The sequence below is a fragment of the Pseudophryne corroboree genome, chromosome 6 (assembly GCF_028390025.1).
Source record: "Pseudophryne corroboree isolate aPseCor3 chromosome 6, aPseCor3.hap2, whole genome shotgun sequence".
Lineage (NCBI taxonomy): Eukaryota > Metazoa > Chordata > Amphibia > Anura > Myobatrachidae > Pseudophryne > Pseudophryne corroboree.
The window spans coordinates 111,552,951-111,841,308 of record NC_086449.1 but is presented as its reverse complement, the minus strand read 5'-3'; the positions used below and the strand labels follow the sequence as shown (position 1 = coordinate 111,841,308).

The following is a 288,358-nucleotide window of genomic DNA, read 5'->3' as shown; positions in this document are numbered from 1 at the left end:
ATTGCGTCTCAGGGCGCTCCCCCCCAGCGCCCTGCACCCTCAGTGACCGGAGTGTGAAGTGTGCTGAGAGCAATGGCGCACAGCTGCAGTGCTGTGCGCTACCTTATTTGAAGACAGGAACGTCTTCTGCCGCCGCTTTCTCCGGACCTCTTCGCTCTTCTGGCTCTGTAAGGGGGCCGGCGGCGCGGCTCCGGGACCCATCCAGGCTGAACCTGTGATCGTCCCTCTGGAGCTAATGTCCAGTAGCCAAGAAGCCCAATCCACTCTGCAGTCAGGTGAGTTCGCTTCTTCTCCCCTTAGTCCCACGATGCAGTGAGCCTGTTGCCAGCAGGACTCACTGAAAATAAAAAACCTATTTAAACTTTTACTTCTAAGCAGCTCAGGAGAGCCACCTAGCTTGCACCCTTCTCGTTCGGGCACAAAAATCTAACTGAGGCTTGGAGGAGGGTCATAGGGGGAGGAGCCAGTGCACACCAGCTAGTCTAAAGCTTTTACTTTTTGTGCCCAGTCTCCTGCGGAGCCGCTATTCCCCATGGTCCTTACGGAGTTCCCAGCATCCACTAGGACGTCAGAGAAATAAAGAGTCCTGTATATGTTGTAGGAGTAAAACTACCTCCCCCCTGGATAAGGAATCTATTCTCGCCATTAGGTTACCTGACCATTTTGCAAGTGATCCATGCACAAGCAATAGAGGGTCTTTGGGCCATCCCAGCAGCTGTATATACAGATCTGAGAGTGGTCTCAATCTTGCGGTCAGCCGTGTCCTTTAAGGAGGCTGCCCCAGGGACAGGTAATATTATCTTACGTGATAACCTAGATACCGATGCATCAACAATCGGTGGATTTTCCCATTTCTTCCTATCATCCTGAGGAAAAGGGAAGGATGCGAGTAACCTTTTAGGGATCTGAAATTTCTTATCAGGATTAATCTCTTCAAATAGGGAATTCAACTCTTTTGATGCAGGAAAAGTAGCAGAGGATTTCTTTTTTACATTAAAAGAAGATTCCTCATCCTCCTCTGTCACCTTATCAGGAACGTGCAGGACGTCTCTAATAGCTTCTATCAGGGCCTGTATTCCTTGTGACAGAGCAGCATCCCCCCCTCCTTAGTCCACCTCACCCTCCTCCGCGTCCGATACGTCATCATCAGTGTCAGCCTTCAGGATCTGGGCCAGTGTACGCTTTGGCGGACAAATGGTATGGGTCTGAAAACTGAATCTCTAGTCATCAGGTCATCCACAGACTGCCTTAAGTATTGTGTCTCTCTTTCATTATGGGATAATTTATTCAAAATATTTGAGATCATCACTTTAAGGGAATCCAACCATGCTGGTTTGGACCCACTAGCCTGAGAATGTGTAGTATCCTGAGTACACTGTAGTGATCCCCCTGAGGCAGAGCCGGATTAAGACCATGGGGGGCCCGGGGTACTTTAGACAGTGGGGCCCCTATTGAAGAGAGGGGTGGAGGGGTGGGGGGCACACCTATTAACGGGGCCTAATGCCCACCATGCGCCCTTGGGCCGGGAGGGCCCGACTATAAATGGCCACGGGCCGAGAGGGCCCGACTACATACCCACAGGCCGGGAGGGCCTGACTGTACCTACGGGCCTAGTGCCCGATCCCTGAAGGTCTAGGGAGGAAAGGATGAGGGGGGGTGAGATCAGCCTCACCTGGTCCGGGTCATCTTCCATCAGGAGCACGGCGTCTTCCGGCCTCTTCAGCGGCCACCGGAGCTCTTCTCCCTCCGTCCGGCTCTTCACTGCTCTTCAGCGCGGCCTCCCTCTTCGGCTCTCGCCCGGTGTCTTCTGCGCTCTTCCGCGCGGTCGTCTTCTTCGGCTCCCGCCCGGCGTCTGACTTCAGATGCCGGGGCCTATGACGCGGCGAGCACCGATTGGCTCGCCGCGCCATCTTCTGATTGGCCGGCGCCCCGCGAGCCGTGATTGGCTCGCGGACGGCGCCGGGTTTGAACTCCCGCCGCCAACGCTTGAGATTGGCTGCCAAAACGGCGCCACGTTTTAAGCGCCGCTGCCCGTCGCCACTTCCAGTCTGGTGCAGGGAAACACCTGGTCCCTGCACCGGACACCCGCCGCTTACTGACAGGTCACCGCTGTGCTCTGCAGGGGACACAGATCCCCTGCACCCTGCCGCTCGGATGTGCCCTGGAACACAGGGCACATCTCTACAGCACCACAGATTGGATCGGAAGAGAGATCCGATCTGGTGTGTGGCAGGGGGCCCTTTTGGAAAGGGGGGCCCGGGGGTACGTATCCCCGGGACCCCCCCCTTAATCCGGCTCTGCCCTGAGGAAGAAAGACACTCTGCCGTAAATGAAACACACTCCTTGCCTGACATTGTAAATGTGAAGCATACACGCACACACGCGCGCAAAAGGTTAAAACACAGTTTACCCACACAGAGCCCTTCCAGGGAGACACAAAGTATATAGGAGTCAGCCACACCACACCCTTAGTGCTAATGCCAAGCTTAGGTGGGTTGTAGACTAAGTACCCTGATAGGGGTTTAGTACTCTAATAATGCCCCCCCCCCCCCCCCCCCTTTCTATGACCCCCTGTACCACTGAGGTAAGCTGGAGTCCTTCTGGAGAAGCTGCGCTTCCCTGCCAGTCTGTCTGTGTAGAACTGCAGAGGGAAAATGGCTCTGGTGAGCCGCTCATAGTGAAGCCCCACCCCCTTAATGACGCGCGGTCTTCCCGGTTTTATTTTAAACTGGCTGAGGTGTTTTAGATGCCTGAACAGTGGGACATAGCCCTTGCAAGCGTATTTGCCAGTGTGGGTACTGTATAGGATGACTCAGCTCGCCCCTCATAGCGGTGCAGCCTGTGCTGATCTGAGCCTGGAGATGCAGCCTGCTCCTCAGCGCTGTGCTCCGTACTCTCATGCCGCCATAATAGCCGGCGACCCGCTAACCGGGATGCAGACATAACACTCACCACTCTTCTTTCTTCTGGCTCTGTTAGGGGTGGCGGCGTGCTGCGGGAATGTATGCTCTCCGTGGTGGGGCTTGCGAATGGTTCCCTCAGGAGCTCAATGTCCTGTTTGAGGGGAACTGGACCATTAACCCTATAGGGTGTTGGCCATTTCCCCTTCATACGTCCCAGGAAGCAGGCAGACTGGTGCTAACCAGACCTGCCTGAAACTAACAAATAGAAAATAAATGCAGAAAACTCTTCAGGAGCTTCCCTAAGCGTGACCGGCTCCTCCGTGCACATTTTCTAAACTGAGTCTGGTTGGTGGGGCATAGAGAGAGGAGCCAGCGCACACTATCAAATTCTTAAAGTGCCCCAGGCTCCTAGTGGATCCGTCTATACCCCATGGTACTAAATGGACCCCAGTATCCTCTAGGACGTAAGAGAAAAAAAAGTTTATTTTATGTCAGTAGTTTCCAAACTGGGTTCCGTGACACCCTGGGGTGCCTCGGGAAAGGTGGGGGGTAGTAAGGGGGGTCTCACAGTGGTGCTGTAGTTTGGTGGTCCACGACCAATTCAAATTATTTATACTGAATTTAACTGGCAAAACCAGTCCTTCACCACATGACTGAACCTAAGGATGACATATTATAAACACAATTTACTTAAATTTATATTATTTTCTGAATTTCTCATGAAAAAACTTTGGTCTAGGGGTGCCGTGACACAAATTCTGATACTCTGGGGCAGGGGTGTCAAACTTGAGGCCCCTACCGCATCCTTTTGCGGCCCGACCACCTTGCTTGCAGCGAGGGCAGGAGAGCACAGTGCGCGCCTCTCCTGCTCCTCAGTCCAGTATACGGCGGCGCAGGTATCTTACATCAGGCGCCGGTTCATGAGCCAATCAGAGCTCGTGGACCAGCAGCTAATCAGGAGCAGTGCCAGAGTCTTTGCTTTATATGTGCAGTGCCATCTTCCCGAAAAGATCACCAGGAAGATGGCGCCACTGCCACTGGCTACAGCACAGGCATACTGGGGAGGGGTAGAAAACTGGGGCCCCTGCTGGGCCCCTCCAGCACCCATTCCACCAATGCACGTCTTTTGGCGTTTTTATAACATGGTGACGACACTGTCGCACAGAGATTTTCAACCTTTTACAACTTGTGGCACACTGAACAAGATTTAAATATTGCCAAGGCACATTCAAATATAATGGTGATGCATGGTGCAGTTGCATATCCTAGGAAGTCATGTCGCAGCTTCTCCATAGGTAACGCCTGAGCCACATCTGAGAAATCCAGAAGAGCCCAACACTGCCCGGGCCCAAAATCAGAACTGCCTCTGCAACCACTACACCCACCAGTATTGATTGTTCCAGGGCCTCAGTAGCGCCAAAACACTGACAGGCCTGGCTGTGCTTCTATGGCGGCACACCTGGATACTGCACAGGGCACATCGGATAATGTTTGTGCTTTTCACATATTTACTCCAATTTTTTTCATCGTTTTGTCCTTGAATGAAGTTGTCACTGAAACACTGTAACAGTAATAAACAACATAACAACAGTGGAAATTGGGTTCACACAAAGCCTTACATAGCCAAAGATATATAGGGAAACCCTACAAAAATGAGTTTTATGGTAAGAACTTACCCTTGTTAAAACTCTTTCTGCGAGGTACACTTGGCTCCACAAGTCTGCACAATGGGGTGTAGAGTAGGATCTTGATCCGAGGCACCAACAGGCTCAAAGCTTTGACTGTTCCCAGAATGCACAGCGCCGCCTCCTATATCACCCCGCCTCCCAGCACAGGAGCTCAGTTTAGTTAACCAGCCCAATGCAGTAGCAGGAAAAGAGACGACAACGGTTAGTAGCCACATACACCACACTCTCACGACAAGAGAAGTGTCAGCGGCTAATGCCATATCAACCCAAAGAAGCTAAGTGCGTCAGGGTGGGCGCCTTGTGGAGGGTAAGTTCTTACCATAAAATTCGTTTTCTGCTGCGGGGTACACTGGGCTCCACAAGTCTGGGCAATGGGGATGTCCTAAAGCAGTTCCTTATGGGAAGGGACGCACTGTAGCAGGCACAAGAACCTGGCGTCCAAAGGAAGCATCCTGGGAAGCTGCAGTATCGAAGGCATAGAACCTTATGAACGTGTTCCCGGAGGACCACGTAGCCGCCTTGCACAATTGATCAAGGGTCGCACCATGTTGGGCCGCCCAAGAAGGTCCAACAGACCGAGTAGAATGGGCCGTAATGTGAACAGGAGCTGACAGACCAGCCTTCACATAAGCATGCGCAATCACCATTCTAATCCACCTGGCCATGGTCTGCTTGTGAGCAGGCCAGCCACGTTTGTGAAATCCAAACAAAACAAAGAAAGAATCAGACTTTTGAATAGAAGCAGTTCTCTTCATATAGATACGGAGAGCCCGTACCACATCCAAAGACCGCTCTTTGGGAGACAAATCAGGATGAGACAAAAGCTGGAACCACAATCTCCTGATTAAGGTGGAATGAAGAAACCACCTTAGGTAAATATCCGGGAAGAGTCCTAAGAACCGCCCGGTCACGGTGAAAAAATCAGATATGGGGAACTACAAGACCAGGCACCCAGATCCGACACTCTTCTAGCAGAGGCAATAGCCAGGAAGAATACCACCTTAAGGGAAAGCCACTTAAGGTCAGCTGAACCAAGAGGTTCAAATGAAGGCTCCTGCAACGCCTCCAAAGTCCCAAGGAGCCACAGGCGGGACATAGGGTGTGTTGCGTATCCAACCTCCCTGAGTGAAAGTATGAACATCAGGTAAAGTCGCAATTTTTCTCTGAAATCACACCGACAAGGCAGAAATATGAACCTTGAGGGAGGCCAGACGCAGGCCTAAATCTAGGCCCTGCTATAGAAAAGCCAAAATTTTGGCTGTACTAAACTTGGAAGCGTCATAATGGTCAGATGCGCACCAAACAAAGTAGGAATGTCAGACCCGATGGTAAATCCGAGCAGAGGCCGGTTTCCGGGCCCGCAACATAGTTTTAATGACCTCTTCAGAAAAACCCTTAGCTCTTAAGACGGAAGCTTCAAGAGCCACGCCGTCAAAGACAGCCGGGCTAGGTCCTGGTAGACACAGGGGCCCTGAACGAGGAGGTCTGGGCGTTGTGGAAGTAGAAGTGGACGCTCTGACGATAAGCCTTGCAGGTCTGAGAACCAGTGCCGTCTGGGCCACGCCGGAGCTATGAGAAGCAGATTTCCTTTTTCTTGCTTGAACTTCCGAATTACCCTGGGCAGGAGTGACACCGGAGGGAACACGTACGGCAGCCGAAACCTCCACGGCACTGCCAGCGCATCCACGAATGCTGCTTGAGGTTCCCTTGTCCTTGCTCCAAAGACCGGAACCTTGTGATTGTGTCGAGACGCCATCAGATCCACATCTGGAAGACCCCACCTTTCCACGAGGAGTTGAAACACTTCTGGATGGAGGCCCCACTCGCTGGCATGCACGTCCTGACGACTGAGAAAGTCCGCTTCCCAATTCAGGACTCCCGGAATGAATATTGCCGATATGGCCGGTAGATGGCGTTCTGCCCAACGTAGAATCTGTGAGGCTTCCTTCATTGCCAAATGGCTTCGAGTGCCGCCTTGATGATTTATATAAGCCACTGTGGTGGCGTTGTCCGACTGTACTTGAACAGGACGGTTCTGAATCAAATGCTGGGCTAGGTTCAACGCATTGAAGACTGCCCGCAATTCCAGAATGTTGATCGAGAGGAGAGATTTCTCCTTGGTCCACCGACCCTGCAAGGAGTGCTGCTCCAGCACCGCACCCCAACCTCTTAGACTGGCATCTGTCGTCAACAGGACCCAGTTGGATATTCAGAAGGGACGGCCTCTGCACAACTGTCGGTCCTGGAGCCACCAGAGCAGCGACAGACGGAACTCCGGAGTCAAAGAGATCATTTGAGAACTGATACGGTGAGGCAGGCCGTCCCAATTGGCTAGAATCAGCTTCTGGAGGGGGCGAGAATGGAATTGAGCATACTCCACCATGTCGAATGCTGATACCATGAGGCCCAGCATCTGCATTGCCGAATGTATCGACACTTGCGGACGAGAAAGGAAGCAACAAATCCTGTCCTGAAGTTTCAGGACTTTCTCCTGAGACAAGAACAACCTCTGGTTGTGAGTGTCCAACAGCGCTTCCAGATGCACCATGCTCTGAGCAGGGACCAGGGAGGATTTCTTCCAGTTGATGAGCCACCCGTGGGCTTGTAGAAACCGGACTGTCATATCCAGATGACGCAGGAAAAGATCTGGGGAATTTGCCAGGATTAACAAGTCGTCCAGATACGGCAAGATCCTGACCCCTTGACGGCGGAGTACCATCGTCATCACCGCCATAACTTTGGTGGGGTTCACCACGATATGCCGGCGGTCGGGCTCCCGGCGACCAGCATGCCGGCACCGGGAGCCCGACCGCCGGCTTACCGACAGTGTGGCGAGCGCAAATGAGCCCCTTGCGGGCTCGCCGCGCTACGCGCGCCACACTATTTTATTCTCCCTCCAGGGGGGTCGTGGACCCCCACGAGGGAGAATAAGTGTCGGTATGCCGGCTGTTGGTCTCTCGGCGCCGGTATGCTGGTCGCCGGGAGCCCGACCGCCGGCATACTGAAGACCACCCCTTTGGTGAAGACTCGCGGAGCCGTTATTAAACCAAAAGGTAACGCCCGAAACTGGTAATGGAGGTTGCCAATAGCGAACCTCAGGTATTGTTGATGTGACACTGCTATAGGAATATGCAGGTAAGCATCCTGTATGTCCAGGGAGACCATGTAGTCCCCAGGTTCCAAGGCCAGAACTATAGAGCGAAGGGTTCCCATACGAAACTTGGAAACCTTCACAAACTTGTTCAGTGCCTTGAGGTTGAGAATGGATCGGGAGGACCCATTCGGTTTCGGGACTAGAAACAGCGGAGAATAGTACCCCCGGCCCCTCTGAGCAAGAGGCACTTGTACTACGACTCCTGTATCCACGAGGGTCTGTACCACCGAATGCAGAGTGTTTGCCTTTGTCTGGTCTGATGGGACGTCTGTCTGGCAAAATCGATAAGGGGGTCGGTTTTTGAAGGCTATGGCGTAACCTCGAGTGACGACTTCCCGTACCCAGGCATCTGAAGTGGTCTTCAACCATTCCTGGGTATACCCTAGAAGCCAGCCCCCCACCCTGGGATCCCCCAGGGGGAGGCCCGCCCCGTCATGCGGAAGGCTTATCGGTCTTGGCTGCTGGCTGACGGGCAGTCCAGGCTCTTTTGGTCTTCGGCTTACCAGGTTTGGAAGTGCGGGCCTGCTTATGGTATGCCTGACCTTTTGCTTTACCTGAAGGACGAAAGGGGCGAACAGACGTGCCTTTGGCCTTCGACACAGAAGGAGCTGTATTAGGCAGACAGGCAGTTTTGGCAATAGCCAAGTCAGCCACTATCTTATTTAAGTCCTCCCCAAACAGAATATCCCCCTTGAAAGGGAGTACTTCCAGGGTTTTTCTAGAGTCCAGATCCACAGACCAGGATCTCAGCCACAATATCCTGCGAGCCAGGACTGACGTAGTAGATGCCTTGGCTGCTAGGATACCGGCATCAGAAGCCGCCTCTTTAATATAGCGAGAAGCTGTGACAATATATGACAAGCATTGTCTAGCATGGTCTTAGGAGATTTCAGCTTCTAACTCCAAGGCCCATGCTTCAATAGCCTCTGCCGCCCATGTAGCTGCAATAGTGGGCCTTTGTGCAGCACCCGTAAGGGTGTAAATCGCTTTTAGACAACCCTCCACACGCTTATCCGTAGGCTCTTTTAGAGACGTGATGGTAGTGACAGGTAGAGCTGAGGAAACCACCATCCTAGCCACATGTGAGTCTACTGGAGGAGGCGTTTCCCAATTCTTAGACGGCTCTGGCGCAAGGGGATAGCGAGCCAGCATCTTCTTTTGAGGCACAAACTTCGTACCCGGGCTTTCCCAGGGTTCCTGACGTATATCCACTAGGTGGTCAGAGTGAGGTAAAATAAGATTTTACTTACCGATAAATCTATTTCTCGGAGTCCGTAGTGGATGCTGGGGTTCCTGAAAGGACCATGGGGAATAGCGGCTCCGCAGGAGACAGGGCACAAAAAGTAAAGCTTTTCCAGATCAGGTGGTGTGCACTGGCTCCTCCCCCTATGACCCTCCTCCAGACTCCAGTTAGGTACTGTGCCCGGACGAGCGTACACAATAAGGGAGGATTTTGAATCCCGGGTAAGACTCATACCAGCCACACCAATCACACCGTACAACCTGTGATCTAAACCCAGTTAACAGTATGATAACAGCGGAGCCTCTGAAAGATGGCTTCCTTCAACAATAACCCGAATTAGTTAACAATAACTATGTACAATTTATGCAGATAATCCGCACTTGGGATGGGCGCCCAGCATCCACTACGGACTCCGAGAAATAGATTTATCGGTAAGTAAAATCTTATTTTCTCTATCGTCCTAGTGGATGCTGGGGTTCCTGAAAGGACCATGGGGATTATACCAAAGCTCCCAAACGGGCGGGAGAGTGCGGATGACTCTGCAGCACCGAATGAGAGAACTCCAGGTCCTCCTTAGCCAGAGTATCAAATTTGTAAAATTTTACAAACGTGTTCTCCCCTGACCACGTAGCTGCTCGGCAAAGTTGTAATGCCGAGACCCCTCGGGCAGCCGCCCAAGATGAGCCCACCTTCCTTGTGGAGTGGGCCTTTACAGATTTAGGCTGTGGCAGGCCTGCCACAGAATGTGCAAGTTGGATTGTGCTACAGATCCAACGAGCAATCGTCTGCTTAGACGCAGGAGCACCCATCTTGTTGGGTGCATACAATATAAACAACGAGTCAGATTTTCTGACTCCAGCTGTCCTTGCAATATATATTTTTAATGCTCTGACAACGTCCAGTAACTTGGAGTCCTCCAAGTCACTTGTAGCCGCAGGCACTACAATAGGCTGGTTCAGATGAAATGCTGACACCACCTTAGGGAGAAAATGCGGACGAGTCCGCAGTTCTGCCCTGTCCGAATGGAAAATCAGATATGGGCTTTTGTAAGATAAAGCTGCCAATTCTGATACTCTCCTGGCAGAAGCCAGGGCTAGAAGCATGGTCACTTTCCAAGTGAGATATTTCAAATCCACCTTTTTTAGTGGTTCAAACCAATGAGATTTTAGAAAGTCCAAAACCACATTGAGATCCCACGGTGCCACTGGAGGCACCACAGGAGGCTGTATATGCAGCACTCCCTTAACAAAGGTCTGGACTTCAGGGACTGAAGCCAATTCTTTTTGAAAGAAAATCGACAGGGCCGAAATTTGAACCTTAATAGATCCCAATTTGAGACCCATAGACAATCCTGATTGCAGGAAATGTAGGAATCGACCCAGTTGAAATTCCTCCGTCGGAGCACTCCGATCTTCGCACCACGCAACATATTTTCGCCAAATTCGGTGATAATGTTGCACGGTTACTTCCTTCCTTGCTTTAATCAAAGTAGGAATGACTTCTTCCGGCATGCCTTTTTCCTTTAGGATCCGGCGTTCAACCGCCATGCCGTCAAACGCAGCCGCGGTAAGTCTTGAAACAGACAGGGACCCTGCTGAAGCAAGTCCCTCCTTAGAGGTAGAGGCCACGGATCTTCCGTGATCATCTCTTGAAGTTCCGGGTACCAAGTCCTTCTTGGCCAATCCGGAACCACTAGTATCGTTCTTACGCCTCTTTGCCGTATAATTCTCAATACTTTTGGTATGAGAGGCAGAGGAGGAAACACATACACCGACTGGTACACCCAAGGCGTTACCAGCGCGTCCACAGCTATTGCCTGCGGATCTCTTGACCTGGCGCAATACCTGTCCAGTTTTTTGTTGAGGCGAGACGCCATCATGTCCACCATTGGTCTTTCCCAACGGGTTACCAGCATGTGGAAGACTTCTGGATGAAGTCCCCACTCTCCCGGGTGAAGATCGTGTCTGCTGAGGAAGTCTGCTTCCCAGTTGTCCACTCCCGGGATGAACACTGCTGACAGTGCTATCACATGATTCTCTGCCCAGCGAAGAATCCTTGCAGCTTCTGCCATTGCACTCCTGCTTCTTGTGCCGCCCTGTCTGTTCACATGGGCGACTGCCGTGATGTTGTCCGACTGGATCAACACCGGTTTTCCCTGAAGCAGAGGTTCTGCCTGGCTTAGAGCATTGTATATTGCTCTTAGTTCCAGAATGTTTATGTGAAGAGACGTTTCCAGACTCGTCCATACTCCCTGGAAGTTTCTTCCTTGTGTGACTGCTCCCCAGCCTCTCAGGCTGGCGTCCGTGGTCACCAGGATCCAATCCTGTATGCCGAATCTGCGGCCCTCCAATAGATGAGGACTCTGCAACCACCACAGAAGAGACACCCTTGTCCTTGGAGACAGGGTTATCCGTAGGTGCATCTGAAGATGCGACCCTGACCATTTGTCCAACAGATCCCTTTGGAAAATTCTTGCGTGGAATCTGCCGAATGGAATTGCTTCGTAAGAAGCCACCATTTTTCCCAGGACTCTTGTGCATTGATGTACAGACACCTTTCCTGGTTTTAGGAGGTTCCTGACAAGCTCGGATAACTCCTTGGCTTTTTCCTCCGGGAGAAAAACCTTTTTCTGAACCGTGTCCAGAATCATCCCTAGGAACAGCAGACGAGTTGTCGGCATTAACTGGGATTTTGGAATATTCAGAATCCACCCGTGCTGTTTTAGCACTTCTTGAGACAGTGCTAATCCCATCTCTAGCTGTTCTCTGGACCTTGCCCTTATTAGGAGATCGTCCAAGTATGGGATAATTAATATGCCTTTTCTTCGAAGAAGAATCATCATCTCGGCCATTACCTTTGTAAAGATCCGAGGTGCCGTGGACAATCCGAACGGCAGCGTCTGAAACTGATAGTGACAGTTTTGTACAACGAACCTGAGGTACCCCTGGTGTGAGGGGTAAATTGGAACGTGGAGATACGCATCCTTGATGTCCAAGGATACCATAAAGTCCCCCTCTTCCAGGTTCGCTATCACTGCTCTGAGTGACTCCATCTTGAACTTGAACTTCTTTATGTACAGGTTCAAGGACTTCAGATTTAGAATAGGCCTTACCGAGCCATCCGGCTTCGGTACCACAAAAAGAGTGGAATAATACCCCTTCCCTTGTTGTAGAAGAGGTACCTTGACTATCACCTGCTGAGAGTACAGCTTGTGAATGGCTTCCAAAACCGTCTCCCTTTCGGAGGGGGACGTTGGTAAAGCAGACTTCAGGAAACGGCGAGGTGGATCTGTCTCTAATTCCAACCTGTACCCTTGAGATATTATCTGCAGGATCCAGGGATCTACCTGCGAGTGAGCCCACTGCGCGCTGTAATTTTTGAGACGACCGCCCACCGTCCCCGAGTCCGCTTGAGAAGCCCCAGCGTCATGCTGAGGCTTTTGTAGAAGCCGGGGAGGGCTTCTGTTCCTGGGAAGGAGCTGCGTGTTGCTGTCTCTTCCCTCGACCTCTGCCTCGTGGCAGATATGAATAGCCCTTTGCTCTCTTATTTTTAAAGGAACGAAAGGGCTGCGGTTGAAAAGTCGGTGCCTTTTTCTGTTGGGGAGTGACTTGAGGTAGAAAGGTGGATTTCCCGGCTGTAGCCGTGGCCACCAAATCTGATAGACCGACTCCAAATAACTCCTCCCCTTTATACGGCAAAACTTCCATATGCCGTTTTGAATCCGCATCGCCTGTCCACTGTCGCGTCCATAAAGCTCTTCTGGCCGAAATGGACATAGCACTTACCCGTGATGCCAGTGTGCAGATATCCCTCTGTGCATCACGCATATAAAGAAATGCATCCTTTATTTGTTCTAACGACAGTAAAATATTGTCCCTGTCCAGGGTATCAATATTTTCAATCAGGGACTCTGACCAAACTACCCCAGCACTGCCCATCCAGGCAGTCGCTACAGCTGGTCGTAGTATAACACCTGCATGTGTGTATATACTTTTTTGGATATTTTCCATCCTCCTATCTGATGGATCTTTAAGTGCGGCCGTCTCAGGAGAGGGTAACGCCACTTGTTTAGATAAGCGTGTTAGCGCCTTGTCCACCCTAGGAGGTGTTTCCCAGCGCTCCCTAACCTCTGGCGGGAAAGGGTATAATGCCAATAATTTCTTTGAAATTATCAGCTTTTTATCAGGGGCAACCCACGCTTCATTACACACGTCATTTAATTCTTCTGATTCAGGAAAAACTATAGGTAGTTTTTTCACACCCCACATAATACCCTGTTTAGTGGTACCTGTAGTATCAGCTAAATGTAACGCCTCCTTCATTGCCAAAATCATATAACGTGTGGCCCTACTGGAAAATACGGTTGATTCGTCACCGTCACCACTGGAGTCAGTGCCTGCGTCTGGGTCTGTGTCGACCGACTGAGGCAAAGGGCGTTTCACAGCCCCTGACGGTGTTTGAGTCGCCTGGACAGGCACTAATTGATTGTCCGGCCGCCTCATGTCGTCAAACGACTGCTTTAGCGTGTTGACACTATCCCGTAGTTCCATAAATAAAGGCATCCATTCTGGTGTCGACTCCCTAGGGGGTGACATCCTCATATTTGGCAATTGCTCCGCCTCCACACCAATATCGTCCTCATACATGTCGACACACACGTACCGACACACAGCAGACACACAGGGAATGCTCCTAACGAAGACAGGACCCACTAGCCCTTTGGGGAGACAGAGGGAGAGTTTGCCAGCACACACCAAAAGCGCTATATATATATATCAGGGATAGCCTTATAATAAGTGCTCCCTTATAGCTGCTTTGTTATATCAAAATATCGCCATAAATTTGCCCCCCCCTCTCTGTTTTACCCTGTTTCTGTAGTGCAGTGCAGGGGAGAGACTTGGGAGCCGTCCTGACCAGCGGAGCTGTGAGAGGAAATGGCGCCGTGTGCTGAGGAGATAGGCCCCGCCCCTTTTCTGGCGGGCTCGTCTCCCGCTATTTAGAGAAATCAGGCAGGGGTTAAATATCTCCATATAGCCTCTAGGGGCTATATGTGAGGTATTTTTAGCCTTTATATAGGTTACATTTGCCTCCCAGGGCGCCCCCCCCCAGCGCCCTGCACCCTCAGTGACCGCGTGTGAAGTGTGCTGAGAGGAAAATGGCGCACAGCTGCAGTGCTGTGCGCTACCTTTAGAAGACTGCAGGAGTCTTCAGCCGCCGATTCTGGACCTCTTCTGACTTCAGCATCTGCAAGGGGGCCGGCGGCGCGGCTCCGGTGACCATCCAGGCTGTACCTGTGATCGTCCCTCTGGAGCTTGATGTCCAGTAGCCAAGAAGCCAATCCATCCTGCACGCAGGTGAGTTGACTCCTTCTCCCCTCAGTCCCTCGCTGCAGTGATCCTGTTGCCAGCAGGAATCACTGTAAAATAAAAAACCTAGCTAAACTTTTTCTAAGCAGCTCTTTAGGAGAGCCACCTAGATTGCACCCTTCTCGGCCGGGCACAAAAATCTAACTAACTGGAGTCTGGAGGAGGGTCATAGGGGGAGGAGCCAGTGCACACCACCTGATCTGGAAAAGCTTTACTTTTTGTGCCCTGTCTCCTGCGGAGCCGCTATTCCCCATGGTCCTTTCAGGAACCCCAGCATCCACTAGGACGATAGAGAAAACTTGTTTAATCACCCTCTGATGCTTGAACCTATCTGGTTTCTTAGGAGGAACGGATGGCTCGGGATCATCCGTAATCTGCAGAATTAACTTAATAGCCTCCAAAAGATCAGGAACATCCACATGTGAACTACCCTCCCCATCAGCCGTATCTGAGTCAGAACCTGTGGGGTCAGTGTATGTGCTGTCTTCATCAGACGAGGTGTCAGTGACAGCAGTGGATTGTGAGGAGACGAGCGCTCGCTTAGAGGACCTCTTGGACTTAGGCGAGCGATGGTCAGACTTTTTAGTAGTCAGGGACTGGTTCAACTTCTTTAATTGAGCAGATAAATCGTCCGCCCATGGCGGGTTAGCTGCAGGGACCACATACGGTTGTACCAGCATTGGTGGTCCCATAGGGGGTGTTAGTTTATGAACTAGCGTATGCAGAAGCGTGGAAAAAGCGGCCCACGGAGGGTCAGTATGTGCCTCCGTTGCCACAGTCCCACTGGGGGGCAAGGAGCCCCCAGAACCAGAGCCCACAGCTGCTATATTCTCCCCATATGTGCCTGTGGCTTCAGCAACACTATATCCCTAAACCCAAACCCCTGCGCAGTGTAATCAGCACCAGCAGAGATAAAGGAGAGATATGGTGACTAAATCACAGAGAAAAATACGTAATACAGTATATCTTTGTGAAAATCCTATATTAAATAACACCTGACACACCAAGCCCCCTCAGGTTATAGAATATAGGGATAGCAAGTTGAGTGAAAGACACGAGATGGACACCACTCAGCTATCAATGTACACACAAATAGTCACAGTTTGTACAATGCAGAGGTTATTAGACAATAATACTGCACTGGACTAGCTTACACAGCTATATAACAATAGATATAACACTACACAGTAAGAACTGGATGTATATCACAGGGTAATTGTACTATAAACCCCTGACTAAATGCACTCTTTCTTACTAACACTGACTAAAAAGGCAGGTAGAATACTTAAGTGTCATGTAAAGGCACAGCGCTGACAACCAGGCGGCTTTACATAGGAGGATTTGCCCAAGCAGTCCCAGGAACAGTGAGCTGAGGAGTAATGGCGCCGCAGACACTGACAGGGAGTGAGGAAAGACAGAGATGCAGCTCCAGGGCGGGAACACTTGCTGGAAATGGCGCCCTGGGGCTGGGGGAGGGGCTTCAGGTCTAAGCCTTATCCCCCTTGCTGGCAAAACCACCGGGTACTGTGGGCGATATTACAATCGGTTTTAAGAGAAAACCTGACCTGCGCCCATGCCCTGGTGATCTAGTGGGATCGCCTGTATCCACCGCTAGCACGCGCGGCCCACCTCCCACTGACCGCGCCGGATCGCGATAAAGACCGGGTCCCGCGAGCGGGACCCACTTACCACCTCCCGAAGCGCAGCCATGCGATCCTGAAGAGCCCCAGCCGTGTGTGTCTAACATGAAGAAAACCGGAGCCTCCGCTGTAGGTACCCAGCAACCAGGGCTCGTGAGTGTACAGCGCCGCTAGGGAGAGCTGGAGCTGCAGCAGTGAATGTCCATACCTCCCAACTGTTCCGATTTCAGCGGGACAGTCCCGCTATTCAAACACTGTCCCGCTGTCCCTCCCACGGGTCACAGTGTCCCGCGGGCGGGGGGGCAGTTGGGGAGGCTTTGATCACCCGCTGCTCTGCTCTGCAAAGCAGCGAGTGATCTCTAAATAGATGCTGTGCGCACGCGCACAGCATCTATTCAGTGCAGGGAGTGAGCCGGGGGCTGCCCAGCTGCTCAGGGAGCGCTGGGCACGCCCCCAAAATGACTAAAACGGACCCACGGTGTGTGACCACGCCCACTCGATTGTAGCCACACCCCTCCCATACGAGGCCACACCCCCTTTTCGGGGCACGCACGGCTACGCCGCGCAGAGTGTCCCAATTTAGGAACATTCAAAGTTGGGAGGTATGAATGTCACAAGACATTTACCACCGCTGCTGCCCTTGAAGTCTTCACTTTTTACCTCATAAAAAGCTTTTCTCAGGGCTGCTTGGAGCAGCCCCTCTGTTAAGTGCCTGCTTACTGCAGCACCAACTGACAAACTGAGCTCCTGTGCTGGGAGGCGGGGTGATATAGGAGGCGGCACTGTGCATCCTGGGAACAGTCAAAGCTTTGAGCCTGTTGGTGCCTCGGATCAAGATCCTACTCTACACCCCATTGTGCAGACTTGTGGAGCCCAGTGTACCCCGCAGCAGAAAACAAAGCTATAGATATAATAAAACTGTAAGGGTTGTGTCTGTACATAGACATTTTTTTTGGGGTTGAGAATTATACTTCTGTGGACTGTTCATGGACCATCGAGACAAAAACAAAAAGTGAAATTTAGTCTGTCTGTCTGTACGTTCTGGTATCACACAAAAACTACTGTATGAATTTCTATCACATTTTCACTATTGTATAGCTTAGTGACCTAGGAAAGGACTGAGGTACTGTATGTATGGTCTCGATCTAACATCAGGGAGAGGAACAATAAATTAACAACCAGACGTTTGCAGTGTGCAGGCTCCTCAAGTCCAAAAGGGATGCGGTTATGTGATCTGCGGTCACAATACCAGCGCCGGCATCTTGAACACTGACTAGCCCGATGGTTGGCATGCCGAGCAACAGGGACTATTCCCATAGAGTGGGAATAGAACTTGTGGCAAGCGCAGCGAGCCCGCAAGGGACTTTGTTGCGCTGGCTGACACCCCCCGCTGGCCATCTGACAGACAAGACCCCTGCGTCGGTATGGTGACCGCCGGTCTCCCAACCACCGGTTACCTAATACCAACGGTCACCTAATACCAACCAGTCCAAAATGACTATACAGTATGAGTGGAATTATTGAACTCACTTAGTGCAGCTGGACTTCCAGCGTATAGCACTGCACTGACAGTTGGTGTTCCGGTCATGCTTCTGCGGAACGTGACTCTGCCTAGGTTATACAACAGAACCCGACTTAAAGAATACTTGCCTACTTTTGAAAAAGCATTTCAGGGAGATGTGAAAATAGGATTTTGGTTACCTACCAGTAAATCCTTTTCTCTTACGTCCTAGAGGATGCTTTTTAGTACCATGGGGTATAGACGATTCCGCAGGATCCTTCGGCACTTAAAGACTTTTAACAGTGTGAACTGGCTCCTCCCTCTATGCCCCTCCTCCAGACTTCAGTTTAGAAAATGTACCTGGGAGACTGGATGCACATCAGTGGAGCTCTACAGAGTTTTGCTGGAAAAGACTTTGGCCCTCATTCCGAGTTGTTCGCTCGCAAGCTGCTTTTAGCAGCTTTGCACACGCTAAGCCGCCGCCTACTGGGAGTGAATCTTAGCTTATCAAAATTGCGAACGAAAGATTCGCAATATTGCGAAAAGACTTCTCTGTGCAGTTTCTGAGTAGCTCGAGACTTACTCTTCCAGTGCGATCAGTTCAGTGCTTGTCGTTCCTGGTTTGACGTCACAAACACACCCAGCGTTCGCCCAGACACTCCTCCGTTTCTCCAGCCACTCCCGCGTTTTTCCCAGAAACGGTAGCGTTTTTTCACACACTCCCATAAAACGGCCTGTTTCCGCCCAGAAACACCCACTTCCTGACAATCACACTACGATCACCAGAACGAAGAAAAAACCTCGTAATGCCGTGAGTAAAATTCCTAACTGCATAGCAAATTTACTTGGTGCAGTCGCACTGCGGATATTGCGCATGCGCATTAGCGACTAATCGCTCCGTTGCGAGAAAAAAATAACGAGCGAACAACTCGGAATGACCCCCTTTGTTAGGTTTTTTATTTTACAGGGAAGCTGCTGGCAACAATGGCCCTGCTTCCGCTGACAGGACACCATTAGCTCCTGAAGGGTACTGAACACAGCCCTTGCCTGGCTGCTGCTCACTCCCACAGCACTGCCGCCACCCCCTAACAGAGCCAGAAGTCAGAAGGCTGGTGAGTATTTAGCGGAGACCTGCAGAGAGGGGCCCTCTGGTCATCATGGCGGCATAAAGGTACCAGCGCAGCGTGGGACGCTGCGCAAAAACATGTCTCTCAGCACAGAGTGCAGAGCGCGCGGTGGGGTGGGGGGGCGTGCTCTGAGGGACATGATAAATTCTTACTCTCACTGGCAAAATGTACATACATGTGAGCCGCTGATGTACACTACCCCCGCCAGTATAAATATTACTGTGGCTGAACCGCGCCATTACAGGGGGCGGGGCTTCACCTCAGAATTGCTTGTAACAATCAATTGGCGCCATTTTCTCCTCACAGAGACGCTGGAGCGCTGATCCTGCAGGCTACTTCTCCTCACACATCGCTGATACAAGTACCAGGGTGTTATAGAAGGGGAGGGGAGCATATAATTTATTGAAGTCTGCGGGCTTCAAATTGGATATAAAGCGCTGTTTTGGTATATATATGTATATTCATTGTATGTAATACATATAGGGTGCGTGGTGTGGACTGGCAATTCCCTCTGGGTCCCTCTGACAGACATTAGTGTAGGTCTGTCCCCATTAGCTCCCGTGTGTGTATGAGTGGTGTGACTATACACGCGTGTAACATGTCTAGAGAAAGCTCTTCCCCAGAGGAACCCATTTTAGAGGCACAAGAGTGTTCTGAGCCTGTGTGGGTGAGAAAGCTGCAGAGTAATATGGCTAAACTAGCGAAGAAATTCTGAGTCTGAGGAACAGACAAAGCATTGGAGACAGTCTGTGGAAGATGCTCTATTTGCTGATTGTTCCACGTCATCCACTCGGGACCCCTCCAGTTCCCAGAAAAGGTCCCTGGCCCAAATTATGCAAAGGGACACTGACACAGAATCCGACACTGAAGTCGACACTGGGGATTTGAGGGGGGTAGACCCCAAACTGGCTAAGAGTATTCAATGTATGATAGTTGCTATAAAAGAGGTGTTGGAATTTCCTGACACAACACCTCCACCTGAGGAAAAAGATTATTTTAAATTAAATAAAAAACAGGTGGTGGCTTTTCCTCCATCTAAGGACTTAAATAAATTTTTTGAGGAATCCTGGGCTAACCGAGAAAATAAATTTGCTATCCCTAAAAGGTTGCGGGTAGCGTACCCTTTCCCAGAAGAGGATAGGCGTAAGTGGGAGTCACCCCCAATGATAGACACCTCAGTTTCTAGGTTGTCAAAGAAAATTATTTTACCTGCCCCAGGGTCAGCTTCATTAAAAGAACCTGCTGACCGCAAATTAGAGACGACTTTAAAGTCCATCTATGTTGCTACGGGTACGTTACTCAGGCCTGCGATTGCTTCTGCGTGGGTAGGTACTGCAGTCGAAAAGTAGGCAGATAACTTGATTGTTAATACTGACACGGTCGATAAAGATGACATGCTGCAAATTCTAGGTCATATCAAAGATTCTGCAGGTTATTTGGTAGAGGCTATGAAGGACGTAGGCTTACTGGGCTCACGTGCCTCTGCTATGGCTGTTTCAGCCCGCAGGGCGCTCTGGATACGCCAATGGAATGCTGATGCATAATCCAAAAGAAATATTGAGGAGCTCCCATACAATAGTGAGGCCCTCTTTGGAGAGAAATTAGATGCCATGATATCAACTACTAAATCTGGCAAGTCAGCATTTCTGCCGTCGGCAGCTACACCGGCTAATAATATCCCAAGGTTACAAGTTGGAATTTCAAGACCTTCCCCCATGCCGATTTTTCAAATCAGCCTTACCAGTTTCTGCTCAGGACAGCGCAAATGTCCTGAATGCAATACACAGATATGTCAAGACAAAGTAATTGCCTTGGTTACTGCCGAACAAAGGAATCAAAGCTTTTATTCAAGCCGGATGGCTCGGTCAGGCCGATTTTAAACCTAAAATCTCTGAATCTTTATTAAAAAAGATTCAAATTCAAGATGGAATCCTTGAGAGCGGTGATTTCCAGCTTGGAAGAAAAGGAATTTCTGGTGTTAGTGGACATCAAGGATGCTTACTTGCATGTCCCCATTTGCCCGCCACATCAAGCATACCTGAGGTTTGCAGTTCAGGATTGCCACTACCAATTCCAGACATTACCGTTCCGGCTCTCCACGGCTCCGAGAATATTAACCACGGTGATGGCGGAAATGATGGTTCTCCTTCGCAAGCAAGGAGTCAACAAATTCCATACTTGGATGATCTCCTCATAAAAGCGAGATCCAGGGACAAGCTAATCCAGAACATAGCGTTATCCCTGAAGGTACTTCAACAGCACGGTTGGATCATCAACTTTCCAAAATCTCAGTTGGAACCGACGATGAGGTTATAATTTTTGGGAATGATACTGGACACCGAGGTACAGAAAGTATTTCTACCGCTGGAAAAGGCTCAAGAGATCCAGAGCATGGTCAAACTACTTTTGAGACCAAGATCAGTATCAATTCATCAGTGCATTCGCTGTTGGGGAAAATGGTAGCGGCTTACGAGGCACTATAATATGGCCGATTCCATGCCAGGGTCTTCCAGTGGGACATACTGGACAAGTGGTCCGGGTCGCATCTCCACATGCATCAAAAGATAATCTTGTCAGCAAAAGCCAGAATTCGCTCCTGTGGTGGCTACAAATATCTCACCTCCTGGAGGGACGCAGGTTCGGAATTCAGACCTGGATCCTGGTGACCACAGATGCAAGTCTCCGAGGATGGGGAGCAGTCACGCAAGGTGAAAGCTTCCAAGGAAGGTGGTCAAGTCAAGAAACTCGCCTTCACATAAACATTCTGGAGTTGAGAGCTGTGTACAACAGTCTTCATCATGCGGCACACCTTCTTCAAGGTTGTCCCATACAGATCCAGTTCGACAATGTAACGGCAGTAGCTTACATAAACCGTCAAGGCGGAACAAAAAGCAGAGCGGCAATGACAGAGGTGACAAAGATACTCCTCTGAGCAGAAAGACATGCAAAAGCTCTGTCTGCAATTTTCATTCCGGGAGTGGACAACTGGGAAGCAGACTTCCTCAGCAGACACGATCTCCATACAGGTGAATGGGGCCTCCACCCAGAAGTCTTTGCGGAGGTGGCAAGTCGTTGGGGCGTTCCTCAAGTGGATATGATGGCATCACGCCTCAACAAGAAGCTTCAGAAATATTGTTTCAGATCGAGAGACCCACAAGCAATAGCGATAGATGCACTGGTGACCCAGTAGGTGTTTCAGTCAGTGTATCTGTTCCCTCCACTTCCACTTATTCCAAAAGGTCTCAAGATCATCAGAAGAACAAGAGTTCGAGCAATACTCATTGCTCCAGATTGGCAAAGGAGGGCTTGGTATCCAGATCTTCAAGAGTTATTAATGGAAGATCCTCGGCCTCTTCCTCTTCGCGAGGACCTGCTTCAGGAGTTAGTTATCAGGATTTACCGCAGCTGCGTTTGACGGCATGGCTGTTGAGCGCCAGATCCTAGCCCGTAAGGGTATTCCCAATGAAGTCATTCCCACACTTATTCTGGCCAGGAAAGGGGTAACGTCCAAACATTACCATCGTATTTGGAGTAAATATGTATCTTGGTGTGAATCCAAGAAGACTCCAGCTGTGGAGTTTCAATTAGGACGACTTCTCCTATTTCTACAGGCGGGTATGGATGCTGGATTGAGATTAGGATCTATCAAGGTTCAGATTTCGGCCTGGTCAGTTTTCTTTCAGAAACAATTGGCTTCTCTTCCTGAGGTCCAGACGTTCGTGAATGGGGTTCTGCGTATCCAACCTCCCTTTGTGCCTTCTGCGGCGCCATGGGATCTTAATGTGGTGTTGCAGTTCCTTAAATCTGACTGGTTTGAGCCTCTACAAGATGTAGAGTTGAAGTTTCTCACTTGGAAAGTGGTCATGCTGTTGGCCATGGCCTCAGGCAGACAAGTGTCTGAGTTAGGAGCTCTGTCACACAAGAGTCCTTACTTAATATTTCATGAAGATAGGGCTGAACTGAGAACACGTCAGCACTTCTTCTGAAGGTTGTGTCTTCTTTTCATATCAACCAACCAGTGGTGGTGCCAGTGGCTTCTGACACCTCAGCCGTCCCTAAGTCCTTGGATGTCGCCAGAGCGTTGAGGACTTATGTTGCAAGAACGGCTAGAATAAGGAAAACAGAATCGTTATTTGTCCTCTATGACCCCAACAAGATTGGGGGTCCTGCTTCTAAGCAGACTATTGCGCGCTGGATCAGGGGTACCATTCAGCACGCTCATTCCACAGCAGGATTGCCGTTACCGACTTCGGTAAAAGCCCACTATACAAGGAAAGTGGGTTCGTCCTGGGCGGCTGCCCGAGGTGTCTCGGCATTGCAAATCTGCCGATCTGCTACTTGGTCAGGTGCAAACACGTTTGCTAAGTTTTTATAAGTTTGACACCTTGGCTGCTGACGACCTAAAATTTGGTCAGTCAGTTCTGCAGGAACATTAGCACTTTCCCGCCCGTACTGGGAGCTTTGGTATATCCCCATGGTACTAAAATGGACCCCAGCATCCTCTAGGACAGGCATGTCCAAACTGCGGCCCTCCAGCTGTTGTGAAACTACATATCCCAGCATGCCCCGACACAGTTTTGCTGTCAGAGAATGCTAAAGCTGTGTCAGGGCATGCTGGGATATGAAGTTTCTCAACAGCTGGATGGAGGGCCGCAGTTTGGACATGCCTGCTCTAGGACGTATGAGAAAACAGGATTTTAATACCTACCGGTAAATCCTTTTCTCCTAGTCCGTAGAGGATGCTGGGGGGAGGGGGGGGGGGGCAGGAGCCATGGGCATTCTTAAGACTTTTCCATGGGTGTGATCTGGCTCCTCCCTCTATGCCCCTCCTCCAGACTTCAGTTATAGGAACTGTGCCCAGGGAGACGGACATTTCGAGGAAAGGATTTACTTTAATACTAGTGGTGAGATACATACCAGCTCACACCTCAACCATGCCGCACACATGGCAATCAACATAACACACGCCAACAGGCACGAATCAATTGCAGCAACAAGCTGTAACTAACATAACACAACTTATGTATAACTAAACTGCAGGTAAAGACATGGGCACTTTAAGACTTTAAATGGGTGTGAACTGGCTCCTCCCTCTATGCCCCTCCTCCAGACTCCAGTTTTAGGAACTGTGCCCAGGGAGATGGACATTTCGAGGAAAAGGATTTATTGTTAAACGAAGGGTGAGATACATACCAGCTCACACCACAAACACGCCGTACAACATGGCAGTAGCAAAAAAACAGTCAACGGCACGAACAAAATCAGAAACAGGCTGACCAAAACTGAAACACAATCTTTGTGTAACACAAGTAATAACTGTTAAACAAGTACTGCAGATAGTGTCCGCACAGGGACGGGCGCCCAGCATCCTCTACGGACTAGGAGAAAAGGATTTACCGGTAGGTATTAAAATCCTGTTTTCTCATACGTCCTAGAGGATGCTGGGGTCCACTTATTGACCATGGGGTTTATACCAAAGCTCCAGTACGGGCGGGAGAGTGCGGATGACCCTGCAGCACCGATAGACTTGAGGTCTTCATCGGTCAAGGTATCAAACTTGTAGAATTTTGCAAACGTGTTTGACCCTGACCAAGTAGCTGCTCGGCAAACTTGTAATGCCGAGACCCCCCAGGCAGCCGCCCAGGATGAGCCCACCTTCCTAGTGGAATGAGCCTTCACCGACTTCGGCAATCCAGACGTAGTATGAGCTTGCTGAATCGTACTTCTGATCCAACGTGCAATAGTCTGCATGGAAGCAGGACACCCAATCTTGTTGGGAGCATACAGGACAAACAAAGACTCTGTTTTCCGAATTTGAGCTGTTCTAGCGACATAAATCTTCAAAGCTATAACTACATCTAGAGACTTTGACTCAGTGAACGTGTCAGTAACCACTGGCACCACAATAGGTTGGTTTATGTGGAAAGAAGAAACCACCTTTGGAAGAAAATGTTGGCGAGTTCGCAACTCTGCTCTATCTTCATGGAAAATCAGGTAAGGGCTCTTGTGAAACAAGGCCCCCTATTCAGACACCCGCCGTGCGGATGCCAATGCCAAAAGCATCACCACTTTCCAAGTGAGAAACTTCAATTCTATCTCTCGTAGAGGCTTAAACCAATCCGATTTAAGGAACTGCAACACCAGATTAAGGTCCCATGGTGCCACTGGAGGCACAAAAGGAGGCTGGATGTGCAGAACGCCTTTCACGAAGGTCTGAACCTCTGGAAGAGAGGCCAATTGTTTTTGGAAGAACACTGACAAGGCCGAAATCTGGACCTTGATTGACCCCAATCGGAGGCCTGCCTCCACACCAGCCTGCAGAAAATGGAGAAAACGTCCCAAGTGAAACTCTTCCGTAGGAGCCTTCTTGGATTCATACCAAGACACATACTTTCTCCAAATACGGTGGTAATGTTTTGACGTTACTCCTTTCCTGGCCTGAATTAGTGTGATAATTACTTCTTTCGGAATACCCTTACGGGCTAGGATCCGGCGCTCAACAGCCATGCCGTCAAAGGTAGCCGCGGTAAGTCCTGATACACGCACGGCCCCTGCTGCAGCAGGTCCTCGCGAAGAAGAAGAGGCCGAGGATCTTCTATGAGCAACTCATGAAGATCTGGGTACCAAGCCCTCCTTGGCCAGTCTGGGGCAATGAAGATTGCTCGAACCCTTGTTCTTCTTAGGATCCTGAGAACTTTTGGGATCAGCGGAAGTGGAGGGAAGACATACACTGACTGTATTACCCACTGGGTCACTAACGCATCCACTGCTGCTATTGCTTGATGAGGGTCTCTCGACCTGGAACAATATTTTTGAAGCTTCTTGTTGAGACGAGATTCCATGTCTACTTGAGGAACTCCCCAAAGACTTGTCACCTCTGCGAAGACTTCTTGGTGGAGGCCCCACTCTCCTGGATGGAGATCGTGTCTGCTGAGGAAGTCTGCTTCCCAGTTGTCCACTCCCGGAATGAAAATTGCTGACAGAGCTTTTGCATGCCTTTCTGCCCAGAGGAGGATCTTTGTCACCTCTGCCATTGCTGCTCTGCTTTTCGTTCCGCCCTGCCTGTTTATGTACGCGACTGCTGTTACATTGTCCGACTGGATCTGTACGGGATGATCTTGAAGAAGATGTACCGCTTGTTGGAAGCCGTTGTAAATGGCTCTCAATTCCAGCACGTTTATGTGAAGGCAGGCTTCCTGACTTGACCATTTTCCTTAGAAGCTTTCCCCGAGTGACAGCTCCCCAGCCTCGGAGACTTGCATCCGTGGTTACCAGGACCCAGTCCTGAATCCCAAATCTGCGTCCCTCTAGTAGGTGTGGACTGTGTATCCACCACAGGATTGAAATCCTGGCTTTAGACGACAGGACTATTTTTCGGTGCATGTGAAGGTGGGATCCCGACCACTTGTCCAACAGGTCCCACTGGAATACTCTGGCATGGAACCTGCCAAACTGTATGGCCTCATAGGCCGCCACCATCTTGCCCAATAACCGAATGCACTGATGGATCGACACACTGGATGGTTTCAATAATTGTTTTACCATTTTCTGGATTTCCAGAGCCTTTTACACCGGAAGAAATAATCTCTGAACTTCCGTGTCCAGAATCATCCCGAGAAAAGACAATCTTGTTGTCGGTTCCAATTGTGACTTTGGATAATTTATGATGCAACCGTGTTGTTGGAGTATCGACAGGGAGAGCGTGATGTTTTGTAACAGCCGCTCCCTGGATCTCGCCTTTATCAGGAGATTGTCCAGATAAGGAATTATATTGACTCCTTTTTGACGAAGGAGGACCATCATCTCCGCCATCACCTTGGTGAATACCCTCGGCGCCGTGGAGAGACCGAAAGGTAAAGTCTGGAACTGGTAATGGCAATCCTGAACCGCAAATCTCAGATAGGCCTGGTGAGGAGGATAAATGGGAACATGCAGGTAAGCATCTTTTATGTCTACAGACACCATGTAGTCCAGTGACGTGCGGTGAGGTTAATGGCTGGGGAGGCACCAAGTGAAGCCCCATCCTCAGGGCCAGAATATAGGATGGGGGTGAATGGAGTGGGCTCCCAGAGGCCCTCACATATTGGAGCCCGGCCTGCAATCCAAATGGGAAAAAATGCTGTATCGTCTGAGGGGGAATGCAGTTAATTTCCCGAACGATGGGAACCCGGCGGTTGAAATCCCGACGCTGGAATCCCGACAGCTGGGGAAATGCTGTCGAAATCCCGACCAAAGGCCTGTATTCTTACTCGGGTGGTGGTCCACGCCACCACCTGAGGGGGAATATAATAGTGTGGCGAGCAAAGCAAAGCTCGCCACCAGGCCCAAAGCACAGCAAGCCCACGAGGGGATCACCGCGCACGGCTGCACCTGGCTCTGCCCCCGGCGAGAGGATGGGGGACCAGGGGCAAATGCAGGATTTTAAAAGGGCGGTTTATAGATATATGATTTTAAATATATGATTATTATTATTTACATATAGATCAAGTTAACGTTTCAGTTGTATTTAACTTACGGGGTTCTGACGAAAGTTAAAATAACTGAAACGTTAACTTGATCTAAGGGCTTAGTCTCTTCATTTTCCGCTGCTGTTCCAGTCCCTATTGAGTGCCGCCTTTCTACCAACTTTTATATATATATATATATATATATATATATATATATATATAATAAGATTTTAAACCTACCGGTAAATCTATTTCTCCTAGTCCGTAGAGGATGCTGGGGACTCCGTAAGGACCATGGGGTATAGACGGGCTCCGCAGGAGATAGGGCACCTAAAAAGAACTTTGACTATGGGTTTGCACTGGCTCCTCCCTCTATGCCCCTCCTCCAGACCTCAGTTAGAGAACTGTGCCCAGAGGAGATGGACAATACAAGGCAGGATTTAGCAATCCAAGGGCAAGATTCATACCAGCCAGCACCAATCATACCATGTAACTTGGAACATACATAACCAGTTAACAGTATGAACAAACGACAGTAACGGTCCAAGACCGATGTCAACTGTAACATAACCCTTATGTAAGCAACAAACTATATACAAGTCTTGCAGAGTTTCCACACTGGGACGGGCGCCCAGCATCCTCTACGGACTAGGAGAAATAGATTTACCGGTAGGTTTAAAATCTTATTTTCTCTTACGTCCTAGAGGATGCTGGGGACTCAAAGCATCCAATCGGGCGGGAGAGTGCGTATGAATCTGCAGCACCGACTGAGCAAACGCTCAGTCCTCATCAGCCAGGGTATCAAACTTGTAGAATTTAGCAAAAGTGTTTGACCCCGACCAATTCGCCGCTCGGCAAAGTTGTAATGCCGAGACACCTCGGGCAGCCGCCCAAGAAGAGCCCACCTTCCTAGTGGAATGGGCCTTAACCGGATTTGGTACCGGCAATCCAGCCATAGAGTGAGCCTGCTGAATCGTATTACAGATCCAGCGAGCAATAGGCTGCTTGGAAGCAGGAGCGCCAATCTTATTGGCCGCATACAGGACAAACAGAGCCTCTGTTTTCCTAATTCTAGCCGTCCTGGCTACATACATTTTTAAGGCCCTGACTACGTCCAGGGATCTGGAATCCTCCAGGTCACTTGTAGCCACAGGCACCACAATAGGTTGATTCATATGGAACGAAGAAACCACTTTAGGCAAAAATTGCGGACGTGTCCTCAATTCAGCTCGATCCACATGAAAAATCAAGTAGGGGCTCTTGTGTGACAAAGCCGCCAATTCTGACACTCGCCTTGCTGATGCTAAGGCCAACAACATGACCACCTTCCAGGTAAGAAATTTCAACTCAACCTTGTTAAGCGGTTCAAACCAGTGTGATTTTAGGAACTGCAACACCACGTTTAGGTCCCATGGTGCCACTGGAGGCACAAAAGGGGGCTGGATGTGCAGCACTCCCTTTACAAACGTCTGGACTTCTGGAAGAGAAGCCAATTCCTTCTGAAAGAAAATCGAGAGGGCCGAAATCTGTACCTTAACAGAGCCTAATTTCAGGCCCATATCCACTCCTGTCTGTAGGAAGTGGAGAAGACGACCCAGATGAAAATCTTCCGTAGGTGCATTCTTGGTCTCACACCAAGACACATACTTTCGCCAGATACGGTGATAATGTTTTACCGTCATCTCCTTCCCAGCCTTTATTAAAGTAGGGATGACCTCTTCCGGAATCCCCTTTTTCGCTAGGATTCGGCGTTCAACCGCCATGCCGTCAAACGTAACCGCGGTAAGTCTTGAAATACACAGGGCCCCTGCTGCAACACGTCTTCCCTCAGAGGAAGAGGCCAGGGATCTCCTGTGAGCATCTCTTGTAGATCCGAGTACCAGGCCCTTCGAGGCCAGTCTGGGACAATGAGTATCCTCTGTACTCTTCTTCGTCTTATGATCCTCAACACTTTTGTGATGAGAGGAAGAGGAGGAAACACGTAGACCGATTTGAACACCCACGGTGTTACCAGAGCGTCTACTGCTACTGCCTGAGGGTCCCGCGACCTGGCGCAATACCTCCGAAGTTTTTTGTTGAGGCGTGACGCCATCATGTCTATTTGAGGAGTTCCCCAAAGACGTGTTACGTCTGCAAAGACTTCTTGATGAAGTCCCCACTCTCCTGGATGGAGATCGTGTCTGCTGAGGAAGTCTGCTTCCCAGTTGTCCACTCCCGGAATGAAGACAGCCGACAGAGCGCTTACATGATTTTCCGCCCAGCGAAGGATCCTTGTGGCTTCCGCCATCGCGACTCTGCTTCTTGTCCCGCCTTGGCGGTTCACATGAGCCACTGCTGTGACATTGTCTGATTGAATCAGAACCGGTAGGTTTCGAAGAAAACTCTCCGCTTGTCGAAGGCCGTTGTAAATGGCCCTGAGTTCCAACACATTGATGTGTAGACAGGACTCCTGGTCTGACCAAAGACCCTGAAAATTTTTTACCTGTGTGAACGCCCCCCATCCTCGGAGGCTCGCGTCCGTGGTAACCAGGATCCAATCCTGAATTCCAAACCTGCGACCCTCCAGGAGGTGAGCACTTTGCAACCACCACAGGAGGGACACTCTGGTCCCTGGGGACAGAGTTATTTTCCGATGTAAGTGCAGATGGGACCCGGACCACTTGTCCAGAAGGTCCCATTGAAAAGTCCTTGCATGGAACCTTCCAAAGGGAATGGCCTCGTAGGCCGCCACCATTTTCCCCAGAACTCGAGTGCATTGGTGAACTGACACCCTTTTCGGTTTTAGCAGGTCTCTGACCATGTTCTGTATGTCTTGGGCTTTCTCTATTGGGAGGAAGACCTTCATTTGTTCCGTATCCAGTATCATACCTAGGAACGGTAGTCGAGTTGTCGGAATCAACTGTGACTTCGGTAGATTTAGAATCCAACCGTGTTGCTGGAGCACTCTCAGAGAGAGCGCCACACTGCTCAGCAATTTCTCCCTTGATCTCGCTTTTATCAGGAGATCGTCCAAGTATGGGATAATTGTGACTCCATGCTTGCGCAGGACCACCATCATTTCCGCCATTATCTTGGTGAAAATCCTCGGGGCCGTGGAGAGTCCAAACGGCAACATCTGAAATTGGTAATGACAATCCTGTACAGCGAATCTCAGGTATTCCTGATGGGGGGCATATATGGGGACATGAAGGTACGCATCCTTTATGTCCAGAGACACCATAAACTCCCCTTCCTCCATGTTGGCTATTATCGCTCTGAGAGATTCCATTTTGAATTTGAATCTTTTTATGTACAGATTTAGGGATTTCAGATTCAAAATAGGTCTGACCGAACCGTCCGGTTTCGGGACCACAAATAGGGTTGAGTAGTAACCTCTTCCCTGCTGGTGCAGGGGAACCTTGATTATCACTTGCTGTATACACAGCGTTTGAATTGCAGCTAACACTACATCCCTTTCCGATGTGGAAGCTGGTAGGGCCGATTTGAAAAATCGGTGCGGGGGCACCTCCTCGAATTCCAATTTGTAACCCTGGGAAACTATTTCCAACACCCAGGGATTCAGGTCCGAACTGACCCAGGCCTGACTGAAAAGTCGAAGACGTGCCCCCACCGGTGCGGACTCCCTCAGGGGAGCCCCAGCGTCATGCTGTGGGTTTTGGAGCAGCCGGGGAGGACTTTTTTTCCTGGGCACCTTCCGAAGCAGGTGCTCTCTTGCCTCTGCCCTTACCTCTGGCGAGGATAGAGGATCCCCGACCTCTTTTGGACTTGTGCGACCGAAAGGACTGCATCTGATAGGGTGTTACTTTCTTTTGCTGTTGTGGAGTATATGGTAAAAAATTTGATTTACCTGCTGTAGCTGTGGAAACCAGGTCCGTCAGCCCATCCCCAAACAATACATCCTCTTTATAGGGTAGTACTTCCATATGTTTCTTGGAATCCGCATCACACGTCCATTGGCGAGTCCATAAGGATCTTCTCGCTGAGACAGACATAGCATTGGCCCTAGAAGCTAGCAATCCAATGTCCCTTTGAGCATCCCTCATAAATAAGACTGCGTCTTTAATATGGGCTAGAGTTAGGAATATAGTATCCTTATCCATATTATCAAATTGATCTGTCAGCTCATCTGTCCAAGCTGCAATTGCGCTACACACCCATGCCGACGCAATTGTCGGTCTTAGCACAGCACCCGTATGAGAATAAAATAAGATTTTACTTACCGATAAATCTATTTCTCGTAGTCCGTAGTGGATGCTGGGGACTCCGTCAGGACCATGGGGATTAGCGGCTCCGCAGGAGACAGGGCACAAAAATAAAGCTTTAGGATCAGGTGGTGTGCACTGGCTCCTCCCCCTATGACCCTCCTCCAAGCCTCAGTTAGGATACTGTGCCCGGATGAGCGTACACAATAAGGAAGGATATTGAATCCCGGGTAAGACTCATACCAGCCACACCAATCACACCGTACAACTTGTGATCTGAACCCAGTTAACAGTATGACAACGTAGGAGCCTCTGAACAGACGGCTCACAACAAGAACAACCCGATTTTTTTGTAACAATAACTATGTACAAGTAATGCAGACAATCCGCACTTGGGATGGGCGCCCAGCATCCACTACGGACTACGAGAAATAGATTTATCGGTAAGTAAAATCTTATTTTCTCTAAACGTCCTAGTGGATGCTGGGGACTCCGTCAGGACCATGGGGATTATACCAAAGCTCCCAAACGGGCGGGAGAGTGCGGATGACTCTGCAGCACCGAATGAGAGAACTCCAGGTCCTCTTTAGCCAGGGTATCAAATTTGTAGAATTTTACAAACGTGTTCTCCCCCGACCACGTAGCTGCTCGGCAGAGTTGTAATGCCGAGACCCCTCGGGCAGCCGCCCAGGATGAGCCCACCTTCCTTGTGGAATGGGCCTTGACAGATTTAGGCTGTGGCAGGCCTGCCACAGAATGTGCAAGTTGAATTGTGCTACAAATCCAACGAGCAATCGTCTGCTTAGAAGCAGGAGCACCCATCTTGTTGGGTGCATACAGTATAAACAGCGAGTCAGATTTTCTGACTCCAGCCGTCCTTGAAATATATATTTTCAATGCCCTGACAACGTCCAGCAACTTGGAATCCTCCAAATCGCTAGTAGCCGCAGGCACCACAATAGGCTGGTTCAGGTGAAACGCTGACACCACCTTAGGCAGAAAATGAGGACGCGTCCGCAGTTCTGCCCTGTCCGAATGGAAAATCAGATATGGGCTTTTATATGATAAAGCCGCCAATTCTGACACTCTCCTGGCTGAAGCCAGGGCCAGTAGCATGGTTACTTTCCATGTAAGATATTTCAAATCCGCCGATTTGAGTGGCTCAAACCAATGGGATTTGAGAAAATCCAAAACTACATTAAGGTCCCACGGAGCCACTGGGGGCACAATCGGGGGCTGTATATGTAGTACTCCTTTGACAAAAGTCTGGACTTCAGGAACTGAAGCCAATTCTTTCTGGAAGAAAATCGACAGGGCCGAAATTTGAACCTTAATGGACCCCAACTTGAGGCCCATAGACAATCCTGTTTGCAGGAAATGTAGGAATCGACCCAATTGAAATTCCTCCGTGGGGGCCTTCCTGGCCTCGCACCACGCAACATATTTTCTCCAAATGCGGTGATAATGTTGTGCAGTCACCTCCTTCCTGGCTTTAACCAGTGTAGGGATGACCTCTTCCGGAATGCCTTTTTCCCTTAGAATTCGGCGTTCAACCGCCACGCCGTCAAACGCAGCCGCGGTAAGTCTTGGAATAGACACGGTCCCTGCTGAATCAGGTCCCGTCTTAGAGGTAGAGGCCACGGATTTTCCGTGAGCATCTCCTGAAGTTCCGGGTACCAAGTTCTTCTTGGCCAATCCGGAGCCACGAGTATCGTTCTTACTCCCCTTTGCCGTATAATTCTCAGTACTTTGGGTATGAGAGGCAGAGGAGGAAACACATACACTGACTGGAACACCCACGGTGTTACCAGAGCGTCCACAGCTATTGCCTGAGGGTCTCTTGACCTGGCGCAATACCTGTCCAGTTTTTTGTTGAGGCGAGACGCCATCATATCCACCTTTGGTTTTTCCCAACGGTTCACAATCATGTGGAAGACTTCTGGATGAAGTCCCCACTCTCCCGGGTGTAGATCGTGTCTGCTGAGGAAGTCTGCTTCCCAGTTGTCCACTCCCGGAATGAACACTGCTGACAGTGCTATCACATGATCTTCCGCCCAGCGAAGAATCCTTGCAGCTTCTGCCATTGCTCTCCTGCTTCTTGTGCCGCCCTGTCTGTTTACGTGGGCGACTGCCGTGATGTTGTCCGACTGGATCAACACCGGCCGACCCTGAAGCAGGGGTTTTGCCAGGCTTAGAGCATTGTAAATCGCTCTTAGCTCCAGTATATTTATGTGAAGAGACATCTCCAGGCTTGACCATACTCCCTGGAAGTTTCTTCCCTGTGTGACCGCTCCCCAGCCTCTCAGACTGGCATCCGTGGTCACCAGGACCCAGTCCTGTATGCCGAATCTGCGGCCTTGTAACAGATGAGCACTCTGTAACCACCACAGAAGAGACACCCTTGTCCGTGGCGATAAGGTTATCCGCTGATGCATCTGCAGATGCGATCCGGACCATTTGTCCAGCAGATCCCACTGAAAAGTTCGTGCGTGGAATCTGCCGAATGGGATTGCTTCGTAAGAAGCCACCATCTTTCCCAGGACTCTTGTGCATTGATGCACAGACACTTTTCCTGGTTTTAGGAGGTTCCTGACAAGTTCGGATAACTCCCTGGCTTTCTCCTCCGGAAGAAACACCTTTTTCTGAACCGTGTCCAGAATCATTCCCAGGAACAGCAGACGTGTTGTCGGGGTCAACTGAGATTTTGGGAAATTCAGAATCCACCCGTGTTGTTGCAGCACTACTTGGGTTAGTGCTACTCCGTCCTCCAGCTGTTCTCTGGACCTTGCCCTTATCAGGAGATCGTCCAAGTAAGGGATAATTAATACGCCTTTTCTTCGTAGAAGAAACATCATTTCGGCCATTACCTTGGTAAAGACCAGAGGTGCCGTGGACAATCCAAACGGCAGCGTCTGAAACTGATAATGACAGTTTTGCACCACGAACCTGAGGTACCCTTGATGTGAAGGGCAAATTGGGACATGCAGGTAAGCATCCTTGATGTCCAGGGACACCATAAAGTCCCCTTCTTCCAGATTCGCTATCACTGCTCTGAGTGACTCCATCTTGAACTTGAATTTTTGTATGTACAGGTTCAAAGATTTCAGATTTAGAATAGGTCTTACCGAGCCGTCCGGCTTCGGTACCACAAATAGTGTGGAATAATACCCCTTTCCCTGTTGTAGGAGGGGTACCTTGACTATCACCTGCTGAGAATACAGCTTGTGAATGGCTTCCAATACCGTCGCCCTGTCTGAGGGAGACGTTGGCAGAGCAGACTTTAGGAACCGGCGAGGGGGAGACTTCTCGAATTCCAACCTGTAACCCTGAGATATTATCTGCAGGATCCAGGGGTCCACCTGTGAGCAAGCCCACTGCGCGCTGAAATTCTTGAGTCGACCCCCCACCGTTTCTGAGTCCGCTTGTAAAGCCCCAGCGTCATGCTGAGGGCTTTGCAGAACCCGCGGAGGGCTTCTGTTCCTGGGAAGGAGCTGCTTGCTGCCCTCTCTTACCCTTTCCTCTGCCTCGGGGCAGATATGACTGTCCTTTTGCCCGCTTGTTCTTATAGGACCGAAAGGACTGCGGCTGAAAAGACGGTGTCTTTTTTTGTTGGGAGGGGGTCTGAGGTAAAAAGGTGGATTTCCCGGCCGTTGCCGTGGTCACCAGATCCGATAGACCGACGCCAAATAATTCCTCCCCTTTATACGGCAATACTTCCATATGCCGTTTGGAATCCGCATCACCTGACCACTGTCGTGTCCATAAACTTCTTCTGGCAGATATGGACATCGCACTTACTCTCGATGCCAGAGTGCAAATATCCCTCTGAGCATCTCGCATATAAAGAAAAGCATCCTTTAATTGCTCTAAAGTCTGTAAAATACTGTCCCTATCCAGGGTATCAATATTTTCAGTCAGGGAATCCGACCAGATCACCCCAGCACTGCACATCCAGGCTGAGGCGATGGCTGGTCGCAGTATAACACCAGTATGTGTGTATATACTTTTTAGGGTAGTTTCCAGCCTCCTATCAGCTGGATCCTTGAGGGCGGCCATATCAGGAGACGGTAACGCCACTTGTTTTGATAAGCGTGTGAGCGCCTTATCCACCTTAGGGGGTGTTTCCCAGCGCGCCCTAACCTCTGGCGGGAAAGGGTATAATGCCAATAACTTTTTTGAAATTAGCACTTTTCTATCTGGGTTAACCCACGCTTCATCACATACATCATTTAATTCCTCTGATTCAGGAAAAACTACAGGTAGTTTTTTCACCCCCCACATAATACCCCTTTTTGTGGTACTTGCAGTATCAGAGATATGCAAAGCCTCCTTCATTGCCGTGATCATATAACGTGTAGCCCTACTTGAAAATACGTTTGTTTCTTCACCGTCGACACTAGATTCAGTGTCCGTGTCTGGGTCTGTGTCGACCGACTGAGGTAAAGGGCGTTTTACAGCCCCTGACGGTGTCTGAGACGCCTGGGCAGGTACCAACTGGTTTTCCGGCCGTCTCATGTCGTCAACTGATTTTTGTAATGTGCTGACATTATCACGTAATTCCATAAACAAAGCCATCCATTCCGGTGTCGACTCCCTGGGGGGTGACATCACCATTATCGTCAAATGCTCTGCCTCCACACCAACATCGTCCTCATACATGTCGACACACACGTACCGACACACAGCAGACACACAGGGAATGCTCTATTGAAGACAGGACCCCACTAGCCCTTTGGGGAGACAGAGGGAGAGTTTGCCAGCACACACCCAAGCGCTATAATATATATGGGAACAACCTTATATAAGTGTTGTATCCTTATAGCAGCTTAAATATATAAAATATCGCCAAAAAAAGTGCCCCCCCTCTCTGTTTTACCCTGTTTCTGTAGTGCAGTGCAGGGGAGAGTCCTGGGAGCCTTCCTCACAGCGGAGCTGAGCAGGAAAATGGCGCTGTGTGCTGAGGAGAATAAGCCCCGCCCCCTATTCCGGCGGGCTTTTCTCCCGGAGTTTGAGATATCTGGCAGGGGTTAAATACATCCATATAGCCTCAAGGGCTATATGTGATGTATTTTTTTAGCCATAAAAAGTATTATACATTGCTGCCCAGGGCGCCCCCAGCAGCGCCCTGCACCCTCCGTGACCTAATGGTGTGAAGTGTGTGACAACAATGGCGCACAGCTGCAGTGCTGTGCGCTACCTTCATGAAGACTGAAAAGCCTTCTGCCGCCGGTTTCTGGACCTTCAATCTTCAGCATCTGCAAGGGGGGTCGGCGGCGCGGCTCCGGGACGAACCCCAGGGTGAGACCTGTGTTCCGACTCCCTCTGGAGCTAATGGTGTCCAGTAGCCTAAGAAGCCAATCCATCCTGCACGCAGGTGAGTTGAACTTCTCTCCCCTAAGTCCCTCGATGCAGTGAGCCTGTTGCCAGCAGGACTCACTGAAAATAAAAAACCTAAAACTTTTTCTAAGCAGCTCCTTAAGAGAGCCACCTAGATTGCACCCTGCTCGGACGGGCACAAAAACCTAACTGAGGCTTGGAGGAGGGTCATAGGGGGAGGAGCCAGTGCACACCACCTGATCCTAAAGCTTTATTTTTGTGCCCTGTCTCCTGCGGAGCCGCTAATCCCCATGGTCCTGACGGAGTCCCCAGCATCCACTAGGACGTTTAGAGAAATACCCTTTAAGGTAGTTTCTTGCCTGCGATCTGCAGGGTCCTTAAGGGCCGCTGTGTCAGGAGACGGTAGCGCCACTTTCTTGGACAAGCGCATCAGGGCCTTGTCCACAGTGGGGGGTGATTCCCAAATCTCCCTGTCCTGCTTAGTGAAAGGGTATGCCATATAAATTCTTTTGGGGATCTGCGGTCTCTTATCCGGAGTCTCCCAAGCTTTTCCAAAGAATTCATTTAATTCATGAGATGTGGGAAAGTTAATAATCTGTTTCTTTTCCTTAAACATGTGTACCCTTGTGTCGGGGACCGAGGGTTCATCCACAATATGCAACTCATCCCTTATTGCCACAATCATACACTGAATGGTTTTAGTCACCCTAGGGTGCAATTTTACTTCGTCATAGTCGACACTGGAATCAGAATCCGTGTCGGTAGTAGTGTCTTGTGTTAAGGGACGCTTTTGAGACCCCGAAGGGCCCTGTGAGTCGGTCCAATCTGAGGATTGATCCTCTGATGTCCCCCCTAAATCAGCCTTATCAAGCCTTTTATGTAAAGATGCCACACTTGCATTCAACATATGCCACATGTCCATCCAATCTGAAGTCGGCACAACCGACGGGGACACACCACTCATTTGCTCCACCTCCTCCTTGGAGAAGCCTTCCGCCTCAGACATGTCGACACACACGTACCAACACCCCACACACACAGGGATTAACCTATAAGGGGACAAAACCCCAACCAGGTCCTTAAGGAGAGACAGAGAAAGAGTATGCCAGCACACACCAGCGCTTAAAAACACTGGAAAAAATATGTCCAGATAGCGTTTTTTTATATATATTATGCCAATTCCCACTCACTGCGTCGCTAATGTGCCCCCCTCCTCTTTTTTCCAGCCTGTGAGTTCAGCAGGGGAGAGACCAGGGAGCCAGCGTTTTCTCTCATGCAGCTTCTGTGGAGAAAATGGCGCTGGTTAGTGCTGAGGATCAAGCCCCGCCCACCCGACGGCCGGCTTCGGTCCCAGTGATTTTTCAATAAAATGGCGGGGGATCATAGATTTACTGCCTCCGCAGTCTAATCCAACTGTATTTGTGCCAAAATGTGAGGTTTATTGCTGCCCAGGGCGCCCCCCCCTGCGCCCTGCACCCTTTAGTGCTGCTCTGTGTGTGTGTGACTGGGAGCAATGGCGCGCAGCCTTACCTCATGAAGATCTGATGTCTTCTGCCGCCTAAGATGTCTTCTGCCTTCTCTATCCGGCTTCTATCTTCGGCATCTGTGAGGAGGACGGCGGCGCGGCTCCGGGACGAACCCCAGGTGAGACCTGTGTTCCGACTCCCTCTGGAGCTAATGGTGTCCAGTAGCCTTAGAAGCAGTGCCCAACTTGACAAGCCAGCTCTGCTTCTCTCTCCTCGGCCCCACGATGCAGGGAGCCTGTTGCCAACAGGACTCCCTGAAAATAAAAAACCTAACAAAATTATTTTTCCACAGAAAACTCTGGAGAGCTCTCTGCAGTGCACCCATTCTCCTCTGGGCACAAGATCTAACTGAGGTCTGGAGGAGGGGCATAGAGGGAGGAGCCAGTGCACACCCATAGTCAAAGTTCTTTTTAGGTGCCCTATCTCCTGCGGAGCCTGTCTATACCCCATGGTCCTTACGGAGTCCCCAGCATCCTCTAGGACGTAAGAGAAATTATATACTGTATATATATATATATATATAGCAAGATGGTGGCACCCAGCGACTTGCTAAAGTGGCACAGGCACCATCAAACCCCCCACCTCCCTGCACTCTCGCAGGTCAAGGAGCACAATATTATTATATTGAATACCGCCACCCGCTCGCCACCGGGAATTTTCTGCTGCACAGGAGGTCAGGGCTGCGGGGAGTGAGCACAGTTGCCGCTACCATCCCCATTTCACCCCTCACGCCGCGGCCGCACCACGCGAGAGCTAACTGAGATGAGCTGCTCACCTTACATGACAGCAGCAAGCTTCTCGCTTTCAGTGGTGTGTAGTATAACGGAGGCAGCTGCTGCGGCGGTCATCAGTCAGCAGCGATGCGCATATAGGGGAGATCACTGCGTGGCTGCAGCTACTGTCAGGCTCCCGGCCACCACCAGCAGCGAGGCATCAGGGGAGTTAGAAGAGGTAATTATTTACACTTCTGCCTTGTCCCGCCGCTGCGTGTGGGTGATTGGACAAGCGGATCCAGCACTGGATCCGCTGTCCAATCACATCTGCCTCGCTTACAGGGGCATGGTGTCCCGGTCAGCAAGGCACTTATACTACTGCCGTTTCACTGCTGTTTTCAATGGGCTTTTACAGCCCAAGAGTTTGGCCCGCCCCCCGCTCTATCCCCGTTCCCAGTATCGACGGGAGGCACGGCTATCGGTGCCTCCCAAACTGATTAAATATATTAAAATAATTAGAATAATTTAAAGAAGATACTTATGACACAGAATATGTGTCATAAGTATCTTCTGTGTATTATTTTAATTATTAATAGCAGGGGAGGCACTGCCTCCCCTGACTGCACGTCCCTGATGTAGTCCCCCTCCTCCAGACTGGAAATCACTGCCCGGAGTAATTCCATCTTGAACTTAAACCGTTTCAAGTAGAGATTCAAATTCTTTAGGTTCAGGATCGGTCTGACCGAGCCGTCCGGCTTTGGAACTACAAAGAGGCTTGAATAAAACCCCTCCCCTTGTTGCGGCAATGCACCAAGACTACGACACGGCCCTGACATAATTTTTGGATTGCTGCCGTTACTGCTTTTCTTTCTGGAAGAGAAGCTGGCATGGTTGATTTGAAAAATCAGCATGGGGAAAAAGTCTTGAAACTCCAGCTTGTATCCCTGGAATACTATTTGCAATACCCAGGGATCCAGGCCTGACAGAATCCAACCTTGGCTGAACAGTTTGAGACGTGCCCCCACCCGAGCGGCCATGCTGAAGATTTGGCAGACGTAGGGGTAGACTTCTGCTCCTGGGAACCTGGAGCCGCTGTGGGCTTCTTTTCCCTTCCTCTTTCCCCTCCTGCAAAGAAGGGTGAACCTCTCGCTCTTTTGTATTTATTGGGCCGAAAGGACTGCATGTGTGTGTGATAGGTCTTTTTTGCCGATGTAGGTGCAGAGGGCAAAAACGTTGACTTACCTGCGGTAGCCGCCGAGACTAACGCATCCAGACCATCGCCAAATAAGGTCTCACCTTTATATGGGAGAGCCTCCATGTTTCTTTTGGAATCTGCATCCGCGTTCCACTGGCGAATCCACAATGCCCGCCTAGCTGATACCGCCATGGTAGCAGCTTGTGAACTCAAGAGTCCAATATCTTTCATCGCTTCTAGCATATAGGCGGCAGCGTCTTTGATATACCCTAACTTAAGGAGTATCTCATCTTTATCAACCGTGTCAATTTCTGATGACACGCTGTCTGACCATTTTTCAATAGCGCGACTGACCCACGCGCAGGCAATAGTGGGTCTGAGCAGTGTACCATTGGCAACATAAATGGATTTCAATGTAGTTTCCATCTTACGGTCAGCCGGCTCTTTTAGTGAAGCCGTGCCAGGTGCAGGGAGAATAACCTTCTTTGTCAACCTGGGTAGTGCACTGTCTAACACAGGGGGCGATTCCCATTTTTTCCTGTCCTCTGCTGGGAAAGGGTAAGCTACCTGAATCCGCTTAGGAATATGACATTTTTTCTCAGGATTCACCCACATCCCTGCAAAGAGAGCATTTAGCTCGTGGGAAGGAGGGAACGTGACTTTGGATTTATTTTCCTTACATAAATAAGCCTTCTCCTGAGGTACAGGCGAGGCTTCTGTAACTTCCAACAAGTCCCTTATAGTCACAATCATATATTGTATATTTTTTGCCAATTTATGATCTATTTCTCTAGAGTCACTATTGTCGACACAAGAATTAGAGTCTGTGTCGGTATCAGTATTCACAAATGGTCTCTTATGTGACCCAAAGGTGCCGCCTGCAGAAGGAAGAACTGAGTCCTGAAAAATCACATCTTCCACAGATTTTCTCCAGCATTCAGCCTGAGATTCAGACTTATCTAACCTCCTGTTAATAAGATGCATACTGTCACGTATTTCTTTCACCCATGCAGGCTCTTGGTGTGCCGGCAGCGCCACCATATTACAACTCTGTGTCCCTAAAATGCCTTCCTCCGGGGAGGAACTCCCTGCCTCAGACATGCCTTACACGTGTACAGCACACACTCACAGACACACTGGGACTTATAAGGGGACAGAGCCACAGCAAAATCTGTCAGAGGGACACCGTATAGGAGCAGCCAGTTCACAACCCCAGCGCCAGTATGTAATGTCTGTGAACACAGAATGCCAACAGACAACAGCGCTTTTACACAGTAATTCAAACTAGTAATGCACCACCAAACGCTTTGTGCCCCCCTTATTTGCACCCTGTACTTGTTGCCAGAAGTGGAGGAAAGGACCAGCGTTGTCTCTGCAGCTGAGGAGAGAGAGGAAATGGCGTTGAACAGTGTACTGGCTGCCTGAGGAAGAAGCTCCGCCCCCGCAAATGGCACATTTTTCACTCAGCAAGGTCTATTAATATTTATACTGGCGGGGGTAGGGCTGTGCCAGCAGCATCTTATGCCCCCTTTGCGCCAGTTTAAGGTAATATTTTGCTGCCCAGGGCGCCCCCCGCGCCCTGCAGTGCTCTGTGTGTGTGGACAGCAATGGCGTGCTGCGCTCCCGCCAGCCGCGCCGTACCTCAGCCGTCACTTTAGTTGCTAGAAGATCTATCTTCTCATACTCACCTGTCTTCAGACTTCTGGCTCTGCGAGGGAGGTGACGGCGTGCTGTGGGAGTGAGCATCTAGGCACAGCTAGCGTTCAGTACCCTTCAGGAGCTAATGGTGTCCTGTCAGCCAGAAGCAGAGCCATGAAACTCTTCAGGAAGTTGGTTCTGCTTCTGCCCCCTCAGTCCCACGAAGCAGGGAGTCTGTTGCCAGCAGTTCTCCCTGAAAATAAAAAACCTAACATAAGTCTTTTTCAGAGAAACTCAGTAGAGCTCCTCAGAGTGCATCCAGTCTCCTGGGCACATTTCTAAAACTGAAGTCTGGAGGAGGGGCATAGAGGGAGGAGCCAGTTCACACCCATGGAAAAGTCTTAAGAGTGCCCATGGCTCCTGCGGAACAGTCTATACCCCCATGGTCAATAAGTGGACCCCAGCATCCTCTAGGACGTATGAGAAAATAGGATTTTAATAACCTACCGGTAAATCCTTTTCTCGTAGTCCGTAGAGCATGCTGGGCGCCCGCCAAGTGCTCCATTTTTCCTGCTGATTACGTTTAAATATTTTGCACACATGTGTTAAAATGTTGACAGATGTTGCTGTTGAGTTATACATGCTGGTTGGCATGAGTTACGTTAAAGGCCATGTTAGCCGACATGTTTCTTGTGTATGGTGTGAGCTGGTGTGAATCTCGCCACAAGTTTATTAGTAAATCCTCTCTCGAATATGTACTGTATATACTCGAGTATAAGTCAACCCGAATATAAGCCGAAGCACCTGATTTTACCACAGAAACCTGGGAAAACTTATTGACTCGAGTATAAGCCTAGGGTGGGAAATGCAGCTCTAGCCGTACACAGCCCTAATACAGCCAGATATGCCCCCACAGTGCCAGATATGCACTCATAGTGCCAGATATGCCCCCACAGTGCCAGATATGCCCTCATACTGCCAGATATGCCCCCACAGTGCCAGATATGCCCTCATACTGCCAGATATGCCCCCACAGTGCCAGATATGCCCTCATAGTGGCAGATATTCCCCTACGGTGCCAGATATGCCCTCATAGTGCCAGATATGCCCCCACAGTGCCAGATATGCCCTCATACTGCCAGATATGCCCCCTCAGTGCCACATATGCCCCCCCCCCCTCGCCCCATGTGCCAAATATGCTCCCCCAGTGCCAGGTACAATTTACCCTCCCGCGCTCCCTCGCTGTTTTGTGAAGGAGGGACATGGAGGGCACAGCGCGCCTCTCCTGTGTCCCTCCTGCGTTTCCGGCGGCGGGTCTGTTAAATGAAGTGCCGGTTCGTGAGCCAATCAGAGCTCACGAACGGGTACTTCATTTAATAGACCCGCCGCTGCCGCCGGAGACGCAGGAGGGACACAGGAGAGGCGCGCACTGTGCCCTCCGTGTCCCTCCTTCCCAGACAGCAGTTACGGAGCATCACTCAAGTATAAGCCGAGGGGGGGCTTTTTCAGCACAAAAAATGTGCTGAAAAACTCGGTTTATACTCGAGTATATACGGTACGTCTCCTCAGGCACAGTTCCTATACTGAGGTCTGGAGGAGGGGCATAGAGGGAGGAGCCAGTTCACACTGTTGAAAAGTCTTAAAGTGCCGAAGGCTCCTGCGGAACCGTCTATAGCCCATGGTACTAAAATGGACCCCAGCATCTTCTACGGACTACGAGAAAAGGATTTACCGGTAGGTTATTAAAATCCTATTTTCTCGTAGTCCGTAGAGGATGCTGGGTCCACATTAGTACCATGGGGTATAGACGGGTCCACCAGGAGCCATTGGCACTTTAAGAGTTTGCGAGTGTGGGCTGGCTCCTCCCTCTATGCCACTCCTACCAGACTCCGTCTAGAAACTGTGCCCGAGGAGACGGACATCTTCTAGAGAAGGATTTAACACAGATAGTGGCGAGATTCATACCAGCTCACACATACAAGGCACATCAAGCTAACTGCTGAAACATTACTTACCAAGTAACAACGCAGTACATAACTAAACAAAGATGCACTGAACCAGATAACGGTTGCAGGAAAACGAAGCGCTGGGCAGGCGCCCAGCATCCTCTGTGGACAACGAGAAAAGGATTTACCGGTAGGTAACTAAAATCCTATTTTCTCTTACGTCCTAGAGGATGCTGGGGTCCACATTAGTACTATGGGGATGTACCAAAGCTCCCAGAACGGGAGGGAGAGTGCGGAGGCTCCTGCAGAACTGATTGACTGAGCTTCCGATCATCAGAGGCCAAAGTATCGAACTTGTAGAATTTAACAAACGTGTTCGACCCAGACCAAGTTGACGCTCGGCAAAGTTGTAACACTGAGACACCCTGGGCAGTCACCCAGGAAGATCCCACCTTACGAGTAGAGTGGGCCTTAACAGATTTTGGACACGGCAATCCTGCCGTAGAATACACGTGCTGGTTAGTGAGTCTAATCCAGCAAGATTTAGTCTGCTTTGAAGCAGGACACACAATTTTCTTGGGATCATACAGGACAAACAGAGAGTCCGATTTCCTGTGATGAGCAGTCCTCTTCACATAGATTTTCAAAGCCCTCACAACATCCAAGGACTTTGATGAAATTGAGGAGTCAGTAGCCACTGGCACCACAATAGGTTGGTTGATATGAAATGCCGACACAACCTTCGGAAGAAACTGCTGACATGTTCTGAGCTCAGCTCTATTTTCGTGGAAGATCAAGTAAGGGCTTTTACAGGACAAAGCCCCCAATTCTGACACACGTCTAGCAGAAGCTAAGGCCAACAACGTGACAGCCTTCCATGTAAGAAATTTGACCTCAACCTCCTGTAGAGGCTCAAGCCAGTCCGAGAAACTGCAACACCACGTTAAGGTCCCAAGGCGCCGTAGGCGGTACAAAGGGAGTTAGGATGTGCAGAACTCCCTTCAAAAAGGTCTGAACCTCAGGGAGGGCAGACAATTGTTTCTGGAAGAAAATGGACAGGGTCGAAATCTGGACCTTCACAGATCCCAACTGCAGGCCCGTCCAAGCTGAAACTCCACCGCAGGAAATTTCTTCGATTCACACCAAGAGACATATTTCTTCCAAATATGATGGTAATGTTTAGATGTTACCCCTTTCCTAGCCTGTATCAGGGTATGGATGACCTTCTTCGGACACCAGGGTGTCCACTGCCACTGCTTGTGGGTCCCTCGACCTGGAACAATAGCGTCGAAGCTTCTTGTTGAGACGAGAGGCCATCATGCCTATTTGGGGTAACCCCCAAAAGGTCTCTTTATTTCCTTGAACACCTCCGGATGGAGACCCCATTCCCCTGGAAGGAGATCGTGTTTGCTGAGGAAGTCTGCTTCCCAGTTGTCCACTCCCGGAATGAAGATTGCTGAGAGCGCCAACGCGTGTCTTTCTGCCCAGAGGATGATTCTTGTTACCTCTGCCATTGCAGCTCTTCTCTTCGTTCCACCCTGTCGGTTTATGTAAGCCACCGTCGTTACATTGTCCGACTGTACTTGAATGGCCCGATTTTTTAGAAGATGGGCCGCCTGAAGAAGACCGTTGTAGACGGCTCTTAGTTCCAGGAGGTTGATCGGCAGGCTGGCCTCCAGACTTGACCACCTTCCTTGGAAGGTTTCCCCTGAGTGACTGCGCCCCAGCCCCGTAGTTAGAAGGACCCTGTCCTGAATCCCGAACCTGCGGCCCTCTAGAAGGTGAGGCAATTGGAGCCACCAGAGGAGTGAAATCCTGGCCTTTGGCGACAGACGAATTCTCTGGTGCATGTGGAGATGAGATCCTGACCACTTGTCCAGGAGATCCAGTTGGAAGGCCCGAGCATGGAACCTCCCGTACTGGAGAGCCTCGTAAGAGGCCACCATCTTTCTCAAAAGGCAAATGCATTGATGAACCGACACCCGTGCTGGCTTCAGGACATCCCGGACCATTGTTTGTATCACCAACGCCTTTTCCTGCGGGAGAAACACCCACTGCACTTCCGTGTCAAGGATCATCCCCAGAAAGGACAACCTCTGGGTTGGTTCCAAATGTGATTATGGAAGGTTCAGAATCCAACTGTGGAGTCTGAGTAGTTGGGTTGTGAGAACAATGGACTGCAACAGCCTCTCCTTGGACGATGCCTTTATTAGCAGATCGTTCAGATATGGAATGATGTTCACCCCTTGTTTGCGGAGAACCATCATCTCTGCCATCACCTTGGTGAACAACCTTGGTGCTGTTGAGAGGCCGAATGGCAGGGCCTGTAACTGGAAATGATAGTCCAGTAATGCGAAACGGAGATTAGCCTGATGCGGCAGCCAAATCGGAATGTGGAGGTACGCATCCTTGATATCCAGGGATACCAGGAATTCCCTTTCTTCCAAACCTGATATCGCCGCCCGGAGAGACTCCATTTTGAACTTGAACTCCTTTAGAAAGGGGTTAAGTGATCTTAGGTTCAGAATGGGCCTGACCGAACCATCCGGTTTCGGTACCACGAAAAGGTTCGAATAGTAACCTGCGGTTTGCAGATGAGGAGGAACTGGCACAATGACCTGTGCCTCCACCAACTTCTGGACAGCCACTTGTAGGACAGTTCTGTCTGCTAGTAGAACTGGCAAGCCTGATTTGAAAAATCGGTGAGAAGGGAAATTTTGAAATTCCAGCCTGTAACCCTGGGACACAATATCTATCACCCAGGGATCCAGGCCGGACGATACCCAGACGTGACTGAACTGTCTGAGTCTCGCTCCCACTGGCCCACCTCCAGGCTGCGTGGTCCACCGTCATGCAGAGGACTTTGGCGTACCTGAAACAGACTTTTGTTCCTGGGAACCTGTGGCAGCAGGTTTCCTGGATTTACCTCGACCTCCCCTAAAGAAGGTATTGGACCGTTTGGCTTTTCTAGGTTTGTTAGGCCGAAAGGACTGTGATGTTGATGAAGAAAAGGATTTCTTCGGAGCAGGTGCAGCTGAGGGAAGAAACGGAGACTTACCCGCTGTAGCCGTGGATATCCATGCATCCAAAGCTTCCCCAAAGAGAGCCTCACCTGTGTAGGGTAGGGACTCCACGCTTTTCCTGGATTCTGCATCGGCCACAGTCCACGACGAGCTGAAACAGACATGGAAGAGTTTCCCAGCAGCCATGGAACCCAGGTCTTTCATGGATTCTAACATAAAACCTGCTGAATTGTGAATGTTACGCAAAAACAATTCAACATCACCTTATCCATCGTATCCAAATCCTCAAGTAAGGTGCCTGACCACTTTACTATGACTTTTGCAATCCATGCCCTAGGAATAGTGGGATGTAATATGGCCCCTGAAGCGGTGTACATTGATTTAAGTGTATTATCAATTTTGCGAACAGCCGGCTCCTTTAAGGCGGTAGATCCCGGAACAGGCAAAACCACCTTTTTTGAGAGTCTGGACAAAGATGCGCCAACAATTGGCGGGTTTTCCCATTTTTTTCTATCCTCCTCAGGGAAAGAGAACGCCACCTGGACCCGTTTAGGGATCTGGAATTTTTTCTCAGGGTTTTCCCATGCTTTCTCAAATATAGCATTTAATTCCTTTGACGCAGGGAAGGTTAGCAAGGCTTTCTTATTTTCAGTGAAAAAAGCCTCCTCAACCTGCTCAGGTGTGGTATCATTAATATTCAACACATCCCTGATAGCCTCTATTATCAATTGCACCCCCTTTGCAAGAGAGGTAGACCCCCGCAACACATCCCCATTACCGTCTGTGGTGTCAGAATCCGTATCCGTGTCATCTTGCATGACATGAACAAGCGCACGTTTGTGGGGGTATATAGCGGAGCGTCCTGAGGTACCAGAATTGGGTCATACTGCCATAGAGTTCTGTAATACCTGGGTTGCAGATTCATTACTTGCAACCCTGTCTGAAATCTGAGAAATCCAAGATTTGATAGAGGAAAACCACTCAGGTTCCCTTGCTTGAATCTGTGCTAAACCAGTGCTATCCTGATTACATGGAATGGGATCATCCTGGGAGTAGATATCCTCTGCAGCATATGGCACAGTGTCCCTGGACATAGCTAAAGGAGACCACCAAACACTACACACACACACACACACACACACACACACACACACACACACACACACACACGGGAGGGCAGACAAAGTTTCCCCCCCAAAGAATGGCAAGAGAGACACAGAGATTGGAGCCAACCCACACACAGCGCTTCTAACCAAAGGGAGACCCCTTTTCAGCGCTGTGTACCTTAATAGGATACACAGTCGTATTGCAGCCTCCCCCTCCTTCTACAACCCCCTGGTACCGTTTACAGATAGCTGGAGTTGCTGTGGAGGGACCGGTTTCTCCTGATCAGCGCTGTGCAGGCAGGAAAATGGCGCTCAACGCTGCTGGGTCCGCTCTGAGAAGCTCCGCCCCCAAAATGGCGCTGACTTCCTGCTCTTCATAGGATGATACTGGCCTGAGAATTGAGTGCTGGCTGAGATCCGGGGACTCCAACAGGCTTTTGGACCAGTGTAGGGTGTAGCGCTGGCTCAGGGCACCCCTCACAGCGCCGCACCATGTACCGCTGAGCCTTCCGGAGTGCAGTTAATACTGCGCTCCTACCCTGCTGCCGCCATCTTCACACCGACCCCCCGCTTGCTAGGGGGGTAGTGACTCACTCGCCACCGATTCTTCAGCTCTGTAAGGGGGTGGCGACATGCTGCTGGGGCGAGCGATCTGACCCCTCAGGAGCTCAGTGTCCTGTCAGCGGAGTAAGTGGCTGAGACCCGCAGGGCGGACACTACTCCCCCCCCTTAGTCGTACGCTGCAGGGAGGCTGTTGCCAGCAGCCTCCCTGTAAAATAAAAAATTCTAAAATAACATTTTACTAGAAAAGCTCTGGAAAGCTCCCCTAGCTGTGACCGGCTCCTCCGGGCACATTTTCTAAACTGAGTCTGGTAGGAGGGGCATAGAGGGAGGAGCCAGCCCACACTCTTATACTAAGTGCCAATGGCTCCTGGTGGACCAGTCTATACCCCATGGTACTAATGTGGACCCCAGCATCCTCTAGGACGTAAGAGAAAGTAACATCTATCAGTGCGGACGTGTACTGCTACATCTGAGAGGTGTGTCATAAAAATGACTTACATCCAAATGTAAATGAACCCCAAAGTTAGTAGTATCTACTTGATGAAGAAAAGACTCTTATATTTTGCAGAATTTGTTTGTGTATTGTGCTTTACAGGAGGTTCCATATCCTGTAAGTGGTCACGAGAAACTTTATTTAAAATGCATGTAACAATAGGGATCATTGTGTCTTATAACCAATACAGGGAAATGGCACTGATGTTCCCATTTGAATGTATGTATCTGTGATTTATTTTTCGCCCCCCAAGAATGTAACAGCTGCACAATGGGCTTAAGGTGCAATCAGGGAGATTGCTGGACTATTCAGCGAGTCAGGGAGATTTCTTCTATTTCAGGGAGTCTCCTGCAGAATGAGGGAGGGTAGGCAAGTATGCCATACCCTTCCGCAGCCTAACCCTAACCCCAAACACTATGAAAAATCATGAAAAACCATGTGTCAACCATTTGCTTGTCAACCTTTGGACCCTGTTGACCTAAGCCCATGTTGACCATTTAACAGTTGACCTTTTGACCCTGTCGACATATTGGTCTGGTGTTGATCAATTAACTACACAAAAAAAAAGAAAGAAAAAACAGCGCTAATACTAATCAATTATATAAACATTGTTATAAACAGCATGGTAATCTAAAAAGGTATAATTTATTAAAAGTATTTCATAGAATAAGTGTAACTGGCTAACAAGCCTGCAATATATTCAGTTACAATTAAAAACAAGTTGTTACATATGCACAATTGTTATGCATCATAGGGAATTGTTACCGTGCAACTTTAAAGTAATGTCCTCCTTTTTAGGTCAAATATTAGGGACTTTTTGTACAGTTCTATGAACCACAGTCCAAATGTGGATACAGTTATGGTCTCGGACCAATGGCAAGGGTCCCAGGCGTTTGTGATAATTACCGGTCCTAAGGTATTTATGAAGGGATGAATCCTGTTAGCGTTGATCCTTTTCATACGATATTTCACCGAGATGGCAGTGGATTTCAGCGCATTTGATGGAATCCCTCTAACCTTTAGTGCTTGGACCGTATAAGACCAGAGTCGTCCAGTAAATGACCGATGGATGGAAGTCCACAGAGTCCCTTAGACCATGGAGGAGCAAGGCTGACGCGTTTCGCTGTCCTTAGACAGCTTTTTCAAAGGTCCTTTGAAAATTTAGAGGGATTAGGACCCTTGCCATTGGTCCGTGACCATAACTGTATCTACATTTGGACTGTGGTTCATAGAACTGTACAAAAAGTCCCTAATATTTGACCTAAAAAGGAGGACATTAGTTTAAAGTTGCACAGTAACAATTCCCTATGATGCATAACAATTGTGCATATGTAACAACTTGTTTTTAATTGTAACTGAATATATTGCAGGCTTGTTAGCCAGTTACACTTATTCTATGAAATACTTTTAATAAATGATACCTTTTTAGATTACCATGCTTTTTATAACAATGTTTATATAATTGATTAGTATTAGCAGACCCTCCAACATGACCCGCACCACTAGGTACAAAATGCTCTGTTTCTGGATTTCCCTCTTAATTTATGATTTCCATCACCTGTGTTGAACTAGTTAAATGATAGGAAAGCTGTTTCTTCACAGGTGATGGCAATAATAAATTAAGAGGGAAGTTCAGAAACAGAGCATTTTGTACCTAGTGGGGCGGGTCATGTTGGAGGGTATGTATTAGTACTGTTTTTTCTTTCTTTTTTTGTGTATCTAATGTGTGGAGAGTGACTATCTCCTTAAACACCTGCTAGGAAAACCAGCTCTAAGTAGCGCCTGTTTGGATGTATCTTGGTATAACTTTTCTTTGCAATTGATCAATTAACTGTCTATCTTCCATCCAGACACCGTATTTTGTAATGAGAATTATTTTTGTTGTTTTTACAATGTTTGTTTAGCACATCAAGCTGCTGACTATTGGGCTCATTTATCAACGAGTGATAAAACTCGTTGTGAATGATAAAACTTGTTGCGTATGATAAATGGCGCTAAAGCCAATCAGCTCCCAACGGTCATGTGTTCAGCTCCCAACTGCCATGTGTTCAGCTCCGGTCATGTTTTTGAAAAATGACAGTTGTGAGCTGATTGGCTGGAGCACAATTTATCATACGCAACGAGTTTTATCTTTCACAATGAGTGTTAGTACTCGTTGATAAATGGGCCCCTATATATGCAATGTGCTATGAAAATAAAAACTAACTGCTTACCATGCCATTTAAAAAAAAAAAAAAATGGCATGTGCATATATTTCTCTGTGATTACTTAAACAATTCTGTTTTGATAGGATAGCACAAGGTGGTTCATTGTGCAAGGTTAGAGAAAAAGTATGCCTATGGGTATGAGCCAAATACACCAATAAATCTTTTATGTGTGGTCCTGCTATCCAATGACCCGGACCCCAATAAGGGAGATGATGGGAAAGCAAAATGCCAGCTATTTTCTAGATGACATTTTACAGCATCAACTGTGAGCTGTGGCTGGTAAAACCAAATGCTTCTGAGACGTTCCACTGGCTAATTGTCTCTCTTATCTCTTGTAACATATTACAAGTTTTGTATAATTAATTTTATTCTACAGGATTGTATGCACATTTTAGGTACCTTTCGACGCGATGCACGGGCACGCCGGTCGAATCTCACGTTTCAAGACAGTATGTGCTGCACTTAATATTTATCGAATCGCAGTGCGATCGTGTTTTTAAAAACACATGCTATATATCGCACTGCGATGCACGATGGGCACCTGCCGGGAGCGGATGGAGGCCGCTCCAACTTGGCGGTGACGTGCCCATCACGTGATTATCATGTGATCTATCGCATGATCGCATGGTAATCACTTTGGCAGGGTTCCAAGTGATCACTCCAAGTCTGGCCGTTAACAGGGCACTATTTATCCAACGGTGTTCATTTCTCCGCAACTTTTACCCCTGTGGAACACTACGGCCCAGTGGTGGGGAGGGCCCCAGCAGGCTACAGTGGTGTGCGTCATAAGGGCAGGGTGCATTTCAACATTCTAAAATCGGGAAGGGAGAAGTGCCCCACTAAAACAGCCTTACGTGAACACTAGGTTTCGGGATAAGTACCTGGAGCTATGGCTTAATGCATTCATTGCAGCCACGATAAGGCAGAAAGGCCAACTAATACGGATTCCTGTTTGAGTCTAAAGAGAAGATGACATGGGCAATAACTTAATAGACCCAGGCACTGCTTTGTGGCTAATTCTAAATTTAAGGCTAATCAAATCCGGCCCTAAGCAAAACAAATTTGGGGGGGGGGGGGGGCAGGGTTTGGAGAAAGCTGGAGGAACATGTGCACAAAAAATATATCCCCAAAAACACAATTGTGTTTATTACTATTTATTATTATTGTCATAAGTGACAAGTAGTTTAGTGCACATGACAATTAGGGTGCTTTTGAGGTAGAGCTGTTGGGAGATCCGGGCACTACATGGTCCCTGGGACACTACTGGGTGGAATAAGATATATAATTTAAGTATGCATGCAGCGATTCCCATGAGCCAGGATCATACTTACCTACATTTTATTTCTCCTCTCCGGGAGAAGCCCGGAGAGGAGGCGCTGCAGTGTCTTCGGGGGGCGGGGCCGGACTGTGACATCACTACGCCCCCCCCCCCCGCATCGGGAAATGCCGCGATTCGCGGGTCCACGGGCGGGGCTAAAATGACGCGATTTGCGTCATTTTAACCCCTTCTCCACCCGACGGACCCGCGAATGCGGGAAGTTATCTCTCCATCCTGCTCGCATCACTAGGGTGCGAGCAGGATGCGGGAGACCTGCCCACTCTTCCGGGGGTGCGGGGGGCTACCCCAAAAAACAGGAGCCTCCCGCAGCTTCCGGGAGAGTAGGTAAGTATGGCCAGGAAAGTGCAGCATCATACCTCCCAACATGACCCTCTCCAGGAGGGACACAATGCTCTGCTCCTGGACTTTTCTCTTAATGTATGATTGCCATCACCTGTGCTGAAATACCTTTCTTATCCATTAACCTGTTCAATACAGGTGCCGGCAATCATACATTAAAAGAAAAGTCCAGAAGTAGAGCATTGTGTCCCTCCTGGAGAGATGTGCATACCATCCTTAAAATAAGAATTTACTTACCGATAATTCTATTTCTCATAGTCCGTAGTGGATGCTGGGGACTCCGTCAGGACCATGGGGAATAGCGGCTCCGCAGGAGACAGGGCACAAAAAGTAAGCTTTTAGGATCACATGGTGTGTACTGGCTCCTCCCCCTATGACCCTCCTCCAAGCCTCAGTTAGGTACTGTGCCCGGACGAGCGTACACAATAAGGAAGGATCTTGAATCCCGGGTAAGACTCATACCAGCCACACCAATCACACCGTACAACTTGTGAGTTGAACCCAGTTAACAGTATGATAACAACGAAGAAGCCTCTGAAAAGATGGCTCACAACAATAATAACCCGATTTTTGTAACAATAACTATGTACAAGTATTGCAGACAATCCGCACTTGGGATGGGCGCCCAGCATCCACTACGGACTATGAGAAATAGAATTATCGGTAAGTAAATTCTTATTTTCTCTAACGTCCTAGTGGATGCTGGGGACTCCGTCAGGACCATGGGGATTATACCAAAGCTCCCAAACGGGCGGGAGAGTGCGGATGACTCTGCAGCACCGAATGAGAGAACTCCAGGTCCTCCTTAGCCAGAGTATCAAATTTGTAAAATTTTACAAACGTGTTCTCCCCTGACCACGTAGCTGCTCGGCAAAGTTGTAATGCCGAGACCCCTCGGGCAGCCGCCCAAGATGAGCCCACCTTCCTTGTGGAGTGGGCATTTACAGATTTAGGCTGTGGCAGGCCTGCCACAGAATGTGCAAGTTGGATTGTGCTACAGATCCAACGAGCAATCGTCTGCTTAGACGCAGGAGCACCCATCTTGTTGGGTGCATACAGGATAAACAGCGAGTCAGATTTTCTGACTCCAGCCGTCCTTGAAATATATATTTTCAATGCTCTGACAACGTCCAGTAACTTGGAGTCCTCCAAGTCGCTAGTAGCCGCAGGCACCACAATAGGCTGGTTCAAGTGAAAAGCCGAAACCACCTTAGGCAGAAACTGAGGACGCGTCCGCAGTTCTGCCCTGTCCGAATGGAAAATCAGATATGGGCTTTTGTACGATAAAGCCGCCAACTCTGATACTCTCCTGGCTGAAGCCAGGGCCAGTAGCATGGTTACTTTCCATGTAAGATACTTCAAATCTACCGATTTGAGCGGCTCAAACCAATGGGATTTGAGAAATTCCAAAACTACGTTGAGATCCCACGGTGCCACTGGAGGCACAATCGGGGGCTGTATATGTAGTACACCTTTGACAAAAGTTTGTACTTCAGGCACTGAAGCCAATTTTTTCTGGAAGAAAATCGATAAGGCCGAAATTTGAACCTTAATAGACCCCAATTTGAGGCCCATAGACAATCCTGCCTGCAGGAAATGTAGGAATCGACCCAATTGAAATTCCTCCGTTGGGGCCTTCTTGGCCTCACACCACGCAACATATTTTCTCCAAATGCGGTGATAATGTTGTGCGGTCACTTCCTTCCTGGCTTTAATCAAGGTAGGAATAACTTCCTCTGGAATGCCCTTTTCTTTTAGAATCCGGCGTTCAACCGCCATGCCGTCAAACGCAGTCGCGGTAAGTCTTGGAACATACAAGGTCCCTGCTGAAGCAGATCCCTTCTTAACGGTAGAGGCCACGGTTCTTCCGTGAGCATCTCTTGAAGTTCCGGGTACCAAGTCCTTCTTGGCCAATCCGGAGCCACAAGTATTGTTCTTACTCCCCGTAGCCGTATAATTCTCAGTACCTTTGGTATGAGAGGCAGAGGAGGAAACACATACACGGACTGGTACACCCACGGTGTTACCAGAGCGTCCACAGCTATTGCCTGAGGGTCTCTTGACCTGGCGCAATATCTGTCCAGTTTCTTGTTGAGGCGGGACGCCATCATGTCCACCTTTGGTTTTTCCCAACGGTTCACAATCATGTGGAAGACTTCTGGATGAAGTCCCCACTCTCCCGGGTGGAGGTCGTGTCTGCTGAGGAAGTCTGCTTCCCAGTTGTCCACTCCCGGAATGAACACTGCTGACAGTGCTATCACATGATTTTCCGCCCAGCGAAGAATCCTTGCAGCTTCTGTCATTGCTCTTCTGCTTCTCGTGCCGCCCTGTCTGTTTACGTGGGCGACTGCCGTGATGTTGTCCGACTGGATCAACACCGGCTGACCCTGAAGCAGCGGTTTTGCCAGGCTTAGAGCATTGTAAATCGCTCTTAGCTCCAGTATATTTATGTGAAGAGACGTCTCCAGGTTTGACCACACGCCCTGGAAGTTTCTTCCCTGTGTGACTGCTCCCCAGCCTCGTAGGCTGGCATCCGTAGTCACCAGGACCCAGTCCTGTATGCCGAATCTGCGGCCCTCTAACAGATGGGCACTCTGCAACCACCACAGAAGAGACACCCTTGTTCTTGGTGACAGTGTTATCCGCTGATGCATGTGCAGATGCGATCCGGACCATTTGTCCAGCAGATCCCACTGAAATATTCGTGCGTGGAATCTGCCGAATGGAATTGCTTCGTAAGAAGCCACCATCTTTCCCAGGACTCTTGTGCATTGATGTACTGACACATTTCCTGGTTTTAGGAGGTTCCTGACAAGTTCGGATAACTCCCTTGCTTTCTCCTCCGGGAGAAACACCTTTTTCTGAACAGTGTCCAGAATCATTCCCAGGAACAGCAGACGTGTCGTCGGGGTCAATTGAGATTTTGGAAGATTCAGAATCCACCCGTGTTGTTGAAGCACTACTTGGGTTAGTGCTACTCCGACTTCCAGCTGTTCTCTGGACCTTGCCCTTATCAGGAGATCGTCCAAGTAAGGGATAATTAATACGCCTTTTCTTCGTAGAAGAACCATCATTTCGGCCATTACCTTGGTAAAGACCCGAGGTGCCGTGGACAAACCAAACGGCAGCGTTTGAAACTGATAATGACAGTTTTGTATCACGAACCTGAGATACCCTTGGTGTGAAGGGTAAATTGGGACATGCAGATAAGCATCTTTTATGTCCAGGGACACCATGAAGTCCCCTTCTTCCAAATTCGCTATCACTGCTCTGAGTGACTCCATCTTGAACTTGAATTTCTGTATGTACAGGTTCAAGGATTTCAGATTTAGAATAGGTCTTACCGAACCGTCCGGCTTCGGTACCACAAATAGTGTGGAATAATACCCCTTTCCCTGTTGTAGGAGGGGTACCTTGACTATCACCTGCTGAGAATACAGCTTGTGAATGGCTTCCAATACCGTCGCCCTTTCTGAGGGAGACGTTGGTAAAGCAGACTTTAGGAACCGGCGAGGGGGAGACTTTTCGAATTCCAACTTGTAACCCTGAGATACTACCTGCAGGATCCAAGGGTCCACCTGTGAGCGCGCCCACTGTGTGCTGAAAATCTTTAGTCGACCCCCCACCGCCCCTGAGTCCGCTTGCACAGCCCCAGCGTCATGCTGAGGGCTTTGTAGAAGCCGGGGAGGGCTTTTGTTCGTGGGAAGTAGTTGCTTGCTGCAACCTCTTACCCCTTCCTTTGCCTCTGGGCAAATATGACTGTCCTTTTGCCCGCTTGTTCTTATAGAACGAAAGGACTGCGGCTGAAAAGACGGTGTCTTTTTCTGTTGGGAGGTGACCTGAGGTAAAAAAGTGGATTTTCCGGCTGTTGCCGTGGCCACCAGATCCGATAGACCGACCCCAAATAATTCCTCTCCTTTATACGGCAATACTTCCATATGCCGTTTGGAATCCGCATCACCTGACCACTGTCGCGTCCATAAACTTCTTCTGGCAGATATGGACATCGCACTTACTCTCGATGCCAGAGTGCAAATATCCCTCTGAGCATCTCGCATATAAAGAAAAGCATCCTTTAATTGCTCTAAAGTCAATAAAATACTGTCCCTATCCAGGGTATCAATATTTTCAGTCAGGGAATCCAACCAAACCACCCCAGCACTGCACATCCAGGCTGAGGCTATTGCTGGTCGCAGTATAACACCAGTATGTGTGTATATACTCTTCAGGGTAGTTTCCAGCCTCCTATCAGCTGGATCCTTGAGGGCGGCCGTATCAGGAGCCGGTAACGCCACTTGTTTTGATAAGCGTGTGAGCGCCTTATCCACCCTAGGGGGTGTTTCCCAGCGCGCCCTAACCTCTGGTGGGAAAGGGTATAATGCCAATAACTTCTTTGAAATTAGCAGTTTTCTTCACACACGTCATTCAATTCCTCTGATTCTGGAAAAGCTACAGGTAGTTTTTTCACACCCCACATAATACCCCCCTTTGAGGTACCTGCAGTATCAGAGATATGCAAAGCCTCCTTCATTGCCGTGATCATATAACGTGTGGCCCTATTGGAAAATACGTTTATTTCTTCACCGTCGACACTAGATTCATCTGTGTCGGTACCTGTGTCGACTGACTGAGGTAAGGGACGTTTTACAGCCCCTGACGGTGCCTGAGACGCCTGGACAGGTACTAACTGGTTTTCCAGGCCGTCTCATGTCGTCAACTGACTTTTGCAGCGTGCTAACATTATCACGTAATTCCATAATTAAAGCCATCCATTCCGGTGTCGACTCCCTAGGGGGTGACATCACCATTACCGGCAATTGCTCCGCCTCCACACCAACATCGTCCTCATACATGTCGACACACACGTACCGACACACAGCAGACACACAGGGAATGCTCTTATCGAAGACAGGACCCCACTAGCCCTTTGGGGAGACAGAGGGAGAGTTTGCCAGCACACACCAAAGCGCTATAAAAATGTATATAAACAACCCTAAAAGGTGTTGTTTCTGTTATATGCGCTTAATATATAAAAATATCGCCAAAATATGCCCCCCTTCTCTGTTTTACCCTGTTTCTGTAGTGCAGTGCAGGGGAGAGTCCTGGGAGCCTTCCTCACAGCGGAGCTGAGCAGGAAAATGGCGCTGTGTGCTGAGGAGAATAGGCCCCGCCCCCTAAAACGGCGGGCTCTTCTCCCGGAGTTTGCGATATATGGCAGGGGTTAAATACATCCATATAGCCTCAAGGGCTATATGTGATGTATTTTAGCCATAGAAAAAGGTATTATACATTGCTGCCCAGGGCGCCCCCCCCAGCGCCCTGCACCCTCAGTGACCGCTGGTGTGAAGTGTGCCGACAACAATGGCGCACAGCTGCAGTGCTGTGCGCTACCTTATGAAGACTGAAAGTCTTCTGCCGCCTGTTTCCGGACCTCTGGACCTCTTCAACTTCGGCATCTGCAAGGGGGGTCGGCGGCACGGCTCCGGGACCGGACTCCATGGCTGGGCCTGTGTTCGATCCCTCTGGAGCTAATGGTGTCCAGCAGCCTAAGAAGCAAATCCATCCTGCACGCAGGTGAGTTCACTTCTCTCCCCTAAGTCCCTCGTAGCAGTGAGCCTGTTGCCAGCAGGACTCACTGAAAATAAGAAACCTAAAAAACTTTTTCTAAGCAGCTCTTTATGAGAGCCACCTAGATTGCACCCTGCTCGGACGGGCACAAAAACCTAACTGAGGCTTGGAGGAGGGTCATAGGGGGAGGAGCCAGCACACACCATGTGATCCTAAAAGCTTACTTTTTGTGCCCTGTCTCCTGCGGAGCCGCTATTCCCCATGGTCCTGACGGAGTCCCCAGCATCCACTAGGACGTTAGAGAAATTTATCTTGCAGATGCGGTCGAAATCGAACGGTTGTACCGGATATCTCACGGTTCCGGTATGAATGGTCGACCATGTTATGGTCGACAGTCATTAGGTCGCCCACTATTGGTCGACATTGACATGGTCGACATTGACACATGGTCGACACATGAAAGGTCGACATATGAAAAGGTCGACATGAGTTTTTTTACTTTTTTTTGGTGTCGTTTTTTGCGTAAAGTGACTGGGAACCCCAATTAGTGCACCGCGTTCGCTCGCCATGCTTCGGGCATGGTGCCTTCGCTTCGCTCGGCACACTTTACCGTTCCAATCGTAGTCCATGTGGATCGTAAAGTATGGAAAAGTTCCCCAAAAGAAAAAAGTTAAAAAAACTCGTGTCGACCTTTCATGTGTCGACCATTTCCATGTGTCGACCATGTGTCCATGTCGACCATGTCAATGTCGACCAATAGTGGTCGACCTAATGACTCAGGGCCGTAACTACGTGTGTGCCAAGGGGGCTTGGCACACAGCGCAGTTGCCCTGAGGGCGCAACGGCCAGCGGCATGTAATGAGTCAAATTGACTCATTACATGCCGCCGAAGTCTGCGCCGTGCGCCCCGCTGTGTAGGGAGAAGAGGACCAGCGCCGGGCAGCGGAGAGAAGGAGGAGGAGGGAGGGGGAGCAGGGAGCCGCAGCAGCGCTATTTGATTGGTAGTAAGCGCCGCTGCAGCATCCCCCTCTCCTCCTGTATTGGCTGCCCGGCGCTGCTAAGGATGCTGGGATGCGGTTCCCCAGCATCCACAGCAGCGCCAGGCAACCAATACAGGAGGAGAGGGGAATGCTGCAGCGGCGCTTACTACCAATCAAATAGCGCTGCTGCGGCTCCCTGCTCCCCCTCCCTCCTCCTCCTTCTCACCTCACACAGCCTGCACCGAGAGGAAGCTGCACGAGGAGCCTGTCAGCGGGGAGAAGGAAAGTATATCCCCCCCCCCTCTCTCTCTCTCTCTGGTACACCGTCTGCCGCAATGTGTAAAATGGGGTCTCGTCTGCCGCAATGTGTAAAATGGGGTCCCGGCTGCCGCAATGTGTAAAATGGGGTCTCGTCTGCCGCAATGTGTAAAATGGGGTCTCGTCTGCCGCAATGTGTAAAATGGGGTCCCGGCTGCCGCAATGTGTAAAAAGGGGTCCCGGCTGCCGCAATGTGTAAAATGGGGTCCCGGCTGCCGCAATGTGTAAAATGGGGTCCCGTCTGCCGCAATGTGTAAAAAGGGGTCCTGGATGCCGCAATGTGTAAAAAGGGGGACTGGATGTCGCAATGTGTAGAGAGGGGGACTGGCTGCCGCAATGTGTAAAAATGGGGACTGGCTGCCGTAATGTGTAAAAAGGGGGCCTTGATGCCGCAATGTGTAAAAAGGGGGACTGGCTGCCGCAATGTGTAAAAAGGGGGACTGGCTGCCGTAATGTGTAAAAAGGGGGCCTGGATGCCGCAATGTGTAAAAAGGGGGACTGGCTGCCGCAATGTGTAAAAAGGGGGACTGGCTGCCGTAATGTGTAAAAAGGGGGCCTGGATGCCGCAATGTGTAAAAAGGTGGACTGGCTGCCGTAATGTGTAAAAAGAGGGCCTGGCTGCCGCAATGTGTAAAAAGGGGGACTAGCTGCCGCAATGTGTAAAAAGGGGGACTAGCTGCCGCAATGTGTAAAAAGGGGGACTGGCTGCCGTAATGTGTAAAAAGGGGGACGCTGTCTATTGTAATGTATAAAAGGGGCGCTACTGTGCAGCGTAATTTGAATAATGTAGACTACTGTGCACCGTAGTATGAATTGCTATTATTTTATGGCCACGCCCCTTCACCATTAAGCCACGCCCCTATAAAAAATTTGCGCGCCTACGGCGCGCACTGCCCCTATCTTACATTGGGGGGGGCGCCACTATCGTTTCTTGCACACAGCGCTAAAATGCCTAGTTACGGCACTGTAATGACTGTCGACCATAACATGGTCGACCATGTGAACGGATACCATATCTCACATGTATGGGCCCCATTACCCTGTCTGCTGCTTTCCTAACTCATCATTGGGTGATCCATTGTTGACTACACATTTGTCTTTACTTCAAACGCCACATTGCGTGAGCCATTTACATAGGCTTCGGTGCGTATTGGTCTCCAGAATAATGGATGCAGCTTATCAACCACAACAATAGAAACATACCTAATGCGTTACGTTAGCTGAAACAACCGTTCAGGCAAACCTGCGTTTTAGAACTTCTGAGTTGGAAGAACCCAGCAGGAGGAGTCCCGTCTGTACGCAGCCTTTCCCATGATTCCTGTGTATGTAGTAACTAGTGTTACATCACTGTCACCGGCTGGTACTAGCACGCGCACACCTGCCGCCTCTCAGCCAATAGGCGAGAATACATTTGCATCCTGTGGCTCCGTGTGCCGCACATGCGCAGTTAGGACGCAGAGAGACCGGGCCGGGAACCTGCGCGCAGGCGCACTGCCAGTTGTCAGTCTTCTCCCTGTGTCAAGTTGTCCTAGGGCTGTCAGGGGGCCGCGCATGCGCGTAGGCAGCTGTCACTCTTCTCTTCCCCGCGCACGCGCCTTGGCCTGTTTGTTTATTATTAGTGCGCGGAGGAAAGATGGCGGCGTCCTCCCTGGAACAGAAACTCTCCCGTCTGGAGGCGAAACTGAAGCAGGAAAACAGGGAGGCGAGGCGGAGGATTGAGCTGGAGATCAGTCCGCAGCGTGCCCGGCCTAGTAAGGATGGCAGGGGGAGCGGAGAGAATGGAGGGGCCTGAGTGTACGGAGCCCTGTGGGGGGAGGGGTGATCCAGTTACCGGGGAGGTGATAGGGGCACTCTGCTGTATGATAGAGGGCTGCCTGTGCTACTGGGGACGGGGTGATTAAACGGAGGTATGAGGGGGCAGTGAGGGCCTGCTGGGAGTACTGTAATGGCAGAGAGGCTCTTATTTCCATACAGGGCACCTGACTACTGAGATGTGGCTTATGGCCCCTGGTGTGACACTAGGTGTAAAGCCAGACAATGGTATAGTAGGGAGAGAATGGTATATGCTGGCAGGAGGAGCAGAGAACCCTGTGTTGTTCTAATGCACTGGTGTATTTATAGTGTGTGTGGTGCACACCCTGCACCCATTATTTTTAATACTTACCCTCCAGAGTCCCGCTGTGCAGCAGGAAAATCACTGGGAAAATAGCTGTGCCAGGAGGTCTGTGCATGCACTCCAGTGCCCAGAGCTACAGCGCTGCGGTCCAGAGGGAACCTGCTTAAGGGCCTCCTCCTCTCTAGATGTGTCTCTGTTCTAATGTGTGCTGTATGTACAGCACTGCTAATCACTTGTGGTGCCTTTTACGTAAAATGTAAGAATAAGATCAGCAGTTCAGCACTTAAGAGAGAAAGGTGTGTGGTCTGAATTGGGGGCTCCGCGGGAGACTGGTTTGCCGCCTGGGTGGGGGCTCCGCGGGAGACTGGTTTGCCGCCTGGGTAGGGGCTCCGCGGGAGACTGGTTTGCCGCCTGGGTAGGGGCTCCGCGGGAGACTGGTTTGCCGCCTGGGTTGGGGCACCGTGGTCTGGTGCCTGGATGTAGCATCTGTAAGCCAAACCTTTAACGCCAACTCCTCTAGTAAAATAGGCATCTCGGTCAAAGGTTTAGCTTACTGCTTTCACAGCTCTGGTCTGGTTTGCTGCCTGGATTGGGGAGCTGTGGTCTGGTTTGAGAGAGACTACTAAATTCTATAAAAAGCTGTGTAGGGATCTTGAAATTGCTTTATCTAGTTCAGGGGTTCTCAAACTCGGTCCTCAGGACCCCACACAGTGCATGTTTTGCAGGTAACCCAACAGGTGCACAGGTGTATTAATTACGCACTGACACATTTTAAAAGGTCCACAGGTGGAGCTAATTATTTCACTTGCAATTCTGTGAGGAGACCTGCAAAACATGTACTGTGTGGGGTCCTGAGGACCGAGTTTGAGAACCTGTGATCTAGTTTATTGTAGGACACAGGTTCTCAAACTCGGTCCTCTGGACCCCACACGGTGCATGTTTTTCAGGTCTCCTCACAGAATCACAAGTGAAATAATTAGCTCCACCTGTGGACCTTTTTAAAATGTTTCAGTGAGTAATTAATACAGCTGTGCACTTGCTGGGTTACCTGCAAAACATGCACTGTGTGGGGTCCTGAGGACCGAGTTTGAGAACCACTGTTGTAGGAGATTTATTTAGTCTCGGGTAGACAATATGAGGAAACATTACCGTTGGTGTCTGACTTTTGGTAGTCCTTGCTGGTGATGTCAATAGGTACATCTTTAATGACTACTAAAAAGCTCTTGCTGACTCTGAAGTCTGTGATTTCAATTTGGATTATTATGGGGGTAATTCCAAGTTGATCGCAGCAGGATTTTTGATAGCAATTGGGCAAAACCATGTGCACTGCAGGGGGGGCAGATATAACATGTGCAGAGAGAGTTAGATTTGGGTGGGTTATTTTGTTTCTGTGCAGGGTAAATACTGGCTGCTTTATTTTTACACTGCAAATTAGATTGCAGATTGAACACACCACACCCAAATCTAACTCTCTCTGCACATGTTATATCTGCCTCCCCTGCAGTGCACATGGATTTGCCCAGTTGCTAACAAAAATCCTGCTGCGATCAACTTGGAATTACCCCCATAGTCTGTAGAAAGAGATCAGCAGATGTTGTTAGTATTGGGGATGAAAGTGCAAAGTTTGAGAATGCTCAAGTTCAATTTGGTCCTTATGGCACTCTAAAGGTGGGTACACACTGATAGATATATCTGCAGATCAATTGATCTGCAGATATATCTATGGACGGATCGGGCAGTGTGCTGTGCATACACACTGCCCGATCCGTCGGGGACTGACGACATGAACTGGGCGGGCGTGTACACACGGCTGCCAGTTGAGCTGTCAATCACTGCCGACTGCCGCAGCATGTGTACGGGCAGCCGGCTGGTCGCCAGTACACACACAGCGACGCGCCAATGTATCGGTAGGCTGTGCTGCAGGGCCGACGCGATATGTCTGTGAACGACGGAGTTCAGACATATCGCCCGTACACACTGGCCGACGGACCCGCGATATATCAGCCATTCAATAGAACGGCCGATATATCGGCCAGTGTGTACCCACCTTAACAGTGCATGTTTCCTGATCATCAAGCTGAAACACCAGTGTGTAAACTGACTAATACAATAGATCACAGGTTCTCAAACTGGTCCTCAGGACCCCACACAGTGCCTGTTTTGCAGGTCTCCTCACACTTTCGCAAGTGAAATAATGAGCTCCACCTGTGGACCTTTTAAAATGTATCGGTGAGTAATTAATGCACCTGCTGGGTTACCTGCAGAACATGCACTGTGTGTGGGGTCCTGAGCGCCGAGTTTGAGAACCTATGCAATAGAACTATAGGTGATACGAAATATTCCTTTAGAATACCTTCAAAACACACACACACTGTTAGGGTTCCATAATGACTGAGTTTGAGAAACACTGCTCTATTATTTTTACATGGGATATTATGACCCGGTTAGCTATACAGGTAATCTGTTCTGTTGTGCTTTGTAGTTTACTGTAAGTAGACTGTTAGTGGGGGAATTCAATTGTTTTGTGGTAGCCCAAAAATAATGGGCACCCATTGGAACAATTCAGGACTTAACCCTTCTAAAGTCCTTGTTAACCAAATCAGAGTTTTCCCACATTCTGCTCACATTACAGGAAGCTGTAAGCTGAAATGTCTCTTTCTACTGCATGCGCGCCTCAGCAGAGCAACAATTGTATTGCTCAGTTGGGTACCATCTAGTGTCAACCAGGGGAAAAACAATTAAATCCCCTCTCATTTGTGTCCCAGATTTTTTTTGAATCGCAGCGCCCTAGGATATCAGCATTTTTTTTCCCCATAGCTTCCAATAGTTTCTTGATAAGTCATTCTGTGAAAACTATTAAATAATGTAAATGGTGCTTATGTCACCCTTAGGAGGTGGACAGGGTTGAGATTCTGTTTGTTCACATATTTATGATTGGCATTTATGATTGGCAGCCACTAGCTCTGGTTTTGCCTATTACGTGGACCATAAATGATTTGATTTCTCCCTGGACCACCAACCCGTGGACACCAAGTTTTGGGACCACTAGACTGTTTTCTGATTTGTTCCTGATGCATTCTAGCTCTTGTTTGGCTGCTTTTAAATTTTAAACACTTCATTGTAGATTGTTATATTCAGGGCTGTGGAGTCGGTAAGCAAAACCATCAACTATTACTAATAGAGAAATCAGAGTCAAAGGTTGGGTTTACCAACTCCACAGCCCTGCCTATATTTGGTCGTTACTTTACCTAAACAGAAACCTTTCCTACTATTGGAAAACATATGGGCTATAAAGTGCATTAGCTTTCTGACTCCAGGAACAAAGGTGTTCTACTCTATAATGGCACCAGTGGGGGATTACATTGCTAAATAAAACTGAGGAGAGGTTTAAGAGCCACTGGTACTAATACATGCACACTTTTCTTAGGAATAGAATGCACCTTTTATGGTGCTATAAGGGCCAACCATGATTGTATGAATTCAGGTTGTCGTAAAGAGCTTTGATTATGCTAGGTTGTTAATGCAAAATCCCATCACAGTTTCGTTTATGGTAGGCAATGTAATATTCCTCCCGCTCTTTTTAAATGACTGTTTCCAAAAGGTGACAGTATGAGGACAGAGAGCCACAGTGGTTTGACCTGTGGTTAGATAATAAAGCTTAAGACAAGTCCCTGGTTTCTAGACAGTCTACTCCGCTATATTAGTATTATAGCTCATTTATAGGGCGCTGCCATACAGTGGAATAGAATAGTATTACAGAGATGTAGGAACGCCAACAGCAAGTTGTGGGGACATAGAAGGAGCGTAATACTGGGCATAAGGTACTAGAGACAATATATTACAGGTTTTGCAAATAACATCCAGGAGTCCAGAAACACTGAGCGCGGTTGAGCAAGGTTGGGAGCTCACAGGATGACCTAACTAAGAAGGGCCTACATAGCTCATGAGTACTTACAGTCCAATGGGTAAGTGAGCGGCTGAGACAACAGTGGGTGGGTTTATGGAAGCTGTGCCAGTCAGGGTTGTAGTAGTTCTAACATTGAAAGCTGATGGGGACAGTCTGGACATGGGAGTGTGTTCCATATGTGTGTTGTTCCGCAGGGCGACCACTTGGGGGCACAGTGGGATGAGAGAGTTAAGGTAGCAGTGAGCGGAGAGGACAGGAGAGAGTGTGGATGCAGCTGTAGGGGGCTGAAATGCTTTGTAAGGGAGTGTGAGGAGCTTGAATTGGATTCTATAGGGAGTAGCTAGCATGTGTAGAGCTTGGCAGAAGAGATGGGTTGATGCGGGGCAAATGGGAAGGCCATACAAGACGATGTTATAGTGTTCCTTCTAGGCTGTTTTAGCACGGTGCTGCACCCTGCCCATTTTTGAAATGTGAAAAAGCACCCTGCCCTTTTTCAGTGCACCCCGCAGGACCATAAATTGCCCCCTTGTATACAGAATGTAACAGTCAGAGTGCATGTTACAATGTTGTCGTCTACTCCTTGCACACCTCTGAAATTGGAACACAATTTCCATCCTCAGCCAACTGGATGGCAGAGGAGGCACTGTAAATAACACAGCACTCTGATAAAGAGGGAAAGAACAGGGTAAGCAGTGAGCATGTACTGCTTACAGTATTTCCCTAGTAGAACAGACTTATTTTTTCCTAAATATTTTAACCCATTGTTTAACTTTTCTATTTTATAACACACATGGATTATAACTACTTCAGCACTGGAAAAGACATTTATAATTCTCTACTTATGTATATTCTACAGCTGATCTTTCAAGAAGACTGGACACACACAGTATGTTTCTCAGTACAGCTGTTGGGTGTTACAAGGGTGTCCTATATGTATATAGGGGTATATGATTTACTAAGGGCAAATTGTATGTACAAAAACTCTAAACATATGCGCTATGCTTTGTGTGCAAAGCGTCACATCAAAAATGTGCCCTTCAAAATAAAAATGTGCCCTCTTCAGTGCTCAGCACCCTGCCCTAAAAAAATCCTAGAGTGAACACTGTTACAGCTGGGCATAATGAGAAATTGCATGAGCTCTAGTGTATTGTCCTGGTTGAGGAATTGTCATTCTATGTTTCGAAGGTGCGAGAGAAAGGGTTTGGATAGGGCCTGAATATGGGGAATGAAGGTGAAAGAGGAGTCTGTCTGACATGAAGAATTGGAGAACAATATATGTTGTTTACTGAGAAGGGAGAAATGTTGATCTTTAAGCTGGGTACACACTTGAGTGACGGGCATTTGTTCCAAGATCGAAAGCCCATCAGCCCAGATTGTCCATACACACTGGAACGATGTTAATGAAGAATGGAATGATCATATTCCGTCTATCATTAGCATGCTACAGGATGCTAGTGATACCATCAGGTTTGATGTGCAGCACATCAAAGCTGCCGACGTTGCTAGTGACCGCAGGCACCGGCATATCAGGCATACACGCTGCCGAAATGTGCTGTTGTGATCGATATGTCGGTCCGATCCACTGGAACGGATGACACGTTGCTCAGTGTGTACCCAGATTTACTTTAGGTAGTGTTGGGACATCCATGAGGAGATAGCAGAGAGACAATGTGAGCATACGTGAGGGGAGGATACGTAGATGTGGGTACAATCCGCATTGAGGTGACTCTGGAGACCCATGCGTGTGAATAGCTCACCAAGGAAGGAGGCATACATCCAGAAGAGCAGACGGCCTATGTCTGAGCCTTGTGGAAAGAGAAGGAAACCGAGAAGGCGTAGTTGGACATGTAGGAAATCCAGTGGAGAGAGGGTGTGCAGGAGGTGAGGGCAGTGTCGGAAAAAGTGGCAGGCCGATCCAGACTGAACAAGGAGGAGTAACCTTAGCCTTGGCACATACCAATTATCATTGCTGCAGTTTCTGTGGAATAAAGGGGACGTAAACCAGATGTGGGTGGGAGGGATTAAGAGGGAGAGGAAGCTTGTGAGCCAGTTATAGATCAGGTGCTCTAGTAATTTTGGAGTGAATGGGTGAAGATTGCAAATGAGATGTGTACACGTCTACAGCTGACCATTCAACATACACCCCTTCCCCCACCTTTACCATTACTTAGGATAAAACAATTGATGAGTAGTGCATTTTATTTAGAATCCGTTACTTGGCCACAGGCTATTACTATAGATGTATTATAGTGGGACTTCCTTAGTCAGAGCTGCCCCCGGTAGCGAGAGGCACTTTCTGGGTCAGAACTGGCCCCTGAGGAGCGAGAGGCCAGTTCCTGGGTCAGAGCTGGCACCTGGGGAATGAGAGGCCATTCCTGGGAGCGAGAGGCAGTTCTTGGGTCAGAGCTGGCCCCTGGGGAATGAGAGGCCATTCCTGGGTTGGAGCTTGCTCCTGGGACCGACAGGCAGTTCCTGGGTCGAAGCTTGCTTTGAGGAAGCTAAAGCAATTATCTATGGTATGGATTGACTAAATCATATAGGAGTCAGGGTCCAGTCACATAACTCTAGGAGCCAACAGGAATTACTTTAGCAGTGAAGAAGTGTGTCCACATCTAATAGTTATTCCAGCAGTGAATTCCTGGGCACATTGGCTACTTGGTTCTAGGGATTCTTCTGGTTAAGGCTGTGCTGGTATTGAGGCGAGATGTACCAGGAATTGTGCTGATATGGAGCAGAAGGGCCTCCATGTTGTGCTGGCAATGAAGCAGAAAAAATGGGTTATGTGATTGTGTTGGTGGCAATGAGTTGAGGAGTCCCTGTGCTCAGGAAGTGGGAGGACAAATTAATGCTGGAAGAGACTGTAAGGTGAATTTGTTGGAGCTGGGAAATGGTAGGGCAATGGACAGGGTAAGACGGTCAGTCATTCTAAGGCCGGAGAGTGGGCGATCTCTAGTCTGATGTGAGAGTCTGGGAAGGGAATTGATGTTCTTATTTTATTGAAACTGTCTGAGAAAGTTCCCATGTCTTCATATCTCCATTATCTTCTGACCATTTCTCATCCATCCCATCTACATTCTCCAAATTGTACCTCTTCATTTTGCTCACCCCTCTGTCCTCCTATTTATATTCCTTTTTCTATATAAAGACTCCTTTGTTCTATCACTTTCTCCTATTGTCTCTTCTTATGCCCTGGGTTGCTCTGTATTTTATGTTGAATTTATTTTATTTTTTTTCCTCCCCTATTTTTCCCCCCAGTTATTCTCATCACTCTAAGCCCCACGCCCGCTCCATCCCAGCGAGCAGGTACTGGATCGTCCTTCTAAACTCCTCACTTGCTCCAGGCCCAGCTAATGGCCCCCATGTTATCCTAACACGCACCCACTGCTTTTTTTGATATTATTTTCCTGTATTCTCTCCTCATCCTGACCCTCTTGTGTACCGATAACCTCTCCTCCTTGCTTTCCTCTGCTCATGCCTGGCATCGCTTTCCCACCTATCTATGTGCATGGGATAGGCAATGTTGCATGCAGAGTGGATACGGCATGCAGGCTTTGGAGCATGAGCTCAGGAGAACCTAACAAACAGAAGGGCAAAGATTAGATGTTTGAGCAAACCTGAAGCGTTTGGTAATTAGAAAAGGGTGGGTGGGGGGTGTTACGCAGGGTGCATTGCATGAAGGTGAGGGAATATCAAATACTAAAACTGTACAGCATATTGTTTGGGGGCATGATGTGTAAAATACGCTACCAATACACGATGCAGTAGAAGCCACTGGGTTAGGTGACTGGCAGAGGGGTAAATATGGAACACTGCCGTTGCTCAGTGCTTACCTCTGTTCCCCAGTCTTTCTCCCTTTTCTACATACCGCCCTCTACCACTTTTTTTGTGCAGCCTTACAACTCCCTCTTGCCAATGATGGACACACTCGTCCTGACAACCCCTCCCACCACCACTCTTCAGTGCCAGTCCGGCCGCGGAATATGCTGAACCTGCCCCAAACCAACTACCTGTCGCAGCGAAGCTTGGAGAGGTGAGACCATGAAACGCTTACTCCTGATCTGTTTCTCCATATGGTCATTTCTGTGCTGCCTAGTGACACACCAATGTACTCGGGTTTCCTTGAGATGCCAGCAATGCAGCCTACACACATCACACGTGTCATGTTAAGGAAACATGAACCTAATGGTATTGTAATTATGTATATATCTCCTCAGTCCAGTAAAAAAAAAAAAATGTTCCCTCCTGTCTCCTTCACAGTTTATTGCAGTAGATAGGGAAAGGAACGTCGGTGCTTAGGTGAGGTTAGAGGAGGTTAGAACATACAAGGTGATCAGTAAATAAATCAGATGATACTGCAGTTAGCTCATTGTTAGCTCATTGCAGCCTGGATGGAAAAGAAACTGTCAGACCTGCTTGCTCCAATTATTTCATTGAGGTAGGTGTTTGGAGCAAAGGACCTGAAAGGAAGCGAGTACCTAAGAGGCAGTTAGAACCAAAGAAGCCAGCATGGCGAAGGTTCTAGGTGTAGATGAAACATTGATTTACTTTAACTCCGTTTCCGTCCAGTCTACTTACGTTCAGTGTCCTTCCAAATCATAGGTTGTATTAGTTATCCAGGTCTACAAACCTGTGAGCTGAGTGGTCTGCAGGTTTAAAATGTGGCACAGAGGGGATTGAAAAGTTGACTTTATTACTTTTAACAACCCATTAACCCATTTTGCAGCTGGACACCCCCGGTTACAGGGGTCCTGTAATCACAGTAGTGTTGCACCGTCTGTTTCTGATCATTATTTCGCTAATGGTGCATAGACACTGAGCGCTTTTGCCCAGCGTGTATGCACAGAGATGATCGCTGACATCGCTGGGCTGAAAATTGCTCAGTGCATACACACTGAGCGCTTTTCCCACCCTGCCCAGCGATGTCAGCGGGGGTGAGCGGCTTTCCATAGCAGGACGCTATGGAAAGCCACTCACCCCCCCGTTCATTTACTGGTAATACCAGTAGATGAACGGCGGTCGCCAGCGATGAAGTGGGAGTGAGCATCAGCGCTCACCGCTTATCGTTTGGCCATACACACTGGGCGGCTTTGAGCTGAAAGCAGGTCAACACACCAAAAGTGACCTGCTTTCAGCTCAAAATCATCCAAGTGTGTATGGGCCTTAAGGATAAAGGTCTTTATTTTCATGTCTGTAAGTAGAGGATGTCATTTATCTGCATCTTTCTTGTGTGCTAGTGGAGTTACCATTCTATGTTTCTATACGTGATTGGAATAGGCATATCAATATCCTTACACAAAGGGTTGAGATTACCTAAAGGATAAAAAAGGGGCAGACTAGATGGACAAGTGGTTCTTACCTGCCGTCAAATTCTATGTTTCTATGGCCCAAATGTATTAAGTTTTAAAAAGTGATAAAGTGGAGACGGATAAAGAGTGATAAATGACCAGCCAAACGGTTCCTAACTATAATTTCTCTGACGTCCTAGTGGATGCTAGGAACTCCGTAAGGACCATGGGGAATAGCGGGCTCCGAAGGAGACTGGGCACTCTAAGAAAGAATTAGGACTACCTGGTGTGCACTGGCTCCTCCCTCTATGCCCCTCCTCCAGACCCCAGTTAGAATCTGTGCCCGGTTCGAGCTGGTTGCACACTAAGGGGCTCTCCTGAGCTTCTAGTAAAGAAAGTATTTATTAGGTTTTTTATTTTCAGTGAGATCTGCTGGCAACAGACTCACTGCAACGAGGGACTTAGGGGAGAGAAGCGAACCTACCTGCTTGCAGCTAGCTTGGGCTTCTAGGCTACTGGACACCATTAGCTCCAGAGGGATCGAACACAAGCCCAGCCTCGGTCGTCCGGTCCCGGAGCCGCGCCGCCGTCCCCCTTGCAGAGCCAGAAGCATGAAGATCTTCACGGAAATCGGCGGCTGAAAACTCCAGTCTTCATTAAGGTAGCGCACAGCACTGCAGCTGTGCGCCATTGCTCCCTGTGCACACTACATACTCCGGTCACTGATGGGTGCAGGGCGCTGGGGGGGGGGGGCGCCCTGGGCAGCAATTAGAGTACCTTAAAGTGGCTAATCACACATAATATAGCCTAAGAAGCTATATATGTGTAAAATACCCCTGCCACATTATTATTATTATTATTATTATTATTATTATTATTATTATTATTATTATTAGAAAAGCGGGAGAAGTCCGCCGAAAAAGGGGCGGGGCTATCTCCCTCAGCACACTGGCGCCATTTCCTCTCACAGCTCCGCTGGAAGGACGCTCCCCAGGCTCTCCCCTGCAGTTTCCAGGCTCAATAGGGTAAAAAAGAGAAGAGGGGCACTAAATTTAGGCGCAAATACTATATATATATATATATATATATATATATATATATATATATATACATATATATATATACATATATATATATATATATATATAGCGGCTATAGGGTAAATCACTTGTGTAGTGTAACTCCCTGCATTATATAGCGCTGTAGGGTATATAGCGGCTATAGGGTAAATCACTTGTGTAGTGTAACTCCCTGCATTATATAGCGCTGTGGTGTGTGCTGGCATACTCTGTCTCCCCAAAGGACTTTGTGGGGTCCTGTCCTCAGTCAGAGCATTCCCTGTGTGTGTGCGGTGTGTCGGTACGGCTGTGTCGACATGTTTGATGAGGAGGCTTATGTGGAGGCGGAGCAGGTGCCGATAAATGTGATGTCACCCCCTGCGGGGTCGACACCTGAGTGGATGGATATGTGGAAGGAATTACGCGACAGTGTCAACTCCTTACATAAAAGGTTTGACGACATAGCAGATGTGGGACAGCCGGCTTCTCAGCCCGTGCCTGCCCAGGCTTCTCAAAAGCCATCAGGGGCTCAAAAACGCCCGCTACCTCAGATGGCAGACACAGATGTCGACACGGATACTGACTCCAGTGTCGACGACGATGAGACTAGTGTACATTCCAACAGAGCCACCCGTTACATGATTACGGCAATGAAAATTGTGTTGCACATTTCTGACATTAACCCAGGTACCACAAAAAAGGGTATTATGTTTGGGGAGAAAAAGCAACCAATGGTTTTTTCCCCCATCTGAGTTGAATGAAGTGTGTGAAGAAGCGTGGGCTTCCCCCGATAAGAAATTAGTGATTTCTAAAAAGTTGCTAATGGCGTACCCTTTCCCGCCAGAGGACAGGATACGTTGGGAGACATCCCCTAGGGTGGATAAAGCGCTCACACGCTTGTCAAAGAAGGTGGCACTACCGTCTCAGGATACGGCCGCCTTAAAGGAGCCTGCGGATAGAAAGCAGGAGGCTATCCTGAAGTCTGTATACACACACTCTGGTATTATACTGAGACCGGCTATTGCTTTAGCATTGGATGTGCAGTGCTGCTGCTGCGTGGTCAGATTCCCTGTTTGATAACATTGATACCCTCGACAGGGACACTATATTGCTAACTATAGAGCATATTAAAGATGCAGTCTTATACATGAGAGATGCACAGAGGGATATTTGCCGGCTGGCATCTAGAATTAATGCAATGTCCATTTCTGCCAGGAGAGGATTGTGGACTCGGCAGTGGACAGGTGATGCAGATTCTAAAAGGCACATGGAGGTTTTGCCTTACAAAGGTGAGGAATTGTTTGGGGACGGTCTCTCGGACCTCGTTTCCACAGCAACAGCTGGGAAGTCGACATTTTTACCCCATGTTCCCTCACAGCCAAAGAAAGCACCGTATTATCAGGTACAGTCCTTTCGGTCCCAGAAAGGCAAGCGGGTTAAAGGCGCGTCCTTTCTGCCCAGAGGCAGAGGTAGAGGGAAAAAGCTGCACCATACAGCCACTTCCCAAGAACAAAAGTCCTCTCCCGCTTCCTCTAAGTCCACCGCATGACGCTGGGGCTCAACAGGCGGAGCCAGGTGCGGTGGGGGCCCGTCTCCGAAACTTCAGCGACCAGTGGGCTTGCTCACGGGTGGATCCCTGGATTCTACAAGTGGTATCTCAGGGGTACAAGCTGGAATTCGAGACGTCTCCCCCTCGCCGTTTCCTCAAATCAGCCTTGCCAACAGCTCCCCCAGACAGGGAGGCAGTGCTGGAGGCGATTCACAAGCTGTATTCTCAGCAGGTGATAATCAAGGTACCCCTCCTTCAACAAGGACGGGGTTACTATTCCACAATGTTTGTGGTACCGAAACCGGACGGTTCGGTGAGACCCATTTTAAATTTGAAATCCTTGAACACATATAAGAAGGTTCAAGTTCAAAATGGAATCGCTCAGGGCGGTTATTGCAAGCCTGGACGAAGGGGATTACATGGTATCACTGGACATCAAGGATGCTTACCTGCATGTCCCCATTTACCCTCCTCACCAGGAGTACCTCAGATTTGTGGTACAGGACTGTCATTACCAATTCCAGACGTTGCTGTTTGGTCTGTCCACGGCACCGAGGGTATTTACCAAGGTAATGGCCGAAATGATGATACTCCTTCGGAAAAAGAGAGTTTTAATTATCCCGTACTTGGACGATCTCCTTATAAAGGCGAGGTCCAGGGAGCAGTTGTTGGTCGGCGTAGCACTATCTCGGGAAGTGCTACAACAGCACGGCTGGATTCTGAATATTCCAAAGTCACAGCTGGTTCCTACAACGCGTCTACTGTTCCTGGGGATGGTTCTGGACACAGACCAGAAAAAAAGTGTTTCTCCCGGAGGAGAAAGCCAAGGAGTTGTCATCTCTAGTCAGAGACCGCCTGAAACCAAAACAGGTGTCTGTGCATCACTGCACGCGAGTCCTGGGAAAGATGGTCGCTTCCTACGAAGCAATTCCATTTGGCAGGTTCCATGCAAGGATCTTTCAGTGGGATCTGTTGGACAAGTGGTCCGGATCGCATCTTCAGATGCATCGGCTGATAACCCTGTCTCCAAGGACCAGGGTGTCTCTGCTGTGGTGGCTGCAGAGTGCTCATCTTCTAGAGGGCCGCAGTTTTGGCATACAGGACTGGGTCCTGGTGACCACGGATGCCAGCCTTCGAGGCTGGGGGGCAGTCACACAGGGAAGAAACTTCCAAGGACTATGGTCAAGCCAGGAGACTTCCCTACACATAAATATTCTGGAACTAAGGGCCATTTACAATGCCCTAAGTCAGGCAAGACCCCTGCTTCAACACCAGCCGGTGCTGATCCAGTCAGACAACATCACGGCGGTAGCCCGTGTAAACCGACAGGGCGGCACAAGAAGCAGGTTGGCGATGGCAGAAGCCACAAGGATTCTCCGATGGGTGGAAAATCACGTGATAGCACTGTCAGCAGTGTTCATTCCGGGAGTGGACAACTGGGAAGCAGACTTCCTCAGCAGGCACGACCTCCACCCGGGAGAGTGGGGACTTCATCCAGAAGTCTTCAAAATGATTGTAAACCGTTGGGAAAGGCCACAGGTGGACATGATGGCGTCCCGCCTCAACAAAAAACTAAAAAATATTGCGCCAGGTCAAGGGACCCTCAGGCGATGGCTGTGGACGCTCTAGTGACACCGTGGGTGTACCAGTCGGTTTATGTGTTCCCTCCTCTGCCTCTCATACCCAAGGTACTGAGAATAATAAGAAGAAGGAGAGGAGTAAGAACTATACTCGTGGTTCCGGATTGGCCAAGAAGAGCTTGGTACCCAGAACTTCAAGAAATGATTAAAGCTAGGAAAGATGTGACCACAAAACATTATCACCGCATATGGCGGAAATATGTTGCTTGGTGTGAGGCCAGGAAGGCCCCAACGGAGGAATTTCAGCTAGGTCGATTTCTGCACTTCCTACAGTCAGGGGTGACTATGGGCCTAAAATTGGGTTCCATTAAGGTCCAGATTTCGGCTCGGTCGATTTTCTTCCAAAAAGAACTGGCTTCACTGCCTGAAGTTCAGACTTTTGTAAAGGGGGTGCTGCATATTCAGCCCCCTTTTGTGCCCCCAGTGGCACCTTGGGATCTCAACGTGGGGTTGGATTTCCTAAAGTCGCATTGGTTTGAGCCACTTAAAACCGTGGAGATAAAGTACCTCACGTGGAAGGTGGTCATGCTGTTGGCCTTGGCGTCGGCCAGGCGTGTATCAGAATTGGCGGCTTTGTCATGTAAAAGCCCTTATCTGATCTTTCATATGGATAGGGCGGAATTGAGGACTCGCTCCCAATTCCTTCCTAAGGTGGTATCAGCTTTTCATGTGAACCAACCTATTGTGGTGCCTGCGGCTACTCGGGACTTGGAGGATTCCAAGTTGCTGGACGTAGTCAGGGCCCTGAAAATATGTTTCCAGGACGGCTAGAGTCAGAAAAACTGACTCGCTATTTATCCTGTATGCACCCAACAAGCTGGGTGCTCCTGCTTCAAAGCAGACTATTGCTCGCTGGATCTGTAGCACGATTCAACTTGCACATTCGGCGGCTGGACTGCCGCATCCTAAATCTGTAAAAGCCCATTCCACGAGGAAGGTGGGCTCTTCTTGGGCGGCTGCCCGAGGGGTCTCGGCTTTACAACTTTGCCGAGCTGCTACTTGGTCGGGTTCAAACACGTTTGCAAAATTCTACAAGTTTGATACCCTGGCTGAGGAGGACCTTGAGTTTGCTCATTCGGTGCTGCAGAGTCATCCGCACTCTCCCGCCCGTTTGGGAGCTTTGGTATAATCCCCATGGTCCTTACGGAGTTCCCAGCATCCACTAGGATGTCAGAGAAAATAAGAATTTACTCACCGGTAATTCTATTTCTCGTAGTCCGTAGTGGATGCTGGGCGCCCATCCCAAGTGCGGATTGTCTGGAATACTTGTATATAGTTATTGCCTAACTAAAGGGTTATTGTTTGGAGCCATCTATTCGAGAGGCTCAGTTGTTGTTCATACTGTTAACTGGGTATAGTATCACGAGTTGTACTGTGTGATTGGTGTGGCTGGTATGAGTCTTACCCGGGATTCCAAATCCTTTCCTTATTGTGTCAGCTCTTCCGGGCACAGTTTCCCTAACTGGGGTCTGGAGGAGGGGCATAGAGGGAGGAGCCAGTGCACACCAGGTAGTCCTAATTCTTTCTTAAGGTGTGTACACACGGTGAGATTCGGACTTATCCGATTCTCACTGTGCGACGGGGGGTCGGGTCGGCACTTAGCCAGTATCGCAAGCACATAATGAGTGCGCTTGCGATCCTGGTTCTGTGCGATTTTGGCTAACTGTCAATCCTGACTATCTCTTCTATAGAGATAGTCAGGATTGACTTGCCTGCACAGCCTATTTTTTCGGCCGATGCCGACCGCGCGGGGCCGCGCATCGGATCGGGATCGCAAGGTGACTGTCACCATGCGATCTGCACTATCTTTTCTTCCGATTCTGACTATATAGTCAGAATCGGAAGAAAAGATCTTACCGTGTGTACACACCTTTAGAGTGCCCAGTCTCCTTCGGAGCCCGCTATTCCCCATGGTCCTTACGGAGTTCCCAGCATCCACTACGGACTACGAGAAATAGAATTACCGGTGAGTAAATTCTTATTTTTTCAAACACAGCCTGTTACATGGCAGGTAGGAAGCTGATTGGCTGGACAGCACTTTTAGCTGTCTGCACCTTATCACTTTTTAAGGTTTAATACATATGGGCCTGTGTTTCTGATTACTTGCTCTTGTATGTGATCTGTAAACTGCAATGTAACAGTGCCACCTAGTGGCCAGTTATATGGAACAATGTAGAAATTTTGCCATGGCTTTATCACGTATATTCTTTAGAAGGGTGGTCTTCAGTATGCCGAATGTTGGGATCCCGGCGCACAGTATACCGGCAGCTACTCTCCCTCGTGGGGGTCCACGCCCCCCCTGGAGGGAGAATAAAATAGCGTGGGCGGGCGCAGCGAGCCCGCAGGGGGCTCCTTTGCGCTCGCTACACTGTCGGTATGCCGGCGTTCGGGCTCCCAGCGCCGGTATGCTGGTCGCCGGGAGTTCGGCCACCGGCATACCATACTACGCCCCTTTAGAGGTATGGTGACACTTTTGCTGTTGATTCATTAGAGACCTACAGATTTGATGCATTTCTTTATATTGTTCCATTTATTTTATATGTATGATTGTTATATAGAGTACTATAGAAATGTGTGCCTATCAGTTGTTACTTATACTGATTGTGCAGTGGGCACACATTCTATCCAACATGCCTTCCATGTGTGCCTTTCAGCTGCTATTGCTTTGTATGTGTATACAGATGTGTCCTCATACCTGAAGCCTCAATGAGCCATGCAGCTCGAGATGACCGGTCCAGTGCAACTCTGCTAGTGTCAGGCTTCTTACTTGTGCCAAAAATGCATCTTAGTCCCAGCGCGATGCAGCTATGATGCCCCAGAAGACTGTGCTGATTAATTTGATTTGCGACACTTGTATAGCTGTGTGCGTCTGAGTCTGTATATAAAGCACAAATTATCTTAGCCTGGAAAATAGCTGTGGCCACAGCATTGTAGCACTTCGTAAGCGGAGTCAGAGACTCAGTCGCACACAGATATACAACTGTTGCATATCAAGTTAATCAGCACAGTCTCCTGGGGCGTCCTAGCCACATCGCGTTGCGAATAAGCTGCATTTTCATTAAGAAAGACACCCGCCGGTAACAGAGTTTCACAAGACCTAGGGTGCCGAGAAGGGCTGTTTGGTGTGATTGCAGCAATGCTGTATGAGGACGTATCTGTATTAAGCTGTGTTTCACTGCCAGGTGGATAGGGTGAGTGTCAGACGTGTGTCACAACTGTATAAATATTAATCGTGCAGATTATTATTATTATTCATTTCTTTTTCAGTACTGAAATTGATCTCAAGCTGCAAGAAATTATTAAACAGACTGGGTTTCTATTAATCGAGGGGCAGGTGAGATATAACTGATGTAGCCGTGTAGTATTATCAATAAAGATTAACAGTAGAACTGTGTGTCATTGTTAGATATAGGACAGGATAGTTAGAGGTGAGGAGTCAGTGTAATAGGGTAGTTACAGGTTGAGGGTACGTGTAATAAAGTAGAGATATGAGATGGTTATAGAAGTATAATAGACCAGTGAAAAATAAAGCACCCTTATATAGAAAGATGGGTATGTTTTATCAGTTATGGATACATTAGGATACTAGGTCATGTAATAGAGTTGGGAAAGCTATGGTTATATTAAGTAGCTGGTATAATGGAGTATGCCATGGATAGGTGCTGGGCAGTTACAGGGGGGTGTAATTCACCGGGGGTAGATGCTGGGCAGTTACAGGGGGATGTAGTACAGCGGGGGTAGATGCTGGGCAGTTACAGGGGGATGTAGTGCAGCGGGGATAGGTGCTGGCCAGTTACAGGGGGATGTAGTGCAGCGGGGGTAGGTGCTGGGCAGTTACAGGGGGATGTAGTGCAGCGGGGGTAGGTGCTGGCCAGTTACAGGGGGATGTAATGCAGCGGGGGTAGGTGCTGGCCTGTTACAGGGGGATGTAATGCAGCGGGGGTAGGTGCTGGCCAGTTACAGGGGGATGTAGTGCAGCGGGGGTAGGTGCTGGCCAGTTACAGGGGGATCTCGCTCTCTCGCGCTCTCTCCAATAAAATTGAAATCCACACTCTCTGTGTTAATAGATTTGTATTGCCACAATTAGATGGATAGGCTGACTAGGACTTGAAATTGAATGTTCCTGTATTAGGGATAGATGATATACCTGGTGATGAATATTAGAACAATGTCCCTTGTATATTGGGTATGATGTTACCGGTAGGGCAATGGTATAAGATGCAGTCCCCTTATTCCTTTGCTCAGGAAAGATTCCTCTTGATCAGCGGGGCTCCAATAGGCCAGATGTTAGAAAATCCCGAACAGGTAGAAAGGTCCAATTGATGTCAGCATATAATGTTAATCCAAGCGGCAAATAGCAGTGTGCAGCGTAGTAGGCTCAGGCTAAGTGCGTTTCTCTGGTATAACCAGCTTCCTCAGGAGCATGTTATTTCTGAGGCGGTTGGGTGAGGGGATCACTGTATGGCTAATAGGACAGATGTGGAGTCGTGTAATAGAGCAGTGACGTACATATGAGTGATCTGTAACCGTCACATGACTCTCATAATGAGGTTGCCAGGTACTAGACTAGCTACAGGACAGTAATCAGAAAGGTAATAGGCCATTTTATCTGGGATGGGTCCTGGTTTACAGTAATGTGGATCTTTTCTGACTTGTGATGTTCTTGCACGCAGAAGTACCAGGCGGACATCAATGATCTGGAGAATTTGGGGGAAATTGGCAGTGGGACTTGCGGACAAGTCTGGAAAATGAGATTTAAGAAGACTGGGCATATCATTGCTGTTAAGGTGACTTGGGATGTTTGGTGTCAGGCGTGGTATGAAGTACAGAACGTACAGTGTGATTTTCTTTTCAGTGTTTTATTCCCATGGAGCTATGGGCGCTACAGTCTGGGTCATAGATGATCTTGATGCTCAGAAGTTATTTATCATTGGTTCCTGTTTTCTTTGCCATGGCGGGGGATGGGGGAAGAGGGGTAAAGGCAACATGACTTATTGGATCTGCCATTAAGCATTTGAGTACTAGGGTAATTCATTCAGAAGTAGATGTGTAGTCTCTACAGAATGACTTATCTAAACTTGAAATCTGGGCGTCTAAATGGAGAATGTGGTTCAATATAGACAAATGCAAAGTTATGCATTTCGGGACTAAAAACAAACTTGCAACCTGCATATTAAATGGGGAAAATATACGGGTAACAGTATTGGAAAAAGATTTGGGGGTACTCATTGATAATAAGCTTAATAACCGTACACAATGTCAAAGCGCAGTAAAGAAGGCAAGTAAGGTGCTAGCGTGCATAAAACGGGGAATTGAAACAAGGGATGAGAGTGCAATCGTTCCGTGGACAAATCATTGGTACGTCTGCACCTGGAATATTGTGTTCAGTTCTGAGTACCACATTATAAAAAAGGTTTCCCTTACGTCCTAGAGGATGCTGTGGTCCTCATTAGTACCATGGGGTATAGACTGGTCCACTAGGAGTCATTGGCACTTTAAGAGTTTAAGAGTGTGGGCTGGCTCCTCCCTCTATGCCCCTCCTACCAGACCCATTTTAGAAAATGTGCCCGGAGGAGCCGGTCACAGCTAGGGGTGCTCTCCAGAGCTTCTTTAGTAAAAGTTTATTTTAGAGTTTATTATTTTACAGGGAGGCTGCTGGCAACAGCCTCCCTGCTTCGAGGGAATTAGGGGGGGGGGGGAGTAGAGTCTGCCCTGCAGGGTCTGAGCCACTACCTCCGCTGACAGGACACTAAGCTCCTGAGGGGATCGAATGTTCCCCCGCCACAGGTGATCGCTCACCCCGGCAGCATGCCACCACCCCCTTACAGAGCCAGAAGATCAGAAGATTGCGAGATATGGCGGCACTAGGGTTGGAGCGCAGCTCTGTGAGATAAAATGAGCGGTGCCATTCATTTTCTCGGCATGTGTTTATGCCCCTTAAGTGTCTGTATCCAGCTATTCAAAATATTGAACTAAAACCCATATTAGTACTATCTGATGACTGGGGATAATTTATTGTGTCCAATCTCTATAGTGAATGGTGACTCTGTTGGCTCTTGCTAATGCAGGAAGATAAAACAAAATTACTGTCTTTTGACCTCTCCTGTCCAATGGAAAGAAAGGGCTCTCCATAGTGTATTTTATTTTTCAGAAATATGTATATACTACTGTATATTTGCCTATGTAACTATTTAAACAATACATGTTACTGGCCAAAGCCTGTATAATGGGAGATTACAGATATTAGCAACTCGATACCAAACCGTTTTGAGTTTTGCCAGAAAGTAGGAGCATCTTACATGTATTTGGACAATTACTTTAAGTTTTGATTTAGTGGCTCTTTCATATTGGTCATTGGGAGTATTTGTGTAGATAACGTGACCACCCAGCGAGGATGCAGACTGTCATGATGTGTCTGTGCTTGGTTTCCAGCAAATGCGGCGCTCTGGTAACAAGGAGGAGAACAAACGGATCCTAATGGACTTAGATGTTGTTCTGAAGAGTCACGATTGTCCATACATTGTTCAGTGTTACGGCACTTTTATCACAAATGTAAGTTTACCACAGTACTGTATTTCCAAAAACATTTCTGTCCTTATATACTGTAGTTCCTGTCACGCTACACTGCTTTTGCCTCAATGCTTTTCCCCTTCTAAGATTCTATTTACTTTCCAGCTTTAGCCAGAAGCTTCATCATGCATTGGAGGGCTACTGGGTGTCCAACCTGGGGGTAGTTTTACTAATTGTGGATTGTAAGAAGCTATGATTGGTTGATTGGTTTAAAACGGCAATAGAAATGTTTGTTTAGCATCTGTTTTTGTTGCCATTATAAATCCATCTGTCAAAGCCGCCAAACTGCAGTGTAGTATATCAACCTTCTGGTCTAATAAACAAAATCAACTAGCTAAAAAGTTTTTGTGTTGCTCTGCTTGCCAGTATTTTGACCCCCATTTAAGTGTTTGAATAAATGTTTTGCCAAATGGCCAGACAAAATGATATGCGGCAACACTTGTCCTTGCAACATGTGACTCGCTATCTAATTCCATCTCTATAGACAGACGTGTTTATAGCCATGGAGCTGATGGGAACGTGTGCAGAAAAGCTGAAGAAGAGGATCCAGGGGCCCATCCCAGAGTGCATTTTGGGAAAGATGACTGTAGCGGTGAGTAGTATAAATGATAGGAGAGAGCTCTAGAAAGGTTTTCAGCCGTGAATAAACCGTGATGTGTAGGAAAATAGATCTCAAAGGTATTGTGACGTGAAATTGTCCCATCGCACTGAATTCTCTCTTGTCTTCATAGATTGTGAATGCTTTATATTATTTGAAAGAAAAGCACGGTGTTATACACAGGGACGTGAAGCCCTCCAACATATTGCTGGATTGCAATGGACAGATAAAACTATGTGACTTTGGAATAAGTGGGCGACTTGTGGATTCCAAGGCCAAAACCAGGAGTGCCGGATGTGCTGCTTATATGGCGGTGAGGGGGAAGTGGTGGGAAGAAAACGGCTACGTGATCACATCTGGGGGAAGTGATTATGAGCAGCGCTATGCCAGATTCCATTAATGTTTTTTCTTTTGGTTTCCTCAGCCTGAGAGAATTGACCCTCCAGATCCAACCAAACCAGACTACGACATCAGAGCAGATGTCTGGAGTCTCGGAATCTCATTGGTAAGTTAATGATCCTGCAAACCCCAGCACAATCTCCAGGTCTAATTCGCTCTTTAAGCTATTTTGTAGTATAAGACTGTCTATGAACTCGCATGCATTCGTTCATCTTCATCACCTGTGGTATTTTACTCCAGCGTGCTTGTTCTCCCTCAGGTGGAGTTGGCGACAGGACAGTTCCCTTACAAAAACTGCAAGACTGATTTTGAAGTGCTCACCAAAGTCCTCCAAGAGGAACCCCCAGTCCTCCCTCACAATATGGGGTTTTCTTCTCTCTTCCAGTCTTTTGTCAAGGACTGGTAAGTTAAAAATGATACATTTGCTATTCGTGCTTAAGTATTCTGACCCCCCCCCCCTTTCCCTCATCACAGAATCTGCAAACATGAGCCGAGCGTACAAGCACTGTGCATTTTTCAGCTTCACCTGTTGTCCTGGTTAATCTCCCTACCGCAGTAACCTATTGCAGCATGGTTATTGGTTCATTGTCCTATTTTTATCCATTTAAGAGGCTATTTCATAGCCAGTGGACCATGATTGTGGCTCCCATTATCTTCTTGTATTTGTTATCTGAAGGACAAGGAGGTGGCATATTCAGCACGGTTAAACACAGCCTCTACTCCCATAGCTGATCAGCGGTATATAACTTATTTTTTTATCCTTTTTCTTTTCCTCCTCTCTAAATCTATCAGTTGGCTACATCCAATAGTGACTGCCATCTTGTACTGAACCAATGTTCACAGACATACTGCCTGTGGTTATTGCCCCACTTTTTGTACTAATTACCTCTCTGATTTCTGTCTACAGTCTCACTAAGGATCACAGAAAGAGGCCAAAGTACAATAAGCTTCTGGTGAGTAGTTGAATGGTCTTGTCTCTAGGAGTCAGTTTCTTATATGGAGCCACTTTCTAGATCTTAACATGGGTAATTAAAATATAGAGCTTTTACTATTTGCAAGACACTTGAGCATGTATTATATTGTTAAGTGTGTGTAGTTTTCCTGTGAGACGCGAATTTCAGTCTGCCGCTAGAATCTGATATTTCTGCTCCTGTGCTGCTTTGCCCTCGGCACTCAGCAGCCAATCTTTTATGTTTGCACTGATTTTCTCTTGCTTGCCTTGCAGGAGCACCCGTTCTTGCGTCGGTATGAGACTCAGGAGGTGGATGTAGCCTCTTGGTTTCAGGATGTCATGGCTCAGACCGAGTCTCCAAGGAGCAGCACTCTCCTTAGCCCTCAAAACCTCCCTTTCTTTGGCAGGTAGCATCTGGCTCGGGAGGGGAGGTATGCCCCTCCCCAGCATGATCTTTGGACGCGGCTTTGAGACTCAAATTTGGATAATCGTGTATTATGTGGTGTATGGAAGATTATTACGAACATTTTTATTGAAGGGGAAGGTCCGCTCCCTTTCCCTCATTATTTCTTCTGTTGGAGAATCCCCTCTTTTACCCTTTCATACTGCCCCAATACTGAAACTGGGATGAGGAATCCCCTTTATATTATGAGATGTCTTGAGTCAGTACATTACTGCCCTCCTTTATCGAGAGACTGTGCATTAGAGTTGGAGGCTCCTATCAAAACACTGGTGACTTCATGTGGAAGCATGTAGGTCTGGATGTGCCTCCACTTGTATGTGATGGGTCAAATGACAGGTTTCATGGACTGTAAACTCTGCTCCAGTGACCTGATGCAAGACGTGGAAGCCTAGTTGTCCGTATAAAGGCAGAGCTTTTTTGCGATAGTGGAGGTATATATTTATTTTTAATTAGAAAGTTTGGCATATTAATAGAGTCACTCCATAACCATCACATATTTTATACACATTTTTTTGGGGCAGTTGAATTGACCTACAATCAGAACACCAGTTTTTATTTCCCCCCTCATATCCCACCACACCAGCGTATCCTTTTGTAACTGCTTTCTTAAATGAGGACATCCTCAAGACCACAAGTTCATTACAGTTGAGAGACTTTTCATCAACAAAACGCCATATGTATTTAAAAGCTATTCAGAGCTGAACAGGATCAAGTACATTGTCTTTATCTGATGAGCATCTCAGTCTAGACGTTCCTAATCTACTGGTGAAGTCGAGGTATGTGTTAAGGACCTCTTATCCATAGCATGTTCTCCGCAACATTGTGTGTTCTGTCCCAAGTGGAAATAGAGATGACTACAAAACACACAGTTGCTTCTAAAACTTTCTCCATGAAGACTATTTGATGGCCTCCAGCTGTATGTATGGAAATGGTCCATACGCCTCTGTTAAAAGCAGGACTTTTGCAACATATGCTCGGCAGGGGAAGGGTGTCCTCAGGAGACCTGTTGAGGGTAGGTGTGCTGCTAAAAGTTAATATCCTGTGAAGATATTGACTTGTTAGTGTATCTGCTGAAGGTGATGGTAGATTTTTATTTTTTTTTAAACTGATTTTTTTGGTGCTTCCACCACAAAGACTTAAAATAAGGGAGAAGCGGTTCTCATAACTAGCCTCTATTGGCTCAGGATGAAGTGGATGCACATACCATGGCTTTGATATGGTGATCCCACTTGGCACAAGAGGAGGGAGTGAGAGAAAGCTTTGGACTGGAAAACTCATGAAGACTGAGACTCCATGGTTCCTCTATTTAGGTGGTCACAGAAGTAAGTTGTTGGACATTTTGGGTATTTTCTGTAAAGAAACCACAAAGATAGGAGACTGGAACAATGCATGTGAAAAGAGAAGTGGGAGCAACACTGCTCTTTCTGGCTGGGGCTATGAGAGATGAGCGCACGTGGAAGTGAGACCATTGCAGAGAAAGGAGTTATGCACGGTGTACCATGGAAATCTCATGCAGGACGTATTTGCAATGCATTGCTCAGCTACAGAGTAGATGATCAATGCACTACTTGTCTTCAGGACTGTTCATAAATGGGTCTATAGATGCAGTTTTAATGCATTATCCGTTAATTAAATGTCAGATCGATATGTGACTGCCCCCTTCCTATGTGAAGGTGGAGCCTGAAGTGGTTGACTGGGTGGGAGGGGCTTAAAATGACTGTACCAAAGCTACATGGTGGATTGGGGAGGGGGGGGGGGTTAATGGGAGGGGGGTGATATCCCACCGGTTTTAATGTCTGTAATTATATTATTGTAGCAGGCACACTGCTATTCTGCATTGTAGTGTGGGTGTGTGTATGTGTGTTTCCTTTTTCCCACCACTTTCCCTACATCCTGATTTTTATTTTTCTTTCTTTCTCCCTTTTTCTTTCCTTCCTTCCTTTTTCTCTTTTTCACCAACTATCCCCATCCTGCTTCAATATATCCACTCTACTATTCCTGTTGCATGTGTCCAGCTGGCTTTTCTGCAGGGGAGGCCATGTTTGAAATAAACTCTGCTACAACACTCCAGGATGTGTGCAGTTAATGTATGAAAGTGAGTTTTTATTTCCTGATATAAATACCATCTTGTATGGCATTATAACTGCCATTTATTAACCTATATATAAATAGGGGGGTGTACAATTACCCACGGTAAATTACTGTTGATAATTGTCTTGCCGGGGGCTGTCCAATTAGTCCCTATAAACGGTGGGTTAAAACGCACGGGTTTCACTAAACCGGTGTTCTTTTGGGAGAAAATGTATTTGTTTAGGGTGATCCTAATAGGATAGTCTGAAAAAAATATCAGAGAAAAATTGTGAAAAACTTCAGTTTTTCGCTCCCAATGTTTCTTTGTGGTTAATTGGATACCCCCCATAGAGAGAGAGGTGTTAAGTCCTAACACAGGCTAAAAAAACAAATGAAATGCCCCACAGTTCAAATTGGAGCCAATGTCCATGCATACATTTCTTTCCATAACACCAAAGTTTCAATCTTCAAACCTGAAGCTCCCCTTTTAAGAGTCAAATCTCAGAATCCCAAGGGTAATTTACTCTAAAAAAAAAAAAAAAAGAGAAGGAAATGGGACGCATAAAAGTTTAATAACAAAAAGAATAATTTAAAAAGTAACACCTGGTACTGTATTTGTTCAGTCTCTGGGCTGATTACCACATGGCTCCATACAGTATAACTCCCAGGCCACCTCCATCTCCAAAGGCTGGTGCACGTCAAGTATACACATAACAGTCCTCTTATGTCTGGAAAAAACGCGTTAGGATGGGCCTTGCTGTTGCCATCTGGACTCCAACACCATAGTGGTGACTAGTGTGGATTGGCACACTGAGACCTCTGAGGAAGCCAGTGGTGTGGTATATGTATACCCAACAGCGCACCAGCTTGTGGAGATGGAGGTAGCCTGGGTTGCCATGGGCAACTTCTCCACGGGCTCACTTCTCTATTCTTTTTACTACTGGATAGACCCCTTAAACTCCATCAAGCTGGTTTAGGATGTAACGGGCAGAATGGTGAAAGCAAAGCAACCCACAAGTGCAGCATAATTGTGGGAACTTCTGTAGCAGTGTTGGTAAGAAGATGAAACTCAGAAAATTAGAATATTGTGCAAAAGTTCATTTATTTCAGTAATTCAACTTTAAAAAGTGAAACTAATATATTACATATACTCATTACATGCAAAGTGAGATATTTCAAGTCTTTATTTGTTAGAATTTTGATGATTGTGGCTTACAGTTTAAGATAACCCCAAATCCAAAATCTCAGAAAATTTGAATATTACATAAAATCAATTAAAAAAAAAGGATTTTAAATACAGAAATGTCAGCCCTCTGGAAAGTATAATCATGCATATGTACGCAGTACTTGGTTTGGGCCCCTTTTGCTAGAATTACTGCCTCAATGCGGCGTGGCATGGATTCTATCAGCCTGTGGCACTGCTGAGGTGTTATGGAAGACCTGGATGCTTCAATAGTGGCCTTCAGCTCTTCTGCATTGTTCGGTCTCATGTCTCTCATCTTTCTCTTGGCAATGCCCCATAGAGTCTCTTTTTTTTTTTTTTTCTTAAGCCTAGATAAAACGCTTTCTTGAAATAAATGAACTTTTGCACGATATTCTAATTTTTCTAACGTCCTAGTGGATGCTGGGGACTCGGTAAGGACCATGGGGAATAGACTGGCACTTTAAGAAAGAATTTAGATTCTGACATGGGCACTTTAAGAAAGAATTTAGAGTCTGGTGTGCTCTGGCTCCTCCCTCTATGTCCCTCCTCCAGACCTCAGTTTGAATCTGTGCCCGGACGAGCTGGGTGCTTTTCAGTGAGCTCTCCTGAGCTTGCTGTGAGAAAGTATTTTTTGTTAGGTTTTTTTATTTTCAGGGAGCTCTGCTGGCAACAGACTCCCTGCATCGTGGGACAGAGGGGAGAGAAGCAGCCCTACTCTCTGAAGCTAGGTCCTGCTTCTTAGGCTACTGGACACCATTAGCTCCAGAGGGATCGTACACAGGATCTCACCCTCGTCGTCCGATCCCAGAGCCGCGCCGCCGTCCCCCTCGCAGAGCCGGAAGACAGAAGCCGGGTGAGTATGAGAAGCAAGAAGACTTCGAAATCGGCGGCAGAAGACTCCGGTCTTCACTGAGGTAACGCATAGCACTGCAGCTGTGCGCTATTGCTCCCACACATCTCACATACTCCGGTCACTGTAAGGGTGCAGGGCGCAGGGGGGGGTGCCCTGGGCAGCATTTGGACCTCTTTTTGGCAAAAGTGAACATATATACAGTTGGTATAAAACAAAAAGGTAACCCTTCTTTTTGCGCTGTACCACTTGTCTCTAACCAACAAGAAATACCCTCTGTCAGTTAAGGTATCTAGAATAGGTATGGAATAGGAAAAGGATCTTGTGGGAGCCAATCAGCCTTCAAGATAACAATATTAAAAAATAATTTTTTATTTATACACAAACAAAAGGTCTTTATAACCTAAAAGTTTGTCCTAGGTACAAATATCTAAAAGTTCAATAAAACAATTAAACAATCTTATACATAGTTGTGAGGAATTTACAGTCAGGTGATCAGTCAGAACTTGTAGGAGACGTGCATCCAATCAGGTGCTTGTATTATAGCTTTGTTAGCTCAATAGTGTAAACCCTGTTTACACTATTGAGCTAACAAAGCTATAATACAAGCACCTGTGTATAAGATTGTTTAATTGTTTTATTGAACTTTTAGATATTTGTACCTAGGACAAACTTTTAGGTTATAAAGACCTTTTGTTTGTGTATAAATAAAAAATTATTTTTTAATATTGTTATCTTGAAGGCTGATTGGCTCCCACAAGATCCTTTTCCTATTCCATATATACAGTTGGGCACTGTATATATGTAGGAGCCCCCGCCAAGAAAATGCATATTTAAGCGGGACAGAAGCCTGCCATCGAGGGGGCGGGGCTTCCTCAGCACTCACCAGCGCCATTTTTTCTCCACCGCTCCGCTGAGAGGAAGCTCCCCAGGCTCTCCCCTGCAGATACACGGTAGAAGAGGGTAAAAAGAGAGGGGGGCACATAATTAGGTGCCAAAATCAATATAACAGCAGCTACTGGGTTAACATTAAGTTACTGTGTTATTCCTGGGTTTATAGCGCTGGGGTGTGTGCTGGCATACTCTCTCTCTCCAAAGGGCCTTGTGGGGGAACTGTCTTCAAAAAGGGCATTCCCTGTGTGTGTGGTGTCGGTACGCTTGTGTCGACATGTTTGACGAGGGAGGCTATGTGGAAGCGAAGCGGGAGCAAATGAATGTGGTGTCGGCGCCGACACCTGATTGGATGGATATGTGGAAGGTTTTAAATGATAATGTTAATTCCTTGCATAAAAGGTTGGAAAAAGCTGAAGCCTCAGGACAGTCAGGGTCTCAGCCCGTGCCTGATCCTATGTCGCAGAGGCCGTCGGTCTCAGAAGCGCCCACTATCCCAAATTGTTGACACAGATACCGACATGGATTATGATTCCAGTGTCGATTACGATGATGCAAAGTTACAGCCAAAATTGGCTAAATCCATCCGTTATATGATTATAGCAATTAAGGATGTGTTGCACATCACAGAGGAAACCCCAGTCCCTGACAAGAGGGTTCATATGTATGGGGAAAAGAAGCAGGTGGTAACCTTTCCCCCTTCACACGAGCTAAATGAGTTATGTGAAAAGGCTTGGGAATCTCCAGATAAAAAACTGCAGATTTCTTATGGCGTATCCTTTCCCGCCAACGGACTGATTACGCTGGGAATCCTCCCCTAGGGTGGACAAAACTTTAACACGCTTATCCAAGAAGGTAGCCCTGCCCTCACAGGATACGGCTACCCTCAAAGATGCTGCGGATAGAAAGCAGGAGGGTACCCTGAAGTCCATTTATACACATTCAGGTACCTTACTGAGGCCGGCGATCGCGTCGGCCTGGGTGTGTAGTGCTGTAGCAGCATGGATGGACACCCTGTCTGAGGAACTTGATACCTTAGACAAGGATACTATATTATTGACCCTGGGGCATATAAAAGACGCTGTCCTATATATGAGAGATGCTCAAAGAGACAATAGTCTACTGGGTTCTAGAATAAATGCTATGTCGATTTCTGCCAGAAGGGTCCTGTGGACTCGGCAATGGACAGGTGATGCCGACTCAAAAAGGCACATGGAGGTTTTACCTTACAAGGGTGAGGAATTGTTTGGGGAGGGTCTCTCGGACCTGGTCTCCACAGCTACTGCTGGAAAGTCAAATTTTTTGCCATATGTTTCCTCACAGCCTAAGAAAGCACCGTATTACCAAATGCAGTCCTTTCGATCACAGAAAAGCAAGAAAGTCCGAGGTGCGTCCTTTCTTGCCAGGGGCAGGGGCAGAGGAAAGAAGCTGCACAACACAGCTAGTTCCCAGGAACAGAAGTCCTCCCCGGCTTCCACAAAATCCACCGCATGACGCTGGGGCTCCACAGGCGGAGCTAGGCCCGGTGGGGGCGCGTCTCCGATATTTCAGCCACAAGTGGGTTCACTCCCAGTTGGATCCCTGGGCAATAGATATTGTGTCTCAGGGATACAAGCTGGAATTCGAAGAGATGCCCCTCACCGATGCCTCAAATCGGCCCTGCCAGGTTCCCCCCTCGAGAGGGAAATAGTGTTAACTGCAATTCACAAATTGTATCTTCAATAGGTGGTGGTCAAGGTTCCCCTCCTTCAACAAGGAAGGGGTTATTATTCGACCATGTTTGTAGTACTGAAACCGGACGGTTCGGTCAGACCCATATTGAATTTAAAATCCCTGAACATGTACTTGAAAAGGTTTCGGTTCAAGATGGAATCGCTGAGAGCGGTCATCGCAAGCCTGGAAGGGGGGGATTTTATGGTGTCTCTGGACATAAAGGATGCATACCTTCATGTCCCCATTTATCCACCTCATCAGGCGTACCTCAGATTTGTGGTACAGGATTGTCATTACCAATTTCAGACGTTGCCGTTTGGTCTCTCCACGGCTCCGAGAATATTTACCAAGGTAATGGCAGAAATGATGGTACTCCTGCGGAAGCAAGGGGTCACAATTATCCCATACTTGGACGATCTCCTCATAAAAGCGAGGTCAAGAGAGCAGTTGCTGATTAGTTCTCTGGAAGTGTTACAGCAACACGGCTGGATTCTAAATATTCCAAAGTCGCAGTTGATTCCTACGACTCGTCTGCCTTTCCTGGGCATGATTCTGGACACAGACCAGAAAAAGGGTTTATCTCCCGATAGGTAAAGCTCAGGAACTCATGACAGTGGTCAGAAACCTATTAAAACCAAAACAGGTGTCAGTGCATCACTGCACTCGAGTCCTGGGAAAGATGGTGGCATCATACGAGGCCATTCCCTCCGGCAGGTTCCATGCGAGGACCTTTCAATGGGACTTACTGGACAAATGGTCCGGATCACATCTTCAGATGCATCGGTTAATCACCTTATCCCCCAGGGCCAGGGTGTCTCTCCTGTGGTGGCTGCAGAGTGCTCACCTACTCGAGGGCCGCAGATTCGGCATTCGGGACTGGGTCCTGGTGACCACGGATGCAAGCCTCCGAGGGTGGGGAGCAGTCACACAGGGAAGAAATTTCCAAGGTCTGTGGTCAAGTCAGGAGACTTGCCTTCACATCAACATCCTGGAACTAAGGGCCATATACAACGCCCTACGTCAAGCGGAGACCCTGCTTCGCGACCAACCGGTTCTGATTCAGTCAGACAACATCACCGCTGTGGCTCATGTAAACCGACAAGGCGGCACAAGGAGCGGGGTGGCAATGGCGGTAGCCACCAGAATTCTTTGCTAGGCGGAGAATCACGTAAGCGCACTGTCAGCAGTGTTCATCCCGGGAGTGGACAACTGGGAAGCAGACTTCCTCAGCAGGCACGACCTCCACCCGGGAGAGTGGGGACTTCATCAAGAAGTCTTCACGCAGATTGCTTGTCGGTGGGAACTGCCACAGGTGGACATGATGGTATCCCGCCTCAACAAAAAGCTACAGAGGTATTGGGCCAGGTCAAGAGACCCTCAGGCGATAGCTGTGGACGCACTGGTGACACAGTGGGTGTTCCAGTTGGTCTATGTATTTCCTCCTCTTCCTCTCATACCCAAGGTGCTGAGAATCATAAGAAAAAGAGGAGTGAGAACAATACTCATTGTTCCGGATTGGCCAAGAAGGACTTGGTATCCAGATCTGCAAGAAATGCTCACAGAGGACCCGTGGCCTCTTCCTCTAAGGCAGGACTTGTTGCAACAGGGGCCCTGTCTGTTCCAAGACTTGCCGCGGCTGCGTTTGACGGCATGGCGGTTGAACGCCGGATCCTAGCAGAGAAAGGCTTTCCGGATAAGGTTATTCCTACGCTGATAATGGCTAGGAAGGACGTGACAGCTCAACATTATCACCGTATATGGTGAAAATATGTTGCTTGGTGTGAGGCCAGGAATGCCCCTACGGAGGAATTCCAGCTGGGCCGTTTCCTTCACTTCCTACAGTCAGGAGTGACTTTGGGCCTAAAATTGGGTTCCATTAAGGTCCAGATTTCGGCCCTATCCATTTTCTTTCAAAAAGAGCTGGCTTCTCTACCTGAAGTTCAGACGATTGTAAAGGGAGTGCTGCATATTCAGCCCCCTTTTGTGCCTCCAGTGGCACCTTGGGATCTTAACGTGGTGTTGAGTTTCCTGAAATCCCACTGGTTTGAACCACTCAAAACGGTGGAATTGAAATATCTCACGTGGAAGGTGGTCATGCTACTAGCCTTGGCTTCGGCTAGGCGTGTGTCAGAATTGGCGGCTTTGTCGCATAAAAGCCCCTATCTGGTTTTCCATGCGGATAGAGTAGAATTGAGGACCCGTCCACAATTCCTGCTGAAAGTGGTTTCATCTTTTCATATAAACCAACCTATTGTGGTGCCTGTGGCTACTACTGACTTGGAGGATTCCGAGTTGCTTGATGTGGTCAGGGCTTTGAAGGTTTATATAGCCAGAACGGCTAGGGTCAGGAAAACAGAGTCTTTGTTTATCCTGTATGCTTCCAACAAGCTAGGTGCTCCTGCTTCAAAGCAAACTGTTGCTCGCTGGATCTGTAACACGATTCAGCAGGCTCATTCTGCGGCTGGATTGCCGCTGCCAAAATCAGTTAAGGCCCATTCCACTAGGAAGGTGGGCTCTTCTTGGGCGGCTGCCCGAGGGGTCTCGGCATTACAGCTGTGCCGAGCGGCTACTTGGTCAGGTTCAAACACTTTTGCAAAGTTCTACAAGTTTGATACCCTGGCTGAGGAGGACCTTGAGTTTGCTCATTCGGTGCTGCAGAGTCATCCGCACTCTCCCGCCCGTTTGGGAGCTTTGGTATAATCCCCATGGTCCTTACGGAGTCCCCAGCATCCACTAGGACGTTAGAGAAAATAAGATTTTACTTACCGGTAAATCTTTTTCTCGTAGTCCGTAGTGGATGCTGGGCGCCCGTCCCAAGTGCGGACTTCTTCTGCAATACTTGTATATAGTTATTGCTGCAATAAGGGTTATGTTATAGTTGCATCAGAGTTGAACTGATGCTCTGTTGTTGTTCATACTGTTGACTGGGTAAGTTTATCACAAGTTATACGGTGTGATTGGTGTGGCTGGTATGAATCTTGCCCTGGATTACCAAAATCCTTTCCTTGTACTGTCAGCTCGTCCGGGCACAGTTTCTCTAACTGAGGTCTGGAGGAGGGACATAGAGGGAGGAGCCAGAGCACACCAGAATCTAAATTCTTTCTTAAAGTGCCCATGTCTCCTGCGGAGCCCGTCTATTCCCCATGGTCCTTACGGAGTCCCCAGCATCCACTACGGACTACGAGAAATAGATTTACCGGTAAGTAAAATCTTATTTTTCTGAGTTTCACCTGTATTTTATTTCCAATATAGAAAGGATGCCACAAGTGTGTATGGTGCTTAAGGACCTTATTCATCATCGGTTGCAGTTTTGTTTATTTAGCAAAACTGCAACTGCTTGCACTTGCAATTGTGATCACATCGCAGAATCTGAAATTAGGGTTGACCCCCTCCATACGCAGCCGTTTGCAGCAGCTGCCCTAAAACCTGCCCTGGACCAGCCCCGCTCCCATCAATACGCCCACCCAGTGCTGTGTGACCTCCCCGCGAACGCCTCTGTCAATCAGGCAGAGGCGTTCCCATTACTGCGATGTTGTCGCATCTCCCGGGCACAGAACTGGCCCTGCACGTGCGCGCTGGCCTGAAAATCAGGGAAATGGGATCAGCAATGCAAGCTGAATATGGCCCTGTATCTGCAAAAGGTTGCTACTTTGAGTCAATGTTTTAGATTACATGATTCTATTCTTTATCTTCTACGCAGCAACATAGCGGGACCGCAATGCCAACGCAGTGCGGCATGCTGCACTCATTCACATCACTCTCTGGTCTCATTGGAGTAAATGGGAGGCGGGTGATGCGCATGCCGACTCCCATTTCAGTCTATAGCTTATTGGGAGCGTGCAGTCGTGCCTGTCCCACAATGCCGCTGCATCCTTGCATCACTGCAAGCATATAAAAGGATACCTGTATTAATAATGTTCGTACATATGAGGCATTAAACTGCTTATATTGCAGTAGAAAATTGGGATGTACCAAAGCTTTTGAGCTACAATATATGCATGTAAATATCAATAAAAATAAATCACAAAATGTTCCATCTTATAATATAAATATGCTGTGCTTACGGGCAGTGCAAAACAAGTCAAAAGGTAAAAAATATTCAGTGTTTTAGTTTAATAGTCGGAGCACATTGTTGGATTTATAATTAATATTGAACATTCCTGGATATTTTTCTTCTGGTAGAAGTATCTATACTGCCATTTATATCCTATTTCCAAAATGTTTTCGCCTACGCTACTACATGGCAGCCTTTCCTCTGGGATTACATCCCATTCCTCTAGCACTAGACAGGTAGTATTTTCACATGTCAGGGACCACCCACTTCAGGTATATAGCTCCACTCCTCCCCTTCCTCCTTAGTCTGTCTCCGAGGCAGTGACAATGTAGCAGTTTATTTTTCCAATGGAGGCTAACCTCATGCTGTCGCCCAGCAATGTGCCTCTGTGCAGCTGCGGCTGGAAGAGGGTCACTCCCTGGGGAGGAAAGGTATGGTGTGGATAGGGGCAGTCAAGTAAGTCCCTGACTGAGGCTTAAGGTGTCTACCCCGCTGCTAGTGACTGTGGTCCCCATGTCTGTGGTCCAGGTTCCCTGATGTGTGCCAGCACTGAAACCGGAGCTCCGTGTCCGGGCGGAAGTGCTGGTGGTTAGGCTGGGAGACAGGCAACCGGCTGGTGGTGTGCGGAAGTGCAGTGACGCGGCCGTCCCAGAAGACTGTGCAAGGTGGTCTGCGCATGCGCCTGCCCTGCTGTGAATACAGTGGTTTTTAAAGATGGCGCTGTACACCGGAGCAGCATGCAGTTTACGTCTGCTGCAGATGTTGTGCAGGCCATTGCTGCTAAACAATATGGACAAAGAACCTTCTCTCCAAAAGCTGACGTGCCCAAAAGAGGCAAGTCCTCATAGAGGGCATTAAATATACATTGTGTATCAGCCAGGCTAGTAATTAGTTATTGCTGTTGCAGTGTGTTTGTTTCCAGCAAAGAGGAAGTGTAAGAGTAAGCATAAGGATATGCAATGTGCTGCCTGTGATATGTTAAGTTTTGTGAGATTGTGCAGAAAGTGATGCACCTGCTCCTATTCAGTCTAAACAATTACAGGAATTGATGAATTGGATGAAGAATTATTTTGTTACTCAGGAACAGTTATCTGAACTCCAGGGAACTAAAAGATGTAGGTCTCTGACTAGCCTAGACTCTGGTGCGGAATCAGTGTCACCTGATCTTGATTATGAGGATGATTATCAGGATGCTTCTAGTACAAGCTCAGAGGAGCTACAGGAGGATGGCAGGAGGTTGAACCTGCAAATTGTGGATAGTCTGCTAAAAAATATATTCAAGACTTTGAATTATAAGGAGCCTGTGGAAGAATCTAACGAGAATGTGTTGTTTGAAGACAGTAAAGAGGAATAGACACTTTCCAGTACATGAAGCGTTAAAAGATAAATCTAAAGAGTGGCAGAATATTGACAAAAGGTTAGGTAATGTCAAAATAATTGACCGGATGTTCCCTATTAGTGACGAACAGTTTACACATATCTCAAAGTTCATAGTATCAGACATGCCGATTACAGCTTTGGAAAGGAAATCTTTAGAAAACAGTCTAAAAAATCTGATTGTATTAAGCGATGTCGAACCTGTTCCAGCGTCACAGGTAAAGATAGGCTTCTACTCGTGAATATTTCTAGTGAAGAAAATTACGGAAGGATTCAGAACGATTTTAGATCTCAGAACGTTTACCAAGGTTCTTTCTGCACTCATAGCTTTCTTAAGAGGACAAGGTGTAGCAATCTGGGCATACCTAGACGATCTTTTGATTTGTGGAGAATCAAGTGAAATGGTAAAAGAAGCTGTGGACAGGACATTGGGTGTCCTTCAGTATCATAGCTGGATGAGGAAAGTCGGCTAGTACCGACACAAGAAATCCAATTCTTAGGGGTACAAGTGAATACTGGCCAATATGTGATAGGTCTGACGAAGGAAAGTTGCAAGAAGATTCAAAATCTCGCTTCTTTGGTAAAAACTTGCAACAATATAACTACGCATGGGAATGCGTTTATTGGGAATGATGTCCTCCACCATAGACGTAATTCCATGGGCAAGATATAGAATGAGAGAGTTACAATGGGACATACTAAAGTACAGTCAAAGAGGAGACTCATTAGGTTACCGGGTAAGGCTACATCAGAGCACAAGAGATTCACTGGCTTGGTGGATAGACCCAGAGTTGATCAACAGAAAAATGTCAATCAGAACATCATTGCCTTGCCCAGCTGCAAGTGCAACAAGATGGGGAGCACATTTATTGCAACAAAACTGTCCGGGTCAATGGAATCCCCAAGAAATGAGGCTCTCTTCGAATCACAAGGAGATGAGGGCTGACTGGAATGCGATAAAGTATTTATTAAAGTCAACTAGTAGGGAGTCATTTGAAGATATATTCGGACAGTGTGGCAGTAGTAGCCTATGTAAACCGACAGGGTGGTACCATGAGTCGGATGTTATTAAAAGAGGTATCAAAGATTCTGCAATGGGCAGAAAGTCATCTCAAATCTCTACCAGCACTATACATACCTGGAAGGGACTATATAGTGGCGGACTTTCTCAGCAGACAATAAGTGTCACCAGAAGAATGGGAGTGAGATGGCAAGATATTTCAGAGTATCGTGGAAAGGTTCGGTCAACCTCGGGTAGATCTCATGGCTTCCCATCTCAATGCAAAAGTACCTGTATTTCTCCTGATATCATCTACCAGGGGCTGGAGGAATAGATGCATTATCCCTGGCATTGAATGTCAAGCTGGGGTATGTGTTCCCACCGTTTCCAATGATTCAGCGCATCCTGAAGAAAATCAGGGAGGAAAAAGTGCATGTCATAATAATATTACCTTACTGGCTGAGGAGAGTATGGTACCCATCAGTATTAAGAATGGCAGTGGGAAAACCCTGGCTATTGCCAATGGCCGCAGCTTTGCTTAACGGCATGGAAATTGAATGGGAACTACTGAGAAAGAAATGTCTTTCTGAGCAAGTTATTAATCTTCTGTTACAAGCGAGGAAAAAAGTATCCTCTAATTTCTATTATAGAATATGGAAGATTTTTATCTCTTGGGCAGATTCAAGATTTGATGCAAGAAAGGCAGAAATGCCTTAAGTATTACAGTTTCTACTCAAATTCGAAAAAGGGCGGCGGTGTCAACTATTAAAGTTCAGATTGCAGCTCTTATGGGCCCTACTCACTGGCCGAGGTGCCCGACGGCCGATACGGCCGACGAGCGACCCGGCGGCGGGGGGGGCAGTGACGGGGGGAGTGAAGCTTCTTCACTCCCCCCGTCACCCGGCTCCATAGACGTGCAGGCAAATATGGACGAGATCGTCCATATTGGCCTGCATGCACAGCCGACAGGAGACCAGCGATGAACGAGCGCGGGGACGCGCATCGTTCATCGCTTAAGTCTCCACACTGAAAGATATGAACGAGATCTCGTTCATTTATGAACGAGATCGTTCATATCTTTCAAAATATCGGCCAGTGTGTAGGGCCCATTAGTGTATTACTGGATAGAAGATTGTCTGCAGAAGATCTTGTAAAAAGTTTGTCAGGCGATTTAAAAGGATACAGCCTTGAATCAGATCAGCCATAGCACCGTGGGATTTAATTTGATATTAAATGCCTTAATGTTACCTCCGTTTGTACCATTACAATACATTCCAGTAAAGTTGCTAACCTGGAAAGTGGTTTTTCTAATGGCCATCACTTCAGTTAGAGTTGGTGAGTTGCAGGCTCTTTGGGCAGTGGAGTCCTATGTAAATTTCCTGCCGGATAAGAAGAGTTGTCTTAAGAACAAATCCTAGTTTCTCTAACGTCCTAGTGGATGCTGGGAACTCCGTAAGGACCATGGGGAATAGCGGGCTCCGAAGGAGGCTGGGCACTCTAGAAAGATTTATGACTACCTGGTGTGCACTGGCTCCTCCCACTATGACCCTCCTCCAAGCCACAGTTAGATCTTGTGCCCGGCCGAGGTTGGATGCACACTAGGGGCTCTCCTGAGCCCTTAGAAAAAAAGTATAGATTTAGGTTTTTTATTTTCAGTGAGACCTGCTGGCAACAGGCTCACTGCAGCGAGGGACTAAGGGGAGAAGAAGCGAACTCGCCTGCTTGCAGCCGGATTGGGCTTCTTAGGCTACTGGACACCATTAGCTCCAGAGGGATCGACCGCAGGCCCAGTCCTTGGTGTTCGGTCCCGGAGCCGCGCCGCCGTCCCCCTTACAGAGCCAGAAGCAAGAAGAGGTCCAGAAAAACGGCGGCAGAAGACATCAGTCTTCACCAAGGTAGCGCACAGCACTGCAGCTGTGCGCCATTGCTCCTCATGCACACCACACACTCCGGTCACTGAGGGTGCAGGGCACTGGGGGGGGGGCGCCCTGAGCAGCAATATAAACGCCTTGGCTGGCAAAAATACATCACATATAACCCCCAGGGCTATATGGATGTATATTAACCCCTGCCAGATTCCATAAAAATGCGGGAGAAAAGTCCGCGAAAAAGGGGCGGAGCCTATCTCCTCAGCACACTGGCGCCATTTTTCCCTCACAGCTCCGTTGGAGGGAAGCTCCCTGGCTCTCCCCTGCAGTCTACATACAGAACAGGGTTAAAACAGAGAGGGGGGGCACTAAATTTAGGCGCAGTATAAATTATATAAAAGCAGCTATAGGGGACATAACTCGGTTAGTCCCTGCATTATATAGCGCTCTGGTGTGTGCTGGCATACTCTCACTCTGTCCCCCCAAAGGGCTTTTGTGGGTCCTGTCCTCATTGGAGCATTCCTTGTGTGTGTGCGGTGTGTCGGTACGGCTGTGTCGACATGTTTGATGAGGAGACTTATGTGGAGGCGGAGCAGATGCCGATAAATGAGATGTCACCCCTGTGGGCCGACACCAGAGTGGATGGATAGGTGGAAGGTATTAACCGACAGTGTCAACTCCTTACATAAAAGGCTGGATGACGTAACAGCTATGGGACAGCCGGCTTCTCAGCCAGCGCCTGCCCAGACGTCTCAAAGGCCATCAACGCTCCCTCAGATGGCAGACACAGATGTCGACACGGAGTCTGACTCCAGTGTCGACGAGGTTGAGACATATACACAATCCACTAGGAACATCCGTTACATGATCCCGGCAATATAAAATGTGTTACACATTTCTGACATTAACCCAAGTACCACTAAAAACAAAGGGTTTTATGTGTGGGGAGAAAAAGCAGGCAGTGTTTTGTTCCCCCATCAAATGAGTGAATGAAGTGTGAAAAAGCGTGGGTTTCCCCGATAAGAAACTGGTAATTTCTAACAAGTTACTGATGGCGTACCCTTTCCCGCCAGAGGATAAGTTACGCTGGGAGATATCCCCTAGGGTGGATAAGGCGCTCACACGTTTGTAAAGGTGGCACTGCCGTCTTAGGATACGGCCACTTTGAAGGTACCTGCTGATAAATAGCAGGAGGCTATCCTGAAGTCTGTAATTACACACTCAGGTACTAGACTGAGACCTGCAGACTGCTGCAGCGTGGTCTGTACCCCTTTCAAACAGGGATACTATTTTGCGAACATAAGACGTCGTCTTATATATGAGGGATGCACAGAGGAATATTTTGCCGGCTGGCATCCTGAATTATTGCAATGTCCATTCTGTCAGGAGGGTATTGGAGACCCGACACTGGACAGGTGATGCTGACTTTAAAAGGCACATAGAGCCTTATAAGGGTGAGGAATTGGTTGGGGATGGTCTCTGGGACCTCGTATCCACAGCAACAGCTGGGATGAAAATATTTTACCTCCGGTTTCCTCACAGCCTAAGAAACGCACTGTATTATCAGGTACAGTCCTTTCGGCTTCAAAAAAGCAGGCGGGTCAAACGAGGGAAGAGGGGAAAAGCTGCACCAGCAGCCAGTTCCCAGAATCAAAATGCTTCCTCTGAGTCCACCGCTTGACGCGGGGGCTCCACAGGCGTAGCCAGGTACGGTGGGGGGCCGCCTCAAAAATTTCAGCGATCAGTGGGCTCGCTCACAGGTGGATCCCTGGATTCTTCAAGTAGTATCTCAGGGGTACAAGCTGGAAGTCGAGGCGTCTCCCCCCCGCCGTTTACGCAAATCTGCCTTCCCGACAACTCCCTCAGGCAGGGAGGCTGTGCTAGAGGCAAGTCACAAGCTGTATTCCCAGCAGGTAATAGTCAAGGTGCCCCTACTTCAACAAGGACGGGGTTACTATTCCACACTGTTTGTGGTACCGAAATCAGCCGGTTCGGTGAGACCCATTTTAAAATGGAAATCCTTGAACACTTACATAACAAAGTTCAAGATGGAATCGCTCAGGGCGGTTATTGCAAGCCTGGACGAGGGGGATTACATGGTATCCCTGGACATCAAGGATGCTTACCTGCATGTCCCTATTTACCTTCCTCACCAGGAGTACCTCAGATTGTGGTACAGGATTGCCATTACCAATTCCAGACACTACCGTTTGGACTGTCCACGGCACCGAGGGTGTTTACCAAGGTAATGGCAGAAATGATGATACTCCTTCAAAAAAAAAAAAAAGGGAGTTTTTATTTATCCCATACTTGGACGATCTCCTTATAAAGGCAAGGTCCAGGGAGCAGTTACTGGTCGGAGTAGCACTATCTCAGGAGGTGCTACAACAGCATGGCTGGATTCTGAACATTCCAAAGTCACAGCTGGTTCCTTCCACTCGCTTACTGTTCCTGGGGATGATTTTGGACACAGAACAGAAAAAAGTGTTTCTCCCGCAGGAGAAAGCCAAGGAGCTGTCATCTCTAGTCAGAGACCTCCTAAAACCAAAAAGGGTATCGGTGCATCGTTGCACACGAGTCCTGGGAAAAATGGTGGCTTCATATGAAGCAATTCCATTCGGCAGGTTCCATGCGAGGACCTTCCAGTGAGACCTCTTAGATAAGTGGTCGGGATCGCATCTTCAAATGCATCAAATGATAACCCTGTCTCCAAGGACCAGGGTGTCTCTACTGTGGTGGATGCAGGGTGCTCATCTTCTAGAGGGCCGCAGTTTTGGCATACAGGACTGGGTCCTGGTGACCACGGATGCCAGCCTTCAAGGCTGGGGAGCAGTCACACAGGGAAGAAACTTCCAGGGCCTATGGTCAAGTCAGGAGACTTCCCTACATATAAATTCTGGAACTGAGGGCCATTTACAATGCCCTAAGTCAGGCAAGACCCCTGCTTCAAAACCAGCCGGTACTGATACAGTCAGACAACATCACGGCAGTCGTCCATGTGACCCGACAGGGCGGCACAAGAAGCAGGATGGCAATGGCAGAAGCCACAAGGATTCTCCGATGGGCGGAAAATCACGTACTAGCACTGTCAGCAGTGTTCATTCCGGGAGTGGACAACTGGGAAGCAGACTTCCTCAGCAGACACGACCTACACCCGGGAGAGTGGGGACTTCATCCAGAAGTCTTCCTGCTGTTGGTAAACCGTTGGGAAAGGCCACAGGTGGACATGATGGCGTCCCGCCTCAACAAAAAGCTAAAGAGATATTGTGCCAGGTCAAGGGACCCTCAGGCGATAGCTGTGGACGCTATAGTGACACCGTGGGTGTACCAGTCGGTTTATGTGTTCCCTACTCTGCCTCTCATACCAAAGGTACTGAGAATAATAAGATGGCGAGGAGTAAGAACGATACTCGTGGTTCCGGATTGGCCAAGAAGGGCTTGGTACCCGGAACTTCAGGAAATGATATCAGAGGACCCATGGCCTCTGCCGCTCAGACAGGACCTGCTTCAGCAGGGGCCCTGTCTGTTCCAAGACTTACCGCGGCTGCGTTTGACGGCATGGCGATTGAGCGCCGGATCCTGAAGGAAAAGGGTATTCCGGAAGAAGTCATTCCTGCGCTTATTAAAGCCAGGAAAGATGTTACGGCAAAGCATTATCACCGCATGTGGCGGAAATATGTTGCATGGTGCGAGGCCAAAAAGGCCCCAACAGAGGAATTTCCACTAGGTCGATTTCTACATTTCCTGCAAGCAGGAGTGAATATGGGCCTGAGTCTAGGCTCCATTAAAGTACAGATCTCGGCTCTGTCGATTTTCTTTCAAAAAGAATTAGTTTCAGTACCTGAAGTTCAGACATTGTGAAAGGAGTGCTGCATATTCAGCCCCCGTTTGTGCCCCCTGTGGCACCTGGGGATCTCAACGTGGTGTTGAGTTTTCTTAAAATCACATTGGTTTGAGCCACTAAAAACCGTGGATCTAAAATATCTCACGTGGAAAGTGGTCATGTTATTGGCCTTGGCTTCAGCCAGGCGAGTGTCAGAATTGGCGGCTTTATCATGTAAAAGCCCTTATCTGATTTTCCATATGGATAGGGCAGAATTGAGGACTCGTCCCCAATTTCTTCCTAAGGTGGTGTCAGCGTTTCACCTGACCCAGCCTATTGTGGTGCCGGCGGCTACTAGTGAATTGGAGGACTCCAAGTTACTGGACGTAGTCAGGGCCCTGAAAATATATGTTTCCAGGACGGCTGGAGTCAGAAACTCTGACTCGCTGTTTATCCTGTATGCACCCAACAAGCTGGGTGCTCCTGCTTCTAAGCAGACTATTGCTCGCTGGATTTGTAGTACAATTTAGCTTGCACATTCTGTGGCAGGCCTGCCACAGCCAAAATCTGTAAATGCCCATTCCACAAGGAAGGTGGGCTCATCTTGGGCGGCTGCCCGAGGGGTCTCGGCTTTACAACTTTGCCGAGCAGCTACTTGGTCAGGGGCAAACACGTTTGCAAAATTCTACAAATTTGATACCCTGGCTGAGGAGGACCTGGAGTTCTCTCATTCGGTGCTACAGAGTCATCCGCACTCTCCCGCCCGTTTGGGAGCTTTGGTATAATCCCCATGGTCCTTACGGAGTTCCCAGCATCCACTAGGACGTTAGAGAAAATAAGAATTTACTCACCGGTAATTCTATTTCTCGTAGTCCGTAGTGGATGCTGGGCGCCCATCCCAAGTGCGGATTGTCTGCAATACTTGTACATAGTTATTGTTAACTAAAGGGTTATTGTTGAGCCATCTGTTGAGAGGCTCAGTTGTTTTCATACTGTCAAACTGGATATAGTATCACGAGTTGTACGGTGTGATTGGTGTGGCTGGTAAGAGTCTTACCCGGGATTCTAAATCCTTCCTTATTATGTCTGCTCGTCCGGGCACAGTGTCCTAACTGAGGCTTGGAGGAGGGTCATAGTGGGAGGAGCCAGTGCACACCAGGTAGTCATAAATCTTTCTAGAGTGCCCAGCCTCCTTCGGAGCCCGCCATTCCCCATGGTCCTTACGGAGTTCCCAGCATCCACTACGGACTACGAGAAATAGAATTACCGGTGAGTAAATTCTTATTTTTCTACCTAAGGTAGTTTTGAGTTTCATTTGAATCAAGAAATTTTTCTGCCTTCCTTCTATCCTCAACCGCTAATAAAGGAAGAAGAGAAGTTACATAGTTTGGATTTACGTAGAGCAATTTCTATTTATTTAAAGAGAACTAAGGATTTCCGGAAGACAAAACATTTATTTGTGCTCCCATGCAGGGGTAAAAAAAAGGTGTAGGACCTACAAAACAGACTATATCCAGATGGATTAAAGATTTATTAACATTCATATATGAAAAAGTGGTCGTGAAGTCCCAGAAGAGCTGAAGACACACTCTACCAGGGCGATTGCAACTTCTTGGGCAAAGAAGGCTAAGGTGTCAGCAAAGTGCATTTGTGCAGTAGCTACCTGGTCATCGGTACATACTGTAACTTCTCTAGTCATTATGCATTGGATATTACGGACGCCCACTTTCTTTGGGAGTCATGTCCTTAAGGGGGCATTATAATAATTATTGTTTCAGCATGAAACTAAGTTTTAGATTATTTGCTACCCTCCCTGTTATGCTTTGGTATATCTCAGAGTAAGGGCTGCCATGAAGTACCGTAGGAGAAAAAAAAGCAAATTGTGCTTTACCGATAAGTTCATTTCTTCAAGATAATTCATGGCAGCCTATAATAAACCCTCCCTTTTAGTATGTTTATTTTCACAGGAACCGAAATGTGAGGAGACACTCAAAAGACTAAGGAAGGGAAGGAGTGGAGCTATATACCTGGAGTGGGCAGTCCTTGACATGTAAAAACCCCCACCTGTCTAGTGCTAGGGGAATGTGATGTAATCCCAGAGTAAGGACTGACATGAAGTATCTTTAAGAAACAAAATTATCAGGTTTTTTTTTTTTTTTTTGTGCTTGATTGGAATGTATGCTTAGCTTGGACATACTGTGTGTACTTTTTTTTTTTTTATAAATATGAAGTATTCTATATATTAAGATTTATTGTAATTAGACATTTTAATAATGTGCTGTGACCGTACGCCTTCCTGCCCTCACTGGCTGCGTCCTGCAATTACAGACAAATTAGGGGATTCCTGCTTACAGTCAGTAACTGCCTGTTCCTGACTCCACCCACTGCGCAGTGGGCGGGTGTGATGCCGCCACCAGACTCCTTATTCCCATGGTGTCTGGAACCAAGGTTCAGCTCATGCTCCTACCACCGGTTCATGAATACTGCTTTTTGCTGTGTATGTGTAGCCACGCTTTTGCCACTCCCCCCTGGTTGGCGTTGGCTGACCACCACTTTTCAGTGACCAAGCCTCTGCATGGTAGTGTGGCGGAAGGTTGAACTTAGAGGCACTAGGCTCATACCCTGGACAGCCAGAGAACGGGACCGCGTTTGGTGTGTTCCTACTGGTCACAAGATGAAGGCGGTGGTCTTGAGACAAATTATGTTTATTGCTCACAGCCTTAAAGAAGACTCTTCCCTGTTGCCAGGGGAAAAAAGCTTACAAAAAGATGTTTACAATTTTACACACCGTACCACAGGGGGTAAGCCCACCCTGTTCTCTCCAACCAATCACTGCATGTTCTATGCATGCCTTGGTCACTACCCTGTGCCTGTCCCTGGAGTTTTGGTCACCACCCAGGAAAATACTTCTAGGAATCTGCTCGGGGGCTCAGCTCACCATCTCCAGCCTGAGCGGAGCTCCAGAGATCCCTGGCTGGGTTTCCTGCTCACTGAGGGAGTGCACTATGTAGATCCCAGAAAATATTCAGCTGATTGGGAAGCTAATTCTTGCCTCTGCCTTCCCATGCAACTTCCAGCTTCGAGGTTATTTGGGAAGGCATTCCATTTTTGTGTGAGGGCTGGGGAAATACAGCAGCCTACACAAAGCCCTGGATTCCCCTGGGACACAAGCAGTATCAAGTAAGTTAATTTGTACCTTTTTTAAATTACATGTGTACACACTTTAAATACATTTAAAATACGTTTCACTCATATGTTTATATATCCACTGAGCCTGTGCCCTGCACAGGCTCTACAGATCCAGGCACTGTAGCTGGGGATTTGTTTCCCCCAGCTCAGTGCTACGTATACCTTCCAACACATTTAAAATACATTTGTATTTACAGAATGCTCAGTGCTGGGCTTTACTAACAAACCTGCCGGGCGTTGCACCGTACAGGGAACTGGCTAGCCCGATTTCCCCCCTCCCCAGGCATCGCACAGCTCTGTTGCCTCGCCGCAGCCTCCGGAGGGAATTCGGAACTGCGGCTGTATTGCACACAGCCCTTGTGGTATCACTGGGGTGCTGGGAGCTGAAGCTCCCAGTCCCCAGTGTGAAGTGCTCCTCCGAAATGCTGAGGTGCCTGGACCTCAGCAAAAACACATTCCCTGCCGCACAGAGCCGGCTGACCTGGTCCCCCTGTGTGCGGCTCAGACCGGGTGGCAGTGGTTCCCCCTTTGCACTGGGAGTTGATTTACTACCTCTGCCTGCTGCTGCTGGGGCACCGGGAGTAGAGCTCCTGGACCCCAGTGGTCAGCACTGAGAGCTGCAGCCCGGGACAGGTCTCCCGGCTGCAGCGGCTCCCTTCTCCCCAGGTGTTAACATTTCACGCCCGTGGCCACCGTGAAAGTCTGGGCTGCGGTAGAGTACATCATTTAAAAAAAAAACAAATTTCTGCTGCGGGGTACTCTGGGCTCCACAAGGATAGACATTGGGGTGTTAGAGTAGGATCTTGATCCGAGGCACCAACAGGCTGAAAAGCTTTGACTGTTCCCAGAATGCATAGCGCCGCCTCCTCTATAACCCTACCTCCCTGCACAGGAGCTCGGTTTTGTAGTTTGTGCCGCAGATAGCAAGCACATAACAGAGGGGCTGCGCTCGGCAGCCCTGAGAAGAGCTTTTTAGAAGAAAAGTGAAGACGTCAAGGGCAGCAGCAGTGTGTATATGTCTTTTGACATTCACTGCTGCAGCTCCGTCTCTCCCCAGCCGCGCTGTACACTCCCGAGCCCTGGCTGCCGGGTAACCACAGCAGGAGGCTCCGGTTTTCTTCCATGGTCAGGCACACACGACGGGGGCTCTCCAGGATCGCGTGGCCGCGCTTCGGGAGGTGGTCCCGCTTGCGGGACCCGTACTTTATTGCGATCCGGTGCAGTCAGTGGGAGGCGGGCCACGCGCGCTGGCGGTGGACACGGTGGCAGTACAGGCGATCCCACTAGATCACCAGGGCATGGGTGCAGGTCAGGTTTTCTCTTAATGCCATTTTAATAGTAGCCCGCAGTACCTGGTGGTTTTGCCAGCAGGGGGATAAGGCATAGACCTGGAGCCCCTCCCCCAGCCCCAGGGCGCCATTTCCCGCAAATGTTCCCGCCCTGGAGCTGCATATCTGTCTTTTCCTCACTCCCTGTCAGTGTCTGGGCGCCATTTCTCTCAGCTCACTGTTCCTGGGACTGCTTGGGTAAATCCTCCTATGTAAAGCCGCCTGGTTGTCAGCGCTGTGACTTTACATGACACTTAAGTATTCTACCTGCCTATTAGACAGTGTTGGTTAAGAAAGAGTGCATTTAGTCAGGGTTTTCTAGTACAATTACCCTGTGATAAACATCCAGTTATTACTGTGTAGTGTTATATCTATTGACTACATAGCTATATCAGCTGATCGAGTGCAGTATTATTGTTGGTAATAACCTCTGCATTGTATAACTGACTATATGTGTGTGCATTAGCTTGCTGAGTGGTTTCCATTTCGTGTCTCACTCAACTTGCTATCCCTATATTCTATAACCTGAGGGGGCTTGGTGCGTCAGGTCTTATAATAATATAGGATATTCACAAGGGGTGGTATTCATGTGACCGCCGGTCAGCTGACCGACAGTCAGGTGACCTCCTCCACCAGCCCGACGGGTCACTGTCCCGATGGTCGGCATGCCGACCAACAGGGACTATTTCCACTCGTGGGTGTCCACGACACCCATAGAGTGGGAATAGAATCCGTGGCGACCGCAGGTCGCCACCGAGCCCGCAGCGTGGCGAGCGCAGCGAGCCCGCAAGGGGGGCTTGCTGCACTCGCTCCTCCCCGCCGGGATCCCGGTGACGGTAAGCTGACCGGCAGTCAGGAGACCGCCGATCAGCCGTACTACACCCATTCACAAGATATACTCTTAATACATATTTTTCTCTGTGATTTTGGTCACCGTATCTCTCCTGTGTCCCTGCTTGTGCTGACTACACTGCGCAGGGGTTTGGGTAAGAGGTATTGTGCTGCTGCCAATTGTACTGTGTTACCTGATACTGCAAGTTATATCATGTCTGCTTCTGACGGTAACGGTTCTGGGGCGGAACACACTGCTGGTGTTGCTGAAGCCACAGATCCATATGAAGAGAATATAGCAGCTGTGGGTTCTGGTACTGGGTGCTCCTTGCCCCCCAGTGGAACTGTGGCAACGGAGGTCCATTATGACCCACCGTGGGCTGCTTTTTCCATGCTTCTGCATACGCTAGTTAATAAATTAACACCCCCTGTGGGACCCCCTATGCCGGTACAACCGTATGTGGTCCCTGCAGCTAATCCACCGTGGGCGGACAATTTATCTGCTCAGTTGAAGAAGTTGAACCAGTCCCTGACTACTAAAAAGTCTGACCCTCGCTCGCCTAAGCCCAAGGGGTCCTCCAAGCAAGCTCTTATCTCCTCACAGTCCACTGCTGTCACTGACACCTCGTCTGATGAAGATGGCACTTACACTGACCCCACAGATTCTGACTCAGATACTGCTGATGGGGAGGGTGGTTCACATGTGGATGTTCCTGATCTTTTGGAGGCTATTAAATTGATTTTACAGATTACGGATGATCCTGAGCCATCCGTTCCTCCTAAGAAACCAGATAGGTTCAAGCGTCAGAAGGTGGTTAAACAAGTTTTACCTCACTCTGACCACCTAGTGGATATACGTCAGGAACCCTGGGAAAACCCGGGTAAGAAGTTTGTGCCTCAAAAGAAGATGCTGGCTCGCTATCCCCTCGTGCCAGAGCTGTCTAAAAATTGGGAAACACCTCCTCCTGTAGACTCTCGCATGTGGCTAGGATGGTGGTTTCCTCAGCTCTACCTGTCACTACCGTCACTTCTCTAAAAGAGCCTACGGATAAACGTGTGGAGGGTTGTCTAAAAGCGATTTACACCCTCACAGGTGCTGCACAAAGGCCCACTATTGCAGCAACATGGGCTGCTGAGGCTATTGAAGCATGGGTCTTGGAGTTAGAAGCTGAAATCTCTTCTGACCATGCTAGACAATGCTTGTCATATATTGTCACAGCTTCTCGCTATATTAAAGAGTTGGCTTCTGATGCCGGTATCCTAGCAGCCAAGGCCTCTACTACATCAGTCCTGGCTCGCCGGATTTTGTGGCTGAGATCCTGGTCTGTGGATCTGGACTCTAGAAAAACCCTGGAATTCCTCCCTTTCAAGGGACATATTCTGTTTGGGGATGATTTAAGATTGTGGCTGACTTGGCTACGGCCAAAACCACCTGTCTGCCAAGTACCGCTCCTTCTGTCTCGAAGGCTAAAGGTACTTCCTTTCGCCCCTTCAGGTAAAGCAAAAGGTCAGGCGTACTACAAGCAGGCCCGCACTTCCAAACCTGGTAAGCCAAAGCCCAAAAGAGCCTGGGCGGCCCGTCAGCCAGCTTCCAAGACCGATAAGCCTGCCGCATGACGGGGCGGGCCTCCCCCTGGAGGATCCCAGGGTGGGGGGCCGGCTTCTAGGGTATACCCAGGAATGGTTGAAGACCACTTCAGATGCCTGGGTACAGGATGTCGTCACTCAAGGTTACGCCATAGCCTTCAAAAACCGACCCCCACATCGATTTTGCCGGACAGACATCCCGTTGGACCAGACAAAGGCAAACACTCTGCATTCGGTGGTACAGACCCTCCTGGATACAGGAGTCATAGTACAGGTGCCGGGGGTACTATTCTCCGCTGTTTCTAGTCCCGAAACCGAATGGGTCCTCCCGGACCATTCTCAAACTCAAGGAATTGAACAGGTTTGTGAAGGTTTCCAAGTTCCGTATGGAAACCCTTCGCTCTATAGTTCTGGCCTTGGAACCTGGGGACTACATGGTCTCCCTGGACATACAGGATGCTTACCTGCATATTCCTATAGCAGCGTCACATCAGCAATACCTGAGATTTTCAAATGGCAATCTCCATTACCAGTTTCGGGCATTACCTTTTGGTTTAACTACGGCTCTGCGAGTCTTCACCAAAGTTATGGCGGTAATGATGGTGGTACTCCGCTGTCAAGGGGTCAGGATACTGCCGTATCTGGACGACTTGTTAATCCTGGCAAATTCCCCGGGACTTCTCCTAAGTCATCTGGATATGACTGTCCGGTTTCTACAAGCCCACGGGTGGCTCATAAACTGGAAGAAATCCTCCCTGGTCCCTGCTCAGAGCATGGTGCACCTGGGAGCGCTATTGGACACTCACAACCAGAGGTTGTTCTTGTCTCAGGAGAAAGTCCTGAAGCTTCAGGACAGGATTCGTTGCTTCCTTTCTCGTCCGCAAGTGTCGATACATTCGGCGATGCAGGTGCTGGGCCTCATGGTGTCAGCATTCGACATGGTGGAGTATGCTCAATTCCATTCTCGCCCCCTCCAGAAGCTGATTCTAGCCAAACGGGACGGCCTGCCTCACCGGATCATGTCTCACATGATCTCATTGACTCCGGAGGTCTGTCTGTCGCTGCTATGGTGGCCCCAGGACCTACAATTGTGCAGGGGCCGTCCATTCTGGATATCCAACTGGGTCCTGTTGACGACAGATGCCAGTCTAAGGGGTTGGGGCGCAGTGCTGGAGCAACACTCCCTTCAGGGTCGGTGGACCAAGGAGGAATCTCTCCTCTCGGTCAACATTCTGGAATTGCAGGCGATCTTCAATGCGTTGAACCTGGCCCAGCATTTAATTCAGAACCGTCCTGTTCAGGTACAGTCGGACAACGCCGCCACAGTGGCTTACAGAAATCATCAAGGCGGCACTCGAAGCCGTTTGGCAATGAAGGAAGTCTCACGGATTCTACATTGGGCGGAACGCCATCTACCGGCCATATCGGCAATATTCATTCCGGGAGTCCTGAATTGGGAAGCTGACTTTCTCAGTCGTCAGGACGTACATGCCGGCGAGTGGGGCCTCCATCCAGAAGTGTTTCAACTACTAGTGGAAAAGTGGGGCCTTCCAGACGTGTATCTGATGGCGTCTCGACACAATCACAAGGTTCCGGTATTCGGAGCAAGGACAAGGGATCCTCAAGCAGCATTCCTGGATGCGCTGGCGGTGCCGTGGAGGTTTCGGTTGCCGTACGTGTTCCCTCCGGTGTCACTCCTGCCCAGGGTAATTCGGAAGTTCAATCAAGAAAGAGGAATTCTGCTTCTCATAGCTCCAGCGTGGCCCAGACGGCACTGGTCCTCAGACCTGCAGGTCTATCGTCAGAGCGTCCAATTCTACTTCCGCAACGCCCAGACCTCCTCGTTCAGGGCCCCTGTGTCTACCAGGACCTAGCCCGGCTGTCTTTGACGGCGTGGCTCTTGAAGCTTCCGTCTTAAGGGCTAAAGGGTTTTCTGAGGCGGTCATTCAAACTATGTTGCGGGCCCAGAAACCGGCTTCTGCTCGGATTTACTATAGGGTCTGGCATTCTTACTTGTTTGGTGCGCATCTAACAATTTATGACGCTGCCAAGTATAGTACAGCCAAGTTGTTGGCCTTTCTTCAGCAGGGCCTGGACTTAGGCCTGCGTCTGGCCTCCCTCAAGGTTCAAATATCTGCCTTGTCGGTGTGGTTTCAGAGAAAGATTGCGACCTTACCTGATGTGCATACCTTTACTCAGGGTGTGTTGCGTATCCAACCTCACTATGTCCCGCCTGTGGCTCATTGGGACTTGTCTGTGGTTTTGGAGGCTTTACAAGAGTCTCCGTTTGAACCTCTTGGTTCAGCTGATCTTAAGTGGATTTCCCTTAAGGTGGTGTTTCTGCTGGCTATTGCTTCAGCTAGAAGAGTGTTGGATTTGGGTGCCTTGTCTTGTAGTTCCCCATATCTGATTTTTCACCGCGACCGGGCGGTTCTTAGAACTCGTCCCAGATATTTACCTAAGGTGGTTTCTTCGTTCCACCTTAACCAGGAGATTGTGGTTCCGGCACTTGTTTCTCCTGATCTGTCTCCCAAAGAGCGGTCTTTGGATGTGGTACGGGCTCTCCGTATCTATCTGAAGAGCACTGCTTCTCTTAGGAAATCTGATTCCCTCTTTGTGCTGTTTGGATTTCACAAACGGGGCTGGCCTGCTCCACAAGCAAACTTTGGCCAGGTGGATTAGAATGGTGATTGCACATGCTTATGTGAGGGCTGGTCTATCGGCTCCTGCTCACATTACAGCCCATTCTACTCGGTCTGTTGGACCTTCTTCGGCGGCCCGCCGTGGTACGACCCTTGAACAATTGTGCAAGGCGGCTACGTGGTCCTCAGTGAACACGTTCATAAGGTTCTATGCCTTCGATACTGCTGCTTCCCAGGATGCTTCCTTTGGACGCCGGGTTCTTGTGCCCGCTACAGTGCGTCCCCTCCCATGAGGAACTGCTTTAGGACATCCCCAATGTCTATCCTTGCGGAGCTCAGTGTACCCCGCAGCAGAAAACGAGTTTTATGGTAAGAACTTACCTTTGTTAAAACTCTTTCTGCGAGGTACACTGGGCTTCACAAGGCGCCCACCCTGACGCACTTAGCTTCTTTTGGGTTGGTATGGCATTAGCCGCTGACACTTCTCCTGTAGTGAGAGTGTGGTGTATGTGGCTACTAACCATTATCGTCTCTTTTCCTGCTACTGCATTGGGCTGGTTAACTAAAAACTGTGCTCCTGTGCAGGGAGGCGGGGTTATAGAGGAGGCGGCGCTATGCATTCTGGGAACAGTCGAAGCTTTTCAGCCTGTTGGTGCCTCGGATCAAGATCTTACTCTACACCCCAATGTCTATCCTTGTGGAGCCCAGTGTACCTCTCAGAAAGAGTTTTAACAAAGGTAAGTTCTTACCATAAAACTCGTTATTTTAAACAAATTAAAATACCTAGCGCCGTTGGTTGCATTCCCCTTCCGTAATTAACCATGTGCCCAATGAGGGTCTTTTTTGCATGGACAGTGAATATTGATTATTTATTTAATGAGATCAAATAATAAGATTTTAAACCTACCGGTAAATCTATTTCTCCTAGTCCGTAGAGGATGCTGGGGACTCCGTAAGGACCATGGGGTATAGACGGGCTCCGCAGGAGATTAAGCACCTAAAAAGAACTTTGACTATGGGTGTGCACTGGCTCCTCCCTCTATGCCCCTCCTCCAGACCTCAGTTAGAACTGTGCCCAGAGGAGATGGACAATACAAGGCAGGATTTAGCAATCCAAGGGCAAGATTCATACCAGCCAGCACCAATCATACCATGTAACTTGGAACATACATAACCAGTTAACAGTATGAACAAACGACAGTAACGGTCCAAGACCGATGTCAACTGTAACATAACCCTTATGTAAGCAACAAACTATATACAAGTCTTGCAGAGTTTCCGCACTGGGACGGGCGCCCAGCATCCTCTACGGACTAGGAGAAATAGATTTACCGGTAGGTTTAAAATCTTATTTTCTCTTACGTCCTAGAGGATGCTGGGGACTCCGTAAGGACCATGGGGTTTATACCAAAGCATCCAATCGGGCGGAAGAGTGCGTATGACTCTGCAGCACCGACTGAGCAAACGCTAGGTCCTCATCAGCCAGGGTATCAAACTTGTAGAATTTAGCAAAAGTGTTTGACCCCGACCAAGTCGCCGCTCGGCAAAGTTGTAAAGCCCGAGACGCCTCGGGTAGCCGCCCAAGAAGAGCCCACCTTCCTAGTGGAATGGGCCTTAACCGAATTTGGTACCGGCAATCCAGCCGTAGAGTGAGCCTGCTGAATCGTATTACAGATCCAGCGAGCAATAGTCTGCTTTGAAGCAGGAGCGCCAATCTTATTGGCCGCATACAGGATAAACAGAGCCTCTGTTTTCCTAATTCTAGCCGTTCTGGCTACATACATTTTTAAGGCCCTGACTACGTCCAGGGATCTGGAATCCTCCAGGTCACTTGTAGCCACAGGCACCACAATAGGTTGATTCATATGGAACGAAGAAACCACTTTAGGCAAAAATAGCGGATGTGTCCTCAATTCAGCTCGATCTACATGAAAAATCAAGGAGGGGCTCTTGTGTGACAAAGCTGCCAATTCTGACACTCGCCTTGCTGATGCTAAGGCCAACAACATGACCACCTTCCAGGTAAGAAATTTCAACTCAACCTTGTTAAGCGGTTCAAACCAGTGTGATTTTAGGAACTGCAACACCACGTTCAGGTCCCATGGTGCCACTGGAGGCACAAAAGGGGGCTGGATGTGCAGCACTCCCTTTACAAACGTCTGGACTTCTGGAAGAGAAGCCAATTCCTTCTGAAAGAAAATCGAGAGGGCCGAAATCTGTACCTTAACAGAGCCTAATTTCAGGCCCATATCAACTCCTGTCTGTAGGAAGTGGAGAAGACAACCCAGATGAAAATCTTCCGTAGGTGCATTCTTGGTCTCACACCAAGACACATACTTTCGCCAGATACGGTGATAATGTTTTATCGTCACCTCCTTCCTAGCCTTTATTAGCGTAGGGATGACCTCTTCCGGAATCCCCTTTTTCGCTAGGATTCGGCGTTCAACCGCCATGCCGTCAAACATAACCGTGGTAAGTCTTGAAATACACAGGGCCCCTGCTGCAACAGGTCTTCCCTCAGAGGAAGAGGCCAGGGATCTCCTGTGAGCATCTCTTGTAGATCCGAGTACCAGGCCCTTCGAGGCCAGTCTGGGACAACGAGTATCGTTCGTACTCTTCTTCGTCTTATGATCCTCAACACTTTTGTGATGAGAGGAAGTGGAGGAAACACGTAGACCGATTTGAACACCCACAGTGTTACCAGAGCGTCCACTGCTATTGCCTGAGGGTCCCGAGACCTGGCGCAGTACCAAGTTTTTTGTTGAGGCGTGACGCCATCATGTCTATTTGAGGAGTTCCCCAAAGACGTGTTACGTCTGCAAAGACTTCTTGATGAAGTCCCCTCTCTCCTGGATGGAGATCGTGTCTGCTGAGGAAGTCTGCTTCCCAGTTGTCCACTCCCGGAATGAAGACAGCTGACAGAGCGCTTACATGATTTTCCGTCCAGCGAAAGATCCTTGTGGCTTCCGCCATTGCGACTCTGCTTTTTGTCCCGCCTTGGCGGTTCACATGAGCCACTGCTGTGACATTGTCTGATTGAATCAGAACCGGTAGGTTTCGAAGAAAACTCTCCGCTTGTCGAAGGCCGTTGTAAATGGCCCTGAGTTCCAACACATTGATGTGTAGACAGGACTCCTAGTCTGACCAAAGACCCTGAAAATGTTTTCCCTGTGTGACCGCTCCCCATCCTCGGAGGCTCGCGTCCGTGGTAACCAGGATCCAATCCTGAATTCCGAACCTGCGACCCTCCAGGAGGTGAGCACTTTGCAGCCACCACAGGTGGGACACTCTGGTCCCTGGGGACAGAGTTATTTTCCGATGTAAGTGCAGATGGGACCCGGACCACTTGTCCAGAAGGTCCCATTGAAAAGTCCTTGCATGGAACCTGCCGAAGGGAATGGCCTCGTAGGCCGCCACCATTTTCCCCAGAATTCGAGTGCATTGGTGAACTGACACCCTTTTCGGTTTTAGCAGGTCTCTGACCATGTTCTGTATGTCTTGGGCTTTCTCTATTGGGAGGAAGACCTTCATTTGTTCCGTATCCAGTATCATACCTAGGAACGGTAGTCGAGTTGTCGGAATCAACTGTGACTTCGGTAGATTTAGAATCCAACCGTGTTGCTGGAGCACTCTCATCGAGAGCGCCACACTGTTCAGCAATTTCTCCCTTGATCTCGCTTTTATCAGGAGATCGTCCAAGTATGGGATAATTGTGACTCCATGCTTGCGCAGGACCACCATCATTTCCGCCATTATCTTTGGACTCTCCACGGCCCCGAGGATTTTCACAAACGGCAACGTCTGAAATTGGTAATGACAATCCTGTACAGCGAATCTCAGGTTTTCCTGATGGGGGGCATATATGGGGACATGAAGGTACGCATCCTTTATGTCCAGAGACACCATAAACTCCCCCTCCTCCATGTTGGCTATTATCGCTCTGAGAGATTCCATTTAGAATTTGAATCTTCTTATGTACAGGTTTAGGGATTTCAGATTCAAAATAGGTCTGACCGAACCGTCCGGTTTCGGGACCACAAATAGGGTTGAATAGTAACCTCTTCCCTGCTGGTGCAGGGGAACCTTGATTATCACTTGCTGTATACACAGCGTTTGAATTGCAGCTAACACTACATCCCTTTCCGATGTGGAAGCTGGTAGGGCCAATTTGAAAAATCGGCGCGGGGGCACCTCCTCGAATTCCAATTTGTAACCCTGGGAAACTATTTCCAACACCCAGGGATTCAGGTCCGAACTGACCCAGGCCTGACTGAAAAGTCGAAGACGTGCCCCCACCGGTGCGGACTCCCTCAGGGGAGCCCCAGCGTCATGCTGTGGGTTTTGGAGCAGCCGTGGAGGACTTTGGTTCCTGGGCACCTGCCGAAGCAGGTGCTCTCTTGCCTCTGCCCTTACCTCTGGCGAGGAAAGAGGATCCCCGACCTCTTTTGGACTTGTGCGACCGAAAGGACTGCATCTGATAGGGTGTTACTTTCTTTTGCTGTTGGGGAATATATGGTAAAAAATTTGATTTACCTGCTGTAGCTGTGGAAACCAGGTCCGTCAGCCCATCCCCAAATAATACATCACCCTTGTAGGGTAGTACTTCCATATGTTTCTTGGAATCCGCATCACCCGTCCATTGGCGAGTCCATAAGGATCTTCTCGCTGAGACAGACATGGCATTGGCCCTAGAAGCTAGCAATCCAATGTCCCTTTGAGCATCCCTCATAAATAAGACTGCGTCTTTAATATGGGCTAGAGTTAGGAATATAGTATCCTTATCCATATTATCAAATTGATCTGTCAGCTCATCTGTCCAAGCTGCAATTGTGCTACACACCCATGCCGACGCAATTGTCGGTCTTAGCATAGCACCCGTATGAGAATAAATACACTTTAAGGTAGTTTCTTGCCTGCGATCTGCACGGTCCTTAAGGGCTGCTGTGTCAGGAGACGGTAGCGCCACCTTCTTGGACAAGCGCGTCAGGGCTTTGTCCACAGTGGGGGGTGATTCCCAAATCTCCCTGTCCTGCTTAGGGAAAGGGTATGCCATATACATTCTTTTGGGGGATCTGCGGTCTCTTATCCGGAGTCTCCCAAGCTTTTCCAAAGAATTAATTTAATTCATGAGATGTGGGAAAGTTAATAATCTGTTTCTTTTCCTTAAACATGTGCACCCTTGTGTCGGGGACAGAGGGTTCATCCACAATATGCAACACATCCCTTATTGCCACAATCGTACACTGAATGGTTTTAGTCACCCTAAGGTGCAATTTATTTCGTCATAGTCGACACTGGAATCAGAATCCGTGTCGGTAGTAGTGTCTTGTATTAAGGGACGCTTTTGAGACCCCGACGGGCCCTGTGAGTCGGTCCAATCCGAGGATTGACCCCCTGATGTCCCCCCTAAATCAGCCTTATCAAGCTTTTTATGTAAAGATGCCACACTTACATTCAATATGTGCCACATGTCCATCCAATCTGGAGTCGGCACAACCTACGGGGACACACCACTCATTTGCTCCACCTACTCCTTGGAAAAGCCTTCCGCTTCAGACATGTCGACACCACGTACCGACACCCCACACACACAGGGATTAACCTATAAGGGGACAGAACCCCAACGAGGCCCTTAGGAGAGACAGAGAGAGAGAGAGAGAGTATGCCAGCACACACCCAGCGCTTAATAACACTGGAAAAATATGACCAGATAGCGCTTATATATATATATATATATATATATATATATATATAGCCTGCTCCGGGGTCTGGCACTCCATAGTAGTAAAAACAAACACCGCCGGTGCCCTCGCAAACAAGATAAACAGCAGCACGGAGGCGCGGCACTCAGCTTTCAGCAAAAATGAATAGACGGACAGACTTTGTCATATGTCAACGTTTCAATGTATTTCTCACATTTTCGTCAGGAAAATGTGAGAAATACATTGAAACGTTGACATATGACAAAGTCTGTCCGTCTATTCATTTTTGCTGAAAGCTGAGTGCCGCGCCTCCGTGCTGCTATATATATATATATATATATATATATATATATATTGACCAGATTCCCACTCACTGCGCTCAAAATGCCCCCCTCCTCTTTTTTCCAGCCTGAATGTTCAGCAGGGGAGAGACCAGGGAGCCAGCGTTTTCCTCATGCAGCTTCTGTGGAGAAAATGGCGCTGGTTAGTGCTGGGGATCAAGCTCCGCCCACCCGACGGCGGGCTCCGGTCCCGGTGATTTTTTTATAAAAAATGGCGGGGGATCGTAGAATTACTGCCCAGGGCGCCCCCGCCCTGCACCCTTCAGTGCTGCTCTGTGTGTGTGAATGGGAGCAATGGCGCGCAGCTTACCGCTGCGCGCCTTACCTCATGAAGATCTGATGTCTTCTGCCGCCTATGATGTCTTCTGCCTTCTCATACTCACCCTGCTTCTATCTTCGGCATCTGTGAGGAGGACGGCGGCGCGGCTCCGGGACGAACCCCTGGTGAGACCTGTGTTTTCCGACTCTCTCTGGAGCTAATGGTGTCCAGTAGCCTTAGAAACAGAGCCCAACTTGACAAGCCAGCTCTGCTTCTCTCTCCTCGGCCCCACGATGCAGGGAGCCTGTTGCCAACAGGACTCCCTGAAAATAAAAAACCTAACAAAATTCTTTTTCCACAGAAAACTCTGGAGAGCTCTCTGCAGTGCACCCATTCTCCTCTGGGAACAAGATCTAACTGAGGTCTGGAGGAGGGGCATAGAGGGAGGAGCCAGTGCACACCCATAGTCAAAGTTCTTTTTAGGTGCCCTATCTCCTGCAGAGCCCATCTATACCCCATGGTCCTTACGGAGTCCCCAGTATCCTCTAGGACATAAGAGAGAAAAAAATATGAAAAGAATGTGAGTGTAGAATAGGAACGTATGCAATAAGTTTTCTTTCAATAAAGACAGAACACGTACCATTCACAAGCGTGACAAGGTGTACAGTATATGACATTTACAGCACACACTGTCCACCCCATCCTGCCTATCTCCAAGTGAACCACAAGAAGTTTTATAGGCCCTACACACTGGCCGATTTTTGGAAAGATATGAACGATCTCGTTCATAAATGAACGAGAACTCGTTCATATCTTTCAGTGTGGAGGCTCCAGCGATGAACGATGCGCGTCCCCGCGCTCGTTCATCGCTGGTCTCCCGTCGGCTGTGCATGCAGGCCAATATGGACGATCTCGTCCATATTTGCCTGCACTTCAATGCAGCCGCGTGACGGGGGGAGTGAAGAAACTTCACTCCCCCCGTCACTGCCTCCCCGCTGCCGGGTCGCTCGTCGGTCGTATCCGCCGTCGGGCAGCTCGGCGGCGGATCGGCTAGTGTATAGGGCCCCTAAGACTAGCCTTGACTCAAAACCATTGTTGCATCCCAATCTTCTTTCTCACCCAACACGTTTCCCTCTGATTTCGTTGATGGATGTAATCACATTCGGTAAACCCTAAATACTCACAATTCCAATTAACGTGAACAATGACAGATTAACATGTTAATATACAATATGTTAGGAAAAATTATTTTATACCCTATTGTGAAGTCATGCAGTGACAATGCATTGGTAAAGAGGCTTGTGACAATGGTCTTGAGAATACGGCATGGCTTTGGCTGGACCCACAAGCTCCCTGCAGTTCATTTATGTTTTAGCACTATTTAAATCATTGGTATTTAGTTGAGGAATTGTCATTTCAGAGGGAGCAGCAATTACACAAGAGAAAGGGGTGTGGCTGCATGGTGAGAGATTGCATTTCATTTCTTTATGTGCGTGGATTGAACGATAATTCAGCATATCATATACTCTGTAAATAGGTGCCGAATATGTGTGCTCTATGTAAATAACTTCCTAAATAATGGTTGTCTCTACACCAACTGATGGCTTCTTTACAGAATTTCACGTAATTCAATGTCATACAATACCATTTATTAGAGACTGCTTTGAGATTCTTGCAGTATCAGGAGGTCACAGTGCTTACGCGTTTTGTCAAAGGGCACAAACCTGCTTTACAAGGGTTGGTGTGTAAGAAGTTGCTGGCCTGCACAGATCCTTGCCTCGGCCACATCAAATGTCTTTTGAGATAAATTTGGGTGGGTTATTTTGTTTCTGTGCAGGGTAAATACTGGCTGCTTTATTTTTACACTGCAAATTAGATTGCACATTGAACACACCACACCCAAATCTAACTCTCTCTGCACATGTTACATCTGCCTCCCCTGCAGAGCGCATGGTTTTGTCCAACTGCTATCAAAATTCCTGCTGCGATCATCTTGGAATTACCCCCAATGAGGGAAATATCCTGCAGATGTGATCACTGCAGTCTCTGCTAGGAGCACTGCTAAACATGCATGTTTGCTGAAAAAGCATTGATAATTGACACTTTCTTTAGAGTTTTTCATGCAATTATTCTAAAGTTCCTAGCACCCTGTTCGTATATTAGAATGTAATCGTGTACTGCGCATTCATTCATAGTTCTTTAGTGTTATCTCTGGGCTTGATACCATTTAAAGTACAAGGGTGTAACTGCACCATAGAGCTTTGATTGCTGCAATGAGCTTTTCTGAATGATTATATGAGCAGGGGAGGTGGGTAATTATTTAATCTCTTATATATTTGTCCAGATCTGTGACTCTGACTCATTTGCTAACGCTGGGCGTGGCTAGGAGCTCTTGAGTCATAGAGTCACAGATCTGGATAGGAGCAGTGCTTAAAGTGGTCCTTCAGAGGTGGTGGAACTCACCCCCCACCCCACGGCGCCCATGTAACAAAGGTATTGCGCATGCCGTAAAAAAAATGGGCGTGGCCACAGAATAGTAATAATGCCCACAGTGATAGCACCCCGTAATACACATAATGCCCACCGCAGTAGCGCTTCTTATACAGTGCCCACAGTAGTAGCGCTTTTTATGCAATGTCCACTGTACTGCTAGTGCCCACAGTGGTAGTGCCCCTTATATAGACCCCAAAATAGTGGTGCTCCTTATGCAATGCCTGCAATAGTAGTGCCCCTTATGTCCCCAGGAGTGATGCCCCTTATGAAGTGCCCTCTTTACAATGCCCTCATTAGAAGGTCCCCCAGTAGCAATGCCCTTAATGGTAATGCATCTGTGTAGTATTGCCCCCAGTAGTAATGTTGCCTGTACTAATGCCCCCAGTCGTTTAGCCCCCTGTAGTTTAGCCCTAGTTGTTATGCCCCCAGTGGTAATGCCCCTGCAGTTATGACGCCAGTAGTTTACCCCCCCTTTATTTTAGCCTCCCAGTGGTAATGCCCCCAGTAGTTTGCCTGCTTGTAGTTTAGCCGCCAGCAATAATGCCCCCCTGTAGTTTGCCTCCTTGTAGTTTAGCCCCTGTAGTTATGCCCTGCTTGTAGTTTAGCTCCAGTAGTAATGCCCCCAGTAGTTTAACCCCTGTAGTTATGCCCCCAAGTAGTAATGCCTCTGTAGTTATGCCCTCCTGTAGTTTGCACCCCGTAGTAATGCCCTCCTGTAGTTTGCCCCCAGTAGTTAGCCCCCAGTAGCTTGCCCCCTTGTAGTTTGCCCGAAGTAGCTTGCCCCCTTGTAGTTTGCCCGAAGTAGCTTGCCCCTTTGTAGTTTGCCCCAGTAGCTTGCCCCCTTGTAGTTAGCCCCCAGTAGATGCCCCCCAGTAGTAATGCCCTCCTGTAGTTGGCCCCCAGTTGTAATGCCCTCCTGTAGTTTGCCCCCAGTAGTTAGCCCCCAGTAGCTTGCCCGAAGTAGCTTGCCCCCTTGTAGTTTGCCCGAAGTAGCTTGCCCCTTTGTAGTTTGCCCCAGTAGCTTGCCCCCTTGTAGTTAGCCCCCAGTAGATGCCCCCAAGTAGTAATGCCCTCCTGTAGTTGGCCCCCAGTTGTAATGCCCTCCTGTAGTTTGCCCCCAGTAGTTAGCCCCTTTGTAGTTTGCCCCCTTGTAGTTGGCCTCCAGTAGATGCCCCCCAGTAGTAATGCCCTCCTGTAGTTTGCCCCCAGTAGTAATGCCCTCCTGTAGTTTGCCCCCAGAAGCTTGACCCCTTGTAGTTTTCCCCCAGTAGTAATGCCCTCCTGTAGTTTGCCCCCAGTTGTTAGCCCCCTTGTAGTTTGCCCCCTTGTAGTTGACCTCCAGTAATAATGTCCCCCAGTAGTAATGCCCTTCTGTAGTTTGTCCCCAGTAGTAATGCCCTCCTGTAGTTTGCCCCCAGAAGCTTGCCCCCAGTAATAATGTCCTCCCAGTAGTAATGCCCCCAGTAGATAACCCCCCCCGTAGTAATGCCCCCTGTAGATGCCCCCCCCAGTAGTAATGCCCCCCGTAGATGGGCCGCTACACTAAGGAAGGAAACAGTCACAATACTTACCGAGCCCCGCTCCCGCTTCCAGACCGCTGCAGTCCTCTCTCGCCGCCCGCTCCTCGGCACTATGAGAGAGACATCATGACGTCTCTCCCATAGCGCACAGTGACAGCGCCGGAGCTCAGTACTGAGCTCCTGCCTCCGGCTGCCGCCGGGCGCCCGCTGGTAACGCAATCTCAGCAGGCGCCCGGCATCGCTCTGCACACAGCGGGTTAGGTGAGCCGGAGGAGGCGAAACTGCGTTCCGTCTCCAAGTGGAACTGACGGAACGCAGTTCCGCCCTGTTCCGGCTCACTTTAACCTCTGGATAGGAGAGACTAGGTAAAACACACGCTGACTAAAGGGGGGTACTGACGGGAGAGATGTGTGCTGAGCGATCTAAACACAGCTCAGCACACATCTCTGAGCGAGGGGAGGAGGGGACCGCTCACTTCACACAACGGTAAAGTGAGCGACCCACTAGATTGAGCCTGCATGCAGGCTCAATCTAGCACCGGCGATAGCTATCACTGGGGAGGCATACACACGACAGATCCGTGCTTAAAATCTAAGCAATCTAATCAGATTGCTTAGATTTTAAACACGGATCCCTCCGTGTGTACCCCCCTTAATAGTAAGAGCTACACCTAGCAGCAGCCAGTGCCCTGATGACAGCCACACCCAGGGGTAATGTGGCAATTAGCAGTGACCCTGGGACAATACGCTGTATCACTGAGCTCCGCCACTGCCCAGGTGGGTGCCATGCTGCTGCTGAGGAACTTCTGTCAGTCCGGGATTGGGGGGGGTGTGTTATCTCAGCTGTCGGGCGGGTGATCTCAGATGCTAGGTTCCCCGTCAGCTGTCACGCCGTGTGCCGCTGCTGGAGACGGGAAGGGGGGGGGGGGGTGACGACGGCCACCCTCCTTGCCCACTCCGCTGCGATCCCCCCAGTGTCTCTCCGCCGATCACATCCCAACCTCCCCTGCTGCTGTCGACTGGCTCCCGGTCGCCATGTTAATACTCAGCAGCCGATGCGCAGCTCTCATTCAGCCGGGCCGCGGGGACTCTGGTAGTTGTAGTTCCCGACCCTGCCAGCTGCTCAGCCAGGGAGAGTGAGGGAGAGCAGCGGCCACGAACTTCATCTCCCAGGGAGAACCACAGGGATAGACTGCGGAGGGTGCACGTCACCGTGACGTCGCAGCAGTGCTGTGGGGAGACTGCAACTTCCAGTATGCCTTGCGCGCACAGGAAGGAACATGGTGGTTGCTGGTGCAGAGTGAGAGTATGTCGTGTGCAGTGTGCGGGGACAATGAAGCTGGTGAGAGGGTAATACCATATACTATTATGAGGGATAAGTCCCCTGCGCGCACACTGTGTATGTGATGTAATATAAGGGAAGAGGCTGTATAGTGATAGATAGAGATATATATATGTGAGAAATAATCTCCCTTTAGACCTAAATTATGTATATATAACATTATTAACACGCTAGGTCATTCATCCTGCCCTGCGTCCGCTCTTCACGCTGTTGCAAGGGCCTACGCCCCCTTGACCATCGCATGCCCTTTGGCCTTAAAATATTTACCCACTAACAACATTATTCTTGAAGGTAATACTCCATATAATACAAATATTGCCTGCCCAAAGGACGTGCAGGGGTTAAGGGGGCGTAGCCCCATGCGATGGTGTGAAGAGCGCCCATTGGGTGCGCTGAATCACCTAGTTTAGTATATCAAGGTGGGTACACACTTGAACGATTTTCAGCAGATTGGTTAACACTCCCGATTAGCAGCGCAGTGTGTACCCGACTTGACCTGCTCCTGACTCGCCTACACACATAAGATTCTGACGTGAATTGTATCTGTGTGTACAGGCTTCTATGGTATCGGGTGGTTAGCCCTTTAAATATTAAACTATATAAGATTCGACCACCCTATTCTGGCTGCTACAGGAGGGTTATGAACCATTTATAGGCTAACTCTCCTGCATCGCTACACACCCATACAATCGTCTGCTTGTTCCTTATATATTGGGAGAATGGGACAACAATTGTATAGGTGTGTATCCACCTTTTCTCATACGTCCTAGAGGATGCTGGGGATGCTTCAAGAACCATGGGGTATAGACGGATCCGCAGGAGACATGGCCCTTTAAGACTTTAAATGGGTGTGAACTGGCTCCTCCCTCACAGCTCTAACCAGAGCTATTTTCTCTTCACAGAGCTGCAGAGACGCTGGTCCTGACCTCCTACACTGCTGTACAAGTAACAGGGTGCAAAACGGGGAGGGGGAGGGGGGGGGGATTTTGGTGCTGTTTGATTAATATTAAAAGCGCTAACAGGGCTGAGGCATTATTTAATCATTTTAGTACCGGGATAGGCGCTGGGTTGGGAGCTGGCACACTCCCTCTGTGTTTGTCTAACAGACTTTGCTGTGGGTCTGTCCCCTATAACCCAGTGTGGTTGCGGGTGTCGGTACGCGTGTGTTGACATGTCTGAGGTAGAGTGCTCTTCCCAGGAGGAGTCTGGTGTGGGGACAGAAAAAACGGTGGGAGTGACTGTGTCGGCACCGCCAACGGCTGATTGGGTAAACATGTTGAATGTTTTGAATGCAAATGTGGTTCAGAACCAGACATGGAGAAAATGCATTGTCGCAGGTTCAGACCCCCTTGGGGTCACAGAAGCGTTCGTTTACCCATATAGCGGATACAGATACCGACACGGACTTCCAGTGTCGACTATAGTGATGCCAGGTTCAATCCTAAACTGGCTAAGAGCATTCAGTACATGATTGTGGCGATAAAAGACGTATTACATATCACGGAAGACCCTGCTGTTCCTGATACTAGGGTCTGCATGTTTAAGGGAAAGAAACCTGAGGTGACGTTTCCTCCCTCTCATGAACTGAACGCTCTTTTTGAAAAAGCTTGGGAAAATCCTGACAAGAAGTCACAGGTTCCCAAGAGAATTCCGCTGGCATATCCGTTCCCCTCTGGGGACAGGGAAAAGTGGGAGTCAACCCCCACGGTGGACAAAGCTCTATCGCGTCTGTCCAAAAAGGTGGCGCTTCCGTATCCTGACACGGCAGCCCTAAAGGATCCGGCGGATCGTAAGCAGGAAAATACACTAAAATCCATTTATGTCACTACAGGTACGCTGCTCAGGCCTGCCGTGGCATCAGCATGGGTGAGTAGCACCATTGAAAAGTGGGCGGATGGGGGGCGTGGCCTGGTCGTCTTGAAGAGTGGACGTGCTCTCTCTAGCTCCTGCAGACACAGACCTCCTAATTGCCCTCTTCTTCCCCTGCCCTGCACTGGGCTGCCCCAGACTGCCTGCCGTGACCCCCTGTGTGTCTGCAGCCGCTGTGGGGGACCCGCGGAGTCGGGGAGTGCTTTTAAGCACTCCTGCGGATTGCGGCCTCCCCCCAGCCTGAAGCCGGGAGCTCGAGTTTGGAGGCGGGCTGGAGCGGGGGACCGGAGCCGCGATCTCGCTGGGGGCCGCTGCCTTCTTGCCGTCCTGCCTACATCCTCCCATACCCACACCTGGAGCCTGGGTGCCGGGGCTGACCGGCCGGAGGACGATCCCCGGAGGCCGCAGCACGAGCGGCGGCCGTCTCGCTGGAAGCCGCCGGGAGCCGGGGGACTGGCCCTGCAGCCGGGGAGGCCCGAGACTGACGGCGAGCAGCAGCATCCCCGCGGTACGTACAGCCCAATACAACCCCTGCCTTGAGACCCGACCCTGGGTGTTGTGGAGGCTTCCGGGGGTTGAGGCCTTCTCCCCGATCTGAAGCCGGGGCCTCGATTTTGGCGGCGGCCTGGCCATGAGCTCTGGGCCTGGAAAACACTTGCGAAGGGTTCCCGCGAGCGCCCGGCGGACCCCTCCCTCCTTTGCACATCTCTGTTGGCTACCCCGGACCCATTGGTGCCCCCAGACGGCGGGGACCCTCCTGGAGAGCTCCAGGATAACGCTGACACACTCTGCAGCTCCCTGTGTGGCACACTAGTGGCGGCCATCTTGCAGGGCCCATCTCCCTTAATACCTGCAGATAGTGATTCCCCCTGTTACAGCCCTCCGTAGCCCACATCATACTCCATCTGGGGGCCGTTGCCGCTACTAACCACAGACCCCCCTTCCCCCTGCTGTCTGGCCCTGGTGCTGCCCCGGTCACTGGCTGGTCCGTGCCCGGGGCTCATCTCCGCGGCCCCTAAACGGGGGTGGTCCTCCCACCCTGTAAGACATCTGCCTGTCTGGCTCCTCTCTGAGACCACGTGGGCCCCCCTTTCTCCCGGGACTCCCCGGACCTGCCCCGCCTGCCGTGCTCGGCTGGCCACACCATGACGCCTCCATAGGGCCTTCGCCTTACCTTCCCTGGTCCTGAGCCTCACTGCTGGAGCGCCATCTCTACTTCCCACCCTGCTGTCCACCCCCTTTTTCATATGTTTACGATGCCCAGGGGTGGCAAAAAGTCACAGGGGTCCGACCTCTCACCATTCCTTACCAAAAAAAGCACCCCGGCCAAGACCAGGCCTGATGCTCCTGAACCCCCTCATGGTCCCTCCGACTCGGAGGCCGAAGACGACGATCTCACGCCCCTCACCCGCAGGGACTTTCTCTCCCTCCTTAAGGAGATGCGGGATGTTAAAACCTCAGTCCAGGCTCTCCACTCCCTGAAATCCGATATTGCCGACATCGGCTCCAGAACCGATCAACTTGAACGACGAGTGGAGGAGGTGGTGTCGTTCCAGCAAACGGTCGAGACCGACTTCCATCAACTCCGCCAAGATGTTGCCCACTTGCGGGAGGAGCATGAGGACCAGGACAATAGGGCGATGAGAAACAACCTGAGGATTCGGGGAGTCCCTGAGGAGGTTGAGGCAGCCCACCTTGACCTTTACCTCAAGCGCCTCTTTGCCCACCTGTCACCTGACACCCCTGAAGAACATCTTCTCCTGGATCGAGCGCATGGAGCCCTGCGACCTCGCTCTCAAGACTCCTCCCAGCCCAGGGACGTCATCCTCCTACTGCACTACTTCACTGCGAAGGAGGCTGTTATGAGAGAGGCCCGGCGGCTGGGATCTGTGACTTTCCAGAATACCCCCCTGCAGATTTTCCAAGACTTATCCCCGCTCACTCTGGCCAAACGTAGAGACTCCAAACCCGTTACTTCCTTGCTCTCCCGTCATAATGTTAAATACCGCTGAGGGTTCCCTTTTCGTATCCTGGTTTGGCACCAAGGAAAGCTCCTCACGCCAGGGATCTATCCGAGGCTCAAACGCTGCTTTCCAAGCTGGGCATCCACGCCGCCGAACAGGATATCCATACTCAACGCCTGCCGCCACGGATACAGCGGGACCCGCTTCAGCCCCCTCGATCTGAGTGGTTTACGGTCCCGGCCTCTGCGGCTTCCCAGGCTCCACCTCCAGTTCCCTGATGGACTTTCAGTTCTCTAATTCAATGTCTTCTCTACTTAATTAGGTTGACCCTTCCTGGTCGCATTCCCCTACCCGGGGAGCTGTTCCACTTTAGACCTCCCGTATCCTGATTTCCCGGCCCCCTAGTTACCTTGCGACTGTTCTGTTGTTACCTCCTGTTAAAATGTTATGCTGTTGACATGTTAACATGCTGAAACCTGACTTTTTGTTTTCTATCTACCCCCTCCCCCTCCCTTCCTTTCTGGAGCTGGCGCTCCATCTGTCCTTTGTTCCTGTCTTCTCTCCAGCTTTTTCCCTCAGGTCCTCCCAGGGGGGAGGTTTGCCTCCTACCTTTCGCTAAGTGGTTTGTGATCTGTTGTCTGGACCCCATGCCGCGCCCCCTTAGGGCTTTGAGCCCTCTTGCTGACCTAGGTGCCCTTCCGACACCTAGTATCCCTTTCCCCTGTCAGCACCATCGGTCCTGGCCCCTACTGCCGGACGACCAACCACCCTCCCTCCCCTCCCGGTTTCCTTTCCTTCCTCCTTCCATTCTGACCACACTGTCTCTCGTTTTATATCCATCTTCTCTATCTCTCTTCCTCTTTCCTCTACTTTCAGTGCTCTCCGCTCTTTCTATTTTGCCTACCTCTTTGTTGCTTGCCCATGGGTCTCCGGGTACTATCTTTTAATGTGAAGGGCTTGAATAGCCCCCAAAAGAGAGGTAAGCTCTTTGCCTCCCTTAAACTCCATAAAGGTGACCTGGTCTTCCTACAGGAGACCCACTTCCTACATAACTCCCATCCTACGCTGCAATGTAAACCATACCCGGATTCTTTCCATGCCTGCGACCATTCGGCCAAGAAACGGGGGGTTGTGATTTTATTTGCCCGCCACCTCACCTTTGAGCTTATAGACTCGTATGCCGACAAGGATGGCCGGTTTCTTGTCTTGGTGGGGAAACTTAATAACAACCTCTGTACCCTAGCCAACGTTTATGCCCCTAACCAACGACAGGAACGATTCTTTACAAAGCTAGATAACCTCCTTACCTGAGTCCGGCAAGGCAACCTCATACTTGCTGGGGACTTTAACTCCGTTTTAAATCCACAGATAGACCGCTCTCCCTCTCCCCCTACTGCTTCCCCGTCGGACTCCCTCCGCTCCAGATCCCTCCTCCGTCTCATGCGATACCAGCTTCTCTATGACTCCTGGAGGATAAAAGACTCCTCTGCTCGTGACTATACCTTTTACTCTGCTCCTCATAATTCCTACTCCCGCATTGATATGGTCCTGCTCAGCCACGATCTCGCCTTAAATCTCCACGATGCCCATATTCATCCACTGATCTGGTCCGATCATGCCCCTATCTCCTGCGATCTCTCAGGCCTGGTCTCACGCCCTCGTCCCATGACATGGCGCCTTAACGACTCCCTCCTCCACAACCCGGAGATACGTTCCCATCTTCGGGACACGATCTCCGACTATTTTACCCTGAACGATACCCCTGATATTTCTAGGTCCACTCTCTGGTTGGCACACAAGGCAGTTCTTCGTGGTCACGTTATCAGCATAGCCTCAAAAACCAAAAAACAATCCCTCACCCAGTTTAACAAATTCTCTATTAAACTCCACTCACTTGAGACCCAGCATAAGGCGTCCTCCGACCAGGCTGTCTTGTCCGAACTTCGTACTGTTAAGACGGAACTTGATCTCCTTCTCTCTGGACGGGTGGCCAAACGTCTTAAGTGGCTTCGCCAGTCTTTTTACGAGAAGGGAGACAAGGCGGACAAGATCCTAGCGGCACGACTCCGTTCCACGAGAGCCAAAACTAATATTGTCTCTATCAGAAACTCTCTCAATCAACTTGTCCAAGACCCCACCGCCATTAGAGCTGCCTTCCAATCCTATTACGCTGACCTGTACAACCTCCCACCCCCCTCACCTGGTTTCTCCCCTCTGCCCCACTCCGACCTAGGGCAATATTTACTAATATTCGTGTTTGAGTCAGTTTGTGTAGTGTTTAAACTCGTTTTGTATCGGGTGCATTTTCATGCAACTTTTTGAATCCATGTACGCAAAGTTACAAAGCAGTCGACTTTATGGTTTTCGTGTTTTCCGATGTCGATGCCAGTCGGGTTTTTTTGCCACATTTACGACCGTCATTGTCGTTTGCGTACGTGTTTTTGTTGGTTTTGGTGTTTTTTTCACGAAGTTAAACGCGGCAGTGTTTTTTTTTCCCGCGGCCGCATTTTCAGTTTCGATTTTCATCCCCGTTCGTGATTGGTTGTGTTTCAGATGGTAGGAGTGTCTGTGCGCAACCATATAAATACGCCCCAAACCGTCCGCACCTCGTGGGTTTAGTTAGTGGTGAGGAGGAGGGAGGTTGTGCTGTGAAGGTAGGTGATTTTGTGGTTTGAAGAGGAGTGTTGGTAGCGATTTCTGAGTGTGGTATTGTGTTTGAAAGTCGTCTTGTCATTCTTGTTGTCTTGTATTTTGTGGTTTTGTCTCATTTTTAGTCCAAGTTATTTTTCTTTATAGTCCCTTGTCAGTGTTTGTGTGTGTGTGTGTGTGTGTGTGTGTGTGTGTGTGTGTGTGTGTGTGTGTGTGTGTGAGAGTTGTGTAGTGGTAGTGGAGGAGTGTGTTGTTTGTCTTTTTTTCCCCTGTGTTAACTGTTTAGACACACAATTATGTGTGACTCAGAGGTGGAGGGTGTGAGCGAGGGGGAGGAGGTTGGTCAGGTGGAGGAGGTGAGTGTTAGTGAGGTGGAGGAGGTGGGTGAGGTTGCTGCAGCAGCCTCAAGTGATAGTGACAGTCAGAGTGCTCCGCAGCCACGCACCACTACTAAGACTGGGCGGAATGTTACGTTTTGTTTTGCTGAAAATGTGGCATTGGTGCGTGAGCTGATAAAGTATCAGAGGCAGCTATTTGGCCCTGATTCCGCAGGGATCCTTACCAAAAAAAAGCACACCGGAGGAAGACGGTGTTGTGGTCGAAAGTTGTTGCTGCTGTCAATAGTGAGGGGGTGGTCAAGCGGACGGAGGACACATGCCGCAAACGGTACTATGACATAAAGCGACGTGTCAAGTCCAAAATGTCCAAGGAGGCCAAGTCGGCTCGGCAAACCGGTGGTGGGCAGCCCTATATTGCAAGATATCTGGAGTATGAGGAGCCCATGCGGAGTGTAATACCTCCTGAAGTTGTCTCTACAACCCATGTCCGGGATTCAGATAGGCCAAGGAAGAATGGTGAGCATGTTTTTTTTGTTTTTTAAAACATTTTATACGTTTTATTTTGTAATCTGTGTCATGTGACGTTGCATATTACTCCCATCTTCAAGTGTGTGTCTGCAAATACATTGTTTTGGGTCATGTGTTAGCTAAAAGCCAATGTAACATCTTACTTTATTGTATGTCATGTGTTTTTCAGACAGATATTTAGCATGTGTAGTTTGGACTTGGTGTGTCTCTGATTTGTCCTGCAATAATGTTTTCCTTTTGGGCGTTTTTTACGTTAAAAATTATGACTATGTTTTATATATAAGTGATCCATGTTTTTTTTCATTAAAATAAGTCATTGTCATGTTAGAGGCTGGAGTACTGGAAAGTGGTTTGTAAACCACTTACATGTGTAATGTCATCTTTAGAGAATGTTATGTTTTTTTAAAACATTTTAAATTTAATTTATTTTTGCTTGTATTTGTACCAGGATACCATACTGCATTTTTTTTAATCTTAAATTTTGCAGGTTTTTTTTTGTGGACATATAGTGGTAATGTGTATTTGGAGTGCCACATCACAGAGCAAATTAGATATTGCATTTGTATTATTTTTCTAAAAAAACCAAAATTAATTTGTGTTTTTTTTATAAATAAAAAACCATTCCTTTAACTTGTGGCCTATGTCAGTGTCCTGTACATGTTTGCCTGTCTTGATGTTGCCATAGTGCATATGTTTTTTTTTTTTTTGTATTTCTGGTCCTTATGTTTTTTTGAATTAAAAACCAAGCATTTCTAAAGGTAAAAATGTTTATAAGCATAATGGGTGGATGTATACACAATAGCATGATTTATGAATATATCTCATTTTATAGAAAAAAGAGATTCTCATGGGAGCTAAACCACCTCAGATGTCACAAAACGATGTATTTATTTTTAAAATTTAAACAGTAAAAACTGTAGCATTATATAAAAACATCAATAAAACATGCAAATGGCTTTGTACCATAAATGAACAATACAGACTAATAGTTATCTGACGAATTTTGTATTGGTAATATCCACAATTGGATCGAATATCAATTCTTCCAATAAAGCGTTCAGATGTATGTTCAAATTCATAAATGCGTGAATACCCAACGCGTTTCGTCCATACAGGACTTCATCAGGGGTCGTAATCTGAGTGGTTGTTTGAAAGAGGAAAATAAACTATGATAATTACATTTATCATGATCTTACTAGATTTGAATTATCTACTTACATACCAATATGGTCAAAGTTTGTAAGATTCAAAATCCCATCCAGCTTTTGCCGTGGGCGTGTACAATATTCTCAAAGATAGAAGATCTAAAAATGTCACCATCAGAATTGATATTAGATTAGAGTGACCATAACATATACAACAGGAATTAGAAACAAAATCAATGAAGGAGGAACAAATCATAGTCAGGTGATGGAGGAATAGATGTAATAAACTCTCTACCAATGGCCATAATAATCACTTAATTGATCACCGTTGGGTGCAACAATATATTGCATTATTATCCAATACAGAGATAATGGTGGATAAGTATATTCCATTATATCATAGGTAATCAAACAGAACTACTCACATTCCAATATTCGTGTCTATCATATAAAGTTCATCAATGTATATAAAAATAACAATTGCTGTGACAGTGACCTATAGATTGGAGATATTAAACAAAACATATATACACTGAAAATGACCACTCTTTAACAGCATTAATCATAAACAGCAAATTCTCACTTACATTACATATATTAAAGTTTAACCATATGCAATATTTATTTTACAAATGGGATAAACCCAAATAGTTCTTATATATACAGTACAATTGCACTATTTATAAGGGACCATGTTGAACTCAATAGCTGATCAAAAATTATATTTTTGTATATACCCTAACATATGGTTATTATTAATCCCAAATTATGTCATACCCCATTCTCCAATATTTATGTTATATCAACTTCCAATGTTGGGTAATGACCACTTAAACAGCCTTTATAAGTCAGGACAACGCCTAACATGCCTTATTGCAAAATCAAGCTCTAATCAAGATCTAATACTTATTTCTCAATGTACTGCAGAGTATTATATATTATAAATCCTGGATAGTTAAATTACATTCATAATTATTAAAATTTAGTTTGATTTATAGAAAACGCTGCCATATCTAATTGATAGTAAGAAATCCAACACTACAGCTGTATTTTTTTCAATTTATAAATAATAAGGGAACGTCTTAAGCTCACCTTTTGGATGTAAATTGGCAAATCCAATTCTGAATGAGTATACTATAGCAGACTCAAACTGAGTCAATATCCTGGAAAAGAAATTAATTTATAAATATGGGTTCTTTTTCCAATGATACCAAGGTGTCTATTAGTGATGGTACTTACCCTAGTGCTCTCTCAGGATTCTCATTCACAGCTATAACTCTGGGTGGGGACGGGGGCTAATATTTATACCTCCTATCATATGACCTCATTTCCTGTTGGGTGATTAACTATTTTTACTTATTTTTAATGCTCCCATCTAGTGTCTAGTCAGTCAGCAGCAATCATAATGTCAACTAATAGAACTTCTACCTTATGAATTTCAAAACAAGTGAAAATCTATTGGTATATTTTTACACTAATAGTACTGAACGCTTTTGCGTTCCATCGTCGCTGGCGGCGTGCGTTCCACGACCGCTACTTCCGGTTCTGGCGTGCGTTCCACAGATGCTACTTCCGGTTCCGGCGTGCGTTCCACACACGCTACTTCCGGTTTCGGCATGCATTCCAGCTGCTGTTGCTTCCGATATTGATTGTGATGTCATAAATAATTGCTTTGCGGCGCCCATCGTGTCTATAATAAACTGCTTTCTTATCCTATTTAGCTAATGTTACATGTAGTCCATTTTATTAAATAGTGATCTGTTATATTTAACATATTTGATCAAAAATGCTTAAGAGTGTTTATTCTATTAATTAATCCTATTAAGTTGGAATTAATTTATTATATAAAAGGACCAATAAATTACTAGAGTCCTCCTTTAGTATATTAAATTCTACTTAAACATATAGACTATTTTTCATTATTATATTAATCATTCAGTGATACTAAATATTTAACAATTAATTAAGTGTTGAGTGCTATTAAATTGTGTTGTTAGGTTTCTATAAATCCTTATAATATTTTTATATTTTTATAATAACCTAGCCTCAATAATCAATATTTATATGTGCTCTGTGATTCCATCTGGCTTAGACAGACTATACACACTTAGCTGATTGACTATGTAACCAAAAAAGCAGTTTAGATCAACATGATCCCCCATTTACAATTATTACCTATTGACAACACAAAATATCAATATGTCCCACTTTTATCACCAGCTTGTAATACAACATCATATCATAAAATTACCACAATTAAGTGGTTATAATATAGGATTGGACAACTATGGTACAATTGTCAATTACATGGGAAGTGTTACATCGGAAACATTTAGATTTTATTATGTTAGGGCCCTTGTGAGCCCTATTAATTATTAAGCAGGGAGATTGGAAGATGATCCATTCGGATTTTAAAGGAAGGAAACTATATCTACATCTTCATTAAGGCCATTAGGGGCCAAAGTATTGAGTGTATATATCCAATATGTTTCACGTTTGGATAATCTCAAATCCCTACTTCCACCTCTTGGATCTGCTGGTATATGTTCTAAAACCGTAAATGAAAAATTATCCCTCGTCACTGTAGCATTATGCTTCTCAGCATAATGCCTTGAGAGACTATGAGAAAGGAACCTGTTTTTAACATTTTTCATATGCTCCTGAATTCTTATCTTAGTTAGTCTTTTCGTCTTCCCTACGTATGTTAAACCACAATCACAAGTAATCTTGTACACAACATACTCTGTGTTGCAGTTGACCAAGTGCTTCAGTCTGTAACATCCCCCTGACTCAAATTTCATGCTGAAAGATTTACGGTCCATAAATTTGCAACATATACATCTAGAGCATGGGAAGCATCCTTTAGTGGGTATAATATCATTACTTTCCTTTTTAATACAAGAGTGTGAACTTGACAGCCTACTCGGTGCCACTATGCTTTTTAGATTCGTTGCTCTCTTAAATACCAGGTTTGGTTTTTTAGGGAGGGAAGGGCCTAAAACCGGGTCTTTTAAAAGTATACCCCAATGTCGATTTATAACCTTTTTGATGGCTACATTTTCTTGATTAAATTGTGTGATAAAAGGTCTACAAAATCTTTGATCAATTTTAGCTTTGTTTTTGGGACATAGCATTAAATCCCTTTTTTGCAGAGATGCTTTAGACTTTGCTGCTTCAATGGTGTCCCGATTATAGCCTCTTTCCACAAATCTATTACCTATTAGAGTTGCCTGTTCCCAGTAGTCCTCTATACTCATACAATTACGTCTTATTCGTAAGAATTGCGCATATGGCACATTGTTCTTCCAAGCTGGGTAGTGGCAGCTAGTTTGGGGAATGTAGCTGTTGGCGTCAACTTCCTTAAAGAAAGTTTTCGTTATTATCTTTTCGCCTGCTACCCCTGTTAGAGTTAGATCCAAAAAATCAATACTTATTGGATTGTTTTGATAAGTAAATTTCAAATTAAAACCATTGGACTGTATAAATGTCATAAATCCGTTAATGCTGTTTCCATCCCCTTTCCAAATGAAAAGGAGATCGTCAATATATCTTTGGTAGAATATTATATTGGCTTCAAATTCGGAATCATATACATAGATGTCCTCCCATGCTTTCATGAACAAGTTGGCATACGATGGGGCAAATTTAGTCCCCATCGCTGTGCCCTGTTGTTGCAAAAAAAACTTGTTCTCAAACTCAAAAAAATTGTGATTCAAAATAAACGTTATGCTATCCAATAGAAACCGTACCTCATTTTGGGATAAACTTGGATCATTCGACAGAATCAACCCTATAGCCTCTACACCTTTACAATGAGGTATAGACGAATACAATGCTTGTACATCTATAGTCAACCAATGATAATCTTTAGACCACTCTACAGTCTCCAACTTTTGCAATACGCTGGTAGAATCCCTGAGATATGATTTCATTTTCATTACGTAGGGCTGCAGTCTCAGATCTAAATAATGGGACAAATTCGCCGTCAGGGAATTTATTCCTGCCACTATGGGCCTTCCTGGTGGTGCGGTCTTACTCTTATGTATTTTTGGAATATGATAAAAGTTTGGGACTATCGGGTGTTTAACATACATATAGTCAAACTCTTCCTTGCATATCAGACTGTCTTTGAGGGCTTTTAAAAGTAAAACGAATAACTCCTCCTGGTATACTACAGTGGGGTTGTTTGGCAATTCAATATACGTCTGCCCATCTAATAGTATCTTGGATGCCTCATTTAGGTACGCTGTTTTGGTTTGTAAAACAACTGTTCACCCTTATCCGCCCCTTTGATGACCAAATCAGTATCATTTTTTCAGGGATTTCAATGCTCCCTTTTCCTGTGGATTAAGGTTGGTCCCATATTTGTTACTTTTAAGTCTTATTTTCCTGAAATCTTCCCTAACTGATTCATAAAAGATGTCTAGATTGCTACCCCTGGACTCTACAGGATAATATTTTGATGGTAACTTAACCAATGGGGCTTTTTCATTCGTACTGGAACTTGATTGGGGATTCTTAAGGAAATGTCTCTGTATCGTTAATTTACGAACGTATTTGTTGAGATCAACAAATAGGTTGAATTTGTCAACATGTGAATCTGGTGCGAATTTCAATCCCTTATCTAATAGGGAGCGTTCCGCTGATGATAATTGTCTCTCTGTGATGTTGACAATCCCAGACGAGGTTTCTCCTGATTGAACAGGGCTCTCCTCTTTTTGGGGCTTTTTTCGGCCCCCTCTACACCCTCGTCTCCTCCAGTATGGCCTCTCTTTATGCCCTGTGGTGAGTCTAGTCTGATATGCAACTCCTCTCTTTGTTGCTGTATACGGGGAAATCTGTAGCCCCGCCTTTCTTCTAAAAAATGTCCCCTTTGATTTCTATCAGGGGTAGGTGATCTATCTGTATTGTATCTATTCCTATAAGAGGAATTGTAATACTCCTTGGGTGGCATAAAGTTATTCCTTTGGTAACCCTGATGAGACGGGAATTTTTTCTTATATCCTCTCTGTTCGTAACCCCGATTTGGATGAGGAGATCTATAAGATCCCCTGGATCTAAACATGCCATTATGGCCACCTTGATTATCTCTATAGTTCTTATAAACTTCCTGTTGTGGCCTTTCCCATCGGGGATATCTCTTTATTTGCATTTGATTCCTTTCATCTAGTCTCTCCTCTTTAATTGGTAAATGATGTATTTGACCAGAAATATAATCGTTTTTGTCCCTAATAAATTTCTTTTGTTTACGTGATATAATTTCTTCTTCCATAGTGTCCAATTTATAATGTAGATCCAACACGTCCCGTTTAAACTCCTCACTATCCTCAAATTTAGTGGCTTGTGACTCTACTCTTTTTATCTCCTCCTCTAACCGACTTAACTCCTTCTTATGTGTTTTTCAGACAGATATTTAGCATGTGTAGTTTGGACTTGGTGTGTCTCTGATTTGTCCTGCAATAATGTTTTCCTTTTGGGCGTTTTTTACGTTAAAAATTATGACTATGTTTTATATATAAGTGATCCATGTTAGAGGCTGGAGTACTGGAAAGTGTCATGTTAGAGGCTGGAGTACTGGAAAGTGGTTTGTAAACCACTTACATGTGTAATGTCATCTTTAGAGAATGTTATGTTTTTTTAAAACATTTTAAATTTAATTTATTTTTGCTTGTATTTGTACCGTGATACCATACTGCATTTTTTTAAATCTTAAATTTTGCAGGTTTTTTTTTGTGGACATATAGGGGTATATGCAATAGCGGGCGAATTGGCAAAATAGGCGAATTCCGGGCCGTTTTCGCCTCCAAAAATCAATTCGCCTATGCAGTGCAGTCATTTTTCGCAAAAAAACGGCCCGTCAAAATTCGCCTTTTCTCAATTCGCCTTTTTCCGAATTCGCCTTTTCTGCAATGGTACAGATGCTGCAATTCGCCTCCAGCATATTCAATTCAAGTTTGGAAATTCGCCTGCAGTGCTTTTAGACAGCAAATTCGCGATTTTCACTCCGCCACACTTTGGAGGGTGAAAACAAATAAAAAATTTTTAAACATGTTTTTTTTTGTGTTTTTTTTTTTAGGAATAGCAGATCTATTTATATTAGAAGGGATTAGGTTTTTTTTTTTTTTGGGGGGGAGGCACAAATATTATTTATATATTTTTAAAAATAATATTTTTATTTTTTTATTTTTTTTATTGCTGGAACGGTAAAATCCGGGGAAAAAATGGCGTGGGGTCCCCCCTCCAAAGCATAACCAGCCTCGGGCTCATTGAGCTGGTCCTGGTTCTAAAAATGCGGGGAAAAAATTGACAGGGGATCCCCCGTATTTTTAAAACCAGCACCGGGCTCTGCGCCTGATGCTGGTGCCAAAAATACGGGGGACAAAACGAGTAGGGGTCCCCCGTATTTTTAACACCAGCATCGGGCTCCACTAGCTGGACAGATAATGCCACAGCCGGGGGTCACTTTTATACAGTGCCCTGCGGCCGTGGCATCAAATATCCAACTAGTCACCCCTGGCCGGGGAACCCTGGGGGAATGGGGACCCCTTCAATCAAGGGGTCCCCCCCCCCCAGCCACCCAAGGGCCAGGGGTGAAGCCCGAGGCTGTCCCCCCCCATCCAATGGGCTGCGGATGGGGGGGCTGATAGCCTTTGTGTTCAAAAAAAAAGATATTGTTTTTTCCATTAGTACTACAAGTCCCAGCAAGCCTCCCCTGCAAGCTGGTACTTGGAGAACCACAAGTACCAGCATGCGGGAGAAAAACGGGCCCGCTGGTACCTGTAGTTCTAATGGAAAAAAAATACCCAAATAAAAACAGGACACAGACACCGTCGACAGTAAAACTTTATTACACACTGCCGACACACACATACTTACCTATGTTCACACGCCGACATCGGTCCTCTTCTCCATGTAGAATCCCGGGGTACCTGAAAATAAAAGATCAATTATACTCACCTCAACAGGCTCCAGAGATAAATCCACGGACTTGGCAAAAAAAGAAAGCGCATTTACCTGCACCAAAAACGGACTGAAAGGTGTCCCATGCTGACACATGGGACACCTATCCACGATTAAGATCTGTCAGTGACAGTTGTCACTGACAGGTCTCTAAGCCAATCAGGAAGCGCAACTTCGTTGCGCTAACCTGATTGGCTGATCGCTGTGACAGCGCATCGCACAGCTCCCTCCATTATATTCAATGGTGGGAACTTAGCGGCTAGCGGTGAGGTCACCCGCCGGTCAGCGGTGACCGGCGGGTGACCCCACCGCTAGCCGCTAAGTTCCCACCATTGAAAGTAATGGAGGGAGCTGTGCGAGGCGCTGTCAGAGTACAGACGGCGTCCAGCCAATCAGATGAGCGCCACGGCAGTAGCGCTTCCTGATTGGCTGAAGGGACATCAGTGACAGGAGTCACGTGATGTCCCGGCATTCGGGGAGAGGGGTCCCATGTGTCAGCATGGGACCCCTTTCGGTCCGCAGGTCCGGTTGTTCGTTTTCTTTTTTTGCCAAGTCCGTGGATTTATCTCTGGAGCCTGTTGAGGTGAGTATAATTGATCTTTTATTTTCAGGTACCCCGGGATTCTACATGGAGAAGAGGACCGATGTCGGCGTGTGAACATAGGTAAGTATGTGTGTGTCGGCAGTGTGTAATAAAGTTTTACTGTCGACGGTGTCTGTGTCCTGTTTTTATTTGGGTATTTTTTTTCCATTAGAACTACAGGTACCAGCGGGCCCGTTTTTCTCCCGCATGCTGGTACTTGTGGTTCTCCAAGTACCAGCTTGCGGGGGAGGCTTGCTGGGACTTGTAGTACTAATGGAAAAAACAATATCTTTTTTTTTAACACAAAGGCTATCAGCCCTCCCATCCGCAGCCCATTGGATGGGGGGGGACAGCCTCGGGCTTCACCCCTGGCCCTTGGGTGGCTGGGGGGGGGGGGACCCCTTGATTGAAGGGGTCCCCACTCCCCCAGGGTACCCCGGCCAGGGGTGACTAGTTGGATATTTGATGCCACGGCCGCAGGGCACGACATAAAAGTGACCCCCGGCTGTGGCATTATCTGTCCAGCTAGTGGAGCCCGATGCTGGTGTTAAAAATACGGGGGACCCCTACTCGTTTTGTCCCCCGTATTTTTGGCACCAGCATCAGGCGCAGAGCCCGGTGCTGGTTTTAAAAATACGGGGGATCCCTGCCCGATTTTTCCCCTGCATTTTTAGAACCAGGACCAGCTCGATGAGCCCGAGGCTGGTTATGCTTTGGAGGGGGGACCCCACGCCATTTTTTTTTCGGGTTTTTCCCCGTTTTTTCCCGTTTTTTAAAATCGCGGTAAAATCCGCAAAATCGGCCGATTTTCGCCCGCGACTCTGGCGAATCCGTTTTTCATTGCATATGGTGAATTCCGGAAGCCACCTTCCGGAATTCACCTGGCGAATTTGGTCGAATTGAAAAAACGGCGATAATTGCCGCGATTTCGCCCGCTATTGCATATACCCCATAGTGGTAATGTGTATTTGGAGTGCCACATCACAGAGCAAATTAGATATTGCATTTGTATTATTTTTCTAAAAAAAACAAAATTAATTTGTGTTTTTTTTATAAATAAAAAACCATTCCTTTAACTTGTGGCCTATGTCAGTGTCCTGTACATGTTTGCCTGTCTTGATGTTGCCATAGTGCATATGTTTTTTTTTTTTTTTGTATTTCTGGTCCTTATGTTTTTTTGAATTAAAAACCAAGCATTTCTAAAGGTAAAAATGTTTATAAGCATAATGGGTGGATGTATACACAATAGCATGATTTATGAATATATCTCATTTTATGCAGTGTCTGAAAAAAGCAGTACTACTCGTCAGCCAGTAAATCCTAACACATCTGATGATGATGACACTGCGGAAGCAGGTGAAGTGTCCATTGTAGTATAGGGTATGCTTGTAAAGGAATGGCCATAACAAAATTGCACTTTCATTAAAAGGTCCATCAAAAGAAGTATGGAGCAGCAGAAGTGGCTCTTCTGTTAGATATCACCACAAGAAACCTGTGGCCGAAAAGAAAGCAAGGTCGTCTGTCCCGCCACAAACACAGCAGGCTACCCCGCCACGAAGATTATCGTCTGTATGTTCTGTCCCCCCACTCCAAATTTTGGACACACCTCCAAGACGCCATCCATACTCCCCTCATCTTGATTGTGAGTATCAAACTGAAAAAAAAGTGTAAAATGTCAGAACATAATCATAATCAGTCATAACCGCATTAAGTCCAAACACATCCAAAACAAAAATACTTACCGCAGTAAGTAAAAGCTGAAATGGAATCCAAACTAAATGGCCTTGTCCACATCCAGTAAAGATATGTATGTCCACTTGAGTCATACAGTATGACATTGGGTATTAGATGCTGCAACAAAAAAGCATGTTGGTTTGTTTGTAAAAAGTTAGTTTGTTTGTCCAAAAATCTCGTGTGCTTAAGGTAACTTTGCAAAATAGCAAAAAAAACAATACTATGTTTGTTTGTTTGAACAAAGCTATACGGTAACACATTATGTATAACAATGTTTCTTTTATGCTGGAGTATGTGTGAGCTACAATAAAACTAAAGTGTTTGCTTTCACAATTAAGTAACCAGACACATTTGCCACAAACAGGCTTATGTATGTATTTAAGCTATGAGTGATGATGTTGCTAGGCAGAATAGTTTAAAGCAACAGTGAAACCACCCTCACTAACCTGAATGAAACACTCAGATGCATGCACCAACAGCAAACAACCAGCAGTTCTGGTACGACTACTCCAAATATCACGCCAGTCTCATCACCACCAAGACGGTCCACCAGAGCACGCCAACATGACAGTGCTAAAGGCAAAGGGCAGGACAAGCAGCCACCAAAAAAAAGTTAGACATTTGTGATAAGTAACTCAAAATAGTTAGCAAGTGTTTTTGATGCTTTACAAAATATCACACTTAGCTCCTTGCCCCTTTTTTTAACATCATTATAAGTGCACTAAATTATTTGTAAAAAATAGTACGCACATTTATTCCTTTTCATTTTTTTAGGGTATTGGAGGAGGAAAATGTTGATGGAGCCACACATACATGTTAGCAGGAAGTAAACTGACCACTTGATTTTTTTCTAATCATTACTCTTTCTAGATTCCAATCTTTCTCTTTGCCTGCAGATACAATAATTGCCAGCCAGGCAGAATGTCTTTAGCAGGAAGTAAACTGACCACTTGATTTTTTTCTAATCATTACTCTTTCTAGATTCCAATCATTCTCTTTGCCTGCAGATACAATAATTGCCAGCCAGGCAGAATGTCTTTAGCAGGAAGTAAACTGACCACTTGATTTTTTTCTAATCATTACTCTTTCTAGATTCCAATCATTCTCTTTGCCTGCAGACAATCCGTTTACAATGTTAGTGATACATATCTTAGCTATCTTATCTATACAACATTACAAGATGAACACAATTGAGTGGCGTAAAAAGCTTGTAATATGTTGCCTTTGTTTTGTTTGAAAAACATTGTCCAAATGAATGTCAGTATTGTTGGGACAGGTTTGTGTGTGCTAAAAATTATTAAGGAAGTTTTTACACATGATGCTGAAACAAACAAATATGTACTTTTAACCAAAAAAAAAAAAACTGTTTATAATAATGTATATGTGTGGCAAACTGTGTATTTACTTACACATCATCAAGTTTACAGCATCAAACATTAGGAAATAAATTGTTCCGGATTACAGTAAGTTTGTGAGTCTTAAATATGATGGTGCATCACACATAGGGACACATGTATTCCTCAAGGCAAACATATTATATGTTGAGGAGTGTTTTTTGGGAACACAGGTTCTCAAACTCGGCCATCAGGAACCCACACAGTGCATGTTTTGCAGGTCTACTCACAGAATCACAAGTGACATAATTAGCTCCACCTGTGAACCTTTTTACATATGTCTGTGAGTAATTCATACACCTGTGCTTCTACTGGGTTACGAGAAAAACATGCACTGTGTGTGGTCCTGGGGGCCGAGTTTGTGAACCTGTGCATTAGGACATTACACACAATGATAAAGTTAAATACTAAATGGATGATGTGGGCTTGTAAGAAATTAGCACTGCAAGATTTCGAACACTTATCCAGACTTAATGCATGCCACTCATAATCTGTTGTTTTTATATTAAAAAGACACACAATACACATGCAACATTTGTTGATCATATAGCGAGGGTATGTTTGTATGTGTCAAGGAGACAGACACATTCTGAGTAATGTATTTTGACCAAAAAAAAAGCTTACCTTAGAAATAGCGATTGATGATCTGTTGCCTAACCTGCCTCCCTACATCAGTACTCCAAGTATTACCAGATGTCTCTAATTCCTCTGCTTGCTGGCTGCTTTCTTCCTCCTCCTCCTCAACATGTGGCAGATGTTGTTGCAAACACATGTTATGAAGAAAGCAGCAGCAGAACACAATTTGAGTCACCTTGGAGGGACTATACAACAAAAGGCCACCAGACTTATCCAGACACCGAAACCTAGATTTCAGCACACCAAAACATCTTTCTATCACATTCCGCGTGGACTTATGTGCATTATTGTAATTGTGTTCAGCAGGGGTATCAGGTCGGGACAATGGAGTTAGAAGCCAAGAGAAACAGCCATATCCTCCATCACCTAAAAGACAGATATAGTAACGTGATTCATGTGAAGATACAGCAACGCATAAGTAACACACTGTGGGGCAGATGTATTAACCTGTAGAAGGCATAAGGAAGTGAAAAACCAGTGATATGTGCAAGGTAATAAAGGCAGCAGACAATCTGATCCTAAATGTTAATTTACATATTGGAGCAGATTGGCTGGTGCCTTTATCACCTTGCACAGATCACTGGTTTCTCACTTCCTTATGCCTTCTACAGGTTAATACATCTGCACCTGTATTTGGACAAAGTATACGCAGGCCTACACATATCAAATTACATACCCAGCAGCCAGCCATCTGGCATTTGTCCGTCCTCAAACTTATCAAAGAGGGATGACTGACTGAGGATGAAGGAGTCATGGCAGCCCCCAGGGTAACTAGCAACAACACTCATTATTTTGAGATTTGCATCACAAACCACCTGCACATTTGTGGAGTGTTCAAAATGGCGGTTTGTATATATGTGCTGCCTGCCCCTAGGTGGTCTCAGCTGAATGTGTGTGCAATCTATGGCTCCAAGCACATTGGGCATGCCAGCCAGCTCATAGAAATCTACCCTGACGGCATGCCACTGAGACTCCTGGGTAGGGAAGCAGATTGAGGCCTCGATGTGGGGCTGCAAAACAGCCAAAACCTGTGTGTATATTTTAAAGAACAATAAACATGAGATTTTAGGACAGAACTGGCCACCGAGAAATTAAAACAAACACAAAACAGAAGAGGTAGTTAGGTATACATCACCTGTGTTAAGATTCTGGAAAATGAGGGCTGTGAGATTCCTATGACATCCCCAGACACAGCCTGAAAGCTGCCAGTAGCCAGAAAGTGTAACACAGCCAGGAGTTTGTGCAGGCCTGAGACAGGGTGAGAGCGTGCTGTCTCAGGGTCTAGGCCCAGTTTGACAAGGTCATGCAGACGGAAAATGTTGTTACGATTTAGACGGAACATCTGTATGACCTTATCATCGGACAATGCGTTCAAGTTTAAACGCCCCCTAAAAAAACTAGGCCTGCGCAGCCTCCGCGGAACCTGTACAACCTGCTGACCATGTTCAGTTTCTTGGCCCTGGGTACTTACAGGCTGATGTCTGAGTCTGAGGAATCCCACAGCACACAAAAGATCACTGGCCCACAGTCCTGCTGCCATTTCTGAGTGTAGGTGTATTGAAATGGGCCTAACATCCTTTTATAGGCATCCTAATTCAGGTGTGAGTGATTTTTTATTTGCAACACATGTAAACACGACTGAAAAAAGCAGGTCTATTTTTTTGCCGCTTTTTTTAACGAATCGCAAAAAAATACGACCGCATTTGAGCCCTCAGAGACTAACACCCAAATACGAATGAATAGTGAATTCCCGTATTCTATGAAATAACAACCGCGTTTGACCGATGGTCTCTTCATTCGTATTTCGGGACGTTGTCATTCCAACCATTACGAATAGACCAGACACTGCCGAGATTGGTGCTTAGTGAATTCCCGGATTGGGACTTAGAAAAAAAACACAAATCGACCAAACTCGGATTTTTAGTAAATACTGGCCCTAGTCTCTCACTTTCTTTCTGCTTCTAACTTGCCTAGATTGCCCCAGGACGCCATGGACCATTTTAACAGTGAGATTTCGGTGGAAGAAATCGCTCAGACTATACTCATGCAAAAAATTGGTAAATCCCCGGGCCCGGATGGGTTCACAGCTCTTTACTACAAAAAATTCTCTGATCTTCTCTCCCCCCACCTTCAGTCCCTGTTCAATAGGATTGTCCATGGCGACCCCTTTCCCCCTGAGATGTTGGAGGCTAGAATTGTGGTGATCCCTAAAGAGGGCAAGGATACCCTTAACTGCGCTAGCTACCGCCCTATATCTCTCTTGAACTTGGACTTGAAAATCTTCGCTAAGATCCTAGCCAACCGCCTTAACCCATACCTCCCCTCTCTTGTCCATTACGACCAGGTGGGGTTTATCCCGGGCCGTCTGGTGAGAGATAACACCAGGCGTGCTATTGATCTTATACACATCTCGAACTCCAGGAGATTCCCCACTATCATGCTCTCCTTAGATGCTGAAAAGGCATTTGACCGGATCTCCTGGGGTTTTCTGAGAGCCGCCCTGGAGGCCTATGGCTTGTCTGGTGGCTTTCTCACTGGTATCCTGGCACTATACTCCGCCCCCTCTGCCACAGTCTTAATCAATGGTGTCCCATCAGCCCCGCTTAGCATTTCAAATGGTACACGTCAGGGTTGCCCCCTCTCACCGCTAATATTTGCCCTCATTATTGAGCCCCTCGCTTCTCAAATTAGAGCTCATCCAGATATACACGGAATACAAGTAGGCCGTATCGACCCTAAAATCTCCCTCTTCGCTGACGACATTCTACTTTCTCTGACCCAACCCCTTATCTCACTCCCAAACTTATTTTCAGTCCTCCATTCTTATAGCCTTATATCAGGGTATAAGCTCAACTACTCCAAGTCCGAGGCTATGCTGCTTCATATCCCTCACCGAGAGGCTGAGTCCCTTCGCGCCAACTTTAATTTTAAATGGCAGCCCACAAAGATTAAATATTTGGGGATTTACCTGACCTCTCGCTATGATTCTCTCTTCCGGGAAAACTTTCCACCCCTCCTCGCCAACACACTCGCTGACCTGACATCCTGGAACAGTCTTTTCATTTCGTGGCTGGGCAGGATCATAGCGGTTAAAATGACCATAGTCCCCAAATGGCTTTATCTTTTCCAGACCCTCCCAGTGGCAGTCCCGGCCTCCTTTCTTCGCACTATCCAACAAGCCCTTGTGCGTTTTATTTGGAACCACAGACCCCCCCGCATCGCCGCCAATACCCTGAAAAGGCCAACCTCCGCGGGAGGTAGGTGCCTTCCTGATATCAAACTTTACTATCTTGCCTCCCACCTATCCCATATTGTCACCTCTTATGCTCCTCCGGGATCTGTATCTTGGCTGGATATTGAGGCAGCCCTCATTAGCCTATCGGACCTGACCCCCTTATGGGGTCTGCCCTCCGCTTCCCGACCCCCAACCTCCAAACTTCTCCCCACTATTAAATTTAACCTTAAAATTTGGGACTCCCTCTCCCTGAAGATGGGTCTCACCACTACCCCCTCGCCCTTGACCCCTATCTGGCAGAATCCTATGTTTCCTCCTGGAATCTCAACTGCGAGATTCGATTTATGGATAATGCTGGGCTTCAAATTCCCGACCAACTTTGCCGATCGGGGCCAATGGCTGTCCCTACCTGACCTCAAACAAAAGGCCCCTTCGTACTCACTTAATCCCTTCCAATTTTTACAAATCCGCCACTTCCTAGGTTCTCTCCCCTCCTCCGCCTTGCTTCGTGTCCTCACCCCCTTTGAAAGTTTATGCATTAATTCTCACCTCTCCAAAGGCTTAATCTCCCAACTCTACTCCCTTTTACTAGATTCTTCCCTTCCCCCGCTCCCGGCCCCACGAGCTCGCATGGGAACGTGATCTTGGGCCCCCACCGGAGAGTGAGGATTGGGAGGACATGAGACTGGGGATTGCTAAATGCTCTATTGCTACTGCTTTTAAGGAAACGGCCTACAAAGTTTACTACCGTTGGTACTACACTCCTGACCGACTTAACAAACTCTTTCCGTCTTCCTCCCCTAATTGCTGGAGGAACTGCGGGGCTAGAGGCACTATGCTGCAAATATGGTGGACCTGCCCGTCCACTGCTTCCTTCTGGAACCTAGTCCACTCCCCTCCTCAATTCGCTTTTGGATTCCCCCGTGCTGAAAGATCCTTGGGTCTTTTTGCTATGTTACCCTCCCCTGATGCTCAATAAATTCTCCAAAAAACTAGCCACACATATCCTGACGGCGGCAAAGTCGCTGATAGCTCTTAACTGGAAGAACCCCTCCCCACCCTCTCTCCCGTCCCTCAAAACTAAAATTTGGCACATTGCCTCAATGGAAAAGATTACATATTATCTCCACGACCGGGGTCACATCTTTGAGCAGGTCTGGGCCCCTTGGCTCGCTGCTGAACGTAGATTGCCATCCCCCCCCTCTTGCTCCTAGCTTTCTCCGCAGACCCATGGGCATTGCCTACTGCTCCTCCTCCATGCCTCCCTCCTCCTCTTCTCTCTCTCTCTCTCTCCTCTTCCTTCCCTTTTTCTAATCTTCTCTCGTCTCTCCCTTGACCCCCCTCTCCCTCTTTCTTCTGATCTTACTATTTCCAGGATATATACTGTACACAGATTATACCGTGGTTCCCCCCCTCCCCCCTGCCCCCTTTCCCTTCTCTTCTCCCCCCCCCCTGAATTTCATACTTGATTGTTACTGTTCTTTCTTTTTTTATTAATCTTGCTGTTTACTTGAAAATTTGTGGTTTTTGCTGGATGTTGGTTCTGATGGCCACCTGTCCCATGTGTCCATGTAATGTTTTCCTATTATGTTTAACCACGTATAAATAAAGAATTTAAAAAAGAAAAAGAAAAGTGGGCGGATAACTTGTCATCTGATATGGATTCCCTGGACAGGGATAGCGTGCTTTTGACACTGGGTCATATCAGGGACGCTGCAGCCTATCTAAAGGAATCTGCGAGGGATATTGGCCTTTTGGGATCAAGGGCCAATGCCATGGCAGTCTCGGCTAGGAGAGCATTGTGGATTCATCAATGGAATGCTGATGCTGACTCTAAAAAGACTATGGAGTCTCTGCTGTTCAACGGCAGTGTCTTGTTTGGTGACCGCCTCACTGACCTGGTCTCTACGGCTACCGCGGGTAAGTCATCGTTCCTACCTTATGTTCCTGCACAACAAAAGAAAATGCCCCACTATCAGATGCAGTCCTTTCGGCCCAATAAATACAAAAAAGGACAAGGGTCTTCCTTCCTTGCTACGAGAGGAAGAGGAAGGGGAAAAAGGTCACAGGCTGTGGCAAGTTCCCAAGAGCAGACGTCCTCCCCGGCTTCTACCAAATCCACTGCATGATGCTGGGGCTCCTCTGCGGGAGTCCGCACCGGTGGGGGCACGTCTCCAACTCTTCAGTCAGGTCTGGGTTCGCTCGGCCCTGTATCCTTGGGTATTAGAAATAGTAACCCAAGGTTACAAATTGGAGTTTCAAGACGTGCCCCCTCACCGATTTTTCAAATCGGCCTTGCCAGCTTCTCTTCCAGAAAGAGAGGTAGTTTGCGCTGCGATACTAAAGCTGTGTCAAAATCAAGTCATTGTCACATTACCCCCGTCGCAACAGGGGGAAGGCTTTTATTCGAGGCCTGTTCGTGGTCCCGAAGCTTTGTGGTCCCGAATCCGGATGGCTCAGTCAGACCGATTCTGAACCTAAAATCCCTCAATTTCTATCTAAAAAAATTCAAATTCAAGATGGAATCTCTCCGAGCAGTGATCTCCAGTCTGGAGGAGGGGGATTTTATGGTGTCAGTCGACATAAAAGATGCCTACTTACACGTCCCCATATATCCTCCACATCAGGCTTATTTGAGGTTTGCTGTTCAGGAGTGTCATTACCAATTTCAGACGTTGCCGTTTGGTCTGTCCACAGCTCCAAGGATTTTCACCAAGGTTATGGCGGAAATGATGATTCTCCTGCGCAAGCAGGGAATCACAATTATCCCGTACTTGGACGATCTCCTGATAAAGGCGAGATCCAAGGAGCATTTACTGAAAAACGTTGCACTCTCCCTGACAATTCTGCAACAACATGGTTGGCTCCTAAACTTGCCAAAATCACAGTTGGTTCCGACAACACGGTTGTCGTTCTTGGGTATGATTCTGGATACAGAATTACAGAGTTTTTCTTCCAGTGGAAAAGGCTCTGGAAATACAGAACATGGTAAAACAGATTCAGAAACCGGCAAGAGTGTCGATTCTTCAATGCATGCGGTTGCAGGGGAAGATGGAGGCGGCCTACGAGGCCATTCAGTTTGGCAGGTTCCATGCCAGGGTGTTTCAGTGGGACCTGTTGGACAAGTGGTCCGGGTCTCACCTCCACATGCACCGGAAAATAATCCTATCTTCCAGGACCAGAATCTCTCTCTTGTGGTGGCTGCACAGTTCTCACCTCCTAGAGGGGCGCAGGTTCGGGGTCCAGGATTGGATCCTGGTGACCACGGATGCAAGTCTCCGAGACTGGGGAGCAGTCACACAGGGGGAAAATTTCCTGGGAAAATGGTCAAGCCAGGAAACTTGTCTGCACATCAACATTCTGGAATTAAGGGCCATTTACAACGGCCTTAGGCAAGCGGAACATCTTCTTCGTGGTCTGCCCGTCTTGATTCAGTCAGACAATGTAACAGCAGTGGCGTACATAAACCGCCAGGGCAGAACAAAGAGCAGAGCGGCGATGGCGGAGGCCACAAAAGTTCTTTGCTGGGCGGAGAAACATGCAAGCGCTCTGTCAGCAGTCTTCATTCCAGGAGTGGACAACTGGGAAGCAGACTTCCTCAGCAGACACGATCTCCATCCAGGAGAGTGAGGTCTTCATCAAGAGGTCTTTGCAGAAGTGACAAGTCGGGGAATTCCTCAAATAGACATGATGGCGTCTTGCCTCAACAAGAAACTTCAGAGATATTGTTTCAGGTCAAGGGACCCTCAAGCAATAGCGGTGGACGCCCTGGTGACACCGTGGGTGTTTCAGTCGGTCTATGTGTTCCCTCCACTTCCACTCATTCTGAAGGTGATAAAGATCATAAGAAGAACAAAGGTTCAGGCGATCCTCATTGTTCCAGACTAGCCAAGGAGGGCTTGGTATCCAGATCTTCAAGAATTTCTCATAGAAGATCCCTGGCCTCTTTCTCTATGAGAGGACCTGTTACAGCAAGGGCCGTGCGTGTATCAAGACTTACCGCGGCTACGTTTGACGGCATGGCGGTTGAACGCCAAATCCTAGCCCGAAAGGGTATTCCCAGGGAAGGTATTCCTAGGGAAGTCATTCCCACTCTACTTCAGGCTAGAAAAGAAGTAACAGCGAAGCATTACCACCGTATTTGGAGAAAATATGTGTCTTGGTGTGAATCCAAGAAGACTCCTACGGAAGAATTTCAGCTGGGGCGTTTGCTTCATTTTTTGCAAGCAGGTGTGGATGCAGGCCTAAAGTTAGGCTCCATTAAAGTACAAATTTCGGCCTTATCTATTTTCTTTCAGAAAGAATTGGCCTCGCTTCCAGAAGTTCAGACCTTTGTGAAGGGCGTGCTGCACATCCAACCTCCCTTTGTGCCCCCAGTGGCACCATGGGATCTTAATGTGGTGTTGCAGTTCCTGCAATCTCATTGGTTTGAACCTTTGCGTAAGGTTGAGTTGGAATTCCTTACTTGGAAAGTGGTCATGCTGTTGGCCTTGGCATCCGCAAGGCAGGTGTCTGAATTGGCGGCTTTGTCTCACAAAAGCCCCTATTTGATCTTCCATGCAGATAGAGCGGAGTTGAGAACTCGTCAGCAATTTCTACCAAAAGTGGTTTCATTGTTTCACTTGAACCAGCCTATTGTGGTGCCAGTGGCTACTGACGCCTTGGCGGAATCGAAGTCTCGATGTGGTCAGAGCTTTGAAAATCTATGTCACCAGAACGGTGCGGATTAGGAAAACAGTGGCTCTGTTTGTCCTGTGGGCTCCCAACAAGATTGGGGCTCCTGCTTCCAAGCAGACTGTTGTACGCTGGATCTGTAATACGATTTAGCAGGCTCATTCTACTGCAGGATTGCCGTTACCGAAATCGGTGAAGGCCCATTCTACCAGGAAGGTGGGCTCATCCTGGGCGGCTGCCCGAGGGGTCTCGGCATTACAGCTTTGCCGAGCTGCTACTTGGTCGGGATCAAACACCTTTGCGAAGTTTTACAAGTTTGATACCCTGGCTGAGGAGGACCTCTTGTTTGGTCAATCGGTGCTGCAGAGTCATCCGCACTCTCCCGCCCGTTCTAGAGCTTTGGTATAAACCCCATGGTTCTTGAAGCATCCCCAGCATCCTCTTGGACGTATGAGAAAATAGGATTTTAATACCTACCGGTAAATCCTTTTCTCTTAGTCCGTAGAGGATGCTGGGCGCCCGTCCCTCTGTGGACACTATCTGCAGTACTTGTTTAATAGTTATTGCTTGTGTTACACAAAGGTTGTGTTTCAGTTTTGGTCAGCCTGTTGCTGATTTTGTTCGTGCCGTTGACTGTTTTTTTGCTACTGTCATGTTGTACGGCGTGTTTGTGGTGTGAGCTGGTATGTATCTCACCCTTAGTTTAACAATAAATCCTTTTCCTCGAAATGTCCATCTCCCTGTGCACAGTTCCTATAACTGGAGTCTGGAGGAGGGGCATAGAGGGAGGAGCCAGTTCACACCCATTTAAAGTCTTAAAGTGCCCATGTCTCCTGCGGATCCCGTCTATACACCATGGTTCTTGAAGCATCTCCAGCATCCTCTACGGACTAAGAGAAAAGAATTTACCGGTAGGTATTAAAAATAAGAATTTACTTACCGATAATTCTATTTCTCATAGTCCGTAGTGGATGCTGGGAACTCCGTAAGGACCATGGGGAATAGCGGCTCCGCAGGAGACTGGGCACAAAAGTAAAGCTTTAGGACTACCTGGTGTGCACTGGCTCCTCCCCCTATGACCCTCCTCCAAGCCTCAGTTAGGATACTGTGCCCGGACGAGCGTACACAATAAGGAAGGATTTATGAATCCCGGGTAAGACTCATACCAGCCACACCGATCACACCGTACAACCTGTGATCTGAATCCAGTTAACAGCATGATAACAGAGGAGCCTCTGGATAGATGGCTCACAACCACAATAACCCGATTTTTGTAACAATAACTATGTACAAGTATTGCAGACAATCCGCACTTGGGATGGGCGCCCAGCATCCACTACGGACTATGAGAAATAGAATTATCGGTAAGTAAATTCTTATTTTCTCTGACGTCCTAGTGGATGCTGGGAACTCCGTAAGGACCATGGGGATTATACCAAAGCTCCCAAACGGGCGGGAGAGTGCGGATGACTCTGCAGCACCGAATGAGAGAACTCCAGGTCCTCCTCAGCCAGGGTATCAAATTTGTAGAATTTAGCAAACGTGTTTGCCCCTGACCAAGTAGCTGCTCGGCAAAGTTGTAAAGCCGAGACCCCTCGGGCAGCCGCCCAAGATGAGCCCACTTTCCGTGTGGAATGGTTTTTACAGATTTTGGCTGTGGCAGGCATGCCACAGAATGTGCAAGCTGAATTGTGCTACAAATCCAACGAGCAATAGTCTGCTTAGAAGCAGGAGCACCCAGCTTGTTGGGTGCATACAGGATAAACAGCGAGTCAGATTTTCTGACTCCAGCCGTCCTGGAAACATATATTTTCAGGGCCCTGACTACGTCCAGCAACTTGGAGTCCTCCAAGTCCCTAGTAGCCGCAGGTACCACAATAGGCTGGTTCACGTGAAACGCTGAAAACACCTTAGGGAGAAATTGAGGATGAGTCCTCAATTCCGCCCTGTCTGGAAGATCAGATAAGGGCCTTTACAGGATAAAGCCCCCAATTCTGACATGCGCCTGGCCGAGGCCAGGGCCAACAACATGACCACTTTCCATGTGAGATATTTTAACTCCACAGATTCAAGTGGTTCAAACCAATGTGACTTTAGGAACCCCAAAACTACATTGAGATCCCAAGGTGCCACTGGAGGCACAAAAGGAGGCTGTATATGCAGTACCCCTTTTACAAAACGTCTGAACTTCAGGAACTGAAGTTAGTTCTTTCTGGAAGAAAATTGACAGGGCCGAAATTTGAACCTTAATGGACCCCAATTTTAGGCACATAGACACTCCCGTTTACAGGAAATGCAGGAATCGACCTAGTTAAAAATTCCTCCATCGGGGCCTTACTGGCCTCGCACCCCGCAACATATTTTCGCCAAATGCGGTGATAATGCTTTGCGGTTACATCCTTCCTGGCTTGATCAGGGTAGGGATGACTTCATCCGGAATGCCTTTTTCCTTCAGGATCCGGCGTTCAACCGCCCTGCCGTTAAACGCAGCCGCGGTAAGTCTCGGAATAGACAGGGTCCTTGCTGGAGCAGGTCCCTTCTTAGAGGTAGAGGCCACGGGTCCTCCGTGAGCATCTCTTGAAGTTCCGGGTACCAAGTCCTTCTTGGCCAATCCGGAGCCACGAGTATAGTTCTTACTCCCCTCCGTCTTATAATTCTCAGTACTTTTGGTATGAGAGGAAGAGGAGGGAACACATACACTGACTGGTACACCCACGGTGTTACCAGAGCGTCCACAGCTATTGCCTGAGGGTCCCTTGACCTGGCGCAATACCTGTCCAATTTTTTGTTTAGGCGGGACGCCATCATGTCCACCTTTGGTTTTTCCCAATGGTTTACAATCATGTGGAAGACTTCTGGGTGAAGTCCCCACTCTCCCGGGTGGAGGCCGTGCCTGCTGAGGAAGTCTGCTTCCCAGTTGTCCACTCCCGGAATGAATACTGCTGACAGTGCTATCCCATGATTTTCCGCCCAGCGAAGAATCCTTGCAGCTTCTGCCATTGACTGCTTCTTGTGCCACCCTGTCTGTTTACATGGGTGACTGCCGTGATGTTGTCCGACTGGATCAACACCGGCTGACCTTGAAGCAGAGGTCTTGCTAAGCTGAGAGTATTGTAAATGGCCCTTAGCTCCAGGATATTTATGTGAAATGATGTCTCCAGGCTTGACCATAAGCCCTGGAAATTTCTTCCCTGTGTGACTGCTCCCCAGCCTCGCAGGCTGGCATCCGTGGTCACCAGGACCCAGTCCTGAATGCCGACTCTGCGGCCCTCTAGAAGATGAGCACTCTGCAACCACCACAGGAGGGACACCCTTGTCCTTGGTGACCGGGTTATCCGCTGATGCATCTTAAGATGCGACCCGGACCATTTGTCCAGCAGGTCCCACTGGAAAGTTCTTGCGTGGAATCTGCCGAATGGCTTTGCTTCGTAGGAAGCTACCATTTTTCCCAGAACCCTTGTGCATTGATGCACTGAGACTTGGCTCGGTTTTAGGAGGTTCCTGACTAGCTCGGATAACTCCCTGGCTCTCTCCTCCGGGAGAAACACCTTTTTCTGAACTGTGTCCAGAATCATCCCTAGGAACAGAAAACGAGTCGTCGGAACCAGCTGCGATTTTGGAATATTGAGAATCCAATCGTGCTGTCGCAACACTACCTGAGATAGTGCTACACCGACCTCCAACTGTTCCCAGGATCTTACCCTTATCAGGAGATCGTCCAAGTAAGGGATAACTAAAACTCCCTTCCATCGAAGGAGTATCATCATTTCGGCCATTACCTTGGTAAAGACCCGGGGTGCCGTGGACCATCCAAACGGCAGCGTCTGAAACTGATAGTGACAGTTCTGTACCACAAACCTGAGGTACCCTTGGTGAGAAGGGTAAATTTGGACATGAAGGTAAGCATCCTTGATGTCCAGAGACACCATGTAGTCCCCTTCTCTTGAATTTGAACCTCTGTATGTAAGTGTTCAAAGATTTTAGATTTAAAATCGGTCTCACCGAGCCGTCCGGCTTCGGTACCACAACAGTGTGGAGTAATACCCCTTTCCCTGTTGCAGGAGGGGTACCTTAATTATCACCTGCTGGGAATACAGCTTGTGAATGGCTTCCAACACTGCCTCCCTGTCTGCTTGTAAAGCCCCAGCGTCATGCTGAGGGCTTGGCAGAGGCGGGAGAGGGCTTCTGTTCCTGGGAACTGGCTGATTTCTGCAGCAGTTTCCCTCTCCCTCTGTCACGGGGCAGAAATGAGGAACCTTTTGCCCACGTGCCCTTATGGGAACGAAAGGACTGCACCTGATAATACGGCGTCTTCTTATGTTGAGAGGCGACCTGGGGTAAAAACGTGGATTTCCCAGCTGTTGCCGTGGCCACCAGGTCTGAAAGACCGACCCCAAATAACTCCTCCCCTTTATAAGGCAATACTTCCATATGCCATTTGGAATCCGCATCACCTGACCACTGTCGTGTCCATAACCCTCTTCTGGCAGAAATGGACAGCGCACTTACTCTTGATGCCAGTCGGCAAATATCCCGCTGTGCATCACCCATATATAGAAATGCATCTTTTAAATGCTCTACAGGCAATAATATACTGTCCCTATCTAGGGTATCAATATTTTCAGTCAGGGAATCCGACCACGCCAACCCAGCACTGCACATCCAGGCTGAGGCGATTGCTGGTCGCAGTATAACACCAGTATGTGTGTAAATACATTTTAGGATACCCTCCTGCTTTCTATCAGCAGGATCCTTAAGGGCGGCCATCTCAGGAGAGGGTAGAGCCTTTGTTTTGACAAGCGTGTGACCGCTTTATCCCCCCTAGGGGGTGTTTCCCAACGCACCCTAACCTCTGGCGGGAAAGGATATATGCCAATAACTTTTTAGAAATTATCAGTTTTTTTATCGGGGGAAACCCACGCTTCATCACACACCTCATTTAATTTCTCAGATTCAGGAAAACTACAGGTAGTTTTTCCTCACTGAACATAATACTCGTATTATCAGAAATGTGTAAAACATTTTCCATTGCCTCAATCATGTAACGTGTGGCCTTACTGGAAGTCATATTTGTCTCTTCACCGTCGACACTGGAGTCAGTATCCGTGTCGGCGTCTGTATTTGCCATCTGAGGTAACGGGCGCTTTAGAGCCCCTGACGGCCTATGAGACGTCTGGACAGGCACAAGCTGAGTAGCCGGCTGTCTCATGTCAATCACTGTCTGTTGTAAAGAGCTGACACTGTCATGTAATTCCTTCCAGCAGTTCATCCACTCAGGTGTCGACCCCCTAGGGGGTGACATCCCTATTACAGGCAATTTGCTCCGCCTCCACATCATTTTCCTCCTCATACATGTCGACACAAACGTACCGACACACAGCACACACACAGGGAATGCTCTGATAGAGGACAGGACCCCACTAGCCCTTTGGGGAGACAGAGGGAGAGTTTGCCAGCACACACCAGAGCGCTATATATATACAGGGATAACCTTATATAAGTGTTTTTCCCCTTATAGCTGCTGTATTGTTTATACTGCGCCTAATTAGTGCCCCCCTCTCTTTTTTAACCCTTTCTGTAGTGTAGTGACTGCAGGGGAGAGCCAGGGAGCTTCCCTCCAACGGAGCTGTGAGGGAAAATGGCGCCAGTGTGCTGAGGAGATAGGCTCCGCCCCTTTCTCGGCGGCCTTTTCTCCCGTTTTTCAGTGTAATCTGGCAGGGGTTAAAATTCATCCATATAGCCCTGGGGGCTATATGTGATGTATTTTCGCCAGCCAAGGTGTTTTTATTGCTGCTCAGGGCGCCCCCCCCTAGCGCCCTGCACCCTCAGTGACCGAAGTGTGAAGTGTGCTGAGGAGCAATGGCGCACAGCTGCAGTGCTGTGTGCTACCTTGGTGAAGACAGGATGTCTTCTGCCGCCGATTTTCCGGACCTCTTCTTGCTTCTGGCTCTGTAAGGGGGCCGGCGGCGCGGCTCTGGGACCGGACTCCATGGCTGGGCCTGTGTTCGATCCCTCTGGAGCTAATGGTGTCCAGTAGCCTAAGAAGCCCAATCCACTCTGCACGCAGGTGAGTTCGCTTCTTCTCCCCTTAGTCCCTCGATGCAGTGAGCCTGTTGCCAGCAGGTCTCACTGAAAATAAAAAACCTAAAACTAAACTTTTCACTAAGCAGCTCAGGAGAGCCCCTAGTGTGCACCCTTCTCGTTCGGGCACAAAAATCTAACTGAGGCTTGGAGGAGGGTCATAGGGGGAGGAGCCAGTGCACACCAGGTAGTCCTAAAGCTTTACTTTTGTGCCCAGTCTCCTGCGGAGCCGCTATTCCCCATGGTCCTTACGGAGTTCCCAGCATCCACTAGGACGTCAGAGAAATACTATTTTCTCTTACGTCCTAGAGGATGCTGGGGTCCACATTAGTACCATGGGGTATAGACAGGTCCACTAGGAGCCACTGGCACTTTAAGAGTTTGAGAGTGTGGGCTGGCTCCTCCCTCTATGCCCCTCCCACCAGTCTCAGTTTAGAAAATGTGCCCGGAGGAGCCGGTCCCAGCTAGGGGAGCTCTCCAGAGTTTCTCTAGTAATTTTTTTTTTTAGAGTTTATTATTTTACAGGGAGGCTGCTGGCAACAGCCTCCCTGCTTCGAGGGACTAAGGGGGGAGGGGGAGTAGTGTCCGCCCTGCGAGTTCTGAGCCCCTATCTCCGCTGACAGGACACTGAGCTCCTGAGGGGATCGAACGTTCCCCGCCACAGGGGATTGCTCACCCCAGCAGCATGCCGCCGCCACCCCCTTACAGAGCCAGAAGATCGGTGGCAAGTGAGTCACCGCCCCCCCTGGCAAGCGGGGAGCCGGTGTGAAGATGGCGGCAAAAGGATAGGGAGCGCAGTATTAACTGCGCTCCGGGGCTCAGCGGTACACGGTGTGGCGCTGTGTGGGGCGCCCTGAGCCAACGCCTACACCCTACACTGTCCAGCAAGCCTGTCAGGGTCCCAGGATCACTGCCAGCACAATTCCTCAGGCCAGTATAATCTTCAGAAGAGCGGGAAGACAGTCCATGAAAGGGGGCGGAGCTTCTCAGAGTGGACCCAGCAGCGTTCAGCGCCATTTTCCTGCCTGCAGAAGCGCTGACAGGGAGAGCTGTCCCTCCAGATCATCTCCAGATGCCTTGTACGGTACCAGGGGGTTGTAGAAGTGGGGGTGGAGGGGGGGGGGGAGGCTGTGTAAAGTCTGTGTAGCCTATTACGGTACACAGACAGCACTGGTAGTGTTATTAGTTCTACCTTAAAAAGCGCTGTGTGTGGGTTGGCTCCAATCTCTGTATCTCTCTGTGGCATGCTTGGGGGGGAAACTGTCTGACATTTCCCTGTGTGTGTAGGTGTTTACTATCTCACATAGGGCGGGATGTACTAAGCGGAAAATGCGGTAAACTCCCTGTTTACCGCATTTTCCTGATGTACTAACCCACGGCCGGCAGGACAGCGCCGCGGCGGGGTACGCCAGTACGTCCATAGAAGCCTATGTGCTTCTCTCCGCAGTGCTGTGTGAGGGATCCGATCGAATCCCTCCCAGCATGCCCTGCGGCCACCTCCGTCACCCCGCGCATGCGCAGACTGACTTCTGGGGCCGAATCCCGGAAGTCAGGCTGCCGCTGCGCATCGCGGAGGACAGCTCTTATCGGAAGAGCTGTCCTCCGCAATGCTGATCGCATATGTTAGTACATATGCGATCAGCATCGTGGCGCAGGGCGGCGATGGGCGGCGATGTACATTAGTACATCCCACCCATAGCCATGTCTAGGGACTCTGTCATATCCTGCAGAAGATGTTTCCTCTCAGGAGGGATCCATTCCATGTACACAGGATTGTAATGCTTTGTCTCAGATCACCATTGTTGAAGCTAATACTGAGACTGAATCTCCGGTGTTGAAGAAGTCTATGGCAGTTTGGTCAGACTCTGTCCCTATTCCTGCAAAATCTCCTAGCATGTTCCCACAGAAACGTGCACCTGCCCAAATCATGCAAGATGTCACGGATTCTGATTCTGCAGACGGTGATGGGGAGGTGCTAAGGGGGGCGGCATCCCTTGCTAAGGTGGTGCAGCTCATGATTGAGGCCATTAGAGATGTGTTAAATATTAATGGCACCACACCTGAGCAGGTTGAGGAGGCTTACTTCACTGACAATGAGAAAGCCTCGCTAACCTTCCCTGCGTCTAAAGAATTAAACGCTATATTTGAAAAATCCTGGGAAAACCCAGAGAAAATATTCCAGATCCCAAAAAGGATCCCAAAAATCTTCCTTGAGGAAGATAGGAAAAAATGGGTTAGCCACCCATTGTGGACCCATCTGTCTCCAGACTGTCTAAAAAGGTGGTTTTACCTGTCCCTGGATCTACAGCGTTAAAAGAACCGGCTGATCGTAAAATTGACACTACGCTCAAATCCATTTACACTGCTTCAAGAGTGGCGTGAAGACCCACTATTGCCTGTGCATGGATTTCTAAAGCCATAGTAAAGTGGTCAGGCACATTACTAGGGGATTTGGATACAATGGACAGAAGTGACATTGAATTGTTTTTACGTAACATACAGGATTCTGTGGGAGGTTCATGGTGGAATCCATGAAGGACCTGGGGATGCTGACTGCACGGATATCTTCCATTCGCTCTCCACCCGTGGGGGACTCTGGCTACGCCAATGGTCTGCAGACGCGGAATCCAGGAGAAGTGTGGAGAACCTACCCTACAAAGGTCAGGCTCTATTTGGGGAAGCGTATGCGTGGATTTCCACGGCAACCGCGGGTAAGTCACCTTTCCTTCCCACTGCTACACCTATGAAGAATCCATTTTCTTCAGCTGTGCCGCAGTCCTTTCGGACCGCTAAGGTAAAAATGTCCAAGCCTCCTACCACTTTCTTTAGAGGTGGTCGAGCAAAATCCAAAAAGCCTGCACCTGCAGGCTCCCAGGACCAGAGACCTGCTTCTGGTTCCTCAAAATCCTCAGCATGACTGTGGACCTCAAAGCCTGGAGGACGGGCTGGTGGGTGCAAGACTCAGACGTCTTAGACACGTCTGGGTGTCGTCCTGCCTGGATCCCTGGGTACAGGATATTGTGTCCCAGGGGTACAGACAGGAGATTCAAGAACTCCCGCCTCACCGATTCTTCAAATCAGGCTTGCCAGCTTTGCTGACAGACAGGGCTATCCTACAGGAAGCCATACTGAAATTGGAAAAGTCACAGGTCATTGTCCCAGTTCCACCTCATATCCGAAACAAGGGCTATTATTCAAACCTTTTGGTGGTACCGAAACCGGATGGTTCGGTCAGACCAATTTTGAATTGGAGATCGTTGAACCCTTACCTGAGGGTGTTCGAATTTCAGGCACTGCCATTCGGCCTCTCCACAGCACGGCGGAGATGATGGTCTCCACAGCCAAGGGGTGAATATAATCCCATATCTGGACGATCTGCTGATAAAGGCGTTGTCCAGAGAGAAGTTGTTGCAGTCCATTGTTCTCACAACTCACCTCATGGAACACGGTTGGAAACTAAACTTTCCAGAATCACATTTGGAGCCGACCAAGAGGTTGTCTTTTTTTTGGGAATGATCCTCGACACGGAAGTGCAGAGGGTTTCTCTCCCGGAGGAGACAGCATTGGTGATACAAACAATGGTCCGGGAGGTCCTCAAGCCAGTCCGGGTTTCGGTTCATCAGTGCATTCGCCTTCTGGGGAAGATGGTGACCTCTTTAGAAGCTCTACAGTACAGAAGGTTTCATGTTCGGCCCTTCCAACTGGATCTCCTGGACAAGTGGTCGGGATGTCATCTACACATGCGCCAGAGAATACGTCTGTCACCGAAAACCAGGTTTTCACTCCACTGGTGGCTACAACTACCTCACCTTCTGGAGGGCCGCAGGTTCGGCATTCAGGACTGGATCCTTCTTACCAGGGATGCGAGTTTCCGGGGCTGGGGCGCAGTCACTCTGGGGGTAGCCTTCTAAGGAAGGTGGTCAAGCCTGGAATCCAGCCTTCCATAAACATTCTGGAACTAAGAGCCGTCTACAATGGTTTTCTCCAAGCGGCCCATCTTCTGCGAGATCGAGCCATTCAGGTGCAGTAAGACAATGTAACGACGATGCCTTACATAAACCGACAGGGCGGAACGAAGAGCAGAGCTGCAATGTCAGAGGTAACAAGAATCATCCTCTGGGCAGAAAAACACGCGTTGTCAGCAATCTTCATTCCAGGAGTAGACAACTGGGAAGCGGACTTCCTCAGCAGACACGATCTCCATCCAGGAGAGTGGGGACTCCATCCGGAGGTGTTCACGGAGGTAACAGATCCTTGGGGTGTACCCCAAATAGACATGATGGCCTCTCGTCTCAACAAGAAGCTTTGGCGGTATTGTTCCAGGTCGAGGGACCCGCAAGCCATGGCAGTGGACGCACTAGTGACTCCGTGGGTGTTCCAGCCGGTGTACGTGTTTCCTCCACTTCCACTTATTCCAAGAGTTCTAAAACTCATAAGGAGAACAAGAGTTCAGGCAATCCTCATTGCTCCGGACTAGCCAAGAAGGGCTTGGTACGTAGTTCTTCTGGATCTACTGCTGGAAGAGCCGAGGCCTTTCATCTTCGGGAAGTCCTGCTGCAGCAGGGGCCGTTCGCTTATCAAGACTTTCCACGGCTACGTTTGACGGCATGGAGGTTGGTTCAGGTATGAATGGTCGACCATGTTATGGTCGACCACTATTGTTCGACATTGGCATGGTCGACACGTGAAAAGGTCGACATGAGTTTTTTTTTAGTTTTTTTGTGTCGTTTTCTGCATAAAGTGATGGGGCAAGGTGCCTCGCTACGCTACTGCTGCACTCGGCACATATTACCGTTCCCAAGCGTAGTCCACGTGGATCGTAAAGTATGGAAAAGTTCCCCAAAAGACATTTAAAAAAAACAACACGTCGACCTTTTCGTGTGTCGACGTTTCATGTGTCGACCATGTCAGTGTCGACCTAATGAATGTCGACCATAACATGGTCGACCATCCAAACGGATACCGTGGAGGTTGAACGCCAGATATTAGCTTGGAAGGGCATTCCAAACAAGGTTATTCCTACCCTGATACAGGCTAGGAATGGAGTAACGTCTAAACATTACCATCACATTTGGAAAAAATATGTATCTTGGTGTGTGTCCAAGAAGTTTCCTACGGTGGAGTTTCAACTGGGACGGTTTCTCCTCTTCCTGCAAGCAGGTGTGGATATGGGCCTGCGGTTGGGATCCGTAAAGGTCCAGATTTCGGCCCTATCCATTTTCTTCATGAAACAGTTGGCTTCCCTCCCTGAGGTTCAGACTTTTCTGAAAGGGGTTCTGCACATACAGCCTCCCTTTGTGCCGCCTACGGCGCCCTGGGATCTTAACGTGGTGTTACAGTTCCTCCAATTGGATTGGTTTGAGCCTCTACCGGAGGTTGAGGTCAAATTTGTCACGTGGAAGGCTGTCACTTTGTTGGCCTTAGCTTCTGCTAGACGTGTGTCGGAGCTGGGGGCTTTGTCTTGTAAGAGCCCCTATTTGATCTGCCACGAAGATAGAGCTGAGCTCCGGACATGTCAGCAGTTCCTTCCGAAGGTTGTGTCAGCATTTCATATCAACCAACCTCTTGTGGTGCCAGTTGCTACTGACTCCTCAATTTCATCAAAGTCCTTGGATGTTGTAAGGGCTCTGAAAATCTATGTGAGGAGGACTGCTCGTCACAGAAAATCGGACTCTCTGTTTGTCCCTTATGATCCCAAGAAACTTGGGTGTCCTGCTTCTAAGCAGACGATCTCTTGCTGGATCAGGTTCACTATCCAGCATGCATATTCAACGGCAGGATTGCCGTGTCCTATGTCTGTTAAGGCCCACTGTACTCGTAGGGTGGGTTCTTCCTGGGCACCTGCCCGGGGTGTCTCGGCTTTACAGCTTTGCCGAGCGGCTACTTGGTCTGGGTCGAACACTTTTGCAAAGCTCTACAAGTTCGATACTTTGGCCACTGAGGAACTGAAGTTTGGTCAATCAGTTCTGCAGGAGCCTCCGCTCTCTCCCTCCCGTTCTGGGAGCTTTGGTACATCCCGATGGTACTAATGTGGACCCCAGCATCCTCTAGGACAGGGATGGGGAACCTACGGCCCTCCAGCTGTTGTTGAACTACACATCCCAGCATGCCCTGCAACAGTTTTAGCATGGCCAAATAGCAAAACTGTAGCAAGGCATGCTGGTATGTGTAGTTCAACAACAGCTGGAGGGCCAAAGGTTCCCCACCCCTGCTCTAGGACGTAAGAGAAAATAGGATTTTAAATACCTACCGGTAAATCCTTTTCTCGTAGTCCGTAGAGGATGCTGGTTGCCCGCCCAGCGCTTCGTGATCCTGCAGTGGTTACTTAGTTCAGTACTGGTTAATTCTTGGTTAAGTACTGTTTTGTTACTTGGTAAGTATTATTGTTCAGCCGTTGCTGATGTTTCAAGCTAGTTAGCTTGGTTTGCTTTGTATGTGTGAGCTGGTGTGAATCTCGCCACTATCTGTGTAAAATCCTTCTCTCGAAGTTGTCCGTCTCCTCGGGGCACAGTTTCTAGACTGAGTCTGGTAGGAGGGGCATAGAGGGAGGAGCCAGCCCACACTCTCAAACTCTTAAAGTGCCAATGGCTCCTAGTGGATCCGTCTATACCCCATGGTACTAATGTGGACCCTAGCATCCTCTACGGACTACGAGAAAATAATTTACCAGTAGGTAATTAAAATCCTATTTATACTTGATTCTGCAAATTGTATATTTTGTTTATGTAGCACCATTCATCTAAAGAAAATATATAAAATCTGAGGATTTTCTAAGAAATCAAGTCATGCCTTATGCGAGTTGGGTATGGGTGACCAGCGTTTGGGATCCCTGGGGTCACCATACTGACGCCGGGATCCCGGGGTTTAGAATGCTGGCAGGCAGCAAGTGCAAAAAAGCACCTTGTGGGCTAATCCCTGTTAGTCGGCATGCCGACTGTTGGGGTTTTGAGGGGTCGGGATGCAGGCATCGGTATTGTGACCAGCAGTCTCCTGACCACCTGTCACAAAACTACACCCTGTCTTAGGCAGCCCACCCTATACTTGGTGACTCAGAACTCACCATGTGACGCTATCTGAACTTGGAGATCTGTCCCATGCCCAACCAGCGCACCCTACCTTGTGGATATATGGTCAAAATTGGTTAAAGTCATAATCGGGTTTGAAGAAGACACATATAAGGAAGTATGTGCAAGGTAAGTACATGATCATAATCTGTGTTTCTATTGTGAACTGAGATTTATCAAAATTAGGCATTTGTTAATTGCAGAGTGGACCGAATAAAGCTATCTCTTCAGCTCCAACTGAGAGCGTTCAACTGCCTGAGTGTGGCAGGGATAAGCATCAAAGTCCCAGGTCACGGGTACATTTTTTTTTTCTGAAGCATTTCTTCCAATAATAGTGTGTCAACATAGTCAAGAACTATAGCAGAGATGTAAGCTGATATGAATCCCAGTCAATCATATCAATGTAGTCAGAGCAATCACAATTCAATTTAGGTATGGGTGGTTTGTACTTTGATGACTGTCGTGACAGCATGTTATCTAGAGGAAAGTGGGGTGCCAAGTACTTCCAAAGAACCATTTTAGAAGAACATTACTCTCTTGTTAAGGAACCAGGTTCACAGTACATTAGATACGTCTCACCAAGATCAGGCTGTATTCTGCATTTTAATGAACTGCCACTCACCTTTTCATCCATGTCAATGGTCAAACTTCTGGCCCAAAAGGTATCTTTGGCCCCATTGTAAAGCACTTGAGCAGTTATGAGGACCTTCCTATTGTGAAATTTCAGTCTATTGAATGTGAGCTCCACGACATAGGCCTTTTTCTTCTAAGTACAGATCTGCAGTCTTTGTTTTGTATTTCTTCTGCGATCAAAACTGAGGCAGTTCCTGATTATCTCGTCTAAGCCAGGTGCCATTAGTCATGTGTGGTGGCTACTACAGCCAACAGAATCTTAAGGCTTTATATGTCCACCCGCCAGACAAATGCATCTTTTGAATTGCTTGTGAACTTCATCATCATGAAGGTTTATGCTCCAACCTGGTTCTAGATCAAAGTACTATCTTCAATCAAAGATGGTGCCCTCTATGTATGGCAGTTTATCTAGTCGTTGAGGTACTTGCCAAAGAAGTACAAGACTGTCATTGATAACGTCGTAGCCAACAATGTTTATTTGATATTATCTGACAACATTTTGTTGTCAGATAATAACAGATGAAAGAGACAATGTACGGGAGCTGGCAGTGAAAAGGATATTTACCGCCTACGGGCAACCTGAAACTGGTGAGATTTGAAAGTGCCCCATACCTTCACGTGGTGCGTTCTGAGTCACCCAGTAAGCATAGGATGGGCTAAAGGCTGCACAACACATGACTTGATTTCTTTGAAACTCTTCTGATTTTTACTACTTTTTACATTTTCAGTGACCTCTTCACACCAATCACAAATGATTCTTGGGTCATGGAGATTTTTATTCGTACATTGGGAGACCCAAAGATCAGACCAAACCAACCAAACTACAAAAACATCAAATTGTCACTATTTTTACAAAAAAATTGAAACTTTGAGGTGGGTGCCGGAACAGAAGATATTAACTCAGAGGCTTGAAATTTTGTACAGTTGATATTGAACCCGAATGACAACTTTTGGTCATCAAGGCCTACTCTCGCCCTACTCTCTCGGCCCAGCCCACATAGTGTCTTGCCAGCCTGAGCCCGTACAGTCACTTTCTCCAGCCGAAGACCACACAGTGACTCTCTCCAGCCCCCACACACATTGTCTCTCTTTCTCCAGCCCTAGCCCACACATTATCTTTCCATCCCCAGCCCACACAGTGACTCTCCAACATGCAGTGTCTCTCTCTAGCCCAAGCCCATACAGTATCTCCCTCTAGTCTGCACAGTGTCTGTTTCCAGCTCCAAAACACAGTGTCTCCACTCCCAACCCATACTGTGTCTCTACAGCCACCACACTTACCTTCTTCGATGTCTTATGGATGCCCGCTCAAAGCTCTTCTGCTCTGTCTCAGCGACATGGCACTGTGTGATGTCACATGCACTGCACCGCAATAAACAAAAAAGAAACTATTAAACCACCTACAGCCAGTGCAGTCGCCCTAGGCAAGCGGTTATGCTACCTATGCCTAGGTCTGACCCTGCTTTCCTGGCATGGTTTTGGTGCAGTCGTTCCTTTTAGAAGGTGAGGTCAATAATAATTGTCACTTAATGTGATCATCTTCACCTGGTGCAGCACTTAGGGGTAAATGTATTATAGCGGCACAAATCGTGCCGCTATAACACTTCCTGCTTCTGAGGCAAAACAGGTAGGAACATTGACAAGATGTAAGAACATCTTGTCTGCTGAAGCGGGGGAGAGAAAACTCCCCCCTCCGGCGATGCCCCCCTGAGCACAGAGCGCATCAAGTCATTGCTGATGCACTGTGTCTCCCTGCCTGGCCGTCTCCACTGCTCATGTGCGGGATCTCGCTGCTCACACGAGATCCCCTGCGCAGTCCGGAGCCGGCACTCGCCACAGCCAGTGACAGCTCTGTCCCTGCTATGGTGTATGGGCATCTGCAGCTGTCAGAACAGTCAGTGATGCTGACTGTTTTTACATTGCCCTCACATATCAGCCTGCTATCTTCAAGATAGCAGCGCCGATAATGACGGGCACACATGGCGGCTGTCATACATGGGGGTGAAGTGGTATAGCACACACAACGTGCGCTGATACCGCTCCCCTTATATCAACTGTTCTTACATTTACCCATTGCTTCCTTATGAATTGTCTTCCAGAATAACAACACCTCCATCTTCGGAACATTTGTGGTTGCTCAATGGTTTGAGAAGCATGATAATCACATTGTATGTCATAGATTTCTCAGTCATCAGATCCCACCCAGGCATTACTGAACTTTTTTGTATGTCACAGCATTTTCCACCACAATTATCTAGGCATCTGTTGAGCAACTTTTTTTTTTTTGTGTGGCACTGCTGCATCTGTCCCGCACAATTCTGTACTTGTTACACTTAACACCAAGGTGCATACTTCTAGATTGGTGTGCAAATTTTTATACACCACTGTTTTCCATTTTCAATCCCCTACTATGGCCTTTAAGGTATAAATCTCTTGCCAGAATTATAAATCTTGTAGTTGAAAAGAAAATAGGTTTCTGATGACTCATAAGTGGATGAGGAGGTAGATGACTTTTCCCTTCCAACAGAGCTGAAACATAACCGGCTCCCTTAAAGCTATGCCTGAAACATTAAATGGAAGCATGACATGGTCGGGGGCGGAGCTTCATCTCAGAGCAGACCCAGCAGCGTTCAGCACCATTTTCCTGCCTGCACAACACTGTCAGTGAAGAGCAAGTCCCTCCAGAACAACTCCAGCTATCTCTCACGGTACCAGGGGGTTGTAGAAGGGGGGGAGGCTGTACACAGGCTGTGTAACTTATTAAGGTGCTCAGTCAGCGCTGGTTGGGGGTCTCCCTTTACCTAAAAAGCGCTGTGTGTGGGTTGGCTCCAATTTCTTTGTCTCTCTTGCCATTCTTGGGGGTGAAAACTCTGTCTGCCCTTCCCTGTGTGTGTGTGGAGTGTGTGTGGTCTCCATGGATTAAGCTATGTCCAGGGACTCTGTGTCATATGCTGCAGAGGATATGTCCTCTCAGGATGATCCCATTCCATGTAATCAAGATTGCACTGTTTTAGCACAGATACCAGCAAGGGAGCCTGATTGGTTATCCTCTATCATATATGATTTCTCAGATTTCTACTAGAGATGTGCACCGGAAATTTTTCGGGTTTTGTGTTTTGGTTTTGGGTTCGGTTCCGTGGCCGTGTTTTGGTTTCGAACGCGTTTTGGCAAAACCTCACCGAATTTTTTTTGTCGGATTCGGGTGTGTTTTGGATTCGGGTGTTTTTTTCAAAAAACCCTAAAAAACAGCTTAAATCATAGAATGTGGGGGTCATTTTGATCCCAAAGTATTATTAACCTCAATAACCATAATTTCCACTCATTTTCAGTCTATTCTGAACACCTCACACCTCACAATATTATTTTTAGTCCTAAAATTTGCACCGAGGTCGCTGGATGACTAAGCTCAGCGACCCAAGTGGCCGACACAAACACCTGGCCCATCTAGGAGTGGCACTGCAGTGTCACGCAGGATGGCCCTTCCAAAAAACACTCCCCAAACAGCACATGACGCAAAGAAAAAAAGAGGCGCAATGAGGTAGCTGTGTGAGTAAGCTAAGCGACCCTAGTGGCCGACACAAACACCTGGCCCATCTAGGAGTGGCACTGCAGTGTCAGGCCGGATGGCCCTTCCAAAAAATACTCCCCAAACAGCACATGACGCAAAGAAGAAAAAAAAGAGGCGCAATGAGGTAGCTGTGTGACTAAGATAAGTGACCCTAGTGGCCGACACAAACACCTGGCCCATCTAGGAGTGGCACTGCAGTGTCACGCAGGATGGCCCTTCCAAAAAACACTCCCCAAACAGCACATGACGCAAAGAAAAAAAGAGGCGCAATGAGGTAGCTGTGTGAGTAAGCTAAGCGACCCTAGTGGCCGACACAAACACCTGGCCCATCTAGGAGTGGCACTGCAGTGTCAGGCCGGATGGCCCTTCCAAAAAATACTCCCCAAACAGCACATGACGCAAAGAAGAAAAAAAAGAGGCGCAATGAGGTAGCTGTGTGACTAAGATAAGTGACCCTAGTGGCCGACACAAACACCTGGCCCATCTAGGAGTGGCACTGCAGTGTCACGCAGGATGGCCCTTCCAAAAAACACTCCCCAAACAGCACATGACGCAAAGAAAAATGAAAGAAAAAAGAGGTGCAAGATGGAATTGTCCTTGGGCCCTCCCACCCACCCTTATGTTGTATAAACAGGACATGCACACTTTAACCAACCCATCATTTCAGTGACAGGGTCTGCCACACGACTGTGACTGAAATGATGGGTTGGTTTGGACCCCCACCAAAAAAGAAGCAATTAATCTCTCCTTGCACAAACTGGCTCTACAGAGGCAAGATGTCCACCTCATCATCATCCTCCGATTCATCACCGTCTACATCCCCCTCCTCACAGATTATCAATTCGTCCCCACTGGAATCTACCATCACAGCTCCCTGTGTACTTTGTGGAGGCAATTGCTGCTGGTGAATGTCTCCATGGAGGAATTGATTATAATTCATTTTAATGAACATCATCTTCTCCACATTTTCTGGAAGTAACCTCGTACGCCGATTGCTGACAAGGTGAGCGGCGGCACTAAACACTCTTTCGGAGTACACACTTGTGGGAGGGCAACTTAGGTAGAATAAAGCAAGTTTGTGCAAGGGCCTCCAAATTGCCTCTTTTTCCTGCCAGTATACGTACGGACTGTCTGACGTGCCGACTTGGATGCGGTCACTCATATAATCCTCCACCATTCTTTCAATGGTGAGAGAATCATATGCAGTGACAGTAGACGACATGTCCGTAATCGTTGTCAGGTCCTTCAGTCCGGACCAGATGTCAGCATCAGCAGTCGCTCCAGACTGCCCTGCATCACCGCCAGCGGGTGGGCTCGGAATTCTGAGCCTTTTCCTCGCACCCCCAGTTGCGGGAGAATGTGAAGGAGGAGATGTTGACAGGTCGCGTTCCGCTTGACTTGACAATTTTCTCACCAGCAGTTCTTTGAACCCCTGCAGACTTGTGTCTGCCGGAAAGAGAGATCCAACGTAGGTTTTAAATCTAGGATCGAGCACGGTGGCCAAAATGTAGTGCTCTGATTTCAACAGATTGACCACCCGTGAATCCTTGTTAAGCGAATTAAGGGCTCCATCCACAAGTCCCACATGCCTAGCGGAATCGCTCAGTGTTAGCTCCTCCTTCAGTGTCTCCAGCTTCTTCTGCAAAAGCCTGATGAGGGGAATGACCTGACTCAGGCTGGCAGTGTCTGAACTGACTTCACGTGTGGCAAGTTCAAAAGGTTGCAGAACCTTGCACAACGTTGAAATCATTCTCCACTGCGCTTGAGACAGGTGCATTCCACCTCCTATATCGTAGTCAGTTGTATAGGCTTGAATGGCCTTTTGCTGCTCCTCCAACCTCTGAAGCATATAGAGGGTTGAATTCCACCTCGTTACCACTTCTTGCTTCAGATGATGGCAGGGCAGGTTCAGGCGTTTTTGGTGTTGCTCCAGTCTTCTGTACGTGGTGCCTGTACGCCGAAAGTGTCCCGCAATTCTTCTGGCCACCGACAGCATCTCATGCACGCCCCTCTCGTTTTTTAAATAATTCTGCACCACCAAATTCAAGGTATGTGCAAAACATGGGACGTGCTGGAATTTGCCCATATTTAATGCACACACAATATTGCTGGCGTTGTCCGATGCCACAAATCCACAGGAGAGTCCAATTGGGGTAAGCCATTCTGCGATGATCTTCCTCAGTTGCCGTAAGAGGTTTTCAGCTGTGTGCGTATTCTGGAAAGCGGTGATACAAAGCGTAGCCTGCCTAGGAAAGAGTTGGCGTTTGCGAGATGCTGCTACTGGTGCCGCAGCTGCTGTTCTTGCGGCGGGAGTCAATACATCTACCCAGTGGGCTGTCACAGTCATATAGTCCTGAGTCTGCCCTGCTCCACTTGTCCACATGTCCGTGGTTAAGTGGACATTGGGTACAACTGCATTTTTTAGGACACTGGTGAGTCTTTTTCTGAGGTCTGTGTACATTTTCGGTATCGCCTGCCTAGAGAAATGGAACCTAGATGGTATTTGGTACCGGGGACACAGTACCTCAATCAAGTCTATAGTTGCCTCTGAATTAACGATGGATACCGGAACCACATTTCTCACCGCCCAGGCTGCCAAGGCCTGAGTTATCTGCTTTGCAGCAGGATGACTGCTGTGATATTTCATCTTCCTCGCAAAGGACTGTTGGACAGTCAATTGCTTGGTGGAAGTAGTAAAAGTCGTCTTACGACTTCCCCTCTGGGATGACCATCGACTCCCAGCAGCAACAACAGCAGCGCCAGCAGCAGTAGGCGTTACACGCAAGGATGCATTGGAGGAATCCCAGGCAGGAGAGGACTCGTCAGAATTGCCAGTGACATGGCCTGCAGGACTATTGGCATTCCTGGGGAAGGAGGAAATTGACACTGAGGGAGTTGGTGGGGTGGTTTGCGTGAGCTTGGTTACAAGAGGAAGGGATTTACTGGTCAGTGGACTGCTTCCGCTGTCGCCCAAAGTTTTTGAACTTGTCACTGACTTATGATGAATGCGCTGCAGGTGACGTATAAGGGAGGATGTTCCGAGGTGGTTAACGTCCTTACCCCTACTTATTACAGCTTGACAAAGGCAACACACGGCTTGACAAATGTTGTCCGCATTTCTGTTGAAATACTTCCACACCGAAGAGCTGATTTTTTTGGTACTTTCACCAGGCATGTCAATGGCCATATTCCTCCCACGGACAACAGGTGTCTCCCCGGGTGCCTGACTTAAACAAACCACCTCACCATCAGAATCCTCCTTGTCAATTTCCTCCCCAGCGCCAGCAACACCCATATCCTCCTCATCCTGGTGTACTTCAACACTGACATCTTCAATCTGACTATCAGGAACTGGACTGCGGGTGCTCCTTCCAGCACTTGCAGGGGGCGTGCAAATGGTGGAAGGCGCATGCTCTTCACGTCCAGTGTTGGGAAGGTCAGGCATCGCAACCGACACAATTGGACTCTCCTTGTGGATTTGTGATTTCGAAGAACGCACAGTTCTTTGCTGTGCTTTTGCCAGCTTAAGTCTTTTCATTTTTCTAGCGAGAGGCTGAGTGCTTCCATCCTCATGTGAAGCTGAACCACTAGCCATGAACATAGGCCAGGGCCTCAGCCGTTCCTTGCCACTCCGTGTGGTAAGTGGCATATTGGCAAGTTTACGCAAGTTTTAGATTTTGGAGTCCTTTTTTTACTGATATTTTGTGTTTTGGATTTTACATGCTCTGTACTATGACATTGGGCATCGGCCTTGGCAGACGACGTTGATGGAATTTCATCGTCTCGGCCATGACTAGTGGCAGCAGCTTCAGCACGAGGTGGAAGTGGATCTTGATCTTTCCCTATTTTTGGAACCTCAACATTTTTGTTCTCCATATTTTAATAGGCACAACTAAAAGGCACCTCAGGTAAACAATGGAGATGGATGGATACTAGTATACTTATGGATGACGAGTGACTGACGACACAGAGGTAGCTACAGCCGTGGACTACCGTACTGCGTCTGCTAGTATAGAGATGATAATGATATAAAAAATATATATATATCACTACTGCAGGTATATATAATATAATGACGGACCTGCTGGACACTGTCAGCAGACTCCTAAACTACTAGTATGAAGAAGATAGAAAAAAAAACCCCACCACAGGTAGGTATACAATTATGGACGAGCACTGACGACACAGAGGTAGCTACAGCCGTGGACTACCGTACTGCGTCTGCTAGTATAGAGATGATAATGATCTAAAATATATATATATATATCACTACTGCAGGTATATATAATATAATGACGGACCTGCTGGACACTGTCAGCAGACTCCTAAACTACTAGTATGAAGAAGATAGAAAACAAAACCCCACCACAGGTAGGTATACAATTATGGACGAGCACTGACGACACAGAGGTAGCTACAGCCGTGGACTACCGTACTGCGTCTGCTAGTATAGAGATGATAATGATATAAAAAATATATATATATCACTACTGCAGGTATATATAATATAATGACGGACCTGCTGGACACTGTCAGCCGACTCCTAAACTACTAGTATGAAGAAGATAGAAAAAAAAACCCCACCACAGGTAGGTATACAATTATGGACGAGCACTGACGACACAGAGGTAGCTACAGCCGTGGACTACCGTACTGCGTCTGCTAGTATAGAGATGATAATGATATAAAAAATATATATATATCACTACTGCAGGTATATATAATATAATGACGACCTGCTGGACACTGTCAGCAGACTCCTAAACTACTAGTATGAAGAAGATAGAAAAAAAAACCCCACCACAGGTAGGTATACAATTATGGACGAGCACTGACGACACAGAGGTAGCCACAGCCGTGGACTACCGTACTGCGTCTGCTAATATAGAGATGATAAAGATGATTGAGATGAACAAAAAAAATATAACACTACTGCAGGTAAATATTTATATAATATAATGAATGACGGACCTGCTGGACACTGTCAGCAGAATGCGTTTATAGAATAAAAAAAAAAAACACCACTGGAGTGTTTAACTTTTTCAGGCACACAATATACTGGTGGTCACTGGTCAGTCACACTGGCAGCAAAAGTGTGCACTGTACTCCTGCTATAACTGCACCCCAGTCTCCCCCACAATTCAGCTGTGTGAGCAGTGAGCACTCAGCACAGTCAGATATACATATAGATGATATTATCATGCAGCACACTGAGGCTGAGCACAGATATGGTATGTGACTGTGTATCGTTTTTTTTCAGGCAGAGAACGGATTATATTAAATAATAAATAAAACTGGTGGTGGTCACTAGTAACTACCAGCAAAACTCTGCACTCTGAGTACTCCCTAATGCTCCCCAAAATTACTAAGTAATCAACTCAAGTGTCTCTATCTATTCTAACGGAGAGGACGCCAGCCACGTCCTCTCCCTATCAATCTCAATGCACGTGTGAAAATGGCAGCGACGCGCGGCTCCTTATATAGAATCCGAGTCTCGCGATAGAATGCGAGCCTCGCGAGAATCCGACAGCGGGATGATGACGTTCGGGCGCGCTCGGGTTAGCCGAGCAAGGCGGGAAGATCCGAGTCTGCCTCGGACCCGTGTAAAAAGGCTGAAGTTCGGGGGGGTTCGGATTCCGAGGAACCGAACCCGCTCATCTCTAATTTCTACTAGGGTTGCACAGAATGAATCTGCAACTCAGGCTTTACAGAACTCTATGGCAGTCTGACCCAGCTCTGTTACCTCAGGGCCCCCCGCTGTATAGTCCCAAAAACGTGCTCTTGCACAGATTATGCAAGATGACACGGATACCGATTCTGACACTGAGGACGGTGATGGGGATGTATTGAGGGGGGCAGCATCTCTTGCAAAAGGGGTGTAGTTGTCATAGTTGATGATAGAGGCCATTAGGGATATGTTGAATATTACTGATACAACACCTGTGCAGGTTGAGGAGGCTTACTTTACTGAAAATAAGAAAGCCTTGCTAACCTTCCCTGCGTCAAAAGAATTAAATGCTATTTTTGAAAAAGCATGGGAATACACTGAGAAAAAATTCCAGATCCCTAAAAGGGTCCTGGTGGCGTTTCCTTTCCCTGTGGAGAATAGAAAAAAAATGGGAAAACTCGTCCATTGTTGACGCGTCTGTATCCAGACTCTCAAAAAAGGTGCGCTGGCTGGGAGTTACTTCTCAAATACAAAGGCATCGCCACTGTGCGATGCTTTTGTATTTGTGCGGGGGTGGGGGGGGGTTGACTGACATGCGGGGCGGACTAGCCCTGTGCTGGGCGTCCCCCCGAATGTCGGGGAAGATGATCATAGCTGTGCTAAATTTAGCACAGCTACGATCAACTCGGAATGACCCCCATGACTGCAGGAATTTCTTCCATGTCTGTCTCAGCTCGTGGTCCGCCGATGCGGAATCCAAGAGAAGTGTGGAGACCCTAGCCTACACAGGTCAGGCTCTCTTTGGGGAAGCCTTAGATGCGTGGATCTCCACGGCTTCCTGTAAGTCACCTTTTCTTCACCTAAGCTGCACCTGCTACGAAGAAACCCTTTTCTTCAACTGCATCACAGCCCTTTCGGGCTGCCAAGCCACGAAAGGCCAGACCGTCCAACACCTTCTTTAGGGGAGGCCAGCCCAAATCCAAGAAACCGGCTGCGGCGGGTTCCCAGGAACAGAAACCTGCTTCAGGTACGCCGAAGTTCTCCGCATGACAGTAGACTGCACGCCCCGGAGGTGAGGCCGGTTTTTTGTCATGTCTGGGTGTCGTCTGGCCTGGATCCCTGGGTGCAAGATATCATGTCCCAGGGGTACAGGCTGGAATTTCAAGATCTCCCTCCTCACTGATTCTTCAGATCAGGCTTCCCAGCTTTGCTGGCAGACAGGGCTGTCCTGCAGGCAGCCGTCCAGAAGTTGATGGAGGCACAGGTTATTGTACCAGTCCCTCCTCATCTGCAAAACAAAGGTTACTATTCAAACCTTTTCGTGGTACCGAAACCGGATGGTTCGTTCAGGCCCATTCTAAACCTAAAATCGCTAAATCCCTTTCTGAAGGAGTTCAAGTTCAAAATGGAGTCTCTAAGGGCGGTGATTTCAAGTCTGGAAGAGGGGGAATTCTTGGTATCTCTGGATATCAAGGATGCGTAGCTCTACATTCCGATTTGGCCGCTGCATCAGGCTTATCTCCGATTCGCACTGTTGGACTGTCACCATCAGTTCCAGGCTCTGCCATTTGGCCTCTCCACAACACCGAGGGTTTTCACCAAGGTGATGGCGGAAATGATGGTTCTCCGCAGACAGGGGGTGAACATAATTCCATATCTGGACGATCTGCTGATAAAGGCACCGTCTAAGGAGAAGCTGTTACAGTCCATCCTTCTCACAACCCACCTGCTCAGGGAACACGGTGGGATCCTGAATCTTCCAAAATCGAATTTGGAACCAGCCAGGAGGTTGTGCTTTCTGGGAATGATCCTCGACATGGAAGTGCAGAGGGTGTTTCTTCCAGAGGAAAAAGCATTGGTGATATAAACAATGGTCCGGGATGTCCTGAAGCCAGCCCGGGTGTTGGTTCATCAGTGCATTTGCTTTCTGGGAAAGATGGTGGCCTCTTACAAGGCTCTACAGTATGGGAAGTTTCATACTCTGTCCTTCCAGCTGGATCTCCTGGACAAGTGGTTGGGATCCCATCTACATATGCACCAGAGGATAAGTCTGTCACCAAAGGCCAGGATTTCACTCCTCTGGTGGTTGCAACTACCTCAACTTCTCGAGGGCTGCAGGTTCGGGATTCAGGACTGGATCCTTCTTACCACGGATGCATGTCTCCGAGGCTGGGGCGCAGGGGAGACCTTCCAAGGAAGGTGGTCAAGTCTGGAAGCCGGCCTGCTGATAAACATTCTAGAACTAAGAGCCGTCTACAACGGTCTTCTCCAAGAGGCCCATCTTCTGAGAAATCGGGCCATTCAAGTGCAGTCGGACAATGTAACGACAGTGGCTTACATCAACCGACAGGGCGGAACGAAGAGCAGAGCTGCAATGTCAGAGGTAACAAGAATAATCCTCTGGGCAGAAAAACACGTGTTGGCACTGTCAGCAATCTTCATTCCGGGAGTAGAAAACTGGGAAGCGGACTTCCTCAGCAGAAGCGATCTCCATCCAGGAGATTGGGGACTCCATTCGGAGGTGTTCACGGAGGTAACAGATCTTTGGGGTGTACCTCAAATCGACATGATGGCATCTTGTCTCAACAAGAAGCTTCGGCGATATTGTTCCAGGTCGAGGGACCCGCAAACGGTGGCCGCCCTGGTGGCTCCGTGGGTTTTCCAGTCGAAGTACATGTTTCCACCACCCCCACTCATTCCAAGAGTGCTAAAGCTCATAAGGAGAACAAGGGTTCAAGCGATCCTCATTGCTCCAGACTGGCCAAGAAGGTCTTGGTACGCGGATCTTCTGGATCTATTGCTAGTAGAGCCGAGGCCTCTTCCTCTTCGGGAGGACCTGCTGCAGCAGGGGACGTTAGCCTATCAAGACTTACCATGGCTGCATTTGACGGCATGGAGGCGGAATGCTAGGTATTAGCTCGGAAGCGCATTCCGATCAAGGTTATTCCTATCCTGATACAGGCTAGGAAAGGAGTTACGTCTAAACATTACCATCGTATTTGGAAAATATATGTGTGAGTCCAAGAAGTTTCCTACGGTGGAGTTGCAACTGGGACGTTTTCTCCTCTTCCTGCAAGCAGGTGTGGATATGGGCCTGGGGTTGGGATCCATAAAGGTCCAAATTTCGGCCCTATCCATTTTCTTCCAGAAACAGTTGGCTGCCCTCCCTGAGGTTCAGACTTTTTTGAAGGGAGTTCTGCACATCCAACCTCTCTTTGTGCCGCCTACAGCGCCCTGGGATCTTAACGTGGTGTTGCAGTTCCTCCAGTCAGACTGGTTTGAGCCTCTACAGGAGGTTGAGGTCAAGTTTCTCACGTGGAATGCTGTCACTTTGTTGGCCTTAGCTTCTGCTAGATGTGTGTCGGAGTTGGGGGCTTTGTCCTGTAGAAGCCCATACTTGATCTTCCATGAAGATAAGGCTGAGCTTCGGACACGTCAGCAGTTTCTTCCGAAGGTTGTGTCGGCATTTCATATCAACCAACCTATTGTGGTGCCAGTTGCTACTGACTCCTCAAGTTCATCAAAGTCCTTGGATGTTGTAAGGGCTCTGAAACTCTATGTAAAGAGGACTGCTCGTCACAGAAGATCGGACTCTGTTTGTCCTGTATGATCCCAAGAAATTTGATTGTCCTGCTTCTAAGCAGACAATCTCTTGCTGGATCAGGTTCACTATCCAGCATGCGTATTCTACGGCAGGATTACAGTGTCCTACGTCTGTTAAGGCCCACTCTACTCGTAAGGTGGGTTCTTCCTTGGCGGCTGCCCGGGGTGTCTCAGCTTTACAGCTTTGCCGAGCGGCTACTGGGTCTTGGTTGAACACGTTTGCAAAGTTCTACAAGTTTGATACTTTGACCAAACTTCAGGTCCTCAACAGCCAATCAGTTCTGCAGGAGCCTCCGCGCTCTCCTTCTCGTTCTGGGAGCTTTGGTACATCTCCATGGTACTAATGTGGACCCCAGCATCCTCTAGGACGTAAGAGAAAATAGGATTTTGGTTACCTACCAGTAAATCCTTTTCTCGTAGCCTGCAGAGGATGCTGGGCGCCCGCCCGCCCGCCCAGCGCTTCGTTTTCCTGCTATCGTTATTTGGTTCAGTACAACTTCGTTTTAGTTGAGTACTGCATTGTTACTTGGTAAGTAATATTTCAGCAGTTGCTGAGTTTCAAGCTAGTTAGCTTGATGTGCCTTGTATGTGTGAGCTGGTGTGAATCTTGCCACTATCTGTGTAAAATCCTTCTCTCGAAGATGTCCGTCTCCTCGGGCACAGTTCTAGACTGAGTTTGGTAGGAGGGACATAGAGGGAGGAGCCAGCCCACACTCTCAAACTCTTAAAGTGCCAATGGCTCCTGGTGGACCCGTCTATACCCCATGGTACTAATGTGGACCCCAGCATCCTCTACGGACTACGAGAAAAAGATTTACCTGTAGGTAACCAAAATCCTATTTTTTTTGTGGCTCACACATGCCTCCACTGTGGTAATGAAATGGGGTAATCCACCACCAACCATTGGAAAGTCTATCTGGAGTTCACTTTGTCACAAATCCTGCACCATGTCACTGCTAAGCAGGACATGTTCTATCACCTGTCCCAGTATTGTAGATGTGTAAAAGTACTCTATGTGCTTAAACAATTATATATATATATATATATATATATATATATATTAAAATGTCTATGCAGGTGTAAAAAAAATGCTGCAAAGTAAAAATGCTTTCAAAAATAGAAGCGTTAATAGTTTATTTTTATCTGTGAATCGCCTTCAAAACAGCATCAATTCTTCTAGGTTCACTTGCACACAGATTTTAAAGGAACTCGGCATGGAGGTTGTTCCAAACATCTTGGAGAACTAACCACAGATCTTCTGTGGATGTATCATCACTGCCAAGACTTCTTGTTCTTCTTTATGCTGAAGATAGTTCTTAATGACATTGGGCCTAATTCAGAGTTGATTGCAGCAGCAAATTTGTCAGCAGTTGGGCAAAACCATGTGCACTGCAGGGGGGACAGATATAACGTGCAGAGAGAGTTAGATTTGGGTGGGGTGTTGTGTTCAAACTGAAATCTAAATTGCAGTGTAAAATAAATAAAGCAGGCAGTATTTACCCTGCACAGAAAAAAAATAACCCACCCAAATCTAACTCTCTCTGCACATGTTATATCTGCCTCCCCTGCAGTGCACATGGTTTTGCCCAACTGTTAACAAATTTTGCTGCTGCGATCAACTCTGAATTACCCCTATTGGCTGTATGTTTGCATCGTTATCCTGCTGCAGAATAAATTTGGAGCCAATCGGACATCTCCCTGATGGTACTGCATGATGGATAAGTACCTGCCTGTATTTCTCAGCATTGTGGACACCATTAATCCTGACCAATTCCCAAACTCCATTTGCTGAAATCAGGGCGCTTTAAGAGAGGAGGAGGCCCGTGTTCAGCCTCCTCCGTTCAGGCCCCATCCTCTCTGCCCAGAGCGCTGTAGAGTCTAAGCACTAGAGGGCTCAGACTCTACTGCGCATGCGTAGATCTCCGGGAAAATGGCACGGTGGCCATTTTCCCTGAGATTTCTCTACTGCGCTTGCGCAAAACTTTGTGAAAATGGTCGCTGAGCCATTTTCACAGTTTTCACAGCGCTGCAGATGCTGGCGCTGGACTCCGGAGGGGTGAGTATTTTAAAAATGGGTGCAGCGTGTGCAGTGGGGGCCCCCTCTGGACTCAGGGGCCCGTGCTGCACCGCATACACTGCACCCATTATAGAAAAGCTAATGGCTGAAATGCAGCCCCAAACTTGCAAGGAACCTCCACCATGCTACACTGTTGCCTGCACTCCTTATTGTGCCATTCTCCAGCCCTTCGGCCAACAAACTATATTTGTGTTTGTATTTCCTATTATTTTTTTTTAAACAGCCTGTAACATGGCAGGTAAAAGCTATTGGCTGGTACTTTATCTCCACCCAGTTTATCTCTCTCTAAGGCTTAGTACATAGACCCCAGAGTGTACAGAATATAGTGATCACATGAACCATGCCTAGAAGCATCATGGAATAATTTCCAAAGGAGCAGATGTACTATAACAGACTTGTATCCACCTGTGGTGACTCACTGGCCAGGAAAGCAATGAGATTACACAATGGGGTAAATTTACTAAGATGGGAGTTCTATTTAAGATGGGATGTTGCCCATAGCAACCAATCAGATTCCATGTACTATCATCTAGAAGGTGCTAGATCAATGAGAAGTAGAATCTGATTGGTTGCTATGGGCAACATCCCATCTTAAATAGAACTCCCATCTTAGTAAATTTACCCCAATGAGTAGTGTAGGAAGGCGTGAGAGGGCTCCTCCATTGTATATTAGACCCTTCTGCAACTTGTGCTTGTTCGTGTTTTAAATGTGTTTTTAATATTTGTAATATTGGTCCTATACTAGTAATCATTTCCCATAGCCATTGGAGCAATGTTGACACATTGGGGGTCATTCAGACCTGATTGCACGCTGCATTTTTTCGCAGTCGTGGGATTGGGTCAGAACTGCTCATGCGTGTGACCCGCAATGCGCAGTGGCGTTGTCCGCCATCGATGTATCCTACGAAGAAAGCAATCACACCGGCGATCGCAAGAAGATTTACAGACGGAAGGCGTTCGTGAGCGGCAACTCACCGTTTTCTGTGAGTGTCCAGAAAAACGCAGATGGGCCCAGCCGTTTCCAGGGAGGGTTCCTGATGTCACCAAGATCCCAGATCGTTGCAGCGGCTGAGCAAGTCCTGGGCTGTGCAGAAACTACACAAACTCTTGTTTGTGCAGCTCCCTGCACAGCCGATCGCACCCCTGCATGGCGTTTTCCCCTCCCCTGTAGGCGGCGATTACCTGGTCGCAGCAGTGCAAAAAATAGCCTACGTGCGACCAGGTCTGAATTAGGCCCATTGTGCCATCACTTAGGCTTCTTACTCTGCAGGCAGGAGGTGGCGGCATCCCCTAATTGGACTTGGTAGCGGCTCTTGCCACAGGCAAGCAGGACTTTTACCCAGGGCGCCGCTGTCCCAAGGGCACCGCAGCCGCCGAGGCAAGAGCCGCTACTGTGTCCAGATGGCAGCGGCGGTGGTTAGGAAAAGGTCCTCTCCGCGAAGGGAAGCTAGACACAGTGAGGTAGCGTCTAGTTTCCCTTCGCGGAGAGGACCTTTCCCTGCTACTGGAGCCTGCCGTGCGGTGCGCCTGACGTCATCGCGCACGGCAGTTTAGGACAGTCATAGACGCTGGGGGTCATTATTGACGTCTAGTGTCTATGCGCTTCTATGGATCCGAGGAGCGGCGGCGGAAGACGGACGGCAGCAGTGGTCGGGAAACAGGAACGGGGCTGGTGAGTATTCTTGATTTTATTTTATTTTTACTAGGGGCACAGCAATGGGGGCAAAACTAATGGGGGTACAACAGCTACTGGGGGCAAAACTAATGAGGGCGCAGTACTGGGGGCACAGCTGCAGGGAGCCCAACAACTAATGGGGGCACAACTAATGAGGGCACAGTACTGGGGGCAAAACTACTGGGGACACAGCTGTAGGGGGCGCAACAGCTACTGGGGCACAACTACTGAGGGCGCAGTACTGGGCGCACAGCTGCAAGGGGCACAGCTACTGGGGGCACAACAGCTACTGGGGACACAACTACTGAGGGTACAGTACTGGGGGCACAACAGCTACTCGGGGCAAAACTACAGGGAGCAAAACTGACCATGCCGCTTCCCTATGAAGCCATGCCCCTATTTTTGATGCACGCCTGAGGCGCGCACTAACTCTTTTTCACCTTGGGGGGGGGGGGGCGCCAAAAGAACCTTTCGCCCTGGGAGCCACAAGGTCTAGAACCGGCCCTGCTTGGACTGAAAGTGTAGTGCTCAGGGGCAGATCTAATATGAAACTAATGAAGCTCCTAGCGCTGGTACCCCATTGCATATTGTTTATTTTATAGCGTGGTCTGACAAACCCCTTCCAGCTGCTGTGGTATTTCCAGTGGGTAATATATCTATTTCTTTTGTTTCATTAAGCTTCAGGGTACCTGATCCTTGAGGGGCCCATTTTCACCTTTTGTTTTTATGTACCGTATGGTTATAGCTCGTCGTTGTATACATTTTCCTTGTACTATTTTTTTTATAGAACATAGATTTGTGTTATTCAGTCTCATTTTAATTTGTTAGGTTTCTAGTACAGCATAGCTGCTATTACAGCTTGGATGCACGGTGCTTAGTACTGCAGGAGCTGCTGGGAGTTGTAGTCAAGCTCTGTGATTTGCGCTCTGTAAGTAGCATGAAACGTGTATCCACTTTAAACTACAATTTCTGACAGCCTGCAGAACTTCTCTTTGTGACATTCTCAGGAATGGCGGCGCCTGAGAGGGCCCGTTCTAAGATGGAGGCTGGGACAAGAAGGCGTCTAATAAGGTAATACTGCTGGCACTGAGCGGCATGTGCTGCCAGGTAATTATTGAAGAGGGGGAGAGAGTGCTGTAAGGTGATTATTGAAGTGGGGGTGCTGTGAGGTAAGTATTGAAACGGGGGTGTTTGTGAGGTGATTACTGAAGGGGATGCTGTTAGGTGATTATTGAATGGGGGGAGTGCTGTGAGATGTAGAAATTAAAGGGGCAGTGGGGATGCTGTAACCAAACCTGCCCCGCAGAGTCTCTCACCCCATCACCCACCACATCTGCCCCCGCAAACTCTCTCACCATGCCAAATACCTGACCTGTCCCCGCAGACACAGGCTGGTGGGAAGGAGTTACCTGTTTGTCCCATTTTCAAGGACTCCATTCTCTGCCATTTGGGCCTCGAGGTCTTTGTAAATGCAGCAAGGCCATTTGGACCTTGTTGGATGTTGCTGTATTTTTGCTGGTTGCGAAGCGGCCCCCATAACAGTTCAAGCTTCAGAGCCCAAAAAATGTAGATCTGCCATGGAAGCGTTACATCATAGCCAAGCACCATACTCCCAGTGAGGCACCTACATCAAAGCCAAGCACCATACTCCCAGTGAAGCACCTACATCAGAGCCAAGCACCATACTCCCAGTGAAGCACCTACATCATAGCCAAGCACCATACTCCCAGTGTAGCACCTACATCACAGCCGAGTACCATACTCCCAGTGCAGCACCTACATCATAGCCAAGCTCCATACTCCCAGTGAAGCGCCTACATCAAAGCCAAGCACCATACTCCCAGTGAAGCACCTACATCATAGTCGAGCACCATACTCCCAGTGTAGCTCCTACATAATAGCCAAGCATCATACTCCCAGGTTAACGCCTACATCACAGCTAATAACCATACTCCCAGTTAAGCACCTACATCATAGTCGAGCACCATACTCCCAGTGTAGCACCTACATCATAGTCAAGCACCATACTCCCAGTGAAGTGCCTCCATCAAAGCCAAGCACCATACTCCCGGTGTAGCGCCTACATCACAGGCAAGCACCATACTCCCGGGGGAGCGCCTACATCACAGCCAAGCACCATACTCCCGGTGTAGCACTTACTTTACAGCCAAGCACCATACTCCCGGTGTAGCGCCTACATCACAGCCAAGCACCATACTCCTGATGTAGCGCTTACATCACAGCCAAGCACCATACTCCCGGTGTAGCACCTACATCACAGCCAAGCACCATACTCCCGATGTAGCGCTTACATCACAGCCAAGCACCATACTCCCGGTGTAGCGCCTACATCACAGCCAAGCACCATACTCCCAGTGTTTCTCTGGCACACTATCGGAGCAACCCTATGTCCATCACAACTAAGCTGCCATGGCCAGTGAAGCTGCGTTCACGAACACAGTCACTGGCTGCAAGACGGCCACAAACCGGTCACTACACACTTGCATTTCTGTAGCCACCCCCATTACTTCCCACAAATGGTCACTGTTCTATCAATCACTCTGCATCCTTATTCACACTGTGTCCACTATGGCATGTGTCTGACATGCACAGTGCCACTCAGATGCATGTGCGGTAGAGAAACCATCAGCCCACTGCAAAGATATCAGACATGCACCCACCTCTGAGTCAGGCCCCATATGCTGAGAGCAAAGGTCGGATTAGCGGCTTACACATACAGCACAATTGTTTTTTGTATCAGCAGCAGAAACTGGCAGTTTACATCTTTGGGTACATTCTGGGTGTAAAGCTCATTTTGGTTTTATGCTAAGCAACCACAAATGCATCTGAAATGTACATTATGTAGAATGAGGAACCATTACTCATATGGTACCCACACTGACATTTATAATGTCTTCTTGGCGGGAAGCTCTGTCCCACCTGTCATGGTCTGCTGCCCTAACTACCCCTTTTATATTCACTTATAATGTGCAACATGTTATTGTTTCTCAAGTATGTATTACTGTTACATCTTCAGACAAAGTGATAAAAGTAACTCTCAGCCACAAGCCAGACACAAGGACAGCATTCTCTAGGGCAGTGGATCCCAAACACGGTCCTCATGGCACCCCAACAGTCCAGGTTTCAGGTATATCCCTGTATAAGTACAGATACAGTAGTATAACCAAATTGAGGTACAAATGTAGTCACCTGTGCTTTAAGCATGGATATACCTAAAACCTGGACTGTTAGGAGGGCTTTGAGTGCCGCATTTGGGAACCACTGCTATAGAGGAAGAACTTGGGAATGTCCTTAAAATATCTAATAAAACAACTAAACATTTTAAACATAATATATTGCAATATCTTTATTACAGATGTAAACATTCCCTTTTCTGGCTTTTTTTATTCAATATAAAGGTAGCATTTGCAGATATTGGAGTAACCAAAGTCTATTTAACACACACACACACACACACACACACACACACACACACACACACACACACACACACACACACACACACACACTATAAATATGGCAGTACCTTGATATAGTATACAGTATGACAGTAAGGGTGGGAGCAGGGATGGACAGAGCTAGTGCTGCTGGCAGCTGCTATAAGGAGCCCTGACTCACAGAGTCAGTGTAGCCTGTGTTTACTGCTCTGTTGCCCGGCACTGCAGCGGCAGCAGATCGTCAGACAGGGACGGGACGGCAGAGAGGCATGCCGCAAGTGTAATGAAGGCAACAAAGCGGAGACCAACCGGACCAAGCAAGTGATGGGGCCCCCCTGAAGCTCGGGACCTGGGAGGGATGTCCCCTTTGACCCCCCCTGTCGCCGGGCCTGATGGTCAGTCCAAACAATTACAGTAATAGCTTAACCAGGGATTGGTTTATGAATCAGGTAGAACAGAAGGATTATTATTATTATTATTACATTTTATTTATAGGGCGCCACAAGTGTTTCGCAGCGCCGAACAAAGGACAGTACAGGGAGACAAAACTTAGCATTACAGTAAATAAATAACAAAAATAGAGTACAGGTAACAAAGAGCACCACAATTCTCAAAACATAATACAGCTTAGATGTAAGTAGCGAGGGAGTAATCATCGTACTACTAGGAGCTGGTGGCCATAGATGGAGATGAGCCTTTACCATAAGGAGAAAATGCGGGCAAGGATGGTCGCTGAGTAGGGGAGAGCTGTCGAGTGAAATGTGTCCAGAAGAGGGCTTTGACAACAAGAGGAAAGAGGGCCCAGCTCTGAAGAGCTAACAATCTAGTGGGGAGGGGCGACAGACAGATGACATGAGGTGCAAGCAAGCGGGAGGAAGCATGATGGCAGTATACAAGCAAAGCAGAGATGTTCAAGGCATGAGGCAGGGGGATGGAGGAGCAGCCTCAGGACTAGGTTATGCATCGGAAGGGTACGCTTTGATAAATAGGTGGGTTTTCAGTGCCGTTTGAAGCTTTGCAAGGTTGGGGAGAGTCTAATGGAGCGGGGGAGCGCGTTCCACTGAAGGGGTGCAGCACGGGCAAAATCTTGAACTCGTGCATGGGAAACAGTGACCAGGGTAGAGGAGAGGCGACGGTCATCAGCCGACCGTAGGGGGCGGGAGGGAGTATGAAGGGAAAGGAGGTTGGAGATGTAGGGAGCAGTGGAATTAGAGATGGACTTGTATGTGAGGGTGAGGAGTTTGAAGAGGATTCTGAAGGGGAATGGTAGCCAGTGTAGATTTTGTTGAAGGGGAGTGGCAGATGTGGAGCGGCGGGAGAGGAAGATAAGCCTAGCTGCAGAGTTGATAGATTGGAGGGGAGCGAGATGGGAGCAAGTGAGGCCAGTGAGGAGAACATTGCAGTAGTCGAGTCGTGAGATGACCAGTGAGTGGATGATAAGTTTAGTTGCACTCTGGGAGAGAAATCGCCTGATGCAAGCAATGTTGCATAGCTGGAACCGACAGGATTGCATCAGAGCTTGGAAGTGGGGTGCAAAGGAGAGTGAGGATGTGAAACAACACAGGGCTGGTACATGCAGTATAGGATAGACCCTGCCACGAGTGCATAAATTCAGGTGGTGTGCGGTGGGATCGAGCACGCACCAGCAGAAACATGCAGTGGTGGCAGTGGAACTTGTAGTACGGCCACTGGTGGTACCAAGCAATGTCTGGCACAATCTCCTCTTGGGAGACACTTAGGGGCACATCCTTACTATTCAGAGGATGGCAGAGGAAGATGTGCAGTAATGGCATGCACATGCACTAGCACATTCGGGTCAGTGGTACCATATGCCCAGTTGCTCTCAGCTGTTTTTGTTGGGGCCACAGCAGCTAAGAGAAGAGCAAAGTGCTCTCCTCAACAATAAAAGCCTGTCCCAGTAAGAGTAAAAAAATCATACAGTAGATGACGTTATCACTTTTCTGCTGGTTGGCCTATTGTGTATCTGTGAGTTGTGTAATTACAGCGTGAAGCTACCAGGGAGGGGATTTGAAGATCTCTTTTCAGCTAATAACTTGCAGTACTGTAGTCTAGAAGCTATGTTGGCAAACAGTGGGTGTAACACAGGCCCCTTAGAAAGCTTTTGCAATCAAAACAATAGATTAGTAAATGGTGGTGAGGCTTACATTTTGCAGCAATCCTCTGAAAATGTCTTTCCAGAAAATTGACCATAAAATATCTTAACAAATAGTCCCCTGTATGGGGTGGGTGGGCTGGACTGCACACCCTAATTCTAAACATAATAAGAGGCGCTACCATGCTGAGACGTAGTGCCACACAGAAAAAGGGAAAATGCAGGTGCACACTCTAAGCACTAAGACCACTGGTAATCAGAACAATTATAATAAACTGCAATTTAACATGACCTAAAAGTGAGGTTTTTAGCATAAATTTGGGCCGAAAATATGGTCTCACCTACAACAGCCACGTGACCTCATCAGGTAGGTCTCTAACATTCATAGGGTTCAAGTCCAGATCACAGGACTCTTCAGGCCTGCACAACCCAATCACCCCATGTGTGATGCCAGCATGGTAGTACCTATTAGGGTGTGCAGTCTAGTCCTGCCATATATTCTATATTGTGTACATATATGTACAGGTGAAGGCAGAAACGCCATCAGCTTGGACTAGCACAAGTTCTTGGGTGTTTTTAATTAGTATAAGACCATGCATTTGCAGTCTGCATATTGGAATAGGCGCTATAAAGGGTATGTCCTGGATACATTTGTACGGGTGGTATTCAGTATGCCGGCTGTTGGGATCCCGGTGCTTAGTACACCGGCACCGGAATCCCAACACCCGGCATACCGACAACTATTCTCTCTCTTAGGGGTCCATGACCCCCCCTGGAGGGAGAATAAATAGCGCCCCCGCAAGGGGCTCATTTGCGCTCACCCAGCTGCCGGCATGCTGGCGGTCGGGATCCCGGTGCCTGTATGCTTGGCGCTGGGATCCCGACCGCCGGCCACTCATACTACACCCATTTATACTGTACTATATGTTAGCATTAGGAATGGGTACAGGGCATGGCGCCCCTGGGTTGAGGTGCTGTGGGGCTTCATACTGCACGCTCCCTAGGCTTAGTGCTGGTAATGGAAAAAAATCAAGGCAACCCCTCGCTCTCTGCCCTGTTACCCCCCCCCCCCCCCCCCCCATTGTTCTAATATCAACCTGTGCAGGAGTGCTATTGTTTCCATTTCTTTATTTTTAACTTAATCATACGGAACCAGGTAAGATCTTGCTTTCCATATCTGGTGCATTTTTGGTGACTTCAAAACCCCCTGGCTATTACATCTGCCAACGGGAAACTCATCAGGAAAATCACTGGAATTGTGCCAGATTTTTTGTCTAGATTTTTTTTATATTGGAGGCTATTGCATCCCCTCCTACAGTATATCTTCTGAGCTCTGCAACATTAAACTTAGCTTGCAAATAAAAATTATATATATATATATATATATATAATTTTTTTTAAATGTATTAATAATCTTTTATATAGCAGCTACATATGACGCATGACTTTCCAGAAAAATGTTAATCATGATACATACAATGTCATATGTATTCATTAACCTGTTTCACAGCCACACCGCAGCATGGTGTAACGTGTACGTTACATATACAGTATGACAGTTCCATTATCTTTGTAGTTGCTGCAGGTAAATGTTGCAATAGATATTACTTCCATAGTAGTATGCTAGGCTTTGTATAAGGGGGGTCATTCCGAGTTGATCGCTCGCTGACGATTTTCGCAGCGCAGCGATCAGGTGAAAATGCAGCATTTATGCGCATGCGTATGGGCTGCAATGCACACGCGCATCGTACGGGTACAAAGCCTGTTGTGGTTGTGCACAGGTTCTAGCAAAGTTTTTCTTTGGTCACTTTACAAAAATATATCAAAAATAAAATAAAAAAAATTCCTAGAGGTCTCAGGATCTTCAAGACTTTAGCCTTTACTGATGATTCTATACTGAAATCTAAATGGGATTCAACATTAGATGATTGTTCTTTTGCATTAATGGAACTATTGGTAAATTTCCGTAGAGAGAAAACTACATTACTCTCTCAGGAAATAGAAGAAACTAAAAAATGCCTCAGTGTGTATGTAGACCATCCACAATTTCAGCATAATGATGCTAAATTGAATCACAAAATAGAACTATATGAAAAGGAAGTGATTGATGGTAAAAATAGGAAGTTTAATAGAGACACTGAGGATTACAATCAGGACAAAGTCCGCAGTTATAATAAGCTATTTCATGCATCTAACAGAGGGAGATCTAGGAGTATCTCAAATCGGAGACCTTTTAAAAATAACAGTCCCTATATTAACAGAATGGCGCAGAGAGAACAGAAATATCAGTTTGAGAGACACCCAAACTCATTTATTGCACCAAGACAGGAGTCTAGACAAATGACCTCACAGGGAGATCCCCTGATAGATTTATCGGTCAGGCCTAAAACTCTCATGAAAATACATTCCCCCCTAAAAAATGGGGAGTTGGCCACTAATTCTAATCTTTTTTTACAGAAAGAACAGAGGCTTCCAAAATACAGATTGCCTTACCACATACAAAATCGGTACGAAGCTCTCAGAGTAGATTCCCCAAAAAGAGCAAGGGAAGAAAATTTAGAGGATGCAGAGGAGGCAGTAGGATACAAAGAAAAAAAGCGAGATCTGAGACCGTGAGCCAAACTAACATCTACAATCTGTCCTCCATTCAAATTAGTGAGCCTGAGTCTAAATTATTAGCTAAAGGCCTCAAATTTTCCCCTTCCAGACCACCCGCTTTTTTTAATTTATTTGTGGAACTTAACACTTGTATACGAACTCTAGCACGTAAAAGATATTTTGCCACTAAAAATCTCACGAGATGCAAACAGGATGGTTCACCCATCCTATTGGATGATCAGGATAGAACTAGCCTTAATATGTTGGAATCCCTTCTTCTTGAGAATGATTCATCTCTTTCTCCTGTGCAGATTTACAATCAAGAACGCATTAACAAGCGCACTCATATTTTTAGGAATAAATCCCAATTTTTTCCCCTTCATCATAGGAGTCCCCCTATAGACATATTTTACAGAAAGACAATTGACGACTTTAATAACTTATGCCAAAGGGAGATGAGGAAATTTAAGTATAGACAGAATTTGTCTGTTCAGGAGAGACTAGCTCTGCAGAAACTTGCCAATGACCCCTCCCTTGTCATTAAGCCGGCAGACAAGGGAGGGGGCATTGTTATCCAGAACACTGAGGATTATCTGTCTGAGGCCTATAGGCAGCTTGATGATGGTATTACCTATGTCAAGTTGCCTACTAACCCCACGCAAGATTTCCATAAAATGTTAACAACATTAGTCAAGGGAGCCCTAGATGGGGATGTCATCAATAAGGAAGAATTTAGATTTTTAGTCCCTACCCACCCGATCACTCCCACATACTATCACTTACCTAAGATTCATAAATCACTCACTGCACCGCCTGGTCGTCCCATTATTTCTGGTGTTGGGTCCCTCACATCTAATTTATCCCACTTTGTTAATTATTTTTTACAGCCATTAGCCACATCACTACGTTCTCACATTAAAGATACCACTTTTTTTTTAAACACGATAGCAGATATTAAATGGAAAAGTTCATTTTTCTTTATGACCTGTGATGTACAGGCACTTTATTCCAATATTCCACATCATAAAGGTATTGCCATTATAGCTGAATTCCTCCTGAAAACAGATTCTATTGATTCAGAATTACAGAAATTTTTACTGGATTCGATTGCATTTATACTTTCGCATAATTATTTTGTTTTTAATAAATCATATTATTTACAGATCCTTGGGACGGCCATGGGGACGAGGTTCGCGCCGAGCTTCGCTAACCTCTACATGGGCGCCTTTGAGGCTCGCCATGTTTGGGGGCGGAACCTCGGCGCGGACCTCGTCTACATAGACGACTTGTTTTTTATTTTTGATGGCGATATATCCTTATCTTCCCACATTATCAATACATTTAATGATAATAATTTTAATTTGCGGTTCACTGGCACTGCACACTTATTTTCTATCTCCTTTCTTGATATCTCTTTAAATATAGTCGAGGATAGAATTTCCACCAAAACGTTCCGTAAGGAGGTGGATACTCTGAATTTTATCCACTATCAGAGTTCACACCATAAACCTTGGCTTAACAATATTCCCTTTGGACAGCTGAGACGCATTAAGCGTAATTGTAGTGATCTACTAGACTACCAGTTACAAGCTGATGAGCTTTCATCATCAATTCAGAATAGGGGTTACCCAGTAGAACTAATTAAAAAAGCACGGGAGAAGGTAGATGCTTTGGATAGAAAGGACCTTTTAGTATCTAAAAATCACTGCCTGAAATTTGACTCGGATCAACCGCACTTCATGTCTCAATACAATTGCTCCTCGGTTAAGATTAGAAACATTATTCGGAATAATTATCCTATTCTTCTTACAGATCAGGTTCTTAGATCCCAATTAAAAGATACTCCATCGGTTATCTTTAAGAAATCTAATAGTTTGCAACGACATCTTGCCCCTAGTCTATTCATAGACAAGAGAAATATTGATACCACTGTAGCTCAGGCCAAAAGTGACCAATGGTTACCTAAAATAGTAGGATGCTACAAATGTGGTGCTAATCAATGTTTAACTTGTTCTTACATTCAGAATAATACCAAATGTTTCTCTTCTACGGATTCTTTACAATTTGAGATACGTTCACACATCAATTGTAATAGTACCTTCGTTATCTATATGCTGGTTTGTAAATGTAACCTAATATATGTCGGCAGAACGACACGGAAACTAAAGATCAGATTTCTTGAACATAGACGTAACATCCAGAAAGGTCTTTTGTTTCACAGTGTATCGAGACATTTTCTTGATAAACACCAAAAAAACCCAGAAGAAGTCCAACTAATAGGTATTGAAACCATCAAACCTACAGTACGGGGAGGGGATAGATATAGGAAATTATGTCTTAGAGAGAACTATTGGATTCATAAGTTAAGAACTCTCACGCCTGAAGGATTAAATGAATGTATTTAATTTGATTTACCCTGATTCTCTCATGCTATCACTCTCTCATTTACTCATCATTTCAGTTATTGGCTTTTGTTAGACATCACTGTTCAATTCTGTACTCATTTGACTGTTGTTTGTGTCTGCTTTAATTACAATTAATGGTCAGTAATTATTATTTGTCTGGACACACTGATTTATATATATATAAGGGTGGAAGTTATTTATAGACATAAGGTCTTCTAGTCATATATTAGCCATTGGTTCCCCCTGCTTTCTAAATATACTCTTTTTAGTCGCTTATTTAGCCGATTGTCTAACTAATGAGAATACAACATAAGATGTAAATGTGCACATTGTTCACTTGTCCTGCTCAGTGGCGCACTCCGTTGAGCCACTGAGCTCTGAAGTTGGAAGTCCCCATGTTCGAACCCAAATGAGGACGATATAAGTAAAAGTACTTTTTATTATTAGTTGAGTCGCGCTTTTTGATTAGATATATTTATATTGCTGATATTAGCGCATTAATTTTATTTTCCCTTATTAGGGATTCTGAACCTTTGATGTTGCTTATACTGTGACATATTTGATTATTTAAACTATCGGGTATACTAGATTAGAAGCAGAGGTTCATTAATTGGATATCTAATTCCATTTCTGTGATGAATTTTTTACCTGAGTATTTTATGCAACTTCAATTAGACTTAATATTTTTACTATATAAAGTGAATAAGGTTTTTTATATCTGCCTGAAATGAATTGGGATTCTATAGCAAGTCGTGTCTGCCGTGTTTGATCAATTAGTATAAGTATTGTAATACTGATAAGAGAGCCAACGTTACTGAGTTCTATTGTAATTAGACACTGATTTTTGACAGCTGTTTACTCTGAGTTCAGAGCTTAAATACCGCACACTTTGGAAGCAGGAAATCACCTTTGAAAAAGTCATGTGGAGCGTGACGAAACGCGTTAGGACCTGCCTCTTCACACACCTTGCACAGGTGTCTTCTACAGTGCATCTACCTCACACCCGGATGGTTAATCCCTGATGCCTCATTGCAAGTAGAAGCATTTACGGATCCCGAGACTCCCAGCCAGCCCACAACACACGGCGCGGCTTTTCCTCTCCGCTGCATAGCTAACGTGGGCAACGCAGGACAACTGACCGGGGACACCCGGATCACTTACCAGCCCACCGGAGAGGTATTAACCATTGTATTAACGGGTGCTGCACAGTTAACCAGTTCCGGAACTTTATTTGTGTCACGGACCTTCCAGTGTCTGAATAGCAGCCAGCATCGGCAACTGTGGATATAGACTGCTGCCCATATTCCATTCATTATTACACCGGAAGATTTCCAGTTCATCTGACACTCTGTGACAAGGGTTGTGTGCCTTTTAATATCCTTTATTTATTTTTATTTTTATTTATCTGCAGTTATTGGTATTAAATTGGTAAAAATATTTTTTATTAAACAGTCATTTCTATACGTTGGCTCTCTCTTCTTTATATTTCTGATATACAGCGCAGCCGTTTTTTATGTATTTTTTCTCTTTGTTTCGCAACTACACATAGTTGGTCGGCAAGCGCAGTAACTCAGAAATGTAATTATTTAATTATTACACATTCATACATATTTCATGTGGTATTAAATTGACACAGGCGCTTTTTCAGCAGTTAATAGATTCTACAAAGTTTTTCTTCACACTCACGGCCGCAAGAAGATTGACAGAAAGGGGACGTTTCTGGGTGTCAACTGACCGTTTTCAGGGAGTGTTTGCTAAAACGTGTCTGAAAAAACACAGGCGTGGCTGGGCGTTCGCTGGGCGGGTCAAATCCGGACACGAATAGGCTGAAGTGATCGCAAGCGCTGAGTAGGTTCAGAGCTACTCTGAAACTGCACAAACTGTTTTTGCAGAGCTCGGTTGCACAAGCGTTCGCACTTCTGCTAAGCTAAAATACACTCCCCAATGGGCGGCGGCATAGCGTTTGCACGGCTGCTAAAACTAGCTAGTGAGCGATCAACTCGGAATGACCCCCAATATTCCTTGCAGGTAGTATTTATATATCCTACAGGACAATAACCATATTACATATAAATGGCCCAAATCTTTTGCTTTTTAACACAATGCACCTTTCAGTTTTATTTTTCATTCATCAACATGTATATTGCATATCCCAACTGTCCCGATTTTCGCGGGACAGTCCCGTTTTTTGGGGACTGTCCCGCTGTCCCACCCGCGGGCCGCAGTGTCCCGCGGTGGGGGGGGGGCAGTTGGGAGGCTCTGTCTGTCGCTGCCCTGCGCATGCGCACAGCGTCTATTCAGGGGAGTCAAAGGGAGAGGGGGCATGCCAGCGGCTCACAGAGCGCTGGGCATGCCCCCTCAGTGATGAAAATGGGGGCGTGGCTCGCGATCGCGGTCCTCCCGTGAAGCCACGCCCCTTTCTTAGGTCACACCCATTTTCCGGGAGCGCGCGCCGCGCGTGTGTCCCTCTTTGAAGAAACACAAAGTTGGGAGGTATGATATTGTAAGATCCAGGCCCTGCTGTGCAATGGGCCTAATTCAGACCTGATCGCTTGGCTGTGTTTTCGTACAGCCTGCGATCAGGTCTGAACTGCGTATGCACCGCAATGCACAGGCGTGTCGGTCCACAGCGACGGATGGTGCGAGAAAAGTGATTGCACGGGCGATCACAAGGTGACTGACAGGATGAGGCCGTTTGTGGGTGGCAACTGACTGTTTTTAAAACCACTGTCAAAGTCAGAAAAATATCACGATGCACACTGCCATATTTGCACCTCATACAGGTCCGCGCTGCGCATGCGTGCGCTCTCCCGTGCGTGCGCATACTCGCTGTTGCGGGCACCCGCAGGCGCATGGTATGTGCATTTACGGTAGAGTTTATGTGTTCGTAGCGTGCGACTCAATCGTTACATATTTTCACCATATAATGTATTTTGTAGATTATGGTCCCTTTGATAGAATCTGAAAGTTTGGTTAATGTAGCATGTTCATGGACAGAGAAATCCCTCTTTGTTTGATACGAAGGGTCAGACAGGGGTAATACAGTGGTGTTTAGTATCCGTCGGAAGAGTATTTAATTAGCAATATTCCGGTGTTGGTTTGAAGCGAATTAATCGCTCGTGCGAATAGTTATGGACATAAGAAGTTTATGTCCATTTACTATTATTTGCACTTACTTATCCATGCGGCGGGAAACCCAGTTTCCCACCCACCTGAGCAGTTGGAAATTGTCACAGCCCACCTGTATGAATCAACCTATGACCTTTTGTTATAATGCGAGGAGGAATTCCTGTGTCCAATGAACAAGGAGATTGTAGGGACCATTGAATTGTATTGTGTGTGGGGCATAAATAGACAAGCCGATCACATCCAGCTCTCACTCTTCAACGGTTCTCATTGCTGATAATCGGGAGCTGGATGTCCAGAGGCGCATGCGATCGTTCCCCTTTGTGCGTAAGTTTTCTCCGGAACCATATTGTCTTTGTTGTTATTATGGGCCATATCTCTCTCTCTCTCTCTTCTCCTCTTTCTCTCGTATTCTCTTAAACGTAATAGTATTGTATTGTATTTCCTGTGTAGTTACCTGGTTAGTTAGTCTATGTTATATTGTAGTGTATGACTTGTACTGTATTATTCTTTTTGCAAGTATAACATTCATATAAGGCGTTAGACCCTAAGCCCGGTAGTTGTGTATTTATTATAGCGTTAAGTATTCACAGAGCGTCGGTGACGCTCAAACAGCTTTTAAGTTAATAAGGTTACACTGTGTTGCATCTACACCCTATCTCTACACTAAGGTTTTACTGCATATTACATTGTTTATGGTTTAGATATAAAGGTTTAACATTGTGAGCGTCTGCGCCGCTGGTGATCTCCTCGTGGTCCCGAGCGTCCGCTACGCTATAGCGAACCATTACGTTAGTCAGCAGCCAATAGCGTGCCTGCCTGTGATCTCTTGGCCGTGAGCGAACGTGACCCTTGAGCGTCTCGACCTCGGCTAAGCGATTGCTATGCAACGTGCGTACCCTTACGGTACTCCATACGTCAATAGCGTACAGTGTTCTTAGGCCTCTTAAAGGGTTTTAAATAAGATAAATATTTAGCTTTATCAATTAACCCGTGCAAGTTGTACCCTGTTTTGAAGTTTCCCCAGGAGTGTGATCAAGACGACGAATCGGCAACAATATCGGCGCTCTCTCTAGCAGCCACCATATCAGAAACAACAGTAGGCACGGCCCAACCCATAAGATTAGTAACAAAGCCCCCTAGCGGAGGGACAGGTGAGGTCGTATCAACGGGTAAGTACAGCACCATACACTATGCTGAAACCATTTCACCACAGATTGTAGAATCTACACAGAATGATGTTGTTAAACTTGCTCCCGTGAGGGTAATAGCTGTTCCAAATGGGAAAACGGACACTACAGGAGTCACTCCTATCAGGAACATTGCCATGTACAGCCCGTTTTCCCGAATGGAATTAAGAACCATAGTGTCTGAATTCCCTGATCCTAGAAAAGACTTAGTTGCTAGCCAGAAATACATCAGAGACCTAGGGAACACTTTAGAGCCCAATAACAAAGACTGGCAGATATTGCTGAGGGCATGTTTACCCTCCAATGTCGACGCAGCTCAATTTTTAGCTGACTGTGGACTGGATCAGGATGTACCTCTTACAGATGTGTACAACAAAGACAATGTAAAAAGAATAAATTTACAGTTAAAGGAGTATTTCCCAGCTGTAGCCAAATGGAATAGAATTTTTTCCATTAAACAAAAAGAGTCAGAAACAGCTGCTGATTATTTTCACCGGGCATTATTAGAAATGGCAAAATACACTGGCATAGAGGACATTAGGACCAATGCAAATCATCAAGAAGTAGCAGTATCTGTGCTAATGGATGGTTTAAAAGAAGCATTAAAGACAAGGGTACAGACCACGCAACCATGTTGGCGAGGTCTGTCGGTGGCTACTTTGAGAGAGGCTGCTATTGATCACGACCGGAATATCACCAGACACAGGGAGTCACAAGGTGATAAGTTAATGGCCGTAAGTATACAGGCCCTGACCACAAAGCAGCCTTTGTATAGATCACCAAACCCTGTGGGTAAGTCAAATGTGGTAACATGTTATTTTTGTCATAAACAGGGACACATAGCACGAGACTGTAGAGCGAAAAATTCACAAAGATCATACCAACCCCCTAGACAACGACATGACACACGAAATTGGGATCAGGGTCCACAGAGACGGAGTTATGAGCCACATACAGGGGAAACAAAAAGATATCCCCCAAAAGGAGACTGGCAAACTCCTGGCAGTTCCCATTTAACCCCTTCACAAGTAGTTGCTGCCAGCGGGATTCAGGGAGGTCACCATACCCAATAGGGGTGTGGCCATACCTGTAATCTGCAGCCAGTAAAATTGATTGCAAATCTTGGAAGTGAACCCGAAATTGCAATAAATGTAGCTGGTAAACCATTAAACTTTCTTGTAGATACGGGGGCGGCCAAATCAGTGATAAATTCGACAGTGGGCATGAGAACCACTGGTAAGACAATTCCAGCCATAGGAGTAACAGGAGTAGTCCAGCACTACCCTGTTAGCAAACCAGCCGAGATTACAATAGGGCCTTTACATACCAAGCATTCCTTTTTGCTGGCTGCATCGGCACCGACTAATCTCCTGGGAAGAGACTTATTGTGTAAAATGGGGTGCGTCATTTATTGTACTCCTGAAGGTGTATTCTTGGACATACCTGAGAATCACGCTCAGGAAGTGCGAGACATGTTAGACTCCCCATCAAAATTAATGTCACATACCATTATGACAAATAGGACTCCATCCCAGGTAGAAGAAATGACATCCCAGATACCAGAGTCACTTTGGACTAAAGATGGACAGGACACTGGATTAATGGCAAACGTAGCTCCGGTAGTGGTACAAGTAAAAGATGGTAGGATAGCTCCAAAAATCCCACAGTACCCTCTGAAGCCAGAGGTGGAGTTAGGAGTTTATCCCGTAATAGAGCGCTTGCTACAACAGGGCATTCTGGTAAGAACGTCCAGCACTGCCAATAGTCCCATCTTCCCTGTGAAAAAGAGTGGGGGGAGGGGTTACCGGCTAGTGCAGGATCTAAGGGGGATTAACAAAATAGTTGAGAGTCAGTTCCCCGTAGTGCCAAATCCAGCTGTCATCCTTATGCAAATCCCTCCCACTGCGAAATTTTTCACTGTTATTGACCTCTGCTCCGCTTTCTTTTCGGTACCTCTGCACCCTGACAACCAATATTTGTTTGCATTTACATACAGAGGAGTCCAATACACATGGACTCGATTACCACAAGGTTTCATAGACAGTCCAAGTATATTTTCCCAGGCTTTGCATGATTGTTTACAGTCTTTCCAACCAGAGAGTGGATCAGTATTAATACAGTACGTGGATGATCTACTACTGTGTTCTGATTCAGTGGAAGCATCCCTGAAGGATACGAAACAGCTCCTGTTTCATCTTTCAGACACAGGACACAAGGTTTCCAAAGACAAGTTACAATTATGCCAAACTAAAGTAAAATACTTGGGACACTGTCTAACACAAGGACTGAGACACCTGACCGCTGATAGAATTCAAGCAATTAGAGACATGACTCTGCCACAAACCCAGCAACAGATCAGAACATTTTTAGGAATGTGTGGGTATTGCCGTAACTGGATCCCAGGGTTTTCCATTCTAGCGTTACCTTTGCAGGAGATGGTCTCCTCAAACAAACCTGATCGGATTTCGCATACAGACGAGTCCGAGATGGCATTTGAGAGACTTAAACAGTGCCTAACGCAGGCACCAGCATTAGGTATGCCAGACTATGGGAAACCCTTTGAGCTGTACGGAACAGAAAGTGCTGGTTGCGTGGCAGGCGTCTTAACCCAAAAGCACGGTGATGCCAGCAGGCCAGTAGCATACTACAGCGCTCAGCTAGATACGGTAGCGCGATCCCTCCCCACATGCTTGCAAAGCGTTGCTGCGATAGCATTGCTAGTAACGAAAAGCGAAGATGTACTGCTAGGTCACAACCTCACAATTCATACACCACATGCAGTGTCAGCCTTGCTAAATTCTGCCCAAACCAGGCACGTCTCATCAGCGCGGTTTACAAGATGGGAATTGGCACTAATGGCCCCCGTAAACATCACCATAAGGAGATGCAGTGCATTGAATCCTGCAACATATCTCCCAGGTGTGCCTGGACAGGCACAAAGGGTGGAGGATGAGAGTGGTGGGGAAGGAGAATTTAATACAAAGGAGGACACACATGATTGTATGGAATATTTGACCCAAAATTTTACCGCAAGGCCTGACATCAGTGACAACCCACTGGAAGATGTAGATCTAACTTTCTACACGGACGGTAGTTGTCACAGACAGTCAGACTCGGGAGACTTGTGTACTGGATACGCAGTCGTAGATGACCAAGGCACCATAGAAGCGGAACCGCTAGGCCCACCTCACTCAGCCCAGGTTGCTGAACTGGTCGCCCTAACCAGAGCATGTGAATTGGCTAAGGGCAAATCAGCCAATATCTACACCGACTCTAGATACGCATTCGGGGTAGTCCATGATTTCGGAGCCCTATGGCGCCTCAGAAATTTCATGACGGCAGCTGGTACACCGGTAGCGCATGCAGCTCACATCAAAAGGCTTCTAACAGCGATACAGGAACCCGACAGAGTGGCTGTTATCAAGTGTAAAGCACACACATATAGCCAAGACCCAGTATCACTTGGTAACAGCCGAGCAGACGAAGCTGCTAAGTTAGCAGCTGGTACCCCCAGACAGACAGACACCACACAACTGATGGTATTTAATACCATCAACACACAGAAGCTGTGTGAGATGCAAAATTTGTGTTCCACACAGGAAAAGGCAGTCTGGAAGGCAAAGGGATATGGCCAGGAGTCCTCAGGACTCTGGACGGATGGACAAGGTAAACCGGTGGCCCCCAGAGCATATCTTCCATATTTAGCTGAGGCAGCTCACGGGCTGACTCATCTGGGCAAGGAAGGAATGTGCAAGTTGGTAAGAGCATATTGGTGCGCCCCAGGGTTTTCATCGCATGCAAGTAAGAGAGCAATGTCATGCCTTACATGCTTGAGAAAGAATATCGGAAAGGCAATACAAACAGAACCATCTCATATCCCACCTACAGGCGGTCCTTTTCAGATAATACAGATTGACTTTATTCAATTACCCCCTTGTCGAAATTTGAAATATGTACTTGTTTGTATAGATGTGTTCTCAAATTGGGTCGAAGCATTTCCTGCGGCCACAAATACCGCTATGTTTACTGCTAAGAAAATTGTACAGGAATTTGTATGTAGATATGGTATCCCTAGAATTATCGAAAGTGATAGGGGTACCCATTTTACAGGTGATGTCTTTCAAGGAATGTGTAAGTTGATGGGAATTGATAGCAAGCTGCACACTCCATACCGTCCACAGGCGAGTGCGAAGGTGGAAAGAGTGAACAGCACTATTAAAAATAAACTGAGCAAAGTTATGGCAGAGACAGGATTGACATGGCCAGAAGCTTTACCCATTGTACTGTACAGCATCAGAACCACTCCCAGGTCCCCTCTTAATCTGTCTCCCTTTGAAATCTTGTTTGGTCGACAACCGCATGTTATGATTAACCCTCAGGATGATTTGAAGTGTAACAATGAAGTGACTGTAAAGTACCTGGTTATTATGAGTAAACAGCTAAGGAATCAAAATGATAATTTGAAGTTGGTGATTCCTGATTTACCAGATAGTAATTGTCATGACATTGAACCTGGGGATTATGTAATGATACGGAATTTTCTACGCTCAGGTTGCCTTATTGACAGATGGGAAGGACCATACCAAGTCTTATTGACTAGCACTACAGCATTGAAAGTTGCCGAGAGAGAGACTTGGGTTCATTCGTCCCATTGCAAGAAGGTTGCTGATCCAGAGAGGTCCCGTGATAAGGAACAGACGGTAGAGGAAGTTGTATCACTGGAGTGTCTGTTCCAGGAGGACTGAGGCGGCACCTGAGCATCGAGAATCACAAGATCAAAAGCAGTTGTCGATCCCCTGTTCCCTTTTATTGTTTTTCTCCACTTCCCATCCCCTCCCCCTCAAATTATTTTTTCCCCCTTCTCATTCTTCTTCGTTTCCTCCTATAAGATGGACTTGCCCCAAGAGACTGTGATCCGGATTTTCCTGTTGACCATGATGTTGACCAGAGCAGTCTGTTCCGGCGAGAGTACCATGGAGGTCGAGAGAGGTTCTGGAATGGGTTCTGATGACAGAGATGGAGGCGTAGTTTTCCGAGAACAACATAATCAACAAGCAAAGGCGAGTATCAGAAAACGATCCGATAACATAGACCATAGAAGGAATTGTGAAGGATTGTTAGCTGAAGAAAACTGTATCTGTAGGCTCTGTGACAATGTAGTTGAGGATGGGTGCATCAAGAAATGCCAATCCAGTTTTAATATCCACATGGACCGGCATCCATTGAGTGACTATCACTCCTTAGTGGGTAGTGTGTTAAATCAAACAGATTGTTGGGTATGCTCTCAAGTACCTCAAGGTCATAGCAAATCAGGACTAGTACCATTTCCTTTAACGATAGGGGAGGTACTTGAGCTAAGTGGTGGGAGGCCGGTGGACAGGAGGTTTAATATCTCCAGTCCTCCTAGTTTGAAGCTCCACCAATATCATGTGGACAGATCCCTAATATGTTTTAACATTTCCAATCCTCGAAAGCCGGGAAATTGGGAAGTGTCATGGAGTAACCAAACCATGACCTTTTCATATAGAGCAGATAGAATGCCGACAGATACAGAACTTATACGCCACATATCTGGTAGTGGAAAATATTTCCGATATAGGTATACCCTAGGAAGTAGGATTATGAGAGTTGGAGAGGTATCACCAGGATACTGTGCACATATCGTACAAACTGGTACGTGTACTAGACAGATGGGAGAATTAGGGTTAGGAGATTTCACATGGAAGATGTGTAATATGGTTATGTCCTACTCCGTCCCATATGTTCTCCCCGATGATGCATATTTCATATGCGGGAGGAAGGCGTATAAGTGGCTTGCCCCAAACTCTGAAGGATTGTGCTATATTGGAAAAGTACTGCCTGAGGTAATGACTGTATCACATGCCAAAATGAAAGATATACACCGTGTTGCCCAAGCTCCTTATATTCACACCCACTACGAGCACGTAGTTAAACGGCACCTGATAGAAAGAACAGAGCATCCGGCCTCTGACATGATCCATGAATCCACCGGGATTCAGTTTCTACTTGCGTTAGACATCACTCGCACTGCCAGAGGAGTGTTGAATTATAAATACATATCTGCGCTCGCAAATTTGTTAGACAATATCACAGAAATGTATGATGACACTTTTAGGTATACTGGAAGAGAGCTTCAAGCTTATAAAACAGAACTGGTTCAGCATAGAATGGTTCTCAATTATCTCACGGCAGTGACAGGTGGATATTGTGTCACACTGGCAACGCAGTACGGCGTGAAATGCTGCACATATATAACGAATAGTACCGAGGATCCGGTCGAGGTCATAGACCAAAAGATGGACGATATTCTCCAATTGAAGTGGGAATTTCGCAGGAGACACAATCTCACCCTTGCTGCTGTGAGTAATGAGCTGACTAGTTGGGTGTCATGGTTGAACCCGCGAAATTGGTTCTCTGGTTTAGGAGAATGGGCTCAAGGAGTCATAATGGATGTAGGGAAGTTTCTCCTATGTATCTTAGGTGTTATCATAACGATTGGCTTGATATTTAGATGCGGTCAGGTTTTAACGAAGTGTAAACGAAGTACCAGGGTGATGAGTTTAAGGAGTGAGGAAACTGTAATTCCAATGGATTTGATTTATGACCCAAATGTAGAAACAATGATGTGATGAAAATGCGATTTCTACGGTCCGTTTCTTTCACCTGTTTTTCTGGTTTTTCCAAGGTAAAAAGACCCACTTTTGACGAGGAATTTGATGATCCTGTATACAGACAACTGATGGATTAAAGAAGAAGTTTTGACAACCTTATACACAGATATTTGATGAACTTTGCCATAGACCCCCAGTTTCCCTAGAAATTTTAAAATTACGCTAGCCCAACACTTTTGTAAGTCTATGGACATTGACAAAGCTTTTTGCCCACACGCCTTTTGGCAAAAGCACAAAGAAGACTGCATTCAACAGACACCAAACAAGACTTCAACCGACAAATGTTCATTAACCTGACATAGAATACCACTGCATTTACCGTAATTGTCTTTTCTTCATCTCTACAACCTCCAGGTAATTACACACATAGTCGATAGAGAATACAGGCACAGATATCAGCAATCACATATTCCCCCATTCATGTATCATCAACTAAAATGTGCTCCCCATTTTGTTACAACCACAGCCGAAAAGAGCTCGGTAAAGTTTGACAGCCCATCCACAGACCCGTACCACGGGATAAGAAGGAATTCAAATGTATACTTCGCAATACCTCGAAGCTTGATTTAAAACACGTACGGCACGATGATACATGACCCCCAAACACGGATTCATACACACATGCTTCTGCTATCTCACTAGGTCATACCCTTTTCCTACCTTCTCCTCTCCTCCCCTACCCAACCATGGAAATGTATTTACACTTGACATATATTTTTCTCTTTTTGAAATGTTTTAGGAAGTGGCAGTTATTGTTGACTGACAAAGGGTGGACTGTCAAAGTCAGAAAAATATCACGATGCACACTGCCATATTTGCACCTCATACAGGTCCGCGCTGCGCATGCGTGCGCTCTCCCGTGCGTGCGCATACTCGCTGTTGCGGGCACCCGCAGGCGCACGGTATGTGCATTTACGGTAGAGTTTATGTGTTCGTAGCGTGCGACTCAATCGTTACATATTTTCACCATATAATGTATTTTGTAGATTATGGTCCCTTTGATAGAATCTGAAAGTTTGGTTAATGTAGCATGTTCATGGACAGAGAAATCCCTCTTTGTTTGATACGAAGGGTCAGACAGGAGTAATACAGTGGTGTTTAGTATCCATCGGAAGAGTATTTAATTAGCAATATTCCGGTGTTGGTTTGAAGCGAATTAATCGCTCGTGCGAATAGTTATGGACATAAGAAGTTTATGTCCATTTACTATTATTTGCACTTACCTATCCATGCGGCGGGAAACCCAGTTTCCCACCCACCTGAGCAGTTGGAAATTGTCACAGCCCACCTGTATGAATCAACCTATGACCTTTTGTTATAATGCGAGGAGGAATTCCTGTGTCCAATGAACAATGAGATTGTAGGGACCATTGAATTGTATTGTGTGTGGGGCATAAATAGACAAGCCGATCACATCCAGCTCTCACTCTTCAACGGTTCTCATTGCTGATAATCGGGAGCTGGATGTCCAGAGGCGCATGCGATCGTTCCCCTTTGTGCGTAAGTTTTCTCCGGAACCATATTGTCTTTGTTGTTATTATGGGCCATATCTCTCTCTCTCTCTCTTCTCCTCTTTCTCTCGTATTCTCTTAAACGTAATAGTATTGTATTGTATTTCCTGTGTAGTTACCTGGTTAGTTAGTCTATGTTATATTGTAGTGTATGACTTGTACTGTATTATTCTTTTTGCAAGTATAACATTCATATAAGGCGTTAGACCCTAAGCCCGGTAGTTGTGTATTTATTATAGCGTTAAGTATTCACAGAGCGTCGGTGACGCTCAAACAGCTTTTAAGTTAATAAGGTTACACTGTGTTGCATCTACACCCTATCTCTACACTAAGGTTTTACTGCATATTACATTGTTTATGGTTTAGATATAAAGGTTTAACATTGTGAGCGTCTGCGCCGCTGGTGATCTCCTCGTGGTCCCGAGCGTCCGCTACGCTATAGCGAACCATTACGTTAGTCAGCAGCCAATAGCGTGCCTGCCTGTGATCTCTTGGCCGTGAGCGAACGTGACGCTTGAGCGTCTCGACCTCGGCTAAGCGATTGCTACGCAACGTGCGTACCCTCACGGTACTCCATACGTCAATAGCGTACAGTGTTCTTAGGCCTCTTAAAGGGTTTTAAATAAGATAAATATTTAGCTTTATCACCACTTAACTGACGATTTTTCCCTTCAAAAGCGTTAACAACATTGTTTTTTTTTTTATTTATTTTATTTAATAAAGTTGAAAAAGTATTTTTTAAAATATTTAAACATTATATTATGCACATCTGCAGAACGGATCTCCTCGTCAAAAACGGGACAGGGTGGGACGGCGCAGTTGCATGAAATCTGACCATGCCAGTTAAGTGGTTTAAGGAGTGTCCGGAGAAACGCAGGAGGGACCAGGCGTTTGTGCAGCTCTCCTGCACATGTGATCGCACCCCTGCACAGCGATTTCCTTCCCCCCCCTGTAGGCAGCGACTACCTGATCGTAAGGATGCAAAAAAATGCACCCTAGCGATCAGGTCTGAATTAGGACCCATTGTTTGCTTAGTGTTGGAACAATGGGGGTAATTCCAAGTTGATCGCAGCAGGAATTTTGTTAGCAGTTGGGCAAAACCATGTGCACTGCAAGAGGGGGGGGGGGCAGATATAACATGTGCAGAGAGAGTTAGATTTGGGTGTGGTGTGTTCAATCTGCAATCTAATTTGCAGTGTAAAAATAAAGCAGCCAGTATTTACCCTGCACAGAAACAAAATAACCCACCCAAATCTAACTCTTTCTGCACATGTTATATCTGCCTCCCCTGCAGTGCACATTGGTGGTGATTCCGAGTTGTTCGCTCGCTAGCTGCTTTTAGCAGCATTGCACACGCTAAGCCGCCGCCCTCTGGGAGTGTATCTGAGCTTAGCAGAATTGCGAACGAAAGATTAGCAGAATTGCGAATAGAAATTTCTTAGCAGTTTCTGAGTAGCTCCAGACCTACTCACAAATAGCGATCAGTTCAGTCAGTTTCGTTCCTGGTTTGACGTCACACACGCCCAGCGTTCGGCCAGCCACTCCCCCGTTTCTCCAGACACTCCCGCGTTTTTTCCTGAAACGCCTGCGTTTTTCCGCACACTCCCATAAAACGGCCAGTTTCTGCCCAGAAACACCCACTTCCTGTCAATCACACTACGATCAGCAGAACGATGAAAAATCTTTGTTATGCCGTGAGTAAAATACCAAACTTTTGTGCTAATTTACTTGGCGCAGGCGCGCTGCGTACATTGCGCATGCGCAGTTTGCGACTAATCGCTCCGTAGCGAAAAAAAATAACGAGCGAACAACTCGGAATGACCCCCATGGTTTTGCCCAACTTCTAACAAAATTCCTGCTGCGATCAACTTGGAATTACCCCCAATATGTATTGATTAGAATAGTGTTCGGACTGGCAGCCCTGTGGCTCTCCAGCTGTTGTGAAACTACAAGTCCCAGCATGTTTTACCAACTGATTGGTGGGAGGGAATGCTGGGACCTGTAGTTTCACAACAGTTGGAAATCCACAGGTTGGCCAGGCCTGGAATAAAGAGGTCTATTTACTAAGCCTCGAATGGAGACAAGGTGGAAGGAGATAAAGTACCAGCCAATCAGCTCATAACTGTCATTTTTTTAAACACATGCGTAACATGGCAGTTAGGAGCTGATTGGCTGGTCATTTATCTCCGTCCACTTTATCTCCATTCAAGGCTCAGTAAATAGACCCCTAAGTGCTACATGATAACTCAGAAACAAAATTGCCGAAAAAGAAGAGGGGGACATATTAGAGTTGTGTGCACTCCGATTTATCAATGTATTAGTTAAAACTAGTGATGAGCGGGTTCGGTTCCTCGGAAACCGAACCCCCCCGAACTTCACCCATTTTACACGGGTCCGAGGCATACTCGGATTCTCCTGTATGGCTCGGTTAATCAGAGCGCGCCCGAACGTCATTATCCCGCTGTCGGATTCTCGCGAGATTCGGATTCTATATAAGCAGCCGCGCGTCGCCGCCATTTTCACTCGTGCATTGGAAATGTTAGGGAGAGGACGTGGCTGGCGTCCTCTCCGTTTATTAATCTTGAATTCTTGATGCAAAAATATTTGTGCTTATTGCTTAATTGTGGGGACTGGGGAGCAGCTGTATTATATAGGAGGAGTACAGTGCAGAGTTTTGCTGACAGTGACCACCAGTATACGTTGTCTGCCTGAAAAAACACTCCATATCTGTGCTCAGTGTGCTGCATATATCTGTGCTCACACTGCTTAATTGTGGGGACTGGGGAGCAGCTGTATTATATAGGAGTACAGTGCAGAGTTTTGCTGACAGTGACCACCAGTATACGTTGTCTGCCTGAAAAACACTCCATATCTGTGCTCAGTGTGCTGCATATATCTGTGCTCACACTGCTTTATTGTGGGGACTGGGGACCACCAGTATATTATATAGGAGGAGTACAGTGCAGAGTTTTGCTGACCAGTGACCACCAGTATACGTTGTCTGCCTGAAAAACACTCCATGTCTGTGCTCAGTGTGCTGCATATATCTGTGCTCACACTGGTTTATTATGGGGACTGGGGACCACCAGTATATTATATAGGAGGAGTACAGTGCAGAGTTTTGCTGACAGTGACCACCAGTATACGTTGTCTGCCTGAAAAACACTCCATATCTGTGCTCAGTGTGCTGCATATATCTGTGCTCACACTGCTTTATTGTGGGGACTGGGGACCACCAGTATATTATATAGGAGGAGTACAGTGCAGAGTTTTGCTGACCAGTGACCACCAGTATACGTTGTCTGCCTGAAAAACACTCCATATCTGTGCTCAGTGTGCTGCATATATCTGTGCTCTCACTGCTTTATTGTGGGGACTGGGGACCAGCAGTATTATATAGGAGGAGTACAGTGCAGAGTTTTGCTGACAGTGACCACCAGTATATATAGCAGTACGGTACGGAAGGCCACTGCTCTACCTACCTCTGTGTCGTCAAGTATACTATCCATCCATACCTGTGGTGCATTTCAGTTGTGCGCAGTATATATAGTAGTAGGCCATTGCTATTGATACTGGCATATAATTCCACACATTAAAAAATGGGGAACAAAAATGTGGAGATTAAAATAGGGAAAAATCAAGATCCACTTCCACCTTGTGCTGAAGCTGCTGCCACTAGTCATGGCCGAGATGATGAAATGCCATCAACGTCGTCTGCCAAGGCCGATGCCCAATGTCATAGTAGAGAGCATGTAAAATCCAAAAAACAAAAGTTCAGTAAAATGACCCAAAAATCAAAATTGAAAGCATCTGATGAGAAGCGTAAACTTGCCAATATGCCATTTACCACACGGAGTGGCAAGGAACGGCTGAGGCCCTGGTCTATGTTCATGGCTAGTGGTTCAGATTCACATGAGGATGGAAGCACTCATCCTCTCGCTAGAAAAATGAAAAGACTTAAGCTGGCAAAAGCACAGCAAAGAACTGTGCGTTCTTCTAAATCACAAATCCCCAAGGAGAGTCCAATTGTGTCGGTTGCGATGCCTGACCTTCCCAACACTGGACGGGAAGAGCTTGCGCCTGCCACCATTTGCACGCCCCCTGCAAGTGCTGGAAGGAGCACCCGCAGTCCAGTTCCTGATAGTCAAATTGAAAATGTCACTGTTGAAGTACACCAGGATGAGGATATGGGTGTTGCTGGCGCTGGGGAGGAAATTGACAAGGATTCAGATGGTGAGGTGGTTTGTTTAAGTCAGGCACCCGGGGAGACACCTGTTGTCCGTGGGATGAATATGGCCATTGACATGCCTGGTCAAAATACAAAAAAAATCACCTCTTCGGTGTGGAATTATTTCAACACAAATGCGGACAACAGGTGTCAAGCCGTGTGTTGCCTTTGTCAAGCTGTAATAAGTAGGGGTAAGAACGTTAACCACCTAGGAACATCCTCCCTTATACGTCACCTGGACCGCATTCATCATAAGTCAGTGACAAGTTCAAAAACTTTGGATGACAGCGGAAGCAGTCCACTGACCACTAAATCCCTTCCTCTTGTAACCAGGCTCCTGCAAACCACACCACCAACTCCCTCAGTGTCAATTTCCACCTTACACAGGAAAGCCAATAGTCCTGCAGGCCATGTCACTGGCAAGTCTGACGAGTCCTCTCCTGCCTGGGATTCCTCTGATGCATCCTTGAGTGTAACGCCTACTGCTGCTGGCGCTGCTGTTGTTGCTGCTGGGAGTCGATCGTCATCCCAGAGGGGAAGTCGGAAGACCATTTGTACTACTTCCAGTAAGCAATTGACTGTCCAACAGTCCTTTGCGAGGAAGATGAAATATCACAGCAGTCATCCTGCTGCAAAGCGGATAACTCAGGTCTTGTCAGCCTGGGTGGTACCGAAAATGTACACAGACGTCAGAAAAAGAGTCACCAGTGTCCTAAAAAATGCAGTTGTACCCAATGTCCACTTAACCACGGACATGTGGACAAGTGGAGCAGGGCAGACTCAGGACTATATGACTGTGACAGCCCACTGGGTAGATGTATTGCCTCCCGCAGCAAGAACAGCAGCGGCGGCACCAGTAGCAGCATCTCGCAAACGCCAACTCGTTCCTAGGCAGGCTACGCTTTGTATCATTGCTTTCCATAAGAGGCACACAGCTGACAACCTCTTACGGAAACTGAGGAACATCATCGCAGAATGGCTTACCCCAATTGGACTCTCCTGGGGATTTGTGACATCGGACAACGCCACCAATATTGTGCGTGCATTACATCTGGGCAAATTCCAGCACATCCCATGTTTTGCACATACATTGAATTTGGTGGTGCAGAATTATTTAAAAAACGACAGGGGCGTGCAAGAGATGCTGTCGGTGGCCCGAAGAATTGCGGGCCACTTTCAGCATTCACCCACCGCGTGCCGAAGACTGGAGCACCAGCAAACACTCCTGAACCTGCCCTGCCATCATCTGAAGCAAGAGGTGGTAACGAGGTGGAATTAAACCCTCTATATGCTTCAGAGGATGGAGGAGCAGCAAAAGGCCATTCAAGCCTATACATCTGCCCACGATATAGGCAAAGGTGGGGGAATGCACCTGACTCAAGCGCAGTGGAGAATGATTTCAACGTTGTGCAAGGTTCTGCAACCCTTTGAACTTGCCACACGTGAAGTCAGTTTAGACACTGCCAGCCTGAGTCAGGTCATTCCCCTCATCAGGCTTTTGCAGAAGAAGCTGGAGACATTGAAGGAGGAGCTAAAACAGAGCGATTCCGCTAGGCATGTGGGACTTGTGGATGGAGCCCTTAACTCGCTTAACCAGGATTCACGGGTGGTCAACCTGTTGAAATCAGAGCACTACATTTTGGCCACCGTGCTCGATCCTAGATTTAAAACCTACGTTGTATCCCTTTTTCCACCAGACACAAGTCTGCAGAGGTTCAAAGACCTGCTGGTGAGAAAATTGTCAAGTCAAGCGGAACGTGACCCGTCAACAGCTCCTCCTTCACATTCTCCCGCAACTGGGGGTGCGAGGAAAAGGCTAAGAATTCCGAGCCCACCCGCTGGCGGTGATGCAGGGCAGTCTGGAGTGAGTGCTGACATCTGGTCCGGACTGAAGGACCTGGCTACGATTACTGACATGTCGTCTACTGTCACTGCATATGATTCTGTCACCATTGAAAGAATGGTGGAGGATTATATGAGTGACCGCATCCAAGTAGGCACGTCAGACAGTCCGTACGTATACTGGCAGGAAAAAGAGGCAATTTGGAGGCCCTTGCACAAACTTGCTTTATTCTACCTAAGTTGCCCTCCCTCCAGTGTGTACTCCGAAAGAGTGTTTAGTGCAGCCGCTCACCTTGTCAGCAATCGGCGTACAAGGTTACTTCCAGAAAATGTGGAGAAGATGATGTTCATCAAAATGAATTATAATCAATTCCTCCGTGGAGACATTCACCAGCAATTGCCTCCAGAAAGTACACAGGGATCTGAGATGGTGGATTCCAGTGGGGACGAATTAATAATCTGTGAGGAGGGGGATGTACACAGTGAAAGGGGTGAGGAATCGGAGGAGGATGATGAGGTGGACATCTTGCCTCTGTAGAGCCAGTTTGTGCAAGGAGAGATTGATTGCTTCTTTTTTGGTGGGGGCCCAAACCAACCAGTCATTTCAGTCACAGTCGTGTGGCAGACCCTGTCGCTGAAATGATGGGTTCGTTAAAGTGTGCATGTCCTGTTTATACAACATAAGGGTGGGTGGGAGGGCCCAAGGACAATTCCATCTTGCACCTCTTTTTTCTTTCATTTTTCTTTGCATCATGTGCTGTTTGGGGACTATTTTTTTGAAGTGCCATCCTGTCTGACACTGCAGTGCCACTCCTAGATGGGCCAGGTGTTTGTGTCGGCCACTTGGGTCGCTTAGCTTAGTCATCCAGCGACCTTGGTGCAAATTTTAAGACTAAAAATAATATTGTGAGGTGTGAGGTGTTCAGAATAGACTGAAAATGAGTGGAAATTATGGTTATTGAGGTTAATAATACTATGGGATCAAAATGACCCCCAAATTCTATGATTTAAGCTGCATTTGAGGGTTTTTTGTAAAAAAAAACACCCGAATCCAAAACACACCCGAATCCGACAAAAAAATTTCAGGGAGGTTTTGCCAAAACGCGTCCGAATCCAAAACACAGCCGCGGAACCGAATCCAAAACCAAAACACAAAACCCGAAAAATTTCCGGTGCACATCACTAGTTAAAACATGTAATAATTTACAAATACATAATTTAGATATGCATTAAAAAGAAAAGAGAGGAGTACCAAGGATTTACATTCAGAATGACATGTCAATCACAATCATTTCCCCCTCTTCTTCTTGGTAACTGTACATGGAGCTCTGTTGTGTCTGTGCCACCTGCTGTCTGAGCACAATATCTGGGGACAAGGCCACTGCCACATGTGTGGTTAGAAACAGGAGAGGGAGTTGAAGGACAGGACAGAGAGAGAGATGGAGCAGGCTAGTTGGAGGCGTGGGCTTTGGGTAGAGGAGGAGAGGGCAGAATTAGGTTAGCCTGAAATCTGAACTCTATGGCTATATAAGCCAAACACCCTGCTGCTCTGTTCTGCAGCTCCGCTCGGCCAGGTAAATATACCTATTGTAGGATGACCCCAGTATTGTGTCTTGTGGGATACAAAGGCGTCTCCATTTATAGATGGTGAATTTATCATTTATTCAGAGGCAATGGCTTTACTACAACTTCTGTTTTATAGGTATATTTCCTTAGCAGGGGCAGCTTGATTCCAGAAGAACATTGTGCGCTCAGGATGCATTTCCTGATCATCGTGCTGTTCTGCGCAGGACTAGTGAAAGGTAGGAATGGCTAAATTGCAGAGAGACTAACTGAATTTATTTTTTATTGCATGTATTGTTAGTTAGCACTGACATTACTCAGGAGAAAGAGCAGGATTTTCATAGAAGGGAGTCCAACTTTTTTTTGCTCACTAAAATAATCTTTTTGTAAACATAATCAGACTGACGTGTGACATACTATATGCATTAACCTTGCTTTGCATTTATCTCAGGAAACACTACAAAACTCACTGCCCAAACCCTTGTAACTCCCCCCCATTGTGCACCATATCAGTTTATTAGTGCAGAGCAGGGACGTAGCCCACTGGTTTCCAAACTTTTTTGAATCACTGCGCCCTAGAATATCAGAATTTTTTTCACGACACCCCTAGGCCAAAAAAATCTTATTGAGAAATTTAGAAAGAAATATTACATTAAGTAGATCGCGTTTATATGTCATCCTTAGGGTCAGTTGTGTGGTGAGGGACAAGATTTGCTTCTGTTTGGCCACATATTTTATGACTGGCGGCCACCAGCACTGGTTTTGCCTATTATATTGACCATGAATAATTTGAATTGGTCCTGGACCACAAACCCAGGGCACCCCTGCAAGTATCCCGAGGCATCCCAGGGAGCCACGGCACACAGTTTGGGAACCACAGGCGTAGCCAGTACTTTATGGGCCCCATAGCATCATTTTGATGGGGCCCCTGTCCCACTGCTTCCAGGGAGACACCTCCCTGGAACAGCTATTAATTGTGTGCCCCATAACAGTTCCCTAGCTAATTTTCTCAACCATAGTAGTGCCTTTGTTAATGTTATGCCCCATAATTCTGCCCTTATTTATTTAATGAACCATAATAGTGCCCTAGTTCACATTGTGTCACATTGTATGGCTACCAGCACACATTATGCAGCACAATACCCCCAATCCACATTATGACATACCATGTAAGGGCCCCTATGTACCACCAAATGGTGAAAAATTTATATAACACATGTAACTTTGACAGGGAAGGCGGGCCCCTCCCAGCTCTGGGCCCCATAGCAACTGCGCTCCCTGCACCTATGGTAGCTACGCCCTTGGTGCAGAGAAATCAAAAAGAAATGCAGAGACAGGAACTTGTAAACATGGGGCAGATGTATGAAGCCTGGAGACGGCATAAGGAAGTGATAAACCAGTGATATGTGCAAGGTGATAAACTCACCAGGCAATCAGCTCCTGTTAATTTACATATTGGAACTGATTGGCTGGTGCCTTTATCACCTTGCACATATCACTGGTTTATCACTTCCTTGTGCCTTCTCCAGGTTAATACATCTGCCCCATGTTCTCTCACCCACTTTCCCACCAATGCTCGGCATGTTTGCACCGCACGCCACTTCAGATATGAGACGTAAGATGTGTCTGTCACACACATCCAGTCTGTGTTTTGACAGTTCCTCCATACAGACTATTTGCAGTAATTATAGGATGTTATAGGATGTCTCAAAAGTAAAAAAACAAAACAAAAAAAACCCTTTTTTTTATTTTTACTCCTTAAAGACTTAGGGGGTTATTCAGACCTTATCACTGTTGTGCGAATTCGCAAGCCAGGCATTTGTCGATCGACTGTGTATGTATACGGATCGTAGTGCGCATGCGTGAGACCAAACAGCGAAAAAAATCCAGCAACTTTTTTATCGCTAGGTTTACGCAAATTGATTGACAGGAAGCAGGCATTTGGGGATGGTAACTGGCGGTTTTCTGGGAGTGACCGGAAAATCACAGGCGTGGCCAAGCGTTTTCAGGGAGGGTACGTGATGTCAGCTCCGGCTCCGATTAGCCTAATTCTGTCGCTCTGTAGGAGTAGGTCCTGGGCTACGCAAAGACTGGAAGAATCAATAGATGGTGAGTGAGTTGCAAACGGATTTGCAGCTGACCGGCGAATGCTGAGATTTTCGCAAGGCATTCACAGACTTCCACGAGTCGGCCTTTCACTCTGTCTGGGCAGTGACTATCTGATCACAGACCTCTGCAAATTCACAGAGTGTAATATAGTCACTAATATAGATAATATATTCACTAATATTCTAAGATCCAGTCCCTGCTGTACAATGGGCCTAATTCAGACCTGATCGCTAGGCTGCGTTTTCATACAGCCTGCGATCAGGTCTGAACTGCGTATGCACCGCAATGCGCAGGCGCGTCAGTACACAGCGACGGAAGGTGCGAGAAAAGCGATTGCCTAAGTCTGTCGCTCTGTAGGAGTAGGTCCTGGGCTACGCAGGAGCGATTAGGTCTAAATAACCCTCTTAGTTGGAATCTTATTTATTACTTGAATATATCTAAGAGTAAGCAGTCACTACTTGTACATACAGAATTAATCTTTAATTTCTGTGTGTGTACAGGGGTGTAGTAAGAACTTTACATACCCCATAACAACATTTTGAAGGGGCGCCTGTGCCAGTGCTTCTAGAGAGACACCACTGCGCAGCAGTTATTAATTTTCTACTCAGTAGTAGTGCCCTAGTTAATGCTATGCCCCATAGTAGTGCCCATGTTCACATTATGTCACATTGCAGGGTTGCCAGTACACATTATGCCAGAGGTTCCCAAACGCAGTCCTCAAGGCACCCTAACGGTCCAGGTTTTAGGCATATTCATGGCTAAGCACAAATGGTTAAACCAAATTGACTGAGGTACTAATTAGGTTACCTGTGACCAAACATGGATACCTGGACCGTAGGGGTGCCTTTAGTACCGCCTTTGAGAACCTATGCATTATGCAACACAATACCCCCATTCACATTCTGATATAAAGCATACCTCCCTGCATTCTTGACAGGTGAGGAGGGACATTTGTGCGTCGAAGCAGCAGCGGATTTTAAAAAGGGGTGTGGCCTATTAAAAGGGGGCATGGCTTCACGGGAGTGCTGCGATTGCGAGCCACGACCCCCTTTTTGTCACTGAGGGGGCATGCCCAGTGCTCTGTTAGCTGCTGGCATGTCCCCTCTCCCTCTGTCTCCAGTGAATAGACGCTGTGTGCATGCGCACAGCGTCTATTCACTGCTGCTCTGCTAAGCAGGGCAGTGATGACAGGAGCCTCCCAGCTGCCCCCACCGCGGGACACTGCAGCCCCCAGGTGGGACAGCGGGATAGTCTACAAAAAACAGGACTGTCTCGCGAAAATCCGGACAGTTGGGAGGTATGTATAAAGTGTCCCCAGTTAAAATTGCCACATTACAGTGCCCCTTGTTCATATTATTGCACAATATAGTGCCTCCATTTCATATTGTGCCACATTACAGTGTATGTAACATTGTAATGCCCTCTAGTTCATTTTACAACACACTACAATGAGCAGGTCCAGGGGCATAACGAGGTATATCATAGATCCTAAGGCAAAAGTTTTTAAGGGCCCCTATGTACCACCCAATGGTGAAAAATGTATATAACACATGCAACTTTGACAGGAGATGGGCCCTCTCATGCACCTATAGTAGCTACGCCCTTGTGTGTGTACTTACAAATGCTTGTTCTGCTATACAGTGCAATTGTATAGGATAACGGGTGTCCAATCCTAGCACTTTTTAGAGCAATTAAAATAACATTGTTTGCCAGGGTTTACTGCACTAAAGTATGAGCTTTATGGCCTACTGAAGCATGTGAGATTGCCTACTAACAAAAACATCCGGATGTAATTACCAGGCTGTCTCTATGATGTCCTTTGTCATTTTAGGTCCTCCACCTTGGCTCAGTTTTGAAATTCCCAGGGACTTGCGTTTAAAGCATCTCCTCCAGGCTCCATCTACAGCATCTTTCCCGTGTCAATATTCATATGATAAAATATTCAAAGGACCAGATGTGAGTATAGTTGTCAGTGGTCCTTAATTTCCAGGGGCAATCCAAGGTTTTAAAGATTTTTCCCATAGAAATCTGTCTCCCTAGTTATTGACCTAGGGCCTTAATCAGGCCACAGCCTCTGCGTTCGTTAGCACGGCCGCGTCCCGGATGACTGCACAGACGCGGTGGCTACAGGGTGCACGCACAGCCCTTCACTATGCAATCATATCCCAGGAGAATGCGATCGCATAGTGATTGACAAGCGACAGGCGTCCAGGGGCGGCGATGCAGCATGGGGGGGTAGGAAATGCAGGCATGTAATGGCCATGCTGCATAGGCAGAGGTCAACCTCTGTTTGAGGTTTTTGCAATGCCTTGCCCTGTGCTGGGCGGCCCTCAGCATATGATTTTAGTGGTCAAAGATTTTGCTAAAATTGCAAAATCTGTGACCAACTTTGAATAATCCCCCAAATGTGCAGCACCATTCTTTGTATTCTGCAGGTCCAATGCAGTTCCTACAATATGTAGAAGAGTACTATCTGATGTGCACAAAGGGGTATATTTACTAAAATTCGTATTTTTCTGAATGAGGTTAAAGTTCAAATACGAATGACATCGAATGTGTAAATTTGCAACTTTTTGAATTTATTACGACTAATTTACTAAGCTGTCGTATTCTGCATTTTCGTGTTTTCCGATGTCGATGTCATTCGTATTTTTAGGCAGTGTTTTACGGGAGTGAATAGTAAAACACTGCCGACATTAACACAATGAATCTCGTCCGGATCTGTGAGATCCGTGCAGGGCTTCATTGTGCACCTTTCGTAAATAAAATAAAAAAAATGCATGGGGTCTGCCCCCCTAAGCAAAACCAGCCTCGGGCTCTTTGAGCCGGTCCTGGTTGACAAAATATGGGAAAAAAAAAGACTGGGGTTCCCCCATGTTTCATCAACCAGCACCGGGCTCTGCGCCTGGTCCTGGTTCCAAAAATACGGGGGGCAAAAAGCGTAGGGGTCCCCCGTATTTTTAAAACCAGCACCGGGCTCCACTAGCCAGGTACATAATGCCACAGCCGGGGGACACTTTTATTGTGGTCCTGGCGGCCCTGGCATTACATACCCAACTGGTCACCCTTGGCCGGGGTACCCTGGAGGAGTGGGAACCCCTTAAATCAAGGGGTCCCCCCCTCCAGCCACCCAAGGGCCAGGGGTGAAGCCCGAGGCTGTCCCCCCCATCCAAGGGCGGCGGATGGGGGGCTGATAGCATTTTGAAAAAAATAAGAATATTGTTTTTAGAAGCAATACTACAAGTCCCAGCAAGCCTCCCCCGCAAACTGGTACTTGGAGAACCACAAGTACCAGCATGCGGTGGAAAACCGGGCCCGCTGGTACCTGTAGTAGTACTACTACTAAAAAAATACCCCCAAAAAACAGGACACACACACCGTGGCAGTATAAGTTTATTACATACATGCACACCTCCAAACATACATACTTACCTATGGGGGGTCATTCCGAGTTGTTCGCTCGCAAGCTGTTTTTAGCAGCATTGCACACGCTAAGCCGCCGCCTACTGGGAGTGAATCTTAGCTTCTTAAAATTGCGAACGAAAGATTCACAATATTGCAATAAGACATCTCTGTGCAGTTTCTGAGTAACTCGAGACTTACTCGGCATCTGCGATCAGTTCAGTGCTTGTCGTTCCTGGTTTGACGTCACAAACACACCCAGCGTTCGTCCAGACACTCCTCCGTTTCTCCAGCCACTCCCGTGTTTTTCCCAGAAACTGTAGCGTTTTTTCACACACATCCATAAAACGGCCAGTTTCCGCCCAGTAACACCCACTTCCTGTCAATCACACTACGATCACCAGAACGATGAAAAAGCCGTGAGTAAAATTCCTAAATGCATAGCAAATTTACTTGGCGCAGTCGCACTGCGGACATTGCGCATGCGCACTAAGCGGAAAATCGCAGCGATGCGAACAAATTTACCAAGCGAACAACTCGGAATGACCCCCTATGTTCACACGAGGCTCGGTCCGTTTCTCCCTGTAGAATCCTTGGGGTACCTGTGATAAAATTATACTCACATAATCCAGGGTATCTTGTATTCTTTGTATAATCCACGTACTTGGCAAAACAAAAAAACGGAAACCCGACCACGCACTGAAAGGGGCCCCATGTTTACACATGGGACCCCTTTCCCCGACTGCCAGGACCCCCCTGACTCCTGTCAAAGAGGGTCCCTTCAGCCAATCAGGGAGCGCCACTGTGTGCTCCTGTAGTGTCTGTGAGGCTGCACACGGCAGAGATACAATGTAGCGCCTATGCGCTCCATTGTATCCAATGGTGGGAACTTTGCGGTCAGTGGTTGACCGAAAGTAACCTCACCGCTGACCGCAAAGTTCCCACCATTGGATACAATGGAGCGCATAGGCGCTACATTGTATCTCTGCCGTGTGCTGCCTCACAGACACTACAGGAGCACACAGCCAATCAGGAGGGTGCCACGACGTGGCGCTCCCTGATTGGCAGAAGGGACCCTCTTTGACAGGAGTCAGGGGGGGTCCTGGCAGTCGGGGAAAGGGGTCCCATGTGTAAACATGGGGCCCCTTTCAGTGCGTGGTCGGGTTTCCGTTTTTTTTATTTTGCCAAGTACGTGGATTATACAAAGAACAGAAGGTACAATGGATTATGTGAGTATAATTTTTTTCACAGGTACCCCTAGGATTCTACATGGAGAAGAGGACCGAGCCTCGTGTGAACATAGGTAAGTATGTATGTTTGGAGGTGTGCATGTATGTAATAAACTTATACTGTCACGGTGTGTGTGTCCTGTTTTTTGTTGGGTATTTTTTTAGTAGTAGTACTACAGGTACCAGCGGGCCCGGTTTTCCACCGCATGCTGGTACTTGTGGTTCTCCAAATACCAGCTTGCGGGGGAGGCTTGCTGGGACTTGTAGTACTGCTACTAAAAACAATATTCTAATTTTTTTCAAAAGGTTATCAGCCCCCCATCCGCCGCCCTTGGATGGGGGGGACAGCCTCGGGCTTCACCCCTGGCCCTTGGGTGGCTGGAGGGGGGACCCCTTGATTTAAGGGGTTCCCACTCCTCCAGGGTACCCCGGCCAGGGGTGACTAGTTGGGTATGTAATGCCAGGGCCGCCAGGACCACAATAAAAGTGTCCCCCGGCTGTGGCATTATGTACCTGGCTAGTGGAGCCCGGTGCTGGTTTTAAAAATACGGGGGACCCCTACGCTTTTTGTCCCCCGTATTTTTAGAACCAGGACCAGGCGCAGAGCCCGGTGCTGGTTGATGAAATATGGGGGAACCCCTGTCATTTTCCCCCCGATATTTTTTCAACCAGGACTGGCTCAAAGAGCCCGAGGCTAGTTTTGCTTAGGAGGGGGGACCCCACGCATTTTTTTTAATTTTTTTTAACACTTTACCACCCCTTACCACTGATAAACATGCAAGGATCTCACGGATCCGTGCATGCCTATCAGAACACGGTAAAAAAAAGCAGGTCTATTTTAAAACTGCTTTTTTTTTACGATTTGTATTTATTCACGGCAGTGTTTGCCTATTGCCGGCAGTGTTTGTGAAATACAAATTTTAGTAAATGACCGAGTTCTATCAAATAACAGGCGTATTTGACCGATGGTGTATTCATTCGTATTTTTTTTCTTTGACTTCAAAAAAAATACGAATGCCTTCATCACTGCCGAGATTTTAGTTTAGTAAATTCCCGAGATGACACTTAGAAGAAAAAACGCAAAATCGGTCAAAATCGGGACCTTAGTAAATATACCCCAAAGTATGTTATAATGACATTCTGGAATCCTGACACCAGGGGTGAAGCTAGCTTTTATGTCACCTTGGACAAAGACATTAGTGGCTCCATATACTACAAACAGCATCAGTGACCACCATATACTACAGACAGCATTAGCGACTGCCATATACTACACACAGCTTAAGCAACCGCCATATGCTTTAGACAGTAATAGTGACCCAAATATACTACAGACAGTATTAGATTCACCCATATACTACAGGCAGTATTAGTATCTCCCATATATTGCCATATATTACAGACAGTATTAATGATCCCCATATACTACAGACAGCATTAGTGACCACCATATACTAAACACAGCTTTACCTAGACCACCATATATACTACACACAGCATTAGTGACTCCCATATACTACAGACAGCATTAGTGACCAGCTGAGCACCATATACTACACACAGCATCAGTGAACGCCATATAACACAGCCAGCATTAGTGGCCACCATATAATACAGACAGCATAGTGACCGTCATATAATACCGACATTATCAGTGATCCCCATATACTGCAGACAGCACTAGTGACCCCCATATACTACACACAGCATTAGTGACTGCCATATAATACAGAAAGCATATGTGACCACCAATATACGGTATGCATTTAATATACCGCCCGTTGGGATCTCGGCTGTCATAATACCGACGCTAAAATCCTGACAGGGGTACAATGCAACCGCCGGAATACCAGCGAGGTAGGTGATTCTCCCTCTGTCCACGACACCCAGAGAGGGAGAATAGAACCTGTGGCAAGCGAAGTGAGCCACCGTGCCCACAGCGCGGTGAGCCCGGCGAGCCCGCAATGGGCCTCGATGCGCTCACCCCGCTGCTGACATTCTGGCGGACAGGATGCTGATGTCGGTATAGTGATATTATGCCCCCACAGTTATACCTGTCACCATATTATGCCCCACACAGTAATGCCCCTGACACCATATTATTCCCCCACAGTAATGCCCCTGTCACCATACTATGCATCCACATGTCCATCACCATATTATGCCTACATAGAAAAAGTGCCCTATGCCACAGTACCTGCTTTCAGCGGTTCTGCTTGTTGTCAGGGGTTTTGCTCACCCTCCTAAAATGGGCGCCACCTCTTCTAGCATTTAAAATGACTGTCTCCTCTGAGGCAGCAGCCATTTTGGGAGGGACATTTTCAATGCTTAGAGTGGGGGCCCTTTCAGTAGCGGATGACGGCGGCGGGTGGCATGCAGCCCGGGCTTTCCACTCTCTGTCAGAGCGGCCGGGCCTGGGACAGTCGTGCCCCCAGCACTCCCCTGATGGCGGCCCTGCATATAGCTGCACTTACTGGCGAGTGGAACTTAGTCATTCACTTCTTGTCACAACACGCTGATTATTCCTTTCATACACCATGTCACGTATTCCCAGTGGGTCTTGTCATGCCTATAACTACAGGGGTACAGGGGAAACCGCCAGTAAGCCCCACCTCTTCTGGGAATCAAGGTCCACACTGCAATTGAATTATACATTATACATGTTACCTTATACTGCACAGGACTATGGTGTATTCTCTACAGTGCATTGCTGTTTTTAACCTGGTATATTATCATACATGAACTGGCAGTATTTACAGGGGCGTAGCCAGAACTTTGTGGGCTCCATAGCAACATTTTGAAGGGGCACCTGTCCCAATGCTTCTAGAGAGACATCTCTTCACTGCAGTTGTTAATGTTGTGCCGTAGTTACTATTTTGCCCCATAGTAAGTAGTGCCCTAGTTCATATTATGTCACATTGTAGGGCTGCCAGTACACATTATGCCACATTACAGTATGCCCAGTTCATATTATGCAAAACTATAGTGCCTCTACTTCATATTGTGCCACATTACAGTGCCCAAGTATATATTATGTAGCATTATAGTGCCCTCCAGTTAAGTTTATACCACATTACAATGAACAAGTTCAGAAACATAACAAAATATTTTGCAGGTCCTAATGTTTGTAAGGCCTCTATGTACTACACAATGGTGAAAAATATATAAAACACATGTAACTGTGATAGGGAAGGTGGGCCCCTCTCAGCTCTGGGCCCCATAGCCTCTGCACTCCCTGCACCTATGGTAGCTACGCCCTTGAGTATTTACTATATATATAGTTATCAAGGCGCCCAGACCAGTCACTTTCAAATGGTTAGCCAAACCTCTGTGGTGGCTGGCCACACCCCTACACATGGGCCCCTACCACTGCATTCTGCCGATAGACCCTTCATGCCTCAGTCAACACTACGTATATGGTATACATACCTCCCAACTGTCCCGAATATAGCGGGACAGTCACGCTAATTGGACACTGTCCCGCTGCCCCACCCGTAGACCGAAGTGTCCCGCGGGTGAGGGGAGACAGTTGGGAGAGCCAGTGATCACCGCTGTTCTGCATCTATCAGTGCAGGGAGGGGAGCCCAGGGGCTACCCAGCCGCTCAGGGAGCACTGGGCATGCCCACAAAATGAAGTGGGCTCCATCCCCTTTCCGGGCGCGGCCACGCCTCTGGTGCGGAAGGACACTGTAAAGTTGGGAGGTTTGGGTATATAGAGCTGCATAACATTGTATAGTGACAGGACTTGCAGTTTTCATAGTGAGCGTTTAGGTCTCTTGTGCATCATGCTAGTTTATCTGTCTCTTGTCCATTATTCTAGTCTCCCTGTACATCTCATCCACTACCAGAGCGCAGCCACATGGACTCAGCACGTGTTCAGTTTCTGGTCCGTGGCCCAGACAAGCTATGTGAAGGTGGAAGCATGTGCAGTGTGAAAGTAGGGAGCAGAGTGCAGGCAGAGGTCAGGTGACTGTTCTCTTTAATCTCTTAATCTCTATCCTTGTTCTTTACCAGTCTTTCTGCTGTTACAAAATGAAACCTAAAAAAAAAAAAAAAAAAATGAAACCTTCAGTTTATTTCTTTGTATCCCTCCTCAAACGTTTCTTCTGTACCATCATAGCCATTACTTCCTCATAGGTGTCTCTCTCTGCTGCACTGCCAATCCTTGGTCTCTCTTTGGCCCAATGTTCGCTCTCACCATCTTCAGATCCTTTCAATAACTTCCATATCCCGCTTCTTGTGGACGACTGCCCAGTTGCAGTTGGAGTGTCCTTGACTTTGGTCCCACCCAAGCCCTGCACCAAGGCCCTGCCCATGAAGAGCTTCAGCTTCCAGCTTGGCCCTTTCTACAACAACTCCATCCAATTCCTGCACTGCAGAGTGCAGTTCTGCTCGAAGGAAACGCTGTGCAGCAGCACTGAAACTATGGCAATTCCAGAGGTAACCTGCATTGTACATATTCTGTTCCACGTACTCAGCTACTCCCCTGATCATTCAGTACCTGCATTCCAAATGTTTCCGTGATTTCCACCTTCAGACAACTTTTTTTATATTGTTTTATACAGGCTCTCCTGCAACTTTACTAATACACTGCTCTATCTTTCTGCCCATCTCCCATTCATCAATGCCTTTATGTCATCCAGGCAAAATGGTTTATGTTATCTGGATTAGTTCACAGGGGGTGATCCAGACCTGATCGCTGGGCTACTAATTTTGCTGTCCTGCATTCAGATAGTCGCTGCCTCCAGGAGTGTATATTCGCAGTGCAAGTGTGCGATCCGATGTGTACGCTGAGTGGCAAAAATCCACTTTGCAGTCTCTGCGCAGCCCAGGACTTACTCCTACAGTGCGATGAGAACAGGCTGATCGGGCGCGGAGCCGACATCAGACACCCTCCCTGATAACGCTTGTGCATGCCTGCGTTTTTTCCAGATACTCCCAATAAACGCTCAGTGCGTCTGATTTTTCGCACCAACCCGTTGCTGACCGGCGATGTCCTTTGTTGCTGTCCGATGCGTGTGCGTATTGCGGTGCATACCCAGGCGCAGTTAGTACCTGATCGCCCGCTGTGCGAAAATGCACAGCAGCAATCAGGTCTGAATCACCCCCACAGTTTTATCCACAGAGCAATGCTGTGTCATATCCAAGGGCAATACAAATGACAATTCCATTGAACTAGTGTAAAAGCCTTCCTTAAAGCACAGAAGAAAACAAAGAAAATGTGTACTTAGAAAAAGTGGCAGGTTGGCACATACAACTCAATCAATGAAAGTCACCTGAAGGTGGAACCAAAAAACTTTAACTGTCTAGAATAAAACATATTCCTTTTCTTTTACACTTTGCCAGTGTCGCATTCCTAATGATCACTGCGACCAGCTTACTGCTCCACCGTTGTTCCTGAATCCTGAGCTCCAGCGCACAGTGACGCAACCACTGCTGGTCACCATCTCTGGTCCCTCACGCCCACTGCTCCATCCCAGCACAGGTACGTAGTCCCACCCAACATATACAGTCACATGAACTGCAATGGTTCAAGAGCGTTTAGAATGATTGTAAATGTAGTCTTGCCTTATAGGTCACAAGAAACCATCTCCTCCTGCACGCAGAGGTGAGAAAGACAAAAATCATTATCCAGGCTCTGATCAAAGGAGATGTCTAGTCTCTTGCTTTGTCTTTACAGAATATGGCGTACAGGGGGTAGGAGTGGTAGCAGTGGTTGGGGTGACACTCTGCTCCTTCTTCATTGGGTCATTGCTGACAGCTGGACTGTGGTGTATTCACATCAAGACATGTGAGTAAAACTTAGCCACTTCCTTTTAACATGACCTCTGTGTGTCTGTGGAGCAGTTCCTATGACACTTATGTGCGCAACAATGATGCCCTCTCTTCTCTACAGCCCCGGACTATCAGGTGACACCAAGCTCGTAAGGATGTCAAGATTTCCTATAGATGTCATCAAATGTGACAGTAATGGAGCACCTCTGACCCGTTTATTACATCTCCCAATTAATGTTAGTCACTAATAAAAATCTGAATGCAGGCATCCATCTTGTTTGTCATGAGTTATACAATACAGTATACAAAGTGCATTTGGTGACTGTTATACAGTACAAAGTGCAGTTGATGATGTATTAACCTGGAGAAGGCATAAGGAAGTGATAAACCAGGTATAAGTGCAAGGTGATAAACGCACCAGCCAATCAGCTCCAATATGCAAATTACAGACACCCTTCTTTCCCTTCAGCACACTAAAAATTACCTGTAACCATACCTGAACCTATCTGGTAATGGAGAATTAATCACACGTTTGCAAACACATGTTTAGCTGCTGAGCCACTTCACGGCTTCTCCGATATCAGCAGTCCTAACACTACATAATAGCAGTGCCCACATAAGGCCATGTAATTTGTCACAGCACAGTAGGTCTCATGATAAAGGCTATTACTAAAACACAACCAGACAGAGAGCTAACTTACCCGGGAGCCACCCCCAGGATCTCCTATTGGCACTACAAGGAACAGCATGCCTTCCAAATACTGCTCCCATTCAATGCCTCTCGCACACAAACAGACAAACAATGGTAGTTGCTCGGTCATTCCTGGAGATAATTATGCAAATTGACAGTTAGGAGCTGACTGGCTGGTGCGTTTATCACCTTGCACTTATCACTGCTTTATCTCTTCTCCAGGTTAATACATCTGCCCAAGTATACAAATTGCAGTAGCTATTATAAAGTACAGTATACAAAGTTTAGCTGCTGAACTTTTAATAAGCATTTATTATGTTTTTTGTAACTTTTATGGAACATTAGAATTTTAAACATTTGTGAGATGCGGAATCATGGCTAAATCAGACTGCTAGTTGTGAATGCTGGAGGACCAGATCTTTAAGCCTAAAGCTAGGTACACACTATAGGATTGTCTGCCAGATCTGGCTGGTTGGAATGAAAATCTGGTAATGGATGAGAACAAATGACAATAGATCATTTGATCCCAATCACTGCAAAACAGACAAAAAACAGTTGTTCATCCAAGATGGTTAAATTTGTATTTAACCAATTTGCATGAACGACAGGTTTTGTTCGTTTTTCAGTGTTTGGGAGCAAATGGTCAATTGTCATTTGCTCTCATCCATTACCAGATTTTCATTCCAACCAGCCAGATCTGCCAGATAATTGTATAGTGTGTGCCTAGCTTAACTCAGAACTGATCGCAGCAGCAACATTTTCTCTAATGGGCAAAACCATGGGGGTCATTCCGAGTTGTAGCTTTGCACACGCTAAGCCGCCGCCTACTGGGAGTGAATCTTAGCATATTAAAATTGCGAACGAAAGATTAGCAGAATTGCGAATAGACACTTCTTAGCAGTTTCTGAGTAGCTCCAGACTTACTCGGCATCTGCGATCAGTTCAGTGCTTGTCGTTCCTGGTTTGACGTCACAAACACACCCAGCGTTCGCCCAGACACTCCTCCGTTTCTCCAGCCACTCCCGCGTTTTTCCCAGAAACGGCAGCGTTTTTTCACACACTCCCATAAAACGGCCAGTTTCCGCCCAGAAACACCCACTTCCTGTCAATCACACTACGATCACCAGAACGAAGAAAAAACCTCGTAATGCCGTGAGTAAAATACCAAACTGCATAGCAAATTTGCTTGGCGCAGTCACACTGCGGACATTGCGCATGCGCATTAGCGACTATTCGCTCCGTTGCGACAAAAAAATAACGAGCGAACAACTCGGAATGACCCCCCATGTGCACTGCAGGGGGGGGCAGATATAACATGTGCAAAGAGAGTTAGATTTGGGTGTGGTGTGTTCAAACTGAAATCTAAATTGCAGTGTAAAAATAAAGCAGCCAGTATTTACCCTGCACAGAAACAAAATAACCCACCCAAATCTAACTCTCTCTGTATGTTATATCTGCCTCCCCTGCACTGCACATGGGGTTTAATTCAGATCTGATTGCTGTCCTGCGATCAGATAGTCGCTGTCTACAGGGGGAGTGTAAATTCGCCCGTGCAAGTCTGCGATCGCATGTGTAGCTGAGCTGCAAAACTTGTGTGTGTGCAGTCTGTGCGCAGCCCAGGACTTACTCTTCCAGTATGAATGAATCAGGCTGATCGGGGCCGGAGCTGACATGAGACACCCTTCCTGAAAAGTCTTGGGAACGCCTGCGTTTTTCCGAACACTCCCAGTAAACGCTCAGGTGCCACCCACAAAGGCCTGTTCGTCACCCTGCGAATGCCCATACGATTGGATTTTTCGCAGCATCCTGTCACTGACCGGCGATGTCCATTGTTGCTGTCTGAGGTGCATGCGCATTGCGGTGCATACGCATGTGCAGTTAGGATCTGATCGCCCGCTGTGCGAAAACGCACAGCACCGATTAGATCTGAATTATCCCCATGGTTTTGCCCATTAGGGAAAGATTGTGCTGCTGTGATCAGGTCTGAATTAGGCCCTTTGGGGTCTATTCATGAAGCAGTGAAAAGAGTGGAGAAATGAGCCTTTGGAGAAGTTGCCCATGGCAACCAATCAGCTGTTCCATACAATTGTATAGTATGCAAATTATAAATGTTACTTCAATGCTGATTGGTTGCCGTGGGCAACTTCTCAACTGGCTCACTTCTCCACACTTTTCATTGCTTCATGAATAGACCCCAATATGTCTCATCTTGCCATACAGATAAGCACCCAGAGCTGTACATCTGTCACTCAGGCTGAAAGACTTAGGGGGACATTTACTAAGCAGTGATAAGAGCGGAGGAGTGAGTCAGTGGTGTAGTTGTCCCATCAACCAATCAGCTGCTCTGTATAATTTTATAGTATGCAAATGATAGATGTTACTTCAGTGCTGATTGGTTGCTATGGGCACTACTCCACTGGCTCACTTCTCTGCTCTTATCACTGCTTAGTAAATGTCCCTATTAATCCTGCGATGCTCAGTCAGTCACATGCAGTCAAAGGGCGGTATTAAATTCTTTTCACCCCATTCCACACCTGTTCTGTTTCTGCTTACAGGTGTGGTATAATCATTTCAGCTTGCTACCCCTGGGGTAGTAAGCACGCTCAACCCTTTACGCAGCTAAGCCTGATTACTATGGGCGCGATATGCATGATAGCAGGGATTACTTTAGAAAGGAGATTGGGCGTGATATATCATTTCAATACCGCCCACTGATTTTGCAGCCATGCTCCAGTTGCCAGTTGTCAGTATCAGTGGTCTTACTGGACCTGTATACAGTATCTGTGATTTGTTGCCAGGTCACATGAGCAGAACAAAGCGTGTACTTTACTCTAAATGTGTGTAAATCTGCCTGTGATATATATAGTATGTAAGGAGTGTGTATAATAATAATAATAATAAAAAAGGTAAATAAAAATAGCTATAGCGGTGAGGCAGGAGTATAGCATTGCTATTCAGATTATATGTACGCTAACACGGAAGACACTGGATATGACCAGGCCAGCACTTATAGTGTTCAGCATAAAGCCAGAATTGTAAAACACATTGGTCCAAGGGATCACTGTGGCCTGGCACAGAGGTGTGGAAGCGGGTAGGAGGGCACATATACACCCACTGCCTTGCTCTAGCCACCTTCTGAAGTTTTCTTTTTATTAGTATAAAATGAATGGGGGAAAAAAAATCACATTAAAAACAGCAAAACGTCCTGGGCCCAGATCATATGCCAGGCGTTGGTGATAGCAGAGGGCCTCGGGTACAGGTGGTTACTTGGAGGAAATTTACATTGGCCTCTTCTTGAGATGGAGCACAACCACTGAGTCCCTTTACTGCTAATGGAAAAGATACAATGCTGGACATGTCCATCAATACTCCAGGGAGTACAGCTTTTCAATACACTAAGCCAGTGGTTCTCAAACTCGGTCCTCAGGACCCCACACGGTTCATGTTTTCCATGTCACCCAGCAGACGCACTGTGTATCACCAACTGCCACATTTTAAAAATCTACAGGTGACCTGCAAAGCTGTCATTGAGGTATGAGGCATTTTATACCTTTGTAGTTCATACAAATTGGTTAAATCACAAATTTAACAAATTTGTCTGAATTACAGGCTTTGTCAATCTTCCAGTGTTTGGGAGCAAATGGTCTATTGTCATTTGTTCTTATCCATTGCCAGATTTTCATTCTAACCAGCCAGATCTGACCGATAATCTGTAAGATAATTGTATATTGTATGCCCAGCTTTAGGAAGATACTAGACTAAGGTAATAGACTCTTCCTGTACAGTAAGCGTGTGCTCACTTTACATTACCAAGTATTGACGTAAGTATTGTACCACTTTCAGAGCAAATATGGAAGATAGCAAATAAAGGGACTGCAAACCATAGATATTTTATTTTCACTTAGTATTTGCTTGATGTGATATCAATGTAAGATATATTTCCTTTAGGACATGGGTCTTCAACCTGCGGCCCTCCAGTTGCTGTGGAACTACACATCCCAGCATGCCCTGACTCCGTTTTACCATTCTTTAATAGCAAAACTGTGGCAGGGCATGGTGGGATGTGTAGTTCCACAGCAGCTGGAGGGCCACAGGTTGAAGATCCATGCTTTAGGTCTTTACTTATTATCTGATAATGGTGGTAGTAACTGTTGCCTGCAGAGCTAACAATGCAGTAAAGATGGCATTGTTTGGCTTCCCTTCCCCAAATTCCTTACTCTCCTTCCAGACAATCAAACTGTTTGTGTGTGTGCTAATGATTTCACAATGTTGTGGACGGATAATTTAGTGATAAACAATATATGTACAACAAAGCTCAAAAAAGCTTGGTGTTACAGTAGCTTGAAACATATTGTACCATGTAGTTAGATAAGCCCCATCATTTCAGTAGGTGCAAACAAATGGAAACCAACTGCGCTAATACAAATGATCACAAATGATGTCTTAGCTGAAAAATTAATATCTGAATGTTTAATAAAAAATTCTTCTAAAATCAATCATAATCATATAAGTGCACACATACACTTAAAATAACATCTGTATAGGCCAATTTCTGACCAATCATGAAACAACATGTACTTAAAATCAAGCCATATAAGCCAACCTCTGACCGTAATGAATTTCTCTTAGGGCAGTCTCTGTATAAAACCACTGGTATGCAACTGCTGCCGGTTGTGATGAAATGAAGTCCTGCAGGACAAGCACAGTGTGGATTTTTATGACATCCAATTTGAAGATCATATAGTTACCAAGTCCCTTGTGGTCTTTGTGCCGGGTATTCCACCTAGCGGGTATCCGGAGTATCCTCCTTGCTCCAACGCAATAATACGGTGGTTCTCCCTTTTATTAATGTCCACAGTAGAAAGAGGGGACTGGAATCTCCCAGGATGTATAATGAGCAGAGTCCTGTAGAATTCTTGACGGTGCCCTGGTCAGAGATGAGGCTCCCTAACGCGTTTCGCTGTCTATTTGGCAGCTTTAATCAAAGGTCATCATTTCAGTAGGACAGATATAGCACAAAGCATTATGAAGAACCGCCATGGCCTCTCTTGTATACGCCTAGCAGTGCTGCAAGTGGGCGGGTATGGCGTACCCTTAAGAATTTAGCCACGGGTATGCCATACCCACTCCGCTGGGCCGCCGCTCACTGTGACTGTGCTGACTGAGTTTCCGCTGTGAGCAGGCACTGCTGCTGCCGCTGTCGCATCGGTGCCTCCCCTCCCATCCAGCTGGGAAGCGAAGGGGGGCGGCGGGTGTGCAGAGGATCCTGGGGGCTGGCTGGGCGCGTGAGGCTTGCAGGGTCATTCAGGGGGCAGCCGCACCGCATTAGGAGCAGTCACTGAAGCTGAGCACATCATCTCTTGGAGGGGACGGGAAGCAGCCTGAGAGATGATGTAAGATGGTGTAAGTTTCTAGTATATTGTATATCTAGCACTGTGGGTGCAATGTATATCTGGCACTGTGGGGCATTTGTGTATTTGGCACTGTGGGGGCATTGTGTATCTGGCAATGTGGGGGCATTTGTGTATCTGGCACTGTGGGGGCATTTGTGTATCTGGCACTGTAGGGGCAATGTATATCTGGCACTGTGGGGGCATTTGTGTATCTGGCACTGTGGGGGCATTTGTGTATCTGGCACTGTGGGGGCAATGTATATCTGGCACTGTGGGGGCATTTGTGTATCTGGCACTGTGGGGGCAATGTATATTTGGCACTGTGGTGCAACGTGTATCTGGCAATATTGGGATCATAGGTGTATCTGGCCCCCCCATACGTGTATCACGCCCCATGTGACATTTGGCCACGCCCATTTTTTTGGCACGCGCACACAGTACCCGTAAGACATTTTTTCTACTTCACCACTGACGCCTAGCTCACCGCATGACAGTACTGCTGCACAGCCTATGAATAGAATGACACAGAGATGCTTTATTAATAACAGAGTGGATGTATTTATTGAATAAAGTGAAGGTGTGGCCTCATCAGCCACTACAATATCCACAGCAGGGGTGCCAGCCATGTGACTCATTGACCAGTGTAAAAGTGCAGAAGGAGCACAGTGCAGCACCTACACTACAGGTAGAAATAGACAATTTGCAGAGTCTTCATTAAACCAGCTTCCTGTAAAGAGGTATAAGAGAATCAGTTTTCTCCTCAGCAGACCCCAAAACGAAACGATGAAGTCACCAGACCTGACACCTGCAGAGCTTCCGTCACCTAACTGCTAAACTGTCACGTACCTGCAGGCCATCACTTCTCAAACAGCATGGGGGAGATGCATTACAGCTAGGAGAGAGATAAAGTACCAACCAATCAGATCCTGTCATTTTTCAAACACAGCCTGTGACGTGACAGTTAGGAGCTGATTGGTGGCACTTTGTCTCCAAGATTTGAAACATGTCCCTCCCATGCCTCATGTATCTGCAGAGGATTACTGCACTACCACATCTCCTTCAGCAGAGTGTCACTCCCAAATCACAATCATCACTCCGCTCCCACAATTCCCTGTGTGCCTGCACATTAACGCTGGAGTTGCCAGATGTCTGTCATATCACTAACTCCCTCCTCTCTATGCAGGTGCCAGGAGACCCTCGGCCCCCCACCCCGTCCCAGGGCAGATTAGTGTAGGACACTGTTTGCTCATCCTCCTGAAGCTCTGCACCCACTGTCATATCACTGTCCTCTCAGTTCTTAACCTGCAAGAACCGTCATGGTGTCCCTTCAGCGTCTGCTACTGGTGCATTTGGCACTTAACAAAATGAGACAAACACTTAGCAGTATTTACACACTATACACATATAAACAACAGGCGCGCAAGTAGGTTATTGCACGGAACATAGTGCACTGTTCACAACGACATCATATTAAGGTCCGCTGGAGTATCTGACATTATACAGCCAGACAAAATACATGACAGAGTTTAATATTCTGTCCATCAAAAACAAAAACGTAAAAGTTTATATAGTGTGAATGGAATCGGTCTATGCAGTGGTCTGTGTTGGGGGCACTTATTGCACTTTTATGGTAAAATATATATTTATATTTTTGTGCATTTTCCGATATATTCTGACTCTATAAGGGCCATAGTTTCAGGCGAAAGGTCTCACCTATAGATATTACTTTGAAATTTTAAAATGTACCTCAGAAACAGGATTAGAGAAGCCCTGGCCCTCTGGCTGCAACTGGCAATGCCTGCTGATTTGTAGCTACACAGGGCAAGAGAGACAAAGACTGGCCAATCTTGTTATAATATAACACTTACAATGATATGTACCGTAGTTTGAGAGGTCATTGGCCTTAAAATTTGTATGTTACAGCCTAGAAATAATTTAAAGCAAGACAAAAGCCATCACATCAGGTATATTTAACATGCAGCCCTCCAGCTGCTGTGAGACTACACATCCCAGCATTCCCTGCCACAGATTTACCATGCCCTAATAGCAGAACTGTGGCAGGTCATGATGGGATGTGTAGTTCAACAACAAATGGAGGGCCGCTTGTTGAATATATTTACATTATAAGAACCAACAAAAAGGGACCATTCTGTCCTTTCTACAATACAGTATATTGGACATCTGTAACAATTGCACTCATTACACTAGTACAGTGATGATGTGGACATTTATGTCTGTATAATGGAGTCCTGCACCTCTGAAGAGATAGCAATAATAAAAATTAAAAAAAGAAGAGATATCTTATTGGTTTGTTAACACTGAAGCATTTACAAAGAACAAAAATAATTATATATAAATATATACACATTAACACAATTTGTTCTGTAGTGTCAGAGTCTAAGTAACACTGTAGTAAAAGTACTGGGCTGGTACAGTTTTGCGCAGTGGTTAGACAAAGGCTGGCTGGAGGCAGGGCCAGGAGGCTCGTCTAGAGTTTGGCAAGGTAGGAGGCCCCTTTGTTCCACACTGTATTAGGTCAGTAGCCATCTGATCTTACTCTGTATGTGTATCTGTAGCTAAGCAGACAAGTGGTCTTATGCAATAACAGGGTACCATATTCATAAATCTGTTGTAGCCCATAGCAACCACAGAGTATAGTAGTCTGTTTTCATTTTCCAATCTACAATATAAAATGGCAGCTAGAATCTTATTGGTTACTATGGCTAGGGTAGTGGCGTTATATGTTCAAGTCTTCAAAGACAGACAGGAAGCAGTGGCCCAATTTGTAATATACAGTAGTCTAAAATCATATTAGCATTCTGTAATTCTAAATGGAGTGTTCCCTTTTCTTATTTAGAGGTATTATTCTGCTTTTCTGACTCATAGCCTTGAAAAAATGTACCTGTCACCTTCACACAATAGAGGCAGCCACTTTGTGGACTAAATTAACATTTATGAGAACGCATTCATTCTCTTGGGACTACGGACATCACTGAGGTAACTTCATAAAATACACAATGGAGGCAGCCATTTTGTGATCTGAACAAATCTTCAAATGCAACCTATGCAGATGTGTCCTTTACCATCGTTGCCGCAAGCGACTCACAGCTTATACCTGCTCCCGCAATCCATACTCAGTGTATGTTAAATCTGCAGGTGCAAACGTACGCAACCAGACGTATCATAGTGGTGCAGTGATGCATGCGCCCGTGCGTCTGCATAGTGTCGATGACCGTATAGGACACATCTGTACATTAACTAGTAATACTGATATCTTTGAGGTACTAGTTCTTATAGGTTCTAGCTTCATTCTTAGGACTACTGGTTCAACCCACAAAATTGCTGCCTCCACGGTGTTACGGTGGCAGGTACACTACAAAACATCCCATATTCATTGATAATGGTAGTTGTTTCTCACATTATTATTTTTTTTTTCTCACTGTGTGGAGCTTTCTTTAGTCCCTTATTATTTGTAATGCAAGTATGGGTTTAGTTTTTTCACATTCCAGTTTGCCCCATTTCCCTTGATACTGGTTAGTCCTTTATGGGTGTAAAGCATGTGAACAATGTAAATTCACCTTTCAGGTAAGTGTTAGAATAAAAATGTGAAATTAAAACCCATCTATGGGCTTATCTCATGGAAGTCGGTCAGAACCCTCGTGGTAATTCCAACAAGAGTCTGTGAAAGTCCCATATGAGGTGTAGATGAAGGTCTCATTCCATACTGCATGAAGTAGTGCGATTGGTACTGGTCCTCTTACAGGTCAAACTTCAAGTACCCTTGTTGGGATATGGAGGAGCAGATCAAGCACCCATCAGTTGTTGCTTCTCAGAGAGAATATTGAGGCTCCTCCTTCAGAGGTATGAGTCGTCCTATGGTGCCACAAAGAATATAAAGTTGTGATTCCTGCTCCTATCCTTCCTGCTATTCTTCCTCTGCCGGCTCGGGGGGAGTATCAGACGTGGCTCCATTGGTTTCTACTCCTTCTTCACTGTCAGAGCTGGCAGAACTCCTGAGGGGCCGCAGGAAGCAAGACTTGTGTGGAGAGTGGGAATACAGGGCATCTTGCAAGGCCCCAAGAGGCCGGGAGAGCAGCTCCTCATCTGAGGAAGGAAGAGAGTCTTCATCTTCCCGCCCAGAGCGGGAGGAGAGGTGCAGTCCATCAAAAGTTATGGAGTCAGAATAAGGTTTGTGACCTCGAAGAAGAAGAATCTGTGGAGACAGGAGAGATATTAAACAGTATTATAATATAGTGATATGTATTACACAAGATGTTAAGATGAACCAGGCTTGTCAATTACTAGGTGTCTTTATACAGACGCAATGGACATTAAAGGTGATATGTACTAAGCAGTGAAAAGAGTGGAGAAGTGAGCCAGTGGAGAAGTTGTCCATGGCAACCAATCAGCTGCTCTGTATAATTTTATAGTATGCAAATTATAAATGTTACTTCAATGCTGATTGGTTGCCATGGGCAACTTCTTCTCTCTTTTTACTGCTTAGTACAAAACCCCTTAGTGCATGTCATGGCCAATTCACTTCTACATCAATGGAAAACATATACTGGCATCCAGTCATACATGTGTGCTTACTGCTTCACCCATTGATAAATACATGGACTGACCTCCTGCCTCAGCTCCTCAATCTGATCCTTCAGCTCCCGAATATACTGGGAAGAGTCGGAGTCATTCAGTTTTCCTTGTATCACCCCCTCCTCTTTCTGGGAGAGAAGAGAAGGAGTCAGAGAGCAGCACTCACCACTGGCAACATGACAAGTAACAAGCAGAACACAGCAGGAGATGGGGGAGACTGATCAGATGGACAGAAGTGCAGATAGATCATATCAACCTGTATCTCCAGTTCAGCGATCCGCTGGCGCATTTCAGCAACGGCCGCCATGCTGTCTGCTTCTCTCAGCCTCACTGCCATCACTTCTTCTTTATTCTGGCAGGACACACAAAAAGGCTCATTTACAAACTGGAGGTGGCGAGCACCAGCCCTGCAATTACCACTGTACTGTCACTAATGTGTAGCTTTCAGACCTTGCACATACTTTGCATGGCATAATGCGGACTGAGGACATTTGGGTGGGTCAGGTGACAGGTGGTGCCTAGGTCTGCCACAATGCACCCAGTCCACAAATATGGGGGCAGATGCATTAAGCCTGGAGAAGTGATAAACCAGTGATAAGTGCAAGGTGATAACGCACCAGACAATCAGCTCCAATATGTAAATTGACAGGAGCTGATTGGCTGGTGCATTATCACCTTCCACTTATCACTTCTTTATCAGTTCTCCAGGCTTACTACATCTGCCCCAATGTCTTTTAGCAGTGTGATCAGGTTTGGAGATTCTCTGGTGAGGGACCACCAGGCTTACTGTATTAATTGCACCAAATAAACAGAACCATATGCCACCTGGGATTGAGCACAAGTCAGAACTATCATATTATTCATACAATGGACACATGGGAACAAATATATATGCTTGTAGACTAAAGTACTTTACATAGAAGGGCATGCAAATATTTGTCATCTAAGACAAAGAACACCCAATGTTCTCTTATTTTTAATAGTGAAATGAATGATGAGTGAGGCTATTAGTGACCGATGTAAAATCTTAATGAATGATAAAGGTGAAAGTAAGTTGTGATTAGTGGTGATGCTTTCCACTGTACACAATGTGCATCCAATCTGCACGCCACAATGATCACATGCACACTGGATACACAGAAGAGGATGCATTCAGCATCTCGTGGTTGCGATACCGGCGATCATGTGACTTGACGCTGAAATCTCGACACCACTCAGGAGACCGGCGCTGGAACACAGACATCCGACATCCTGAAGGTGAGTATCAGGGTTCAGGGTTAAGGCTCGGGGGGAGGGCTAGGCAGTAGGGGGGTTAGGATTAGGCACTAGGGTGGTGGTTAGCCATGGCCGCCACACCCCAAGGCTTAGCCAAAGCTGACACACCCATGGCCGCCACTGCCTGAGGGTTAGGGTAGGGGACAGGGGAGAGTAAAAATACTTACCCCCTTTAATACCGGGATCTTCAGTGTCGGGATGCCGCTGTTGGTCATGTGACCTCTAGTATTTCGTATACTGTATATTCCCACAGAAGGACCATGGAATGGCTGAATGTGGTGTAAACATATGTGCGGACCAATATACAGTATGTAGGTGCCACTTCAGATGTCAAGCGCTGTACCATCATACACTTATCTTGCCTCACCTTGCACTCTGTCACTGCATGTCTCCGCTTAGCCTCGCTCATCTGTGTCTGCAGAGCCTTGGTTTGTGCGGCCTCACTTTGCAGTTTATCTCGCAGCTCTTTGCACTCTTTCTCCAGCCTTGAGAGCTGTTTCTCATGCATCAGCTCCTGGGGAGAGTATGAGGCGTCAGCAGCCTGTTGGGTGACTTAGTTTAATCCAAGGCACCAGTTCCCTGTAATAACATCCTTTCATCCAAACAAAGGCCCTCATTCCGAGTTGTTCGCTCGTTGCCGAGTTTCGCTATATTGCGATTAGTCGCTTACTGCGCATGCGCAAGGTTCGCAGAGCGCATGCGCTTAGTTATTTTACTCAAAAGTTAGGTATTTTACTCACGGCATAACGAGGATTTTTCATCGTTCTGGTGATCGTAGTGTGATTGACAGGAAGTGGGTGTTTCTGGGCGGAAACTGGCCGTTTTATGGGAGTGTGCGAAAAAACGCTACCGTTTCTGGGAAAACGCGGGAGTGTCTGAAGGAACGGGGGAGTGTCTGAAGGAACGGGGGAGTGTCTGAAGAAACGGGGGAGTGTCTGAAGAAACGGGGGAGTGTCTGAAGAAACGGGGGAGTGTCTGAAGAAACGGGGGAGTGTCTGAAGAAACGGGGGAGTGTCTGGGCGAACGCTGGGTGTGTTTGTGACGTCAAACCAGGAACGAAACTGACTGAACTGATCGCAATGGCTGAGTAAGTCTGGAGCTACTCAGAAACTGCTAAGAATTTTCTATTCGCAAATCTGCTAATCTTTCGTTCGCAATTCTGCTATGCTAAGATACACTCCCAGAGGGCGGCGGCCTAGCGTGTGCAATGCTGCTAAAAGCAGCTAGCGAGCGAACAACTCGGAATGAGGGCCAAAGTGCACACAGGTGTAACAATGTTCTGCTGCAGCCTGTTTCACTACAGATTGATGCTAGGCAGAAACTTAGGGCCTCCTGTTACTTGTCATCAGTTAGTGAACCCTACTGGTCACTCTCTATGTCACAGCTTACACTGACTTCCCACCAGAGCCGGCCCTAACCAATATGATGCCCTAGGCAAGATTTTGGCTGGTGCCCCCTAGCACCACCGCTAGTTCCGCCTCTGACCCTGCACCCCTTTCCCAGCACCATCACCCCCAACCCATAGCAGTCCTTTTTTTTGTTTTCCTACCCCCTGTAATTTAAATAAGAACAGTGTGCACATTTGTCCTTACACATATGCCGCACATTATTAGTGCCCTTATACACATAATGACACACATAGTGCCCCTTACACATATGTTACACATTATTAATGCCCTTATACACATAATGACGTGTAGTTCCCAGCGTGAGTCAACTGGCAGCTCTGCTAACGTCGGGTGGCTATTTTTTATGAAAATGCATCTTATTTGCATTGCTATGTGGCTAGGATACACAAGCAGCTTCTGCTGATTAAAATGATATGTGGCATGCCTATATACTGTGTGCGACTGTGGCTGTATCTGTATACGAAATGCTACACACAGAATATAGGCATGCCACATATCATTTTAATCAGCAGAAGCTGCTGATGCCCCTAGGCATACCAGATGCCCTAGGCAATTGCCTAGTTTGCCTATACCTAGGGCCGGCTCTGCTTCCCACTGCCAACACCAAGCACAAGCAGCTGGTATTAGACAAAAAGCTTAAATAGCAAAAGCAAAGAATGTCAGTTGCATGTGTTCGGGCAATCCTGGCTGTGCTCTAGTATGGATTCTCACCAACCTGTGTAGCCTGTTATAAAGGATACTTAATTTTATTTGCCCAAAATAAAGTGTTCCAGTACCTCAGACATCTACCTCAATTCTAGGCTAAAAAATTATATAGATAAACTACACTATTCTAAATGGTATTTTAAATCAGGGGTGGGGCATATAGCACACATTTACACGTACTTTGCTTTACTTCCGTTATACACAGACCTTGCTGCTCTCTAACAAATCAGAAGCCTGGTCAGTAAGGACTATTATATTAAGTAAAGACTTATGTTTAAATAAAAAGGAATGTGTCATGTGGATGCAGTTCATTTCCCGACAGTCCGGATCCCGGCGGTCGAAACACCGCCGTCTGAATCCCGACAACAGTCAATATGCCGGCGGTTGTAATCCCGACCGCCGCCTGGTATTCCCACTAGGTTGGTGGTCCACGCCACCACCCGAATAGAATAGTGTGATGAGCGGAGCGACGCCACCAAGCCCGAAGCATGGTGAGCACAGCAAGCCCACGAGGGGACACGCTGCGCTCGATGTCGGGATTTTGACTGTCGGGATTCCGGCGTCTGTATTTCGACCACCAGGATCCAGACTGTCGGGAAATCCTACTGAACCCATATGACAATCTGCCTTTCACTACATTCAATTATATGTGACCATAAATGAATAAATACTTATAGTAAAATGCGCTTTATCCAGAACAGCAGGACGCAAAAATCTTTTGACGTACTAAGGAGAACATGTATAATTCAGTAAAAGGCCACAACCCTCCTTAAGACCATCTATTTGTCACCTACTTGGAGTACGAGCGATGCAAGATTAAACACGGCTGACAACAACCTGCACTCTACAATGATAATATACAGAATACAGTACAGAATATGACCACTGACGGCAAAAGTGCAGAGTCACCTGACTTTCCAGTACAAGGACTCTTTGGCGGAGTTCACGCGTTTCGCTTTGAGCCATGGCTTCTCTTAACCGACAAGACATAACCTCATCCTGTAGGTCCCCAGTTGCACTCTTACGAGGAGAGTCTTTCCAAATCCCTCCACCCCGGGACGACAGAGACTACATAATGAAAAAATGGCATGACAAGAAATAAAGAATGATTATGACAAATGCTGAAGAGACTATATGAAATAGAGGGGAAGTGCTGAAGACATAGTAATTTGTCTCTCACCTGCCAGCGATCACTCAGCTCAATCACTTGCTGCTGTTCTTCACGCATGACCTGCAGAGCGTGGGCTTCTCTCTTCCTCAGAGCTTGCACTTCTTCTTGGAGCAATGCAATGTTACTCTCATCGGGAAGAGAGCTGTTCCGCTGCAGCGCATAACAAATCCATCAGAGGTTGGGTTTTTTTTTTTTTTTAAATACCATAGTTGTAACCTGACTGATGTATCATCTTCATTAGCTGTTCCCAACTCAACAAATGTCTCACCTCAGCTAGCTGGTACTAACCTTCCATAGCTGGAACAAACCATGAAGTTGTTTCACATTTCTAGCTGGTATCTTGTAATTAGTACATAGCATGTAGTTTGATATAGACCATGTAATTCATTCATCTTCTATAGCTAGTAATCATACCATGGGCTGAGCTTCTGTAGCTGGTATACACCACGTCATTCATCTTCTATAGCCAGTAATCATACCATGGGCTGAGCTTATGTAGCTGGTATACACCACGTCATTCATCTTCTATAGCCAGTAATCATACCATGGGCTGAGCTTATGTAGCTGGTATACACCACATCATTCATTCATTCATCTTCTATAGCCAGTAACGATACCATGGGCTGAGATTCTGTAGGCGGTATACACCATGTCATTCATTCATTTTCTATAGCTGTAATCCTACCATGGGCTGAGCTTCTCTGGCTGGTATACAACACGACATTCATTCATCTTCTGTAGCCAGTAATCATACCATGGGCTGAGCTTTTGTAGCTGGTATACACCAGGTCCTTCATTCATCTTCTATAGCCAGTAATCATACCATGGGCTGAGCATCTATAGCTGATATACACCAGGTCATTCATTCACCTTGTATAGCTAGTAATGATACCATCTGCTAAGCTACTGTGGCTGATATATACCACGTCATTCATTCACCTTCTATAGCTAGTAATCCTACCATGGGCTGAGCTTCTGTAGCTGGTATACACCGCGTCATACATTCATCTTCTATAGCCAGTAATACCATGGGCTGAGCTTCTGAGGCTGATATACACCATGCCATTCATTCATCTTCTTTAGCCAGTAATGACCAGTAATGATACCATGGGCTGAGATTCTGTAGCTGGTATACACCACGTCATTCATTCATTTTCTATAGCTAGTAATCCTACCATGGGCTGAGCTTTTGTAGATGGTATACACCAGGTCATTCATTCATCTTCTAGAGCTAGTAATCCTACCATGGGCTGAGCTTCTGTAGTGGTGTACACATGACATTCTTTCAACTTCTATAGCTAGTAATCCTACCATGGGCTGAGCTTCTGTGGCTGGTATACAGCATGTCATTCATCTTCTATAGCTAGTAATCCTACCATGGGCTGAGCTTTTGTAGTATACACCAGGTCATTCATTCATCTTCTATAGCCAGTAATCATACCATGGGCTAAGCATCTATAGCTGGTATACACCATGTCATTCATTCACCTTGTATATCTAGTAATGATACTATCTGCTAAACTTCTGTGTCTGATATATACCACGTCATTCATTCATCTTCTACAGCTGTAATCCTACCATCGGCTGAGCTTCTGTGGCTGGTATACACCATGTCATTCATTCATCTATAGCTAATCATAGCTGTGGTTCTGTGGCTAGTATATACTACGTCATTCATTCATCTTCTATAGCTAGTAATGATACCATGGGCTGAGCTTCTGTAGCTGGTATACACCATGTCATTCATTCATCTTCTATAGCTAATCATAGCTGAGGTTCTGTGGCTAGTATACACCACGTTATTCATTCATCTTGTACAGCTAGTAATCATACCACGGGCTAAGCTGTTGTAGCGGGTATACACCACGTCATTCATTCATCTTTTATAGCCAGTTATCATACAATGGGCTGAGCTTCTGTAGCTGGTATACACCATGTCATTCATTCACCTTCTACAGCTGTAATCCTACCATGGGCTAAACTTCTGTGGCTGGTATATGCCACATCATTCATTCATCTTCTACAGCTGTAATCCTATCATGGGCTGAGCTTCTGTGGCTGGTATACACCACATCATTCATTCATCTTCTATAGCTAGTAATCCTTCCATGGGCTGAACTTCTGTAGTGCTATACACCACGTCATTCTTTCATCTTCAATAGCCAGTAATAATACCATGGGATGATTTCTGCAGCTGGTATACACAATGTCATTCTATAGAAAGTAATGAGCATTCTCTGGGCCCACCCTCTGCAGCTGCTATATATTGCGTTGTTAATTCAACGTCTATAGCTAGATAGCTAGTAAAGATTATGTAGACGTCTTCATTTTCTTGACTAGGCCGCTTAAATACCTCATTGGTCCCAACTATATCAGTGTCCCGGTTACATAGTTGGTAGATAACAGGTCACATAGTCTCACCTTTTCTAGCTCTACCACTTTCTCCTGCATATCCTTTAGGGCTCCCAGTGTCTCAGCCTCTCTTAGCCGGGACTGTTCTCGCTCCGTCTCCAGGTGGGTAACTAGCTCTTCTGTAATACGTGGATCTGCCTACAACAGGAGAACACAAAAGATTTGCTTAGCCTATAACAGTTGGCACCAGACATTATAATGCAGCCTTGCGTAGAATATTTCCATAGGGCGGGAGTGTCACGTACATGCAGTGACAGGAAAACAGATCCTTATATTTACATTCTGCGCTGCCAGTGATGAAAAGTGACATTATAGCACAATGGGCTGACTCACACGCAGGTCCGAATTTGGCTGCATCTAGCCTGCTTTAGCAAGCTGCGTGTGAATCAACTGCTGCATATGCATCTTCATGAACTTGTGAGCAATTCAGAGTCGTACGCATCTCATCTCTTCTCTGCACCTGCTGGTTGGCTGTTTCTGGTAGGCCGTTTTGTGGGTGTGTCATGGGCGTGACCGGAGTTGTGCGTATAAAGAGTGACGCAAAATTCAGTCCTGCAGCTAGCATGGGGTAGGAGTAAGGGCCGATGGTAATGATAACAGCTTCTCTTGCAGACGCAGACACAATGTGTGTACTCACAGACTGAATTAATGCCGCGCCAAGACCATTCCTTCCCATTTTGACACTTCTGAACCCTCGTTTGCAGCAATCAGCATGATAATTACAGAAAATTCTAAATACTGGGTTGCCCAAGCTGAACATAGGCAGAATGATGGGGATTTCCATACCAAAGGAGATATATCTGCAATAATGCAGCTACTTTTAAGTAGGAACACAGAAACAAGAATAAATTTGGTGGAACATGAAACTTCAATGATCTCCTATGGGTGGGCGATGCACTCCATCTGTAAGCGTGCTTGCCAAAGCACAGCATTTTAATAGGTACACATACTAAATAAATATAAAAAATATATATTACTCAAAGTCAAAGATCAGTAAGTCTAAATTTAGGCATTGTACTCTGGAGAGACGGGATAAAAAGGCAGCCTATAGACACACAAGCCATCCACTGATGAAACCACCCCAGTAAGATGTGGAGAAACGCATTAGCTAGGACATTGTTTCATGGCACAGCAGTCAGCGGTTACATTCCAGATGGAAGCCGTCACACAAAGCCTGTGTCTCAGCACAGGGCACTCTGCAAGCGCTGGACTCCCCAACACTGCTTCAGAGGTATCCTGAAGCCCATCTTATATATAAAATTAATTGGTCTGTATGTTTGTCTGTCCGGTTATGCATTCGGACGCGAGGTGGTCCAGTTAGATCCTGGCCAGGTTTTAAGAGTGTTAAGGTCCGGTCGGACCTCTCGTTGGTATACGCTGGGCAGAACTTTGACCCAGGGAGCCTGTTCTGAACCTTCCACTGGATGGATATGGACGAGAACTTCACAGAGTGGTAACATTAGTGGAATTATTTTAAAATGTTTTTTTTATGTTAGATTACACTATGTTCATAATGTTATACTGCTGATGGCAAGCTTCATACCTTAAGCTGGGATCAGTACGAGATACCGCTGGGCGGGATCCCAGCGGTAGGAATAAAGACACCGGGATCCCGACTGGCACAAAACCCGACAGGGGGGCGAGCGCAGCCCCATGCGGGTACGGTGCCTCGCTACGTTCGGCACACTAATTTATTCTCCCTCAGAGGGAGAATATATCAGGATTGTGCCGGTCGGGATCCCGGTGTCGGTATTCCGGCGGGATCTTGACCGCATCCCCTTAGGCTGTTTATTGGCTAACTAAGCTCAGATAGTATAGGAACAAATTTGTACACCAGCCAGACAGCACATCTTATTATTCTTTCTCTATTGTTATAAATCAAACCTTATGACACAAAGGTGGAATAGGGAAGGGACTGGATGTTCTCATGTAAGTGTAGGTCAGTATAAGGGCATGTGCATGCCAATATAGAGCAGCAATGATGCAGATATAAATGCATATAGATATGTCCTCATACATCTTTGCTGCAGTCACGCCAAACAGCACCTCTCTACATCTGGGTGTCTTTTTTGCATCATTTTTGCAAAAAATGCATTTTAGTCACAATGTGATGCAACTAGGACGCACCAGGAGACTGATTAAACCACTTAACTGACGATTTTTCCCTTCAAAAGCGTTAACAGCATTGTTTTTTAAAATGTATTTTATTCAATAAAGTTGAAAAAGTATTTCTTTAAATATTGAAACATGATATTATGCACATCTGCAGAACGGATCACCTCGTCAAAAACGGGGGGACGCAGTTGCATGAAATCTGACCATGCCAGTTAAGTGGTTAAATTGATACACGACACTTGTATATATGTGTCAGTCTCTGAAAGTGTATACAATGTAGCAGCGGCAGCTTTTTTTCTAATTCAAGTTCTGTTCTGCTACATACACAGACTCAGTCACACACAATATGCAAATGATATATATAATCAAATTAATCAGCAAAGTCTCTGTGTCCTAGTTGTATCGCATTGCGAATAGAATGCATTTTCGGCGATAAAAAACCACACCTAACGCTAGCGGAGTTGCGCCAGGCATCTCCCACTGTGTGGCGCACTGAGGCTACAGATAGAAGGACACATCTGTACTTGCTGCAAACTAAGTGCATATGCTTTGGCTGCATCAGAATCAGCTTTATTGGCCAGGTGTACTCACGTACACTAGGAATTTTTTGTGGTACAATGCACTGCCAAGCAGCAACGTGAAGGGGGAATACATACCATAAGACGGGGGAACAACATAGCATACATTACACGTATGAGTTCATACTAAACATTGCAATTGTACGATAGGCTCGACATATTATACATGTTAAAACGAAGGCTACTTGGCAGAGCAGCAACGAGGCAGCCATCTGCGGCGCCATCTTGCACTCAAACAATGCACATAATACAGAAGATTTAAGTAATACATCAAAAGATAAACCACACAGACATAAAAGAAAACCTTGAGCACACAGAAAGCATAATGCAGGACTGGTGCAGACATTTTGGGTAATAACCTTCAAGGGTTGTGTATCCCACCCTCACAAGGTACCAGGTGCGGCAGCCATCTTGGGCGCACTGCGTTAAGATTATCCAGGGTGGAATAGTTTACCCCTAGAAGAGATGACACAAAATGGGGATATTGCAGAGTAGGGTTCCAACAAAACCATCAGGTCCATGTATTTTTCACCCATCCACAAGTGCACCAGATAAGGCAGCCATGTTGGGCGCACTACGAAGGTTACACTGTGAGAGATGAGCCATACAAGGGCCAAATGCATGTATGGGAAAACCGACACGTGTGTAGGAGTATGCTATACCCTGCATGGAAAGTTCCAAATGAAGCATATGTGTGAATAACAATATTTTTCCATGCGCTTTTATTTTTTACTCCCATTTTGATACCAACTCTGCATCTGCCGCTCACGTGGTCAGGAATTTCACAGGAAATAACTTTCTTCCACTGCTTCATCCCTGAGGATGCAGCCAGTCAGTGTAGTAGGAACCAGTGACATCACTGAGGCACTTTATGCTGAATGAGTGGGGAATTGATGAACAATTTTCTGGTACAGCCAGGGACGTCTTAACAGCAGTGTGGGCCCCTGGGCACAACAATGCACTGGGGCCCCTACCTACCCTCCAGCGGTAGGGGCTGGGGGTGCTATCAGCGGCAGCTTTGATGTCCCGTGGGCGGTAGGGGGTGTTCTATCTCCAGCTCAGCATGTCGGACCTGGAGCAGTAATTTCTGCTAATTAATCCTTTACTGAACAGATGCGGCTGAGATAACACTAAACTGTATAAGGGGGCATTGGGCTGAATGAAGGGGCCCTGATACATGACTTCCAGGGTGGAAGGGTTTTTTTTAAAACGCAGGGGAGGGGTAGATAGTGGAGTGGGCTTAATATTCACCATTTTCCGGTGGGCGGGCTGCTTGCTTGACTGCAGATATCTCCAGTTCCTGGAAATAGATTTCTTAGCTTTGGATGGGATAAAAACACTAAAGAGTCTCACCTGTCAGCAGGTACTGGGGACTTGGGGATCAGAGTTCAGAAGCCAGAGCAATCCACCAACGAATATATAAAATTGTATACCAGGCGTGTGGAGCTGGAGCAGGGACCAGCTTTTGGAAGGCTGATATCTCTGGTTCTGGGCACAGTAGAGACAAGCTGCCAGTGTTCACCAATAGGGGAGAGTCCCAGCTTTTGGAGTATACCCTCAGAAAAACTAAGTCAAACAGAATCCGAGATATCTGGCTGGGAAGAGCAATTAACAGGCTTGGATGGGGACGACTGCTTTGAAGTCGGATATCTCTGGTTCCCTGGCCCGATTTTCAAAAATCTGGTACCCCTGGAAAGAGGGGACATTCAGCTATCAGCCTAGGGTCCTTATACTCCTGGGGCCCTTGGGCAAGTGCCCATTGACCCCATACGAAAAGACGGCCCTGGGTACAGCACATAGCTCAATTCATCTGTGACTGTCTTTCTTTCAGCGCTTGGCTTATATGGATGTACTGTAACTCCTGTTTGTGTTACTACTAATCTACTGATTGAGATATTTTAGTATGACATTAGCATCAATGCAGTCCCAATATTATTATTTAATTCCCCGGATATGTGTACACCTAGCATTTTTTGCCAGAGACGCTTGGCGCAGCTTAGAATCTCCGCCACGGGTAGCGCACAGTACTTTCTCCTAAATATTGCATCTTCGTTGCGTCATAGCCACAGAGAAAGCCACTCACAGTGTACCATGGGTGTGAAGATGCTACTTTTCTTCAAAAGAAATTGATATAACATTTATAAAAGCACATATTAAGCATAACGAAACGTGGCGAGAGAAACGTGCGACCACTTGTATTGGAACCTTTACATAGATTTGCGGCCTCATCGCAGAGGTACCAGTACTGCCAGCTCCAGGGGCTAGTGTACACTTAAGGGGGTACACATGGAGAGATCCGTGCTTAAATTCTAAACAATCTGACTAGATTGCTTAGAAGTTAAGCACGGATCTCTCAGTGTGTATGCCCCACAGCTATGGCAATGCGCAGCCCCGCGCGTCGCTATCACCAGTGGTAGATTGGCCTAATCTAGCACATCGCTCATTTCACACACATCGCGCTGAGTGCTGAGCGAGGGAGAGATGTGTGCTGAGCGGTCTGTGCTAGATAACTCAGCACACATCTCTAGGTCCATCTCCCCGTGTATACTGGCCTTTAAAATGTAGTTTTGTCACTTAGTGGGGGAGGGGGGGGGGAATTAGATACAAATTGTAAGAAAAAACAAGCAAAGGTGTAGGAGGACTCCTCTGTATAGAGTCCCAATGATCAGTCCATGTACAGTATTCATACTTCAGAACTGGGGCCAAACAGACAAACAGGTGATCATGTTTGGAGTCTTAGAACCTGAAGGAGACTAGGGCACTAAAGCAACATTCTGTAAATCAGGGAATCTAAGCATTAACAACCGTGTGGTAACAATGACACGTCTTACTGTATCTATATGGAACCGGAACATAATGGAGACAAAGTTCTTGCAACTTGATTTATTTTGGATAATAACTATGACCACTGTATGTGCTGATGCTGTAGGTGGAGTCTAGAACCAGAGGTCAGAGAGGATGTTCCATCACAGAAGGTCTCTCACCTGTTTATCCTGCAGCTGCCGTATAAGGTTCTGTGCGCTCTGTAGATTCTCAGCAGCAGTGTAATATTGCTGCTTCACCACAGCCAGCTCTCTCTTTATGGCGTAGTTCTCCTCGGCTTCCTGAGCCCGTGTCACCTGACCCTGTGTAGGAGGAGCCAAGGAAAGTCATTTCCATCAGACTCATTCTGTACCCTGACATCCCAGTCCCCGCATACTGCCTCCCCAATGTTTCTCTATTTGTTCACAAAAGCCCCCCAGTTATCTCTATTTTCTTCTGCAGGCACTGTCTGCATGGTCTATTCTGTCACCCCTAACCACTTGACATTCAGCCCTCCATGGAAGGCTCTCATTGCTCCCCACCCATTTACTGCTATCTTAGCTCATGACAGGAATAATACATCAGGAAAGGAAGTAATCACAGGGGTGATCCTAGACAAATAAGGCAAGAAGAGAAGTCACTGTACCTGGATGAGCCTGTCCGCTAATGCAGCACTTTCCTATGAGACAGTCCACAAAGGACGAGGAGACAGGAAGAGAGAGAGAGGAAAAGAAGGAAAAAGCGAGAGAGAAGACAACAGAGAGATATAGCAGGGGAGAGAGAAAGAAAAAGGTAACCACCACCGCACTAGGAAAAGCAGGACAGAGTTAGGTTGCACCAAATCCACTTTTAAAATGACATTACTTTATTGGAAGAAATCACCCTGGGACATTTCAAAATGGCTGCGTTAAAATATACCAATAGTAGGTGTACAGTGGCCTTGATTCATGTTTGTAAGTAAAGCAAAAAAGCAAGCAAATGGGCAAAACCATGCTTGCACTGCAGGTGGGGCAGATGTGACATGTGCAGAGATATTTAGATTTGGGTGGGATTTCAAACTGAAATCAAAATTGCAGTGTAAAAATAAAGCTAACGTGTGGGCTACATGCAGAAGCAGCCATTTATCCTGCAAAGAAACAATATAACCCATCAAAATCTATATCTCTCTGCACGTTACATCTACCACAACGGCAGTGCAACATGGTTTTTCCCAGTTGTGTGTTTTTTGCTTTAGTTTCAGACATGAATCAGGCCCTGTGACACTTTGGTTTGGCTTATAGCCATTATAATGGACTACTGGATCTAATTAGTGGGCGTAGAAAGCTTAAGGGGGCAGAATTTGTTCATCTAGTCAATTTATGTTACAGTGGGGGTACAGGAAGGCAAGGCAGCCATCTTTAAATATTCCATATAGGGAAGATTGGAAAGGAGCAACCTGGTATTACCATAGACACTGTGATGGGGGAGGGAAGAAAGAACAGTTCAGTTATACACTTGCAGACTTACCTTTTCTAGAGTCTCAATACGCTGCTTTAGAAGTCTGTTCTCCGTTCGCAATCGCTGCACATAGTAGGGAGAAATGGAAACAGGCGTCAGGTAAAGAAAAACCCTCCAACCCAATGGTAGCAGGCTTTTACTAACACTTGACTCTTACACAGCCTCAGTCACAGTGCGTGGTAGGGGCTGCAAGCCCTGGCTGTTTGGACATATCTCTGCTAGTACAGATCTATAGTACTAACTGACTCTACCTTCAGTCCTGAAATAGTTTCATTCATTTACATCCAGACCAAGAGGAAGTTTTTATTATTGTCCCTTTCTATTGGAGCAAAGCTTCAATTTCATCACATGGGGTGGCTGCAGATCCCCATCTTTTAGAACTTTGCTGTACAGTATACAGATGTGTCCTCATTCATTATTGCTGCAGTCGCTCCAAACAGCTCCCCTCTGCGTGCCAGGTCCTGTGAGAATCTTCTAGCGTCGGGCATCTTTTTTGATGAAAATGTATGTTAAGGTGGGTACACACTGGCCGATATATCGGCCGTTCTCTTGAACGGCCAATATATTGTGGGTCCGTCGGCGGTGTGTACGGGCGATATGTCTGAACTCCATAGTTCACAGACATATCACGTCAGCCCCGCAGCACAGATTCCGATATATTGGCGCGTTGCTGTGTGTGTACGGGCGGTTGGCCGACCGCCCGTACACATGCTGTGGCAGCCGGCGGTGATTGACAGCTGAACTGGGCGGGCGTGTGTACACGCCCGCCCAGTTCATGACGTCAGTCCCCGAAGGATCGGGCAGTGTGTATACTCAACACACTGCCCGATCCGTCCATAGATATATCTGCCGATCAATTGATCGGCAGATATATCTATCAGTGTGTACCCACCTTAAGATGCACCAGGAGACTGTGCTAATTAATCTGATGTATGGCACTTGTTATCTGTGTGCGATTGAGTGTCTGAATCTGTACATGAAGTGCTACAGTGTAGCAGCTGCAACTTTTTTGCAATACAAGTTCCGTTGTGCTCTGTATACAGACTCAGTCACACACAATATATATCATAGTGTCCTATATCAAATGAATCAGCAGAGTCTCCTGGTGTGTCCTAGCCGCACTGCATTGAGACTAAGATGCATTTCGGCAAACAAAACTGCCCAATGTTTTCAAAATTGCACAGGACCTGGCAGCTCATAACGCCAGGCATCTCCCGCTGAGTGGTGTATAGAGGCTGGACGTAGGAGGACACATCTGTATGTGCACGTTTATTATTGTATAGTAAATGTAACAACGGAAGGCTACCTAATGGGTTGGTTTCCGCCTACTTGCCTTAACTATGGTCTGTGCTTAGACATTACTTTTTACTTCCTGATTTACTATTGGCTGGCTCTAGAGAAAATTGACTGTACCGCTTTAAATGTGAAATCATTCTTAATGGAAATGACTCTACTTCTGATCTCATCCGCATCTTTATTATTATTATTATTACTACTAACTTTTATTTGTAACGCACTAAACAATTCAGCAGTGCTGGACAGTGGTTCCACCACAGATTTACAGTGTAACAAAGACATAAAGGGAAGAAGACCTATGTGACAGACAGAAAACGTGGCACTGCACGTCTACAATCTAGTGGATGCTTTATTTGTTCCTTCGCTGGGATCTGCAGGGAAATGACAACTTCTGATTGGACAGCTGCCTGAATCTATTACTCTACTCTTGGCTGACTTTAGAGGTCATGTTTTAAAATTATAGCAGAGGTTCACCTTGATTTCAATCTGCTCTTCCATCTCTTTGCTTTTAATAGCAGCATATTCTTTTTCCAATCTACAGGGAGAAACCAACAAAACAGTCTCATCTTGAAACAGGCAACTTTGAATGGTAAAGTGTAATCTGTTGGAATAGATCCATATGCCAAGCTTCTCCATACCGTTTCATTCTCTTTGGGTTGTACTTGACTTGGTATGCCTTATGGATCAGCTTATCTGGGCAGCTGTCAAACTGGTGCGGGATTACCTTCTGGAAATACTGAGATGACAGATACAATGCTGTTACAAAACCAAGGTCTCTGGTGGTCTACAAGACAGCCATTGAGAATATCACACTCTCTTTTTATATATAAAATATAAATGAAATCAGGCAATTCAATATAAACATGAAATCACACACAAGCAAAGAGATGAAAGTCCAAAGTGGCTCTCCTGTGTCTTCTGTTCTGCCCCACTGTCCTGACTACTCAATGTGGTATATGTTCTAAGGCAGGAGGAAAGCATGGTGCAGTTTCACAATATCCTATTTGTCTTCTCTCTGACAATTTGATTGGCCGTCAACTTTAGGGGCACGGAGGAGTAGTGGGTGTGTAGATGGCTGCAAGTGTGCTAAGGAGTGAAGACAAGATGAGGCGATGAAAATGATCCACCACATCAGAAAGAAAGGGTTTCGCTACCTCATCTTGCGCTTTGGGAAGCTGATCTGCAATGAATCTGGCCACAGGGCGCCATTTGCTCTGAACACGGAGGTGGCTCAAGGCTTCATATAGCCTATTTCAAAGAGCCGTACATATATGACTAGTCATGTACATATATATATATGTACACACATATATATATATATATATATATATATAAATAAATAAAAAGAACCGGTCAGCAGCACTCCTTATTTGGAACAAAATATACTCAATGAATAGCCGGTGCCCTCCATTTGAAGAAAAAATCCTCAATAATATTGCAGTGTACGTCGGGCAGCACTTACGGCTTAAGAAGAAACACCGGAATCCACCTGAGCGTGTCAACGTTTCAAAGTTTATAATCAAACTTTTTCGTCAGGACAAAAAGTTTGATTATAAACTTTGAAACGTTGACACGCTCAGGTGGATTTCTGTGTTTCTTCTGTGTTTTCTTCTTAAGCCGTAAGTGCCACCCGTCGTACACTGCTATATATATATATATATACACAGCTTTCTGCATCTATATATTTAAGTCTCTGAGTGCCATCTTTACCTTTGGAATTATATATATATATATATATATATATATATATATATATATACTTGCAATTGTCGGATCGGCACTCTCCTAGCGATGGATATGTTGCTCAGGTGCCATCTGGAGGAATTAATGCAGGTAGCAAACTGTGTAACAAACAGCGGCACTCACACTTTTGTATTTGGCTCACCTTGAAAAAGGGGCTTGCGTGCCCCGAAACGTTGGAGTTACCAGCCATGAATTAAAAGCACCAGCACTTTATTCACGCTGTGTCAGTCTCTGAGTGCCGCTGTTTGTTACACAGTTTGCTACCTATATATATATATATATATATATAGATATTTATTTATGTCTATATGGATTTTCTGCTGCAATTAATCTACACCAGGGTACCACGTGTCCATAGAAACTTGTAGCTCGCCATATGAAAATGACAGATATATGAATATTTACATCAGCCCTATTTAATGTATTCTAAAAAGCAATAGAATAACCATTCAAGAGTAAAATATTAATTTTCTTCCCTTTAGTGAATAATACAAGTATCTCAAGTCGATGTTTTGGTCCAATTCGTTTGGTATTATAATTACTAATTACTGCAATCAGCTTTCGTACAGGGTTTGACACTTTTGAAGTTTGAAAATGTAAAGTGCAAAATATAAAGTGCTGCCTGATAAATGGGCACAAGACAGTTAATAATGTAATGCCATAGCCTGTGTTCTTTAGTGATAGCTCAGGTAAGAAAGTATCTTTCCTTTGTTTTAAAGACTCAAATGGAAGATGAAAACACTGGGATCTCAGATCATGCATAAGGAGTGCACAATTTATAATCAGCGTCATTCGCTTCCTACAGATCATTTATAATTTACTTTCCGGAGCACTTTATAAAAAAGAAAAAATTTAAAAAATGAGAAGAGGCATTTGTGCATTCAAGCACTAAAGGGGAACTTGTAGAGATTAAGGAAATAAAAATAGACATATGAAGGTCATAGGAAGAAGAGAGATTCAATCCTACCGTATATTTGTCTATAACTAGATCCAAGCTTGTGCAGTGAATGTGCATTTTATGTAGCTGAAGGTACTGCTGTGAGTATACGATGTAACATTAGAAAAACAGCTAAGTAGGGTGTCATCATGAAATAATAAAATAATGATGAGAAGTCGGTAGTTACATAGGCCTGGTGTACTAAATGGTAGCGTTACTAGTGAATATGAAAAGCTTTCTAGAACAATATTTAGGGACTACAGGTTGAGTATCCCTTATCCAAAATGCATGGGACCTGAAGTATTTTGGATATCGGATTTTTCCGTATTTTGGAATAATTGCATACCATATTGAGATTTCATGGCGATGGGACCTAAGTCTAAGCACAGAATGTATTAATGTTTCATATACACCTTATACACACAGCCTGAATGTAATTTTAGCCAATATTTTTAATAACTTTGTGCATTAAACAAAGTTTGTGCACATTCACACAATTCATTTATGTTTTATATACACATTATACACACAGCCTGAAGGTCATTTAATACAATATTTTTAATAACTTTGTGTATTAAACAATGTTTGTGTACACTGAGCCATCAGAAAACAAAGGTTTTACTATCGCAGTCTCACTCAAAAAAAATAGTATTTCGGAATATTTGGATATGGGATACTCAACCTGTATTTAAAAATACAGAAAATTTAGGGAGCGGAGAAAAGTCTAATGGGTAAATGTACCAATCACCGGATTCCAAATTCTGCGTTTTCCCAGCGGGATTGAATCTGGCTGATTTATTAAGCTCAAAGCCCAGCAAAAACATAGAGAAACCAGAGCAGATACAAACCACCGGATTTACCAAGTAGCGGTTTTCAAAACCACTGCAATTGCACTGCCAAAACTGCCCAAAACGTTGCCTCTGAGAGACATTTTGGGTATAGTACTAATCAGACCCATAGGTTATGTACAGCCTTCACTACAGGATTGTTGTTAAAAACTATAAAGACAAAAATAAAATAAAAAAGTGTAGGGCATTTTATTTTTTTATTGTGCCCACTTAATTTTTATTGTACTTCATAAACAGAAACGTCAAACACAAACTTGCCTGCGACATCCCTTCCATGTCCAGTTGCATCAGCTCAGTCTGATTTACCGTTAGCAGGGCCATTCCCACTCGGAATATGACCTCTAGTCCCTGCAAGGCGACATCAGGAGTCAGAATCCTAGAACTCTGCAGTGGACAAACTGATCCAATCTGTTCAGCAGTCAGTGACCATGGCTGCCACTCACCTCATAAATGAAGATGTCAAAGACGCGGGTGGCCACAGGTAAGGGGAACGTTGTGAGGAACAGGGTTAGGAACCAGGAGGAGGCATACATAGAAGTGTGGAAGCAGTGAGAGCGGAAATGGAGATTTAACTCTGGGAGCTGGTCCTGTAAAACACACAGTACAGCAAACGCATCAGTGAGGACACTACTGAGAATCTGTACTGTAACAAGTACCACTTCCTGTGTGCCAGAGCTCCAGGGACACCCAAGGCCCACAGTCAGCTATATCTGGCATAGTCTGATACAAACACTAAAACGTTTCATATAGAACTGCAGTAAATTAAATACTGTTATTTCAAGCAGCAGCTCATCAAAAATGGACTGTTCCTTCAAGCCAGTACCAGTAACTGTGATATAAGGGATAAGTAGCACATAGAACATCTTATTTCTGCAGTCAGTGCATTATCAATATAAATACAAGAAATAAGGATGGAATAAGCATAATAAAGTGTCCTGAACATCCATTATCCCATACGGCGAAAGCTGTAAGATCTGGGAGGTACTGTACACTCTGTGGGGTATGACCATCAAAGTGAGCTATTAGAAGTATGGTATAAGAGAGAGATACAGTACACAGGCGTTTTATGACAATTATCAATATTCTTGTTTCCAATTTCAGATGTGAAACCAAATTACTTTTACCGGGTGTGTATCAGTGGGATGTGAGTGCCAACCCTATCAACTATAGATCAGTGATGTCCAAGTGCAACTGAAATATGTGGTGTTAGAACCAACTTGCAGCCAAATAATGCAGGGCTACAACATGTACTGTAGTAATAGCAACATAATGCTTACAGTATGACATGCAACGGTGCTCAATCACAATATTAAAGCAATGGCAGAATAATATGAATCTGAACACAACCAGAGCATTACAGTGTTTGCAGGGATAGACCAACTCTTGGCCAATTAGAACATTATAACGTTACAGTGTTAGAACAACTCCTAGCCAATCAGAGCATTAAAATGTTTACAAAGATAGACCAACACGTAGCTAATCAGTACATTACAATGTTGACAGGGATAGACCAACTTTTAGCCAATCAGAGCATTATATTTACAAGGATACACCAACCTGTATCCAATCAGATCATTTCATGTTTACAGGGATAGACCAACTCTTAGCCAGTTAAACATTATAACATTACAGGGATAGATCAACTCATGGCTAATCTAGTAAATTATAATGTTTACAAGGATAGATCAACCTGCAGCCAACGTCTAACATTTCAATGTCCATAACACAATATTAACAAAGTCAACTTTCAAAGTAGCAACAAGTTTACTCTCCTGCCACTCAAGACTAAGCTCAATCAGAGATATTTACTATGTAGCCTTCAGTGTTTCCCAGTGTATTTAATGGCAGTCTCATTGGCAAAATTACCAATATAAACCAGATGGATGAATGTAAACTCAGTAACAATTATTAAAAATCATTGTCACTGCCATTGTTACTTGTTGCATGAATGTTACCAGCACTACCGACATGGAGCCTCTCCCGGCAATGTGACAAGGTCAGGGGAGCTGAAGCTCTGGGCCTGGCAAGAAGGATGAGGCGTACCTGTAACATGTACTCCAGCTGGTATATACACAGGCCCAGCTCAGCCATGCTGGGCTTAAAGAGTTCCCGTAACCGATACTCCTGCATTAGCCGGACAAAGACACAGAAGGCCTCCTCCTCTGGCATCTAAAGGGGTAAAGGGCGACAAACATGGGAAAAAACAAGTTTTATGGTAAGAACTTACCCTTGTTAAAACTCTTTCTGCGAGGTACACTGGGCTCCACAAGTCTGGACAATGGGGTGTAGAGTAGGATCTTGATCCGAGGCACCAACAGGCTCAAAGCTTTGACTGTTCCCAGAATGCACAGCGCCGCCTCCTATATCACCCCGCCTCCCAGCACAGGAGCTCAGTTTAGTTAACCAGCCCAATGCAGTAGCAGGAAAAGAGACGACAACGGTTAGTAGCCACATACACCACACTCTCACGACAAGAGAAGTGTCAGCGGCTAATGCCATATCAACCCAAAGAAGCTAAGTGCGTCAGGGTGGGCACCTTGTGGAGCCCAGTGTACCTCGCAGAAAGAGTTTTAACAAGGGTAAGTTCTTACCATAAAACTCGTTTTCTGCTGCGGGGTACACTGGGCTCCACAAGTCTGGACAATGGGGATGTCCTAAAGCAGTTCCTTATGGGAGGGGACGCACTGTAGCGGGCACAAGAACCCGGCGTCCAAAGGAAGCATCCTGGGAAGTGGCAGTATCGAAGGCATAGAACCTTATGAACGTGTTCCCGGAGGACCACGTAGCCGCCTTGCACAATTGATCAAGGGTCGCACCACGTTGGGCCGCCCAAGAAGGTCCAACAGACCGAGTAGAATGAGCCGTAATATGAACAGGAGCTGACAGACCAGCCTTCACATAAGCATGCGCAATCACCATTCTAATCCACCTGGCCAGGGACTGCTCGTGAGCAGGCCAGCCACGTTTGTGAAATCCAAACACAACAAAGAAAGAATCAGACTTTCGAATAGAAGCAGTTCTCTTCACATAGATACGGAGAGCCCGTACCACATCCAAAGACCGCTCTTTGGGAGACAAATCAGGAAAGACAAAAGCTGGAACCACAATCTCCTGATTAAGGTGGAACGAAGAAACCACCGTAGGTAAATATCCGGGACGAGTCCTAAGAACCGCCCGGTCACGGTGAAAAATCAGATATGGGGAACTACAAGACAAGGCACCCAAATCCGACACTCTTCTAGCTGAGGCAATAGCCAGCAAGAACACCACCTTAAGGGAAAGCCACTTAAGGTCAGCTGAACCAAGAGGTTCAAATGGAGGCTCCTGCAACGCCTTCAAAACCACCGACAAGTCCCAAGGAGCCACAAGCGGGACATAGGGAGGTTGGATACGCAACACACCCTGAGTGAAAGTATGAACATCAGGTAAAGTCGCAATTTTTCTCTGAAACCACACCGACAAGGCAGAAATATGAACCTTGAGGGAGGCCAGACGCAGGCCTAAATCTAGGCCCTGCTGTAGAAAAGACAAAAGTTTGGCTGTACTAAACTTGGAAGCGTCATAATGGTTAGATGCGCACCAAACAAAGTAGGAATGCCAGACCCGATGGTAAATCCGAGCAGAGGTCGGTTAACGGGCCTGCAACATAGTTTTAATGACCTCTTCAGAAAAACCCTTAGCTCTTAAGACGGAAGCTTCAAGAGCCACGCCGGGCTAGGTCCTGGTAGACACAGGGGCCCTGAACAAGGAGGTCTGGGCGTTGTGGAAGTAGAAGTGGACGCTCTGACGATAGGCCTTGCAGGTCTGAGATCCAGTGCCGTCTGGGCCACGCCGGAGCTATGAGAAGCAGATTTCCTTTTTCTTGCTTGAACTTCCGAATTACCCTGGGCAGGATTGACACCGGAGGGAACACGTACGGCAGCCAAAACCTCCACGGCACTGCCAGCGCATCCACGAATGCTGCTTGAGGGATCCCTTGTCCTTGCTCCGAAGACCGGAACCTTGTGATTGTGTCGAGACGCCATCAGATCCACATCTGGAAGACCCCACCTTTCCACGAGGAGTTGAAACACTTCTGGATGGAGGCCCCACTCGCCGGCATGCACGTCCTGACGACTGAGAAAGTCCGCTTCCCAATTCAGGACTCCCGGAATGAATATTGCCGATATTGCCGGTAGATGGCGTTCTGCCCAACGTAGAATCCGTGAGGCTTCCTTCATTGCCAAACGGCTTCGAGTGCCGCCTTGATGATTTATGTAAGCCACTGTGGTGGCGTTGTCAGACTGTACTTGAACAGGACGGTTCTGAATCAAATTCTGGGCTAGGTTCAACGCATTGAAGACCGCCCGCAATTCCAGAATGTTGATCGAGAGGAGAGATTTATCCTTGGTCCACCGACCCTGCAAGGAGTGCTGCTCCAGCACCGCGCCCCAACCTCTTAGACTGGCATCTGTCGTCAACAGGACCCAGTTGGATATCCAGAAGGGACGGCCTCTGCACAATTGTCGGTCCTGGAGCCACCAGAGCAGCGACAGACGGACCTCCGGAGTCAAAGAGATCATTTGAGACCTGATCCGGTGAGGCAGGCCGTCCCACTTGGCTAGAATCAGCTTCTGGAGGGGGCGAGAATGGAATTGAGCATACTCCACCATGTCGAATGCTGATACCATGAGGCCCAGCACCTGCATTGCCGAATGTATCGACACTTGCGGACGAGAAAGGAAACAACGAATCCTGTCCTGAAGTTTCAGGACTTTCTCCTGAGACAAGAACAACCTCTGGTTGCGAGTGTCCAACAGCGCTCCCAGATGCACCATGCTCTGAGCAGGGACCAGGGAGGATTTCTTCCAGTTGATGAGCCACCCGTGGGCTTGTAGAAACCGGACCGTCATATCCAGATGACGCAGGAGAAGATCTGGGGAATTTGCCAGGATTAACAAGTCGTCCAGATACGGCAGTATCCCGACCCCTTGACGGCGGAGTACCACCGTCATCACTGCCATAACTTTGTTGAAGACTCGCAGAGCCGTTGTTAAACCAAAAGGTAACGCCCGAAACTGGTAATGGAGGTTGCCAATAGTGAACCTCAGGTATTGTTGATGTGACACTGCTATAGGAATATGCAGGTAAGCATCCTGTATGTCCAGGGAGACCATGTAGTCCCCAGGTTCCAAGGCCAGAACTATAGAGCGAAGGGTTTCCATACGGAACTTGGAAACCTTCACAAACTTCTTCAGTGCCTTGAGGTTGAGAATGGGCCGGGAGGACCCATTCGGTTTCGGGACTAGAAACAACGGAGAATAGTACCCCCGGCCCCTCTGAGCAAGAGGCACCTGTACTACGACTCCTGTATCCAGGAGGGTCTGTACCACCGAATGCAGAGTGTTTGCCTTTGTCTGGGCCGACGGTACGTCTCTCTGGCAAAATCGATGAGGGGGTCGGTTTTTGAAGGCTATGGCGTAACCTTGAGTGACGACTTTCCATACCCATGCATCTGAAGTGGTCTTCAACCATTCCTGGGTATACCCTAGAAGCCGGCCCCCCACCCTGGGATCCCCCAGGGGGAGGCCCGCCCCATCATGCGGCAGGCTTATCGGTCTTGGCTGCTGGCTGACGGGCAGCCCAGGCTCTTTTGGGCTTCGGCTTACCAGGTTTGGAAGTGCAGGCCTGCTTATGGTACGCCTGACCTTTTGCTTTACCTGAAGGACGAAAGGGGCGAAAGGACGTGACTTTGGCCTTCGACACAGAAGGAGCTGTATTAGGCAGACAGGCAGTTTTGGCAGTAGCCAAGTCAGCCACTATCTTATTTAAGTCCTCCCCAAATAGAATATCCCCCTTGAAAGGGAGTACCTCCAGGGTTTTTCTAGAGTCCAGATCCACAGACCAGGATCTCAGCCACAATATCCTGCAAGCAAGGACTGACGTAGTAGAGGCCTTGGCTGCTAGGATACCGGCATCAGAAGCCGCCTCTTTAATATAGCGAGAAGCTGTGACAATATATGACAAGCATTGTCTAGCATGGTCAGAGGAGATTTCAGCTTCTAACTCCAAGGCCCATGCTTCAATAGCCTCTGCCGCCCATGTAGCTGCAATAGTGGGCCTTTGTGCAGCACCCGTGAGGGTGTAAATCGCTTTTAGACAACCCTCGACACGTTTATCCGTAGGCTCCTTTAGAGACGTGATGGTAGTGACAGGTAGAGCTAAGGAAACCACCATCCTAGCCACATGAGTCTACTGGAGGAGGCGTTTCCCAATTCTTAGACAGCTCTGGCGAGAGGGGATAGCGAGCCAGCATCTTCTTTTGAGGCACAAACTTCGTACCCGGGCTTGACAGCAGTGGATTGTGAGGAGACGAGCGCTCGCTTAGAGGACCTCTTGGACTTAGGCGAGCGATGGTCAGACTTTTTAGTAGTCAGGGACTGGTTCAACTTCTTTAATTGAGCAGATAAATCGTCCGCCCACGGCGGGTTAGCTGCAGGGACCACATACGGTTGTACCGGCATTGGGGGTCCCATAGGGGGTGTTAGTTTATGAACTAGCGTATGCAGAAGCGTGGAAAAAACGGCCCACGGAGGGTCAGTATGTGCCTCCGTTGCCACAGTCCCACTGGGGGGCAAGGAGCCCCCAGAACCAGAGCCCACAGTTGCTATATTCTCCCCATATGTGCCTGTGGCTTCAGCAACACCAGCAGTGTGTTCCGCCCCAGAACCGTTACCCTCAGAAGCAGACATAATATAACTTGCAGTATGAGTTAACACAGTACAATTATTAGCAGCACTATATCCCTAAACCCAAACCCCTGCGCAGTGTAGTCAGCACCAGCAGAGATAAAGGAGAGATATGGTGACTAAATCACAGAGAAAAATACGTAATACAGTATATCTTTGTGAAAATCCTATATATTAAATAACACCTGACGCACCAAGCCCCCTCAGGTTATAGAATATAGGGATAGCAAGTTGAGTGAAAGACACGAGGTGGACACCACTCAGCTATCAATGCACACACAAATAGTCACAGTTTGTACAATGCAGAGGTTATTAGACAATAATACTGCACTGGACAAGCTTACACAGCTATATAACAATAGATATAACACTACACATTAAGAAACTGGATGTATAGCACAGGGTAATTGTACTATAAACCCCTGACTAAATGCACTCTTTCTTACTAACACCGACTAAAAAGGCAGGTAGAATACTTAAGTGTCATGTAAAGGCACAGCGCTGACAACCAGGCGGCTTTACCAGGCGGCTTTACATAGGAGGATTTGCCCAAGCAGTCCCAGGAACAGTGAGCTGAGGAGTAATGGCGCCGCAGACACTGACAGGGAGTGAGGAAAAGACAGAGATGCAGCTCCAGGGCGGGAACACTTGCTGGAAATGGCGCCCTGGGGCTGGGGAAGGGGCTTCAGGTCTAAGCCTTATCCCCCTTGCTGGCAAAACCACCGGGTACTGTGGGCAATATTAAAATCGGTTTTAAGAGAAAACCTGACCTGCGCCCATGCCCTGGTGATCTAGTGGGATCGCCTGTATCCAGTGTCCACCGCCAGCACGCGCGGCCCGCCTTCCACTGATATCGCCGGATCGCGATAAAGACATGGTCCCGCGAGCGGGACCCACTTACCACCTCCCGAAGCGCGGCCACGCGATCCTGGAGAGCCCCAGCTGTGTGTGTCTAACATGAAGAAAACCGGAGCCTCCGCTGTAGGTACCCGGCAACCAGGGCTCGGGAGTGTACAGCGCCGCTGGGGAGAGCTGGAGCTGCAGCAGTGAATATCACAAGACATTTACCACCGCTGCTGCCCTTGAAGTCTTCACTTTTTACCTCATAAAAAGCTTTTCTCAGGGCTGCCTGGAGCAGCCCCTCTGTTAAGTGCCTGCTTACTGCAGCACCAACTGAAAAACTGAGCTCCTGTGCTGGGAGGCGGGGTGATATAGGAGGCGGCGCTGTGCATTCTGGGAACAGTCAAAGCTTTGAGCCTGTTGGTGCCTCAGATCAAGATCCTACTCTACACCCCATTGTCCAGACTTGTGGAGCCCAGTGTACCCCGCAGCAGAAATAATGTAAGGGTCGTAAATTCATAGAAGAAGAGAACTGTGGAGATATAAAATAAGAATTTACTTACCGATAATTCTATTTCTCGGAGTCCGTAGTGGATGCTGGGGTTCCTGAAAGGACCATGGGGAATAGCGGCTCCGCAGGAGACAGGGCACAAAAAGTAAAGCTTTAGGATCAGGTGGTGTGCACTGGCTCCTCCCCCTATGACCCTCCTCCAAGCCTCAGTTAGGTACTGTGCCCGGACGAGCGTACACAATAAGGAAGGATTTATGAATCCCGGGTAAGACTCATACCAGCCACACCAATCACACTGTACAACCTGTGATCTGAACCCAGTTAACAGTATGATAACAGCGGAGCCTCTGAAAGGATGGCTCACAACAATAATAACCCGATTTTTGTAACTATGTACAAGTAATGCAGATAATCCGCACTTGGGATGGGCGCCCAGCATCCACTACGGACTCCGAGAAATAGAATTATCGGTAAGTAAATTCTTATTTTCTCTATCGTCCTAGTGGATGCTGGGGTTCCTGAAAGGACCATGGGGATTATACCAAAGCTCCCAAACGGGCGGGAGAGTGCGGATGACTCTGCAGCACCGAATGAGAGAACTCCAGGTCCTCCTTGGTATCAAATTTGTAGGATTTTACAAACGTGTTTGCCCCTGACTAAATAGCCGCTCGGCAAAGTTGTAAAGCCGAGACCCCTCGGGCAGCCGCCCAAGATGAGCCCACCTTCCTTGTGGAATGGGCATTTACATATTTTGGCTGTGGCAGGCCTGCCACAGAATGTGCAAGCTGAATTGTATTACACATCCAACTAGCAAAAGTCTGCTTAAAAGCAAGAGCACCCAGTTTGTTGGGTGCATACAGGATAACAGCAAGTCAGTTTTCCTGACTCCAGCCGTCCTGGAACCTATATTTTCAGGGCCCTGACCACATCTAGCAACTTGGAGTCCTCCAAGTCCCTAGTAGGCGCAAGACACCCCAATAAGCTGGTTCAGGTGAAACACTGACACCACCTTAGGGAGAGAACTGGGGACGAGTCCGCAGCTCTGCCCTGTCCGAATGGACAAACAGATATGGGCTTTTTTGAGAAAAAAACCACCAATTTGACACTCGCCTGGTCCAGGCCAGGTCCAAGAGCATGTTCACTTTTCATGTGAGATGCTTCAAATCCACAGATTTGACTGGTTTTAAACCAATGTGTTTTGAGGAATCCCAGAACTACGTTGAGATCCCACAGTGCCACTGGAGGCACAAAAGGGGGTTGTATATGCAATACTCCCTTGACAAACTTCTGGACTTCAGGAACTGAAGCCAATTCTTTCTGGAAGAAAAATCGACAGGGCCGAAATTTGAACCTTAATGGACCCCAATTTGAGGCCCATAGACACTCCTGTTTGCAAGAAATGCAGGAATCGATCGAGTTGAAATTTCTTCGTGGGGCCTTCCTGGCCTCACACCACGCAACATATTTTCGCCACATGTGGTGATAATGTTGTGCGGTCACCTCCTTTCTGGCTTTGACCAGGGTAGGAATGACCTCTTCCTGAATGCCTTTTCCCTTAGGATCCGGCGTTCCACCGCCATGCCGTCAAACGCAGCTGCGGTAAGTCTTGGAACAGACATGGTACTTGCTGAAACAAGTCCCTTCTTAGCGGCAGAGGCCATAAGTCCTCTGTGAGCATCTCTTGAAGTTCCGGGTACCAAGTCCTTCTTGGCCAATCCGGAGCCATGAGTATAGTTCTTACTCCTCTACGTCTTATAATTCTCAGTACCTTAGGTATGAAAAGCAGAGGATGGAACACATACACCGACTGGTACACCCACGGTGTTACCAGAACGTCCACAGCTATTGCCTGAGGGTCTCTTAACCTGGCGCAATACCTGTCCCGTTTTTTGTTCAGACGGGACGCCATCATGTCCACCTTTGGTAATTCCCAACGGTTTACAATTATGTGGAAAACTTCCCCATGAAGTTCCCACTCTGCCGGGTGGAGGTCGTGCCTACTGCGGAAGTCTGCTTCCCAGTTTCCATTCCCGGAATGAAACACTGCTGACAGTGCTATCACATGATTTTCCGCCCAGCGAAAAGTCCTTGCAGTTTTTGCCACTGCCCTCCTGCTTCTTGTGCCGCCCTGTCTATTTACGTGGGCGACTGCCGTGATGTTTTATCCCACTGGATCAATACCGGCTGACCTTGAAGCAGAGGTCTTGCTAAGCTTAGAGCATTATAATTTTACCCTTAGCTATATTTATGTGGAGAAAAATCTCCAGACTTGATCACACTCCCTGGAAATTTTTTCCTTGTGTGACTGCTCCCCAGCCTCTCGGGCTGGCCTCCGTGGTCACCAACATCCAAAACTGAATGCCGAATCTGCGGCCCTCTAGAAGATGAGCACTCTGTAACCACCACAGGAGAGACACCCTTGTCCTTGGATATAGGGTTATCCGCTGATGCATCTGAAGATGCGATCCGGACCATTTGTCCAGCAGATCCCACTGAAAAGTTCTTGCATGAAATCTGCCGACTGGAATTGCTTCGAAGGAAGTCACCATTTTTTTACCATGGCCCTTGTGCAATGATGCACTGATTTTAGGAGGTTCCTGACTAGCTCGGATAACTCCCTGGCTTTCTCTTCCGGGAGAAACACCTTTTTCTGGACTGTGTCCAGAATCATCCCTAAGCACAGGAGACTTGTTGTCGGGATCAGCTGCGATTTTGGAATATTTAGAATCCACCCCTGCTGTTGTAACAGTATCCGAGATAGTGCTACTCCGACCTCCAACTGTTCCCTGGACTTTGCCCTTATCAGGAGATCGTCCAAGTAAGGGATAATTAAGACGCCTTTTCTTCGAAGAAGAACCATCATTTCGGCCATTACCTTGGTAAAGACCCGGGGTGCCGTAGACAATCCAAACGGCAGCGTCTGAAACTGATAGTGACAGTTCTGTACCACGAACCTGAGGTACCCTTAGTGATAAGAGCAAATTTGGGACATGGAGGTAAGCATCCCTGATGTCTCGGGACACCAGATAGTCCCCTTCTTCCCGGTTCGTTATCACTGCTCTGAGTGACTCCATCTTGATTTGAACCTTTGTAAGTGTTCAAATTTTTTTAGATTTAGAATAGGTCTCACCTAGCCTTCTGGCTTCAGTACCACAATATAGTGTGGAATAATACCCCTTTTCTTGTTGTAGGAGGGGTAATTTAATTATCACCTGCTGGGAATACAGCTCGTGAATTTTTTCCCATACTGCCTCCTTGTCGGAGGGAGACCTTGGTAAAGCAGACTTCAGGAGCCTGCGCAGGGGAAACGTCTCGACATTCCAAACTGTACCCCTGGGATACTACTTGTAGGATCCAGGGGTCCTGTACGGTCTCAGCGTCATGCTGAGAGCTTGTCAGAAGCGGTGGAACGCTTCTGTTCCTGGGAATGGGCTGCCTGCTGCAGTCTTCTTCCCTTTCCTCTATCCCTGGGCAGATATGACTCTTATAGGGACGAAAGGACTGAAGCTGAAAAGGCGGTGTCTTTTTCTGCAGAGATGTGACTTAGGGTAAAAACGGTGGATTTTCCAGCAGTTGCCGTGGCCACCAGGTCCGATGGACCGACCCCAAATAACTCCTCTTCCTTTATACGGCAATACACCTTTGTGCCGTTTGGAATCTGCATCACCTGACCACTGTCGTGTCCATAAACATCTTCTGGCAGATATGGACATCGCACTTACTCTTGATGCCAGAGTGCAAATATCCCTCTGTGCATCTCGCATATATAGAAATACATCCTTTAAATGCTCTATAGTCAATAAAATAATGTCCCTGTCAAGGGTATCAATATTTTTAGTCAGGGAATCCGACCAAGCCACCCCAGCTCTGCACATCCAGGCTGAGGCGATCGCTGGTCGCAGTATAACACCAGTATGTGTGTATATACTTTTTATGATATTTTTCCAGCCTCCTGTCAGCTGGCTCCTTGAGGACGGCCCTATCTATAGACGGTACCGCCACTTGTTCTGATAAGCGTGTGAGCGCCTTATCCACCCTAAGGGGTGTTTCCCAACGCGCCCTAACTTCTGGCGGGAAAGGGTATACCGCCCATATTTTCTATCGGGGGGAACCCACGCATCATCACACACTTCATTTAATTTATCTGATTCAGGAAAAAACTACGGTAGTTTTTTCACATCCCACATAATACCCTCTTTTGTGGTACTTGTAGTATCAGAAATATGTAACACCTCCTTCATTGCCCTTAACGTGTGGCCCTAATAAGGAATACGTTTGTTTATTCACCGTCGACACTGGATTCAGTGTCCCTGTCTGTGTCTGTGTCGACCGACTAAAGTAAACGGGCGTTTTAAAACCCCTGACGGTGTTTTTGAGACGTCTGGACCGGTACTAATTGTTTGTCGGCCGTCTCATGTCGTCAACCGACCTTGGCGCGTGTTGACATTATCACGTAATTCCCTAAATAAGCCATCCATTCCGGTGTCGACTCCCTAGAGAGTGACATCACCATTACAGGCAATTGCTCCGCCTCCTCACCAACATCGTCCTCATACATGTCGACACACACGTACCGACACACAGCACACACACAGGGAATGCTCTGATAGAGGACAGGACCTACTAGCCCTTTGGAGAGACAGAGGGAGAGTTTGCCAGCACACACCAAAAACGCTATAATTATATAGGGACAACCTTATATAAGTGTTTTCCCTTATAGCATCTTTTTTATATATTTCTAACGCCAAATTAGTGCCCCCCCTCTCTGTTTTAACCCTGTTTCTGTAGTGCAGTGCAGGGGAGAGCCTGGGAGCCTTCCCTCCAGCCTTTCTGTGAGGGAAAATGGCGCTGTGTGGTGAGGAGATAGGCCCCGCCCCTTTTTCGGCGGCCTCGTCTCCCGCTCTTAACGGATTCTGGCAGGGGTTAAATATCTCCATATAGCCCCCGGAGGCTATATGTGAGGTATTTTTAGCCAAAAAAGGTTTTCATTTGCCTCCCAGGGCGCCCCCCTCCCAGCGCCCTGCACCCTCAGTGACTGCCGTGTGAAGTGTGCTGAGAGGAAAATGGCGCACAGCTGCAATGCTGTGCGCTACCTTAAGAAGACTGAGGAGTCTTCTGCCGCCGATTCTGGACCTCTTCTCGTTTCAGCATCTGCAAGGGGGCCGGCGGCGAGGCTCCGGTGACCATCCAGGCTGTACCTGTGATCGTCCCTCTGGAGCTAATGTCCAGTAGCCAAAGAAGCCAATCCATCCTGCACGCAGGTGAGTTCACTTCTTCTCCCCTAAGTCCCTCGTTGCAGTGATCCTGTTGCCAGCAGGACTCACTGTAAAATAAAAAACCTAAGCTAAACTTTTCTAAGCAGCTCAGGAGAGCCACCTAGATTGCACCCTTCTCGGCCGGGCACAAAAATCTAACTGAGGCTTGGAGGAGGGTCATAGGGGGAGGAGCCAGTGCACACCACCTGATCCTAAAGCTTTACTTTTTGTGCCCTGTCTCCTGCGGAGCCGCTATTCCCCATGGTCCTTTCAGGAACCCCAGCATCCACTAGGACGATAGAGAAAATATAATAACTACATGTCTTTCTATAACCTTTATACTGGTCACAGACAGCCGAAGTGGCTTCTGCAATTATTTACAGGAGTATATACATATATTTCCATCACTTAGTATGGTTTATAGATGGCAAGGAAGTAAAGTAACAAATCTCACCTGCATTAGAAGGAGTCCCACGATGAAGGCACTGCCCTGACAGTAACCTACCTCCCGGTCTATCAGTGAGTACGCCTGTAGGGAGAGTAGGACACACAGGTCTGTTGCTACAGCTCAGCCACACTTCACCAGCCAATCACATCCCTACTAGCTTCTCCATCCATGATGTGCCCTGTACTTCTCTTCTATCCTACTTTTCCTCTACCTGTTCTCATGTCCATAGTTCCATGGTAATATTACTGGGATTCAATTAAAAGTCTTATTTCATCTATAGTGTAAAATTATTGCTTCTGGTTTGGAATTTACAATCAGTCCCTTTATTTCTACCTTTGTTACACCTGGACTATATTTCCACCCCACCCCACCCCACACACTCAGGGTTCCATACGCTCTCCCCGGCTGCCTCCCTGCCTTACTTTCATGACATTAAACAGTCCCTCCTGTCCAAGGCTGTCTTGGCCCCTGAAGAAGTCATGCTCAGGGTAGGTGCGAGCGATGTCCCGCCGAATCAGCTTCTCACATGGGGATGACATCCTGAGAAGATCGGCATACTGCTTCTTCACTGGCATGTCAGTGGCATTACACAGCATCTGCCATACCATGGCTCTAAAGGGATGAGGGATCCCCTTCCGGATTAGCTCCTATGTGGTAGACATGGAAGTACATTTTATACAACACAGCAAGTAGGAGAAAGTGTCATGGGCACAGGTTATACGTTCACAGCTATATTATTAATAAGTAACACTATAAAGCAGAGCAATATAAGAGTACGATATAAATTCACATCCTATGAGCAAATCATTAACATGGATTCTCATCTGTCTGTGCAGTGATCCAATGCTACAACATGAAGACAATTGTTAATCATTGCCAGCAGTGAACCAGATTACCCTGCCATGTTATATACCCCAGCAGGTGCACACTCTCTTCCCTCTACAAGGGTGCAACCGAGACATGTCCAGCCAACAAAGACCACCACCCTGTCTCTCACACACCTTCAGTAGCTTCTCCTTCCTCCTGGTCCATTCCTCCCAGTGAGTGATAATACGGCCCCATAGCTCGCAGCTATCCTGGTCCAGAGGGGGTGGCCCCGGGGAGGTGACGCTGGTCCTGCAGGATCCAGTAACGCTGCGTAAGGACTTGGAGTCTGCTTCCAAAAGCCTGAGACACACAACAGGAAAGACTTGTACATCGGGTAGTTGTAACCAGTGGCAACAAGATTCCAGATTCTAGTTCTCCAGATATTCATTCCATATCCCATAGTTTCATAGGACACATAATTCAGCTTTTCTAGTTTGAAACATATCATGCTGTAAAACTCTGGCGGGTGAGCAGATATGGCCGCTTTTATCTGTCATTTATAAATGGCACAATGTATACAGCATGATATTTGTAAGTCATAATGGGCTCAAAACAGCCAAGCATATAAATCCTATATAGTATATTTGATAGCATAAAATGATGCAAAAGGTGAAAAACCTCACCAATGTCATCCTCTGTCCTAAATAGTGTGTGTGTGTATATATGTGTATATATATATATATATATATATATATATATATATATATATACACACATATATACATATATATATACATATATATACATATATATACATACACATACATATACACACACTGCTCAAAAAAATAAGGGGGAACACTGAAATAACACATCCTAGATCTGAATGAATGAAATATTATTATTAATTACTTTGTTCTTTACATAGTTGAATGTGCCGACAACAAAATCACACAAAAATTATCAATGGAAATCAAAGTTATTAACCCATGGAGGTCTGGATTTGGAGTCACCCTCAAAATTAAAGTGGAAAAACACACTACAGGCTGATCCAACTTTGATGTAATGTCCTTAAAACAAGTCAAAATGAGGCTCAGTAGTGTATGTGGCCTCCACGTGCCTGTATGACCTCCCTACAACCCACACAAGTGGCTCAGGTAGTGCAGCTCATCCAGGATGGCACATCAATGCGAGCTGTGGCAAGAAGGTTTGCGGTGTCTGTCAGCGTAGTGTCCAGAGTATGGAGGTGCTACCAGGAGACAGGCCAGTACATTAGGAGACGTGGAGGAGGCCAACAACCCAGCAGCAGGACCGCTACCTCCGCTTTTGTGCAAAGAGGAACAGGAGGAGTACTGCCAGAGCCCTGCAAAATGACCTCCAGCAAGCCACAAATGTGCATGTGTCTACTCAAACGATCAGAAACAGACTCCATGAGGGTGGTATGAGGGCCCGACACCCGCAGGTGGGGGTTGTGCTTACAGCCCAACACCGTGCAGGACGTTTAGCATTTGCCAGAGAACATCAAGATTGGCAAATTCGCCACTGGCGCCCTGTGCTCTTCCCAGATGAAAGCAGGTTTCCACTGAGCACATGTGACAGACGTGACAGAGTATGGAGACACCAAGGAGAACGTTGTGCTGCCTGCAACATCCTCCAGCATGACCAGTTTGGCAGTGGGTCAGTAATGGTGTGGGGTGGCATTTCTTTGGGGGGCCGCACAGCCCTCCATGTGCTTGCCAGAGGTAGCCTGACTGCCATTAGGTACCGAGATGAGATCCTCAGACCCCTTGTGGGACCATATGCTGGTGCGGTTGGCCCTGGGTTCCTCCTAATGCAAGACAATGCTAGACCTCATGTGGCTGGAGTGTGTCAGCAGTTCCTGCAAGACGAAGGCATTGATGCTATGGACTGGCCCGCCCGTTCCCCAGACCTGAATCCAATTGAGCACATCTGGGACATCAAGTCTCGCTCCATCCACCAACGCCACGTTGCACCACAGACTGTCCAGGAGTTGGCGGATGCTTTAGTCCAGGTCTGGGAGGAGATCCCTCAGGAGACCATCCGCCACCTCATCAGGAGCATGCCCAGGCGTTGTAGAGAGGTCATACGGGCACGAGGAGGCCACAGACACTACTGAGCCTCATTTTGACTTGTTTTAAGGACATTACATCAAAGTTGGATCAGCCTGTAGTGTGTTTTTCCACTTTAATTTTGAGGGTGACTCCAAATCCAGACCTCCATGGGTTAATAAATTTGATTTCCATTGATAATTTTTGTGTGATTTTTTTTTTTTCCATCAATAGTATTTATTGTGCAGGAAAAGAAATATCACATTTATGGGGTACAAAACAAAAATAGAGGGGGTTATAACACAGTACATTGCACTGATGGGGTATGAGAGGAGCTTATAGGGTAGAGGGGGGGGGGGGGGAAGAGAAGGTGGAGAGGGGGGAGGGAGGGGGGGGGGGGGGAGGGAGGAGCGTCCAGACTTAGGGAAAAGGATAATTCAACAGCAGTGAGCATGCGGGGGACGACAAGAACATAAACGGTATAATCAGCAACACAAAATAACAGTGAAGTCATTGGTATCATTTAGCATATAGAGAAGAGGAAAATGCCCCGAAACCTTCGAGAGAGCGGGAATGGGGTTAGCGTAGTTGTTTCTAGGAGGGGTTAGGAAGTTCCGTTGAGCTACAGGGGGAGAGGGTATCTGTGGATGACTTATGGAAGTAGTGAGAGCCTTCTTTCGAGGACACGAAGAGGAGCCATGGGGACCAGTTGGATTTGAGGGGGGGTGGGCTAGAGGTTGGGGGGTTAAATTCTGTTTCCATGAGAAAGTGATGGTTTATCTTGTGGATCGCCTTAATCAGGGTGGGGGGTGATGACTGTTTCCACAGCTGAGCCAGATTGGCCCGAGCGGCTATTAAAATGTGACCTAGAACGTATCTGGCATGAGGAGGAACTGAGGGAGGGAATATATGGAACAGTGCAATAGTCGGATCAGGTGTGATATTGATGGAAAGGACCTTATTTATCAAGTCGAATATTTCTGACCAGTAGCTGGCGATTACGGGGCATTTCCAGAAGATATGGAAGATGTGGCCTATCGAGCCACACTGTCTCCAACATTTATTACTTTGGGAAGGCCAGAATTTATGAAGTCGGTCAGGGGTAAGGTACATTCTATTAATTAGTTTTATATGCATTTCCGTGTGGTTTAAACATTTGGACATGGAATACGAGGATAGGAAGGTACGTCGCCAGTCGTTTGGAGACAGGGTCTTACCTAGGTCTTGTTCCCATTTCATGTGCGCATTGGGTTTGGAGAGAGAAGGGGATATGAGAAGTTTGTACCAGTATGTGATGTCCCCTTTAGTTGTAGTTAGGGCAAGGCGAGAGAAGAGTGTGGATGAGGTCGCGTGTAGGGTTAAGTAGGAAGGGGGAATTGATCTCCACCAATGAGCGATTTGCATATAGTGAAAGTACTCTGAGGTTGGTAAGGGAAAGCGTGACCTAAGATCTGAGAAGGAAGACAAAACTACTCCATCTAGTAGGTCAGCTAGTAGAAGGATGCCTGCTTGTTTCCATTTGGATAGGTCAAGGTGAGGTATCATCAGTACTAATGAGGAAATGGAGATCTGCGGAATATTGGAGATGAGGGAGGGGAAGGAGGTGGACAGTTTGTCCCACGAGCGAAGTGTAGCTTGAGTGGATGGAAGGAGATTTATCGAGATAGGACGGAGCGGTTTAGGGATGCGGAAAAGGTCGGCTAATGGGATTGTTTTAGCTCGTGCTTGTTCTAGCTCAACCCAATTCGATTGAGGGTGGGTTTTGAAGTAATGCTTAGTGGAGGCCAAGAGGGAGGCTTCGTGGTACAGGGAAATGTTGGGAAGATTAAGTCCTCCGAATTCTCTTGGCAAAACCATTCTAGATAGGGCCATTAGAGGGGGTTTTGAGGCCCAGATGTACCGAGACATAACTTTGGTGCAGGCTTGGAGTGTCTTTTTTGGGAATGGATATGGGATTGTGCGGAATAGATACATTAACTTGGGGAGCAGGGACATTTTAAATGCTGCCATGCGTCCTAGCCAGGAGACCTCGTAGGTTGCCCAGGATTTTGTAAGGGTGCCCAGCGTCTCAACTAGGGGAGAGAGGTTGGCAGAAAAAATATCAGTAGAGGAGACAGGGATATGGATACCGAGATATTTTAAAGTGGATTTCCTCCAGTTATATGGGTAGGAAATTTGGAGAGCTGGCAGAGACTGGGTTAGATTGAAGGGGAGGGCGTCCGTCTTGGTCGTGTTAAGTTTATAATAAGATGCTAGGCTATAGGCGTCCAGAGTAGAGTGGATGAGGGGTAGGGATGAGGAGGGGTTGGAAATGAAGAGAAGAACGTCGTCAGCAAATAGGCTCAGTTTGTGAGAGGATGTTCCCCTCTGTAGAGCCGGGATGAGTGGGTTATCGCGTATTGAAATTGCAAGGGGTTCGATTGAAAGAACAAATATTAGAGGGGAAAGGGGGCAACCTTGTCTAGTGCCGTTAGTGATGCCGAAAGGTTCAGATAGGAAGCCACCGTTGAACACCCGGGCTGAAGGAGAGCTGTAGAGTGCCAAGATAGAGGTTAAGATACGGTCTCTGAAACCAAACCTGCGAAGAGCTTCCTGCATGTATTTCCAATTCAATCTGTCAAAGGCCTTCTCCGCATCTAATGACAACAAGAGAAGGCCCTGGTCTCCATCTAAGGAGTCTATTAAGTTAAAAACTCTTCGCGTGTTGTCAGATGCCTGTCTTCCTGGTACGAAGCCAGTTTGGTCCGGGTGTATCAATAGTGGGAGGTAGTTGTTAATTCGTGTCGCTATAATTTTGGCGTATAGTTTAATGTCACAATTTAGTAATGCGATGGGACGATAGTTATGAACAAAGGCGGGGTCCTTTCCGGGTTTTGGAATAGTGACGATACGGGCTTCTAGCAGTTCAGCGGGGAGTGAACCTAGGTCTGAAAATGTATTGAAGAGGGCCGTCATGAGGGAAGAGAGGTCGTCGTGGAAGGAAGAGTAAAAGTCAGAGATAAAACCGTCCGGGCCGGGGGCCTTATTTCTGGGAGAGGATTTAATAGCTGCTGAGACTTCCTCCTCAGTCCAAGGGGCATTAAGCGTAGATAATTGTTCGTGGGTGAGTGCCGGGAAAGATAGATTATCTAGAAAGGAGGAAATAGAAAGGGGAGTGGGTTGAGGAGTAGAGGGGTCGGATTCTAGATTATAAAGTTTAGCATAGTATTGAGCAAATTGGTTAGTTATGTCTTTAGGGTTCAGTATTTTTTGTTTGGAGGGGGAGTGGATACACTTAATCCTGTTCCTAGCTTGCTGTGCTCGTAATTTGCGGGCCAGCATTTTTCCAGCTTTATTGCCTAGGAGGTAAAATTTGTGGCGTAATTTATTTAGAGCTACTTGGGTGCGGGCAAGTAGAAGTTTCTGGAGTTGACCTCGAATGTTAGAAATTTCATTTTTAAGAGTTTTAGAGGGTTGGGCTAGATTACGAGATTCGAGGGTTAGTAACTCAGATTCTAGTTTCTCTTGCTTTAGACGGGCCTGTTTTTTAAGTGTAGCACCGGCTTGAATGGCAGCGCCTCGGATAACCGCCTTGAGGGCACACCAGTGGTTGATGGGGGAGGTGTCTTGAGGGGAGTTAGTGGCAAGATAAGAGGCAACAGAATCAGAGATAATTTTTCTTGATACAGGGTTATTCAGCAGGTATGGGAATAATCTCCACTGATGGGGGGGGGTTGTGAAGATCATGCAGTTTCCATTTCCAGAGGATTGGGGCGTGATCCGACCAGGTAATAGGCAAAATATCTACTTCCCTAGTCCTCTGGAGGGACCATTTGTCGCAGAGGATCAGGTCTATTCTGGAGTATGTATTATGGACCAGGGAGTGAAATGTGTAGCCTCTTCCCGAGGGATTGGAGACTCTCCAGACATCGTAGAGGTCGAATTCTGTGAGCAGATTGCGGAACGCTAAGGAAGGGCCTGAGAGAGTGGGAGGAGTAGATTGGGAGAGATGGCGGGATTTATCCAATTTAGGGTCTGGGACTAGATTAAAGTCCCCAAGAACCACTAGGGAGCCCTTTGTCGAGTTGCGTATGGTGAGGAATAGTTTACGTAGGAATGTGATTTGGTTGGAATTGGGCGCATACAGGGATACTAGTGTGACGGGTTTATTTTCCAGGAGGCCGGTAAGGATAAGGTATCTACCGCTTTTATCTGAGATTTGGGTATGTAGGGTAAAGGAGACATTTTTATTAAATAGGATAGCCACTCCATTTCTTTTAAACGGACCGTTGGCGTAGAATCCCAAGGGGAAGTTATTATTCTTAAAGAGGGGGGGGTTATTAGAGGAGAAGTGGGTTTCTTGTAATGCCACCACGTCTGCTCTTTGTTGGTGAAAAAATGATAGGGCCAGTCTGCGTTTATTTGGCGAGTTCAGACCCTTGACGTTAAGAGAAATAAGGTTCAACATTGGGACCGGAAACAAGGAGTGATAGGCTCGGGACTATAGGGAATCTGATTGGAGGGCATATGCCTGGTACCAAGATTTAGCGATGATGTGGGATATGTGTAGAGTTTGGAGCTCGGGGAGGGGGGGGGGAATGGGGGAACGGCAAGAGGAAGGACAGCAACTGGGGAATAGGAGGTGAAAAACAAGAAAGAAAAAAGGTCCGGTATATTGGACCTGCATGACTACTGCAGGGAGTGGGTAGAAAGGGTCGGGGGTTAGCAGTAGTGCAAAAAGTGGTGGAGGCGGGCCGGAGAGGCTTGCACCGCCACTCTAAAACAACTATAGAACGAGGGTGAAAACACACATATAAACGTAATAATCCTCACTAATCAGCGGATGTAAACGGCAGGGGTCAAACAGGTAATTAACATGAACGTAAAAGAAATCAGAACTTAGACCCATAACGTAGCCGTCATCGAGATATTTGGTGAGAGAGTTAACCTGTAACTAGCAGGGTAGAAAAGAAGACATGTAGACAGGCAAATAATGGCATAAGAATGTTGATAACCTAGGTATGTAAGATACCTTTCTCTCCCACAAAGGAGGGAGAGGGGTCTACATTCTCCCCGAGCCGGAGGAGTCGGCTAGGGGAGGGTGAGGGAGCCTGTTGTATCGGTCCAGGGAGTTATTCGGTCGCCCAGTCTTGGCGGACAGCAGAGGCACGGGACGAAGTGGACGGCTTCTGAATAGAAATGTCCCAGTCCAGTAATAGTTTCACCCCTGCATCCAGTGAGGAGATGATATAGGTCGAATCTTCGTGGGTGATTATCAATTTGACTGGGAAACCCCAGCGGTAGTGGATATCGTGTGACCTTAGGGCAAGGGTGATAGGAGTGAAGGCCCGTCTCTTTGCTATGGTGACTGCAGAAAAGTCTTGAAAAATTTGGAGGCCTCCTAAGATGTCGGAGTTCTTGAATTCCCTGGCTGCCCTCATGATACGTTCCTTGATTGGAAAGAAGTGGATCCGGAGGAGAGTATCCTTAGGGAGGTCGGATGAGACAGTGCGTGGTCTGGGCAATCTGTGAATACGGTCGATCAAAAGTTCTGAAGCTGCCGCATTTGGAAGGAGTTTTTTGAATAAAGCTGTAGCGTAAGATTCCAGTTCGGAGTTGGATACTGAGTCTGGGATGCCTCTGATCTTGACGTTGTTCCGTCGTGATCTGTCCTCCATATCTGCCATCTTAGACTTAAATTGGTCCAGATCTTGCTGTTGGCGATCATGGGATGCGAGTAGATCGTTGTGGGAGGCGACCAATTCCTCCATCTTGCGTTCTATGTGGTCTGTGCGATCCCCGAGTGCCACCAGTTCTGTCTTGACCTCCCGGACCGCTGAAGTAAGGTCCTTAGAGAGTTCCGACTTAAAGGCCGATAGGATCTGACAGAGGGCTCTCACCGTCAGAGGGGCGTCTGATTCACAATCTACTCCTGACCCTGAAAGGGCGGAGGACAGGGCAACAGAGCTCATATGGTCTGGTACAGGGGGGGGAGAGGAGGTGATTTGTAGGGGGGAGATTTGGGGGGGTTTCTGAGTGGGAAAGGATAGCTTGGGCGGGATTATATCCTTGGCTTTTTTAGGGGCCATTCTGTAGCCCGGGACATATGAGGGGGGTACTAGAGGGAGGAGATCTGGATCAGGACCGAACAACAGGCACTAAGGAAACAGGAAAACTCAGTCACGATAAAGCCACATGTGTGTTATTCAGGCAAACATGAGTGGCGGTGGGCTGCTTCAGGAGCTCCTACATTCCGCAGTAGTTGGTGGTGTCGGGCACTTAGGACCAAAAGCCGTCAGTTGTGGAGATAGAGTCGGGGTGGAGTGAGGGGACCCGCTCCCGAGACGGAGAGTTAGGCTGCTCCACTGCAGCGGGGGAGCTCCCGGACGGAGGGCTGCGGGTAATATATCTTCTCAGATTTATGTGATCCAGGAGGGAACACAGGGGTAAATGGTTCGCCCGGGTTAACTTCGTGGGTGCCGTCAGTTAGTGGGTTGCTCGGACAGGTGAGGCGGTTCTGGTAGGCTTAGGGTATGACCCGTCTGATAGCGGGCAGGCTTACACTTAGGTTTAGGCCCAATGGACCGCAGGTGCCAGGAGAAGCGGGTAAGAGTGGGGAGCGGCAGCTGTGCGGCAGGCTGGTGGTCGTCTCAGAGGCCTATGTCGAGGTGTCACAGAGGGAGAGGTTCAGGGCACCAGAAGGGCGGAGGGCCAGAGGCTAAGGGCCGCTTAGACGGCTGGGCAGGAGGGCCGTGACGTTTGGCTCCTGTTATGTGGGTCCCGGATATCGGGGCACCCAGGTGTTTATGCAGGGGAGCAGTGGGTAGGGTGGAGAGGCGAGCAGGGTAGATTGCCCTAGGCCGCAGCTCGTCTGGGCTCTCACCTGTCCTTAAGATGGCCGCCGGCGCCGGGAGGTCTGGATGGGCTGTCCGGGTGGACTGTCTTCCCGGCTGCAGCCGCAGCTTGTTCTCGGTCTTGTGGTGGGTAGCGGGGGAGCCGCAGGCAGGGAGGATCGCAGGTGAGGATCCGAGGGAAGGAGGAGGCTCTCCAGGACCCGTGTGCGGCTCGTCCCGCTTCCGGAGCTCGAGGGCCAGCCGGCCCGAAACTCGAGGCCCCGGCTTGTGGTGCAGGAGAAGGCCGCTGGCTGCGGTCAGCGGGAACGGTCTCCGGACGCCGGCTTTTTCTGCAGGGATCAGACCTCAGTAGTGAGTAGGTCTTCTGGGGAGAGATATAGGCTGGGGTCTCCACTGATTAGCGTTGTAGGGCTAATCTAGCAGGAGCTCGTGATGAAGCACGTCTGCTCCCTGTAGCGTCCAGGCCACGCCCCCCAATTTTTGTGTGATTTTGTTGTCAGCACATTCAACTATGTAAAGAACAAAGTATTTAATAAGAATATTTCATTCATTCATATCTGGGATGTGTTATTTTAGTGTTCCCTTTATTTTTTTGTGCAGTGTGTATGTGTGTGTATATATATCTCACATAGAATAGGAATCAGTTTTGGAGTGCAGTGATATATGCAAGATGCTATTGACTGGACCTTGTTTTAATTGTGGTGTTTTTAAGTGGGAATGGTTGGAGCACGGACATCACTGGTAAATGGTTTAATGGACACCAGGAAAATATTTTTATTATTTTATGTTTAATATATAAATATTAACTACTTAAAGTACTGGCTACAAGCCATCCTGTTACAGTGTTAGCAAACAGCATGACATAAATGGACATATATGATCTGGCCTGCACTGCTAGTACACACACACACACACACACACACACACACACACACACATTGAGTATCCCATATACAAATATTCAGAAATACTGAATTTTTTTTGTGAGATAGTGAAACCTTTGTTTTCTGATGGCTTCATGTACACAAACTTTGTTTAATACAGAAAGTTATTAAAAATATTGTATTAAATGACCTTCAGGCTGTGTGTATAAGGTGTATATGAGACATAAATGCATTATGTGCTTAGACTTAGGTCCCATCGCCATGATATCTCATTATGGTATGCAATTATTCCAAAATACGGAAAAATTCGATATCCAAAATACTTCTGGTCCCAAGCATTTTGGATAAGGGATACTCAACCTGTATATTATTTTATATACACACACACACAAACACTATCTGGTCATGCTATAAATGAGTGGTATATATTTCGACTTTAATGAGAAATGAAGTAAACTGTAACAAAACCCATCCTGCAGCATTCGTGCCGGCCAGCGTGTCTGAATAGGGGCATTGTACAACGAATGAAAGCTGCCTGGCATCGCTCTCTGTACAGCATTGTCCTGCAGAGACTCTCAGCTGACTCTCCCAGACACACACAGCAATGGGGCTCCCAGCACATTATAATGAGCCCTGTACAGAGCCCATCAAATGCTGCCGAGACAGCAGGCCAGGGTATGCCATGATCATAGTACTGGGGTCATTCATATAGTAATCCACAGCGGCGTTTAAGTTGTACATTGTTAAAACGTTAATACTGATCTATGGCAAGGAGAGGTCAGCAATTAAACTTTGTTAGGAATTAGTGAAACTTATAAACATCCATAAACATACATTACAGTACGGGTGACACCAAATAATCACAATAGGCACTACAACAAATATATGTGTACTACTGATCCCACTGTGATTAAGCAACAGTTATCCCAAGCAGACTCAGACTACGCCACATGCTTCTCAAGACCATTTTGTAAGATGTTTTCGAGAGTGTTAATTACATTAAATCTCCATCTTTTGCGAATTTTACGGGAAAAAAAAAGACTAGTAAAGAGCAACTTACTTTACCTATGTATACATACAAGCGTCTTTTCTCCAAAATCCCCATCACTCCCCAACAGTACAGCTCAGATTTACCCTCCCTGGACCCTGCACTTCTAAGGAGGTTCCCAAGTGCAACACTCCTCTTATTTTCAGAATGAGCTTGTGTGGGTTGTGAGGTCACTGGAGACTGGTTTATGGAGGCCCTGGCTTGTCCAATCAGCAGCCTGGACACCTTGTGCATGACCTGTTTCCTTCTAAAAGTCTTCGAACGCACCAGTCTGGAAACTAGACAATGGGGGAAATGTATAAAATCTTCTAAAGAGTGTATAAGTGGATAGGTTTCCCATAGCCACCAATCAGCTCCTAGCTAGCATTTATTAAGCACATTCTATAAAATTATAGGTAAACACTGATTTGTTGTTATGGGAAACTTCTCAACTCTAGAAGGTTTGATACATGTCCCCCAGTGCATGGCTGATCAAGGCGTGAGTGATACCATAACCGGGGTCCAAACAGCACAAGTTACAGTCCCAGATAACAGCATGTTACTTACTTATGTTACATTACTGGACAGGCTTCTGTTTGTGGGACTTGTAACCATGGCGGCTAGGACTTGCCCACCCAATAGGGACAGAGATGGCCTGAGGCCACATGACCGAGGCTCTCCTGCAGAATAGGCACCTGCTGTTCATGCATCGCCCTATGGTCCTATCACAAAATGCAGCCATGTGTACCTGTTCTGTTCCTCCAGCTTGTTGAGCAGCTCCAGCTCATCTGGGCTAAGGTTCTCCGAGTCCGAGGGTGAGACACTCACAGTCGCCGATAGGGATGAATCATCGGGACTAAGGGCCGGGCTGGCCATGTCTGTGGGACAGAGGGGGGCCAGAGTGCTCATCTGAAAGCACAGGAAAGTCAGTAGCTTGAGGAGGAGAACAGGAGGGAGAGGGGTGATACACTGGGGAAGAGTGAGTGACAATAAGTATGCAGCATGTGTGAGCTGACTATTAAGACCTAAGAGCGTTCTACAGGTCCTCTCAGAAATGAATGAAGACAACAAAGTTGGGGGTCTATGTACTAAACCCTGGAGACATGTAAAGTGGACGGAGAAAAAGTACCGGCCAATCAGCTCCTAACTGCCATGTAACAGGCTATGTTTGAAAAATGAGTTAGGAGCTGATTGGTTGATACTTTATCTCCATCCAAGGCTTAGTACACAGACCCCTTAATACACAATTTGGCAAGTGTTGCATGATAAACAATTTTAAAACGTAACATAACCACGGATTGCATTTGGAGTGACTAAATACTGGGTCCAGCGGCAAAAATACAACCACATTCAGATTGCAGATGGTGCACACCATCTTATTTCCCTTACAGTGTACCTGTCCCTTACACTCAGTGACAGCCATCAATTTGTAGGATGCACCAATAACCAGCCTGTCCAGTCTCTGGGATCTAGTAATACGGACGCAAGAGCTGAAACACCACATGCTCATACATGTTGGTTTAGCCCATAAAATGGCTGCCTCCGCAGGAAGTAGGTGACAGATAGTGTCATGAAGCCCCTATGAGAGTAAGCTATTCTAAGACACACAGGTTTGTTGGACATATAGTAAATCTTTAGTCACTAAAGCATTGGTAATCCTGGTTCCAGGGTATTTATCCTGAGAAATGGGATAATATATAGTTATAGGTAGACAGTGAAGGGCTGATGACTAGATGGTGCGATATACATACGTGGGCTGATAGGTAGTGATATACATATGTGGGCTGATGACTGGATAGAATGATATACATGCATGGCCTGATGACTAGATTGGGTCATATATATACATGGGCTGATGACTGGATAGAATGATATATATACACATGGGCTGGTGACTAGATGGTGTGTCATATACATATGTGGGCTGATAGGTAGTGATACACATGCGTGGGCTGATAAGTAGTGATATACATGCATAGGCGATGACTGGATAGAATGATATACATACATGGGCTGGTGACTAGATGGTGTGTCATATACATATGTGGGCTGATAGGTAGTGATACACATGCGTGGGCTGGTAGGTAGTGATATACATGCATGGGTGATGACTGGATAGAATGATATACATACATGGGCTGATGACTAGGCAGAGTGGTATACATACATGTGCTGATGACTAAGTAAAGTGGTATACATACATACATACATGTGCTGATGACTAGGTAGAGTGGTATACATACATGTGCTGATGACTAAGTAGAGTGGTATACATACATGTGCTGATGACTAGAGTGGTATACATACATGTGCTGATGACTAGAGTGGTATACATACATGTGCTGATGACTAGGTAGAGTGGTATACATACATGTGCTGATGACTAGGTAGAGTGGTATACATACATGGGCTGATGACTAGGTAGAGTGGTATACATACATGGGCTGATGACTAAGTAGAGTGGTATACATACATGTGCTGATGGCTAGGTAGAATGATATACATATGTGGGCTGATGACTGGATAGAATGAAACACATGCATAGGCTGATGACTGGATAGAATGATATACATACGTGTGCCGATGACTAGATGATGTGATATAGGCAGTGACAAACATACATGGGCTTATAGGTAGTGATATACATACGTGGGGTGATGACTGGATAGAATGATATATATACACATGGGCTGGTGACTAGGTATAGTGGTTTAGATACATGGGCTGATGACTAAGTTAGGGGGGATAAACAGAGGTGGGTTTTGAAGAACAAATGAAACACACAAAAGTAACACATATATACTGTACATGTCACGTCAATCATAAATGAGATTAATAATGCAGTATTTTTGGTTAAAAACATTAAAGTTAAAATGAATGAAGAGTGTGGTACTTGGCTGTAAGTAGTGTAGGCGGGTATATTACAGCAGGTCACCTCTTTACTATTTCCAAAGTGCGCATTAGCAGGAGCCTCACCGCCCAGCGAGATGGTGCAGATATGGCAAAATTATAGTGTTTTCAAAAAGCAGAGAGCGGTGCGCGGCGCCCATTCCTGCACCAGCCCTGTACCTGATGTGCCAACACTGTACATACGTAGATAACCCCCTGGCACACTACAGGCTCACAGCTCAGCCTCTGAGGATAGTATATACAGGAGAGACATTGAGAGGTGGGAGAGGGGTGCAGTGGAATTAAATTAGGGGGAGGAGGAAGGCCGGGGGAGGGGGGTCACAGAGAGATGGAGGCAGACCCTGCAGACAGGTCAGGGGTGGGCTAGGGACAGCATGGCGTCAGAGGCAGACCATGATGTCACTAGAGCGCAGGATGCTGATGTATGATGGGAGACACAATGGGGACAACCACACAGACACATAATCGCAGTGACACACCCTCTGCGCGCGTCTGCCAGCAGGCTGTGACGTCAGGCACCCAAGACCTCACACGAAAAGCCCGTGTTACGTCATACACCAGCTAGTTGATACAATAACACGTATTATGCAGTGCGCTCTCCGTTCCTCACCTCGGGCCCCAGACCCCCGGCGCTGTCACGCAGCTCCTCCCTCCCCGGGGCTCGACAGGACCGAACGGTGGAGGAATCAGACAAACGGCATTTCCCCGCCTCGTTCCTACGTCACACCAGACGCAGCCAACCGCAGTGCGGCGTTCAGCAGAGTGACATCAGCCGCGGCTAATCAGGGAACAAGCCGGTGACAGCGGGGCGGGACTAGTTGCAACTGCTATGGAATGAAGGTACAGCGAATCCGATCGTAGGCAAAAGAAACGTGGCCAATCGGCGAGCCCGGAAAATGACAGGAGGGTGGGACTAGATAAAGGTGTGGCTATTTGCGAAAGAAGGCAGAGCCACAACAGACTGTTTCCGTCCAATCATTACACGCCTCTGCCTGAGTGGCAGCACAGTTCCCCAACGAAATGCAAGACAGCTATGCCATTTACTTTCTTGTTTCATCTATAATACCCGTTTGCTCAGACAGGTAAGGTGTCATCATTACATATCTCCCAACATGACCCTCTCCAGGAGGGATACAATGCTCTGCTTCTGGACTTCCCACCTAATGTATGATTGCCATCGCCTGTGCTGAAACACCTTTCTTATCCATTAACCTGTTCAAATCAGATGCCGGCAATCATAAATTAAGAGAAAAGTCCAGGAGGGTCATGGGGGTCCTTCCAAGTTGATAGCTCGCTGCTGTTTTTTGCAGCGCAGCGATCAGGTCACTACTGCGCATGCGTATGTACCTCAATGTGCAGGCGCGTTGTACGGGTACAAAGCAGATCGTTGCTGGGCGATGGATTTAACGAAGAATCCATTCGCACAGCTGATCGCAAGGAGATTGACAGGAAGAGGGCGTTTGTGGGTGGCAACTGACCGTTTTCAGGGAGTGATTGGAAAAACGCAGGCGTGGCCAAGCGTTTGCAGGGCGGGTGTCTGACGTCAATTCTGGAACCAAAAAGACTGAAGTGATTGCACGGGCTGAGTAAGTCCAGAGCTACTCAGAAACTGCAGAAAACGTTTTCGTCCCGCTCGGCTGCACACGCGTTTGCACACTTGCAAAGCGAAAATACACTCCCCCGTGGGCGGCGACTATGCGTTTGCACGGCTGCTAAAAGTAGCTAACGAGCGATCAACTCGGAATGACCCCCTCTGTTGGGAGGTATGTCATTATTACGTAGCTCATGGAGAGTTGAACGCATTTTACGTAGAACACGCATGCACTGGGGTGGTCTTCAGTATGCCGACTGACAGGATCCCGGCGCACAGTATACCGGCGCCGGGATCCCGACAGCCGGCATACCGACACTTATTCTCCCTCGTGGGGGTCCACGACCCCCCTGGAGGGAGAATAAAATAGCGTGCCCGTAGCGTGGCGAGCGCAGCGAGCCCGCAAGGGGCTCATTTGCGCTCGCCACACTGTCGGTAAGCGGGTGGTCGGCATCCCGAAGCCTGTATGCTGGTCGCCGGGAGCCCGACCGCCAGCATACCATAGTGAACCCATGCACTGTATATGTCTACATCTGGTACATGGAGGCCAGGGGAGTTGATGAGCTATCCAGGCAGAGCCGGATTAAGGGGGGGGCCCGGGGGTACGTACCCCGGGCCCCCCTTTCTAAAAGGGCCCCCGCCATCCGCCACAGATCGGGTCTTTCTTACCTATCCGATCTGCGGCGTTCCCGGCTCCCCGCAGCACTGACAGCAGCAGCCGCCAGCCGCCGGCGCCGCATAGCAGGAACTTATACAGGGCAGCTGAGCAACGGCTCAGCTGTCCAATAGTGTCTGAAGCAGCAGCCTGCGGCTCAGTCATTGGCTGAGCGCGCAGGCTGTACAGTGAGTGAAGGGAAGAAGGAAGATGTCCCTGGCAGCGTGGAGGCAGAGGATCTCGCTCTCCTGTGCCTCTGTCACAGCAGCCTAACAAGTAACAAGTAAGGCTGCCTGTATTGTCTGCTGACATAAATTTACACTGACCGTAGGCTCTGGGTCACACACACACACATATATATATATATACATATATATACCAATCCTTCGGCAGCACTCCCAATCTCAGCGCATAACGGTCCGGTGCCCTCCTACACCCGTATGGCAACGGGTCACGTATAGCATACAGTCGGCGGCATTCAAATAGTATTAAAGCACATAGGCAGGTTGAATGAAAACAACGTTTCGAAGTTTTAATTACTTCGTCCTCAGGTTATCACAGATACAACAAACACATACCTTATATCCCCTTCCCATGTGCGGTGAGCTCCGGCGTGGACCCGGCGTTCAGACGCCCACAGATGACGTCATCCTGCCGTCCCTCCCACCTGAGACATCACCCTGTAATCAACATCCCAAATATAAACATCATAAAAATACCAATAAGAAGTGCACCAGAAGCATGCAAATTAAAAACAATTATAGATCAGGCACAGATACAGTACATGCAGATGTCACCAAGATATCAACACATTAATTAATCCAAATGAGGTCTGTAACACGGATCTAAAATCCCCTAACCAGCCAGCAAACACAGAGCATACTCACAATCTACTATAAAAAGCAGTGCAGCCCCAATGTCTCATTGAGACCCCTTGGTGCCAGAGTTTGTAATTCATGGATCCATTTTGACTCCTTTTGCAACAGTTTTAAAGATCTATTTCCCCCTCTCACTTTAGATGGTACATGATCTATAATAATGTATTTTAAACAAGCAACACTATGTTTAGCGACTGCAAAGTGCCGTGCCACCGGCTGGTCACTAGTTCCACTCAGGATGGCTTTCCTGATGGCCAATTTGTGATTGGCCATCCGTTCCCTCAGTGTGCAGTCGGTTTTCCCAACATAGTGCAAGCCACAAGGGCAACTAATTAAGTAGATAATAAACTTAGTCGTGCACGTGAGTCTGAACTTAATAGTATATTTTCTCCCACTGAAGGGGTGATGAAATATACTTCCCGTCAGCAGGGATCTACAGGTCGTACAATTGAGACACCTAAAGCAACCTTTGCGAAGGGCAAGAAAGGAATTCTGTTCGCTTTGAGTAGAGGCTAAATCAGTTACATCAGTTTTAACCAGCCAGTCCCTAAGGTTTCTTCCCCTAGTATAAGTGGGCATAATTGAGGTCTCAGTCATATTGAGATCCTTATCTGACTGAATCATGGGCCAAAGGGATTTTGCCACCTTAGCAATTGCTCCACTCTTGGTGTTAAAATGATTTACCCAAGGTAACCGTGATATGGTCAATTGTTTCACTTGCTGTGTGAGCAAGGATTGACGATTAATACTCAGGGCTTTATCTTTAGCCTGTAGCAATTTGTCAAGAGGGTATCCCCTCTGCCTAAATTTATCAATCATCTCATCAATCCTCGCAATAGCATTCTCTCTCTCGCTACAAATCCTCACAGCTCGTAAGAACTGTGAGTACGGTAACCCATATTTGGATGGAAGGGGGTGAAAACTGGAGAAATGCAGCACAGTGTTACGATCTGTGCTTTTGTGATATAAATCAGTAGACAAGGTACCATTCCTACATTGTACCAATACATCCAAAAAGTTGACACTGTCTCTACTCATGTTAGAAGTAAATTTAATAGGATGACCCGACTTTTTATGATGTTTATATTTGGGATGTTGATTACAGGGTGATGTCTCAGGTGGGAGGGACGGCAGGATGACGTCATCTGTGGGCGTCTGAACGCCGGGTCCACGCCGGAGCTCACCGCACATGGGAAGGGGATATAAGGTATGTGTTTGTTGTATCTGTGATAACCTGAGGACGAAGTAATTAAAACTTCGAAACGTTGTTTTCATTGAACCTGCCTATGTGCTTTAATACTATTTGAGTGCCGCCGACTGTATGCTATACATATATATATATATATATATATATATATGTGTGTGTGTATATTCACACACACACACACATATATATATATATATATATATATATACACACATATATATATATATACATACACATATATATATATATATATATATATACACATATATATATATATGTGTGTGTGTGTGTGTATATACACACACACACACACACACACACACACACACACGCACACACACACATATATATATATATATCTAATTCATGTGCCTGCCTCTTTATTAGGGGCCCCATTTCTGAAGTGCCCCGGGCCCCCCATAGCCTTAATCCGGCTCTGTATCCAGGGGAGGAAGTGTATAGTGGGATGAGAAGGGGACCAAGAGCAGGACCTTGGGGGACAGCACCAGCAGTGGCTCCTGCCTGTGTAGTGTGGGGGGCTGAAGTGTTTGCACCCCTAGATTCCTGCATGTGCACCAAAAAAATAGAATTTTGGTAACCTACTGGTAAATCCTTTTCTCGTAGTCCGTAGAGGATGCTGGGGTCCATATTAGTACCATGGGGAATAGACGGGTCCACCAGGAGCCATTGGCACTTTAAGAGTTTAATAGTGTGGGCTGGCTCCTCCCTCTATGCCCCTCCTACCAGA

General features: G+C 47.2%; 3 protein-coding genes and 1 long non-coding RNA gene across 10 annotated transcripts in view; 2 read left to right on the top strand and 2 right to left on the bottom strand.

Annotated features, from left to right (window-relative positions):
- The window catches only part of LOC134936585 (uncharacterized), a 108,917-nt gene extending 47,908 nt beyond the window's left edge, over positions 1-61,009 (bottom strand). Inside the window, exon 1 of the long non-coding RNA XR_010180520.1 lies at positions 60,767-61,009. This is a non-coding gene — a long non-coding RNA (uncharacterized LOC134936585). The remainder of the gene's footprint in view (positions 1-60,766) is intronic.
- Positions 61,010-61,048: 39 nt separating this feature from the next.
- MAP2K7 (mitogen-activated protein kinase kinase 7) lies at positions 61,049-85,845 on the top strand. Of its 2 annotated transcripts, XM_063931681.1 has the most exons (12): positions 61,049-61,314; positions 68,842-68,889; positions 69,478-69,616; positions 78,386-78,452; positions 79,792-79,905; positions 81,551-81,670; positions 82,173-82,280; positions 82,420-82,599; positions 82,711-82,791; positions 82,945-83,087; positions 83,593-83,638; positions 83,911-85,845. In XM_063931681.1, exons 1-12 carry the CDS (start codon positions 61,197-61,199, stop codon positions 84,046-84,048), a joined length of 1,302 nt encoding a protein of 433 aa, XP_063787751.1. In that variant the 5' UTR covers positions 61,049-61,196; the 3' UTR covers positions 84,049-85,845. The 2 variants fall into 2 exon arrangements, with proteins under 2 accessions (XP_063787751.1, XP_063787752.1); XM_063931682.1 differs by lacking the exon at positions 68,842-68,889 and having other exon boundaries at positions 61,052-61,314.
- Positions 85,846-141,499: 55,654 nt separating this feature from the next.
- TGFBR3L (transforming growth factor beta receptor 3 like) lies at positions 141,500-225,762 on the top strand. Of its 2 annotated transcripts, XM_063930253.1 has the most exons (10): positions 141,500-141,575; positions 141,649-141,861; positions 213,127-213,226; positions 216,928-217,052; positions 223,548-223,688; positions 223,865-224,167; positions 225,074-225,212; positions 225,303-225,335; positions 225,408-225,518; positions 225,624-225,762. In XM_063930253.1, the coding sequence occupies exons 1-10, from the start codon at positions 141,552-141,554 to the stop codon at positions 225,653-225,655; spliced, it is 1,221 nt and encodes a 406-aa protein (XP_063786323.1). In that variant the 5' UTR covers positions 141,500-141,551; the 3' UTR covers positions 225,656-225,762. The 2 variants fall into 2 exon arrangements, with proteins under 2 accessions (XP_063786323.1, XP_063786322.1); XM_063930252.1 differs by having other exon boundaries at positions 225,303-225,518.
- A 6,358-nt stretch (positions 225,763-232,120) lies between these two features.
- On the bottom strand, positions 232,121-283,996 carry EVI5L (ecotropic viral integration site 5 like). 5 transcript variants are annotated; one of them, XM_063931676.1, is made up of 20 exons: positions 283,890-283,996; positions 281,118-281,278; positions 269,751-269,916; positions 269,172-269,396; positions 268,756-268,830; positions 257,011-257,136; positions 255,411-255,554; positions 255,226-255,315; positions 252,078-252,175; positions 251,914-251,974; positions 250,153-250,206; positions 249,293-249,325; positions 248,829-248,969; positions 243,161-243,289; positions 240,749-240,889; positions 240,478-240,636; positions 237,822-237,968; positions 236,436-236,531; positions 236,212-236,307; positions 232,121-235,799 (listed from the first exon to the last, which is right to left on the bottom strand). In XM_063931676.1, exons 2-20 carry the CDS (start codon positions 281,276-281,278, stop codon positions 235,512-235,514), a joined length of 2,430 nt encoding a protein of 809 aa, XP_063787746.1. In that variant the 5' UTR covers positions 283,890-283,996; the 3' UTR covers positions 232,121-235,511. The 5 variants fall into 5 exon arrangements, with proteins under 5 accessions (XP_063787746.1, XP_063787747.1, XP_063787748.1 ...); XM_063931677.1 differs by having other exon boundaries at positions 281,118-281,338; positions 283,890-283,975; XM_063931678.1 differs by lacking the exon at positions 283,890-283,996 and adding an exon at positions 283,439-283,461.
- Positions 283,997-288,358: the final 4,362 nt, after the last annotated feature.

What these genes read in the sequence shown, in the direction of transcription:
- MAP2K7 (XM_063931681.1), top strand. Translation starts at nt 61,197, where the DNA reads ATGGCGGCGTCCTCCCTGGAACAGAAACTCTCCCGTCTGGAGGCGAAA. An exon ending in GGCATATCATTGCTGTTAAG is followed by an intron (nt 79,906 to 81,550) that starts GTGACTTGGGAT and finishes CTTGGTTTCCAG; the next exon opens with CAAATGCGGCGCTCTGGTAA. An exon ending in CAAAGTACAATAAGCTTCTG is followed by an intron (nt 83,639 to 83,910) that starts GTGAGTAGTTGA and finishes CTTGCCTTGCAG; the next exon opens with GAGCACCCGTTCTTGCGTCG.
- TGFBR3L (XM_063930252.1), top strand. Translation starts at nt 141,552, where the DNA reads ATGATGATGACACTGCGGAAGCAG. An exon ending in GGAGCAGAGTGCAGGCAGAG is followed by an intron (nt 223,689 to 223,864) that starts GTCAGGTGACTG and finishes ACTTCCTCATAG; the next exon opens with GTGTCTCTCTCTGCTGCACT. An exon ending in GTGTATTCACATCAAGACAT is followed by an intron (nt 225,519 to 225,623) that starts GTGAGTAAAACT and finishes TCTTCTCTACAG; the next exon opens with CCCCGGACTATCAGGTGACA.
- EVI5L (XM_063931676.1), bottom strand. Translation starts at nt 281,278, where the DNA reads ATGAGCACTCTGGCCCCCCTCTGTCCCACAGACATGGCCAGCCCGGCC. An exon ending in AACCCAAAGAGAATGAAACG is followed by an intron (nt 251,975 to 252,077) that starts GTATGGAGAAGC and finishes TTCTCCCTGTAG; the next exon opens with ATTGGAAAAAGAATATGCTG. An exon ending in GTATTGAGACTCTAGAAAAG is followed by an intron (nt 249,326 to 250,152) that starts GTAAGTCTGCAA and finishes ACTGTCTCATAG; the next exon opens with GAAAGTGCTGCATTAGCGGA.